General features: G+C 37.2%; 5 protein-coding genes across 16 annotated transcripts; 2 read left to right on the top strand and 3 right to left on the bottom strand.

The window, feature by feature from the left end:
• The first annotated feature begins 24,368 nt into the window (after positions 1–24,368).
• Positions 24,369–149,612, top strand: bma (SCY1-like protein bma). Of its 4 annotated transcripts, XM_069508643.1 has the most exons (17): positions 24,369–24,507; positions 64,719–64,942; positions 110,025–110,249; positions 113,885–114,055; positions 120,209–120,329; positions 123,361–123,456; positions 124,940–125,085; positions 126,525–126,655; positions 127,848–127,971; positions 129,033–129,178; positions 130,359–130,527; positions 130,955–131,204; positions 133,029–133,165; positions 135,161–135,425; positions 137,225–137,484; positions 137,656–137,724; positions 139,907–149,612. In XM_069508643.1, the coding sequence occupies exons 2-17, from the start codon at positions 64,778–64,780 to the stop codon at positions 140,204–140,206; spliced, it is 2,775 nt and encodes a 924-aa protein (XP_069364744.1). In that variant the 5' UTR covers positions 24,369–24,507; positions 64,719–64,777; the 3' UTR covers positions 140,207–149,612. The 4 variants fall into 4 exon arrangements, with proteins under 4 accessions (XP_069364744.1, XP_069364741.1, XP_069364743.1 ...); XM_069508640.1 differs by lacking the exons at positions 127,848–127,971; positions 129,033–129,178; positions 137,656–137,724 and adding an exon at positions 138,513–138,530; XM_069508642.1 differs by lacking the exons at positions 127,848–127,971; positions 129,033–129,178; positions 137,656–137,724.
• A 2,846-nt stretch (positions 149,613–152,458) lies between these two features.
• LOC117995771 (large proline-rich protein BAG6) lies at positions 152,459–190,086 on the bottom strand. 9 transcript variants are annotated; one of them, XM_069508817.1, is made up of 28 exons: positions 189,954–190,086; positions 189,315–189,433; positions 185,947–186,064; positions 185,435–185,631; positions 184,716–184,862; positions 183,816–183,932; positions 178,673–178,716; positions 178,030–178,171; positions 177,738–177,914; positions 176,797–177,175; positions 175,181–175,336; positions 174,133–174,456; positions 173,290–173,407; positions 172,833–172,893; positions 170,252–170,335; positions 169,045–169,221; positions 168,553–168,783; positions 167,981–168,130; positions 166,820–167,014; positions 165,429–165,628; positions 164,723–164,818; positions 163,937–164,104; positions 162,954–163,106; positions 162,688–162,846; positions 160,715–160,778; positions 156,618–156,810; positions 156,196–156,361; positions 152,459–155,611 (listed from the first exon to the last, which is right to left on the bottom strand). In XM_069508817.1, the coding sequence occupies exons 2-28, from the start codon at positions 189,375–189,377 to the stop codon at positions 155,572–155,574; spliced, it is 4,119 nt and encodes a 1,372-aa protein (XP_069364918.1). In that variant the 5' UTR covers positions 189,378–189,433; positions 189,954–190,086; the 3' UTR covers positions 152,459–155,571. The 9 variants fall into 9 exon arrangements, with proteins under 9 accessions (XP_069364918.1, XP_069364917.1, XP_069364919.1 ...); XM_069508816.1 differs by lacking the exon at positions 189,954–190,086 and adding an exon at positions 189,513–189,643; XM_069508818.1 differs by lacking the exon at positions 189,954–190,086 and adding an exon at positions 189,513–189,643 and having other exon boundaries at positions 177,744–177,914.
• Positions 190,087–197,244: 7,158 nt separating this feature from the next.
• bor (ATPase family AAA domain containing bor) lies at positions 197,245–207,839 on the top strand. The gene is made up of 10 exons (XM_034983868.2): positions 197,245–197,541; positions 199,014–199,168; positions 199,347–199,459; positions 199,807–200,013; positions 200,731–200,888; positions 201,115–201,374; positions 202,327–202,450; positions 202,918–203,209; positions 203,704–203,902; positions 204,827–207,839. The coding sequence occupies exons 1-10, from the start codon at positions 197,358–197,360 to the stop codon at positions 205,013–205,015; spliced, it is 1,881 nt and encodes a 626-aa protein (XP_034839759.1). The 5' UTR covers positions 197,245–197,357; the 3' UTR covers positions 205,016–207,839.
• A 1,046-nt stretch (positions 207,840–208,885) lies between these two features.
• Positions 208,886–215,972, bottom strand: Rab21 (RAS oncogene family member Rab21). The gene is made up of 4 exons (XM_034983306.2): positions 215,597–215,972; positions 214,571–214,738; positions 214,162–214,280; positions 208,886–213,446 (listed from the first exon to the last, which is right to left on the bottom strand). The coding sequence occupies exons 1-4, from the start codon at positions 215,723–215,725 to the stop codon at positions 213,236–213,238; spliced, it is 627 nt and encodes a 208-aa protein (XP_034839197.1). The 5' UTR covers positions 215,726–215,972; the 3' UTR covers positions 208,886–213,235.
• Positions 215,973–222,359: 6,387 nt separating this feature from the next.
• LOC117995769 (filaggrin-2-like) lies at positions 222,360–234,414 on the bottom strand. Its single transcript, XM_034983763.2, has 2 exons — positions 234,368–234,414; positions 222,360–226,067 (listed from the first exon to the last, which is right to left on the bottom strand). The coding sequence occupies exons 1-2, from the start codon at positions 234,380–234,382 to the stop codon at positions 222,444–222,446; spliced, it is 3,639 nt and encodes a 1,212-aa protein (XP_034839654.1). The 5' UTR covers positions 234,383–234,414; the 3' UTR covers positions 222,360–222,443.
• Between the last annotated feature and the right edge of the window lie 7,222 nt (positions 234,415–241,636).

Genomic DNA, 241,636 nt, shown 5'->3' with positions numbered 1-241,636 from the left:
TAGTATCAAAAGTTATTAAAAAAACTCCAGTAGCTAGAACTCTGATCTGAGAGGCGGGAACTCCTCGATTTATTCTAGCTTATTAAACAAGCTATCGAATAAACCTACAAACTAAACCAGAACTCTCATAAAAATGCCAGCAGAGCATACCAGAAGAGTCAACTACTTTAAATTTTCGAAATTAATATCAAAAGTTATTTAAAAGAATCCAGCAGCTAGAACTCTGATCTGAGAGGCGGGAACTCCTCGATTTATTCTAGCTTATTAAACAAGCTATCGAATAAACCTACAAACTAAACCAGAACTCTTATAAAAATGCCAGCAGAGCATACCAGAAGAGTCAATTACTTTAAATTTTCGAACTTAGTATCAAAAGTTATTAAAAAAACTCCAGTCGCTAGAACTCTGATCTGAGAGGCGGGAACTCCTCGATTTATTCTAGCTTATTAAACAAGCTATCGAAAAAACCTATAATCTAGCCTGGAACTCTCAAAAAGATGCCAGCAGAACATACAAGAAGAGTCAACTACTTTAAATTTTGAACTTAGTTTTAAAAGTTATTAAAAAAACTCCAGTAGCTAGAACTCTGACCTGAGAGGCGGGATCTCCTCGATTTATTCTAGCTTATTAAACAAGCTATCGAATAAACCTAAAAAATAAACCAGAACTCTCATAAAAATGCCAGCAGAGCATACAAGAAGAGTCAACTACTTTAAATTTTCGAACTTAGTATCAAAAGTTATTAAAAAAACTCCAGTAGCTAGAACTCTGATCTGAGAGGCGGGAACTCCTCGATTTATTCTAGCTTATTAAACAAGCTATCGACTGCTGGATTCTTTTAAATAACTTTTGATATTAAGTTTTAAAATTTGAAGTGATTGACTCTTCTTGTATGCTCTGCTGGCATCTTTTTGAGAGTTCCGGGCTAGATTATAGGTTTTTTCGAGAGCTTGTTTAATAAGCTAGAATAAATCGAGGAGTTCCCGCCTCTCAGATCAGAGTTCTAGCTACTGGAGTTTTTTTAATAACTTTTGATACTAAATTCGAAAATTTAAAGTAATTGACTCTTCTGGTATTGCTCTGCTGGCATTTTTATGAGAGTTCTGGTTAAGTTTGTAGGTTTATTCGATAGCTTGTTTAATAAGCTAGAATAAATCGAGGAGTTCCCGCCTCTCAGATCAGAGTTCTAGCTACTGGAGTTTTTTTACATAACTTTTGATACTAAGTTCGAAAATTTAAAGTAATTGACTCTTCTGGTATGCTCTGCTGGCATTTTTATGAGAGTTCTGGTTTAGTTTATAGGTTTGATCGATAGCTTGTTTAATAAGCTAAAATAAATCGAGGAGTTCCCGCCTCTCAGATCAGATTTCTAGCTGCTGGATTCTTTAAAATAACTTTTGATATTAAGTTCGAAAATTTAAAGTAGTTGACTCTTCTGGTATGCTCTGCTGGCATTTTTATGAGAGTTCTGGTTTAGTTTGTAGGTTTATTCGATAGCTTGTTTAATAAGCTAGAATAAATCGAGGAATTTTCCGCCTCTCAGATCAGAGTTCTAGCTGCTGGATTCTTTTAAATAACTTTTGATATTAAGTTCGAAAGTTTAAAGTAATTCACTCTTCGTGTATGCTCTGCTGGCATCTTTTTTAAGAGTTCCAGGCTAGATTATAGGTTTATTTGATAGCTTGTTTAATAAGCTTAAATAAATTGAGGAGTTCCCGCCTCTCAGATCAGAGTTCTAGCTACTGGAGTTCTTTTACATAACTTTTGATACTAAGTTCGAAAATTTAAAGTAATTGACTCTTCTGGTATGCTCTGCTGGCATTTTTATGAGAGTTCTGGTTTAGTTTATAGGTTTGTTCGATAGCTTGTTTAATAAGCTAGTATAAATCGAGGAGTTCCCGCCTCTCAGATCAGAGTTCTAGCTGCTGGAGTTTTTTTAATAACTTTTGATCCTAAGTTCGAAAATTTAAAGTAATTGACTCTTCTGGTATGCTCTGCTGGCATTTTTATGAGAGTTCTGGTTTAGTTTGTAAGTTTATTCGATAGCTTGTTTAATAAGCTAGAATAAATCGAGGAGTTCTCGCCTCTCAGATCAGAGTTTTAGCTGCTGGAGTTTTTTTAATAACTTTTGATACTAAGTTCGAAAATTTAAAGTAATTGACTCTTCTGGTATGCTCTGCTGGCATTTTTATGAGAGTTCTGGTTTAGTTTGTAAGTTTATTCGATAGCTTGTTTAATAAGCTAGAATAAATCGAGGAGTTCCCGCCTCTCAGATCAGAGTTCTAGCTGCTGGAGTTTTTTTAATAACTTTTGATACTAAGTTCGAAAATTTAAAGTAACTGACTCTTCTGGTATGCTCTGCTGGCATTTTTATGAGAGTTCTGGTTAAGTTTGTAGGTTTATTCGATAGCTTGTTTAATAAGCTAGAATAAATCGAGGAGTTCCCGCCTCTCAGATCAGAGTTCTAGCTACTGGAGTTTTTTTAATAACTTTTGATAATAAATTCGAAAATTTAAAGTAATTGACTCTTCTGGTATGCTCTGCTGGTATCTTTTTGAGAGTTTCAGGATATATTATAGGTTTTTTCGATAGCTTGTTTAATAAGCTAGAATAAATCGAGGAGTTCTCGCCTCTCAGATCAGAGTTTTAGCTGCTGGAGTTTTTTAAATAACTTTTGATACTAAGTTCGAAAATTTAAAGTAACTGACTCTTCTGGTATGCTCTGCTGGCATTTTTATGAAAGTTCTCGTTTAGTTTGTAGGTTTATTCGATAGCTTGTTTAATAAGCTAGAATAAATCGAGGAGTTCCCGCCTCTCAGATCAGAGTTCTAGCTGCTGGATTCTTTTAAATAACTTTTGATATTAATTTCGAAAATTTAAAGTAGTTGACTCTTCTGCTATGCTCTGCTGGCATTTTTATGAGAGTTGTGGTTAAGTTTGTAGGTTTATTCGATAGCTTGTTTAATAAGCTAGAATAAATCGAGGAGTTCTCGCCTCTCAGATCAGAGTTTTAGCTGCTGGAGTTTTTTTTAATAACTTTTGATACTAAGTTCGAAAATTTAAAGTAACTGACTCTTCTGGTATGCTCTGCTGGCATTTTTATGAAAGTTCTCGTTTAGTTTGTAGGTTTATTCGATAGCTTGTTTAATAAGCTAGAATAAATCGAGGAGTTCCTGCCTCTCAGATCAGAGTTCTAGCTGCTGGATTCTTTTAAATAACTTTTGATATTAATTTCGAAAATTTAAAGTAGTTGACTCTTCTGCTATGCTCTGCTGGCATTTTTATGAGAGTTGTGGTTAAGTTTGTAGGTTTATTCGATAGCTTGTTTAATAAGCTAGAATAAATCGAGGAGTTCCCGCCTCTCAGATCAGAGTTCTAGCTACTGGAGTTTTTTTAATAACTTTTGATAATAAATTCGAAAATTTAAAGTAATTGACTCTTCTGGTATGCTCTGCTGGTATCTTTTTGAGAGTTTCAGGATAGATTATAGGTTTTTTCGATAGCTTGTTTAATAAGCTAGAATAAATCGAGGAGTTCTCGCCTCTCAGATCAGAGTTTTAGCTGCTGGAGTTTTTTAAATAACTTTTGATGCTAAGTTCGAAAATTTAAAGTAATTGACTCTTCTGCTATGCTCTGCTGGCATTTTTATGAGAGTTCTGGTTTAGTTTGTAGGTTTATTCGATAGCTTGTTTAATAAGCTAGAATAAATCGAGGAGTTCCCGCCTCTCAGATCAGAGTTCTAGCTGCTGGATTCTTTTAAATAACTTTTGATAATAAATTCGAAAATTTAAAGTAACTGACTCTTCTGGTATGCTCTGCTGGCATTTTTATGACAGTTCTCGTTTAGTTTGTAGGTTTATTCGATAGCTTGTTTAATAAGCTAGAATAAATCGAGGAGTTCCCGCCTCTCAGATCAGAGTTCTAGCTGCTGGAGTTTTTTTAATAACTTTTGATACTAAGTTCGAAAATTTAAAGTAACTGACTCTTCTGGTATGCTCTGCTGGCATTTTTATTAAAGTTCTCGTTTAGTTTGTAGGTTTATTCGATAGCTTGTTTAATAAGCTAGAATAAATCGAGGAGTTCCCGCCTCTCAGATCAGAGTTCTAGCTGCTGGATTCTTTTAAATAACTTTTGATATTAATTTCGAAAATTTAAAGTAGTTGACTCTTCTGCTATGCTCTGCTGGCATTTTTATGAGAGTTGTGGTTAAGTTTGTAGGTTTATTCGATAGCTTGTTTAATAAGCTAGAATAAATCGAGGAGTTCCCGCCTCTCAGATCAGAGTTCTAGCTGCTGGATTCTTTTAAATAACTTTTGATATTAATTTCGAAAATTTAAAGTAGTTGACTCTTCTGCTATGCTCTGCTGGCATTTTTATGAGAGTTGTGGTTAAGTTTGTAGGTTTATTCGATAGCTTGTTTAATAAGCTAGAATAAATCGAGGAGTTCTCGCCTCTCAGATCAGAGTTTTAGCTGCTGGAGTTTTTTTTAATAACTTTTGATACTAAGTTCGAAAATTTAAAGTAACTGACTCTTCTGGTATGCTCTGCTGGCATTTTTATGAAAGTTCTCGTTTAGTTTGTAGGTTTATTCGATAGCTTGTTTAATAAGCTAGAATAAATCGAGGAGTTCCCGCCTCTCAGATCAGAGTTCTAGCTGCTGGATTCTTTTAAATAACTTTTGATATTAAGTTCGAAAATTTAAAGTAATTGACTCTTCTGCTATGCTCTGCTGGCATTTTTATGAGAGTTCTGGTTTAGTTTGTAGGTTTAGTCGATAGCTTGTTTAATAAGCTAGAATAAATCGAGGAGTTCCCGCCTCTCAGATCAGAGTTCTAGCTGCTGGATTCTTTTAAATAACTTTTGATATTTAGTTCGAAAATTTAAAGTAATTGACTCTTCTGCTATGCTCTGCTGGCATTTTTATGAGAGTTCTGGTTTAGTTTGTAGGTTTATTCGATAGCTTGTTTAATAAGCTAGAATAAATCGAGGAGTTCCCGCCTCTCAGATCAGAGTTTTAGCTGCTGGAGTTTTTTAAATAACTTTTGATGCTAAGTTCGAAAATTTAAAGTAATTGACTCTTCTGCTATGCTCTGCTGGCATTTTTATGAGAGTTCTGGTTTAGTTTGTAGGTTTATTCGATAGCTTGTTTAATAAGCTAGAATAAATCGAGGAGTTCTCGCCTCTCAGATCAGAGTTTTAGCTGCTGGAGTTTTTTAAATAACTTTTGATGCTAAGTTCGAAAATTTAAAGTAATTGACTCTTCTGCTATGCTCTGCTGGCATTTTTATGAGAGTTCTGGTTTAGTTTGTAGGTTTATTCGATAGCTTGTTTAATAAGCTAGAATAAATCGAGGAGTTCCCGCCTCTCAGATCAGAGTTCTAGCTGCTGGATTCTTTTAAATAACTTTTGATATTAAGTTCGAAAATTTAAAGTAATTGACTCTTCTGCTATGCTCTGCTGGCATTTTTATGAGAGTTCTGGTTTAGTTTGTAGGTTTATTCGATAGCTTGTTTAATAAGCTAGAATAAATCGAGGAGTTCCCGCCTCTCAGATCAGAGTTCTAGCTGCTGGATTCTTTTAAATAACTTTTGATATTAAGTTCGAAAATTTAAAGTAATTGACTCTTCTGCTATGCTCTGCTGGCATTTTTATGAGAGTTCTGGTTAAGTTTGTAGGTTTATTCGATAGCTTGTTTAATAAGCTAGAATAAATCAAGGAGTTCCCGCCTCTCAGATCAGAGTTCTAGCTGCTGGATTCTTTTAAATAACTTTTGATATTAAGTTCGAAAATTTAAAGTAATTGACTCTTCTGCTATGCTCTGCTGGCATTTTTATGAGAGTTCTGGTTAAGTTTGTAGGTTTATTCGATAGCTTGTTTAATAAGCTAGAATAAATCGAGGAGTTCCCGCCTCTCAGATCAGAGTTCTAGCTACTGGAGTTTTTTTTACACAACTTTTGATACTAAGTTCGAAAATTTAAAGTAATTGACTCTTCTGCTATGCTCTGCTGGCATTTTTATGAGAGTTCTGGTTTAGTTTGTAGGTTTAGTCGATAGCTTGTTTAATAAGCTAGACTAAATCGAGGAGTTCCCGCCTCTCAGATCAGAGTTCTAGCTGCTGGATTCTTTTAAATAACTTTTGATATTTAGTTCGAAAATTTAAAGTAATTGACTCTTCTGCTATGCTCTGCTGGCATTTTTATGAGAGTTCTGGTTAAGTTTGTAGGTTTATTCGATAGCTTGTTTAATAAGCTAGACTAAATCGAGGAGTTCCCGCCTCTCAGATCAGAGTTCTAGCTGCTGGATTCTTTTAAATAACTTTTGATATTTAGTTCGAAAATTTAAAGTAATTGACTCTTCTGCTATGCTCTGCTGGCATTTTTATGAGAGTTCTGGTTAAGTTTGTAGGTTTATTCGATAGCTTGTTTAATAAGCTAGAATAAATCGAGGAGTTCCCGCCTCTCAGATCAGAGTTTTAGCTGCTGGAGTTTTTTAAATAACTTTTGATGCTAAGTTCGAAAATTTAAAGTAATTGACTCTTCTGCTATGCTCTGCTGGCATTTTTATGAGAGTTCTGGTTTAGTTTGTAGGTTTATTCGATAGCTTGTTTAATAAGCTAGAATAAATCGAGGAGTTCTCGCCTCTCAGATCAGAGTTTTAGCTGCTGGAGTTTTTTAAATAACTTTTGATGCTAAGTTCGAAAATTTAAAGTAATTGACTCTTCTGCTATGCTCTGCTGGCATTTTTATGAGAGTTCTGGTTTAGTTTGTAGGTTTATTCGATAGCTTGTTTAATAAGCTAGAATAAATCGAGGAGTTCCCGCCTCTCAGATCAGAGTTCTAGCTGCTGGATTCTTTTAAATAACTTTTGATATTAAGTTCGAAAATTTAAAGTAATTGACTCTTCTGCTATGCTCTGCTGGCATTTTTATGAGAGTTCTGGTTTAGTTTGTAGGTTTATTCGATAGCTTGTTTAATAAGCTAGAATAAATCGAGGAGTTCCCGCCTCTCAGATCAGAGTTCTAGCTGCTGGATTCTTTTAAATAACTTTTGATATTAAGTTCGAAAATTTAAAGTAATTGACTCTTCTGCTATGCTCTGCTGGCATTTTTATGAGAGTTCTGGTTAAGTTTGTAGGTTTATTCGATAGCTTGTTTAATAAGCTAGAATAAATCAAGGAGTTCCCGCCTCTCAGATCAGAGTTCTAGCTGCTGGATTCTTTTAAATAACTTTTGATATTAAGTTCGAAAATTTAAAGTAATTGACTCTTCTGCTATGCTCTGCTGGCATTTTTATGAGAGTTCTGGTTAAGTTTGTAGGTTTATTCGATAGCTTGTTTAATAAGCTAGAATAAATCGAGGAGTTCCCGCCTCTCAGATCAGAGTTCTAGCTACTGGAGTTTTTTTTACACAACTTTTGATACTAAGTTCGAAAATTTAAAGTAATTGACTCTTCTGCTATGCTCTGCTGGCATTTTTATGAGAGTTCTGGTTTAGTTTGTAGGTTTAGTCGATAGCTTGTTTAATAAGCTAGACTAAATCGAGGAGTTCCCGCCTCTCAGATCAGAGTTCTAGCTGCTGGATTCTTTTAAATAACTTTTGATATTTAGTTCGAAAATTTAAAGTAATTGACTCTTCTGCTATGCTCTGCTGGCATTTTTATGAGAGTTCTGGTTAAGTTTGTAGGTTTATTCGATAGCTTGTTTAATAAGCTAGCTGCTAGACTAAATCGAGGAGTTCCCGCCTCTCAGATCAGAGTTCTAGCTGCTGGATTCTTTTAAATAACTTTTGATATTTAGTTCGAAAATTTAAAGTAATTGACTCTTCTGCTATGCTCTGCTGGCATTTTTATGAGAGTTCTGGTTAAGTTTGTAGGTTTATTCGATAGCTTGTTTAATAAGCTAGAATAAATCAAGGAGTTCCCGCCTCTCAGATCAGAGTTCTAGCTGCTGGATTCTTTTAAATAACTTTTGATATTAAGTTCGAAAATTTAAAGTAATTGACTCTTCTGCTATGCTCTGCTGGCATTTTTATGAGAGTTCTGGTTAAGTTTGTAGGTTTATTCGATAGCTTGTTTAATAAGCTAGAATAAATCGAGGAGTTCCCGCCTCTCAGATCAGAGTTCTAGCTACTGGAGTTTTTTTTACACAACTTTTGATACTAAGTTCGAAAATTTAAAGTAATTGACTCTTCTGCTATGCTCTGCTGGCATTTTTATGAGAGTTCTGGTTTAGTTTGTAGGTTTAGTCGATAGCTTGTTTAATAAGCTAGACTAAATCGAGGAGTTCCCGCCTCTCAGATCAGAGTTCTAGCTACTGGAGTTTTTTTTACACAACTTTTGATACTAAGTTCGAAAATTTAAAGTAATTGACTCTTCTGCTATGCTCTGCTGGCATTTTTATGAGAGTTCTGGTTAAGTTTGTAGGTTTATTCGATAGCTTGTTTAATAAGCTAGAATAAATCAAGGAGTTCCCGCCTCTCAGATCAGAGTTCTAGCTGCTGGATTCTTTTAAATAACTTTTGATATTAAGTTCGAAAATTTAAAGTAATTGACTCTTCTGCTATGCTCTGCTGGCATTTTTATGAGAGTTCTGGTTAAGTTTGTAGGTTTATTCGATAGCTTGTTTAATAAGCTAGAATAAATCGAGGAGTTCCCGCCTCTCAGATCAGAGTTCTAGCTACTGGAGTTTTTTTTACACAACTTTTGATACTAAGTTCGAAAATTTAAAGTAATTGACTCTTCTGCTATGCTCTGCTGGCATTTTTATGAGAGTTCTGGTTTAGTTTGTAGGTTTAGTCGATAGCTTGTTTAATAAGCTAGACTAAATCGAGGAGTTCCCGCCTCTCAGATCAGAGTTCTAGCTGCTGGATTCTTTTAAATAACTTTTGATATTTAGTTCGAAAATTTAAAGTAATTGACTCTTCTGCTATGCTCTGCTGGCATTTTTATGAGAGTTCTGGTTAAGTTTGTAGGTTTATTCGATAGCTTGTTTAATAAGCTAGAATAAATCGAGGAGTTCCCGCCTCTCAGATCAGAGTTCTAGCTGCTGGAGTTTTTTTAATAATTTTTGATACTAAGTTCAAAAATTTGAAGTAATTGACTCTTCGTGTATGCTCTGCTGGCATCTTTTTTAAGAGTTCCAGGCTAGATTATAGGTTTATTTGATAGCTTGTTGATTAACCTAGAATAAATCGAGGAGTTCCCGCCTCTCAGATCAGAGTTCTAGCTGCTGGAGTTTTTTAAATAACTTTTGATACTAAGTTCAAAAATTTAAAGTAATTGACTCTTCTTGTATGCTCTGCTGGCATTTTTATGAGAGTTCTGGTTTAGTTTGTAGGTTTATTCGATAGCTTGTTTAATAAGCTAGAATAAATCGAGGAGTTCCCGCCTCTCAGATCAGAGTTCTAGCTGCTGGAATTTTTTTAATGACTTGTGATTATAAAGTTTGATTTTTTTTTCATTTTTTCAATCGATTTTTTTTAAGCTTAAATGGCCAGAACTATCATTATTAAGTATGAGGAACTATAGAACTGACCTGCATGCGTACAGAACTGTCTTTTTTTTTTACTTTGCTCGAAAATGATCTGCTACCGGAAGTTAGCAGAGCTATTTTAACTGCGATTTTTTTGGTTAAAACGCCAGAACTATCTTTAAAAAGTATCAGGAACTCTAGAACTCTTCTGCATGCGAATAGAACTCCTTTTTATTTTTGATCTGCTAGCACATGCTCTGCTAAGTTCACGGACACGGGCGGGTCAACTAGTGACTAATATAAGTATTTGTAGGGTAAATTAGGTCACTTCACTATGTGCCCTAGTATAGGTATATTAATATCGAAACAGTTTGCTATTAAAATTACTATTCGGGTGCTAGTTTAGTCCAAAATCAGTTGTTTACCTTATGGCTGAAAATAGAACAAATTAATATACCTCATGAGCATAATTACTACCTATATCATAAATGCGAAAGTGTCTTTGTTTGTTGGTTTAAGGATCACGTCGCAACGGAGCAACGGATCGTCGGGATAGTAGCTAAAGACCTGGAGAGGAACATAATAATTATGCTACTTTTTGTTCTCATGGTATTTTTCGGGATTCCTACGGGATAGGAAATAAAGAGGATTTCTTAATAAAGGGAGATAATATTTACACAGGGCGAAGGTTAATTATTGCTAGTTTTGAATAAAATCTGTTAAAAGTATGCTCATGAAAAACCATCAAGTGAAAATTATAATGTAAATGATAAAAGAGCGCGGATTTAATTCGCTCCAGCAGTGCGTGGGACTGCAATTACCTACTTATGTAGGTACGCGACATAATTTATTTTTTTGAAGTTTTGAAAAGAGAAACTGTTGAGTTAGAGTCTTGCTGGTTCTGCTCGATAGGAAGGGCATCCCAAACCCGAAACCCGATACGATAACCCGATACCCGAACAGCGGTAAATTCTCTTCTCTGTGCGAAAGTACTAGTAAATGTTTATTTGTATAAAATAAAAAATAAAAAACATTTTTTTAAAGAATATTAGCCAAGTTAATTGCTGACTAATATTCCCCTTTCCCCTCCAACTAAGCGTAAAGCTTGTGCTAGGAGTAGGTACGATAATAGTGCAACGGGTGGGATTTGAACCGGCGACCATTCGGTTTTCAGTCCGCTCCTTTAATCGTTGAGCTATTGAGGCTCTAAAGACATGGATAGTGACATAGGTTACTTTTTATCCCGAAAAATCAGAGTTCCTACGGGATTAGTAAAAACCTAAATCCACGCGGATGAATTCCGAAATGAATGAATATATATAGCATTATATACTTTTATATAGTCTAGCACTCTGCACATGGCCAGGGTGGTAGACTATGGCCTAACCTTTCTCACTCTGAGAGGAGACCCGTGCTGTGAGCCGGCGATGGGTTGATCATGATGATGATACTTTTATAGATAGTAGGTACCTACGAGTAAATTCATTTCATTAATAATTATTAATCGTAATGCTATTTTCGGATAATAATAGGCAATTACTCAATTATATGCTTTGTGTTGTTTGTTTTCCGCACAATAAAGGACATTTCATTTTCACCGATTTCCTTTTTGCTAACAATTTGTGTAAATTGTAATCGACCAAGTGGAGTGGCCATTGTTTGCTCACCAATTGTTCACAACACTGGTTGTTTGTAAAGTTAGTCCGTTCATTGTCAGCTTATGTACCTAATATAGACTAGTGCAACAGGTAGGTATAGTACCTACCTGTTGCACTAGTCTGAATTAGTCACTCCACCTAGTTGTAGGACCCCCCACTAGGTGGATGGCCGACATCAGACGAGTCGCAGGGAGCCGCTGCGCGGCGGCGGTCTTCCAACGCTACGCCTTCCGCTGCAAGGTCGCCATTCCAGCACCTTGGGATCCCAACGTCTATCGGTTTTTCGGACTATGTGCCCTGTTGTGTTGCCATTTCATCTTCAGTGTTCAATCTCTGTCAATAACAACCGCGTATTGTGCTAAAACGTAAAATCGCTGACTCGGCCCGCGTGCCGCGCCGGACGTACCGCGTGCGTCATAATGACCCAGTTACCGCGATTCGGACTGTGAAATACATATTATTTTAAATTAAAATATTGTATTGCAGCTATACTAGTTGTATACTGCAACAATGGGCGAGCATCAAAAAGTTAAATTAACTACGGATACTGAGCGATTATTATATACGAAACTCACCCAAGTGTCAGAAGAGAACGTGAATATTTATAAAGCACTAAAGGAAAAAAAGCTGGAAAATGAAAACCTTCAGCTCAGTATAAAAACCATGAATGAGCAGATTTTAGAGCTGCAAAGGCAAATTGAAGCCCTGTCAGGATCGAAATCAACTAGATATTCCGAGCATATTGGCTCTACTCAAAAGAGCTCAACTGAACCGGTTGATTACTGTACTGATGAGGAAGAGCTCGCTAAAGAAACTGAATGGATTAGAGTAAAAGGCAGGAAAAAAAGGAAGTTGAACACGTCTCCCATTCAGACTCAGGAATCTGATACTGAAAATAAACATGAAGGAAGGAAACCTAAAAAAATGCCTCAGCCGCCCCCCATTATCGTATCGGCTGTGATAGACTATCAATCGTTTTACGATTTAATAACTGCAAGTCTGCCGAGTGACAACTCATCTGAGGACTCATTCACCGTGAAGATGATGGGTAAGGAGACAGTTAAAATTAATACAAAAAATGAAGACGCTTATAAAACTATTAGTAAGCTCTTAACCCAAAATAATTGTATTTGGCATTCCTACGAGAATAAGCAGGAAAGGCCAATAAGAGTTATGGCAAAAAAATTGCATTATACATGCCAACCGAGTAGAATAATGGAAGACCTCACAAATAAAGGATTTAAAATAGAAGACGTGGCAAACAAATTAAGATGGCAGAGCAAGGAGCCACTCAATATGTTTATGCTTACGTTTAATCACGATGAGGATATCAACAAGATCCACAATATTAAGTCTATCCTAGGATGCAAGGTAGAAATACAACCCCTAAAAACATCGAAGTTAGTACCTCAATGTAAAAGGTGTCAATCTTATGGACACACACAAAAATACTGCTCTCGGGAACCACGGTGTGTAAAATGCACCGGAAAACACCTCACTAAAGACTGCAAAAAACCAGCAGATGAGAAACCAAAGTGTGTGCATTGCGGTGGATCACACCCAGCAAATTATAGGGGGTGTATGATAGCCAAAGAAATGCAAAGCATAAGAAAAAATAATACTAAAAAGTCATCAGCACCATATAGACAGCAACAAGAATCCGCAGCAAGTAGAGGAAAACTAGGAACTAATGATAATATTACCAAAAAACAAGAGATTCCAAAAAATACTACGTCAAATAAAATGACATATGCTCAAACTGTTGCAGCTAAATCTAACATACAGACACATAACAATCTTGAAAGTAAACTAGATTCAATTTTAAAATACATGTCTTCCTTTGATGAGCGACTAAAAAAACTTGAAGATAGCACCAAAAAAGCTACAATTAAATCGAAATAATGAATAATAATATCCTCAAAATTATGGCTTGGAACTCTAACGGACTACTCCAACATAAGCACGAGCTAGAAGTAGTCCTGAATATGGAAAATATTGACGTGTGTCTGATATCCGAGACACACTTCACTAAAGAGTCATTCGTTAGATTTAAAGGATATAAAGTCTACCATGCGTTACATCCTAATAATACAGCTAGGGGTGGCAGTGCTGTAATTATCAAAGAAAATCTCTACCACTTCCAGGAAAGCAAATATGAAGAACAAGAAATTCAAGCTGTGGCCATACACGTACAAACAAAGCTGTATCCAATTATAGTAGTAGCTATATATTGTCCGCCAAGGCACTCAGTAAAAAAAGATAAATATGTTAGTTTTCTAGAACAATATGGAAATAAGTTTATCGTAGGAGGTGACTTCAACGCTAAAAATACCTATTGGGGATCTAGATTAACTACGACTAAAGGAAAAGAACTACTAGAAGCAATTAAGCAACTGAAATGTAATGTAGCTAGCACTGGAAAACCAACATACTGGCCGACTGACCCTGGTAAAACTCCAGACCTAATAGACTTCTTTATCTACAAAAATATATCACCTAAATATCTTAGAATTGAAGAACGACATGACATGAGCTCTGATCATTCTCCAATATTACTTACACTAAGCGAAACAATCTTATTTAAAGAATCTACTCCGACCTTAGCAAGTAAAAAGACGGACTGGGAAGGCTTTAAACAAGAACTGAATTACAGCATTAATCTAAAAGTACCATTAAAATGTCCAGGACAACTAAATGAAGAGGTCAATCAATTTGTTGTAGACATACAACAGGCGGCCTGGAAAAATACTCCATCACAATATAAAAATATACCTAAAAGTACAGTGTATCCGAAACATATATTAAACCTAATAACTGAAAAGAGAAGGGCAAGAAATAGATGGCATCAGACTAGATCTCCATTAGATAAAAGAATATTGAATAAACTTACAAAAAAAATCAAGCGCGAAATCAAAAAGTATGAACAAATAACTATGGACAATTACCTTCAAAATTTGACAAATGACCGGAGCACCAATTATTCACTCTGGAAAGCGACAAAGAATATGGACAAGTCACTAATGCATATTCCCCCAATTAAAAAAGAAAACAATGAGTGGGCGATAAATAACGACCAAAAGGCTAAACGATTTGCAGAACACTTAGAGAATATATTTCAGCCATACGAAGGAGAAGAAATTGATAAAGACTCTACTAGGGAAATCAAGGAAGATGTAGACATCAAACTAGTGACACCCAATGAAATATGTAGAGAAATAAAGCTCAAATTGGGTCCCAAGAAAGCTCCTGGATATGATTTAATTACGAGAGAAATTTTATTAAACCTTCCAAGGAAAGCCATAGTTAAGCTCACCACAATAATAAACGCTGCATTTAGGCTCAGGTACGTGCCTAATGTGTGGAAAGTGGCCGAGGTCATTATGATAGCTAAGCCAGGAAAACCACCTCATGAAGCAACATCATATAGGCCTATCTCTTTGTTGCCTATTATGTCAAAACTATTTGAAAAGCTCCTACTGAAGAGGATGAAACCAATATTAGAAAACAAAAACCTGATACCAGATCATCAGTTTGGATTCAGAGAGAAACATTCAACTATTGATCAAGTACATAGAATTGTTAACACCATAGAAAAAACAATTGAAGAAAAGAAAGTTTGTTCCACGGTATTTCTTGATATTGAAAAGGCTTTTGATAAAGTTTGGCATGAAGGTCTTATTCATAAAATTAGAAACGAGCTACCCAAATCATTCGCAGATATCCTGGAATCATACATAACAGATAGAGCATTTAGAGTAAGACAAGAAGATGCCTACTCTGAGCTTAAATGTATAAAAGCTGGAGTTCCGCAAGGGAGTGTTTTAGGGCCGGTCCTGTACCTATTATATACCTGCGATATTCCAGACCTTGAAAACAATACTATTGCCACTTTTGCTGATGATACTGCCATTATGGCCGTAGGAGGCACACATGAAGTGGCAGTGGGTAACGTACAAATAGCGCTAAATAAAGTCTATAAATGGACTAAAAAGTGGAGAATAAAGCTAAATGAATCAAAGTCAGTTCATATAGATTTCACAAATAAAACAAAAAAGTATCACGCTGTCTTCATAAACGACCAAAAAATCTCCTACGTGGATACAGCTAAATACCTTGGTATGACACTTGATGTGAAGTTGCGCTGGAAAGCTCATGTCAAGAAAAAAAGGAAAGAACTTGATATAAAGTATAAACAGATGTATTGGCTACTTGGTAGATATTCCTCGCTGTCAATACACAACAAGATTCTTTTGTACAGACAAGTCCTGATGCCCATTTGGACTTATGGCATACAGCTGTGGGGCTGTACCAAAAAAAGTAACATCCAAATCATCCAACGGTTCCAAAACAAAGTACTCAGGAATATTGTAAATGCACCCTGGTACATCAGAAATGATGATATTCATAGGGACCTTCAAATTGAATACGTCCATAAAGTTATCACCAAATCTGCCAAAGCCCACGACTATAGGCTTCACCACCACGTTAACGTTGAAGCAATCCAGCTGCTTGACGTAACGGAGACAGTGAGAAGACTAAAAAGGACCAAACCTTTTGAGTTAGTGTATAGTGATTAGTGATAGTGTACATAGTGTAAGCGCTGAAAGAACACGTGAACAAAGTGTCATATCTCAAATCAAGAAAGACTAAGATGCGTCAGTGGACAATTTCTTAGTATATAAGATAATTTATAAGTTTAGGTTAAAATAAAATTACTTATTAGTCATACATTAGGCTAGATCGTAATATAATTGAGTAGCTAATTGGCACTCAACAATAAGGAAAAAAAAAAAATAAAAAAAATTTCATCTTCGCAGCCCGTTGAGCTATGCGGGGTACTCTAGTAAAGAAGAAATCCGTAGGAGAATTTACGCAAGCATACTCTCCATCGCCCGCTGGCTGAGTAACTGAGCTTTCTTATGAGGCCCATAGTTAGCGAACTCTCGGGTACGGAACCCTAAGAAGCGCTGTTATAAATCTTAATTCTAATCCCGTCCACTTCGTCGTCGTTAATGAACTTACTTTAACACCATTATTCAGCCGTTAGCGTGTAATAAAACGTTTTTAATGCAAAATTGAACGGGAAATCATCCGATTAGTTAAATGTAAATAGCGTAAGATCCCAAGCTGTTTGATCGGACAAACTGCAGTATTTGCATTCAAAGGGCTTCTCACTTTCAAGTAGCTAAGTATTCAAAGCTTTTCCGTTTATTACTGTACCTTATAGCTTACAGAGTTTCATGGATTAAACAAACTTTCTAGTGATTCACCAGAGTTATAGAGCCTTGTACACATTGCACCAATACTATATATTTGTATTGGCAAATAAAACGTGGGTTTTCATTTAATATTAGCTGTTACCCGCCACTTTGTCTGCGTCCCACAGGAACTGTCTCATACGACTGATACGACATACTGATTTCATACGAACCTTGTTCTGACAGTTATAAACACAACAACAAAAAAATAATTAACCAACTTAGTGCAGTCGTTCAACAGTTATGCGCGTGGGTACATACATTTCGGCGATTCATTTATATATATATATATATATATATATATATATATATATATATATGTATATGTATATATATAAATATATACATACATACATACATACATATATATATATATATATATGTCAGGGAAATGTAAAAAGGGCAACGCGCGGATTTCCCGACATAGTTTGAAAACCCAAAATCCAGAGCCGTGAAAAAATCGAAACTATCGTCATGGCAAAAAAATATATTATAACATTATTTTGCAATATTTTCATAATAAAATAATGAATTTATTTTTATTAAAGTATAATAGTGAATAAAGTAAGCAAATATGTGACACAATTTGATTTTATAAGAGCGAGACCAATAATAATTAATCTATGTTATATAATTAGAATTATTATGAGAGTAAATAATTTTGATAATTAGTGGAACCAAGCTGTGATAGCCTAGTGGTTAGAGCATCCACCTCCTAGTCGCAGGCGAGAGGTTCGATTCTGGGCACGTATAACGTTTCGGAGTTACTTGTTTTAACTTTATGTTTGAAGCAATTAAATAACACTCACTCTAACGGTGAAGAACACATCGTGAAAAAACCTACATGGCTACAAGTTTTATTTTTTAATTTGTTATTTTATTCTGATACAAGTTAGCCCTTGACTGATATCTCACCTGGCAGTAAGAGATGATGCAGTCGAAGATGGAAGCGGACTAACCTGGAAGGCGTAAGGTAGTTTTTATTAAACCCATGACCCTTTGGTTTCTACACGGCATCGTACCGGAATGCTAAGGTGTGTTCCAAAGGTGTGTGGCCTATGACCACGTGGTGGACTATGACCATTTTTCATATGACCATATGGCCTTTTCATTCTGAGACGAGACCCGTGCTCAGTAGTGAGCCAGCGATGGGATGGTGATGATTTTCTGGGCTATATCAAGGCAAACATAGTTTTTTTTAATTAATTTAAAAAGAATGAGCCATGTTAATTATGACATGAGCAATACCTCTCTTCCCCCTCCAACTAAGCGTAAAGTTTGTGCTAGGAGTAGGTACGACAATAGTGCAACGGGTGCAGGGGTTTGAACCTCCGACATTTCGGAATTCAGTCCGCTCCTAATACGTTGAGCTACTGAGGCTATTACAGGTTGTCTACTTATTTACTTTTGTTTATCATCGACTAACATTTTCAATAGAACGCCATCCCTACTCAGATTAGGGCAAAGATTTCTTTTTGTGCCGTTTATTGAATGGCGTACAAAGGAGTGCGTGAACATTTTTGGTTCTTTTACTTTGATCTCTAAATGCAAGAGGTTTAAAAAAGGATTCCATTAATTCTTATAGAAATCTTTTGAAGCTTTTTGGACTTTGGGTTAACGACTCTTCAATACATTATTTATCACGGAACATAATATAGAGCTTCAACTGACTTGTAGTCTAGTACAGTTCTTGCAATTCACGAAGGCGAATGGCTCATGCTTCTGGTTAAGTCGTATCGGTATAAGTAAGATACACTGAATGTGTGCGTTTGCGAGCGCTTGCTCGCGACTGATTGGTCCGACATGCACGCACACCGCAATGCCCGCGTATCCGAAGTCCACTCGCCTTCGTGAATTGCAAGAACTGTATAATTGTATTACGCACGGTCAACTAGTAGCCGGGCAACTCAGTCGTCGCCGACCGTTAGAAGTCTCCGTGTGTATACCCACGCAATCGCCGCAATTTCGTGTCCATACACACGACGACTTCCTTCCCCGGGATACAAGCTATAATATCTGCACCAAATTTCGTCAAAATCGGTTGAATGGATGGGCCGTGAAATACTTGCAGACATGATATGATAATATTAGTATGGATTGTGATCAATGGATCTTCACCAATGAGCAAATAGAAAGAGCGTAGGTACTAAGTTAGCTCCGTAGCTGCTACGTGCGTAGCTTGTTTCAAGCGTAGAGATACGAGTTTACGAGATACGTAGCGATTGAAGCGAGTGAATGAAATTCATATTGGTATCTTGATTTATTGAAATTTACATAATATCCATTATGTTATGGAATGAGAGAGATTACGTTGAAAACTTACATTCGTGGGCATTGTACATAATATTTTACTTAATTAATGCTTGTAATTAGGTTGCTTTTAAATACAGCTAGTACCAGCCAAATTTCTTAGGATCAATCCATACTAATATTATAAATGTGAAAGTATGTCTGTCTGTCTGTCTGCTAGCCTTTCACAGCCCATCCGTTCAACCGATTTTGATGAAATTTGGTACAGCCATAGCTTGCATACCGGGGAAGGACATAGGCTACTTTTTATCCCGTAAAATCAAAGAGTTCCCACGGGATTTTTAAAACCTAATTCCACGCGGACGAAGTCGCGGGTTTCAGCTAGTCTAGTAAACAATAATTAGTCACTCCTTGTTCCTGACGCCAACTGTATGTGACCTTATATAGAAGTTGCGTTGGTGGTAAAGAGAAACATTGACCCAGATGAAGACTGACGTAATTGTTTAGCTGCAAGCTCCTTTTATAAGGTCGAGTGGGTAGAAGCATCTGGATTAAATATCGAGAGTTGAAATACCCATTGGAGGCAAGAATCGAAAAGGCATCTTCTAGGCAAGTACGCTCCAACCTTGACATCATCATTAACAAATATTTAAAAAATATTTTACTTTATATTCTACATTTATATTGCACTAGCTGATACCCGTAACGTTCGCGTAGATATAAGTCGTTTTTAAAAATTCTGTGGGAACTCTTTGATTGACCAGGATAAAAAGTGTGTTAATCCACGTTATATTCTATCTAGCCATATCCGTTCAGTAGCTTTTGCGTGACAGAGTAACAAACATACACACACCCCTCCACACGCACCCCTTCTTCTTCATTCTGGGCTGGTTTCCGCACTTAAACGTTTCCGTCTGTTGTGCGTCACACGCACCCCTACCCATGAACATATAAACTTTCGCCTTTATAATATTAAGTGTGAGTACATATTATATAGACTCGAAATTTTCAATTTGAACAAATGACACGAGAGTCTTGTATAGTCCGTACAAAATGACTTTTTACGCGCCGTTTACAGACTCTATGGGTCAACTGTCATGTCAAAAGTACAGTAATTAACCTTTAAACTAAGGACTAAAATCGTAATTTTGAATTAAAAAGGGCGCGCGAGAATTCATTTTTTACGGACTATAATGTGTTTGTCTTTTAGTAAACCAAAATCTTCGCAGTAGTTCGTAAAACCGATGGACGCTGGGGTCCCAAGGTGCTGGAATGGCGACCTCGCACCGGAAGACGCAGCGTTGGAGGACTAGGTGAACGGGCCACATCAGACGACACGGATGGCAGGGAGCCGCTGGATTCAGGCAGCGCAAAACCGTGGCGTGTGGAAGTCCTTACAAGAGACCTATGTCCAGCAGTGGACGTCTATCGGTTGATGATGATGATGATGATGGAATCTTTGCAGAAGAAGTTGCGGGCATTCTTGAAAAACATAAAGAACAAAAAGGAAACTGGCTGACTTACCAAGTTTAATAATTTAATAGCATAAACGTACAACTTTAGTTTGTACAACAGTGGACTAGCAATTTGTGATTATTTATGCATATTTGTAGGTTTTCTTAAGCATAAGCTAGTAAAAAATAAATTTGAAGGTAACGATGATGTGTTAATTATCTAAGCAACCAAATCAATTTTACACTTAATGTTAAATTAGACGCTTACTTGCACGTTAAGTTAACCCTAGACGGCTAATTATACTTAATAGCTTTACAAAAATGACAACCGGTTCACTTGATAATAATTGGTCTGTCGAACAAAGTGGAATTCTAGTTACGGAATTAGACAGTTTATTAAAAGAGCATTTAGACTGGTGAATCTACATTCTACACATATATGTCCAGATATGCAACTAGCGTGGCCCCCTCAGTCCCTCTCGCTCAAGCAGAGGTACTTGTGAAATGTTATTTCGTCTATTTTACGTTCGCTTCGGCTATTGTAGCCTAGTAAGTATACTGCAACCCACCACTGCACAATAACTTCAATAATAAAAAACAGCAAAACAAAAATACTTGAATCAACATAACCTCACTTCGCGTTGTTTGCCAAAGACTCACGTACAAATACATTTTGGCAAACAAAAAAGTAGCCACGGTGATAAGGACAAAACATAATCATTTTTTCACGTTCTAATAAGAGCTTAAATGCATTTAGCTATCTCGCTCTAACAGTAAGTGTCACAATAGGGCTACTTCTAATAGTCCTTGTTCTGAGACATTTTATATCGATGGGTGTCATTACGCATTGTAACGTTTTCCCTTCGTTTTCCAGTGTGGTATCGAGTGTCTTGTCACCCTACGGCGCGCGTGGCGTCGTGACATTCTCACGTCATGGCGTTACGTGTCGGTACTTTCTACGTTTTCTACAGCAATTCTTTATCCAATATCTGCGTGGTATATGTCGTGACGTTCTACGGCGTTACGTAGATGTCGTGACGTTGTATGATGTAGCTACGTGACGTTGTACGGCTCAGCGTCACACATTGCTACGGTACAGAATTGTAGCAAGTGCACACGCCCGACATGGCGGGAAGTAAGTTCATTTTTAGGGTTCCATACAAATAAGGAATTCTTATGGTATGACTTTGCATTAGCTGCTTATTTTAGCTACTTTTTAATAAAGAGATTCTGCTGGATTTTCTAAATACCTATCTTCACTCGGATGAAGCGGACATAATCTAGTCTTCAATAAGTAAAGCTTCAATAATGTAGAAGTAGTACTGTTACTTATCGAAGGGAATAAACAACAACAAGAGGTTCGTAGTGAAGTTCCTAATTTAACTAAACACGACATTACGAAAACAAAGTTCTCTGTTATCTATTTTCACGTTAGATAACACAGAATTCTATAAAGTAATAGAAGAAATTGTATCTGTTCTGATAAGTGGACCGTGTGTTATCACGGGAACCGTGCGAGTCACTGGTTTTTTTTTCTTGTTCAGATACAAGTTAGCCCTTGACTGCAATCTCATCTGATGGTAAGTGACGATGCAGTCTAAGGTGGGAGCGGGCTAACCTGGAAGGAGTATGGCAGTTTTTATTAAACCCATACAGGTTTGGTTTCTACATGGTATCGGTTATAAGCAACTCACTCATATAGTCCGTATACAGAGTGACTCTTGATGCGCCATTTTTAACCGACCTAACCTGGAAGGAGTATGGCAGTTTTTATTAAACCCATACACCTTTGGTTTCTACACGGCATCAGTTATAAGCAACTCACTCATATAGTCCGTACAGAGTGACTCTTGACGCGCCATTTTAACTCTATGGGTCGACTGTCATGTCAAAAGTACGGTTCACCTTTAAAATATGGATTAAAATCGTACTTATGATATGAAATGGCGCGTGAGGAGTTAAATTTTACGCGTTATACAAAAATTGTAAATCTACATGAACGAAGTGGCGAGCATCATCTACTATCTAACATCAATAGAGTTTGCATTCCGGGGAGGGATATATAGTATATACCCCTTTTTTATCCTGGAAAATCAAAGAGTTCCCACGGGTTTTAAAGAGAAACCTAAGTCCAAATGAACGAAGTAACACGCATCATCTACTTGGTACAGCAGCAGAGTTTGCATCCTGGAGAGAGGGATATAGACCCCTTTTTATCCCAAAAAATCAAAGAGTTCCCACGGGATTTGAAAAACCTATATCCAAGCGGACGCAGCCATCATCTAGTTATAAATTAACATAAAGGCCTTAATTGGGATAGTAATAATACGGTGGGCTCCCAGATCCTTTTGTGTACGAGATTTCTGCTCTTGGTTTAGAGATTATTGTCAGTTCGTGATCTAAACCGGGACCGACGGATTAATGTGCTTTCTGGGGCATGAAGAAAATAAAAAGGTCAAATTCAGATCTACAGTCTAAGTCACCCATTTACCGGAGTCATGTTACTTGTATTATACATGAGTGATAGTGTGACAGTGTCTGTCTATCTGATAGCTTTTCACGGTCCCACCAACCAACCAACCATCCGTTTGAACCGATTTTAAACCAAACCCAGATAGGAAAACACACTGTATATAGCACATATATACAGAGTGTTTTTTCTTGGTGTTCGTGCGCTTCACTCACTATCTTGCTCAATGACGGTCAACTCTCCTGAAAAGTTTGTTTAAAAAAAAAATCAATGATGGTTTTGTATGGAGGATGAAAATTCATTCGGAGGAAAAATATGGAAAGACCTGATGAGTGAGGATTTCGCAGACGGGAGACTAGCATGGTCAGGATATTTAAGTTAGATGGCGGGTGAGTAAACGAAAATCACTCGAAACCTTATCCAATTGGCAGTGAGCTGAAAAAAAATCGAAAGTAGCAGATTTAAAATGGTGACCATACAAACGTCTGTGTCTATCTCAGAAAATATAAAAAGATGGAATAGTGTTTTTTTGGTAGAAAACGATCTGGATCTGAAAGTATACTTGATGAGTAAAAAAATCTAAATGGCGGAATCTATTGTTCCTAATAAAATAGGCATAATTATGATGCCTAAACTATTAAAAAATATCTAATATGTACAGAGTGTTTTTTTATCTGGGATAATATGGGGAAATCCAAAACCATAGGAGATACAGGGAAGCTGTCTTAGGAAACTTTAGGTCTTTTTTGTGACAAAAATTTATATAAAAATCAATTGAATTTGACTAAATGTTTTTCATTCCCTGCTTTCCCCTCCCCCCTCCCCCTCACCTGCTTGCTTCCCTGTATCTCCTATGGTTTGGATTTCCCCATACTGTCCCAGTCAAAAAAACACTGTATATACAAGGTCCGCATTTTGAAAAACCAACACTGCATGCCCGCGACTACTTTAGTGGTCAGGACACCCACGCAATATATAATATATTAGTCTAGTAGAAATATATGGTGCTAAGAATCGTCACCGCAGTTTATCGTGTCGTGCGGTGGCTTGTGCAAAAGAGCCGTGAAGCTCAAACCACTGGGTCTAAAAGCCTGAGAATTTGTATTTTTAACATGGACTGTCTACTTAATATCGTTTTCATTTACTAGACTATTTATAAATATTGAAATAATAATATAATATATAATAATAAATAATATAATAATTGAAATTAATATTATTACCTACGATTAGAAAATTGTCTTTTAGCCATGGTCCACCACGCCTGGCCAAGTGCGGATTGGCACACGTTTAAGTAAAGTATGGAGAGCTCTCAGACATGCAGGTTTCCTTCCTATGTTTTTTTTCATCATTAAATCAAGTGATATTTGATTGCTTTAACCACAAATGACTCCGAAAATTTAGAGGTCCCCGAGATCCAACCCCGACCTCCTGAATAGAAGACGGATGTCTTAATTACTACTCCATCACCGCATAAAGAAATATTTACATGCTAGAAAAAGAATACCGAGTCATATAGGTACCACAAATTAGTAAAAATAGCCACTAAAAAGCTTTCTCAGGATAATCAAGTGAAAATTAAGGAGATGGCGAGTAAAATTTGGAAAATGAGACAAAATGAACGACTCAATCGGGTCATTGGGTGAAAATAGAAATATAATTGATATATGAAAATCTAATTCGGCGCAGGGGTTCAGGCTCGCAAGGTGTCGACTGTCGGGTCGGGCGGGGCGCGGCACTGCTGAGCGGCGGACGCGGACCCCAAGCCCGCACTGTTTCGTCAATCGCCTCCGTGGTTGCACGTCTTGCGACCCCGAAGCACTCGCGCGCGAAGAGTAGTATGTAACTATCACCCTAACAGTACAGAACAAACGTCAAACTGTTGTCAACTCTCTTAAAAGTTTTTCGACGGAAAGGCGGTGGGTCCGAAGAGCAGCCCAGCACTTCGGGTAAGTCTTCCAAATTTTTAACTCTGAGCGCGTAAAAGTTTGTGTCTACGCCGTCGACGAGACGGGCGCAACGCCGCAACAGGTAGGGCGATATCGAGCGGAGATACGTTCACTTTTACTTTTCGTTAAAGCGGCCGTAGTCCTGACCCGTCCTATGTATATCCGCCATTTTATCGCTGAGCCACCGCTGTGCGGATAAACATTCCCGCACCGACTAACTGTTGCGCTCATCGGAAGTTTCGGCTCAATATTTGCTGAAAAAGGTAAGCTCACGCTCGTTGATTTATACACGGGAATTTAAAATTTTCAGAATCATTAAGGGTTTATTAATAAAATTCCAAACGCTGCGTGGATTTTCTGAATAATGCATATTTCACGTTATATTATTTGCTGGCGAAATACTTGTTAATATACTTTTAATATTTTGAAACAATGCAATTTGTTTTACTTAACATATAAATCAGATATCTGTTTGTTTTACTCGTATATTGCAAATATATGTGTATAATCATATCAGAAAAAATATATTATTGAAAAATTTCATTTATGTTGGAAACCCCATGGAAGGCCCTAAAAATTATGACGCTTTGTATTGGATCCTTTGGATCAAAATGTCATATGTCGTTATTAAGTTTATTTGATGAAAAATCAGCTCTTAACACCATCCCTTAAGATGCCCAGCAGACAAATTTTTCTTTATTTTCTATCTCGTCAATTTTTCAGTTGCTTAATGAAGTATAGTCCACAACAGGTTGAGATGCCAATCAGGGTATGAGGCGTGGGGACGACCCCCACACCCGCACGTCACCCGCGCTCGCCCGCACGGTGTAAGCGCGGGGGCTGTGCAAGTACGCCTCGCCGATTGGCATTTCAACCTGTCGCGTACTATAGTTTTATTACCAAACCAACAGACATTATATAAAAGTGACAAATTTTAAATTTATATAATGCATACATTTTGAGAAAATACTCGCCATTTTAGCTCTACAAGTTAACTGTCATGTCAAAAGTACGATTAAAATTAAAACCATGAAATTAGGAAGTCCCTATTATGGTTGTTGTGGAAACCTCTGTGGCAGCGATCTTAGGCGCTAGGGTTTAGGCGTACGTTGATGAGTCAGGATTTTTCTTTAACGCACTATGGTTGCGTGACTCTACAAAGATTGTACGTCTGGATGTCACATTAATTAACGAGCGAAATGCGTGTATGATTTGAAATGAAATTAAGTAATTTAGTTATATGCGAGTGTTGTGATAGCCTATTGGTTAGGATATCCGCCTTCTAATCGGAGGTCGGGGGTTCGATCCCGGGTAAGCACCTCTAATTTTTCGGAGTTATGTGCGTTTTAATTAATTATTTAATATGACTTGCTTTAACGGTGAAGAAAAACATCGTGACGAAACCTGCATGCCGGAGAGTTCTCTATAATGTTCTCAAAGGTGTGTGAAGTCTACCAATCCACAAATGGCCAGCGTGGTAGACTATGGCTAAACCCCTTCTCACTCTGAGAGGAGACCCGTGCTGTGTAGTGAGCCGGCGATGGGTTGATCATGATGATGATAATTTAGTTGGGATCTCACTCGTATGTATCATAATGTAATCTAATTGTACCTATTGCTTTTAACAATGACCCTTTGAAGAACGTCACATTACAGTCTGCAGCGAATTCAGTATTTCAGCACAAAAGCCAGTTCTATAATATGCACGCCTCTCTGTGTGAAAGGCTTCATACATTATAATATAAGCACTAGTAGGTATAACAAATAGGTATAGTAAAGCTTTACACAATTAATTTGTTGGCCACGTTATACGTGCAACAGCAACGTATCAAATTGCTCTGTTATTCCTTATCATCTGCCATTGTAACAACACCTCATACATTGTTTAAAATAATTGATACTATTATTAACTTGTATCAAGCACTCCGTTAAAATCGTTCATCAGCTCTCGGACCACTTATTTTTAATTCGTGCCTAACCTGACCCGTGATGGAGCTACCATGTAGTCTGGGCTTTATCGACAGGAACATTTTAATTAAAAAGAGGACCATTATGCTACGTGAAATTTTGAAATTTTCGCAAATATTGTTTCTCTTCAATTTCGTTAATGAAGATCGTCGATGCCTATATTGACAAAGTTTACCCGAAAAATATTTTTGAACAAATTTTTTGTGTTTTGTTGCTGTAAAGCCTTTCCACGGAGTTTTTCCTCAAAACCGCAAATGTCCTAAATTGAACTTTTATTATTTTACAAGCTGTTGCCCGCGACTTCATCCGCGTGGATTTAGGTTTTTTAAAATCCCGTGGTATTTATTTTCCCGTCTTTTATTTTTCGGGATAAAAAGTAGGCTATGTCACTGTCCAGGTCTTTAACTATACCCATGCTAAAAATCACCTCAATTGGTTGCTCCGTTGCGGCGTGATTGAAGGACAAACCAACAAACCAATAAACCAACAAACCAATAAACCTACAAACCAACAAACAAACACACTTTTGCATTTATAATATGGGTAACCTTGAAAATAAAATAAAGGAACTTGAGTCATTTCCAACAATATTAAAACTCATACCCTGATACCTTTTATGAAAGCTTTTGGGGGACAATTTAATTCATGTTATGGCGGCCAAGTCAAAATCGAACGTGAACATGATGTTTTACCACTTTTTATATAACATATTACACTCAAAGACCGGAAACGCTGAGCGAAAAAATAACTCGTTGTGTCAATCGCAGTTAAAGGCCACGAAAGCCCACATTGCGAAATTTTTGTCGTGGCTATCATGCTATACGACCACTAAACGTTGTGGCAATGAAGTCAAAGTCAAATAATTTATTCAAAATAGGTAAATTTGTACACTTTTTGATAGTCAATTGCTGGATTTGAAAGATAATGTAGTGGTGATAATTCACTGCGTAAACTTGAAACTAATGCTAGGAGAAAAGCTACGACGCGCTCTGAGCACTCGTTAGTGTAACTGTCACAGTCAACTAGCTTTATTAGACGTTCAATAAAAAATAAAATGTGACAAAAAAAGGAGGAGAGGGAGGTTAAGGGGGGAGGGAAGAGAGTGGAGGGGGAGAGTATGATTATTATTATTATTATTTATTTATTACTATTATTTAATTAGAACGGGCATAAAGCCCAATTACACTAATTAAATTATTAACTAACACAAACATACTTACAAAAAATTTAAATTGAATTAAGTTAAAATTACAATCTGATTACAAAATGATGAATATCAAAGATCAAGACCTGGCATGGCCAAATGACAACCCTCCACCTCCCATGGCCCCACTAACCTCTCGGTTATATAGGTCGAATCGCGGGAGGGCGCCCGTTCGGTACTTGCTCTTGGCATTTTCCCGGCGCGGCGTGCCTTCTTGACTCCCCTACAAATTATTTTGTCTCCACCTTGTCCCGTATGCTCACTCTCCCCCCTTGGGGGCTAGACGTCACTAGCACAGCTGAGATCCCCGCTGCTGCTCCTCCGTGGTGCCGGCCTGGCACCTGTACGCTCCGAGCTGCGCCGCCTCTTATGCCTGGCGTGGCCAAATTAAATCGGCTACGCCAGGCTCGCTCCGTTGCCCCTTCATTCAGCTCACCTACTCGACCTTTGTTTCACCACGGCTCCACTCGGCCTTGTAGGCTCATTACATTCAGAATCTCTTTCATAAGCTTCTGGCTTTGCGTTTTACAAAAACACTCTAGGGGTAGGACAGACAAAACTGTGTGGAGTCGGGGTGTTCAGATTTCGTTCTAGTTTTTATGTTCAGAACGCGTTGTGACTTTTTGATTGCTAAAACGCGGTGTGGTCGTATAGCATGATAGCCTCGACACAAATCACGCTATGTGGTCTTTTTGCGAATGCCACAACGCGTTGTGAGCTTTTCGTAAGAGCCATAACACGAATTTCAGGTCGAGGCCTTTCTGTGATTGCGTAAACGCGTTGTGGTCGTATAGCATGATAGCCACGACACAAATCACGCAATTTTTCACAAATTACGCCGGTTTGACTGTACGCACTGGTTTGACCTCTGAATCACTGACCACTAGTCCACTAATAATACAAGTACCTACGCTGTATCTGCGAATTTTGACCAGTTTTTGAAGCAACTTGATTTTCGCCTTTTTGGTGCAGAGAAGTGAGCGTCATCTGAGAGTGTCAGAACAAGGTCGGAAATGGTCGGAACTAAATGTTAGTGATGAGATATCAGTCAACATAGTATAAACACGAAGACCAAATTGACACAACGTGTCCATTTTAATTTCCGGTACAAAAAAAAGACATTTTGTATGGCACAAAATTTCAGCGTGTAGAATATGTTTAATTTAGCGAGTTGAATGCAGTCATAAGAGAGATCAATTCCAGGTAGCATTTTAGTTGAAATAAAACACGGCCTCTACTTCATAATCATCATGATCAACCCATCGCCAGCTCACTACAAAGCACGGGTCTCCTCTCAGAGTGAGAAGGGTTTGGTCATAGTCTACCACGCTGGCCATGTGCGGATTGGTAGTCTTCACACACCTTTGAGAACATTATGGAGAACTCTCAGGCATGCAGGTTTCCTCACGATGTTTTCCTTCACCGATAAAGCAAGTGATATTTAATTACTTAAAACGCACATAACTTCGAAAAGTTAGAGGTGCGTGGCCGGGATCGAACCCCCGACCTCCGATTAAAAGGCGAACGTCCTAACCCACCTTAGCAATAAATAAGTCTGGAACGTTACGGACGTGTGTTCTCTATGTGAGTAGAATTTCACATAAGCGCCTTTTCTTGCTTTATGAAATACGCCCAGTAGGTTTTGATAAGCACCTTATCCAACAAGGCTTTAGCTAGGTTTTTACTTCGAGGAGGAGTTAGAAGTTGAATCCTGGATGAGAAATGCAATTTGGAACCCTCGTAGCTTTAGTTTTTAAGTTCGCGTAAAAATTATCACCACTATATCATCTTACAAATGCAACTGACTTTCAAAAAGTGTAATTTATTACCTATTATGAACAAACCATTTCATTTGATTTGAAGAAATGTTTACTTTTAACGGAATACTGTGAGTTAATCATTTGCTAATCAAAGTTATCCGATATATTTCAATGTAAATGCCATTTTATTTGTCGACATTTCAACCCAATTGCTCGGGTCGTGGTCATGACGGGACTGCGGTGCTGCGAGAGTTGAAGTTTGAGCTATCAAGGGCAATAGCGAACTACCCTCTTTCTTGTTCTTTTCGCTGGAACTTCACGATCTGTATATGAGGAAATCCTTGCTAGTTGCTAGAGAGTGATGCCAATCCAACAAGACTGGAGAGAGATCAAGACCAGAACCGCTTTGCGTGCTTTCCGAGGCGCGAGAATGTAACAACGCTAACTTCGCAACTTCAAGCTTCTACTAAGAATTCCTTGATAGAAAAACCTTCTTTTTTAGAAACAGAAGTCTCATGATCTATGGTGAATAAACTTGCCACTTGACCAACCAGGCAGCTTCAGTACCTATTGAAAATGCAAGTAACATAGTTCAAAGAAATGCTGATAACGTCAGCAAATTTCAGCACTAACGTAACGTACGCATAAGGTGATGCCAAAGGATAAGAATTATTACTTTCTAAATTCATGGGTGATGCATACCAAAAGATGGCCATCGCATTTACAGTGCGACAAGACTATCTTGGCGCGCGGTGAAAATCGGAACTAACGTTGCCGTCATGTGTCCCCTTTGTTCTTGTTTGAATATTCTAAGCCTTTGTCCTCCAACAACGCCCCCCTGTTAATGTCATTCAAGTGCCAAGAAAGCCTTGTCGCACTGTATACTCGTATAAGTAACTTCCGTACTCCCACGTGTAAAATTGTTTGACCATTGAGGTTGAATTCGAAAAAATTGAGAGAGAAAATTTAAATGACTTTGTTTACTTAGTCGTGTAAACTGTTTCCACGAACACCATACATAATCTGTGTATTTTGGCTAAATGGCTAAATTGGTAAATGGCTTGAAATGAAGTAAATATACAACTATTTACGGTCGAAGCACTGGGAAAATATTGCAGTGGATTCACATTTATCTATAACGCTCGTGTACTATAAAAAGCTGAATGAATGGAAATGGATGCTGATGATTATGGCAGCGGGATAGTACCACTGCAATCCAGACCATCAAACGGGTGTTCACTACCTTGCAAGCTCCTGTAACCGCCAGAACAACTCAAAATTGAGCGAACCAAATTTTTCACGGTTTTGGAACCAAATAAATTAGTACCATCTCTTAAATACTAATGAACGACCCGTTTGAAATGCAGACGTCACTGAGGTTGCATTGGTGCTAAAGCACCAATGAGTTGGTGCCATTTTGTTTGTTCAATGGCCCTGTCCATACGAAGTAATACATAAGTCAATGGTTAGCGACGATGACGACGATGTTTTAAATGAATTGAGCATTACCAGACTTGATAACACCATCCCGCACCACGGTAATCCCAACGCCCATTGCACGAGAGTCCTAGAATCGAAATTCAACCACGGCTCTGAGGCTCTAAGCCAAGATTTTTTTTAAAGGATATTAGCCATGCTAATCATGAATAATATTCCCGTTTTCCCTCCAACTAAGCGTAAAGCTTGTGCTAGGCGTAGGTACGACAATAGTGCAACGGGTGAGGTTTGAACTGCCAACCTTTCGGATTTCAGTCCGCGCCTTAACCATTGAGCTATTGAGGCTCTAATGGTGGCAGAGCTTAGCCAACAAACGTTTTAAACAGGCGAAGCGTTCTTTCCTATGCCATACTTGGGCACTAAGCCATACCTCTAGTCCTGTACCCCCATCATGGCCTACGTCAAATGGAGAAGATCTTGCTACTAAATGCTGAGATAAAACTTGGATAATAGCATAATCAGCTATATCTACATATATAAAAGGAAAAGGTGACTGACTGGTTGACTGACTGTCTGATCTATCAACGCACAGCTCAAACTACTGGACGGATCGAGCTGAAATTTAACATACAGACAGCTACTATGACGTAGACATTTACTAAGAAAGGAATTTTGAAATTCAACCACTAAGGGGGTGAAATAGGGGTTTGAAATTCGTATAGTTCACGTGGATAAAGTTGTGGGCATAAGCTAGTCTATCTATAATATAAAAATGAATCACTAAATCTGTTGCTCATCGCAAATCTCGAGAACAGCTGAACCGATTTCGCTAATTCTTTTTTTACAATATTCCTTGAAGTACGAGGATGGTTCTTACGGAGAGAACAATTTAAAAAATTTGAATCGACTATTAGGCGGAACGAAGTTCGCCAGGGCAGCTAGTAGTTAACAAAAATCGAAATTCAAATCAAATTAAAATGTTCGAATTTCAAATAATTATTTTAGTTGACATTGGTAATGGACTAAGAGCCGGTGAGGGCCAGATCCTCTTTATTTTATAAAAGCTGGACACAGAGAACAACGATCAGTGACTTTGTAGTTTATTGGCTTTGGCAGATAACGGGTAAGAAAGTTGTAAAAAAATCTCGTTGAACTAGAAACCTTTCTTTTACTTATTTTTAACTCCTGACGCAAAAGGAGGAGTCTGAGCCCTTTGTCTGTTATAATAAATGTCTGTGGTATTTATTATACCTAGCACTTAATGGATGGGCAGATTTCATTGTAAGTTTATTGTGAAGAGAACTTCTCTTGGCTTCGAAGGGTTCTTAGTCATAATATCAGATCTTTTTCTATTCAATTAGTTTTTTTTTTTAGATTTGTATTATATTTAAGCATAGAGATAGTCATTCATCTAAGTATTTTAGCAAAAGATTCTATGGTTTAGAAAAAAAAATTTAGAACTCTCAGTCTTTCAATTTCGCGGACTTCTTAACTCCTCGCCTTTTTACAACACACAATAATTTAAAACTGAAAATGCATATTATAAGAGTTACGAATTGTATATTTTTACAAATTCCCGAACATTTTACGGATTTAAAAAATCTATAAGAATTCTAAAAGAAAGAACCGTCGATTAAAGGATTCCAGTTTATGAAAAATGGAATGTTTCAGCGAGATATTCATTGATTTTGATGTTTTAAAGAACAACAATTCCATAATCGAATAACTGCTGTATTGGATGATCAAGAACCATCAACTTTAACAATGCCTCTCCCATTTTTGGAATTCTAACTTGTTTGTATTAAATATTAATATTTCTGATTAATAATTAATATCATTGACGATTAGCGTAAGGGTCTACCGAAATCAATATTTTTCTTTCTTTACTTGTGCTATAAGACATTGCTACCTGCCAAATGCATATTCTAGGTCAACGGGAAGTACCCTATCATAATTATCATCATCATCATCATCAACTGATAGACGTCCACTGCTGGATATAGGTCTCTTGTAGGGACTTCCACACGCAATACAATAATATTATATCAAAGGTGATTTATGTTGAAGTGAAAAGTTCTTTAGGCGTTTTGGACGATTTTGGGATGAGTAAAAACCTCAAGGTCACGTTACCGACTTCCTAATGTTAATAGTACTTGGAGTGCTGATATATGTAAAGTAATGGTAGGTATAATACCTATGTGGTTTTAATCTTTTTTTTTGTTTTTTTTTTTAATGAAAATATTACAATAAAATATAAAGCTAGCCTTATCTAATTACTATACAAATCATGCCCGCGTGGAATGGTGCCAAAAATACTGGCTAAACTTTCACGCTAGACAGCCAGGCTGATCCGTTGCGCAAAAGATGAGCCAGCCCAGTCACCAGATGAGGCAATTGCGGTGAAATGTCTCGTAAATTTTTTTGCACTGAGACTCTATGGCCCCAGGGTATCCACAGCAAATGGAACAAAAATAACTGTCGATAAGCAGGCATACTTACGCCACTTGCCGTTTTCAGCTGTTTCTGCTGCGGCTCCTGGTCTTGATGCTGTCTACCTGATGTGACACGGGGCCAATGTGTCACCGCAAGTTGTGTCCCACATTAGCATCCATCCCTGTTCCCAGGGAACCAGCGTCAATCCATCAGGTATCTTGCCATCATCCTGTCTAATCCCTGCCGGCTCAATGAGCGAAGGAATATCTATGGTGGCAAGAGCTTTTTTTGATCATGTCGTTAAGAGAGCCATGCTTAAAGAGCCTACCAGAGCTCCTTTGGCAAAAGAGTCTGTGGATTTCAAATTTATTAACCTGTTTTCCACACGGACATCTGTGCTGATTGCTGATTGTACTGTGGTGTTCCCAATCTGAGACCTAGAGCCACACGAAAACTTTCGTTATCTAAAAGTTCAAAACAAATTATGAAATTTTAATTTTCGATTCCAAAATTAATTTAAAATCCAAAAAAAACTGCTCTTATTTCATAGTTTCAAGTTTTCACTTCCGTAGGCATTACCTGCTGAGTGCCAATAGGCTACTTGACTCATATCTAATTTCGTCCAATAAATGATTATTTATTATAGTATTTTGCTTAAGACAACGAAATATATCAATAACAATTATTAAAAACGCAGGATGGATATATAAATCCAATTTTAAAAAATACAGTTTTATTTTTATTTGAAATGCAGAAAACGCTGTCAGCCATGATGTGACGTCATTAAATATGTAAACAAAAAAATGTCATCCCTATGTCACGCGTGGACTAACGTAGTATCCATATATATAAAATTTAAAGTCCTGACTAACTTATATATCAACGCACAGCCTAAACATCTAAACAGCTGGTCCTAGATACATGAAATTTGGTGGGTGTGTTCTTTGTAGGTAAAGAGAAGGTATCCACTAGGAAAGGATTTTTTGAAATTCCACCCCTGAGTGGGTTAATGGGGGTTTGAAATTTATGAAGTCCACGCGGGCGAAGTCACGAGCATAAGCTAGTTTTTATATATTTCTAAAAACTCATAGTAAACGTAAAAAAATATCGTTTTCTCTTTATAAATTGAATAAGTTATAAAGTAAGACTTACAACAAAGTGATCTTTGCAAAAATAAATTTGGGTTGAAGTCGTTAGTCATATAGGATCCCTTTAAGCAAGTCTTCGCGTGTTACGTATATTTATTTCACTGGGCACTCTAATCCACAACTTTCCTGTGGTCTTTATCGATGCGTTTTTACATTCTCGGATGATACAATAACGATAATTACTATATTTTTCATGTAAACTAGTATAGAAGTCATGTTTATTACACTTTGGGAGGTTATGCTGTTGTTTACAAATGCATGACGTCAGAGCACAGATAATCTATCGGCCAAACATGGCCGACAGTGTTTTCACCTGTCTAAGAAAACATATTTTTAAATTAAAGTTTTACGGTTTTTAGGGCGCAAAAAAATATAGTGTTAATTTTTTTGATCTAATAGGACAAATATTAACCATTTAAGACCAACTTAAAAAAAGTGTCAACTAGCCTATTTCGTTTCTCGTCTATTGATATTCTCGTGACTTTTTCTCGTGTATTGATTTATCCATTTACTTTGAAACAATGTCTTAGATTTACAATATTACTAAAAACATTAATGCGATTCAAAGCCTTTGAAGATTTATTCAATAATTTATTTGTTTTCACAAAAGACATTGAGGATTTAATTTCCTTCATATTCTTTTTTCGTTTTAATATTTTACTTTCGTTTGAGTCAAAGGCGAATTTGTTTGGAGATTACTTGAGCTTCGGTATTATAGTAACCCAGTGTTAACGGGGCTATTTTTTGACTCACAAAGTTTACTAATATAATATTAAATTATTTATAGATAGAATATGGACATGATTATTTGTTTACTACTTAGTTGTTGACATGAAATTTAAAAAAATGATTTTGATTTTAAATAAGAATAATTCTGAACATTTATAAATCAACTATAGATTTATAAAATGAGAAAATTATTGACTGATAAAATAATTGTCATGATAATGAAATATTGTATGTTATAAGTTCTCTTCCTCTCATTTTCTTTTTCTTCCTCTACCCACACTAATGTAAGAAAGGAATTTTACCAAATTTCAAAAAAGGAGGTTATGTTTTCGATCCGTATGTATTATGGTATGTTCACGATTATTTCAAAGATCAATGAACTAATTTTGATAATTTTTTAGAAATAGTATGTGAGGGAAGTCGTGGCGGGTCAGTAAATTATTACAGTTCTTGCAATTCACGAAGACGAGTGAACATTACTTTGGGGTTATGTCGTATACACGGACATTACGTATGTGTACGTGCATGTCGGACCAATCAGTTGCGAGCAAGCACTCGCAAACGCACACATTTACTGTACTTTACGTTTACCGTTATGACTTAAGCATGCGTGACTTGCCTTCGTGAAATGTAAAAACTATAACTAACAACGGGTTTTCTTGTTGCGTTGCTCTGTAGTGAGCCGGTGATGAATCTTAATTAATAAAAAACTTATTAACCTTACTTATAATTTTATTAAACCTAAATAACAATATAGGCTAATATAAAATTAATTATCAGATTAACATTATGAATAGAATACCCAGAAGGGCTCTCAAGCTTATTACATACATATAGAAAGATGAAACAAGATGATAAACCAAACCCGATTATAGTATCTATTACATAATATTACATATGAAAAGACTGGTCAGAGACGACCTCCGTATATGATTTAATTTTCCTTGTAATCCTCCTACCCTTTCGGGGTTGGCGGATCATATCTCTGAGATTTCATAAAACTTGAAAGGCAATTTTATGAAGACGAAATACATTTGCAATGCACGGGGCTGCAATGGCTTGTATAGTATGGTATAATAACATTGTAAATTGTAAAATTAAAATTAAAAAGAGCAACCGCCGAGTTTCTTACTGGTTCTTCTTGGTAGGAACGGCATTCCGAACCAGTGGTAAATTAAAACTACCCGACTATTCGAAAGCGCTTGTAAAAAGTCTACTTGAATAAAAACATATTCTATTCTATTTGAAAACGTTACATCAATTCGTCTAAAACAGGCAATTAACCTGCTTGGGCTCACCATAGCTTCCTTTGTGACATACAAAATCTTTTGCTTATATTTGGGGTCCACTCGCTATCCCAAATCAACATGGACATTGACAGAAAAATTGTTGTTGGCGTCGTGAATCGATAGACACCACTGCTGGACGAGGTCTCTTGTTAGGACGTCCACACTCCACACGCTACGGTCTTGGACAACCTGAATCCAGCAACCCAGAACGATTTGGTCGTCGGTCTAAGCTGTTTAGTTTAATATATACTGTACCTTAAAAATGAAAAATCGCACAGTGCGTCTAGAGAAGTTTTCCCTTCAATAAAATGACTAACATCAATAACTATATTTTGCTCGTCAAACTGGTCTATTGTTCAATATTATACCTTTGAAGAAGATCAATTAACTGCTGAGTACCTGCGCTTATCGGATGTCGTTCGGTCGCTTAGATCGGTGAAGCCAGGATTGAATACGAAAGTATTGCTCAGCGGCAGCCAACGTGACCTAATATGAAAACCGGTCAAGTGCGAATAGTGTACAGGAAGGGTTCCGTACCATTATACAAGAAATAACACTTTAAAAATTTATTTTTTAGTTTTATGGCGGTAATTTTGAAATGTTTAGTATTTGTTGTTATAGCAGCAATAAAAATACACAGTCTCTACCTATTATGGTTCATGTCATTTCAGGTTTCTACCTATTATGATTCATTCGGAGTGTATACCACTGACAGACAAACGGACGGACGGATGGACGGGCGGACGGATGGACGGACGGACAGCAGTCTTAGTAATAGAGTCCCGTTGGCATCCTTCGGGTACGGAGCTCTAAAAATTGTAGATTTTGGTAAATCGCATTTATAGTTTTTCGAATTGAAAACTTTTTAGCATCGTTGCAGTCCTGTGTTGAAACTCGATGAAACTAAAAACCGACACTAAAAAGAGACAAACTCATAAATAGCGAGTAAAAGAGATATAGAACATTATTAAGCGTTTTGTGGTTGTGGTTATTTCATAATTTAATTACTATAGGCCTCTCGTGCACTTGTCGAATTTGAAAACTTGGAGTCTGTATAATATTATTATGCAATGTAGCAATATATATGTAGAGTAAAATAAATGCAACGAGGCTGTCGGATTTCCTCAAATCCAACAACGTGCTATCTTTCATGAAGTCAGGCTTTAAAAAAATCGTAGCAAAGCCCGCGCTTTAGGTAAAGTAAAGGTAAAGTAGTGGATGATATTTTAAATACACGACACCTAGGACAGGGCACGATGCAAATGCAATTGCAAATAGCTATTATGACGTAGGCACCCGCTAAGAAAGGAATTTTGAAAGTTCAACCCCTAGGGGGTGAAATAAGGGTTTAAAATTTGTGTAGTCCACGCGGACGAAATCGCGAGCATAAGCTAGTTAATAGATACACGTTAGCGCCGCTTATGAAATAGGTATTTCTATTTTACCGACCCAAGCCTCCCATTAATTCCGAGCTAGACATTACGCTGCAATAGAGACAACATCGTATATTAAATTTTTCAGTTTTATTATATTTTTCTCTCAGCACTATTAGATTCCTTTACAGGCGTGACTACTTACAGTACGACAATACGACAATGCTCTTTTAGCGCTTGAATCAAATTGACAGGGGCCGTAGTTGTAGAACAAAGGCTGCCAGCAAATAAAATCTCCACAATTTTACGGAATAAGTATACCTAATTATTTTGTTTCTCAATGCATATTTTATTCAGAAGGCGCCGTAGAATAAGCATTTTTCATAAACTTATATAATTTTATAACCGACTTAATAAGAATACGCAATGGCCATTACTGGATTATTGGACGTTATTCAAATTAAATAAGGTCTTTCAAGCAATTGACAAATCAAAAAAACAGTTCATTTCAACAGTAGAATTTTGAAAACTTCCTGATTATCATCATCAACCGATAGACGTCCACTATACACTGGACATAGGTCTATAATAGGGACTTCCACACACCACGTTGCCGTCTGAATCCAGCGGCTCCCTGTGACTCATCTGAAGTCGTCCGTGTACCTAGTGGGGGTCTTCCAACGTTGCATCTTCCGGTGCAAGGCTGTCATTCTAACACCTTGAGACCCCAATGTCTTTCGGTTTTATTCGCCCTGCCCATTGCAATTTCAGCTTCGCAACCAGAGCTATGTCGGTTACTTTAGTTCTCCTACGGATCTCCTCATTTCTGATTTGATCACGTAGAGAAACTCCAAGCATAGCTCTCTCCATCGCCCGCTGAGGTACTCTGAGCTTTCTTGAGTCCCACAGTTAGCAAGGATACGAAACGCAATGTGCAATATTGGACTCACACTGGTTGTGGTTAGTCATTTTGTGTCACACAACATTTTTTGTTGTATCTTTATCTATATATAAAAATGAATCGCTAAATGTGTTGCTGAACAGCTGAACCGATTTCGCTAGTTCTTTTTTTATTATATTCCTTGAAGTACGAGGATGGTTCTTACGGAGAGAAAAATTTAAAAAAATTGCCTGAAAAAGAATCAATAAAATCTCCATAAACCGGTGCAAACGTGTTTGCTTCAATCAATAAGATAGCAGCTAATTTTTCTAGACAACACACTAAGCAATAAGCCACTTTACTTCTCATATTCCAACTTCATTGCACTTTATTAGGGTTCCATACCTAAAAAGGAAATAAGGAAGCCTTATAGGAACCCACTTCGTGGTATATCAGCACTTTATTAGGGTTCCATACCTCAAAAGGAAAAAAAAGAACCCTTATAGGAACCCACACTGGAAAAATAAATGAAAATACGACGAAATGCTTCGAGAAATGGTACGTAGTAGTAGTACCATTTCTCGAAGCATTAGCCCGTCCTTTAGTTTGGCTCGTCTGATTAACGCTCTAACTATCATAGTTTTTGAGTTAGTAAAATAAAAATAAATAAAATAAAAATCTTTTTTATTCGAATAAACTTTTACAAGTACTTTCGAATAGTCGGATGCATCTACCACTGGTTCGTAGGTTCGTGGTTAGTAACAATAAACCTCTACAAACAAAGTTAGTTTTGTGCGGTTCGTTAGCAACAGTGAGTCTTACCGTTTTACTTCTTCTGCAGTACGGAACCCTCGGTACGCGAGTCTGACTCGTACTTGACCAGTTTTTTGTAGTGTACATAATTGCCACCGTTCCTAATAGGCAAATATTATCGGATTAAGGACACAATAGGGATACGATAGCTTTACAAGTACTTAAGGGTTCTTCAGTGCTAAAAGGATTAATGATTATAATAATGGTTTTGCAATATAACAATGTGACATAGTGGCTAGTGGATAAGTATCCTCGCGTAAGATCTTGGGTTCCGTACTCAGAAGGCAAAACTTATCAAAGCAAGGAAAATCCTGAAATTATTTGTCGCAATGTCCGACTTTGGGGGATTTTTTTCAAAAATTAAAAATGGTATAAAACCATAATAAGCACAGTCATAGTAATGTGTTAGCGCTTGGTACATATGCTTGAATCCCGGGGAAGGACAAAGGCTACGTTTGATCCTGGAAAATTAAAGAGTTCCCATGGGATTTTTAAAATCCTAAATCCACGCGGACGAAAATAAAAATATTCAAAGATTCCGACGAATTGGGAACCTCCTCTTTTTTTGAATTCGGTTGAAAATAGCGATGCTCTGGATCTCTATGAAATTCCGATGAAAGCGCACAATGGTTGTCGCTTGTAGCACGGAACCGTCTTGCACCTGTACGCTTAGTATAAGATTTTACGTCTCACCAAACGTTGCTAGAATTCGAGAGTCGAAACACAATACCATCAAAGTAAAATGGACCGAAAGTGCCTTGAATTGAAGTCATAAATTCAGCAGCGGGGTCTTCTCCGTTTGACCTAGGCCAAAACGGGGGTACGGGCCTCGAGGCATGGCCTCCTTGCCCGGGTGTGGCGCGGGGAAGAACGCTTCCCCGGTAACGTCCTTTAAGCCGTTGTCGGCTAAGGCCTGCCTTCTTGGCTTAGGGCCTCGAGGTCTCGGTTTTGTGTTGGGTCCAGGGCGCCCGTACTGTAGGCTGTGGGCTCGTCATTGTGCACAGGGGTATTATCAACGCCGGTAAAGCTTGCGTCGTCCTCATCGTCGTCCTCTTCATCAGCACGTTGCGCTGGTGTGGGTGACCGCAGAAGCTCGCGAGGTAGAGGACGCCCGTTTGGTGGTCTGGGTTGAAGCGGTGCTATCCCGTGGAGGTGTATGTACGGTCCATGGTCCGCGCGGGCGAACATTCGCCGCGCAAGTGCATGGACGTACTCCTCCACGGTGGGCGTCTTGGTATCCCGATGAATGACGTCGTTTCTGACGTACCTCGGAGCTCCAACAATCAGGCGCAGGCACTTGTTCTGTTGAACCTGTAGCCGGCGCTTCTGGTAAGCCGAACAAAGAGCGTACCACGCAGGTGCCGCATAAATTCAATGCCACTGGTTTTAATTTCGCAACGTTTCCGCTTGGAGCGCTGGCTGTAGATGTGGAAACAAGCTTGAGCTTTAAAACAAGGCAAGATCTAGTTTATTATAATGCGAAAGGTTTTCGACACTCGAATACTATCAACATTGGTTACAGATCGTTCACTATACTAACTTGTCCCCTGACGTCATGTTAGCACCATTGCAAATCACACAATAATAAACCCTTAGTTCTAAGGAATAAAGCAAACAAAGCAATGGTGCCAACATGACGGCAGGGGACAAGTTATAGTGAACGATCTGTAGACATAAAATCTCGTACTAAGCGTACTGTACCCGTAGTATAAGATTTTACGTCTCACCAAACGTTGCTAGAATTCGAGAATCGAAACAAAATAACATCAAAGTAAAATGGACCTAAATAGGCATGAATTGAAGTCAAAAATTCAATGCCACTGATTGTAATTTCGCAACGTTCCCGCTTGAAGCGCTGGCTGTAGATGTGTAGACAAACTTGAGCTTTAAAACAAGGCACTTAAGATCCAGTTTACTATAACGCGGAAGTGTTTCAACTCTCGAATTCTAGTAACGATTGGTGAGACGTAAAATCTTATACTACGGGTACTGTCAATTTGTACCTCGGGCGTTCCTGACGATAATGACGTGTTCAAACATGTAAATCTGAGAAAGAACTTTACACGTGGCAATTTTTTACACGTTCATACCTAAATGCCTACATTGTTGGTTATTTGTTTCGTCTCCAGGGAAATTTAGTACAATGTTGGAAGTGATGTGTTCATTATTCCTACTAAATTTGATAATAACAGAGAAAATCTCGGAGTTGTCGAAAATTACTCGGATATTTATCGCAATCTTCCTTTGACATATTTTGTTCATAACCTCTTGACATTTGATCATGATCTCTAGCAGGTTACTGCAGTCTGCATGAGTAGTGCGGGCCTTCTCCGTTTGCCCGAAACGACCATGCGGGAGTACGGGCCTCGAGGCATGGTCTCCTTACCCGGGTGGGGCGTACTGATTTTTTATAATTGTTGCGGACGGGAGCTTCGAGCCACGCGCAGCGCCGGCGATGACTGACGCTGATTGGTTGACTGCCAACACCCCCGCTCCCCGCTACGACTTCACCACCCGCGATCGCCTTGTCTCCCGCTCGGCACGACCGTATGCGCTTGCCGAGTGGGAGAATTAGATATAAGCTTAATTTTTAATGTATAGCTTGACTTCGCCTCTAACTTTTGAACTAAGAAGACCTGTAAGAACCTAGAAGTACTGAACCTTCTTTTTTCTTGTATTTCTTTTTTCTGTGTTTTTATAAATTGTATCTTATCAGTTAGTTAGTGCATATATTTATTTAAGAATTGTTGTGTACACATATTTAGGGTTACCGCTTAGATTTAATCTATTGTTTTTTATTTTTATTTGGACCATTTATAGCTGAAACCTGTTTTGTGTGCCTTTATAATAAAATAAAAATAAAATAAACCTAAAGAACATTGTGAACCTGAAAATAGTGAATAATTATTGTGATCAAGAAATACAGTCCACTGAACCCTCCGAGGAATTTGATTTTGAATCCCTTCCCAACAATATTTTTTTAGTGTTTTACCTACATTTCAAGGAAATTTCTAAATACATATCAATAATCGTTGCAAACCGGCAACAATCGAACCCTGACTAATTTACTGACTCTTTAGAGCAGGTATTCCAGCTTATAAGTATTTTTTCCCAATTCATAGACTAGTATCTGGCTAACGTCAGATTTGATGAGATTGAGCGAGTTTGCCTCGAAGATGCCTTACTTTTGACTTAAAGGTACCTATATCAAAAGTGGAGGGGAAAAGAAAATTTCGAGTGCGTTCTATATCCTAGTGGCTCGAATTAGAAACGAAGAGGCAAATCACTTCGTACGTGTCCTTGAAATTTCAACTACGTGGCAGAAAAAAATGTACATTTACCTTTAGAAGGAGATAGCGGATTTGTAGAGTATTTTCTCTATCGTTGAATATATAAGTATGAGAGACAACGCTCTACAAAGCCGAAATGTCATTCTAAAGGCCGATGTACATTCTCAAGAACTCTTTAATTTTCTGTGATAAAAGAAGCCTAATGTATCTCTATGCTCAAACCAAGTCGATTGGTTGCTTAGTTAGGGCGTGAAGGAAGGACAAACAAACAAACACACTTTCGCATTTATAAAATTAGTATAGATGACTTTGAGCTTTAAAAATTACTGTTTATTAGAGTACTGATATCAAATATTAAAATGTTTGATATCAGTACCCTTATTATAAATGTGAAAGTGTGTTTGTTTGTTGGTTTGTCCTTCAATCACATCGCAACGGTGCAACGGATAGACGTGATTTTTTGCATGGGTATAGATAAAGACCTGGAGAGTGACATATGCTACTTTTTATCCCGGAAAATCAAAGAGTTCCTACAGGATTTTTTAAAACATAATTCCACGCGGACGAAGTCGCAGGCATCAGCTAGTTTTATATATTTTTAGCACATTCCGCGTTCAACATATTATATTTTAGTATGGAAACGCTCACTTTGCGTAACTACTATACCATATTATATTAAAATTTATTAATATGATTAACTTGCTCGCTATAATAATGTAATAGAGGTTTTTTTATTTTGCACAACACGTGTACGCGACAGGTCGAGATACCAATCGTGGAGGGAACGCCCCGCACACCCTGCACTGGCCTCGCGCTAACCCGGTGTGGGCGAGCGCGGGTGACGTGCGGGTGTACGGGGCGTCCCCTCCGTCTCATACCCCGATTGCCTTTTCTACCTGTCGCGGATTATACTAACCGATAGATCAGAAGTCACCTATTTATAGATGTAAAATGTACTCGTGTCTTTTCATTTAGATTTTTCGTTCATTCGTTTTTAAAGAGTTGTTATTGAGAGGAGAGTTTCTCGAGCGCTCTTAACCATAAAAACGAAGTTAAATTTTTCCTCACTTTGATTGGTTAAGCCCCAACTTTTAAATACGAAATTGTGTTTATTTGTTGGTTTATTGGTTTGTCCTTTGATCACGTTCCAAACTGGTTCGGAACTGGAGGCGGAATAGACGAAGTATTAATCTTATTTCGTAGCTGCCTACGAAATGAGGCCTGCGTTCGTAGCTGCCTACGAAATGAGGCCTTCTTTCGTAGGTGCGTACGAAATGTGGTCTGCTTTCGTAGCTGCCTACAAAATGAGGCCTGCTTTCGTAGCTGGTTACAAAAAATGGAATGAAAAAACCAGCGTGGTTGGAAGGATTTTTGCATGGTTGTAGCAAAAGTCCTGGAAAATGATATAGTTCCCCAACCCCCACCCGGAAAATGAAAGAGATTTTAGCAAGATTTTATCACCTAAATCCACCGGAAGTTGTGAACTTAATAAGAATCAAACTTCATTTATATAGGGTGCCCTCAAGTGAAACTTCTAATAACAAATGACGTGACGTGACACTGAATAACATGACGGCATAGAGATAGAATTAGTATACAAGCATGACGGAGTTCTGTTACGGCTCGTTTGCCGTAGAGCATTGTATAAATAAAATAATATTAACTGTAAGTAGGTACTAGGTACTTTAATATCTTAAGGTTAGATACTCTACTTCTCACTAATTAAGAAAGATCTTAACATAACTCAGATATCGTCTTGTGTTTTAATTATCTTCCCAAAATAACTGATAAAAATATATTCGTTTTAAAACATCTATAAAAATTCTTCGTACGTAAATAATCTAAACTTAAGTATACAAATACAAGATTGCAAATCTAAATACTTGGAGTCGTACCTATTTTACTTTATTAATAATAATTTGAAATGAGGCGGTGAATTTATATTAGACGAATACTAGGAATAGAATAGAATGTTTTTTTATTCATGTAAACTTTTTACAAGTGTTTATGAATAGTCAGGTAGTTTTAATTTACCACTGGTTCGGAATGCCGTTCCTACCGAGAAGAACCAGCAAGAAATTCGGCGGTTGCTCTTTTTAATTTTTAATTTACAATGTTATTATACCGTACTATACAAGCCATTGCAGCCCCGTGCATTGCTGGAGCGAGTCAAATCCAAGCTTTTTTATCGTTTACATAGTCTGCGACTGTATAATATGCTTTTTTACACACACACACACCCACACGCACACACACACACACATTTTTTAAACTTGTGTACAGGCAAGTCTAAAATTTGCTTGTGGAATTTTATTATAAAATATTACACTCATTCCCACAAATGACTTTCCCACCTTCCAGAGGCGAAGCGCAGGAGCAGCAAGCTTATTTCGGTTTCTAGTTTGCCTATCGTGAAAATCACCGATTTTTTTGTAACTGTGAATGTTTTGTCGTACAAAAATTATATTATTGTAAATATATTGGGAAGCCACTGTAAGAATATCTATTTCCTTAAATATCTCTCGTAGGGAATCGCGCGGTTTTAAATTATAAATTGCACGTATTGCCCTTTTTTGTTATACGAATATTTTCCCAATATCTGCCGCTTTACCCCATAGCAAGTCTCCGTAAGACATAAGTGGACATAAGGCTCTGTGGAGTCTAGTACTTATGCTGGCGACTCCGTCCGCGTGAACTTCGCAAATTTCAAACCTCTATTTCACCCTCTTAGGGGTTGAATTTTCAAAAATCCTTTCTTAGCGGATGGCTACGTCGAAATAGCTACTGTACCGGCATGCCAAATTTTAGCCCAATCCGTCCAGTAGTTTGTGCTTTGCGTTGATAGATCAGTCAGTCAGTCAGTCACCTTTTCTTTTTATATATTAAGACTCTTTCGTATGTAGCTAAAATCGACTATCATTTATACCTAATATCTACCTATATATTCCAAACAAACCTTTTAGCCGTAAACCGTGGGTCTCGCATACTTCAAATCTATTGATTTTCAGAAACGTTTCCGCTGTGAGACGCCGCGGTCCCTGTACCCGAAATTTACGCAGGTATATCGTATATTATTATTACGTCTTATATTTATAAATTACTGAGATCGTAAAAGATAATTTAACACCGAGTGCTTTTATGTTATATTTGACGTAGGCGCGATCTGAAATGAAGGATCTCGCACAGGTCACGACAAAGATCCCACTGCCGCCAGATGTTATCGATTTTCTGTGTCTGTGATAGAGTCGTGTTCATAATCATCATAATCATGATCAACCCATCACCGGCTCACTACAGAGCACGGGTCTCCTCTCAGAATGAAAAGGGTTTTGGGCATAGTCTACGACGCTGGCCATGTGCGGATTGGTAGACTTCACACACCTTTGAGAACTTTATAGAGAACTCTCAGGCATGCAGGTTTCCTCACAATGTTTTCCTTCACCACCAAAGCAAGTGACATTGACGAGAAAATCCGTCGGAAAACCAAAGTGACTGACATAGCTCAACGAATTAGCTAGTTGAAGTGGCAGTGGGCAGGCCACGTCTGACGCAGAACCGATGACTGCTGGGGCAGACGTGTTCTGGAGTGGAGACCGCGTATCGGTAAGCGCAGTGTGGGATGACCTCCAACCCGCTGGACTGACGACCTTAAGAAGGTAGCGGAAGTGGGTGGATGAAGAAGTGATCGTGTGTGGTGGCGCGCTCTTGGGAAGGCCTATGTCCAGCAGTGGATGCAAACAGAAGAACACATTTTAAGTAATTATTGAGTATTTTATTACTAACTACTAACCATTAATTTTAAGTTTGTTTATAGGTTATTTAAGCAGACCAGTTTTCTTTCTTTGTAGTTGCTACAAAAGTTTGTTGAATAATCGCAGAATTTCCCGGTTGGAAAAATCACAGTCGATGCAATGGATATAAAACAAACAAAAGAACGGTGACTCGCTAAAGACCGCGTTTGTACGATCAAAGGGAAATGCTGAAAGGAACTGTATCAATCTATTGGAAAGTGTTTCCCTTTAATTAAAAGATTGACGATAAAATTCCGATACAGTATCATTATTATTTTAAAACGTCTTTAGTTTCGTTCTTTGAATACTATTTTCAACAGATCTTCATTATTTTAACCAATCCCACTGCTGAGGGTGGGTTCCCTCTCGGAATGAGAAGGATTAAGGCTGTAGTCCACCACGCCATGTGTTGATTAGCAGTCTTTATACACCTTTGAGAACACTACATAGCATACTCTCAGTGTGCAGGTTTCCCAGCGGTATTTCTCACCAATTCTCAAAAACTCTAGAGCCAAGCCAGGCTGGTAAGTTTATAGATTAATAAATCGCCTACTGCGCAGATGCAAGGTCAGTGATTTTTTACCGGTCACACTGACTGACTGATCTGTCAACGCACACTCAAAGTACTGGATGGATTGGGCTGACCTTTGGAATGACGATAGCTATTATGACGTAGACATCCAATAAGAAAGGATTTTTGAAAATTCAATCCCTAAAGGGGTAGAACTTTCTTATAATAGTTATTAGGAAGCGTGTACTCGCTACGGTATCGACTCACTGGAACATAGAAGGGAACAATGTGATATGTTGTTACTGCAAGCAATTTTAACCGGCTCAATCGATTGTCCTAGCTTACTGTCAGCCTTTTCATTTAATGCTCAACCTTTAAGAACGCGTCACACGCGCCTTCTAAATATTCCCAAATCTAACTCAAATTATGCTCGAAATTCTATAATTCCACGTTTGGTACGTACTTATAACAAACAATACGCTGAGTTTGACTTATTTTACCTATCTAACAATAAATTTAAAAAGGAAATAAGAAACCATGATCGCAAAAAAAAAATGCTAACATCTAAATATGCATGCAATCACACACTCCCACTTACACACACACATACACACACACACACACACACACACACCACACACACACACACACACACACACACTGTTGTAATTTTATTATATATAATTAAAGAAATAAAATAAAACGGGTTTGAAATTTGTGCAGTCCACGCGGAAAAAGTCTAGTATATTATTACATAGGTACGGTAAATAAAAGATCAGTAGGCTTAGTATGAGATTTTACTTTTCACCACCGTTTATAGAATTCGTAAGTCAAAACAAAATAACATCACAGTAAAATGGGCCGAAATATTCTTGATTTGAAGTAAAAAATTCAGTAGCGTCAATTTTAATTCGCAATGTTTTCGGTTGAAGCGCTGGCTGGCATTAAAACAAGATGCATTAAGATAAATAAGATCCATTTTACTTGAAATCTTTTGATGCTCGAATACTATCAACGTTGTTGTGATGTGAAATTTATATTACGAGTAAACCTGCAGAATTTACCTGAAATGAAGTTAATTAATCATATCGAAAACTCATCTGCTACATAACTATGCGATACCAATGCCAACATTTTCACTGAAAAGTTTATGAGTAAAGTTTAAATGAAAATATTTCGTACATCAAGAGTATAAAGACAGAACCAGCGCGTGCCAGACCTTCGTTATTTTATAAAAGCTGAAAGTTTCTCTGCGTATTGTCCCCAACACTAGAATGAACGTTATATGACGTGATTTCTAATACTGTTCCGAAGAAAATATAAAATAATTATACTTTATACTTTGACGTAAGATTTTTTACACCTTTATTACCTGTTATCTCCCAAAGCCACCATGTTCCAAACAAACATCCAAACAAACGTTCCGCTTACTGTTGGGGACAATACGTAAAAACTTTCAGCTTTTATAAAATACCGAAGGTCTGGCATGAGCTGGCTCTTAGTCCAGTAGCAGCGTAAAATATTACAAAAGTTTTAAGATCCTCAAAAGTGAAAAGAAACTTCAAAGTTATGTCAAAGCCTTGAAGTAGGTACCTAAGTCAATTTCATTAGAGTCCGTTTCCAGTTTTCCATATTGTAGCTCTAATTGATCATACATAATAATTATTCGAAGTTATTTGAATTTCAAAATCTGGCAAAGTGCAAGTCAGACTCGTGCACTAAGGGTTCCGTACTTGGGTATTTTGTTCGACATTTTGCACGATAAATCAAAAACTATTATGTATAAAAATAAACAAAAATCTGTTTTAGAATGTACAGGTAAAGCACTTTCATATTATGATACCCTATTCAGTATATTTATCATACTTTGAAAATTGAAAATACCAATCATTTGTTCAGGAACACATTCGATTTTTTTTGTGATGTGACCACAAATTCACGCTTTGCGGATTTATTCCTTTACTTGTGCTATAAGAGCTACCTATCTGCCAAATTTCATGATTCTATATCAACGGGAAGTACTCTATAGGTTCTTGAGAGACACGAAATCGCAGGTTTAAAATATTATAATATTTTAAAACTCTTTGTCACGCTGCCACGTGATGGCCCACGTCTCATACCCATTGACTTATATATTACTTCATATGGACAGGGTTATTGAACAAACAAAATAGCACCGACTCATTGGTGCTTATGCACCAATGCAACCTCAGAGACGTCTGGATTTCAAACGGGTCGTTCTTAAGTATCTAAAAGGTGGCGCTAATTTATTTGGTTTCTAAACTGTGAAAAAATTTGTTTGCTTGACCATATCTCGTCATTTATATCGATGGTCATACCTAGTCCTTTCATAGCCTATATTTGTCGCATGCCAAAGTAGGTGAAGCTTCGAGGTTTTGTAACAAGTTTCATGACTGTGGTGAACTGTGACATTACTGTGATGTAAAATGTCCTAGTCCTAACCTTACTGAACAATGAGGAAAATGTTGCACAGAGAGAGAGAGAGAGTTTACCTTTATTTATAGATTCACCTGGAAGTTAGTTACGAGCTAAACCTAGAAATAGCTGCGACGCTATGATTGTCGCCGCAGGTCTTAATTATACAAGTTAACTACAATATTCTCGCAATATTGCAGCCGGCTATTTATTGCTATTATATTATTATGCTTAGCATAATAATATAATAGCTAGCTAGAACACGTTATCTCAAGACCCGTCACCGTATGTCAGCATCGAAGTTGTTTAAGAATATATAACTGCCTCGGCTAGATTATACAATTCGGTAGAAACATTTCCGACAAGGAGGCTGACAGAAAAATTCAGCGGCTACCCAGCCGCTGAGCTTTTCTGTCAGCCTGTCAGTTGCATAGACAAATAATTTGAGGACTGAAAAGTGACATAGGCTACTTTTTATCTCAGAAAATTAAATAGTTGGGATTTCTGAATTTCTAAGTCCGTGCGGATGAAGTCACGGGCATCAGCTAGTCTAAACATATAAAAGGAAAAGCTGTCTGACTGAATGACTGACTGACTGTCTGACTGACTGATCTATCAACGCACAGTTAAAGCAGATTTTGCTGATATTTGCAGATAGCTATTATGACGGAGACATCCGCTAAGATAGAATTTTTGAAATCCGTGTAATCCACGCGGACGAAGTCGCGGGAATAAGCTAGTTATTGATATGTTTAAAAAAACTAAATTACTAAAGCTTTCACAACATCCTTTTTCCTCTTTTGAATTGGACGGATATTAAATGTTGAGCCTGAAAGCCAAATGCTATAACGGAAATTACTCCTACTACTTAATATTATAAATGTGAAAGTGTGGGTGTTTGGATGTTTGTTACTCAATCACGAAAAAACGGCTGAACGTATTTGGATTAAATTTGGAATGAAGATAGATTATACCCTTTTTTTAACGTGGGGAAATCCTCATGGATACCACCACGCTCGGGGAGGTGCGGTGGTTATGTCGGACTCTTACCGACTAAAACCCCACGGTATTCCGTCTCATCCGATGTTGCTAGGGAGGACACGAATGTATTCGACTGCAACCTAGCTAACGGCTCCCGCCAAAAGATAGATTATACCCTGGATGAACACATAGGCTACTTTTTATCCTGGAAAATCAAAGAGTTCCCGCGGGATTTTGAAAAACGTAAATCCACGCGGTCGAAGTCGCGGGCATCAGCTAGTCTCTAATATAGTTAGAATCCCGTGACTCATTACTGGCATTTGTCATAATTACTAGTTCACTCTGTAATTACGGAGATTGCCAATCGATATTTAACATTGCAATGTCACACAAGATTAATGTTAAGGTGCGTGCTGACAAACGCATAATTACATGTAATGTAACAATTTGGTTTTTTTAATCAGTACCCTTATTATAAAAATGCGAAAGAGTGTTTGTTTGTTGGTTTGTCCTTCAATCACGTTGCAACGGTGCAACGGATGAACGTGATTTTATTGCATGGGTATAGACTATAGATAAAGACCTGGAGAGTGACATAGGCTACTTTTTATCCTGGAAAATCAGAGAGTTCCTACGGAACCTAATTCCACGCAGACGAAGTCGCGGGCATCATCTAGTATTACAATAAAACTTAAAGCTAGCCTTATCTAATTATTATACAAATCATGTCCGCTTGGAATGGTGCCAGCAATAATACTGAAAACATCGTGAGGAAACCTGCAACTTATATTTATTTAGTATATACTAGCTTATGCCCGCGACTTCGTCTGCGTGGACTACCCAAATTTTAAACCCCTATTTTACACCCTTAGGGTTGATTTTTAACTATGAGATTTTAACATATGAGCTTAGTAAAATATGTAATACTGCTAATTGCAAAAATATTAACTACAAAACTTCTTTATAGACACTTCAAAACTGACAAAGTTTCATACAAACTTCAAACCCCTATTTTACCCCTTTAGGGGTTGAATTTTGAAAAATGCTTTCTTAGCGGACGCCTATGTTATAATAGCTATCTGCATGCCGAATATCAGCGTGATCCGTCCAGTAGTTTGAGCTGTGCGTTGATAGATCAGTCAGTCAGTCAGTCAGTCAGTCACCTTTTCCTTTTATATATATAGATTACTGACTGGAAGAACATTCGCTTTTGTGACACTCACTGCAGCCCTGACTACAGCATTATGGCATTATGGATGATGCCCGCGACTTCGTCCGTATGGATTTAGGTTTTAGGTTAAAAATCCCGTTAGAACTCTTTAATTTTCCAGGATCAAAAGTAGCCAATGTTCTTCCCCAGGATGCAAGCTATCTCTATACCAAATTTCATCAAAATCGGTTTAACGGATGGGCCGTGAAAACTCCCGGAACCGGATTCTAAACCTTTTGCTATCCCTTTCATTACGCTCTCTGCAGAAAAGGATAGTAGGTACTAGTTTTAGACCTGTCATTTTAATGTATTTAGATAGTGTACAGTAAAAATATGAGCCACATGAACGCATGTTTGAAATTGTATCACTATTCATTACAAAAGTGTGCAATCCTCACCTATGTAACGCTCGAGTTACATTACAAACAAATGATCCTAGTCAGTGCGCACCTTTACAAGATTAATGCATTGAATGCTACGAGCTCACCGGTATGGCTCAATGGTGAGGGTCTTAATGATTTTATCTTTAACAATAATAATTTTAACCGTATCTGTATCGCCTCTGTTTTAACATCCTACTAATATTATAAATATGAAAGTGTGGATGTTTGGATGTTTGTTACTCAATCAATTTTGTTGTTACAAAAACGGCTGAACGGATTTCGATGAAATTAAGAATGGAGATAGAGTAAGTCGGAATTCCACCGGTTATAGGGCCTGCCATGTTGGCTTGGGGTCTCGTGGTAGTAGTAAATTCCCCTTTTCTCTCCAACTAAGCGTCAGGCTTGTGCTAGGAGTAGGTACGACAATAGTGCAACGGGCGGGGTTTGAACCGTCGACCTTACGGTTTTCAGTCCACTCCTTTACCGGTTGAGCTATTGAGGCTCAATTTTTGAGGTTTTATATTAAGTACTTAGTTAATACGTATACAACAATCTGTTGAGTGCTTGAGCATTTATCTTCTTCTTCCTTACCTTATCCCAGGCTACGCTACGCCCTTATCCACCCCTTTTACACGCATATCCTCTTTCTCGCAATCAATCAAACTTTTCTTTGGTCGTCCTCTCCTCTTTTTTTCTTCCACATGCATACCTATTTAACATTCTTCTAGTCATATGGCTTTCTTCCCTCCGCATTATATGTTCATATGCTTTTGCATTGAAATGCGAAAGTGTGTCTGTCTATCTGTCCGTCTATATGTCTGTCTATCTGCTAGCTTTTAACGGCTCAACAGTTTAACCGATTTTGATGAAATTGGGTATAGAGTTAGCTTACATTCCGGGGAAAGGCATAGGTTACTTTTTATCCCGGAAAAGCAAAGAGTTCCCACGGTATTTTTAAAAACCTTAATCCACGCGGATGAAGTCGCGGGCATTAGCTAGTATGGAATAAATATGAGTTAAGCAGCAAAATCAGAGAATATTAGAGAATATATAAGGAGATGATAGGAAAAAAATATCTCTTATATCTTTTTATAGTCGATTGGGCAAAATTGTACAGTTTTTGTGTGGAACGATTGCTGTCTAACCTCCACGACCCCAGCGGGTAGGTAAGTACTATATTATGTCTTGGCCCCGTTCGTTACTCAGTGGGATGCGCCACGAGTGGGTGAGATTGACTTGGCTGACATGATGTTGCCAGTGCGGCCCATCAAACCCACATGATGAAAATAAGCACATCTCTTATCAAAATCTGATTAGTCTGCTGTATGTCTCCAAGCTGTAATAGCCTAGTGGTTAGGACGTCCGCCTCCTAATCGGAGGTCGGGGGTTCAATTTCGGGCACACCTCTCTAACTTTTCGAAGTTATGTGCGTTGTAAGTAATTAAATTACACTTGATTTGAAGGGAAACATCGTGAGGAAACCTGCATGCCTGAGAGTTCTCCATAATGTTCTCAAAAGTGTGTGCAGTCAATCCGCACTTGGCCAGCGTGGTAGACTATTGCTTAAACCTTTCTCACTCTGAGAGGGGACCCCTGATCTGTAGTGAGCTGGCGATGGGATGAGTATGATCTCATCTCCGCCCCGCTTCACCTTAGCTAAGCGGACAGGTAGACACCCTTAAGTAACCTCTTTTCTAAAGAATCAGAGTTATCCTGGAACGTGAGAAGCACGCGCTCTAAAACGTGCAGCTCCCGTATCGCCCTCTATTTGCGAGCCAATCTACATGTACTTAATGTGTGAAAACAGGCTCACGTTAAACGGTGGCAAACAACATGGAGTAATGCGGCACGTTTCGCTAACATGCCTTACAAGGCCAACATCTTAAATTGTTTATTCTGATATTTAAGGGGATTTATAAGTGACCTATCTTTATCATCCCTGTATCCCGCGACGCGTCAGGTTACCCGTACATTTAGTTGTTATAGTTGGTAGATAGATAAAGTTAATTAGATGTAGTTTAGAAATCTATAGTAATGTTATAAATGCGAAAGTGTGTTTGTTTGTTTGTTCTTCCTTCACACTCTAACCAAACAACCAATAAACCTGATTTTTGGTATAGAGAAAGTTGAAATGACGGGAAGTAACATAAGCTACTTTTTATCCCAGAAAATCAAAAAATTTCCACATGATTTTTAAAAACCTAAATCCTCACGGACGAAGTCATGGGTTTCAGCTAGTGATAGTTTAATGCCTAAATTGTCTCTGATCTGGTCTGGTGGGAGACTGCGGCTGAAGCTAGTGGTTTATAAGTCACAGTTTGAATGTTAAAAGTGCAGTTGATAAAGGTTATATGTTAAAAGTTCCCCGTATAGTTAATTTTTGCCCGTTCCCAAGTTAATAGTACATAGCTAGTTTGTTTGATTGGAGTTATGTATCGCAATGATTTGTTTCGTAAAATGTAGCTGACACCGCAACCATGCAACGCGCAGTGTCAACGCTATCGCTATCGCTATAAGTTTTGTTGGTTCTGTTTTGATAATTTTTAAATATATAAAATATAGTACAATCCCCATCGTTCACACACTAAATTAACTTTAAACTATGATTAAATCTATAACTACAACAATTTGAGAGAATCACTAAATTTATACACTTGCATTCTACTAATAACTAAATTTGTATTGATGAAATTATCACAGATTTAACAAGAATACATAAATATCATAAAATTTCAATTTATTTCGTTGCGATCCCACACCAATAGCAAGTGTGAAACATCATCAACTTTACCACATACAATTACAATTGGAAAACCACTATAGTGGTAGCGTTTAGACTTTCCCAATATATCTTATTTCTATTAATTTTATCATTAACAAACTAAGGTACATGATTTGGTATAGGCAATCTGAAACCTTTTGAAAAGATTAAATACTGAATTTCTTTTAGTTTTTGAACCGGTTTGGCGTTGGTATAGTATATGAGCTTACTTGTACTACTTTATAAAGTAGGCTTACATGAAAACCTGTAGAGTGCTATTAACAAGTGGAAGCGAAAATAGCCTTCCACGCTCCGAGGGCGAGGTATTGAAAATTTATCTTTTAAAAAGGAAAATTACGATATATAATCTTATAATATGAATTTTTTATACAAAGTACTTAGTTGGGATATGCAATTTTAACGGTACTATACATTCCCAGCTTTTCATTTATTCTAAGCCTTTAAAGTTGTTTACACCGGAGCAACAGCATGCAACTTTGTGGCTATGTACCTAAATGTAGCACTATGTTACTCTGGCGCAAATGAAACTTTATTGTGTATCCGTGAAATGTACACAGGTGTACCTAGCGAAGCCAAACTTAGTCTTAAATGTTTGGCTCTAAAGTGAGTGAAGTATACCTACCTGGGTGAGAAGCTTCGCTCGACGTCTTTTGAATTTGCCGTTGGAATGAAATAACTTACCACTGGAAAAGTTCTGAGAAATGGACTAATTACACCCATCTCGATAAGCTTACAAAGAAAAACATTGTCTTAAGTAAGTGCAGCTTGGTACTTTCTTCATAAAAACGTAAGAGGGTGATTAGTACATTATATTTTGATACTGTGCGCTCTAGAATAAGTATTAGATCGATTTTTCTTGTCATTATCTAGGTTTATTGATACATAAACCATTCAAAAAATATTGAGTTATAGTTACGAGCTTCGAAAGATTCCTATTTTATTTAACACTACTAACATTTATGACAAATTTGTAAGATTAGGAGTATGGGAATTCTAAATTCGTTACACAATAGACATAGTTTATTTATTCATTAGTTGAAATAATACTTTGCACACATACATTTAGTAGTTTTCTCTCAAAATATTTTTCCCAAACCTTTTTCACGGACTTGATTTCAGGGAATATCATCGTGCCTCTCACCTTTCTCTTACAATGTTAAGTGAAAAGCAAACAGGTTACCCACGTGCACCGGCAATTTTAAAATAAACTTTATTTAAAACTCTCTCACTAAACTTATTTGCGGAGTTTCCCTAATTAGCAAACACTGGGTTTGAATTATAAATATTGTCTGTATATTAAAATGTTTCTGAATACCCAACAATGCCTGTCTGAAGTATTCGGAGGCCTAATTAAATATTAACGTTCAAAACATTAAACAAACGTTAACAAAGACACACAAACTGTTTCGCCTGAAAGTAAAAATATTAAAACCGAATAAAGAATTGCCAGTTCGTTTAATTAGCAGATTAATTCATTACTTTTTGAGTGAGAGAATTTTGTGAATTCATGTTACTATGGAAAGAAGGTCTGCTTTTCTCTAAAAGTGCATCCGCTATGGGCCCGGATCGACGTGTTTTTTTGCATGGTTATAGTAAGACCTGGAGAGTGACATAGGCTACTTTTTATACCGGAAAAGCAAAGAGTTTCCACGAGATTTTTAAAAACTAAATCCACGCAGACGAGATCGCAGGCATCAACTTGTTATATCTAAATATATAAAAAGAAAAGGTGACTGACTGACTGATTGACTGATCTATCAACGCACAGCCCAAACTACTGGCCGGATCGGGCTGAAATTTGGCATGCAGATAGCTATTATAACATAGGCATCCGCTAAGAAAGGATTTTCGAAAAACCCCTATGGGAGTAAAATAGGGCTTTAAATTTGTGTGTCCACGTGGACGAAGTCGAGGGCAAAAGCTAGTGGCTAACAAAGAACAACGAGGAGGTCTAGGTTGAAGCGTGCTTGCTTAGAAGATGACTTAGATTCACTCTTGCCTTGAACGCAATAATAATATTATAATATGTATTTAGTATGTAGAAATAAACAACTTTTCAGGATAACTATGTCAACATAAATTATTATTGTTTATTCAAACAGAAGCTCCACGTGTATTGAGAATTGTCATTGTTTCAGTCCAATAATATTATATTTTTATCACCATTTTCCAATAACGAAAATTAATTGTTATTTTCGAGCGTTCAAAAGACACGTGTAGGTGGCAAAGGTTTCATTTGCTCAATGCAAAATATTTCAACCATTTTCTAGATAAGGATAAAAATATTACGAATTTGACATCTGGCAATTAATTATTCGAAAATCGTAGGTATATTACTAGTACAACATCAACATCCCGACTAATATTATAAAGGCGAAAGTTTGTATGTGTGTGTGTATGTTTGTTACCCCTTCACGCAAAAACTACTGGACGGATTTAGCTGAAATTTAGAATGGAGATAGATTATACCCTGGATTAACACATAGGCTACTTTTATCCCGGAAAATCAAAGAGTACCCGCGGGATTTTGAAAAACGTAAATCCACGCGGACGAAGTCGCGGGCATCAGCTAGTAATTTATAAACGAATGCCAGTTACCAGAAAATTACATACCTTTGAGAACATTATGGAGAACTTTCAGGCATGCAGATTTCTTCATGATATTTTCCTTCACCGTTAAAGCAAGTGATATTTAATTGCTTGAAACGCACATAGCTCCTAAAAGCTATTATAGAAGCGAATGTCCACTGCTGGACATAGGTCTCTTGTAGGGACTTTCACACGCCACGGTCTTGCGCCGCCTGGATCCAGCGGCTCCCTGCGACTCGTCTGATCGCTTGCCTAGAAGTTATACATACATAGATATACGTTATAATACGTTTTTTTAATTCATTACTTTCACACCTGATGGAAAGTGACGATGTGGAAGATGGGACGCGTAATATACCTACTATATCATAGTATAAATACATAAGTACGTATAATACTATGATATAGGGATATGTAATATACCTACCGAGTACCGAACTATCTATAATCTAGCTAAAACATTTATGATTTATGATTTATTTATTCATTTGCTTTCATGGTTACATGAAGCCCCGTTAGGGCATTGCAAAGTTAGGTACATTAACAATACATACATGCTAAATATATAATTACATGCAAGCTACGTGTTACATTATTTTATAATAGATTTTATCAGGTAATTATATAGGGCATTCATTTTGAATCGAAATTATTTTTATTTATTGATCGCATTAATTAATTAAGTTTGTTATAATGTCAATTAGTTTCTTCTTTGTTAATAATTTAGTAATATTAGGTAGGTACAAGTATGTTAATATAAATAGTTTCGATTATCAGTAAGAATGTCATATTAAACTTAAATTAACTGGTTATAGTAAGTACAACATAGTCTGAAGCATGGATTTGAGTTAGTATTGCGTTTGGAACGCTCGTAGCTTTGGTTTTAAGTTTGCGTAGTGATTATACACCACTATATCTTACAAATCCAACAACTGACAATCAAAAAGAGTAATTTATTACCTATTTTGAATAAATCTTTTGACTTTGACTTTGACTTTGTAACCAGAACGCTAGCAATAACGAAGTTTGTTTATAGTACTGATAATTACTGATGAGATACCACAACAAAAACGCTATTTTTTTCAATCCTGGCTTTTTAAAACTTCACAATATATTGCTGCTGTTTCTTGCTGGTTCTTCTCGATAGGAACGGCATTCCGAACCAGTGGTAAATTAAACTACCTGACGATTCAAAAGTACTTGTAAAAGTTAACTTGAATAAAATATATTCTAATTTATTCTATTCTATGCTATTCTATTGCGAGTGAAACATATGACTGACGCTGGAGGTCAACGAAGTTCCCTATGGCTATTTGGAGTCAATGCCGCGTCGTAGGTGACCCGAGTTTTGCACGCTATACAATGGGACCGATTCTCTTGTACACAATCTCTAAACTAAACTAAATTAACAGGTCTAAATCTAGTGCTATCCTTTTCCGCAAGCATCATTATGAAAGGGATAGCAATAGATTTAGACATGCCATTTTAGTTTACTTTAGAGATTGTATACAAAGGAATTAGCCACAATGACATCAATTCCGTTGTACACATTCTAAACTGGCACGTCTCTAAATCTATTGCTATCCCTTTCATAATGTTGCTTGCAGAAAAAGGTAGCACTATATTTAGACCTCTTAATTTAGTTTAGTTTAGAGATTGTGTACAAGAGAATCGGCCCCATTGTGGGTTTAAAAAATACTAAATCACTAAATTTACAAAACAAGGCAAATGGTTAATGGCATTGGATTGTTTTTAGACAGTATAGGAATAATAATAAGCTTTTGCTAGCTTTCTGGTTACACCCTGTATACTAAGTTGTAGGAGTAAAACTTGTGCTATAAAATTGAGAATCTGTTATGAAAGTACAGCTCACCAGGAGGTAAGTGTCGGTAGCCGTAATTGGCATCAGCACGGCTTTCAAATGGAATCTTAAATTGCTTTTCCTTGCGACATTGCCAATAAGTAGCCGCGGAAGTAGACCGACCAGGGGAAATTCCTTGCTCTGAAGACTGAAGCAATTTAGACACGTTAATTTTCCGATCGCTTGCCGAGAAGTTATTTTTTTTTATCGACTTAATGAAAAGTGAACATTTTACACCACACTTTTAGACCAAAAACTAGATAAAAACTGACAGATTGAGTTAAAACGAGACAGATTTATGTAAGAGATATAGCTCCATCTCGTTTTAACTAAACTTAAGTAACAATTAACCGACTCTGAGTACGGCTGTTAGACTGGTGTTTGCAATTTGGCATTTGGGCATAGATCGTAGTATGTGCTAGGGCTGACAAAGATCATCGACCTCACACTTTTCTTTCTTATAAAGAAACACACACTCTTTCACACAACGTCACACTTTTCTTATAAAGCTACTAGCTTATGCTCTCGACTTCGCCTGCGTGGACTACACAAATTTCAAACCCCTATTTCACCCCCTTAGGGGTTGAATTTTCAAAAATCCTTTCTTAGCGGATGCCTACGTCAAAATAGCTATCTGCATGCCAAACAGCCCGATCCGGTAGTTTGAGCTGTTTGAGTTTGAGTTGATAGATCAGTCAGTCAGTCAGTCACCTTTTCCTTTTATTTATTTAGATAACATGGATTTTAGAGGGTAATAGGGTGGTTACAGACTATCGTTTTACCCTCGTTTAGATAGACGCGCACTATATTTAATAAACCGAACGCGTAGACTTACGCATCCACCGTGTTCATTCGAACCAGTGGGCCAGTCAGTAGGATTATGGATTGGCGTCGCACGGGCTACGACAAGCAAGGCATGCTGTGATGGGAATGCGGTTGGGCGTAGTGTTCTAAAGGGCTCGAGCCTTTTAGCCCTTACTTTAAGTGGCAACAATGAGGCTGGTTTATTATTACATACATATACACACATACATACATACATACGGTTTTAGTCGCGGGCATCAGCTAGTGGTATTATACACCTACGACAACAGTCTAGACTTAGAGCGCGCCCAAACTACGCATTTACTACAAACTAATAGATGGGCATTATTTCAACTTTCAAATCATTTTCATCTGATGAAATAATTATTTTTCTGCAGTAATTTATCAGGCGATTTGTTCAAGGAAAGTGCTTTTCGAATTTCCACACTTACCACAATCGTTTAATAAATCAATTTGACTTGATCATAATGAAATTAATCCTAATGCAATTGTGATGATAAATTATGATTGTAAACGTAGTTTTTACCTAGAAGTTTTCCTTTCTAACATTCAGCAATGTGGGTGTTCTTACTTGCACGCTCCTTAGCATCTTAGTTCGGGTCGATGACCGTGCGTGCGTGAAATTTAAACATAAAAGCTTTGAAATTTTGCTTCATGAATTTTCACAGTTATACAAAATGCACGTGCATTTATGTAGTCATTTGATTCGGATCTCTATAAAATATGTAAATAGAATATAAAAATACGTTAGATTGAACTAAATATGGACCAGTTTTTCATATTCATGAAAAACTGGAGGACGAGAACATAACAGCATCCGCGTTTTATTCAGTTTTATAAATATTATATTTTAGTAAAGGTTCATGATTTCATGGAAGCTGTATATCTACTTGATCAGTATCTATCATCATAATCAACTCGTTAACCGGCTTATTATAAAGCACAGGTCTCTTCTCATAGTGAGAAGGGTTAAGCCACAGTCTACCACGCTAGCCAAGTGCGGATTGGCAGACTTCACTCTGATGGAGAACTCTCAGGCATGCAGGTATCCTCACGATGTTTTCCTTCACTCTTAAAGCAAGTGATATTTAATCACTTCAACTCCGAAAAGTTAGAGGTGCGTGCCCGAATCAAACCCCCGACCTCTGATTAGGAGGTGGACGTCCTAACCACTAAGCTATCACAGCTTTTTAAAGTACCTTCAGAATGTGCTATTTATATTCTGTAGTACCTACTTAGTGATATCATAAATTGATAGCGCGCAGTCTAGGATGAAAGCGGCTTAACTTAGAAGAGGAATGGCAGTTTATACAAACATAATATACTCTGTCGATCTCTACACGGCATCGTACCGGAATGTTTAATCTCATGTAGGTAAGTACGTCTTTGCTGGTGATAACTAACATTACTACATTAAAATAACGGGCGCATACCTCGATTAGTTTGATGTTTTTATTTGTCGATATTTCAACCCAGTTGCACAGGTCGTTGTCACGACGGGACTGCGGTCCTACGAGAGATTAAGTTCTAACTGTCAAGTGCAATAGCAAACTAGCCTCTTTTTGTCCCTTTCGCTGGAACTTCACGAGTTGTACGGCAAAATACACTCACAACAACAACAGAAAATACACTTGCTAATTTAAAAAAAAAATTATGATGACGTTGTGAGCGTATTTTGCCGAAAAGAATAAGAAAGAGGGTAGTTCGCTACTGCCCTTGATAGCTTGATATTGCGGATAATTTGAAGGCGCCCTTAGACTGCGTCATCATTTACCACCAGATGAGATAGGGGTCAAGGGCTAAGTTATATCTGAATATAAAATATAAAAAGTCCTGCGAGTCTTTTAGCTGTCGTCTCGCCTTCCATGCGAATGTGTAAATGCCCTTATACCTACCGAGACCCTGTTGATTCTTGTTTACAAATACAAACAAAATGTTAAACATGAAAGCCGAAACTCTGCCGCTTCTAGGTTTGACTTAACAGTCCTTAGGTCTGCCAACATGGTGGGTTTTAGTCATACACCACCAACACTGTTTCGCCATGTTAGATCTTTTGTAATATTATATAAGTGTACCTTATTCACTTTGATAAACGAAATCTAAACCAAACCAACAATTTCTCATTTATTGAAAACTAGCTTATGCTCGCGACTTCGTCCGCGTGGACTATACAAATTTCAAACCCCTATATCACCCTCTTAGGGGTTGAATTTTCAAAAATCCTTTCTTAGCGGATGCCTACGTCACAATAGCTATCTGCATGACAAATTTCAGCCTGATCCGTCCAGTATTTTGCTGTGCGTTGATAGATTAGTCCGTCAGTCACCTTTTCTTTTTATATATTTAAGACTAGCTGATGCTTGCGACTTTGTGCGCGTAGAATTCGGTTTTTAAAAATCTCGAGGGAACTCTTTGATTTTCCAGGATAAAAAGTCACTCCGTTGCACCGTTGCGACGTGATTGAAGGACAAGCCAATAAACCAACAATCAAACACGCTTTCGCATTTAAAATAATGGTACTGATTAGAACGGTGGTAAAATAAAAAATCGCGCGTTAATCTATAAAATACCAATTTTTAAAACTCACGGAGAACTTTCCAGGTATAACTATCAAATGGCCTCGTGAATCTAAACTAAATAAATACGAGAGAATGAAAGAACAAACTTACGTACAGTAGGTACCTACGTGGCAGAGAATAATGTACATTGACCTTTAAAATGAGAGTTCGGCTTTGTACAGCGCTGTCTCTGTCATTCATACCTATGTGATATTCTATCGGTCTCAACGACAGAGACAATGCTCTACAAAACCGCAATATCTTTCTAAAGGTAGATGTACATTATTTTTTGCCACGTACTGTTAGTACATTATAAAACAGCTTTTCCTTTTAAATATATACAAAGCGGCTCAACAATCTTTTATCAGAATATGCCCGACTAGTTTGAGACCCTTCCGGGTCCTTAAGCCAGTTTTCATTTAAGAGGGCGCAGTTCGGTGCTTTCTCTATACAAACTTAGGAGGATGATTAATAAATAAATAATAATAATAAACAAATCTTTATTTGATAAAAAATAACAAGGTAAATATACATAACCCTGGTAGAAGCAATGCAAAGTTCCTGGCCCCCAAACTAGGATTCCCTGTGCTATGGGAAGCCAGTCTTTCGCCCGAATATAAATAGGTACGTACAATTAATGTAACTGATGATAACTACATTATTTGATATTGTACGCTCAAAACTAAGTATTATATCAGTTTGTCTTGAAAAAATATTGATTTTAAAGTTACGAGCCTCGAAATATTCATATTTTAAGACTAAATTCATGACAATTTTGGGCGTAAATAAATAAGAATGGGAATTTGAAAATTCTGAAACAATTTAACATTAGACAGTTTATTTATTTATTAGTTGAAATATCTTTATTTTACAAACATATATTTAGTAATTTGTTCTCAAAAACACTTTTCCTAAACCCTTTTCACGCGCTTGATTTCGAGGAAATTCAACGTGTCTATCACCTTTCTCATACAATGTCAGGTGAAAAGTAAATAGGTTACCCACTTGCGCCGGCAATTTCAGTCGAGCATACTGCGTCACCTTAAGCGAAGCAGAAAAGAGATTATGTTCAGTCGACCAATCAGATTCTCAATGGATGACGTGAAGTCATCTTTGAAAAATCTGGTTGGTCCAATGAACACGTCTCCTCTCCACTCTGCGTAGGTGGAAACAGGGCTTTATTCATGGAGCTGTTCATATAAATCGGCATAAAGTTTTATATTCCTATACTAGCTTATTCCCGCGACTTCATCCGCGTCGACTACACAAATTTCAAACTCCTATTTTACCCCATTAGGGGTTGAATTTTCAAAGATCGTTGCTTGGTGGATGTCTACGTCACAATAGCTACGGCATGCCAAACAGCCCGAGCCTTTCAGAAGTTTTAACTGTGCGTTGATAGATCAGTCAGTCAGCCAGTCAGCTTTTCCTTTTATATATATATAAGATATGTCATAATTGAATATTATCACTCACAATAGTATAAACGCTAAAACTCTTCCAGTCGGGTCACAATGTCGCTCATGTTGAGGACATCAAAGACTTCTTACAAAGGTTTTTCTATAGGGCCCCAATAGCTCAACGGGTAAAGGAATGGACTGAAAACCGAAAGGTCGACGGTTCAAACCCTGCCCGTTGCACTATTGTCGTACCTACTCCTAGCACAAGCTTGACGCTTAGTTGGAGAGGATAGGGGAATATTAGTCATTTAATATGGCTAATATTCTTTAAAAAAACGCAGGCTATATACTAACAATATATAATATACCTACTGACAGGGAACTGTTAGTGTATCCTACATTCCCAAAAAATTACAATGTAGAGCTTCAATAACTCAAAGTTAAATGAGTGAAATTAAATCTGGAAGGTTGACGCTTCAAACCCCACCCGTTGTTGTTACCTCTTAACACTTTTTAAGTTTATTTGGATAGCTTTTGTATTTCTATTTATTTCTTTTCAGACAATAACCGCGAGCAACATTCCGAACCAACCTCGTCGATAAGTCGGTTGATCCCCGCGATGGCTGCTATCATATCAAAGCTGAAGAGCGGGACTAACAACAATCTGCCGCCCCTCGAAAGCAATCCCATTATGCAGTATTTTGAAGTAGGCAGGGAGGTCAGCTGCGCCGGACCAGGCTTAGTGTGGCGCATACATGATGCCTATCGCAAAAGTGACGGCAAGGTAAGTCCTAGATGTCACATGCCACATGATGCGTTTCCAGTGCGTTGCGACGCCGCACCGCAGTGAATTTGAGTATTGGGTGCCGCTCCGGCAGAAAGTATGGCATTGCAACACCCGCCTCGTCTCTCTGGTCCTAAGTCCATTGCGCGTGCGGTGCGGCACCGCACGACGCTGTAACACATCGTGTGGCATGGTACAGTGATTTCTGAGTAGGATGATGCAGCAGCACCACTCACGCGTCGCATCGCCAACGCTTCGCATTGTGTGGCTTCACTCTAAGCCTATCTTTGACAAGCAAGTAAATGAAAATGATCCTAATCCTAATTCATACATCCATCTTAGTATGGATGGAGTACCTACTGATTAAAATAGGTAGTTCATAAAATTTTCTTTGCAAAATAGCAAAACTTGCAAAGTGTTCAAAGAAAATTGATCTGAAACTAATACTTACGTAATTAAAACTTCTCAGGGGTGGATTTCACAACAGCTAAATTTACACGGCATGGAAGAAATCGGCAATGTCAAACGTTACTATACAGTGCTGTCTTTTTTCTTAATAGAAAAGGTTACCTATGCGAGACAATAAATATTTCTTGATTAGGACTGCAGTTTAGGAAATAACAATGGTTAAAAGCCCCGAATTTATCATTTCAGTGGCTGTCCTCACAACATTTTTCAGTGTAATTTCTCTCATAAAAAAAACTATTAGTTATAGAATAGTGATAGTATTGTCGTTATTTTATAATAATATCTACCCAATTTAATAACTGGTAAGTAAAAATGCATGTGTCCCATAAAGATCACTCATTTCGATGTATTTTTGTTTATCAAGAATATTTTTGCATAGAATAACTCCAATTCCCCCCTTGTGCCTTTAAAACGAGATGGACAAAATTTGCCCCAGGCTGAACTATGCCTATCACAAACTTAATGCCACGACTGCAAAACTTCACGCTTGCTAAGATTGCAACAATTTAGGTAAATTGTGTGGTCTCCTAATCAGAGTTCCTAATTAAAGGACTCTAACTTTTCGGAGTTAAGTGCGTTTTAAGTAATTTAATATCACTTGCTTTAACGGTGAAAGAAAACATCGCGAGGAAACCTGCATATCTGAGAGTTACCTATAATGTTCTCAAAGGTGTGTGAAGTCTGTCATTCCGCACTTGGCCAGCGTGGTAGACTATGCCCAAAACCCTTCTCACTCTGAAAGGAGACTCGTGCTCTGTAGTGAGCCGAAGATGGGTTGATCATTATGATGATGATGTATGGTTGAGGCTGCTCAGTAATAAGTGATATTTAAGATTGTCTGCATACGTTCAGTAGATTTCAAGTTCGGTGGACAGTTCCTCTCATTTCGGTGGCAAGTTCTATCATTTCGGTGGCTCGTTTTATCATTTCGGTGGCTAGTTCTATCGTTTCGGTGGCATCAAAATTTTCAACAAAAACACGTATTCTCAAGAGTTTATATATTTTGATGGCATAAAATAAGAGCATAAAAAATAACAAGAACAACACTAAACCATAGTTCAAATTTGAAAAAACTTAATAATAAAATGTCTACCGAATTTCAAGAAAAACCGGCTTTGTTGAAATTGTTCCTTATTATATTCCGTGAGAGAAAGATAGCATAATTGAGATTTGACTGCTCACGCTTATGTGTGTACGCCTAGTACAGTGGCTTGTACGAAACTAGGACGCAACGGAAAGTAGGTTGATCTCAATCCAGCTTATGGATTGCTGGTAGACCTGAAACCACAAGGAACCTAATGGAGATGCAATCTTACTATCATATAACATAAACTAGCTTATGCTCGCGACTTCGTCCACGTGGACTATACAAATTTCAAACCCCTATTTCACCCCCTTAAGGGTTGAATTTTCCAAAAATCCTTTCATAGCGGATGCCTACGTCATAATACCTATCTGTATGCCAAATTTCAGCCCGATCCGTCCAGTAGTTTGAGCTGTGCGTTGATAGATCAGTCAGTCAGTCCGTTAGTTAATCAGTCAGTCAGTCAGTTAGTCAGTCACCTTTTTCTTTTATATATTTAGATTATTTATATAATCCATAATATACTAGTATTCAAGATTTAGTACACGTGAAAAGTGGCGCCCAAGGCCAAAATTCGGTTGGGAGGACATTATCAGAGAAGTTATGTATGTATACGACTTACGAGTAAAAATGATCTAAAAATAGGATCTGGCAAAAACCTAAAATATCATATTATATCTGTTCCAACACCGGCCGTGGGCGTTTTCCCGGGGGAGACCTATATTTTTATTTGTATAAAAGGTGGCGTATGCCCTGTTAAATTAAATTATTTTTCTGACGTTGATAGATTCACTTGTGATTAGCAAGTGTAGGTATAATAATATGTATACCTAGGTACCTACTGTTGTATTTTCTAAAATATTATAAACTTTCTTGAATCTTAACTTTACTTAACTCTACTTAATTTTATAATCTTGATGTAGGGCAGTGAGTTGTAATAAGTAGTACATTAGGCATGGTAAAAAGTGGTACCGTACAAATCATAGTACCTACTTTGCGCCCGAGCACAGGCTAAAACACAAGTCCGACCACATATTAGTATGGGGTATCGCTCCCACTTTTGGGCTGGAGCATCTCAGTACCAATTTTTTTCCATTTGATCGGATCCAAAAGCGGGCAGTCCGACTTGTGGACAATCACAAAGTAACCAGCTCGTTGAAAAGCCTATAGAGCACCGCAGAGATAGGTATATTATGTTTTTTTTGCATGTTCTATCTCTTTTATAACATGGAATGTTCTGAGGAGTTGTTTGAAAATTTTCACAAAAACATCTACATACCCCTACTAACATGATAGTTAAAATGATACATAAAATCAAACACCTTTGTAACAAACTTTAACTATAAGCACACTATAAGTAAACAATGGCAAAGAAAGACATTATTAGGCCATTGTACGAAAGAGAACAAAAAAAACTGTTTCCAAACACGAAACGCTTCCCCTATTTGTATTGAAAAAGCATTTAAAAAGTTGAAGCTTCCCCGTTTTCCCTACTAATGCCACGTCAGATGTTTTGACAAAGGACCTCGTTTTCTTTTGTGCGGGCATACTAAATGTCTTACCACAATTCCTACTTGAAAACCAATATTTATGAGTAGCTATAGACTCAAGCGATGCTCCCACAGATATACCAGATATGCAACTAGCGTGGGCCCCTCGGTCCCTCTCGCTCAAGCAGAGGTACTTACTTGTGAAATGTTATTCCGTCTATTTTACGTTTGCTTCGGCTATTGTAGCCTAGTATACTGCAACCCACCATTGCACAATAACTTCAAAAACAAAAAAACAACAAAACGAATCAATAATTATTAATTATTTACAATACTTGAGTCAACATAACCTCACTTCACGTTGTTTGCCAAAATCTCACGTACAAATACATTTTGGTAAACAAAAAAAAGTGGCCACAGTGATAAGGACAAAACATAATCATTTTTCACGTTCTAATAAGACGTCAAAACGCGCACTTAGTATTGCGCTTTACAATGAAATATTTGAATTTGTAGAAATTCAACCTCCACCTCGATTTTCTAAATTCTACCCGAGCGAAGCCGGGGCGGGTGAGCTAATATCATATAAGGCGGTTTTAATAAAGCTGATGTCACGATGACGCTTTATTGAGACGAATTCTCTTCAAACCCTAACGGAATAAAAGATGAACTACAGTGTTCACATCTCATTGTCATGAATACGCCTAAGAATGTGTATTTATTACGTAACCTTCCCTCTTGTCTATTAGACTTGGAGTCTGTGAGGGCCAGATCTTCGTTATTTTATAAAAGCTGAACAAGAGTGTCTGGCAGTGGGTTGCTACGATACTAAGTGTCTGGCAATGCATGACGTGATTTCTAATACTATTCCGAAGAAAGTATAAAAAAAATAACTTTATGTATTTTGACGTAAGATTTTATACGTCTTTGTTACCCTTTATATGCTAAAGCCACGATGATCGAAGCTTCATAGCCGCTGATCGTTCCTCCCTGTGCTGGGGACAATACGCATATAAACTTTCAGCTTTTATAAAAAAACGAAGGTCTGGCCCCCATGAGCTCTTAGTCTATATGTTGTAAGCCGCTCATGATTTTTCTTGAGGAAAACAGAAAACCGTTGCTGTTTGACGTAATAATTCTTTCATTTGGACGTTTATATTTCTATGTACCTAATGTAATTTTTCGGATGGCTGAGAACAAACTGATTTCATTTTTCCTGTATTGTTTTTTTAATATTATATAGTCCAAATATTTAGATAACCTACTTATAATATATTGTTCTATTTCTCGAGATTCATTAATTTATATAAATTATCTTCGTTGTTAAGGATAATCCGCATAGTATGGATATGGTTTATGGGTTTAATAAAAATCTGCCATGTCCATTCCAGTTCACGTTTAGTCTTCTACCATCTACCATACTCTACATCTACTTCTCATGCTAAGGCCTATCATAAGGCCAGCAACGCATTGGTGGTTCCTCTGATACTGCAAATGTTCATGAGCGACAGTAATCACTTAACACCAGGTGACCCGCCTGCTCGTTTGCTCGCCATTTTAATAATTAAAAAAAAATCTTTTACTGGATTGTTACCAATGACTAATCTCAATACTTTCACTTAACTGCTGCTATCAGCGCCAAAATGACGATAATCACACAGGTCGGCAATAGCAAGTCCAGCAAACTTTTATAGGTCGTACACACAGATAACGGAATGTACCCAAATAATTTTTATGTATACTTCGTAGTACAACTATTACCTCCTATGTCGATGGTCGTACCATATTGAAGTTTGAAGTTATTATTTGTCGATATTTCAACCCAATTGCACGGGTCGTGGTCACGACGGGCCTGCGGTGCTGCGAGAGATGAAGTTCGAGCTGTCAAGGGCATTAGCGAACTACCCTCTTTCTTGTTCTTCTCGCTGCAACTTCACGAGCTGTACCCGTTATCTACATTAAAATATATTGTGGTTAAACCACGAAATAAGCTTAAAAACATTAGTAAACTATACTTTTCCAATAAATATGTTAAAAGTTAAATAGTTAGCACTGCATCTAGTGTGGTATTAACTAAATAAAGCACTAAAAAGGAAAAAGTAACAAAAATATTCCAATGTATAAAACAATTCATACATCCATACTTAATATTATAAATGTGAAAGGCTGTCTGTGAGTCTGTCTGCTAGCTTTCGACGGTAGGTATTTGTTTAATTATCTGTTTACCCGTTTTTGATGAAATTTAGTACAGAGATAGCATACCTACCTGCATCCCAGTGAAGGACATATGCATATGCCAGAAAATCGAAGAATACCCCAGGGTTTAAAGAAAGTCTAAATCCACGCGGACGAAGTTGCGCGCATCGTATAGTCACTACCCCTATTATAAATGCAAAAGTGTGTTTGCTTGTTGGTTTTTCCTTCAATCATGTCGCAACGGAGCAACGGATCGACGTGGTTTTTTGCATGGGTATAGTTTAAGACGTGGAGAGTGACATAGGCTACTTTTTATCTCGGAAAATCAAAGAGTTCCCAAGGGATTTTAAAAATCTAAATCCACGCGTACAAAGTCGCGGGCATCAGCTAGTCTAAATATATAAAAGGAAAAGGCGACTGACTGACTGACTGATCTATCAACGCACAGCTCAATCTACTGGACGGATCGAGCTGAAATTTAGCATACAGATAGCTATTATGAAGATTTTTGAAAATTCAACCCCTAAGGGGGTGAAATAGGGGTTTTTTGTGTAGTCCACGTGGACGAAGTCGCGATCATAAGGTAGTATATTATATTTTCAGAAATGACTCTTCAATTCCTTCATTTTTATTCTCAAAGTTACTAAAAAATAGGTTTATAGAGCTTTTAAAAGCGAGCTACCAAAGGTAAACGGGGATACGGATATATACTATCTATATCCCAGGGAAGGACATAATATGCTACTTCTAATGCCAGAAAATCGACGAATGCCCCGGGATTTAAAGAATATCTAAATCCAAGTGGATGAAGTCGCGCAGATCGTCTAGTATATTAATATTATTATATTTTCAGAAATGACTCTTTAATTTCTTCATTTTGATTCTCTAAGTTATTAAAAAATAGGTATATAGAGCTTTTTATAAGCGAGCTATCTAAGTTACACGGGGATACGGATATATATAGAAGGGGATGCGGATGTATCGTTCTTTGAGGCAGTTGACTGAATTCACTTTATTTGCTAAACTACTCGACCATAGCCCGCTAGGGGGCTTGTATCGTTGGGGCTTGAATCTAAGCTATTCGGGTACAATGGGTACAAATGACTATCCTATTGGAAACTTTCTGGAATTCATCTCGTTCACCTAACATTTTCCTGACATTTAATCAAATGGTTTAGCAGAGCATGATACTTTACGTCCCATAAAATAACAAGTCATAATTTAAAAAAATAAAGAACATGACTGCTGTGGGAAAACATCAACTAAAAAGTGAACTTTTTCACTTTTGAAAATGGCGCTATTTTCGCGATATTAATTTTATTCAAAAAAAAAAGGCAATGTCACTCGGGATGATATAAGGTTTCTAACAATACCCCATGCATTCAAATCTTCAGGCATTTAGATATTATGGTAGAACAAAGAAATTCACATCTTTCTTCAGACCATTTCAACCTAACCCGTAGGTAAACTACGAGTATATATAGGTAGGTACTAGGTAGGTAGATTTATTACTCGTAATGTATGGCACAGTTTTCAAAAGTAAAACAAAATTTTTCTTTCTTTCTTTCTTTACATACACACATACATCCACACTAATCCATATCCAAAAAAAAAAGTCAAAAAGTCAAAACGTTTATTCAAAGTAGGTAAACAAATTACGCTTTTTGATAGTCGGTTTGCATTTATAAGATGATGATAATGATAGTGGTGATAATTTTTACGCGAACTTAAAACTAAAGCTACGGGGGTTCCAAACGCGCCCAGGTCTGAGAAGAACCCACAACTTAGCCGGGTATTCTTTTTATTATTATCGCTTTAACTTATTAGATCTATCACAAGGCTGTTAAGCAACTCATTCCCAAGCTTTTTTATCATTTAAATAATCCTTTACATTGTAAGAGGATCCATACTTAATACTTATCCATACTAATATTATAAATGCGAAAGTGTGTCTGTCTGTTTGCTAAAAAAAATATGACATCTATATTATTAACCCTTCCAGGTTAGTCCGCTTGCATCTTAGACTGCATCGTCACTTACCACCAGTAGAGATTGCAGTCAAGGGCTAACTTGTATATGAATAAAAAAAACTATTGGTGTAATGCAAGAAAGCGTTGTCTTGTCACACTAATAATAATAATTTGTGCTTGGGATGCTGCATATCATCTGAAACCTCGTTTGCGTCCATTCGTATGTAAATGATAACTAATTGCATAATATAATTCAGCCACACGTAGCTTATTAATTTTCAATAATTTACACTATTGTTCGCTTCTCAGTTGCTAGAGAAATTAACATTTTGGGAAAACCTGACGAATATGAAATAGTGTGAAGATAAACTTTTTCCGAGATTTTGTAAAATAGGACACAATTTTTACACAGAATAGTTAGGACTTGAATTCACAGGCAATGCTTTTCTATCTCTACAAAGTGCATGCCTTTGTCTGGCAATATATGAAAGAAAAGCTCAAGCGTACTCGAACAGTTTGCCATAGCAATGATCATAGATTTTATTTTCTTGAAGGCTTTGTCACCCACAAAACATTTTGAATAGAGAACACGGCAGAACTTTTAAAATCACGGACGGGCAAACAGATAGACGGACGGAGGATAAAGTACAAATTCTTAGAAAAGGAAACTTCTCGCTAGTCACTCGATCAATTTAGCAGCAGTAAAATACAAACCAGTACGGTTACAAACACAAAATGCAATCTCTGAACTGACAAAACAAGAGTTTCCACTTACTAATGCAGAACGACACTCGCAGTGTACCGACATACACGAGATATCCATATTTAATGATTCAGTATTCGTGTGCCGACGACGTCAACGCGAAGCAATTTATCGTGGATTATTAGATAACATTATTTAACTTATATTTGCCTTCAAAGTTTTATGATCAAGAAGTGTTTGCTGCATAGCTATTCATAGTTTAGTACCTTATCTTCTCTATATATAAAAATGAATCGCTGAATGCGTTGCTGATCGCAAATTTCGAGAACTGATTTCGCTAATTCTTTTTTTAACCGACTTCAAAAAAAGGAGGAGGTTCTCAATTCGTCGGAATCTTTTTTTTTTTTTTTTTTTTTATGTATGTTCCCCGATAACTCGAAAACGCCTAGACCGATTTTGAAAATTATTTTTTTGTTTGAAAGGGTATACTTCAAAGTTGGTCCCATTTCAATTTGGTGAAGATCTGATGAACATCTTCGAAGATAGATACTGGAACTCCTCAACGGATAAGAGTAAATTGCTCGCGATCAGTGTAATAGCTTAGTAAACAGTAGACTTTTAACCAGTCATAGCATAATTCCATGGGGCCACTAAAAATTGTGAAATAAAAATTTTTTACAAAAAAAATAAAAACCGACTTCGTTACACAAACACTAAAAATTGAAAAATAATTTAATTTATTACCGAATATATTATGTATACAAGAGTTAATATAGTTCCATAATAATATTTTTTGGGGTCGGTGCCAATGAGGTGCCATTGTGGAGTCCCATAAAAATATGAAGTCTAGACGATTCGCGCAGCTAAAGCTAATTGGCACCGGCACCAAAAAGTATTATTATGGAACTATATTAACTCTTGTATACATAATATATTCGGTAATAAATTAAATTATTTTTCAATTTTTAGTGTTTGTGTAACGAAGTCGGTTTTTATTTTTTTTGTAAAAATTTTTTTTATAATATTCCTTGAAGTACCAGGATGGTTCTTACGGAGAGCAAAATTAAAAAAGTGTAAGTATTAAAAAAAATTAAAAAAAAAAACGACTGTTAGGCGGTACGAACTTCGCCGGGGCAGCTAGTCAATATATCATCAATATAATATTATATTACTTACAATATTATATTATTATTATTATTATATTATATTACTTACAATAAAACTGTAACAGGTCAAATTCTGTACATTGAAGATATTTTGAAATTTTTTTTCGAGGGCACTCTATAATCGATACTGAACCCCAAACTGTAATTTTTTTCATTTTTGTCTGTCTGTCTGTCTATCTGTCTGTCTGTCTGTCTGTCTGTATCACGGCCGCGCATCACGCTGAAACCACTGAATGGATTCCAATGAAACTTGGTACGATTTGAGGTCATACTATGAGGAAGAATATAGGATACTTTTTATACCGAAATTCAGCATGGTTCCCGTAGGAGAGGGAATGAAAGTTAAAATGTATACTGAGTTGTAATTCATTAACGCGTAATCCGATTTCATTCATTCTTTTTTGTTAGAAAGGGGATATTTTAAAGATTGTTCCGTAAATATTTCAAGGTCATCGGTTTTTAACCGACTGTCAAAAAGGAGTTGGTTCTTTTTTCTACATCGATTTTTTCGAGGTTTCTGGACTGATTTGCATTTTTTTTTTAAATCAACAAAAAAAGTTTTCGTGGTGGTCACATAAAATATTCTGGATTCAACTCCTTAATCCTGATGCTGCAGGGTTACTGCCCGCCTGAGTTATCAAGATTCAGGAAGTGTTCATAGTGAATTCATATTGTAGGTACCAAGCATAGGCTACATCATTGAACATCGGATCCTAACTCCTCAATCCTGATGCTGCAAAGTACTAAAGTCCTAAATCGTGGGGATTTTAGAATTTCTGATAGTGAATTGATATTTTAGGTATCAAGCAACGGCTTCACGATGACACTCCCAGTCCGAAATACTCCACCCGAGCGAAGCCGGGGCGGGTCAGCTAGTCTTCTATAAATTTCCTTTTACCAACATGAACTAACCCCGAAGGAGGTAAAATATGGGTTTTAAATTTACGTAGTTCATGCAGGCGAAGTCACGAGCATAAGCTAGTTCTACAGAAATGCACCCGGTATAATAAAAACAAAAGTACCTAATAAAAGTACAATTGGCGGCCTTATCGCTTTATGCGATCTTTACCACGCAGGAGATTGAAGACTAGTGTGAAAGGCTCAACGTAGGTAATCAAGATAATCTGAAAACCCATGATACTTTAAAAAATCTTCGCACCCTTCAGGTACGGAAACAGAAAGATTTTTACTGAAATAAGCTTTTACAAGTACTTTTGAATCATCAAAATTGCATCACCATAGGTTAAGAATGCATTTGCTATCAAAAAACCAGCAAGAAACTCAACAGTTGCCAAAGATTCGATTTACAATTTGTATGAAAAAATAACCCAACTGAAAAGTCTCTTTTTGGAATTGCTGAAGCGAGCTGCGAGTCACATCCGCGCTCTTTTTTTGTATTATAAAATAACAAAATGATAAATAACAAGCTTATGCTCGCGATTTCCCCTGCTTGAACTACATTTAAATATCAAACTTCTACTTTACCCTCTTAGGAGTTGAATTTTCAAAAATCCTTTCTTAGTGGATGCCTATGTCATTATATCTATCTGCATGCCAAATTTTAGCTCGATCTGCCTAGTAGTTTGAGCTGTGCGTTAATCACAGACTACCTAGGTCTGTGGCGCTGATAGATCAGTCAGTCAGTCAGCTTTTCCTATTATATATCAAAAAATCAAAATCAAAATCTATTTATTTGTTGAAATACACAAATGTTAGCTCAACGGGTTGCGACGCTGAAGTGGCAATGGGCAAGGCACATAGTTCGTACAACCGATAGAAGTTGGGGTCCCAAGGTGCTGGAATGGCGACCTCGCACCGGAAGACGCAGCGTTGGAAGATCCCCCACTAGGTGGACGGACGACATCAGACGAGTCGCAGGGATCCAGGCGGCGCAAGACCGTGGCGTGTGGAAGTCCCTACAAGAGACCTATGTCCAGCAGTGGACGTCTATTGGTTGATAATGATGATGATGATGATGACACAAATGTTGGTAGGTACAATTTTTACGTTATGTTATACAAATCATCTATCAAGTTATAAACTTACACACAAGGCTACCTTCGGATTTTCTAACATACTTCACTACTTCTAGTGTTCCATAGTTGAATTCCGATTCATTTCCATTAGAGCCCTTTTACGGTGGTTATAAATGACATGGTGTCCCCACTCCCCGGTCACGATAAACACTGTAATCTACAAACATTTGTCTTCGTCGCCACCTTTAACTTCCGTGAATGGGATTAAATGGAATACCTACTTACCACAACCTCCATGGCGTAATGGACACATCATGATCAACCCATTGCCAGCCCACTACTGAGCTCAAGCTTTCTCTCAGAAAGAGTAAGGTTATATATAAGGTAATAGGTAAGACCATAGTCTGCCACACTGGCCCAGTGCAGATTGGTACTCAGCAGAACTCTCAGGGATGCAGGTTTCGTCCCGATGTTTTAGCAAGTGATCAATAATTATATTCAGTACTTAATTGCTTGTGATATGGGATGCTTGTGATATGGGATGCTTATTTTATGGTTAAAATACAACCAATAGAAATAATAATAATAAACTTGCCTTTAGTGAAGTTCTATCATAATTATATGAAGGCTTCGTCGCTTTTTGATACGAACCGCTAAGGTGTAGAATTCCCTCACAGCATTCGTGTTTCCTGCAACGTAGGTAGGTATAACCTAAATACCTTCACAGCAAGAGTGAACAGGCATCTTGTAAACAAGCGTGCTCCAACCTAGACCTCGTCATTATTTGTTATTAAGCACTAGCTGATGCCCGCGACTTCGTCCGCGTGGAATTAGGTTTTTTTTTTTAAATCCCGTGGAAACTCTTTGATTTTCCGGGTTAAAAAGTAGCCTGTCACTCTCCAGGACTTTATCTATACCCATGTGTAAAAATCAAGTTAATCCGTTGCACCGTTGCGACGTGATTGAAGGACAAACCAACAAACAAACACACTTTCGCATTTATAATAAGGGAACCTACTGATGATTGTCGTCAAGTGCAAGCTTATGTTGCAATAAAAAAATAAAAAAGGTAAAGAAAATACTGTCGGAGATCCTTCAAATGCTAAAAGAATACTTCCGTCGGGCTTACGATTCTCTTTTTCCTGCAATTTGATCTGTACACTCGATGTAGGAAGGAGATGTTTGTATGACAGATGTTTTTATAAGCAGGCTAAGTCGAATGATGTACCTACCTAGAAACAATATATAAAATGTAAAGTTTCATTTATGCATGGTACAGTAATTTAAAATGTAGCAAGAATCATCGGCAGACTACCGTACCGTAATATTCCAATTCTACAAGCCGATGTAGCCTTGTCATAATATAGACTGCAGCAATAATAATGTTTCTATTGTAGCATGCTGTACCTACCTACTCTCGCCTGTTGTTGCGTAAAACGGCCTTAATGTTTTTCAGAACATTAGTGGTGTCGCCCTGCCAATGTTCTGAAAAGATTTTTACTAAATAAGTTTGTGCAGCGAATACTGAACAGTTTTAATTAAAAATATATTTTAGCACATTGGGATTTTCGTTTCGTCGTTTTCTCAGCGTCGTTCTTTTATCTATACTTCTATACTAATATTAAAAAGAGGTAACTGGACATAAGCATTGCTTGAACCTATCCAAAAAAATTCAAGACGCTAAGTTAGAGGGTCGAAAGTAATGCGGTAGATCCAAAGCTAGTGGCTTGAAGAAACTAGGATGTTGCAGTTCTACGGGGTGTTTTTTAAATTTCATTAAAATCAATTAATTAAGAAAGCCTTTGGTAAGATAAGTGAAGACTTCTCACCGTCAATAGCTCAATGCTTAGTGACGAAAGTCTTTAACAGATATATTTTTTCACCCTTATAACTTATGGCACTGAAATGTGCATACTTCTAAGCGGCCTCGTCCACAAATTCAAAGTCACTTAGCGGATTGTACAAAGTAGAGTAGACATGTAGTTTTCCTGGAAGTTAAGATCAGGAATGAGGAAATCCAGGAGAGAACCAATGCCACTGACATGTCCCAAACAAGCTGAAGTGGCAGTAGGTATAGGCCATACTTGTTGTAGGGGAAATGTCCTAGAGGGGAGACCACGACCTTACTAACAAGCCCAGCATGGGGCTCGAACTTGATGGACTGACAATATAAAGAGAGTGGAGAAAAAGAGTGAGGACAGGGTTTGGTGGCACTTACTTGGAAAAGCCTAAAGGTTCAACAGTGGACGTCCACATACTGATATGATCATGAAGATGGATGATGAACTTATCTGAAGCTCCGAAGATTCAAATTTTTCAAGTTCCCAGGTGATCAAGCCTGCCATTTGACAAGGAATTAGAACTTTTCATAAGGTTTTCTAATTTTCTACACGATGCAATAAAATCCATCAATCGTCTATATCTTGTAGAAGGTTAAATACAGCAACATAAACTTACGTGCACCGACCGTAATACACTTTAACTTCCTTGGAAAGATTAAAGTTCAAACTACAGAACGAATTCAATACCAGCTATTGTATGAGAAATTCAACTACTTCGTATCTAATACAGGTTATTTATGTATATAGGTCTATCTAAATGCTATTGTCGACCAAACAATGAATTTGTCTGATGTAATTTTATTGATGTGTTAGCTTATAGAACTTTCAAATACTTAGGTAGGTATATATTTTTTGGTTTTACTTAGTGGTTTGGTTGGTGTATTGCTTAAAGTCACAAATTGATATATTGTATATTTTAATGTTTAAAACGGGTACATACCACGATTAATTTTTTGTTTTTATTTGTCGATATTTCGACCCAATTGCACGGGTCGTCGTCACGACGGGACTGCGGTGCTGCGAGGGCTGCGAGAGATGAAGTTCGAGCTGTCAAGGGCAGTAGGTAGTATTAAAATATGTCGTTAAACCACGAAATAAACATTAGTTGATATATATTGTAGTTTTAATCATTGTAATTAATTAATATAGGAATTTGTAGCATGGGACATAATTACAATTTGGTGTTTTTAGTGTTCCGTACCTCAAAAGGAAAAACGGAACCCTATAGGATCACTTTGTTGTCTGTCTGTCTGTCTGTCTGTCGGTCTGTCAAGAAACCTACAGGGTACTTCCCGTTGACCTAATTAAATTCACTCACACGCAAATAATCAACTGTAATATTATGACCACAGCAGTTACCCTAAATTCAGTTTGGGTCGTCATAGAACCATATCGTCATTGATGACATTCCTAATGTCATTATACGTCTTTTGTAAAAAAAAACCGGCCAAGTGCGAGTCAGGCTCGCGCAACGAGGGTTCCGTACTACAGTCGTATTTTTAGGGTTCCGTACCTCAAAAGGAAAAACGGAACCCTTACACAGACAGACAACAAAGTGATCCTATAAGGGTTCCGTTTTTCCTTTTGAGGTACGGAACCCTAAAAAGTAAAAATATTTAAACAAAGGTCCAATCCGCGTTTGTTCTTGCTTTTCCATTGGTATCTAAATCACTTTATATAACCAGTAGGATTGGGTTTTTATTCGCTTCGGCCACCAGTGTTTCGTAACCAGTTTCGTACAAAGAATATTTTGTCTTACTACGTAACCAATCGTACAAAGATTTTTATTTTCACACTAAAAAAGTTCTGTGACAACGATTGTGATCCATCACCAACCCGAGTCACTATATTATGTAAGTCACATGTAAGTAAACTAACTAGGTACTCCTCGATACAACTGGGTTGAAATATCAGTAATTCAAAACGTATATTTACATTATACTTAATACTCTTCGAGACTTGCTTCGATACTTCGATACTTGGATATCAATGAGCCCAAACATTCATAAATCGGTCTAAGAGAATTGTTTGAAAATTTTCCTTTTTATACGTTTTTAGCAGCAACAATTATTATTAACCTTTATTAACATACCTTTGCGCTCCCTTGAATCTATTTTTGCAGTTTATATTTATTTAGGCCCTTGAAAACGACTTTAACTCCCTAAGTTGTATTTGTTATACGCAAACAGCTAATTTAAAACGTGAGAATGTGAAACAGTTTGTGTAAATAACAGGTACCTACGTATTAATAGGTTATTTAGGTAAATACCTACTTAATCTAGAGAAATGTTCAATTTGTCGATATGTTTGAAGAGAGAGATTCTATAGAGTTTTGAGAGGATAGGTAGCTAAGAGATATAGTGTTTGTCAGACTGTCAAACATATTATTAACATACAACTCAAATCACTGGATATAGAAACTTGCATGTAGATTCTGCCTATAACGTGTACCATCACTAAAGGACTTTCAGAAATTCTATTAGGATTTAGGATACTAAGAAATCTTAAATCTATGCGTACGGAGTCGCGGGAGTAAGCTATGTTTTAATATTAAATTACTTCTTTTCATAAATGAATCATGATGCCTGGAAATTTTAAAATTATCTGGAGAATCTACATCAATTTATTAATGTAGAACAAAACCAATATTTTCTAAATCCCGCTCTAAACTCGAATAGCAGCCGTGAATTTCGCCGGCAATTCCCGCGTGTGTTCTGCGCGATATACTTATATACCAATACCAAATATACTAGTTAGGGCTGTACTTTTTACTTTACTTTACTTTTCGCGGTCGATACCAACCGATATTTTGTAGGTAGATACAGAACAAAAAACTTAATTTGGTATAATCTGCTGAAACGGACAAATATGTATGTTGCAACATGCAGCATGTGATATGCACCGTCCACCTTGCCACTGCTAAACATGTAAGAAAAGTCAGTCACCAAGCAAGCGACACACTCCAACACGGTACAACACAATATGCGTCAAGTGTGTTTTTGTGTGTGGTGTTGCGTGGTGGTGGTGCGTATTTTCCTGCTTGTTTTACAGTGTGAGGGCGGCTGGTGCATATTGCATGATGTATGTTGCACCACACAGATTTGTCTGTTACAGCAGATTATATGAAACTAGATGATGCCCACGACTTCATCCGCGTGAATTTAGGTTTTTTAAAATCCCGTGGAAACTCTTTGATTTTCCGGGATTAAAAGTAGCCTATGTTCTTTCCTGGGATGCAAGCTGTCTCTGTACGAGATTTCATTGAAATCGGTTAAACGTATGGGCCGTGAAAAGCTAGCAGACAGACAGACAGACAGACACACTTTCGCATTTATAATATCAGTATGAAAGTATGGATTAAGCTTATGGTTTCTTGTATAAGCCAACATAATGCCAGGGAACTTGAAGTACGAACGCAAAATGATTTATTGGCATTTGCGGGCTGACGCTCTGAGTGTGTAGAGCAGGCTTAATATCAGCGAGCACGTGCAATCACACAAAAGGGAAAATGAATCGCATGTGCTGTAATTAAAGTAATCGCTTCTAGAATATACGCGTCTCGAATATTCATTTCAATAGCTTTTCAATTGTAGAGTCGGAACGGAATAAATTCTTTGTACTTTTATGCTGTAATAACGATACTTAATATGCAGTAAAGTGGTTTAAATAAATCACTACCTGTATTATAAAATGTGAAAGTAGTATTTGCTTGTTGGTTTTATTGGTTTGTTGATTTTTCCTTCAATCACGTAGCAACGGAGGAGCAATGGATGGGCGTGATATTTTGCATGGGTAGGTATAGTTAGTTAAAAACCTGGAGAGTGACATAAGATACTTTTTATTTCGGAAAATAAAATAGTTCTCACGAGATTTTCAAACATCTAAATAGGTACACGTGGACGAAGTCATATAAATGCGAAAGTGTGTCTGTCAACAAATAAAATAATGACCTAGTTCCGCAATTCGTTGCGTCATAGTTATTATAAAATAATTGGATATTAAATTGCAGCTATACTACCTATAGTACACAGCAATCATAGATATGTACGCAAGCCAAGTAGCAGTTGTGACGGATGGACAGATGGATAAAGTACCACCATAAAGGTTCCTTTTTTACTATCTTAATACATGCAAAAAATTGCATAAACCACTGCCAATAAACTTTGAACTTCTTTACAATCATTCACGTACCGAATTAAAATAAGTACATTCTACAAAATTTTTATATTTATAACCCTTCAAAGTAAGCCTATTTCTATAATAACCCTATTCAAGATGAGCCTAGTGCAGAATCTCCCGTATATCTCTATCTTTTCTACTTCACAAGATTCGAACGGGACAATTCAATTAGAGTGCTTTTCTTAGAAATATAAACTCGGTAATTGGCATTTAGAAATCTTTTAACGTTTCAACAATTTCCCTCGTAGTTTGAGTAGCGCTAACGTTATAAAGTCAAAAGTGAACTTAACTGCTACCTAATTTATTACTTGGATACTTGCACCTTGGTAATAAAACTAAATTTAAAGTATTACTTACTTACCTTCAAGTCATTTTACTACGGCTACTCATTTAACGTACCTAAAAGTTTTCAAATAAAAAGATCGTGTACTTACATAAAGAAGTTTTAATACTTATTAGGGGTATATTAAGTAATGTAATTGCTAAACATACATTCGGATCGGCACAGCTGGGCGAAAAGAGTGCATTAAATTTTTTTTATAAAGCTTCAGAACTCCGGAACTCCGGACTTGGAACGCTCAGCATCAATACCCGACTCCGGAGCTGAAAAATTGACTGATTTTTAACACTAGTACGTACGTGTAACCTACATGTGTTTGATATAGCGCTACAATTGAAATAAAATACTACAAAAAAAATGACAAATGTATATCGGATCAGTTTTGGTTTTTATTAAAAATAGCCGAACCTAATATGCCAACCCGACTATGTGTATAACAACTTGAAGTTCAAATAGACCGACATAGTTCAACGGGTTGCGTAGCTGAAATGACAATGGGCAGATCACATAGTTCGTAAAACCGATAGACGTTGGGGTCTCAAGATATTGGAATGGCGATATTCTAGATGGACGGACGACATCAGACGAGTTGCAGGGAGCCGCTGGATTCAGGTGGTGCAAGACTGTGGCGTGTGGAAGTCTCTACAATAGACCTATGTCCAGCAGTGGACGTCTATCAGTTGATGATGATGATGTTCAAATAGATACAGATACTACGTTTTATATAAAAGCCTGTACTAACTTAGGACCAGACCCACATTCCAAGAATATTACCGTCCAGTGCTGTAGGACAGAATATACTAACTATAGTCGGCTTATGCTAAAGTTGCAAACTCCTAGTTGCAAGGCGACGACGCAAATTGCATATAACTCGCTTAAACTTGAAATCCCTTCCGTTCACAGTTAAAGTTTCTAACTTGTATTTCGACAAGTTAGCAATGGAGGCGCATTTGTGTCGTTCTCTCCCAATTTTTTTTTAACATTACTAGATTATGCACATGAATTCGTGGTTGTAAGCCTCAATGGCTTTTACAAATCCTGTCGGAGTTCATTGATTTTCTGGGAAAGAGAGTTAGTAGCCCATGTCCGTCACCAGAATGCACGCTATTCCTGTACCAAATTTTATCAGAATCGGTTAAGTGGATGAGTCTTGAAAAGGAACAGACAGACAAATAAACACATTGTCACATTTATAATAACAGTAAAGATGAACCCAGAGCCTTCCTCAAACTTTCCACATTAACATACTAATGAGTTGGTGGTAAAAGAACTTTCGTTCAATCAATGATCATAAATTATTTATGTACTAGCTGATGCCCGCTACTTCGTCCCCGGGGGGGATTAGGTTTTTAAAAATCCTGTGGGAACTAAATTTTCCGGGATAAAAAGTAGTCTATATCCTTCCCCGGGTTGCAAGCTACCTCTGTACCAAATTTCGTCAAAATCGGTTGAGCCGTGAAAAGCTCACGGCCAAAATCTAACTTTAGTGAAATAAGGCCTTTATCTTTCCTCATTACTTCAGAGATCACCTTAAACCGTCACGTAATTCCTGGTTATCATCACTAGACACTAAGATCCGATAGCAATCATTAAATTTAACCGTCCGTGCCCACTTGTCGTTTGTCGGGTCTGGATTTTAATCGGCTGTTCCAGTAGAACATTTTGGTTTTCAACAAGTGAGAATAGCTTCGTATAAAATGTTCTGCCACTGGAACATCCTACTAAAATCCGGGCCCGACAAACGACAAGTGGGAACGGGGTGTTAGAGTCGAAATTGTTTTTTTAGTCGTCGTATATGGAGAGATTCAAAGTCAAAGTCAAAGTCAAATGATTTATTCAAAATAGGTAATTAATAACGCTTTTTGATGGTCAGATGTTGGATTTCTAAGATATAGTGGTGATAATTACGCAAACTTAAAACTAAAGCTACGAGGGTTCCAAACGCGCCCAGGTCTGAGAAGAGCCCACAACAAACTCAGCCGGGTATTCTTTTTATTATCACCACTTTACAAAATTATTGAAACTTATTAGAACTATCACAATCCGTTAAGCAACTCATTCCCAAGCTTGCTTATCATTTAAATAATCCTTTACATTGTAATAGGATTTTTCAATTAGTTTACGTTTTATGAAAACCTTGAACTTGTTGAGAGACATCTCCAATATGTCTTCTGGAAGCTTATTATAAAAACTTATAGATTTTCCAATAAATGAATTGCTAACTTTACTTAGCCTGGAGGTGGGAATTACAAGTTTATTTTTATTTCTAGTATTTACATTATGACAGTCACTTTTTTTCTTGAACTTATTTATGTTTTTATGGACGTACAATAAATTTTCAAAAATATATTGATTATGCACTGTCATAATTTTAACTTCTCTAAATTTAGTTCTCAGTGACTCTCGTGGTCCCATACTATATATGGCTCGAACAGCCCTTTTCTGCAGCACAAAAATAGAATTAATATCAGCAGCACTACCCCATAATAATATACCATATGACATAATGCTGTGAAAGTAACTAAAATATACTAGTCTCGCCGTTTCTATGTCTGTCAACTGGCGAATCTTTTTTACCGCATATGCGCCAGAACTAAGTCTGTTCGATAAGTTATTTATATGAGAGCCCCATTGAAGTTTTGCATCTAACGTTATTCCTAGGAAAACAGCGGTATCCACTAAATCCAATTCCTCATTATTAAGTTGCACAGTGGTTTTCGCCTGCTTAACATTTGGTAGTGTGAATTTAATACACTTTGTCTTTTTCCCGTTGAGAAGCAGGTTATTAGCTTCGAACCACTGTACTACCTTGGTGATAGAATTGTTTACTTCATCAAAAGTTGTTAAATATCGATTAATTTTAAATAAAAGTGATGTATCATCAGCAAACAAGACTATCCCGTAATTGTCCTTTGCGAGGTAAGGAAGGTCATTTATGTAAATGAGGAACAGAAAAGGTCCCAAAATAGAACCTTGTGGGACCCCTATTTTTACAACGGATCCGGGAGATCGTTTTCCATTCACGTCTACCTTTTGTATTCTATTATTTAGGTAAGAACTCATCAATTCCAATGCTGCACCCCTAATTCCATAATGGTGCAATTTCGCGACCAATGTTTCATGAGCAACGCAGTCGAAAGCCTTGGATAGATCACAGAAAACGCCAAGCGCATCACGTGATTCCTCCCAGGCTTCAAATATATTTAGTATTAACTCAACACCAGCATCGGTTGTTGAGCGACCCCGTGTAAAACCAAACTGTTTGGTGTGTAATAAGTCATTTATATTGAAAAAATTTAACAGTTGAGTTAAAATTAATTTTTCAAAGATTTTACTAAAAGTGGGTAGTACAGATATCGGTCTAAAGTTAGTGGGGTCACTAGTACTACCTGATTTAAATAATGGAATTATTTTACTATGTTTCATTAAGTCGGGAAACTCACCACAGTCAACACAATTATTGAATATTAATGCTAACTCGGGTGCAACAATATCAATTAATGATTTCACAACGTTAACGGATATGCCCCATCATTTGTTTTCTTATTTTTAATTAATTTAAAAGCTTTGATAACGTCAGAGCAACTAACGTGACTGAATTCAAATATTTTATTACATTCAGGCACGTTATTCTTCAATAGTGAGAGAGCGGCGGCTGGTGAAGAGTTCAAAGATTTTGTAGTAGAAACAGGAATATCTGTAAAGTAGGTCTCAAAAAAGGTGGCGACCTCGGGGTCTGACGTAATCGATTTGTCATGATATTTTAGTGCAAATTCACAAGTTTTTAGTGTTGCTCTTCCCGTTTCTTCGTTAACTATTCCTATATTATCTCTCCATATACGACTGCGGTTCACGACAATATTATAATATTTAATAAATAATATTATAGTATTTAAATTACCGCGGTTAATGCCCTCATTTGGTGACAAGGGCTTGCTCATTTTTTGCGCACAGGATCAGCCTGGCTGTCCAGCGCGGAAATGCAGCCAGTATTCTTGGAACCATTCCACACGGGCAAATTAGATAAGGCTAGCTTTAAAATTTATTACAATATAATAAACAATTTAAACAATAAATAATCTCCAACAAAACCCTTTATGAAAGAAATCACAACCTACAGTAATGAAAAATACTAACATGACATTCTCAATATTAATATAGAAAGAAGTAATAATACTTGAAAGCAAATACAAAAAGTAAGCTACTTTTGATAATGGATTTGGGATAAGGAGGAATACATAAATCAGTCAAGTGCGCGTCGGACTCGAACACGAAGGGTTCCGTACCATCATACACGATACAGCCCTATATCCTTTTTTTAATTGCATAGCGACCATTTTGAAATAATTCACCATCGTTGTAACGGCAATACAAAATATGCGCAGTCTGTGACAATTTCAACACTACCTACTCACGGTTCATGATATACAGTCCAAAGGGGCATGGGTTTAATACAAACTGCCATACCCCTTCCAGGTTAGCTCGCATCCATATCTTAGATTGCATCATCACTTACCACCAGGTGAGATTGCAGTCAAGGGCTAACTGGTATCTGAATAAAAAAATAAAATTTCATTTTTACCGTCTATCTGTGAACTGCGCGAATTCTTGAAAGCGTACATATTATAACGCGTAAAATTTAACTCCTTAAGCGCCATTTTCAAATGTGTCAAATTTCATGTCAAAAGTACGATTTTAGTACTTATTTTAAAGGTGAGCCATACTTTTTACATGACAGTTGAACCCTACAGTTAAAATGGCGCGCGAGGAGTCATTTTGTACGGACTATACGTATCCCACAAAATCTACTGAAGGTCGCACGCTACTTTTTAGGATGTCGTTTTACGGATCAACTTTGAGTTGGGGATAAAAGGGAAATGCCTAAGCTCTTTTTAGGGTTCTTTACCTCAAAAGGAAAAAAGGAATATAGATAGAATAGAATTTAGATAGAATTATAGAATCACTTCGTTGTCTATCTGTCTGTCTGTCTGGCTGTCTGCCTGCCTGTCTTCTGTCTGTCTATCTGTCTGATTCTCCGTCTGTCGTGTCTGTCAAGAAAACCTATAGGGTACTTCCCGTTGATATAGAATCATAAAATTTGGCAGGTAGGTAGGTCTAATAGCACAAGTAAATGAATAAATCCGAAAACCGCGAATTTTTGGTTACATCACTAAAAAAAAATTATTGTGTCATGAACAAATAATTAGTAGGTACATATTCTCAATTTTCAAAGTAAGATAACTGTACCAAATGGGGTATCATATGAAAGGGCTTTACCTGTACATTCCAAAAACAGATTTTTTTTAATGTATAATATTTTTCAATTTATCGTGCAAAATGTCGAAAATATACGACTGTGTACGGAACCCTCCGTACGTGAGTCTTACTCGCACTTGACCGGTTTTTTTTCGTCGTCTGGTTTGACTACTAAAGCTTTTGTTGAAACTTGTTCATAGATGGAGCGTATTACCTATACCTAGCTTATGCTTGCGACTTCGTCCACGTGGACGTGAATTTCAAACCCTATTTTACCCCGTTAGAGTTCGAATTTTCAAAAAGCCTTTCTTAACAGATATCTACGTATAATAGATATCTGTATGCCTTTCATAATCCGTCCAGTAGTTTGATCTGTGCGGATAGAACAATCAGTCAACGTTTTCTTTTACATATTATTTAGATATAGCTTTAACTGGTGGGTCTAGAAGCACAAAATTTTGCACATCATCATCATCATCATAAACCGATAGACGTCCACTGTTGGACGTATGTCACTTGTAGGGACTTCCACACGCCACGGTCTTGCGCCGCCTGAACCCAGCGGCTCCCTGCGACTCGTTTGGTGTCGTCCATCCATCTAGTGCGGGATCGGCTAACAGTGCGAGGTAGCCATTCCAGCACCATGGGTCACGTCCACCCAGCGCACCCAACGTCTAACAGTTTTCCGAACTATGTATCCTGCCCATTGGTACTTCAGCTTATGTCGGTTACTCTAGTTCTCCTACGGATCTCCTGATTTTTCTGATTTAGAGAAACTCCAACTCTCACCATCGCTCGCTGAGTGACTCAGTTTTTTCATGAGGCCCATAGTTAGCGACCATGTCTCGGATCCGAATTTTGTACAGGAGTTCCTTAAATAGAGTAACAGGTGTGCACTAAGAAACGATTGTATCCCCTGAAAATCGATTCGCATTGGCAGTAAAACGTAGCGGTATTCTAAAATTTTAGCATATTGATTTCTCTCTTCATCAAGCAAAGCAACTTTTCTTTTGTTTTTAGTAGAAATTTGTACTTTACATACATAGTTGAAGTAGAGGTCGGTTCGCCTGTAAATGGACCTAAGGTGTTAGATAGGGGAAGATGGGAAATCCCATCGGGCACGCGGCTCATCGGTTAATTAAAGTTATGCAAAGAAAGAACTAACCGTCTATAGTTCACGACAGATCGAGATGGTAATCAGGGTATAAGGCGGGGGACGCCCCGCACACCCGCACGTCACACGAGTAGGTATATGAAAATGAAAATGAAAATCTTTTTTATTCGTATAAACTTTTACAAGTGCTTACGAATAGTCGGATGCATCTACCACTTGTTCGGAATGCCTTTCCTGCCGAGAAGAACCAGCATATAGACCAGAGGGGAAGCTTCATACTAGCGGCTGGCTGTAGGTTCACTCACTCTAGCGCAGCTCACGCACACCACGACGTGTCACGGACGCTCCGTTTGCCGCCAACGTGGCACGTCGTGGTGTGCGTGAGCTAGTGTGAAGCTTCCCCTCTGGTCTATAATATCTACTCGTGTGCGCACGTCATCCGCGTTCGCTTGCACCGATTTAGCGCGGGCGCTGTTGGGCTGTGTGGGGCGTCCCCCCCGCCCCCCCGATTGCCTGTCGCACACTGTACATATAAAAGTGCTAAGTAATTCTTTATCAAAGCGCTATAGGTAGGTACTTAGGTACTTTTACGTCATTCCTTCCATAGATCTGAATTCTGCCGTCAAGAACTATAAACTTATTTTATAACGATGTTACCATTGATGTTGGAAGAGCCATTTTACCCACTCATTTATCTACTCTATGATATAAGAGCATTTGAGTGCACTGTGCATGTCGAGTTCGAGTGGGCATTCTGCGTTGTGTTCAGTCATTTCGAGTGAAAGATGCCGAAGACAGATAAAATGATCAAAATTGAACCGTCTGGTATCGCCATTATCTAAATACTCGTCACTAAAATCTTAGGCATCATTTCAATTTTCAACCCATGTCTGGTCTGAGTCCATAGTCTACCACTTATTTATAACTAGAGGATGCCCGTGACTTCGTCCGCGTGGATTTAAGTTTTTAAAAACCCCGTGAGAACTCTTTGATTCCCCGGGATGTAAGCTACCTCTGTACCTACCAAATTTCATCAAAATCGGTTAAACCATTGGGCCGTGAAATTTTTTTTATTATTCGTTAGCCGTTATTCCCAACACTGGATGGAACGTTTGTTTGTATCACGATGGCTTTGGGAGATGTCACTACCCTGGCGTAGGGCGTGCCCGAACATGAGGCCAAAGCCTGAACCAGGCTATCGCCACTTGCTGTGAACCTAAATGCTGTATTGTAAACTAGATGATGCCCGCGACTTCGTCCGCGTGGATTTAGGTTTTTAAAAGTCCCGAGGGAACTTTTTGATTTTCCGAGATAAAAAGTAGCCTTGTCCTTCCCCGGGATGTAAGCTATCGCTGTACCAATTTTCGTTATATTCGGTTAAGGGGGCTCAGGACGGTGCTTTCTTCATACAAACGTAGGAGGGTAATTACGACATTATTTGGTACTGTACGCTCAAAACTAAGTATTATATAGATGAATCTCGTCATTATCTAGGTTTATTGATATATGAAACATTGAAAAAAACATTAATTTTAAAGTTACGAGCCTCAAAAGATTCCTATTTTAACACTAAATTTATGACAACTTTGGGCGTAAATAAATAAGATTAGGGGTATGAAAATTCTAAAGAAATTTAACATTAGACATAGTTTATTTATTCATTCGTTGAAATAACTATACTTTGCAAACATAAACTCAGTAGTTTTTTCTCAAAAATACTTTTCATAAACCCTTGATTTCGGTGAAAATCATCGTGCCTCTCACCTTTCTCATACAATGTCAAGTGAAAAGCAAACAGGTTCGGTCGAGCGTACTGCGTCACCTTAAACGGATGGGCCGTGAAAAGCTAGCATACAGACAGACATACACACTTTTGCATTTATAATATTAGTATGGATTGTAGGGTGTGGCGAGTGTCATTAAAATTCTCTTTCTGAATACATATTATCTTGAAGCGCTATGTAAATATAACGAAACATTAATAGCACTCTTTGTGTGAATTCAAAAGTCAAGACCTTTATGCCTTTGGCTTGGAATATTGAATGCAAGTATCGTAGTTCGTACAATCTTTTGAAGTCATCTAAAGGAGCCTGAGGCTTTAAGAGATATGCAATATAGCAATATAACGGGTTGCGTCTTGAACTTGTAGTTGAAACAACTCTTCTCATATTATTATGTTCCGGGAAAGGTAAGGGCTCCGTTAGACGGCCTAAGAGCATGCAGTTCGTCTGATGGTGCCCTTCGATTCGCGAGAGCGAAATGCTCCTCAAGTGAGTTTAGTTCGTTCAATGTTTAGACAGCTTACTATCGTAATAAATCGTCTATTTCTTCACTTAAACATTATATAAATATTGACTGTGTCTACGTCTTTGACGACCTCCCTGGCGCAGTGGTAAGCGCTGTGGTCTTATTAGTGGGAGGTCCCAGATACGATTCCTGGCACGGGTTTGGAATTAATAATTTCTAAATATCTGGTCTGGTCTGGTGGGAGGCTTAGGCTAGTTACCTACCGGCAAAGCCGTGTCGCCAAGCGATTTAGCTTTCCAATACGATGCCGTGTAGAAACCAAAGGTGTATGGGTTTAATTAAAACTGCCATACTCCTTCCAATTTAGCCCGCTTCCATCTTAGACTGCATCATTACTTACCACCAGGTGAGATTGATTAACTTGTACCGGAATAAAAAAAATGAGCACAAACAGAACGTATGACGACCAAAATTCGGATACTTAGCATAGATTCACTACTATCTAAATTTAGTGCAATGAATCCATACTAATACATATTATACCCACATCCAAACCATGTCCACCAGATGCACGGACGACATAATACGAGTCGCTGGTAGCCGCTGTGTTCAGGCGGCACAAGATTGTGGTGTGTGAAAGTTTCTACAAGATACCTATGACCAGCAGAGGACGTCTAATAGTTGATATGATGAAAAATAAATGTGAAAGTGTGTCTGTCTGTTACCTTTTCATGGCCCATCCCTGATTTTGATGAAATTTTGTACATAGACGAGGCGCGCAGAGATGAACATAGGCTACTATTTATCACGGAAAATTAAAGAGATCTCCGGAATTTTCAATAACCGACTTCGTCCGTGGGACGATCTACTTTAACATGCTAATGTAAAGGGCGCTTAAAAGAGTTTCGCATGGTAAACTACAACTTTATCTCGTGCATTCAATTTAATTTCTAAAGTTTATTGCGCATGACGCTAAAATGCACGTCCTCTCTGTACCACAACTGGGATGATACTGATGTAATGTACGACAAAACTGCAAATAGGGCCGTTTCCAATTCGCGCTCAGTCAAAGTGTGATACTGTAACTCGTACACTGTGGCGTATATAGTAATATTTTATTCACAAGAATGTGACACAGATGACGACCTCCCTGGCGCAGTGGTGAGCGCTGTGGTCTTAATAGTGGGAGGTCCCGGGTTCGATTCCTGGCAGGGGTTTGGAATTTTATAATTTCTAAATATCTGGTCTGGTCTGGTGGGAGGCTTCGGCTGTGGCTAGTTACCACCCTACCGGCAAAGCCGTGCCGCCAAGCGATTTAGCGTTTCGGTACGATTCCGTGTAGAAACCAAAGGGGTATGGGTTTAATAAAAACTGCCATACCCCTTCCAGGTTAGCCCGCTATCATCTTAGACTGCATCATCACTTACCACCAGGTGAGATTGCAGTCAAGGGCTAACTTGTATCTGAATAAAAAAAATACAAAAAAGATTCTAGGGCGATTTAAAATGCAAAACGAAATTGTTTAGTTTCTGAACAGCTATTCTGTAAGCGCTTTGGGGAAAAGGAACACAAAGATGATTTCCGTGACACAAAGCTATTTCTTTTTAAAGAGCTTTTACACAGTACCTATTAGAGATGTAACGAATGTCATATTTTTGACATTCGCGGATGCGAATGCGAATATCTGCTGCCAACATTCGCGAACGCGTATGCGAATGCGAATATTCAGTTTTTGTATAAATTTTGCGCCATTTGTCTATGGCTTGGTGATCTTGGCGGCAGTCCCGTTACCAAATGATACAGAGAAGACTGATAATGTGATAACGAGGTAAAGTTACTTTTTATTACATTAAAAAACATAAGAAATTATTGGATTTTGTTTTCATTCGTCATTCATTCCGGAAATAGCACGTAAAATTCAGTTTGTAAGATAAATAAAATAAGTGGGTGGTGGGCGGATAAAAATATTTTTCTTGACGAATTATTTTTGGGTTTTCTGAAATTTAATACTCTTTATTTATTATCAATAAGGTAATATTCTCCCACTCTCTCTCTCTCTTTGTTATATTCCTTCCTTGGTAAGGGTAGTAACCCCTTTTCACAACTAAACGCATGTCACTATGTGACATGAATCACGCAATAATAAAGGCATAGACTAACTCAATTCAATAAATCAGCCTCAATAGCTCAAGCGGTATAGGAGTGGACCGAAAACCGAAAGGTCGATGGTTCAAACCCCGCCCGTTGCACTATTGTCGTACCTACTCCTAGCACAAGCCTGACGCTTAATTGGAGAGGAAAGGGGAATATTAGTCATTTAATATGGCTAATATTCTTTCTAAAAAAAAAATATTATTGGTCTCGCTTGATAAAGGTTTAGTTGGAATAATAATGCAAGTAGCTGCTGCTAGATCATTCGACTGATTATTATATTAGGTATTTAGTTGGATTTCTGATTGTACAATCAATCACTTTAAATAATGCAATCTTAGGAAAATTTTCTTATCAACCAATCTAAAAAGAAAATGGTAACAAAGTCGGCAATAAAAGTCCATAAGATTTTTCCTTTCATCTCTTTATAAATAGCCAAGTGTTTTGAAGATCGTGGAACCTACTCGTAGATGAATGCAATTTGTTGAGTTTTTCAAATTATATTATAAAGTTGAGAATACTTTTTCGATGTTAGATAGGTAGGTATTTAATGTCCCTTACAATATTTGGAATTCCATGTTCTTAATTTACAAGCCACGTGTATATAGCTTCGCGATGTCTTCTCGTCCAAAATTCCTCATGGCTTGAAGACCAAAGTCTTCGAACAGTGTTACCAAATTTCATCAAAATCGGTTGAACGGTTGGGCCGTGAAAAGCTAGCAGACAGACAGACAGACACACTTTCGCGTTTATAATATTAGTATGGATATGGATGTGGTGCAGAAGTAGCTTGCGTCCCGGAAATTGGCATAGGCAAATGTTTATCCCGGAAAAGCAAAGATTCCCACGGGATATCTAAATAAAATCTACACAGACGTAGTCGCATTCATCGTCTAGTTATTACATAAGACTTAATATACTAGACATAATAACTAACTAACTAACCTAACCGATGTTACCTATGTGTTTCCTTACCCAATGCCCATATTACTTCACCAACCACTAGTTGATCATCTGACGATTTCTCGTTTAATGTTCCGGATCAAATTCAAAGCTACATACTTAAACTAGGTCAAGGGTATTGTTGGCTCACGTTCCGGATTCGTACAAAAATATTTTTCAGATACCGGACAAAGCTTCATAAGTTTATGATTTTGTCAAGTTCTTTATCTCTATCATTTAGAAAATACTAGCTCTTGGCCGTGGCTTCGTCCATCTCTACATAGTATAAAATAAAGTCGCTTCCCGCTGTCTGTATGCATGTATATATGAACGCGTAGATCTTTTAAACTACGCAACAGATTTTAATGCGGTTTTCACCAATAGATAGAGTGATTCAAGCGGAAGGTTTATAGGTATAGTTTGATATTTGTTTTTGTTAATTTGTTGAAATATGACGATATTTGAACAAAATGTCGGAAGAATCACTCCTGACTGACACCACATTATTAGTATCTACATTGCACCCATGCGAAGCCGGGGCGGGTCCCTAGTATGATATAATTTATAACCTACTAGCTGATGCTCGCGAATTCATCCCCGTGGATTTGGTTTTTAAAAACCCTCTGGGACCTCTTTAATTTCCTGGGATAACAAGTAGCTTAATGTGCTAATCCAGGGTATAATCTATGTCTATTCCAAATTTTAAATGCCAAATCCGTCCAGTTTGATTTCAACCCGGGAAATCAATGTGTTCCCAAGGGATTTTTAACAAACTTCAAAAAGGAATTTATGTATTTCACCCGTATGTATGTATATATGTATGATCACGAATATCTCGAAAACTAATAAATCAATTTTGATTTTTTTACAACATTACATACCTACTACTTATTTAAATTAAAAAATAAATAAAAATATTTATTACAAGTATTTTTGAATCCTCAACTGCATCTACCACTGGTTCGGAATGCCTTTCTTACCGAGAAAAACCAGCAAGAAACTCGGCGGTGGCTCTTTTCAAAGATTTGATATAATATTATGCCATGTTATAAGAAAAATATTTGCAGTCCTGCGCGTTGCTGGAACGAGCTGCAGGTCAAAATCACTCTCTTTTATCATTTAGGTAATCTTCAATTGTATATCATGCTTTTCTACAACGCCTAAAATCATGCGGACGAAATTGCGGACTCAGTCAGCTATACAAAGATAAGACAGAATGTAAGTTTCTTAGTTAATGTGAACAAAATATCTAATGTATTAATCCTGTTATTCTGCTAGAGTGACTTCTTCGAGAGATTTTCCACTAAGCGACCCCGATGCAGTAACGAGAAAGCATTGCTATGTTAATAATATGTTACAGTCAAGGCTCTTATCCGGCCAAAACTACAATTAGCTGGAAAAAAACAATCAAAAGTGCTGTTGACTATAAGTAGAGATTGGTCGCAATAATTATCCCGCCCGAGTGGTTACTGGCATGGGGGACAGAAGGAATCCGATCCGTTGAGTGACCGGCGGGTTCCAGTCCAGTCTCCCACTCCGGCACTGCAGTCATTTACCGGGCTTGTTTCGTCGGCGGCAGGACAGTCTCCTAGGTCAGGAATCCTACTTTCGGGGCCCCTAGGGACCAAAGGCCAGCGGACAACCGTTTCATTGAGTCTCCCTGGACCCCGTGCCAGTATAATATCATGCCTACGAATACGAGAATGATAATATAAAGAGTTTTTTCTCACTTACTATTATATTTTCATAGTTGAAAGTACTTATTCACTTCTGACAATTTCTCATTATGTACGTTGTAATAATAAGGAACATTTGTGCAAAATTTCACGCTTCTAAATATGTTCTTAATAGACCCATTGCATTTCAGCTGTGCATTATTAGTTAGAGTTAAGAATTTTATTCCGTACATTTTTTAATATAATTTTTCATATTATAGTTTATTATACAAAATGAGCAAAAAACAATTAGAAAAGTGAAAATGTACCGTACCTACTTACAATATTATAATATTACATACATAGCATTTACAGTACGTTAAATTAATTCAAAGACCTATACCTAATATAAGTCCCGCAAATTATGAAGGTGCGTGGCCGCCATTTAAGTGACGTCAGCACTAGACTGAAGTTTCGAGCTGATGGTATATTTTTATTTCGGCGGACGTCAAAATGTTCGATTCGATTCAGTTCGATGTTAATGAGACATGGTTCCAGCGCAACAGCAATTTGTGAGACTTATACCATAAATATTATATTTTATTCATAAACTCCTGTAAACATCGAGAGGCTATAAGCCGCTTAAATGATTTTCCACACGGCTAAGAGGTAGTAATTATCTAAAGACACACGTGTGTGAAAATAATTAGCAACGAGGATGGAAGGGGGAAATCTAAGACATTGAAGGAATCAGAAGTTGAAGTTGAAGGTCGAGTGAAAGGTAGGGTGCCATTAAGACTAGTATTGTATTACGGAATGTTTAGAAATACGATCAACCTGCATTTTCTCTAACAGTTTTATTTTTCTTTAGAATAGTCTAACTCATTTATTTTATTCAATTAGGTACAAGTTATCTATTGAAATATACAGGGTTACAGGAAAATAGGACACGATCCCGTTAAGGGGTTATAGTACAGGACATTAGCTATCAAACTACCCCTAACGTGCTTATGCAAAAGTGTATCGTTTTCGAGTTATTAAGTTTTTCAAGCCACTTTGAAAATTAATAAAAAAAAGGAACAATGTATTTCATTACATTTTTTTTTATTTCTTGCTAGTACATATCCTTGTTAATAACAAACAGTTATGAAACAAGAAAAATCTCAAAACATTTTAAAATTACAGCCCAAAAACTGTACAAGATTTTGTTTTTTAATTTGAATTCTTTGAATAACTTGTAAATTTTCTGTAACAACGTGACCTTGAAAATTTTTAACTGCTAATCACTTTATGTGCCTAAACAAGTCTTATCTAAATTAAAAACGTTAACGTTAGTTTAGTATTTTCATGTAAGAACTATTAACAGCATTTCGGTAACGTGCCCTTGAAAATTTTTTGGAATGCTAATCACTTTATGTGCCTAAACAAGTCTTATCTAAATTAAAAACATTAACGTTAGTTTAGTATTTTCATCTAAGAACTATTAACAGCATTTCGGTGACGTGACATTGAAAATTTTTAGGAATGAAAATCACTTTATGTGCCTAAACAAGTCTTATCTAAATTAAAATCATTAACATTGGTTTGGTATTTTCATCTAAGAACTATTAACAGCATTTCGGTGACGTGACCTTGAAAATTTTTAAGAATGCTTATCATTTTATGTGCCTAAACAAGTCTTATCTAAATTAAAAACATTAGCATTAGTTTAGTATTTTCATCTAAGAACTATTAACAGCATTTCGGTGACGTGACCTTGAAAATTTTTAGGAATGAAAATCACTTTATGTGCCTAAACAAGTCTTATCTAAATTAAAAACATTAACATTAGTTTAGTATTTTCATCTAAAGAACTATTAACAGCATTTCGGTGACGTGACCTTGAAAATTTTTAAGAATGAAAATCACTTAATGCACCTAAACAAGTCTTATGTAAATTAAAATCATTAACTTTTATATATTATATTTCTCTCCTTGTAAGGTTTAGAAGGTTCTCTACTCCAATTCTGAACATTAACTCGTCTGGGTATTGTGTTTATAGTTCACCCCGCCACCCGCGTATAAGTTTTGTTAATTATATCTCATGTTGCGTGTGGGACGTGGCAATGTGGTACCTTTGAGATGCCAGAACATATTGCGTTTCAAAGCCTTGTGGAAACAATAACGAGCTTGTGTTTGTATGAAAGAAGGTAACTAAAGAAAATTGCCCATTCGACTACCGGTGTAAGGACGCCATCAGAGTTAGGTTTTAAAAATCTCGTGAAAAACTTTTATTTCCGGGATAAAAAAGCCAATGTATGTCTTTGGAATGCAAGCTGACGTAACTTGTAGCTATAATTCATTTACGAAAAATTCGGTTATGTACATATTCCTGCGGGATTTTTTGATTTTCTGGGACAAAATGTAACCTATACAGGGTGTTACCAGAACGCTAGCAAAAACTTAGCGTTATTGTTATACTACCTAAACACAATCCAATACCAATAACCATTTGCCTCATTTTGTAGTTTTAGTGATTCAGTATTTTACAACTCCGCAATGTATAGCGTGCAAAACTGGGATCAATGCCCCGCCTATGACGCGGCCGTGACTCCAAGTGGCCTACTTACGAAACGTTCGTTGACCCCTAGCGTCAGTCAGTTGTTTTATTTGCAATATATCGTGAACTTTTACAAAATATAGGTTTTTTTGGTTTTTTTTTCGCATTTTTGTGGTATTCATATCAGTAATCATCAGAACTATCAGTGGTCTTCATTTTTGCTAGCGTTCCGATTAAACCCTGAATATGTGTAAATTCAGTTATTGTGGCGTGAAGGAATAACAAACATCCAAACACCTAAACTTTCACATTATTATTGTATATTTAAATAAAAAATATCAGAAAGCTCTCGGCACGTAATTGTTATCATCAAAATTAACAAACTTTGGTTCTTTATTTTTAACTTTTTTAACTCAGTATTTTGTGAGATATCAAATATTCAATATTTTACATAGATTCTCTCCTTGTAAGTACTCTGTAACATCGGCAACGCCGTGCGTATTTGGATTCACAGTGTAATGCCAATACAGATATAGCATGATTTATTCAATTTTTAGTATGGAATAAATTAATACAGAATATCGATAACGTGGAACAAAAGTTGTTAGTTTTAATGGATTCCAACATCAATGGTTTTAATGATAACAATTACGTGCCGAGATGACGAGATCTTTATGATATTTTTTATTTAATCCTGTATATTATTAGAATTTCTTGTAAGTACTTACCTGGGATTTTCGTTGATCCTAATTCTGAATTAGGATAGAAGGCGTAACAGGTAAAAAAAATTACAGGTACAAGATCAAACACACATCGCAATGAAGGCATTTTCGTATTAAAAAGTTCCTATTTAAACCCGGATACCAAACTCGTAACTTAAGCGATTAACTACGCCGTTGTATGGACTGGAAACTTTCGGCAAAGAGATCAGTCTTACTTCAGCCGCCCCCGGCGATGAAGCCTAGAACCGCTAATTACTATTATTAAATACTATTATATATACTATAAATATATTAAATACTCCGCTAATTAATTGACTGACTGCAGTGATGTGGTTAGTATTATAACTCTATGACTGACTGACTTGAACAGTTTGTTTAACGGCCGAATGCAAAGACATTTCTTTATAATGCTTGAGCGATTTATTAGTGTTTAGTCATTTTTTATCACCTTAAACCATTGACTTATATATTACTTCGTATGGACAGGGTTATTGAACAAACAAAATGGCACTGACTCATTGGTGCTATAGCACCAATGCAACCTCAGTGACGTCTCCATTTCATACGGGTCGTTCATTAGTATCTAAGAAGTGGCACTGATTTATTTGGTTCCTAAACCGTGAAAATTTTTATTCGCTTGACCATATCTTGTCATTTATATCGATGCCAGACACAATTTACTAGTAGGCTTTATGTCTTGATTATGACAATTTATTGGGAAGCTGTGATAGCCTAGTGGGTAGGACGAGGCGATGTGCCGCGCGTGCGAGGTTGCGCCGCAGTGGCCGACGCGCCGCCGGCGCACGCACCGCACATGTGGCCGTGGCCGAGTCGCCCGTGGACAGGACTGCATATCGATTGCTTGGGACCTATAGCGGGGGTTACTTATATGGTGGTAGTCGATTCTAGTTCGAAATGGATTGAGGTGGTAAAGATGAGTTCAATCACAGCGAAGACTGTAATTAATAAATTAAGAGATATTTTTGCTAGGTTTGGTCTTCCAAAGCAGTTAGTTAGTGTTAATTTTGCTTCGTTTCAAAGCGTGGAGTTTGGAACTTTTTTAAGTCGGAACGGGATTGAACAAATTTTTTCAGCGCCGTATCATCCTTCGTCTAATGGTGCTGCGGAAAATGCGGTTAAGATTTGTAAAAGAGTAATAAAGAAAGCTCTTATACAGGGTGTAGATGTAGACACAGCGTTATGTCGTTTTCTATTGTTATATCGGAATACCGAGCATAGCACGACAGGAGAAAGCCCAGCCAAACTGTTACAAGGCAGGTCATTACGCACGCGTTTGGATAAGTTAAAGCCGGAACGGGAAGATATAGTTCGATCTGCCCAGGCACGTCAAGAGTTTGGGGCGGGAGGAGTTGAGTGATCGTTCGAGGTCGGAAGTAGGGTGTGGTACCGAAACTACGGAACAGGCAATAAATGGTTAAAAGGGGATGTCATAGGAAGAAGCGGGAGTACAAATTATAAGCTGCGTACTGGAGATGGAACTGAGATATTTAGACACGTCGATCAGATTAAAAAATGTTCGGAAATTAATTCAAATATCGGTAATTCTATTACATCGTGAGGAAACCTGACTGACTGATCTATCAATGCACAGCTCAAACAACTGAATGGATCGGACTAAAATTTGGCATGCAGATAGCTATTACGACGGAGGCATCCGCTAAGAAAGAATTTTTGAAAATTCCACCTCTAAGGAAGTATGTAATAACAGGGAATTTGAAATTTGTGAAGTCCACGCGGACGAAGTCGCGAGCATAAGCTAGTAATTTACAAATTCGTAATCTGAGGTTGTCCGTGTCATAAACCTAGTTAGATGTCAAAGCGTTATTCCCCAATATATTTAGGTTTAAATAAGTATAACATTTTCAATGTATTTTAAATCCTACACGTGGACCTTTCACGTGAAAAGATTTAAATTACGATGAAAACCGCGCAACGAAAAGCCGTACGAATTTCGAAATAATTATTTACCCAGACAATAGCGACTTTATTTTAAAGAGGATTATCATAATATGCGATTTACTGAAAAATGTTACATAGGATGAAATTACTCATGTCAGTTTCTGGATCTACAAATTTTCACTAAATTCAGCATGCAATATTTTTTTACTTAACTTTAAATTCTTATCCTATGTTATTTTTCCCATGGTTAGTTTCACGCTTAAATCTTGTGGTTTTTTTAAATAATTGTAATACCTACCTGTAAATTATTTACTATTCATATTCCATGTTTGGGAAGGCACTACAGGCCCCTAAGACACGGGGTCAGGATTCCAGAGAAATGAACTGTACCTACTGAGTTATTAAATGAAGTAAATTTTATATATTATATTATGTTATATTATACTCAAAGAAAATACGAGTTACCTACTGATAGTTATGGAAGCTCAACCCGCCTGAAGTTACCATCACGCTCTTGTAACATAAAATGCAGCAAATTTTGAGATCCCCTGCTGGCCTAAATTCACACTAACTGAAAAGTAATGTGTCGAAATACACACTTAGATAAGTATAGCGACATGTTATCAACAATGTATGGCCCGGGGCCTTCATCACTGATTGTTGCCTTAAAGTTCTTTTATTTTGGATTTTATAGCGACCGTGCGGCAGAAGGCTTTATCCAAACAATTCTTTTAAATTCTGTAGACTAAAGCCATACTTTATTCGAAAACGAACGGAAAATTCAATCTTTGTACAGACTAGCTTATGCTCGCGTCTTCGTCCGCGTGGACTAAACAAATTTCAAACCCCTATTTCACTCCCTTGGGGGTTGAATTTTCAATAATCCTTTCTTAGCAGATGCCTACGTGCATGCCAAATTTTAGCCCGATTCGTCCAGTAGTTTGAGCTGTGCGTTGATAAATTAGTCAGTCCTTTTCTTTTTATATACCTACTAGCTGATCCCCGCGGCTTCGCCCGCGTAGATTTAGGTTTTTAAAGATCCCGTATAGCCTATGTCACTCAGGAATAATGTAGCTTTCTACTGGTGAAAGAATTTTTAAAATCGGTTCAGTAGTTCTAAAGATTACCCCCTACAAACAAACTTAACGACATCGGGCCGTGCAGCAGAAATCGTAATATTTTAATTTCGCCATAACTTCAAAACCAAACGTCCAATTTTAATCATTCAAAGACCAAATATTATCTCCATAAACTGTTCTTAGTGATGAAATCATTTATTTTGATAAGGATTAATAGCATGAGTAAAATAAACGCGTTTAAATGTAGTCCAAAAAAAATTCAAGATTTTTAAATAAAAAAATGGTTGCTGTGCCTCACTCGACATAGATGGGTATAGTGTGTCGCGGACTTTTTTGTAGATATTTATAAGATCTACAATTAATTAGAACATTTTATGGTTCTATCTTTTATAGTTTAGGCAGCGTACGCAAAATAAGTAACTTTTCTGGTTGATTTTTTACACCTTGTGTCCGAAAAACCCAAATATCTTACGGAACCCTATTTTTTTCCAAAATAAAATATAGCCTATGTTACTCGTGGATAATGTAGCTTTCGAATGGTGAAAGAATTTTTAAAATCGGTCCAGTAGTTTTTGAGCCTATTCAGTACAAACAAACAAACAAACAAACAAACAAACAAACAAACAAACAAACAAACAAACAACAAAGTTTTCCTCTTTATAATATTAGTGTAGACAACGGGCCGTGCAGCAGAAATCGTAATATTTTAATTTCGCCATAACTTCAAAACCAAACGTCCAATTTTAATCATTCAAAGACCAAATATTATCTCCATAAACTGTTCTTAGTGATGAAATCATTTATTTTGATAAGGATTAATAGCATGAGTAAAATAAACGCGTTTAAATGTAGTCCAAAAAAAATTCAAGATTTTTAAATAAAAAAATGGTTGCTGTGCCTCACTCGACATAGATGGGTATAGTGTGTCGCGGACTTTTTTGTAGATATTTATAAGATCTACAATTAATTAGAACATTTTATGGTTCTATCTTTTATAGTTTAGGCAGCGTACGCAAAATAAGTAACTTTTCTGGTTGATTTTTTACACCTTGTGTCCGAAAAACCCAAATATCTTACGGAACCCTATTTTTTTTCCAAAATAAAATATAGCCTATGTTACTCGTGGATAATGTAGCTTTCGAATGGTGAAAGAATTTTTAAAATCGGTCCAGTAGTTTTTGAGCCTATTCAGTACAAACAAACAAACAAACAAACAAACAAACAAACAAACAAACAAACAAACAAAGTTTTCCTCTTTATAATATTAGTGTAGATTTAGATTAGAACCACGAGCGAAGCAAGCTTGACTCCAACTTCAAATTGAGTCTTCCCTATTGAACATATTTGAAGCTCCTCAAGATTTGAAGGCTCGAAGCGGACTGCCCCCCTCCGTTCCACCCTTGTTCCGCCACTGCCAGTGTGATACTGATTTTTACAGCTTTGTAGATCACAATTTTGTTTGAAATAGCCGTTCCAAAGGTACTAATTAGGTTCAAAGGATCGCGTCAGTCTACGGAGCAAAATGTTAAATTCTCACGCTTAAATGGATGCGGTTGACAGACAGACACAACTCTCGGTGCAAATCCCTGCATTTAAATTACTCCATACATATTCTGTTGAGAAATTATCATAATATTCGGTACAGTTGCTTGCTGTTCAACGTAATTTGTATATCCACGAGAATTGTTTATGACGTGAACAATGAGCTTAACTATGAAATACCCAATTATTATGATAATCGTTTGTAACTACGAATTTATGTATGGAACTCTGTAAAATAATTAATTAACTAGAAAATGGTATGGTTCTCGTATTATTTATAGAGAAATAGTTATGTTCATGATACAACATGTAAATAATATCCGTGCAGGTCTTAGAGGCATAAAAACAGTTCTGCATCATCATCATCATCATCATCCTCAACCTCTGGCTCACTACTAAGCACGGGTCTCCTTTCAGAATTTGAAGGGGTTTAGCCATAGTCCACCACGATTGGCAGATTTCACACACTTTTGAGAACATTATGAATTATGAAGAATTTATAAGAGGCGGACGTCTAAACCACTGCTACCACAGCTTTTTATAAAAACACTGCTTACTCTATTTAAAAGGGCTTAAAGCTGATTTTAATTTTTTATTCACTTCGTTGTTTGTCTATCTGTCTGTCCATCTGTCTGTCGTGTCTATCAAGAAAACCCATAGGGTACTTACATCATGATTCTAATCATGAAATTTGGTAGGTAGGTAGGTCAAGTTAAGGAATAAATCCGATAACCGTGAATTTTTGGTTCATCACAAAAAAATGTGTTCATGAACAAATATTAGTATTTTCAACTTTCAAAGTAAGATTCCTTTACCAAGTGGGGTTATTACCGATACATTCTAAAACAGTTTTTTTGTACATTCATAACCGTTTTTGATTTATTGTGCAAAATATCGAAAAAATACGAAATGTAGTACGCAACCTTCGGTGCGCGTGTCTGACTCGCGCTTGGCCGGTTTTTTATTATTATGTCCTAATTTTCATTAGTGCTTACTTAAGCAGGACACACTCTGGTTGAACTACAGTGCGAAAGCAACAACATGCAACAATGCAAGTAATTGAAACATTAATTTTATGGTCATAACAACCAGCTATTTTATCCCGCGACTACATCGAATAAGTAGGTTGTAAATTATAACCGTACAACAATATACGATTTATTTATTTTATACTTTATTGCACACAACACAAAGTAAACATATAAAAAAAACATACAAGAATCTTAACCTAATAGCTGTTACGATTCTTGCTACATTTTAATTTATTGTAACATGGAGCCCTGTGGCATGTTGCAATGTCGCACTATATTGCACTGGCGTAAATGAAACTTAATTAACGCTGACAGCGAGTTATTTCAAGAACTCACTTCAAATGTTTCAAATGCTCTCTCCGCATTGAAAATGTACAATACCATAACCAGAGTGAACTAGAGTGAGGGAACTCTCGGTTTGATCCTGGATGTGTCAAAATATGTCAAATATTAGGTTATGGTGACGTAAAATCATACATAGGGCTACATTAGGGCTACTTACGTCAAATGTACTAACATTTGGTGCCTGCCAGTGACGTCGAAGTCTTGGCCTTTTGTTAGAAGTTCCCTAACTGTCGTGAATTGTGCCATAACCATCCGCCATTTTATATCACACATTGTAGGTACATGAGTGAGTTTAGGTATACCTACGCGTTTTAAAAGAACTTATATACCTAAATAATAAATAATTTATTGTTTCACCAAAATAACAATCAAAATTAGGTTAAGCCACCGATGCCTAAAATAAGTTGTACACTCGTGTTATAGGCATCAGTGCTCTCCCCTTACAGACTAGAAAATTAAAAACAATAAAGGAATGAAAAATATTAAACAAAACAAAAACATTTTTGACATTAGGTTACAATAATATGAAATTTAATATATACCTACATATTATATACATAGTAGGTCTATCAGATATTATTTGCCAATGAGCGTACTCCGAAATAAATGATAGTAATGAATATGAGATATCATCGGAAGACGCAGCATTGGAAGACCCCCCACTAGTTAGACGGACGACATCAGACGAGTCGCAGGGAGCCTGCTGGATTCAGGCGGCGCAAGACCATGGCTTGTGGAAGTCCCTACAAGAGACATAAATGTCCACCAGTGGAGGACTGTCGGTTGATTATGATGATGATGATGATGAGACATATATCTACAACTCGAAGAGTATTAGACACGGAGTGGCAACTTTAATTCCCGGTAAGCCCGGTGGGTTGCGATTCGGCACAAAAAGGCATTTTATATATATATATATATATATATATATATGCCCGCGACTTTGTCCACGTGGATTTAAGTTTTCAAAATTCCCACGGGATCTCTTTGATTTTCTAAGTAACTTAAGTCCTTGTTCGGGGCGCAAGTCATATGGACGGTAAATGGATGCCTGCCAAAATCGGTAAAATGGATGGGCAGTGAAAAACTAACTAACATACAGGGCACATTTTAGCTTTATGATATCGATATCGTTACAAAATTACATAAGGTTGATTTTTCATATGCCATATTATTTAATGTTCACTCGTCAACAAATGGTTTTCTTCCGGATCGTGATATAAAAATAAACGTTCTCATTTTATATGTGGCCTACAAACAACTCGACCATTGAACTTAAGTAACACGTATACTTACTTAAAAGGGCTCAAACAAAAATAGTGGTATATGAAGCTGTAAAAATGAGTATGACACCAGACAAGTTGTAAGTAAAATGAGTTGCAGCCCCCAATATTATTTTGTTCAGATGATACATCTAGTGCGTGGTACTAGCCTGAAAGGTACTTACCTACTATTGAGTATTACTACTAGTATACATAGAGGTACTATAGTATACATAGAGGACTACGAATTAGCCAGCTGAAATGGCAGTGGGCAGACTACGTCTGCCGCAGAACCGGTGGCCGATGGGGCAGACGTGTTCTGGAGTGGAGACAGCGTATCAGCAAGCGCAGTGTGGGACGACCTCCAACCCGCTGGACTGACGACCTTAAGAAGATAGCGAAGTGGGTGGATGAGGAAGGCGGAGGATCGTGTGTGGTGGCGTGCTCTTGGGAAGGCCTATGTCCAGCAGTGGACGCAAACAGGCTGATTGATTGATTGATTGATTGACGTAGAGGTATAGGTGTTCCCTACGACCATTATAACAAACTCAGATCGCTGGATCTAATAGAAACTTTAAATTTTGCCTGAAGGTAATCGTTATGACTTTGATTAAGAAATATTTTTAAGCAAGTCCACAGGAGCAAAGCTGGAGTAGGTCAGTTATTACTGAGGTAAATGTCATTGACGTCACTTCCAGTTGTTTACCTTGCTTGCTATTGCGCTGGAACCTTGTCTCATTAACATCGAAATAACGTCATTTTGACGTCAGAATATCTATCTCCATCCACAGCCCGATCCGTCTAGTAGTTTGACCTGTGCCTTGATAGATCAGTCAGTCAGTCAGTCAGTCAGTCGCCTTTTCTGAGTGATTTGCATTTCAAAGCATATGCTTAAACACAATAGTCTCTGCACTTAAATGACGCCTGAATCTAAGGATACAATAGGCGTGGGAGATGTATAAGATTACGAGTCCAATTAGCTCTAGTTGTTCACTCTGGCTCTAGGTATTGAATTTCAATCTACGAGTAGATACCGGCTATTCAATCGTAGATCACAGGCCAGCTAGCACAACTTGTAGTACAATTGTATAGATTATGCTTTTGTCTACGGACGTGTCCATCAATACAATATGATGCAATATATGAGTCATCATCATCATGATCAACCCATCACCAGTTCACTACAGAGCACGGATCTCCTCTCAGAGTGAGAAGGGTTTTGGCCATAGTCTACCACGCTGGCCATGTGCGGATTGGTAGACTTCACACACCTTTTAGAACATTATGGAGAACTCTCAGGCACGCAGGTTTCCTCACGATGTTTTCCTTCACCGTGAAAGCAAGTGATATTTAATTAATTAAAACGCTCATAACTCCGAAAAGTTAGAGGTGCGTGCCCGGGATCGAACCCCCGACCTCCGATTAGAAGTCGGACTCCTAACCACTAGGCTATCACAGCTTGAGTACTTAGACTTTTTATATTCGTAGTTAGGGTCTTCAACAAAGGACAAGCAAGATACGCGTGTATTTAGATTTGTTAAGATTAAGATGATTTGACTTAGATTTTATACTTTACTAGCTGGTGGTGTCCTTCGCAAGGATTTAGGTTTTTAGAAATCCCGTGAGAACTCTCACTTTTCGTCTCTGAACCGTAAGTTATCTCTGTGCCAAATTTCATGGGCTCGATTCCCAGGTCAGGCCAAAAAATAGAACTTCAGTATTGGATTTTTCAATCGTTGTTATCAGCCCAGAGATAGCAAATTGGCGGTGTTTCACCTCCGTACCTCAGAGAACACATAATTCCGTCAGTCATGCGCCTGATTTCTCACCGGTCGTGTCAGATTTCCGTCCCATTGGTCTATGAGAGCGTGCTCATAGCTTGATGGGACAGAAATCTTGATGTATGCAACACTTGTGCACTATAATATTGTCTCCCGCGCAATTTGCTAATCTCTATGGAAGATTGGCTGCCGTGGCCTCGGGAGTACATTATTATTATATGGATGTATAGAGTTATCTTAAATATATATAAGGAAAAGATTACTGACTGACTGACTTATCTATCAACGCACAGCTCAAACTGGAAGGATCGGGCTGAAATTTGACATGCAGATAGCTATTATGACGTAAGCATCCGCTAAGAAAAGATTTTTTAAAATTCAATGCCTAAAGGGGTAAAATAGGGGTTTGAAATTTATGTTGTCCACGCGGACGAAGTCGCGAGCATAAACTAGTTGAAAATAAAGTTAGATACCTTGATAATGGATGAGTAATATAGAGTATAAAGTTTAGAGATAGATTTATAATGGATGGTTGAGTTATTGAGGATAAAGTTTAGATAGCTTTAAATAATAGGTGGCTGAGTTATTGAGCGTAAAGTTTGGACTTAAAGTGCTGAAGTGGAAGTTGGAAAAAAGATTAGAATCTTGAAGTCGTTGCATGATACCGAATAATTGAACATGAACAATAATAATTCACTATGAATAATTCCAAAATCTGCATAACTTAGCGCAGTAAACATGCAGCATCCGGATTGAGGAGTTAGGATCCGAAATTCAATGATTAAGTCATTGCTTGGTACCTACGATATCAATTCGCTAGCAGAAATTCCCGAATCCTTATGGCTCAGGAGCTCAGTACATTGCAGCATCAAGATTCAGGGTTTGGGACCCAAAGTCCAGAAGAAATAAAGACTTTTTGATGGTTTTTGAAATTATTGGAAATCTGTCAAAATTCCAACTCATTAAAGCAGCATTAAAGTCTACTTAGAGATTGAAAAATTAATGCTTAAAGATTTTAATTTCCAATATTATAGATTGAAGTAAGTATATAGAGTGCACTTGAATAGACCGAACACCCATTTAACGAGGCAAAGTTAAGATGCTTTTACGATAATGGCGCCTAACATAAACTTTTATTTGTCCTAAAATTGTCGCAATGACTCGGCAAACGTTCAGTTAAATTTTATTGAGTGGCTCACCACGTTGCTACTTGCTCTCACACTTACTTAACTTTTGATTTACTTCTTCTTTTTTTATTCAATTTTAACTTTATTCATAACTAGATGATGCCCGCGACTTCGTCTAACTAAAACTAGTCAAATGGTTATTGGTATTAGATTGTGTTTAGGTAGTATAACAATAACGCTAAGTTTTTGCTAGCGTTATGTTTACACCCTGTATATTATTAGCAGTGCCCTTTATAATATTATTAGTGCCAGTATTATTGGCAGTGCCCTTTGCTCCGGATTACCTACGCATGAGTAGGATTACAAGATAACAAGACGGTTGGCACAATATTCGTGGGAAAACAAGACTACTATTTAATTGATATCGTGATATTATATTATGGCTCTTTGTTAATATAATTACTTAACTATAATAATAAATTAATTATATTAACTCGATAATGCCCGTGACTTCGTCCGCGTGTAATTAGGTTTTAAAAATCCCGTGAGAATCCCTTTGATTTTCCGGGATAAAAAGTAGCCTATGTCTTCCCCGAGATGTAAGCTAACTCTGTACCAAATTCCATCAAAATAAATAAATAAATAAAATAAAAATCAGTTAATCTGTTGAGCCGTTAAAAGCTAGGAGACAGACAGACAAACAGACACACTCTCGTATTTATAATATTTGCAAACCAAACCTCACCTCAGGTGCCATCTCCACGGGCGAATAAATCGCAAAGAGTCTGACCAACAATCGTCGGCGATAGTATCGCCCTGTGGAGATAGGTCCATAGAATCGCATCGAACCAGCTTATGCTCTACATGGACAACATGAATTTCAATACCTTCTCCTTCTTTCCTTGAGTACAAAATGTATATTCCCAGGTGATTTTATGTTTCTGTTTCCTTTACAGGAATGCTCCGTGTTTTTCTTCGACAAGCGCATTGCGGACAAGGTGTACAGGCCGAAACGGAAGGAAAGTATGCTGGATCGAATAAAAGCCTGCGTCCTGCAGTTAGACGAGATGCGGCATCCCAGGATGTTGCAGATAATACATACTCTTGAAGAGGGTCACAACACATACGCCTTCGCTTCCGAGTCGGTGTTCGCAAGTCTGCACAACATACTTGCTTGGCATGTGAGTACATCCATACTATCCATACTAATATTATAAATGCGAAAGTGTGTCTGTCTGTCTGTTTGTCTGTCTGTCTGTCTGCTAGCTTTTTACGGGCCATCCTTTTAACCGATTTCGATGAAATTTGGTACAGAGATAGCTTACATCCCGGGGAAGGATATAGGCTTTTGATCCCGGAAAATCAAAAAGTTCCCACGAAATTCTAAAAACCTAAATCATTTCTTGTGAAACATAATAATTATTATCGCTAGTTACGTATATTTTTCGCAAACATATTTGAACATGCCTATCCCACTGATGCACGATTTAATAGGTATATTTCATACCATATTTAGACTGTAGCAATAAATGTAGATATAATCCTGAGTACTTGATAGCTTTACAACAGTGAATAGGCCTTCATAAAAAATAAATCAATTTTGTTGCCCATAAAAGCCGAATGTTTCGAATAGTTCTAAAACAAACTGCCCTAATAAAATGGTCCTTTTTCAAGGATAAATAATAGAGGGCGAAAAGTTTCTCCATCTATCAAAAATACTTACCGACGAAAGTATCGTATATCCGGTCGGCACTTACTAATAAACCAACCAATTTTATGAAATTCATAAATGACAAATTTTGTCCTTACCCGAATAGTCCAGTCAAATTACAGGGGTGAGATTGCAATAATTCACAATTGGCTGAAAATTGGTAGGATTGTTCAAAACACTATTATAAATGAAATGTGAAAATTCCTTATCGATCCGACACCTGGAAAAAAAATTACTCGGGCTCAAAGGTCACAAAAACGGTTTTTTCGCGATTTTCAGCAAAACGGTAAGTTTATCATAAAATTAGCCCATTACCATCCTAGTACCACACACCCTAACACACCCTAGTACCAACCATATTCTGGTTTCTCATGAGATCTGAAATTTTCCCGCTACAAAAGGCCTCACTTACCTACTCACTCAGTCTCACCTTAAGGCACGGAACCCAGAATACCTAAATGCCAATTTTCATATCTCTAACTTCAAAAACATAGGATTTTCACATAACTTTTCAACCCCCACTTTCACCCCCTTAGGGGGAGAATTTAGTTAGATCCTTTCTTATCTGATATCTGTCCCCTAAAAAGAACCTACGTTTCAAATTTCAAGTAAAAATAACAATAGTTAAAACTTTTCCCCCCTATTTTACCACTCTTAAGGGGGGATTTTCAAAAATTACTTTTACATATTTTTATTATTTAAAGCTAATAACCTAAATGTCGATTTTCACGTCTCTAACTCCAAAAACATAGGACTTTCATACAACCTTCAACCCCCCCCCTTTCATGCCCTTAGGGGGGGAATTTTTCAAAACCGTTTCTTAGCTGACACCTACGTCCTAGAAATAACCTACCTTCCAAGTTTTTAGGCTAGGTATATAGTTTCTGAGATTTCATGATTAGTCAGTCAGTCAGTGAGTGAGTGGTATTTCTCTTTTATATTTAGATCTCTTTTATATCTATATTTAGATATACGAACATGATTTCACATATTGCGAAGATAGTTTTAGATATTTTTTTTACGCGCCGGGTATCCGCTAGTTTTACATAAAGTTACGCGCTTACATCCTCTATAGGCTTCATTATTGTAAACAAGAATTTCGTAGCATCTCCCTTGGGTGCTGCTGGATTGAATGATTGATTGTAAGGTACTTACAGCCTTCAACTAATGGTTTTGGGCCACAATGGTTCCTGGCTTAGCTAAAGCACATTTGAGGGTTCAATATAAGCGTTTTCTTGAAAGCAAAACGTATCTTAATATTTAAATTTAAAGTATAAATTTTGCAACACGGACATAGAGTCTCATAAACTCTTTCATTTTGAGCCTGTTTTTTTGCTATTTTTAAAATATGTGCCTCTATTACTTACTGAGTGATAGCCTAGTGGTTAGGACGTCCGCCTTCTAATAGGAGGTCGGGGGTTCGATCCCGGGCACGCGCTTCTAACTTTTAGGAATTATGTGCGTTTTAATTAATTAAATATCACTTGCTTTAACGGTGAAGGAAAACATCGTGAGGAAACCTGCATGCCTGAGAGTTCTCCATAATGTTCTCAAAGGTGTGTGAAGTCTACCAATCCGCACATGGCCAGCGTGGTAGACTATGGCCAAAACTCTTCTCACTCTGAGAGGAGACCCGTGCTCTGTACAGAGCCGGTTGCGGTGATGGGTGGATCATGATGATGATGATTACTTACACTTAGGTTATAAATAATAATAAAAACAAGCAAAATAATCATCATCATCATCATCATTAACAACCCATCGCCGGCTGACTACAGAGAACGGGTCTCCTCTCAGTATAAGAAGGGTGAAGTAATCATTTTTTTTTCATACTACAAACAAATTTTAGTCATTCATATACTTGTAGGAGAAAAATCTAGAGATTTTATATCTTTATGATTTTAGTATACAACTTGATACTCAAGCCAGTTCTGAGAAAAAAGGGCATTCACATGGACAGACTCACAGATAGACGCACTACAAAGTTATCTTATCAGGGTTTCTTTTTCTGTTTTGAGGGCTGGATTACGGAATCCTAAAAATGATCAAAAACGCCCCTAGCACGAAAAGCGAGCACATTATTTTTTCAATTTGCTCGGTTGGCAAGCTCAAAAGGCTTGGTTGGTATGAAGTTGTTATTTTTCCACAGAGCCGCGTTACTCGCGCCGTTTACTACACTGCCCTAGCTCAAATAAATTGCTATTACCATTTGACTTGAAAATGGATATGCGTCTTTTTTCGTAAAATTATCTGTAAAAACCGGCCAAGTGCGAGTCAGACTCGCGCACTGAGGGTTCCGTACTACAATCGTATTTTATCGACATTTCGCACTATAATTCAAAAACTATTATGTATAAAAATAAATAAAAATCTGTTTTAGAATGTACAAGTAAAGCCCTTTCATATGGTACAGTAATATTACTTTGAAAGTTGAAAATAGCAATATTTGTTCATGACCACAATTTAAGTCTGTCTGCCCGAATGTCTACTATAAGACCTACCTACCTGCCAAATTTCATGATTCTAGGTCAACGGGAAGTACCCTGTAGGTTTCTTGACAGACAAACAGACAGACAGGCAGACAGACAGACAGACAGGCAACAAAGTGATCCTATAAGGGTTCCGTTTTTCCTTTTGAGGTACGGAACCCTAAAAACCTAAGAATCGAAATCTTAGTGAGTTGTATATCTGGGAACCCACCGAATTATTATCCCGAGAGAACTCCTGCCATTAGTGATTAATAAAAAGGAGTCACGACCCTCAGCAATGAGGAAGAAGAAATATATCCGTCTCTGAGGGCTTCCAAGTGACAGATGTAATAATATGTAGATTACTTTTTACAGGCACATTGTGGCTAATTCCATTGTACACAATCTCTATACAGCTGAACTAAAATGATACGTCACGTCTAAATCTATTGCTTTCCCTTTCATAATGTTGCTTGCGGAAAATGATAGCACTAGTTTTAGACCTGGTAATTTAGATTAGTTTAGAGATTGTGTACAAGAGAATCAGCCCCAATATCTCTGTACCAGATTTCATCAAAATTAGGTGGATGGGTTGTGGCAAAACTACAGTCTTAAACTTTTCTTTCTTTGCTAACAGGAGTCATCACCAATACCTCCCGGAGGTGTGTTGCCGGTCATGCCGCACCCTATATCACTGGGTCCTCCCACCGCTCAGACGCTGCAACAGCACCACGGGTCGGGGCAACGACCGCCCTATGCCAGAGAATATCACTTCCTGGACATGGAACTGCGTTTTGGATTGCTTCAGGTAAGCCTTTGTCTGGTGGGAGGCTTCGGACGTGGCTAGTTACCATCCTACTGGCAAAGCCGTGCCACCAAGCGGTTCAGCTTTCCGGTACGATGCCATGTACCAAAGGGGTGTGGGACTGGGTTTAATAAAAAAAACTGCCATACCCCTTTCAGGTTAGCCCGCTTTCATCTTAGACTGCGTCATCACTTACCACCAGGTCAGATTGCAGTCAAGGGCTAACTTGTCCTACTAATATTATAAATGTGAAAGTGTGGATGTTTGGATGTTTGTTACACAATCACGCAAAAACGGCTGAACGGATTTGGCTGAAATTTGGAATGGAGATAGATTATACCCTGGAGAGTGACATAGGCTACTTTTTATCCCGGAAAATCACAAAGTTCTCGCGGGATTTTGAAAAACGTAAATCCACGCGAACGAAGTCGCGGACATCTGCTAGTATCTGAATAAAAAAAAATACATCGGTGCACTGCTAACTTTCCAACGTGGATGGAAGAACTTGGTCGAGCTCAAATCCAAGCTCCAGTTTTTTAATTAAATAATTAAAAAAAATAAAAACTATTAGAAAATTTATTTAAAAAAATATTATTTAAGAAACAAAGAAGAGAGAGAAAGACATTATAGGAATCTCTATTAAATACGAGTAACTAGATTAATTACTTTGGCTGTAACATTTATATATTACGAGTAATATAACAAGTAATTACGATGATCGGCTACAAGGCTGCAAGGCTGCAATCTGCTTCTGATGCTACTAACGACAACATATGGTAAAAAACACAGAAATTAGAATATATATAGAAGTACACAATTATTACAGAAGCATGAGAATGTTGACGCACCGATGGCACCCTATTGGCGGTGACATCAGTGACCAATCATTAAGCGTTATTTTAAAACTAGATGATGTACGCGGTTTTGCCCGTATGGGTTCTCTTTGAAATTTTGGGATAAAAAGTACTAGCCAATGTCCATCGACATGCAAGCTACTTCTGTCAAAATTGGATAATCCGATAGGCCTTTAATACATTTCTTATAACATTTGACGAATAATGCGTGCGTTTGGAACCCTCGTACCTATAGTTTTAAGTTAGCTAAAGTTTTAAGTTAATGATCATCGTGTTACAAATTACCATACAAATTCAACAATCAAATAGTGTTTTTTTTTTTCGTTTTACGTTTCGTTCGTTTTAATGGTACTATCATTATTATTAATGGTACTATTACTATTAGATTTTGTATGACACTAGGTACGTATATTGTCACAATTGTGACATACTTTGTTTCAGTGGGCGACATTCGTATAGACAACAAACACCATTTCTAATATCTTGTTTAGAGTTCTGTGGTGGAAAATAAAACGAGAAATATCATACATCATACCTTTTATGTGGCAGTAATCGAGTTCCGAGGTATGGAACCCTAAAAACGGTAGAAATTACAAAATCAAAAATTAAATAATACAAAGTGTAACAAGACAAAAAGGTTCCGTGTATCACCTAAAAAGGTTACTGCCTCAGGATAATGCTGCTGTATTTGACTACTGCGGCGATGATTTTCAGGCAAAGCTTTGTGTGGCGTCACAACCCGTATAATAATACTACGTTACGTCATTGCGAGTTAATCTTAATCTATAAAACGAAAAGGTGACTGACTGACTGATACGCACGCACAGCTCAATCAAACTACTGGACGGATCGGGCTGAATTGGCACGCAGATAGCTATTATAACGTACACCTCGGCTAAGAAAGGATTTTTGAAAATTCAACCCCTAAGGAGGTAAAATAGGGATTCTAAATTTCTGTAGTCCACGCGGATGAAGTCGCGGGCATAAGCTAGTAAAATATATTTATCCCTAGTAGTTCTATTTCCCTATTTAAAAGTACAATACAAAATCAATCGGTTAAATTGTTGCATGAAGATTCCATCACGATACCTACACTGTCCACCACCAAAGCCCTTTGGGTAGGTACTTTATATTTATGAAGCTCGCAACGCAAGAGTGAAAACTTTTGAACAGCTTTAAATATTCGTAATATCAAGTTGCCAATCAGGCAAGCAAAAGCTGAATGAAAAAATAATAACTCTGTGTTATGCTTCCATGAGCTCCCAGTTTGTATACTTACGTAGATTTTATGAAATACTAGCTGATGCCCGCGACTTCGTACGCGTGGATTTACATTTTTCAAAATCCCGCGGGAACTCATCGATTTTCCGGGATAAAAAGCAGCCTATGTGTTAATCCAGGGTATAATCAAATTTCATCCAAATCCGTTCAGCCGTTTTTGTGTGATTGAGTAACAAACATCCAAACATCCACACTTTCACATTGATAGCTGACCCGGCGAACTTCGTACCGCCTAACGGTTGATTCTAACTTTATTAAATTTTTCTCTCCGTAAGAACCATCCCCGTATTTTAAGGAATATTATAAAAAAAGAATTAGCAAAATCGGTTCAGCTGTTCTCGAGATTTGCGATCAGCAACACATTTAGCGGTTTATTTTTATATATAGAGCAGATTAGGATTAAGATATTAGGATTAGAATTAGATTCTAGTAATATTAAAAACTTTAGCTTTGAGCTATCATTATCATCATCGTCAACTGATAGACGTTCACCGCTGAACATAAATCTCTTGTAAGGACTTCGACGCGTCACGGTCAATTTTTGGTTCGAAGTCGTCATTCTAGCACCTTGGGACTCCAATGCCTATCGGTTTTTTGAACTTTGAGTATGTGCGGTGTGCCGTGTCCTTTGCTACGAGATTCGCAACTAAAACACGGTGCGGTTGGAAAAAAAGTTAAAAAATTCCATTTCACACAGTGCGTTACTAATCCCAATTATTAGTATTATAAATGTGAAATGTTTGGATGTTTAGATTTTTGGATGTTTGGATGTTTGGATGTTTGGTTGTTTGGATGTTTGGATGTTTGTTACTCAATCACGCAAAAACGGCTGAACTGATTTGGATGAAATTTGGAATGGAGATAAATTATACCCTGGATTAACACATAGGCTACATTTTATCCCGGAAAATCAAAGATTTCCCGCGGGATTTTGTAAAAAAAAATCCACGCGGACGAAGTTGCGGACATCAGCTAGTAATATTATTATAAATGTGAAAGTGTGGATGATTGGATGTTTGGTTGTTGGTATGTTTTTTACTCAATCACGCAAAAACGGCCAAACGGATTTAGATGAAATTTGAAATGGAGATACATTATACCCTGGATTAACACATATGCTACTTTTTATCCCGGAATATCAAAGAGTTCCTGCGGGATTTTGAAAAATGTAAATCCACGCGGACGAAGTCGCTGGCATCAGCCAGTATTACTAAAATACTACTATATAATAATATCATTACTAAATTAATTATCTACAGTCAGTATTAATTACTACATTAGACTAATCAATTATCTATCACAATTATTGTACCTATAATAATATCGTAGGTATAATCATTTCGGTATGCCAAATGATCAACCAAGCATTTACGTATAATTAATACAACTGACTGCCGATTGTAATGATTGTAATACAACTAATTATGGCCAGCTATATTAATATTATTAGCTACAAATTAACAATACAACAAACAAATTAGTTACAATCTCTCGCTGCTGCGTGGGTGATAAAAGTATGAGCGTAGCGAGGAATATTTAGAATACGGTTTGAGTAGCGTTAGTGGGAACTCTTTGATTTTCCGGGATAAGAAGTAGCCTATGTCAGTCTCCAGGTCTTCATCTATATCCTGGTAAAAAATGAGGTCAATTCGTTGCACCGTTGCGGCGTGATTGCAGGACAAACCAATAATTCAACAATTCGTTTAATGTAAATGCTGTAAGCCTGTATGTCTATTGGTCAACCGCTGCAGATTATCTTGATTAAATCCGGCACAGAGATAGACACATTGCAACCTGGACACAGGATAGAATACTTTTTATTACAAAAATTGAACAAGTATTCACGGGATTTTAAAAAATCTAAGCGGACAAAGTCATGGACATTATCTATATCTAAAATAAATAGAAACTCACATCTCATCTCGTAGATCACATGATCTTTTACGCGTAGCTTTGATATAAGAAGGTGTTTGCTGTTTCACGCTACGAAAAAGAAGAGTCTAAAGTACTTGGAATTTTAAAGTTATGCCTCGTCTTGTATAGAATCACTTATTTTTCACGACAGGTCTACATGTCTGAGGTAAGTTGTGCAGGCGGGGACGCGCCCCGCACACTCGCGCTGTCATAGCTTTAGTGCTGCACGAGTCCGTATCGACCGCGTTTATCGATTTCGTCCTTGCTTGTAATTTTGTTTATCTACATATTATATAAAAGGAAAAGGTGACTGACTGACTGATCTATCAACGCACAGCTCAAACTTCTGAACATATCGGGCTGAAATTTGGCATGGAGATAGCTATTATGACGTAGGCATCCGCTAACAAAGGATTTTTAAACTCCCAAGGGGTTTGAAATTTGTAAAGTCTACGCGGACGAAGTCGCGAGCATGAGCTAGTTTAAAAATATGACTTCAGTTGCCTGTTAATCACGTATAAATACAAAAAAAACCAATATTCTATACTCAAATACTTACGTGGACCGGGGACACACATTTTACCACTTTGGAAGTGTCTCTCGCGCAAACTATTCAGTTTAGAAAAAAATCATATTAGAAACCTATATATAATTTTCGAAGACCTATCCATAAATACACCACACATGGGTTTGATGAAAAAAAAAATTTTGAGTTTCAGTTCTAAGTATGGGGTGGGGAATCCTAAAATTTATTGGTTTTTTTTTTCTATTTTTGTGTAAAAATCTTAATGCGGTTCGCAGAATACATCTACTTACCAAGTTTCAACAGTATAGCTCTTATAGTTTCAGAAAAAAGTGGCTGTGACATACACACAGACAGACAGACAGACATGACGAATCTATAAGGGTTCCGTTTTTTGCCATTCGGCTACGGAACCCTAAAAAGGTAGTAATAATTTTACTCTCACTTTGTTGCGTACCAAAAAATCTATATTGACTAGCTGGTTTCGTTTTTAGATAGAAATGAAAGAAGTCATTAGTGTGCGATTGCCGGGAACCGAACCTTATGCCGTGTCGGATGTATACTTCATAGTATATATTTATAAGGGGGTAGGGACAGGCTTTAAATAATGGTCCGGTTTAAATAACGTTTTGCCACAATTTTGAACCGACTTTCCATCTTCAGTTAAGTACATTTTCGCACCTTATAAATGAAAAGCAACTAAATGGAGGTGCAACTCATGTGAAACAAGTTGATTAAGTAAACAAACTGTTGCCGTAAACTTTCTCGTCTGAAATAAACCTCTCTCAATTTCCAAACACCAGGTAAGTACTTATAATTTGCTTCACAATAGGAACTTCATTTTTCTTCTTAAATTTTTTACACAAATTTTATATTTTAGGGTTTCTTGGAGATTATTTTCGGAAAGATGAGGCTTTTCGGCTTATTTCACTATTCAAAAGTATTTAGCTAGAAAGTTTTTGCTCAGGTACTTAAATAAATAATTTATTCTATTCTTAAATAACCGCTTCATAACGTTTTGTAGTTAGACAACTTGAGAACGGTAGACAGTGCTGTAGATGATAACCAAATCTCCAATGCAAAATTGAAAAAATAAAACACGTGTATGTAGTAGTGCCTGATTACCTCGTACATTTTGTAGTGGGAATGGCCTGAGCACATAGCTCGAAGAACTGATACGTGTTGGTATCAGTACTAGAATGGTGACCCCGCATCGAAATGCACAGCATTGGAAGACCCCGCCTGGTTGGACCGACGATCTCAGGCGCGTAACTGGAAGCCACTGGGCAAAAGCAGCCTAAAACCATGTTCTAAGAGATATTTGCAAGAGATTCTCTTGAAGCAGTCGATGCCTATCGGTTCAGACAATAACTAGGTATAGCCTCATATGTTAAGGGTGAACTTATATCGATTATACTGCCTTGGCCCCTTGCCTGGACTCGGACCGTTGGTTCTTAGTTCCCAGATGTTACATACTCCAGTTTCCGTCACATTTCTTGACCAATTTGCGTGATTATGAATTTGTTATATAATAGTATCGTATAGATATATATTATATATGAGTAATAAGCATGAATGTTTCAGATCATCGAAGCACTCCACTACTTGCACTACAACTCGCATCAGATCCATCGCAACTTGTGTCCACAAGTCATCATGGTCACCCGACGAGGCACTTGGAAGCTTTTTGGACTGGAGTTTGTTGGTAAGCATTTAAGTCTTAAACACCATTACCTTGATGGAGCAACTGCAGGAGTGTGGTTTCTACACGTGAGGCAACAGTACAGTATAGTATTAAGAACAACTTCATAATATAGTTCCTGATAACTATTACAACTTCTAGGAGCCACGTTGGCAGTGCCAAGTACAAAGTTCGAAGCCAGGGTTAGCAATGGACTGGGACCCTTTTTCGGATTGTGCCACATATGACAGTTTGTTCCGACGCTTTTTTTGCTTGAAGCATGTTGGGCTTAATGCTCAGGTGGAAGAAGAGCCGGAATAACCAGTTCTTAGTTATAAGATGTGATGAGTGGCACAGTTTGGAAAATAAACGTCTTTTCTTTCCTTTTTTCTTTCTTTTTTTCAATGGACATTAACTAAGATAGATACGTAAGAGTATTTACTGACAGGTTTGATGAAAACCGGTCAAGGGCGAGTCCAACTTGCACACGAAGGGTTCCGTACAATCGTACAAGATAAAACACTATGTTTTTTTTTTCATTTACAGTGTGGTCTTTTGAAAATTTTATTATTTGTTGTTATTGGACAGATGGACGGACAGCAAAGGCCTGCCTTTTCTGTCCGCCTGTTTGCCTGACAATAACATTTTTCCTTCTTTTTTATTTTAATAAAACGTAGATCATGACAATACATGATTCGGGATGTTTCCATAATTCATAAATACTTCAATCCTAATAATATAGATTAATTTTATTATTGGTTTCGCTACGTCTAATAGGTACCATATTAATAACCTTGTAATTTCAAATCCTTTTACATTTTAATCACGAGAAAAACCTTGTGGGTCTAAATATTGAAAAATCCATATATCAAGACTGAGATTGAGTGGTAAAAGCTTTCAGGCATAACATGCATGATTCGAGAGCGAAAAAAGAAATAATGTAAAAAAAACTGTCGACATTTTACTGCTTTTCAGCTACACTGAATCAAATGACTGTAACAGACATACCTACACATAGATGATTACATAAGCGTTCCGTTTCATATTTTCAAGTGCGAATTGCGATACACTAAAAAGAAAAACTATCAAAAAAACAATTCTTCTCTTAAATGCCTATTAGTAAGAGAAAGACTGTACAAAAAGGGGTTAGAAATCTAAAAACAGGTACGCATTATACTTTAAATAACTTCTCTTGATTGATTTTACGTAATTAATTGACTTTGGAGATAGACGAAATACATTCGACACAAATAACGACTCGGCTACCGTACAAAATACGGATTCAAGGCCGCGCCTAAGTCGGGATCAAATTTTAATTACTTTGAAAATTGCGTTGATTCCAACGTAAACCGATGAGGCGACTTAAGGCAGGCATCGGCCATCACCACCAATCACCTTAGGAGTCGATCATTTGTACCGAGTCATTTTATTTGTACATATAATTTTTGACGACCTCCCTGGCGCAGTGGTATGCGCTGTGGTCTTATTAGTGGGAGGTCCCGGGTTCGATTCCTGGCAGGGATTTTGAATTTTATAATTTATAAATTTCTGGTCTGGTCTGGTGGGAGGCCTCGGCCGTGGCTAGTTAACACCCTACCGGCAAAGCCGTGCCGCCAAGCGATTAAGCGTTCCGGTATGATGCCGTGTAGAAGCCAAAGGTGTATGGGTTTAATAAAAACTGCCATACTCCTTCCAGGTTAGCCCGCTCCCACCTTAGACTGCATCGTCACTTACCATCAGGTGAGATTGTAGTCAAGGGCTAACTTGTATCTGAATAAAAATAAAAAAACAAAAAAAAATTGCGAAACTCCTGAACTAACATAAAAGCCTCAATAGCTCAACGGTTAAAAGAGCAGACTGAATTCTGAAAGGTTGTCGGTTCAAATTCCACCCGTTGCCCTATTGTCGTACCTTCTCCTAGCACAAGCTATAGCTAGTTTAAGGAGGAGGTTTATTAGTTGGAGGGAAAAAGGGAATATTAGTCATCAATCATCATGATGAACTTGGCTAATATTTTTTTTTAAAAGATCAAGTTAATTAAGTTGCATTTGATTACAATCATATTATTCGATATTAACATTATAAAGAGGTAAAGTTTGTAAGTTTGTTTGTAGGGGGTAATCTCTGGAACTACTGAACTGATTTTGAAAACTCAAAAAAAGAAGGAGAATTAGTCATGATTAACATGGCTAATATTTTTTTTTAATGATGCGTCCAGGCTGGTTGAGCCACCATCGGTTCTGATAGCTCACCTAATAGAATCTATCGGCCTAGCGATGTCTGAGGAGTGAATTAATGACAGGTAAGTGATGCAGAGATAGAAATTATTATTGACTTTGAATTATCATTATAAACTATTAACGTTCTGACATTGACACAGGTTTTTACTTAATGGACTTAATATCGTCCTCCAATCCAAGCTTAATTTGTAGAGAGACTAACTCTACTTAGACCAGGGCAGTTACCGATTTGAATACCGAAAATATGATAAATTAGCGAACGACGAAACGACTTCATCCGCGTGGACTAGACAAATTTCACCCTTGATGGTTGAATTTTCAAATATCCTTTCTTAGCGGATTTCTACATCATAACAGATAGCTATCTGCATGCCAAACTTCAGCCCGATCCGTTCAGTAGTTTGCGGCTAAAATATGCATCCTATCGAAAAAAATTAAATGTACCTAAGTAATAGTTGTAGATAATAAAAATATATTAAACTTTTTTATCGAACATTATCGACCATAACCTCAAAATTGTTGAGAAAAATGCAAAAACCGGTCTTTTTCGTTTTCAATTTATAACTATCGCAAACAATTTTATCATCATCATCATCATCATGATCAACCCATCACCGGCTCACTACAGAGCACAGGTCTCCTCTCAGAGTGAGAAGGGTTGCAGTCTACCACGCTCTAGAAGTAGGTAATATCTCAAAGATAACAAGTTGGTCCATAGATTCTGGTTATTATTCATACAAGTTAGGTACACTTTTCTAGAGCTGTCTCACTTAGGATATCTACAAAATATTTCCAAATAATAATATTGTCCACAGAGAACATTATTGGAAACGATCCATTGGAGGTGTTGAGCGTACCGCCTTGGTCCATAAAAGTGGCTAAGATAGCGCAACCAAATCTGGACTTCTTAGGTAAGATTGGCGTAACTTTTCTAATTACCTTTCAGTACATCTTTTTTTATTTTACTCCATTCATTTACTGTCGTGCAATACCCAGTGACTTGTAATAATTGTAAGGGGTTTTACAGGTGAGACGAAGCAATGCGACACGTCTTTTCTAAATGATGCAAATTAAATTAACTTAATTCTTCTTCTTCTTCCTTACCTTATCCCACGCTATGTGTGGTCAACACAGCATGTCTTCTTCTTCCACTCACTTCTGTCATTCGTCAACGTACTATGCACCCCTTTCACACGCATATCCTCTTTCACGCAATCCATCCACATGACCATTTTCTTTGGTCATCCTCTCCTCTTTTTTCCTTCCACATGCATATTATATTTTAACATCCTTCTAGAGACATGGCTTTCTTCCTTCCGCATTATATGCCCATACCCATAAAAAAATAGGTACTTACCTCAATAAAAATTGATGCACATATTTTTTTCGCTTTACAAAAAAACATCACTAAAATTCAACCTAAGAACAACCTAACATGACAGACGAGGCGCGGTGCTTTGCTTCGACTCTGCCGCAATGCAATTTGAGTTCAACTTGAATTTTATTTTATTAATTGTGTGTCAATAAATAAACTTTTTTAATTAATGTAATTTATGTTGATACACAAAAACTTTATTATCATGGTTTAGCAAGCAAACATTAAGCTTGTGTTGAATATTAAATGATAAACTTTTAAATATGTTTAAGTTAAAGTAAGTATATAAATAAGTCGTCGAGGTAAAAAAATTTGAAAGTGAAAACTCCTAACCAGGAAAAAAGTTATTCTCAGAATTTCAAAGCGAAGCTTTTCGCGTTACTGAAATAGCAAGTTTGTAGTACAAGTTTAAAATCTACACTCATTCTTTGCTAGTTTACAAAGTTTCCTATGGATTCTTCCCTATTTCGTTTTTTAAATTGCCAAATAAAATCCTGCTTAAAAATATTTTTTACTCTTTACGTCATGATATATTTTTAATCTGTCACAATAATTAATACTAAGTTACAATATCCTGCTCAAGCTATCCTCGTATCATCATCACTATCATCGTCAGTCACTGTTGGATGTTGATGAGCCACCATACCCGGTCCTCAGTTACCCTCAGCCAGCTATTTCCCACCACCCTTTTTATATCGTCAATCCATCTTGCTGGAGCAAGGATTGCTGGGTTTCTTTGTTTCTGTTTTGTTAATTTCATGTTTTGTGTGCCATAAAATTTTCTATCTATCTATCTATCTATCTATCATTCTAATGGCTTGGGCTATGTCAGTGACCCTGGCTATCTTAAAAATCTCTTCATTTCGGATATTTTCCTTCAAGGAAACTACTTAAGGAGCCCTCTCCACAGTGAGGCACTTTGTAATATAGTGGGTATAGTAATGTCCGCTAGTCAGAGTTCACGTTTCAGCGTCCAGACGGTATCCGCATGGCCACACTTGATTGTCTGTTTTAAACAGCTCCGGAAGTCCAGATGAGCGGCCAATGCAGTATCCTGTCGGACATGTTTTCATTGGGTCTGATCATGTGCGCCATCTTTAACCACGGCAAATCTCTACTGCAGACCAATAACAACCCAATGCTGTACTTGAGGCAGATAGAGTTTGTGAGTATTAAGAAATTTCTATAAGATTTATGTACTTAGTTGATTTTTTTACATTCAAATAGTCCTATCAATGTTTATATCTTACGGGAAAAGGTACACAAAGGAATACAGTCTTGGTTACCTGTGAAAATTGGCATGGCACCGCTGAAAAAGCATCCAATCACTGTTACTTAACGCATTTACACCTTAAATAATTATTGATGGCATGAATTGGAAATTAAGGCACATACAGAGTGTAACGAGAACGCTAGCAAAACGAAGAGATAGATGTAGCGGAGTCAATGCCAAGTCATAGGTGAGCATTGACCTCTAATTTTGGGTGCTATACCTACATTGCAGGTTTGAAAGATACTAAATCACTAAAACTACAGAATGAGACAAATGGTTATTCGTATTGGATTGAGTTTAGGTAGCATAACAATTACGCTGAGTTTTTGCTAGCGTTCTGTATACATCCTGTATCGTATAGTAACAACAATAATTATGAACAAAAACTTCTATTCTAAACCCACCCTACTTATGTGTGTTATATAAGCTACACATCGATCTTAGAAATAGTAAACACCATTTTAATGTAAAATCTTTGAATTAACTAATTACAGTCTCCGAATAGCAGAAATCCGAACTACAAAGCGTTTTGCTAATTAATGGTATTATTCAAATATAAATTGAGGGTGCCTGTTTTTGTAAAATTTTAATTAGCGAAATTAGAAGAAAGAAATAGTAGAGTCATGCACAGAAAGCTATCAACTGAAGAGATTAATAATAAAATTTATCATAATTAGGTATATCAATAAAAATGGGCCATGGAGTCATAGTGCTAAAAAAAATTACGAGACATCTCACCGCGATTAATAGCCTCATCTGGTGACAGAAGGGCTGGCTCATTTTTTGCGCAACAGATCAGCCTGGCTGTCCAGCGTGGAAATGCAGCCAGTATTCTTGGTATCATTCTACGCGGGCATGATTTGTATAGTAATTAGATAAGGCTAGCTTTAAGCTTTATTGTAATATTTTCACATTAAAAAAAACAAAAAAAACAGCTGATTAAGTCTGATCAATTCAGAAAATGCATAAGACATGCTTATAGTCCAGTTATTTGGTAGTTTTGTCTGGTAGATTATTTCATAAGCAGTAAATTTATCTAATGGTTTGGCTTTTACAATCAGAAATAACTTTTTTACGACTGTGGAACTAATTTAATATAATAATAAACATAAATATGTATAGTAAATTAGCTGATGCACGCGACTTTATTAATAAACCAATTTGTAAATCCAGAGTTTATTCTATCGCCATTCAAACAGCCAGATCCGTCCGGTAGTATTATATACATACACACACATAAACAAACTTTCACCTTTATAATATTAGTGTGATGACAAAAATGTTTAGGTTGTCATGATTGTGATACTTATTCATAAGTTCCATACTGACAGTTGGAACAGCAAGTGAATGCGGTGTTGCCACGCATCCCCGCTGGCCTGCAAGAAGCGGTCCAGAGGTTGCTGTCCCGCGACCCACACCCCCGACCCACCACACAATTGCTGCCACTCATCAACTTCTTTAAGTAAACCATTTTCTTCTAGTATTCACATTTTAACAATCGCATTTAACTTTAGTTTCATCGTTATAGTTGAGCCATTACGAATGTGCAAACCAAATAACAAATTATTTTTATCAGTTCTCTCGCTCGCACTTACAGGCCCTATGGAACTAGAACCTGATGGTCTAGTGTTGTGCGTAACAATAAAAAAAACGATTTGTTAATAGTTCCTGCTACCTGCTAGCCCCAGCTATTTGCGTCCGTACGACATCCCTTTATCGACAACAACTTCTGCAGCATTCTCACGACAGATTTATGATTCCACTTGCACGTTTGTAATGGCTCAACTATAATGCGTCCAATACGCAGCTTAGGCCATAGGCTTCTCATGAAAAACTTTTATCATGATTTTGTTTCACAATAAATTGGAACAAACTGTAACAGTTTTAATAAATTGTTCTAAAAAACTCAATTCCATTATTGAAAGCTGATTGAAAAACGTGCGGATGTGCCGGATTAAGGTTAACTACTCTTTAGATACGAGTTCGTAGCGTACGTAAATTATTTTTCTACATCCGGTATACACATTCAACGCGCGAAATTATTTGCGGACGTTGGAACTACATGCACATAATATAACTAGGTACGACAACTTACACCCAGTCTGTGCGCTTCCATAGTACAAAATTGGAAGGCTTGGATTGCGTGTTCGAACGTATTCCTCCAAGTCAAATTCGTACGAAAACCCATCCAAAGTGCGGTTAGTCTTATTAGACAGACACAGAAAAATCTTCGTTGCACGATCTAGGTGGCCTAACGCGTAAAGGAAGAAGCATCACAGGTTTCTCAAGGCTTTTTCTGCCATCAGCAATATCGCGAGTTCAAATCTACAGACTAAGTAGTTTTCAGAAACAAGCTTTGCTATCAATAATTTAAAGAAGATTTGAGGAGAGCTACATCCACCCTAATATTGTGTTCATTTAGTATGTTATTCATGAACATTATATTAATGTTTCAAAATCAATAAACTATTTTGCTATGTAGATTTGTTCTCATAATAATATATTTTTATGTTTTTTCGGTATAATAATAATGTCATGGATTTCCGCAAAATACGGCCTTTTCCAATCTATGTTTCTATCTTGTTTTGATTATTAAAATCAAGAGTGGTGTAAGGACGAGTTTGCTGACTTTTGTTGTATCCCAATGGTAGTAGATGCCAGAGTGAGCCAGCAATCCAAGCGATGCAATTCCTAGACGTCATAACCATGAAGGATCCTGTGCAGAAAGCGAATTTCTATCGTGGCCCACTGCTAGAAGCGCTCCCGTTTATACCAAAGGTAACATATTACCATACTAGTAATATTATAGGAATTAATTAAATATTGAAAGACAAGGGTATCCTGTACAATCAATGCAATTTTTAGAAAAAACTCGTCATAGGACCACTCAGAGCCTATTTTTTTATCTTCAGTTTGTTTGTTAACTTTTTGACTATATTATACATTGAGATATCAAAATTGCAAAAGTGCAGAATGCTTTACAAAAAACAAGTAGTTAATTTTAGTAAATCATTCCAGTGCTGCTGGCACCACGAGCATTTGCTAGTAATTTCATGCATAGTAAATTTGATAATGCGTCGCGAAATATTTAAAAATAGCTCAGTTTTAGGAGTTGTAATATTATAATGTGTTACAAATGGATACAAAAATCTTTTGCAACAGAACACAGAGTTGGTAGTTAGTTAAAAAATTCGTTTTGTTATTCTGTGAACAGACAGAATGCCTAAACAATATTATTGTCTGAAAATGTTAAATGAAGTAGGTAATTAAATCGCTTAACGTTTTTGCTGATGCGAATCTTAGCGAACTTATGTATTTAATTTGAATAAGCATCTTTACCATTGACTCATTTAATATTCTCAGAAATTCGTTCAGTTATTCTGATAAATTTATTGTCTTTTCTAATTTTATTCATAGATAATTGATTCTTCGACTTGTGTTATCAGTCTGTTCTCATTTTAGCTTTTAATCTTTTTATATAACTTGGTCTCTTATTTCATTTCAATCCAATCCCATGAAAAAGTTCAAGTACCATTTTTTCACAGCATCCTCGTTTCTGTAACAATCGCACCCTCTTTATACTTAATATTTTTCTAGTAGGCTTTTCTTCTTCACAAATATTCTTTAATGTACAATATTATACTATTAAATAATATACTAATTCCATTTCTTCTCTTTTTCACTCTATTTCGTCTACGCTTTTTTATTCATCATAATATAAAACTTCGCTCCGGCGAATGGCTATACTGTTTTATGTACCCTGCTGATCTTAAAAGCAACAGGTCGTAAAGCGGCAGGGAAGGGGCGCTCAATATGATGAATAATTGAATGACTTTCAGAAACTTCGTTGGCAACATGTGTGGCCATCTTTACATCTAGAGGTGAGGACATCCGAAGTATTGGATTCAGTTCTCTTGCCCGTCATGTGGATGACTAACGAGGCTTCACCGGACGAATTTGTTACCTTCGTTCTGCCTGCTTTGAAGTGAGCTCCTCATAGTTGTGGTAACGACAGAATCGTAGAACAATTATGTCGACTTAATTTTCATGTCATAAAATGAATGTTGAATAAAAGCAAGATGGGAGCAACAACTTACGTATAAACTCCATTTGGAATTCCCAGAAGTCGCTCAATGGTGACTGAGTAGTTTGCAAAACTGAGCAACGTAAATTAAGTAGGAGAATAATTTGTTTAAAAAAATTAAATTTAATATATTCAGCATTAATTTTGTTTTCAAATTGCCATAGAACCCTTTGCGGAAATCCATGATAAGCAATTTAAGCGAAATCACTTTTTCAATATTCTGAAAGAGAAAAGAATTTTACCCATTTTATTTTTATACTATTAAGCAAATAAACTTCTAAGTAATCTTGTTTACTGTGCGCAATAATTTTCTGATGTTTCTGAGAATGCCCTGTTCCTCCATAACAATATTCAGTGTCATGGTGTCGACATTGCACAGAGTTTTTGAGTGAAGTATAAAAATATAATTTTGGCCTTTATGTCATTTGACTAAAAACCTTGCGTTGCGTAGTTCATTCAAAAGCTACGCCGAAAATGCTACTATGATATGCTACGCAATGGCTACACACGATATGTTTGCAATGTCGACATGGCTTGTCACATTCATTGCCATGCATGCACGCTCAGTCCATGCGGACTGTGTTCGCAACATATAAATTGTGTGTCTGTGTGCTCATATCAGTGTTTACTGCTTTTAGCTCTGAAAATAACAAATGAAACAGCTGACAAAACCTTAGTAATATAATTCTAACACAACAAGTATAAAAAAAATTTAGGAAAAAATTGTACTTACGAGCAAGAAGTTGAATTTTTAATGCAAAAGAAGTTAAATGCCTTCAAAAAATCTGAAATGTTTTTAACATTGCAAATCCCTCCGTGCAAATTAATACGGGTTTGCAAGACCAAAATTCTTGATATTTACCTACTCAATATGTCATTAAAATTAATCTATATAATGTTTTTCATTACCTTATTTTTTTTTCAGAATACGATGTTATGAAAATTCTTTTTAAAATACACAATTTTGTTACCGATATCCTAGAGTTTCGGCGTTGTTCTACGATTCTATGTGGCTACTAAAATTACTACGTTTCTTTTCGCATTAAATCGGCAAAAGGACGCATACTATGTTCAGATTTAGGTCGGTGGATTTCAGGAAACTAATGAACTCACCGAAGACGGTCCAGGCGACTGTCACTCTGCTGGAAAACCTGCATATTGTGATGCGTAAGTGCCCACAAAACGAAGTCAACAAGGAGATCCTGCCACTGCTCTACAGCGCCATGGATAACCATAGCCATCAAATACAGGTCGGATTACTGCTTACTTCCGTTTTAAACGAAATCTTTTAAAACCTTTTAGGCATAGAAGCAACATTAATTAATTCCGTACTTGTACGGAACATTAAAGTATTAATATTTAGTTTGTGATAGGTATTAGACTTCCTTCATTGACCAGAACAACCTCATCAGGTCTGTTCTATGTTAGTGTGGCTTTCACCACTATTATCAAGAACAAAATAATATTTAAATAAAGTGGAGGTAAAACATTATCATAAAAAATATAATAAACAATATTTATCTCTGCTTACATAAAAATTATCACTTTCTGTGATTAGATGATCCCATAACTGATTTTTAAAAGGTTCTTTGAGAAATTTTACTCGAATGTATACTTGTATCGAATATGGACTGCAATAATATTTCTAATTTATCGAATAAACCTTTACTTTTTTAGACGGCATCTCTTATAGCTGTACAGAACGTATCAGACTGTTTGTCTGATGCGGCGTTGCATCACATCATCCTCTCTAAAGTGAGGATCCTGCTTGAGAAGAACCCGAGCGATGTCAAAGTGATAAGCCTCATTCTAGGCTTCTATGAGAAGGTACTCCTGCGCTTAGAGAGGAAGCACATAGTGGAGGAAGTAATCCCCACGCTTCTCATGATGAGACTCACAGACCCAGATATTATTACTCGGGTCGTTAGTAAGTAAACGTTTATTAATACAAATCACACGGGAGTCCGAAACAAACTTTTCAAAATGAGGTAGATACTACGAATGGTAGGTAAAAGATGAATGTTAATTGCTCACGTACCTACAGTGGGCACAGTGGCGAGCGTGGGAAATCTAGTTATAGATAAATTAGATTTTTTAGCCACCAACACCGACTCTCAGTTAGAAAGATGTTTATAACGTAAATGAATAAAAAATACTCAAATCAGACACATTGATCTTTGATATTTTGCGACACTCTGGCAGCCACCCAAGCTTAGGTACGTGCACAATCACTTTCATTTTTTGCAAAATAAGCCATGGTTTGTAACCTGAAGCCAACTATAAAAAACTATGCATCTACTATGAAGCTGCTAAAATTGCTACTGCAATAAAAAACAATCATATTTCACATGTTATTTACCACATTAATGCTTATTATTTAGATTAAAATAACCATTCGAAAACACGAAAGAAACATGAACCATTGAAGAAAGCAGTATTTAAAATCTAGTATTGATATTTTGTACACTGATCAGAAAACCCGGCCTTTAGGCTTGCGTGGGGACATAATTAGGTTAGGCCAAACAAACGTTTCACAAGAGATTAGCGAGATGGTACATTGTTAGAGTTTTACATGACATTCAGATCTTATCCTTCAGAACATCACGAATAATATAAAATATTACATTGTTAGGTGCCGAAATAGACACTAAATATAGTGGGCAGTGAACGAGGTATCGTGGAGCTGGGTTGTGGGGTGCAATAATAAATTTGACTATACCAGAATTCTATCAAAGCGAATCTCGTTTCCGTTTTACCTACACAGTTTAATATTTACTGAATATATTAGTAAATAACTAAGTGATACAGTACAAATTCATAGCCAACCATCTTTCATTGCATTTAAGTTTATTTATATAATAATTAATCAATGTTAATTCGCATTTGTCAAAAGTTTGTTTCGGAATCCTGTGTTGGCTCGATACGAATTTTCCATTAATATATTTAATCATATTCATTGTAACAGCAGCGAACAATTTGAAATATTATTATGATAATTTTGTATTTCAATCATTCAGGTACCTGTAATGTTTTGAATAATGTTGAATTATTGCTTTGCGCACAGAGAAAGTTTTGGATGGGGATGAAGGAGACCTACGTCGAAAGACGCTGGGGATTCACGATGGCTGCCGACTGGTGTTATTTGTTTAGAATAACTTAAATGAAAAATTGAAAACTTCTGTAAATGAAGACTTTATGTATTCTATTATAAATAGAATAAATAAACCCTTCATTTATTGAAGTTTACTTATTATTTGCTTAGCGCCATTTACTTATTATTTGTACGTAAGTATGTTGTTTAGCATTGCGAAGACATTATGAAGATATTTTATTTATGTGTGCTTGCAGCTGTTAAGCGAATGTTGGATATTACTGTTGTCCGACCGAACTTTCAGCCACCTTCGGCCAAACCATCAACTTCAGCAAAATGGGCCGAAGTTTTTGGCGAAACTGAAGGTTTCTAGCAAACGTCAAAATTTAACAAACTGTGACGAATGCGCGAGAGTTAAATTTTATTTAATTAAATTAATATTAAGTACAGATTACATTGTTTCGCAGTGTTTATGAAAGTCAATAAGACATAAAATGCACAACAACATAAACTTAAAAAACTTTTACTTAGCCAATCTTGAACTGAATTTCTTGGAGCTATTGAACCTTCGGTTTCGACCAGAAGTCGACCTTCGGTCAGATACTAATTTTTACTGATATTTTTATTTAAGTTTTTTTAGTCAATGCTAACAATTTACAGAACTTTATAAATGCATCCTATTGGAAGCCAAATTCGGATTGACCACCAATGTGATGGCTACAAAGATGATACCTTCTTTGGCACCACAGACTATCAATCCCTCTCTAAGTTTAGATCAATTTGGAGGCCTTATGGAGGTAAGATTTTTTTTTTTTTTTATTCATTATAGGTGTACGCTTGACCACAATCACACCTGATGGGAAGTGATGATGTGGCCTAAGATGGGACGCGTTTACCTAGAAGATGCCTATTCACTCTTGTTTTAAAGATACCCGGGTTGTAATTGGTGGGAAACACATATCGCGGAAGAGTATTCCAAACCTTAGCCATACGTATGAGGAATGATGACGCAAAACGTTTCGTGCGTGTAGATGGAATGTCGACGACTTAAGGATTTAAGGAGGAGAAGATTTCAACTAATCAATAATAAACTACTAATATTAAATATGTATTTGTTGTGTGTCTGCTAGCTTTTCACGGCTATTTGTCCTGGAAAATTAAACAATTCCCACGGGATTAAAAAAACCTATATCCACAAAGTCTGTACTAATACAGAGATAGCTTGCATCCTAGAGACGGGCACAGACTACTCTTCTATCCCGGAAAATCAAAGAGTTCTCACGGTATCTTTAAAAATCTATATCCACGCGAAGTCGCAGGTATCTCTCTAGTTTACTTTAAGTACTTATCTTTTGTCCGATGTAAATATAATATATATTATATTTACATCGGATTTAAAAGGAAGGAAGATATCCTTTCTCCTATATCTATACTCATAATAAAACTGTAACTGGACGATTTCTGTAAATCCATACTAATATTATAAATGCGAAAGTGTGTCTGTCTGTCTGTCTGCTAGTTCAACCGATTTTGATGAAATTTGGTACAGAGTTAGCTTATATCCCGGGGAAGGACATAGGCTAATTTGTCATCCCGGAAAATTGATGAGTTCCCACGGGATATTTAAAAACCTAGATCCACGCGTACGAAGTCGCGGGCATCAGCTAGTAAAATATATTTTGAAAATTTTAATGGGAGGAAACATTATAAGTGATATAGACCAAAAAGCATATAATTTTACTTGCACAATTTCCCCAAGTAAGTGATTCTTCTGTTCTCTCCTTCGCAACTAATACTGAACATTATAAGGTACGAAACATAATTACTTCATGTTTGCTGCCGCCGTGGTTAGGGTATAAGGATGTTACTGCTAATTCTATTTAGTGCTCAACATTCCCCAGACTTGAGACTATAATACCTGTGACGCTTGCAAGCATATCGGTAGATTGGCAAACTTATAACTTTCTATTTCAAGTAAACCCTTTCAATAGTAAGACCTTTAGCGATTTACAAGTCTATGAAAAACTGAATTTGAACGCAGAATACTTACAGTACGCGGCCGAAAGTAATGTACATCGGTCTTTAGAATGACATTTCGGCTTTGTAGAGCGTACTTAGTGTGGCGTAGTCATGTTACTCATACATATATGACGTTTGGTCGGTCTCAACAACATGCTTTACAAATTTGCTATCTCCTTCTAAAGGTTGATGTACATTACTTTCGGTCGCGTGTTGTAATAATACCAAACTTACAGGTACAGAACGCTCACGCTTATACAATTGAATATAATATAGCGACTTGTTACGATAGTCTGAAGTATAACAAGCGCCTCTCTTTTTATCAAATTCAAATTTCTTTACTTGCAGAAACATTTCTAACTATGAGATGTTATTATATAATTTCATATATCAAGCAAATTGTTCTTTCTTTTAATATAATATTATTATCTCTATTATGAGATCGGTAGGCGCCGGCAGCTCGCGTCTTCGTATGAATCTATCTCGGGTCACGTGATCAAGTGAGCTCGGTCTTTCGACTAAGCAAGAAATCATCATCATCATCATCATGTTCAACCCATCACCGGCTCACTACAGAGCACGGATCTCCTCTCAGAGTGAGACGGATTTTGGCCATAGCTTACCAAGCTGGTCATGTGCGGATTGGTAGACTTCACACACCTTTGAGAACATTATGAAGAACTCTCAGGCATGCAGGTTTCCTCACGATGTTTTCCTTCACCGCAACAAATCAAGCAAGAAATATTCAAGGATAAATTAATCTTTTGGCACAGATCCTCTATGAAATGTTGGATAACATTGATAAGAGTCAGCGCGGTAAGCTGAAGCCTGACAACCCTGCAGTCCCAAGCCCGGAGCGCCGAGCCCTGCGTCATCAGATGAGCACTGACAATCTTCCGGCCCCACCGTTCAATATACCTAATTTGCGCGTTGAGCAACGTAAGACTTCCAGCGCGGAAGATATGGCTCGCAAGAACTCTATCAGCGTTGCGCAAACTTCCACTTCTAACACGGGAAGTGTGACAGGCGGATTCAGAAGTGAGTACTTATTCCTTACTGACATTACCGTACCTACCCATATAGTTTATGAGTTATCCATACAAGATCGGCGGGTGATTACGTAAAACGTTGCGGTAGCGACAGCAGTAGCAATCCGATAGTTCATTTGTTGTCTCTCTTCTTCTTCTTATTTTGCTTTGTGGCTATTGCTGTCTCTCTCTAGCCGGACGTTTGACAGCAATGATCGCGAGATTTACGCCTGTCGCAAGTCTGTCCCGAGATACGTAATCACCCCGCCGCGGACGTTAAAAAACTGGTCGTATTTCATCGAGCTAGTAGTGGATGTCACCCACTTGCCTCGCTCGCCACCTACCTTTACTCCACTCGGTCTCGTAGGTACTCGTAGGCTCACTACCTCGAACTTCCTTAGCAAGTAGCTGACTATGCGTTTAAAAAACACTCAAGGAGTACCAAATAGACAATTGCGTAGTCCGGGTGGTCAGATTTCGTCCTGGCCTTAAATATAACATATCGTCTGATAAGGCTTGTATATTTTATTCAATATTGTATTTCTTTATAACAATTAGGTAAGTAATATACGAGCCAATAATTTGAACATTGACCTCATTTAATTTGATGCTTTGTGGTTGTCGTAGTCCTTTTATGTTTTTTGCTCGGTTTCCGTAAAACACTTTGTATAATGTATATTATACAGCCCTAGCCTAATAAACGTTAAATAATGTATGAAACATGATGCCAATTTTATCAATAATTTGACATTAGAAAGAAGAAAAAAGCATTGTGCTTTTTCTGTAAAAAAAACCACTATACGACTTTTATAAGGAGGTATAAGGTAAATGCAGGTATTATCGATCCATTAAAAGAAATTTTGAAATTGATTTAAATTATTAAGAGTAGGTACTGATTGCTTTCACATTTACTTCTTTATTTTTATATGTAAATATTGTAGGTATGTATAGTTTATTTTAATTGCCATAAATGCTATCTTATAATTATTAATGAAGTGAACAAGTCGATTGTTGCTAATACCAACGCATAGCAACAGCTGTGCTGCTATTACTGATTTACTGATTTATATGAAGCTAATACCGACTGTAAGGAATCTATACACTCCTATCCATACTTTATAATTTTCTTCCTTTTTTTTAAACAACAATATAAGCCAAGTAAACCAGGCAAAATAGAATATGTTGCTAATATATCTTTAAAATATGGATTGTTGGAGAATAAAATAGTTGGTAAAAATATTTGATTCATTCACATTTTGACGGAAATCAGAAAAATACTAAACATAACGGTTCGGCTATTATCGACTTATGTATCGGTGATAGCTACAAATCAAAAATAAAGAAGCTATTACCGGTTTATTTAATTTTGGAATTTTCTCCTACTCAAATACTGAAATTATATGAAACGTGAAATGAAATGAATCGTTTTCACATGAATGAAAATATTTAGTAATACAGAATAAGTGTAGGTATCATTAATCTATTAAAATGTCTTAGGCAAAAAAATTACGTTCTTACTGGAAGGAACAAGGGCTTGTATGGAGCGGCTTGAACGCGCGTTTTCGTCACAGAAAGTAATATTTTTTAACTATTTCCCGGGTCGCTAAGTCTACTAACGTAAGTTTATTAGTTAATGAATAAACACGCATAATGACTTTAATATATTTAGCTTAAATCGTTCTAGAAATGCAAAACATGCAAATTAAAATAATGAGTCGGTTATACCTACAGATTTTTCGATGGGTCGCTGATAGCTGCATTTACCTTAGATTGTGTATAAGTGTAAAAAAAAATCTGTACATTTTATAGATACTGGCATTGGCCAATGGTTCTTTGGATCAAACAATTCAACTGCTGACGGCAATAACTTCTTGCGAGTAACAAACGTTTTTCCGAATCGTCGCTTGTCGGACAATACACTGATGACACCCAAAATCCGAATCGCTCCATCGTGCGCTTCTTCCCCCGGAGGAACTCCCGGCGGTACTTCGGGATTGCCCACTCGGCGTCACTCCAGCATTGGGCCGCAGGAGCGCCGCGGCTCCGCCGTGAACCTATCGCCACCGACTGTAAGTCACAGAACCCAGCCAGACAATTAATCCCACACAACCAACTCATTTACACCATCCAATCAATTTAATAATGACACACTTGTTAACTAAGGGAAGAGATGTAGGAAAGTTAACGGTGGTCTCCAGGACTACGAAGTTAATGGTGAAGTGTCGGTATTGTTTTGGCAGGCCCACCAGTACAGAGGAAGGGGCGGCTCAGGCTCGAGCCTGTCCGTGCCGTCGACCTCACATTGCGTCGTAAGTGATGTACATCAACCTCAACCGCCTCGAAAGGTGTTCCTTAAAATACCTTTATTAAATGTCGGTTTGGAACGGCTTGAATCAATGTGGACTGTCTCTTCTTCGGTCGCGTCTACTTCCCACACGGACTGGGCGAGATCGTGTCATTCCATCATCATCACATCACACACGTCCATCTGCACGAACCTGGTTGGCGTTAATCACATTCTGCGAACTCTATCTGTCTGATCATAAAATTCATCGCATAACATCGTCACCAACATTCCTGCGAGGAGACTCAGACCGAAAACTTCAAGAAAAAATGAAGTGATGCATGCTCGTTAAATTGTCTTGTGAACGAACCGCGATGCATGTTGCCTCGTCACGTCACTGTGGCGGTCAAACCTACGCAGGGAGAGTAGTCCCTCCCGTAGCTGTCAACGCTATCTGTCTTCGACCTACAAGGACCCTCGTCGATTTTGTGTTTTCACGCTAATAATTGGCAATAAAATTAGAAATAAAATTTAATAACTTATGGCGTAATTTGTAATCAAAATTCTAAATTTAATGCAATTCGAACGCTACATCGCTCCTTGAAACTGTAATGCATCGACGACATGTACAGTCTCAACGAATAATACGCTGTCGACTTGAGCTTTGGACTCTGTTATATGCTTTAAAGTTTCGTCTTAGTAATTGTCAAACAAGTCAAAGCAAGTATCATCTTTTCATCCACGTTCAGGCTAAAAGCCAATCGGTTAACGCTGTCTCATTTACCTACTGTTGCTATTTGTTCTTCTACGCAGCTTGCACGGAGCATGATCGTGAGTATGATCCTCTCTTACATGTTTGTCGTTGAGTTACGACTTCTATAATGTCTACGATCATCACGTCATAACATGTCTCACTTAGATGTTGCTGATAGTTACATAAGCCTTATATAGTATTCAAAAGTGCTTCACATTATAAACTTCTAAATATAGGCAACTGTATACACGATAGAAGCTACTTAATCTGTAGTGTAGATTACTGATTAATTTCTGAAGCACGAGAATGTAAGCTCGATATGCTTCAAACCGCGCTGGAATAATGTACCTACTAGAACAGTTTAAGGCATGCAATAGTGTCTTCTACTAATTGCTTTCAGGTACCATGCAACGTTTATTAGTTTGTAAGTTATATTATGTATGTACCTACTACAAATTATTCATTATAAGCACTTAATAATAAGTAATTATTCACACAGCAATAGAATACATATTTTTTAAACACTTCTATAATTATCATCAATAATTTTAAACCTTTCAGCAACCCTAAAACTAAAACTAAGTAGCTATAAATAATATTATGAATTTCCCTAAATAATTCCTATTTTTCCAAAATAAAATTTTGCATGAAGCAAATTTTCGGCAACAATGAAGGACTCTAAGAACGATAAAAGCCAAAAGTTTTTATACCTAGTGGTTCTCTTGAGTTGATACCAGCTGATCTGTGTTGTTTTAATTAATTAAATATCACTTGCTTTAACGGTGAAGGAAAACATCATGAGAAAACCTGCATGCCTGAGAGTTCTCCATAATGTTCTCAATGGTGTGTGAAGTCTACCAATCCGCATATGGCCAGCGTGCTAGACTATGGCCAAACCCTTCTCACTATGAGAGGAGACCCGTGCTCTGCAGTGAGCCAGCGATGGGTTGATCATGATGATGATGATGATGATGATCTGTGTTGGCAGCAACATTTTAGATTTTTTCAGTGGAACTACCAGGTAGGTATATCAGGTTGCCTTAAATCATCGGTCTTTGTTACAACACTTCATACTTGGATGAATAAACAGGTGCTGTGCAGTAGGCATCTTTCTTGAACTATCGACTTTAAATAATATCTCACAATGTTTACGTCTCAACAGAATCACCTGCAAGCGGTAACGCCGGCAAATTACCCTAGTAAAGAAACTTTCAGCTTTTATCAAGCAACTCTTCAAATTTCTTAGACTCTGGGCCCTTATATTACTATAATAACTAAGTCACTTGCATGAAACATCAGCTATATTCAATGAAACATATCTGCCCATTGCTTTTGTTCCATGTTTACATCAAGGTTGCCTGATATGAGACTGTCATGACAATAAAATTAACATCAACGAAAATTTATTGAACAATCAATATATTTGATTACAATATAATTATTCGATGTGTAGGGTGGATCAATGCCGAATACGTCATCGAGCGTTCCATTCTTGCTGACGTCATCGATGCAATCGATCAGGTCCCGGCGTCCGTCGGCGTGTCTCAGCGGCTCCCAGGGCTCCGGAATATTGCAACAGCTGAGCAGCGGCATGGTAAGGCGCTTGCCGGTTGGCTCCCACGGCAATGTGCCGCAGGTCCAGCAGCCCTGGGGCACGCTGCAAGGCGCCACGGCTGCTGGGTACAGCGCGTTGCGGCACACGGCCTTGGCAGTCAGGAAGTGCCCCTCACTAAACATTACACTGACGCGTTAAACGAATCGGCGGTGACGTCTACTCGTAATCGCAAATCAGCACACTCTTTATCTCGCTGCGTATTTATGTTTGTCGATTTACGGGTGGATAATACCGGGCGTTGCACCGACGGGCACGACCGACGGTGCAGCGCTCGCTGCGCTCGTGCGCTTTCCTCATAGCTCTGCCGTTCTGGCGATCCCCGTCCGATCCCTCCATGTCAGTAGATCCACTGTCGGTGTTGTACAAAGTATCACAACTTAACATTTGTTTGCTTTTACTTTTACTGTGTTTTCTTGTTATTAAAAGTTATTTTAATTTACCATATTTTATAAGACTGATTCGGAGTTTATTTACATTAGCTCAATTATGAAATAATTTCGCTCATGTTCGAAAGTATGTTGCGGTAGGAAATGGAAAGTAAGCTTTAATTGATATAATGTGGACATATCACTTCTCCATGAGAATAAATGTGAATTTAATGTCCAATTATATTAAAAAAATATTAGAAAATTTAAAGATTGAGAATTAAATTATAAAAATGTTACCAAAATAACGGTATACAGCAAAGTGTTGTATATGGTGCTGTGATATGGTATTGTTGTATTTATTAGAAAGTATATTTAAAATAAAGAAGAAATATAATTTTTTTTGATGATATACTAACACTAAAGAACATAATATATTATTTAATATGCATATATTACTCAAAGTATTATAGGTTAACAGAGGTCTAGAGATAGAGAGAGACTTAAACTATGAAATGTGCCAAATACATCTGCATTACAAGTGCGGAATTCGACATAAGATCTAAAATATATTTTTTGGATACATACACACAACACGAGTCATTCGGAATGGAGGTGTGCACCGACGTTTTAAATACGACTTGTTAGGTACACACACATTAGGCATATTATTATTGTAAGAAACTAGTAATTTCAAAAAACAGTACCTGAATAACTATTTATTTTAGGACTACTTACACCTTTCTACAAGAAACTCCTAATAATACTATTTTTAAAGACGAATATTTAAATAGATAACTAAATACAGTTAAAATATAAGTATTTTACTTTTCGTATTTTATTTTTATATATTTTCAGATAAGTACAATAATATATTTACCGAAGTTTATGAATAATTATATAAAATAATAAATAACAGTAAGATATGGTTAAATTATATACACACCTTGTATTCATTAATACACATTTTACCTTTAGGTAACGACGAAATACGACGTCACCTAACGTCATAATTACATAAATGTTTCTAAAGTAATTTGCGTATCAATCATTGAATAAATTGAATGATAAAACATAACAATGACTGATTGACTGACAAACAATCCACTAAACCCATGTCGGTGGACCCAGAGATTTGAAATGTAGAAGAAAAATATTCCTTGACCTTAGGGTTGCAATAATAAAGAATTTTGGGAAATTCCAACGGGTTTTCTTAAAATGGTCTGTATATCTACGCGGGAATAAGCTAGCGATTAGATATAGATAAAAGGTAAGCTGTTTTATCTCTATACACTATACACAACATTAAACCACACAAAAATCCCAAGTGTGCACAGTCGTTCAACCGCACAAATCCTTGGGAATCCGGTGTCGAACTTGTGATAGTCTCAATTGTTTCCCAAACTTTATTCAAATCAACTAACGTACATACCTTATGCTTTAAAACTTCACCTTAATTTTTATATAATTCTTGTATTTAATATTATAATTGAACAGGTTCCTTCAAGATTATAGTCATGATTAGTATACCGACTATATTTTTAAAATTTTCTAAATCGAAATCTTTGTAGGTACATCATACATATTCTCATTATAATTAATCTAAATCTACATTGTCTCATCTAAAAATATTAAATTCAAATTAAACTTCGCCTGTAGTCTAGTTTTGCTTTTTCGCTTGTAAATGCATTGTGTATTGCTGGGTATTGTTATTTATAATAACGACTAAACGTTAGTATAGAATAGTGCTCTAGGAGATATTGTGTAGAGTAGTGATGTAGCTGCCTCGGAGCGGGCGAACGGGGGCCGCGCGATTTTCTCCGTTTTATTAGCGTTTCGTGACTCGAGTTCCTTCTCTAGAGGCGGTGATAGACATGCCTGTAGCTCGCATAAATGCTTGCCAGATACTGGCAAGTGCAAACTACTAACTTTTATACTAAAGGTTTTAATAGTAACGCATATGCTAGTACGCCTAGTACTTAACATGCTAGGAGATCACAAACCGTTCGATTATTAGCTCTCCGAATAAGCTGGAAGGGAGACCTTTGGCCTTCATCTGGCACTTTAAGAAGCAATTCTAGAAACTGAAATGCCAACTACTACAAGCATTCGTTTTGACAAGGTTTTAGGAAAGAATGAAAATACCCGGTATGCCGGCTTACCAGTGTCTGCTAAGCAATCTGCAGGCATGTTGTATATCACCGGTATAAATAATATTATCCTTTTAAGTTCATATTATTATACTTGTAGATACTACATGCCGTTTGAATGAAAAATATGAATGTGTGGCCGTACTAAATTTACAAACAGTAGCAATCGAATATTCTTAAAAAAATTGTTGCATGCAACATGCGCTTGCATTCCAGCGCATTTTCACCTTCGGGTCAGCTACTGCAGCATGCAGGTACATACGATTCCACGTGATTCTATGCGACGCGTTTCATCTCAATCGTACTTAAGTGTCGTGGAAAGCAGTCACCCGTGTGAATTCGAGTCGGGAAACGGTAATCAATTCGGCAACCGGTCACACGTGAGCTCAGTTTCTAACTCGTGTTTATTGTGGTTGCTTCCAGCACCAGCTGTTTTCCGGGCGTACGTAAAGCGCGTTAGTTATTTATTATACTGGGAGCGGCTAACGGCGCGTGCGGCTCGCTTCGCCCGTCCACGCCTCGCTCCCCATCGCGCATCGCTCCCTACACTCATTCTTCAGTTCTTGTAAAGTTTCATCAATCAACATTCGCTCAATCATTTTACACGCTTCAGGAGACTCTCGGACTAAGTTTTGCAAAAGTTGATGCATGAACACATCCGAATCCTCTACAAATATGTGAGAACTGAAATTGTGTTAATTGATTTGCACATTCGCACCTACTGAGTCCTGACGGATGGTGACGCTTTGCACTGATCACATCATGTTCGCGTACCTACAATATTTACAATTAGCTTACATTTAGATAGAAATTATACTATTCAATTACATTTTCTATTCTCTAAAAATCTTGAGGGAATCGTAAATACAAAGTATCCTTAAACCGGTGGGTTTTAGTTTTACTGGATATAATATTAATATAATTTTATAAATATTTACAATATTACCTAATTATTATATTAATCTCTATTTTCTCATAAGCATGAAATAGATAGTTGATAAATACTTAATGGAAGGAGGGTTTCAACAACTTCAACTTAAAATATTATTATGTTAACCTGTTTTTCAGTCAGCAATAACTTATTTACATACTCGTATAATTTGGCATTTTTTGCATTTAAAATTTAAATTAATATGTAAAAATTAAAAATACTGGTAGGTAAAGGTATAAAATGAATTATCTTACCATCAAAATATTTAGGTAAAAGTTCGTTATCAAATATGTTCATTTATTTAAGAGAGTATTTAAACGCACTCCACACAAACGAAGATTAATTTCTTATCGAAATATTAACCAATTGACCTCAAAGATGTATTTATATTATGTAAACTGTTGAGCTTGTTTAACTTTCAAACTTCATATTTTTACGGAATCTAGAGCATGTCAAAGAATTGTTTGTTTATAATTGATAAACTCTGAAACTACTAAACTGATTTTAATAATTTCTTTTACCAATAGACAGCTACTTTATTCAGAAGTAACATATGCTATAAATTACATACGTACGCGTACAAAGTCGCGAGCAAAAGATATTTTTAATATAAGAATAAACTTCGCTTGTACGGAGTGCACTCGAAAGCGTTTGAAGGAGGCTACTCTTATGTTTGATCATTCACAACTTTTAAAAAGTAAACTAAGCAGGCATTATTATTATTTAAAAAATTCTTTTATTTTTTATTTGACAGTATTTTTATTAATCATAAGAAAGTTTACCATTGATAGAGCAGAATTGATAGCTACCTACACGCATACCTATATTTCGGTAGCGACTCCCTTAAGTCCACACGTCACAGTAGGTACATTTTGTTCCTCGCGTGCTCACAGAACCCAGACCGTTGCGTACCGTAAAGTGCATTTGCATGCCGGGTCGCGTTCTACCTGTTCACACATTCTTCTCTTCCAAATCTCGCAATCGCGCTGTAGCGAGATTGTATGTGACATGTCGATGACATAAGCGGTGAATGGTGAGCCGGGCCGCAAAACCGAATATGTAAATGCACGGTAAGAGATGGTTTATGCTAGACCGTGCCATGCCACGTACGAGACACACAGATCGGAAAATGTATGAAGTTACATCAGACCATGCCACGTCCGAGTCTTCTGAGCCCCGTCCGTGCTATGTTTCTTCATACAAAAATGGCAATCCGTGGGTCGTCTGCACGTTGTACGTGCCTCGAACGTGGCACGGCTTGGGCCCGGCACGCTCTAGCAAGGTGCGCACACTAAAGACATTCGAGACGTCCGTTTACACATTTGTCTCTGGTCTCACGTCGATAAACTTGGCGAGTGACAAAACGCGACGCGAGAAAAAAATTATCTAAATTGGATTAAATTTACGGGGAGAAAAACGTTATAGCTTTTTTTATAAAAATTTACAACTAGACGGTCCTCATAAATACACGGTAATATCTATCGCGATTACTATTTGAAGTACATATTTTACTCTCTTATAGTTATTAGTTTGTAAATTTTTAGCGCTGTCATCTGCTCTACCAATAAAAAGTGGTAAACAAATTAGGTACTATTATATTATGTTATCATTATTCCTCATCCCAAGCGATTACGAACAAAATGAGATTTATAAATTATTTAATCTAGTAAGATTAAAAAGTAACTTGTTAAAAACGATTTTATTTTATTGAAAAAATAGGTCGATCGAAAATCGAATTTTCAGATTTTTTCTGTTACATGAGAAAAATTTACGTTCCATGTTCCAAGTAAAAGACTGTTAAATAAAAATAGTACTGGTCCCTGAAAAAGTTCTTTACAGAGAAATTTATAGTCGATCATAATCGAGCTCCCGTAAAATAAAGCTTTTGGAACCCCTAAGATTTATTTTGCATGTGCTCGCATAGAACACCGTATAAAATTAATTAAAAATAGGAGTTTGTCTCATAATCACTTGACAAGAGATGTAAAAATTGAATTGTTTTTATTGGTGAGCTCCGTTCATACCAAGTTTCTAGATTGAGAGATTAGAATTTTTAATATGAAAAAATAATCATTCTATGTACCTACTAAATGTTTTACTTACTGTTCACTGCTAAGCCAAGGTTGGTTAGCTATACTATGCCATTTTTTCATGTAAATAACAATATCGTTTTTATGGGTGCTTATTTAATCTACTAAATTAAAAAAACGCGTCTGTGGTGAGGTACCTATCATGTCACTGAATCACATTAGAGGAAAGTACTATTTAGGTAAAATAATAGAACCTACAATTAAGGAGGTGCATGCTACTGAAAGTACTACCTACTGATGTATTTTAGCTCTTACCAAAAGCCCAAGCACGATCAGTGTGAGAACACTTTCTCGCAGATCTTGCATCGGCAATTCACAAGTCGCGTAAGCTTTTTCACATTGATTGCGCTGGGGCTGTTTATAGATACTGTGTAATGAAAGCTTATAGTGATTTGTAGTGTTTTTAAATACCTACAACATTATGGAAAACATTATTTAGACTTTTTAAGGAATTAGCAAAAAGGTTAGTCGACATCACAGGAGACCGCTGACTAGCTGGCAGCTACCTCGGACAAAGAATTAGCCTACACACACATATTAAAAATATATTACTTATTATAAAATATCAAATATGCTCACACCTAGTTAAACACAGGGATGCACGACCAAATTTTATAAATTTTCTGCCATTTCTCACTATCAGCTTTCAGTGGACAGACTCCTAACTGCGGTGACCTGTATAGAATTAGATAGCTCTTTACTCTAAGTAATTTGAATAATTCCGTAGCATTGTATCGAACTGATCGGTAATCGTATCAGTGATGGTATGTAATACCTGTATATTGATATTTTTATGAAACAAAAAATATTATTAAGTACATAATTTGAGTCAGGTGAATTAAATTCACATAGTTATCGTTCAAAAAAATATTAAGCGAATTTTAGTCACTAATATTGATACCCTCAAAAGTTGAAGGATTGACTCGGTACCATGTGGTGGTACACTTATAGTACTCGTATTATAAGTAGTAAATTATAAGAATGTCCAGAAAGTGAGAAATAGAGATAAACTATTAAGCTTGATATTTAAGACTATCAAATTATTATACTTATCTATAAAATAAATATAATACAATAATACCTATTTGTAAATCTTTCAAAAACTTTTGCCTTCATTGTTACTAACCTTTTAATATATAATCTATAAAGAATATTCTATTTAAACTGAGATTATAGTATACTAAAATTAAATTATTAATTAATATATTTATGCTATAAAGGAACGAAAAGGTAAATAGATCTTTCTATAAAGTGTATCGACTTCAAAAAGACGTATAATTAAGTAAAAGTGATGTAGGTAAGGGGCTGAAATTTATCCTTGAAATGAGCTCACGGTTAATATTTTACCGCGCATTCATTTACCTAAATCTAAAAAAGAATATAATATACGTGCCTAAATTATTATTATAAACAATAATAAATAATTAGTATTGGTAAAGAATTTTGTGGTGGGCAACATACATTAGTGCTAAAATATTATATTTATTTTAAAATTCCATTACATTATACTCTGTTATATATACTTCTGAGGGTTGTGGTGTTTGCTCAGTGTTAGGAATATATAATAGTCCCTATATCAGCATTCTATCATTTGAATCGTATTCGGTAGGTACCTATTAAAATCTTTTATCAACTTTGTACTTGTTACTTGACTTTACCAAGTTTGTGCTATATACCTTGTGATCTCTTTCTATAAATTATATATTTTTGAGTGCTATTCTATGTCTAAGGCGAGAATAACGTGCGACAATACTATTGTTAGCTTCTACGCTAGCTGCAAATAGGCGGTACTAAAGTTTTTTGCATGTAAAATACCGCTGGAGAACAGTCGAAAGGATATACATGGTTATTTATATTTGTACTAGAGAGGACAATTCAGACGACATGTGACATACACCATAATGTTTGGATATGACGCATGTTGTTTGAATCGTCCTCTTAAGAAGCCCCTATCTTGACTATGAATTCCAATGTAGGTAAATGTACCAATGCGCTTCTGAATAGAGTGGGCAGCATAGCCCCTCATTTCGCACTATCAAATAGATCGATAAATCTGCCACTGCCCAGGTAAAAGATCAAAGATATTTTTACAAGAAACTAACTGCACCTACTTATAGCAGCTAGCGAAGAAGGTTCCTTTAATAACTCTAAGTAGATAAAAATATCAAGTTTGAGCTTATCCTAAAGTATATAATTATATTTATGATATGATATAATATACCGTCTAGTAATGATTCTCCTTGTTGTTTCTTTTTAATTATTATAAATTATGGGCGGCAAGAACATCAATGCGATCCAAGATAGTTTAACAAAATTTAACTACTTATGCAGAATTAACACAAATCGCTGATAGTTTACCGTGCAAAGCAACTATATATACATCGGTATACATAAACATACACTCTAATAGGTACATACAATTACATAAAATATTTTTTTTTAAACTAAATTTTTACAAACAGGTACCTACTTTTGAATCGTCAAATGCAATGTCACTGGTTCGGAATGCCTTACCTAGAGAAACTCTGCGGTTGGCGGTCGGATTTAATACATTCAATAAAATTATATATAATATATTTCTAGGGCTATACTCACGTATAAAATATATATTATATATAATGGAAATCACTCACGATAGTTTAAACGCTAGAATTCCTTAAAATGTTTATGCAGAAAATTAAAAACACAGAATCGATGATTTTTAGTTGCAACGATGTTCTTGCGGACCAGCGATATTTGTAAATCTTTTGCATCGGAACTGTTTCTAAAGCTTTAATCCGTTATTTATTACACTTCTTTTATTATAACGTCTACCTGAACATCTATGATCTGGATACTGCAACTCTGATTTAATACATGTCTCACCGTTGTCATTACTGTATTAATTCATGTTTTATTAAAATTAATGGGGTATTACACCATTACCAATGTCAATTGTGTACTTTACAGCACAATCGGATTTGTTCGGGAAATTGTTTGTAGTGGTGTAAATGCTTCAACATATATAAGATTCAAAGATAAGATACAATGTTTTAATTAATCAGTATGTGGATGTTATAGTGTCCATTAATAAAATAGAAGGTAGATACATTTTAACATTACAATAAATGTCAGTAGATCCAGGTAGGTATGTAGATAATGATGTTTTAACGTTAGTTTTTTGTGTATTAACGTATTAAAGGACAATGCACATGTCGACACACTATAGGTAGGTATATACCTTTGTACTATCATTTCGTAACTACAGCGGTACCTATTGGTATATTTAGGTACTCGTATGACTTACTCGTATTCTTCGGGAATTTGTTCGAGACTTCCCTTATAATATATGTTATTTATATATAAATTATATGTTATTTACCTATTACTAAGAAAATATGTAGAGACGGCAACACGAACAATTAAAAGCTCCGAAAAGGAAATAACCATTGCATGGGAGATCGCCTACAAATGTAATATTTGTGCGTGATTCAAGGAATATTATAAAAAAAGAATTAGCGAAATCGGTTCAGCTGTCCTCGAGATTTGCGCTTAACAACACATTTAGCGGTTCATTTTTATATATAGGTACATACAGATAGGCACAAGAAACTTTAATCTACCGCTTTAGAAATGATAAGGGTGCATGCAGCCAAGCGCTAGTCTATAAATATAAAAATTTTGGAGACCCCCCACTTTTTGGATGTAACATCCATCCGATGTTGATCCGTATAAAATGTAGACATGTCACTCGGACCATCATAACGAATCTATTGGAACTTCATTCATCAAAATCGGCTCAGTAGTTTAGACGCTACGGTAGAACACACATAAATACAAACCTACATACATACATACATAGACTGCTAAAAGCATAACCCTTCCTTTTGGGTTTACCGTAGTCGGGTAAAAAAAACCTTGGACGCTGGTGTTTCGGCCATTAGACAATGTTACGTTTGTATCCAATGCCCCTTACCAAGTTATAGTGTTGCCCAAGTTTTAGTAAATATATTTAGGCCCCCTCTTAATTTACACACTGTTTGTAGGTACATAGCTTATACACATGAACGTATGACAGGAACGTATATAGTGTACCTGAGCGTTGGTAGAAACCATTCTGTGTAGAAACCACATAGATATTATAGGTACCTATGATTTAAGTAATTTGTGACCTATGTTTAAGCAGTGTGGAACGTTTTATTAGCTACAAACAGTCGAATACTAAAACTTATTATAAAACTTGAGCATATCAAAAGCTGTTTATTGACTAGTACCTTAAGTATTGATGTACCTATACCTATGCATAAAATGACAAAAAATAGGCAACACTAAAGCCACTATTCTTAGGATAAACAGACGTTTGTCCTTTTCGGCCGTAAGGACGCCCACGACGACTTTTTGTAGCAATCGTTTCGTGAACGCGCGTCTCTATCGATACAATTTGTTAGTAGTTGCATTTGCATGACTAGACTTGCATTTGTAGCCTCATTTCTACTGTATCGCGACCTTTGTGTATTTGTATCGTTATTATATACTTAATTGCAAAAAGTCACCATAGGCGACGGCTCTAAGACAGTTAATATATATTTAAGTGTGTTACTCACCTGTGTTACTTACCTATCCAATTATACCTAATGATATATTTCCAGTGGATTTTAACTAGTTACAAACGCCGCCCACCAAGAAATTTGGTGGTAGCGCATGTTATTTTATACCAATCTAATAGATATTAATGTTAAAAAATAATAATAGTTATAATCGAAATACTATATTGAATGTTTCAACCTATTATAGATATATATTTTGTTGTCACTCGCCGTTCGATTTATGTATACGTGGAAGTAGAGAACAAATAAATAAATTAAATAAAATTAAACAAAGAATTACGCAGTTTTATTGTACCTATCAAGTGTAGGTACCTAAGTATGCTAAGTAATTCCTCAGTGCTTGAAGTTGAAGACCAAAGTCTTCGAACAGTGCGTGTTGCCAGTGATGACATAATATGGATCCGAGACATGGTCGCTAACTATGGGCCTCATAAGAAAGCTCAGAGTCACTCAGCGGGCGATGGAGAGAGCTAGATGCTTGGAGTTTCTCTACGTAATCAAATCAGAAACGAGGAGATCTGTAGGAGAACTAGAGTAACCGACATAGCTCAACGGGTTGCGAAGCTGAAGTGGCAATGGGCGGGACCACATAGTTCGTACAACCGATAGACGTTGGGGTCCCAAGGTGCTGTAATGGTGACCTCGCACCGGAAGACGCAACGTTGGAAGACCCCCCCTAGGTGGACGGACGACATCAGACGAGTCGCAGGGAGCCGCTGGATCCAGGTGGCGCAAGACCGTGGCGTGTGGAAGTCCCTACAAGAGACCTATGTCCAGCAGTGGACGTATATTGGTTGATGATGACCTAAGTAGATCAAAAAGTGAATCTACGTAGTTTGAACTCGATTGAGATTAGTCTCAAAGAGATCAAAATCTGATGGTGTGATTGAGAATAGGAAGGTGGTCTGTAAACGTAGTCGCAGACCATTAAACGTATGGACTAAGAGCATGCGAGGGCCAGACCTTTGTTATTTTATAAAAGCTGAAAGTTTCTCTGCGTACCAACACAGGGAGGAATGATCAGCGAATTTGGTCATTGCCGCATCAGCTTCCCGTATCTCACTGAGTATGGAGTAATATAGAGGTACAGTACGCGGCAGACAGTAATGTGCATCGACCTTTAGAAGGAGATAGCAGATTTGTAGAGCAATTGTCTCTGTCGTTTAGACCGACAAAACGTCATATAGGTATGAGTGACAGAGACATCGCTCTACAAAGACGAAATGTCATTCTAATGGCCAATGTCATGCCAATGTACATTACTTTCCGCCGCGTACAAGCACGATCTCCGTGTACAAAATGTCCATTAAAATATGCAAAAAAGGGTGGCGCTACAGCCAGTGGGTAAGTTTTAAAAAGAGCGGTAGATTTAAAATAGAGAAACAAACTACGTATTACTATTATAAATAACTACCTATAGTACGTAAAAGGTCGAGTTGGCAATCGAGGTACGAGGCGGAGGGCTGTGCGGGTGTGCGGGGCTTCCCCACCCCGATTGCCATGTCGACCTGTCGCGAACAATAAATTGTTGTTAAATTTTCTAACTCATGCCGAGTTAGAAAATTTAACAACAATTTATTGTTCACTCCGTTAACAACTACTGTGTTCATATCATTGCCTCTGCCGACGCTAGCGTCATTTTGAAGAGGTTTAAACTATAATTTCCTGTTTATAGCTGGATACTTACTTCTTAAACTTTTCCCCCATGAGATCTTGCTCCTTACCTCTACTCTCCACACGACGCGACGGAGCTATGTCAGTAACTCTGATTCTTCTATAACGGATATCCTCATTTCTGATTTGTACACGTAGAGAAATTCCAAGCATAGCTCGCTTTTCGTCGCCCGCTGAGTGACTCTGAACTTTCTGTACTTATATCAAATCTTTGAAAAGAGCAACCGCTGAGTTTCTTGCTGGTTCTTCCAGGTAGGAAAGGCATTCCGAACCAGTGGTAGATGCATTTGACGATTCAAAAGTACTTGTTCTATTCTATGAGCTTGGATAGCGTGCTCCAATCAAATAAAGACAAAGACGCGGTAGCGTGTGAAAAGCCAAGTTCTTATATAAACTTTAAACAACCTGATTAACTATTGGTTACCACAAAAACTTCAGGCACTGTTTAAACTGACGATAAACACGTGCGCGGAATGGGAGAGACGTGTGTTTAACCTCTGTTCAAACCACGTCTAAAGTTTTTGAGCTAAAATAGGTAAATTATATTTATTCTATTTAGAAAAGTGATTAGATAGGTATGCCTAAATAAAACACTTATTTTACATGAATCCATTATTTTATTAACTATGTGAGCCACTTATAATTAAAAAAGGCAAGTGACAACAGTACCAAATGTTTTAAACCCCTATCTAGAATGGACGCTTATCCATTGGCCGACTCTTGGCCGACACTGACAACTTAGGGTGAGATCTATAGAGCGTACTCTGACTGTGCTCAGATTTAAGTTTCCGTTAAAACAAGACAGATTTATGTCAGCTGTCAGATATAACGCTGTCTCGTTTAAGTTTTAACAGTGTCTTACGTCTAAGCAAAGTCAAAGTACGCTCTATAGATATCAGTCTTAATGACAATGTATTAATAATGTGGTAACCTCGACGCAACCACTCCCGTTCATTGTCATGAGAAGCAAGTGTAGGAATTTATATCATGGCACAAATTTTGCACTTTCCGACTACGCGGTCGACGGCTTTCAAACAATTCTTAATCGTGAAGTTGCGTCGGGCGTAATGACACCGGTGGGAGCCAACGGAAAAGCGCCCATGAAAAGAAATTATACATTTTCTTTATTCAGATTGATGAAGATGAGTATAGATTAAATAATTATTAATTTTATTATGCATATTTTAAATATCATTATCATTCAAAATATACATCACACTATTGGTTAAAAAAATCGTAATAAGGTACTCTTAGATAGAATTTATTTACGACAAAATATGTTGTTCAAGAATAGACCTTAATACACAATAAATTATATTTCATTTCTTTTTATAAATCATATTAAAATTAAAATGTATTATGTTAAAATGTAATTCATTTATTTTGCAGGCAGGGACAAGAACTCTTCGAAGTTATCGAATGACAATAATTGAGCTCATATAATAATGTATTTACGACATCGATTCTACTATTACATTTAATATTTATCTGTATTATAGTGATAAACTCCCTTAATTAGCGAAAGCGTGAAATGCAAATGCTCAAAATGGAGTTGTTCGAATAGTAAATAATAAATTATCTTCAAACTTTTCTTGAGTTCGAAAAGTAAAAGGAAAATTGCAGATATTGGATGGATAATAATAATTAATTTAGTTCAGTTTGTATTTATTAGTTGAGAAACGAAAAGTAGAAACAGGTCTTTGATTACTTTACGCTGGTGCTGGTTTGGCAAAGAAAAAGTTGAGAAGAATTATTATTAAACATTTTTTTAATCCGAGAAACATTGCACATAGTCTTACTACGTTTCTTACTTTCTTGGATAATAATCCCTTCCTTAAGGAGAAGGAAAAACTAAGAGTTACTGAAGATTTGCATTTCAAGCGTTTACTGTTACTAATGAATATATTCATGCTAATAACACATATAATTAAAATATTTCGTAAATATATTAATGTTAGTATTTTTCATTGAATTCTTTAAATCTAACATTCTAAATGTATCATCAATAAATTGTACTATATTATAAGTAAACAAACACATAAACAATGAGCGGTAAAATACATGTACGGGCTGGGTACGTGGTTCCACATAGGTGTACAGGAAACATCAAATTGACAAAGGTGAGCAATGAGAGCTGGCACGTAAACAATGCTGTTTTACGCCAAAGCAACAATATGCGACAGTGCGGCATACTACAATATTATAACAAAAATGAAAGCGTTAATTTTGCGGCCTAAGCAGCACACGGAAGTCTATTTTATGCCGATACAACAATGGGCTTTAGAAATGTAATATTACGGCACGATAGTCAGCCGATGACTGTTACATTTTAAATTATTTTACCATGCAGCCCTGTGGTATGCCACAATGTGATACTATGTTGCTCTGGCTTAAATATCATAAATGCGAAAGTGTATTTGTTTGTTGGTTTGTCCTTAAATCACGCCACCACGAAGCAACGGATTGACGTGATTTTTTGCATGGATATACCTAGCTAAAGACCTCGAAAGTTATATAGGCAATTTTTTATTCTGGGGCCCTACTACCACCGCTTAAAGTAGTAATGTTTCAATATTGTTTTGACATTTTCACACAGGTTTTGTATGAAAATGTCAATATTAAAACATTACTTACTACTTTAAGCGATGACAGTAGGGCCCCTGGACTTTTTAATCCTATTTTTCTACATCTATTTTTAAAAATCTAAATACGCGCGGACAAAGTTACGGACATCAGCTAGTAATACAACTTATAAAAGTGCCTACTGTGTGCGTGTCAGCTCTGTAACGCGGTGTATTAGTATCGACGTCAGGTCGAACAAATCTAACAACTATGGAATACATCTATGGTAAAAATTTAACAATTATGTGTTTTGAATATAGCAAGTAAAATCGTTCTTAATTATTTTAAATACAACCATATTATGTAAGGTTAAGTGGGTTACGAAGAATTTATTTTTAATAAAATCTCGCAGTTTACAACAATTCTTACTATGAAAGCCTATCTGCTCGATCGAGCTAGGGTTCCAAACACAGATCATATTCAATACATGCAATTTTAAAAGTGATCGAAACGTCCAAATATTTAATTTTATTACGAAATAACTTGATAAAAAGACTGTACAAATTCAAAAAAATTACATATTGCTTAAATCAAAAAATCAAGTAAAATGATGTTAGAATAAAGTTTGAAAAGAGACGTAACCTTTTGATGTAGTAATCTTACATAATAAGGTAGTTTATTTATTCACAGTAATATAATTGTTTACGTTTACAGACAACACATTTTTTGTGAATTTATTAGTTAACAAGTTAAAAAGTTAACTGCATTTTAATATTGTATAAATTGAATTTATTTTACAATGAAAGAGAGAAAATTAAAATATTTTAAACACCTAACTTAGGTACATTAATTAATATTCTTAAAGTCTTCAATTAAGACGCGGGTATGAAATTTTTTGCTCACAAAATATAAAGGTTTAAAATAATAAAAACAAAATATTTTAAAATAATACTTATTTAGGAGCATTATTCAAAATTATTAAGTCGTCAGATAAGACGCGGGTCTGAAATTTTTCAGCTCACAAAATGTCAAGGTTTAAAAAAAATGAAATATTATATACAGTATATACTACATAAAGCAATTAATGACGATGCTTTTAACTTTTTAACTTGACCAATCACGAGAGCTAGTTTTTGGGAAGTCCTTTAATCACTGTTATTTTCCGGTGACTTCTGCGCATTAGTCCTAAAAAAAAAGAAAACAGTTTTTATAAAACCTTCCAATTGAATTAGCGTTAAGCTAGTGACTTGTGAAAAAGAGTAACTGCGAGAACACACACATACCTACATGGAGCATGTACAAACATTAATTTTGTGTAATCATACTAAAACTTGCGGCCAGCGCTTGTAGCAAGAACTTTGTGAAAATTTTTACGGCTGTTAGGTGGGCGTTAGGAAAAATTGTGATAATCCTGCATGCCTGAGAATTCTCCAAAATGTTCTCAAACTTGTGTGAAGCCACCAAAATGGGCATCTACGAGCACGCTGGAAGAGATATGCCATACAAAATGACAATCATTTTTGGGCCGATTCGAAGCGTCCCACCGAAAGTCTTTATATCAAAATTAATGTTGACATGTGATGTTGTCTTAGAGTACACTCACATGACGCTCACTGCTGCTATCAGCGCTAAAGTAGCAAAAATCAAGTTGCTTTGAAACATGTCGGCAATCGCAAATCCAGCGTGTATTAGTAGAAGTCAGTGCCTAAGCTCTGCTCGCTCTGACAGGAGACCTATGCTCGATGATGGGTTGATGACGATGAAGTTACCTGGGTTGGTTGAGGAATCGCGCTGTGGCTGCGAATCGGCGCGGCTCGTAGTCGCGGCTGGCGGCGGCGCGCGCGCGCGCTATGCTGCGCACGTGCTCGCGGAACGTGGCACGCAGCTCCTCGCCTGGCGCCGCGCCCAACGGCTCCGACACCTCGTTCACGCTCTCTGCACCGGGATTTAATCGTAAAGCAGATTAGCTAGTTTTCTCCTCTCACGTTCTAACACTTTCGATGATTGCGAAGGAATCAGTAGGTACACTTTTAATAAAATGTGGCTCGGCCAAGTTCTAAACAATGAATTTTTGAGTTTTTGGCATAACTAAGTCCATCAACCGGCGAAAAATCGACGCCCTATAAATGTGGTGGGGTGCATGTGTGTGACTAGGAGTGAACATGAGAAGAAGAATCCAATGAATGCTTACCAGTGATGAAAGCGTTCAACGTTGTAGGCGGTCGGGCCTGACGCACGCAGCGGCGCTTCTTGGGCGGCATGCCCGACAGATAGGCGTCGCTGTAAGGCTCGTCCGGCTCGGCCACGCGCTGCCGCTGCAGGTCGCGTGTGAACGCGGGCACCCACTCCTCCCCCCAGTGTTGCGCTATGTGCGCAGGTGGCACCTACAACAATAGGGGAATACAACCCGAGCCGCCTTGGAGTTCGGAGAAACTACACAGGTCTACACATGAGGAAGTCAGGTCGATCCCGGCGTGTTTTTACAGCGATTTGATACGCGATACTGCCGCTGGTCGTATACCTTCGCCCCCGGAAAAATGATTTCGCATCGATACAGACGCGATGCAGCATATAGATAGGCGTCCATTCTAGAGGTGATCAATTTATTTATTAACCTGTTAATTTAACACATATTAAAGTTTGTTGATTAACTGCGATATTAAAACTTAACAATTTTAAATAAAAAAATATTATTAAATCAAAAAATACATATTATTATAGTTAGGACCTATACCTACGTTCTAAGTAGCTGCAGTAGGTACTTAAGTAGGTAGCGCGAAGATTCCAGGAAATTAAATTTCGAAGCGGGCGCGCGGTGCAAAACGCGCGCGCGACGACATTATACCTACCGATTACGTCATGCGCTAAAAATACCGATGCATTGAATATGGTTAAAAATAACAAGTCAACTAATGTTAAATACGTTAAATAGCACCACATCGATATGATGATAAATTTAACATATCAAATGATTTTGTTGTTCCCATCGAATACCTACGAAGTGTTAATAAATAAGTTAAATAATTTTGTTATTTTTGTTGATGCTTTGATTTGATACATAAATAATACAATAGTCGAAATTTTTGTTATTTCTGTTTATTAACGATACTGTTCGATTAACGATAGTGCGCGTTCATAGACTTTTTGCTAGTTTATTTTTTCGGGTAATTTGATGGTGTAGTTTATTTTGCTCACTTCGTTGTCTGTCCGTCCGGCCGTCCGTCTGTCTGTCTGTGCGTCCGTCCGTCCGTCTGTCTGTGCGTCCGTCCGTCCGTCTGTCTGTGCGTCCATCTGTCCGTCTGTCTGTGCGTCCGTCCGTCCGTCTGTCTGTGCGTCCGTCTGTCTGTCTGGCTGTCAAGAAACCTACAGGGTACTTCCCGTGGACCTAGAATCATGAATTTATCAGGTAGGTAGGTACCTAGGTTTTATAGCACACGCAAGGGGGAAAATTTGAAAACCGTAATTTCTGGTCACGTCATCATCATCATCATCATCAACCGATAGACGTCCACTGCTGGACATAAGTCTCTTGGAGTGACTTCCGCTCCACACGCCACGGTCTTGCGGCGCTTGAATCCAGCGGCTCCCTACGACTCGTTTGGTTACATCACCAAAAATAAATTTAAATGTGTTCATGAAAGTAGTGTTTTCAATTTTCAAAGTAAGATGAAATCAAGTGGGGTAGGTATCGTGTTTTTTTTTTTTTAGTCTGTGTTATATTTTTAACGTGTTTATTTATCAATAAATTTTAATAACAATTATTGATATTATATTATGTAAGTTTAACAGTATTTGACACCACTAGTCCATTCGTGCGATGTAGTGACTACTTTTGAACGCAGTGTGGTCGTTACACTTGCAAGATGGATTCGATCGAGACCACGTTGGTCGCATTGTCTTGGTTGCTGCGTTTACGGAAGCAGCCACAGCGTAGGTAATATAATTATTGGGTGCACCCATGTAATAAAGAATCGCTATAAAGAATAAAAGCGTTTGCATCGATGTTGAATCAGATACTAGGCGGTTATATCACTACTGAATCAGTAATTCAGTAATCCCTGCAAAAAGTCACCGTGAGCGACCTCTCATAGATTCTTGAACATTAGGCCGACCGCACTTCCAAGCATTATCGTACGAACCAACCAAGCATTTTAGGAGCGCGCAGACTGTGTGCGAGTTAGTCGTACTTATACGTGCGTTTAGTTTCGTAGTCCGAAAACAATCCGAACTTATTTGGATTTTATTGGGATGCAGAAAAATTAATTTGTGGGTTTAAGATGGGATAAAAGAAGAGAATTATTATTCATCACGCACAAATAAAGACTTCACAAAAGCGATATCACCGGGATACTGCCCATTTGACGAGGAAAAACGTATTCAGTGTGCGCACTCAATTCGTACGGTCAGCATTCATACGTATACGTACGATCGCCTCCAAAGTGCGGTTAACCTTATGCTACATTCGAACATTTAAAATACCATTCATGCTGATATGGCATTTATTTTACGTAAAGTAGAAATAAGTTTAGAGCGAAATCGCATCATAGATTCATGCAAGTGTTCTGGCTAACGGTAACAGCGAGACATTAAAAAAAAATTGATCCTGTTCTGTCAATTTTACGATTTACTAATGTTATCTGTGTTTTATAAAATAGTATTTTTCTTTAATTATTTATTTAACTTTAACTAGTTGACTGCAATCACACCAAACAGTAAGTGATGATGCGGTCTAAGGTGGAGCGCGTCTGCCTAGAAGATGCATATTCACTCTTCTTTTACAGATAACAATACAATAGCCAGCGGAAAAACCGGCCAAGTGCGAGTCAGACTCGCGCACCGAGGGTTTCGTGCAACGTATTACAGTCGGTTTTCGGATTTTCCCCCTTTCGTGTGCTATAAGACCTACCTGCCTGCCAAATTTCATGATTCTAGTTCAAGGGGAAGTATCCTCTAGGTATCTTAACAGACAGACAACGATGTGATCCTATAAGGGTTCCGTTTTTCCTTTTACAGAACCCTAAAAATGGATGGGCATTCTACATTCTAACAATGCATATCAGAAATGAGGAAGCAAATCGCTTCCTCCTTCTATAATGCCTGAGTGATTTCAAGCACTGTACAAAACAAATCAAGGACATCCGCAACATACCCTAATTTATTTAAGTCGATAGAAGCTTTTTCTTAAACGAAAAATTATAAATAAAATATAACGCCTGTTTGCGACTGCAACGTGTTATTTCGGAAAAGTGTAATTTTTAACTAATAATGCTCGACCTATTTAATCTTAATATATGATATTGGATGGTTAATCCCACAGAACACACCATCCTTCTAAATTCGATAGAAACTAATTTACAGCCACTGTAATTTTTTTTCTCATACATTGAAATAACACGTTGTAGTCGAAAACAGGCGATAAGAGCAGAATAAATACAGAATAATAGTATAGGTGTAGTTTGTAAATGTACATTATTAAACATAATTGGTAAGTAAGTATCGGTTATGGAAATTATGTGACGATAGCTGATGCCCGCGACTTCGTCCGCGTGGAATTAGGCTTTATCTCTGATTTTCCCGGATAAAAAGTAGCCTATGTCACTCTCCAGGCCTTTATCTATACCCATGACACGTCAAAAAAACTACGTCATTCCGTTGCACCGTTGCGACGTGATTGAAGGACAAACAAACAAACACTTTCGCATTTATAATAAGGGTACTGATAATACGCAATCATGTAAAATAATGCACACACCTTGCCAGTAACATAAACAAATACACAAACACGAAGACAAGAGATTTTATTTCAATTATCAACACAAATGACACAAATCACACATGAACTTTCATTGTTACCTTACTAGAACAAATTCCTCCCAAAGCACGTAAGGCAATATTTAAGACATACTCCAAAGCACATAACGATTAATAATAAACAATGTATTTAAAAACTCCATACCATACAAAGCTTATAATCCATTTTTCTCAGTCAAACAAAAATAATTGACTATTTTAAACCAGCGGCGATCAAACAATCATTGACGATCGCTTGCTTAACAAAAAAAATCTTTAATGATAGGCAATACGATACTTGATGAATGAATATTTATAAGTAGTTTGCTGGTAGTGATTAATTTGAATAATTGGTTATCAAATCTTTAACGGTACTTTCGTAATTCTATTGAATTAAAAATAACTAGCCAAATTTCGTGTATTTATGTACTTAGTCAAGTTAGTAGTTCAATTAAAGTGCATTAAACTAATCGACGTGTATAATTGTCTTATACTTACGAAAATTAAGTCATCCGTAGAGCTTTCCGAATTAGCCGAGCCGGGTTTTGGCTGTCGACTGGGCCTGAAAATAAACAACTATGAGTATTGAAACTAAGCAATTTATGCTTAAATGTAATAATACTGCACGATTAATTTAGTCATTTCCGGACTTTTCGTGTCTACGTTTGGCGAACCGAGCATGAACGCAGCATTTAGGCAGGTACGAACGAAATTCTCTTGGCCCAGCTGGGGATCAGATCTTCAGTGGTACCATCGAACACCTCGTGGTACAAGGTCGAGTGGAGGGCACACGTACACAAGGGCATTCCCCAACTAGGTGGACGGACTTAACCCGTTCCGCAACAAACGTTCTTGCCTTTACACAAGTTTAAAAAATGTGTTAAAAGTATGCTCCTAAAAAAGCATATTATACAGTCGCAGACTATGTAAACGATAAAAAAGCTTGTAATTGACTCGCTCCAGCAATGCACGGGGCTGCAATGGCTTGTATAGTAGGTATGGGATAATAACACTGTAAATTGAAAAATTAAAAAGAGCAACCGCCGAGTTTCTTGCTGGTTCTTCTCGGTAGGAACGGCATTCCGAACCAGGAGTAAATTAAAACTACCCGACTATTCATAAGCACTTGTAAAAAGTTTACTTGAATAAAAAACATATTCTATTCTATTCTACACACGCCTGTCTCCGTGTATGCACTTAATGCCACCAACAAAAGTCGCTGGAGTAAGATCGCACGAGCAGCAGTAAAAATTCATAGCCCCGAACACTGTCAAGAGTGAACGATTGATAAGAAGAATCTATAATATAAAAATGAATCACTAAATGTGTTGCTCATCGCAAATCTCGAGAACAGCTGAACCGATTTCACTCATTCTTTTTTTATAATATTCCTTGAAGTACGAGGATGGTTCTTACGGAGAGAAATTTAAAAAAAAATTAATCGACTGTTAGGCGAAACGAAGTTCGCCAGGGCAGCTATCTATAAAAGGTAGACTTGATCAAGCGAGCTTGCTCTCTTACCACTTTAACAAATTCTCGTACAATAGAGATAAACAGAGACCGAGCATTGCTCTGTCTTTGTTTATCCCAATAGATCCCGTTGATAGATCCATCAGTCAGTCAGTTGGGGATAGCTGTTTTGGTTTACATCCACTTTTACGAGCCTCGAGCTTTTATACTTTACGCTTATATCACGCCTTGAGGTTCAGTTCGCAGTCGACGCGTTCCGTCAATTGTCAGTTTTTTGATGAACAAAAAAGCATTCACGTCGCACTCACAGTACACATGTGAACGTGTTTACTGTGCCTTTCGCAAGTGGAATTATCATGGAATGAAGTTATCATGGAAAGGTGATCAAAGGAACTTTATTTAAAGTTAATAGAAATATTATATCGGAATCATCCGATGTTATGCGCAATCGAAAAGGCTCCGCTCATGTTCGGCTCGCCAAACGAAGACGCAGGTTTAGGGGCATAGAACACACTGGCCCAACGCGCTAGTGCACGCGCGAATGCACTCGATCAGTAGGACCACTGGTCCTGTATTGCGTTGTACGTTGGAGGTATGATCATCATATTATTTAGTGCTTTATAAATAACATACGCTAAAATACGCATATAAACATACGTACAAGTATAAATCTGGGTGGCATGCTTCACAGAAAATATTTTACACTCAAAAAATATTTCTATAAAAAGGCTTTCATTTTAATATGATAAAACGTGACATTGATGTTATGACAAAACTCTTACTAGATGGTTCCAATATCGTGAAAAAGTTTACGATTTATACCTAATAAAATATTATAAATCAAAAAACGGCCACATATTATACAACTCACGTGTGGCCAGCTGAGTTTTGTAGGTTTTCATAAAACATCAACGGTGTACATCGTAATTTACAAGCGGCGTGTACACGATGTCCGGCATTCGCCGAAAGCATTGGGTCAATGTGCATTGGGCTGCAATTACCTGAACCGGCCGCGGCTGTGCATAGCTGAGACGCGTCCATTTTGATCGATACGGGGGGTAACCAACCCATTGATAGGGCCAACCGGGAGGACCGGACCGAGCGGAGCAGGTGCTGACCCGCTACTTTGCCCCTCCGAGGCAGGACGTGAAGTCTCTTGCCTAATTTCAGTATAAATATTCTAAATTAGACGGGATTTCAGAACATTTTGTTTAACATCACAGGCTTACCCTTATGGTATTTAGTGCGCCGTTTCGGTCAACTTTACCTGAATCGTCCACGAATGGAGTCGACGCGTATTGGCAGTAATTCCTCAAGGCCAACAGGCTCTAGTGGAGGACTCGGAGTCGCCCTACGAACAGCGCCTGCGACGTCCGCCTCGATACTATGCCCCGAGCCGGGGTAGCGAAGCAATTCCTTCCTAATATTAGTATAGAACGTTAACGTGCTTAGCTTGAACAAAACACGCAATTGTACTTTTGATAATAGCTAATAAACGTCGACTCAAAGTGATCACATATTAGAGACGAGCCGAACTCACCGCAAAAGTTGCATATTTAGATTTTGAAAATGTAAGGTAGAAGCGGTTGTGCATTACTGTTGTAATCTGCGATCACCTTTAACCCTCAAATAAAGTACACGTCAATTAACAAGAGCTGGAACGTTTACAGTACTCACACAAACGCAATCTCATTATACAGCATGCTGTACATAAACCAATTTATATTATTTTCATAGGGCGCAATCAAATAATGTATCTCTAATAAACTAACTAAGGACGTGGATTTTACGTGTCTTGGAAGACTGACTGAGAAATAATTTATCTTTGACATAAGCAAATACGGTATTATCGGTTGACTGAAGGATTTAAAAACAAAAATCACGCTGTATTTCATAATCTAAATATATAAAACGAAAAGATGAATGACTGACTGATCTATCAACGCACAGCTTAAACTCCTGGACGGATCGGGCTGAAATTTGGCATGCAGATAGCTATTATGACGTGGACATCCGCCAAGAAAGGATTTTGGAAAATTCAACCCCTAAAGGGGTAAAATAGGGGTTCGAAATTTGTGTAGTTCACGACGGCGAAATCGCGAGCATAAGCTAGAAGTACTAAATAGAAAATAATAACTTTCTCTGTCACGCTAATGAGCTGGCCGCGTGCGAGTCTCTTCATGACACTACACAAGCGCAAGGTGTGAATGTATTGTACGTGGCGGCTCTTATTAACACGGTTGTAATTACCTGAACCTGCCACGGTTGTGCATAGCGGAAACGCGAGCGGGTGGATCATAAGACCCGTCATCGTTTTCGCCAGTTACGTCAGGCCAGTCCAAATCACTATCATCGTCTTCGTTTACCTGACTACACTGCCCTGCGTTACCGTCTGGGACATGTTGGGGTTCATCCCTCCTATGTAGCATGAAATGTTAAGCAGACAACTTTTGTGAGATGGGAAGCCTCAGTTTGAATGTAATGTGTAAATGGAACAAGCGTGTCTCTTATTTTTGAAGCAAAAACTTCCTTAGGCACGTTGAGCGTTGTTGCTAATGGTATTAGCTTTAAAAATTAGTTCCTTAAACCTCGCCAATCAATAAAGTTAATTTTTTTTTACACCATTTGCTCAACAATACCTTATTACTGACTTGTTATCTTAAAGGAAAAGTACGTCATTACATTCCTATGACTTAGCCGGGTCGTAATGTTATACTGAAATCTATTACGCCTTATGAGATGTACTATAATTTGAATTTCCTTTCTAAATAGTTTTGAATTCATCAACTATTGCTGTCTCGCTTTGACGTATGATGGCGTCCTTTTCTCTCGCCAGAAACACGAACCATAGATAGAGTAAAGACATGATTATTGAAATTTTCACATCACTGAAACGTCTTTTAAAATAAGATGGCGAGGATTTTTTAAAGTTTTGTCACAGAAACGTCAATGTAAAAAAAAATATTGGTAATCTACGCTTTGGTTCGGGAAAAAGTATATATGGTACATTGTTTTGAGAAACTAAAGAGATAATACCTGAATCGACCACGATTGTGCGTAGCTGAATCGCCTGCCTGCATCTCGTGGGTTCCAACATTGTCCGAGGCATTCTGAGCAGAGCTCATATCCTCACTAAGTATGCATGAAATTAAGTATACAGCGTTTATGAAATGTCTAGCATACGAGTGATGAGAACTGAACAAAACATATTTTACTTTCGACCATGTAAAACTACAATTTGTTAGTTACAACTACATACAGTCTTAGAAAAAATTGATCTTCTTACAGTTACTGATTACTTTATGAGAAACGCTACATGCAATGACTCGAGCGCCTATCTACTTTTTAGTTGATTATTTTATACCTTCTCTTTGGCAACGGGGGCTCTATACGATATCAGACTTTTGAGACAAAAAAACGGATCGGATATTTACCTTACGAGGCAGAAATAAATTACATTTTTATGTATGCATGCCTGGTATTCTTCCACTGTCTATTATGATTTCTACCTCGTTGCAAATCGTGAAACCGGCTTCCAGCAGTGTACCCCAAAAATACGGGGCTCTTCTTCATGCCCAGGTTCCTTTTTCAAACCTAGATGTAGCTGTCCGTTGCACGAGAAACTACTACTATGGACGGTGCTGATAAACAGATTGCTGAACAAAGGTGACATATTCACAGTTCCTATTTTGCTGGTGACCCACCTGTAAGTTTGGTCGATATTTATGGAAAGAAGACTCACTTTACTCGGCCTCGGTTTTGAGTGACGATGACGCGAGGAACGGCCCCCGTAGCAGAAACGGGCGGAGAGTGATCGGGCGTAGAGTGCGCTAGGGGTTCAATAATTTCATTGAATGATTCTTCAGTGGGCTCGACAGCGGGCGCCGCAGGCGACGTCTGCATTGCATCAACTTGAGGTGACAACTCCATAGGACTTGAATCCTGAAATAAAATGAAATAAATATTTCATGGCGGTCGCTCACAGAAGATCCGCTGCCGCTCATGAGGTGGGACCACACCTCACACCATCTCCTCTCACCCCGCGCTCCGCACCGCACCGCGGCGCTGCGGGCACCGGGTCTTGCGCAGATGGGAAGACAATGGCCCCAATTCTGAGCACAACCTAATTTTAGAGTATTCACATGCTCTTCTTACTAATGTAATATGAAAAGGACAGACACAGTTTGACAGTTTTAAATTTAATTTTTAGATGGTAAACCCCATGATTTTAGCGCGCAGTCGCGAACCTACTGTTTAAATTGGTATTGTGCACTAAAATTTAGTCTTTAAATGTGAAAGGCATGTTCCGTTCCTTTTTTAGCATTAGTAAAAAGAAAAGGATGCAGATACTCTAAATTTAGTTTAGAGAAAGACAAGGGAATCGGTGCCAGTGCCTTCACTGCTTTCGTCTAGATAACGCGTTGCTTGTCTTTACTCACGCCTACTTGTAAAATATTTTCTTAATCATTAGAGCTGCAGAGCTGAGAGGAGCAAAGAGAGCTGCATCTGTGATGAGCAGGGTGCGTGGGAGCTCCAACAGTATTCTGAGAACATTGGCTGCAAAGTGGGAAAACGCTTTTATGAAACACTGGGTGTACATACACATGAACACCAAGTGGTCAAGGGGGTATATGAATTACTTATAATTTGAATTAATTAATAATAATAATTGTAATCTTATTTAGTTACTAACATAGTTAATAAGGTCTTCTGTTACTAAAACATTATGGATGAAACAACTGAAATAAAATAAATAATAATAATAATAATGAGTTTCGTGTCATCATCATCATCATCATCATGATCAACCCATCACCGGCTCACTACAGAACGCGGGTCTCCTCTCAGAGTGAGAAGGGTTATTGGCCATAGTCTACCACGCAGGCCATGTGCGGATTGGTAGACTTCACATACCTTTGAAAACATTATGTAATTCATAATTCACAGGTTATTTATGTTATAATAGTTATCAAAAAAAAAAAAAAAAAAAACCATTTTAAATTATCGATTAAACTAACATGATGTGACGTTACATTCCAGTATTTCATATAATCTCGCATACTAAGCGCGCGTTTTGAAGTTAGATAAAAAGTCACTGATATGACTAGTTGTCAAATACCGTATTGCTTTTACCTGTGTTTTCTGGGTCTCCTCAGTATCCTTTGATTCTTGACTATCCTCAGTGTCTTCTGTGTCGTCAGATTCCTCTGCTGGTTTCTCTGACTCAGCCGCTTTTGGTGATTCACTGTCCGAGTTGATGCTCCTTAGGCCTCCAAAGTATCTTGGCTGTCTCGTACCAAGTGGTCGCGGTGGTTTATTGGCTCTTGGCTGTTAAAAAATACTTAACTTAGTAAACGGGTAAAATATGTAAGCTAAAACCGTATTGAAAAATCCACAATGAGAGAACGGCTTATTGACTCTAAAACTGAACAATAAGACCTTTCATTTAATAACAGAGTCGTGACAATTGGGTGTTTGACTCCGATTTTTTTATTACTTTATTATAAACTAGAATAAAAATAATGACGTAAACTGAAAAAACTAACTAAATCGATAAAATAACAAAAAGTTATAAGCATTTAAATATTTCTGATTAGGCAGAGATAGCGATACAGCAGTTTTACGTCACACCTACTAATGCCATAGTAGCATCGTGCGGTTTCATACAAATTTTCATTTTGCGTGAAAGGGATAGAAGACCCTTCCACTCCAAAATTAAAATGCCTGTAACTTTGTAAATCTTTGTTGGATTTTAATATTTTTTTCAGTGTACGTCATTATTTTTATCCTAGTTTATAATAAAGTAATAATATTTATCAAATTCAAAAGTAGGCAAATACCCAATTTTATAATTTGCCAATTTTTTCCGCCATATTAAATACTAGATGATGCCCGCGACTACGCACGCGTGGATTTAATTTTTTTTTAAATCCGTGGGCACTCTTTGATCGTATCTCCGAATCTTTCAGAATCCCGAACTCTGTGATTTTTCAGGACATAACGGAACCTATGTCCGTCTCCGGGATGTAAGCTGACTCTGCACAAAATTTCATCAAAATCGGTTAACACTTCCGCATTTATAATATTGGTATGGATTAGTGTGAATAACATAGCTAAAATAAAGCTCATGTCACCTCATTTATTATAATCTAGTGAGTAGTCTGCATTTACGAGAAAACATTAGCAGAGTGAACATAAATACAAACCCATCCACAAACTAACATAGACTGCAAAATGTTAACGACTCCGTGTTAGGGTATCGTAGACAAATCATATTTACAGTTCATTGCTTACCGAGCACGAAGCTTGATCTCTACGGCGTATAAACTGCGGGTAGTGTATCTTATTGTTCTCCACGCGAATGATCGCCGCATTCAAGTTCTCCATGGCGAGGCTGTGTAGCAGATCACGGACTGGTTCATCCACATTTTGAATCAAATCCGTCTGTAGATCACGTAAGAGGTTAGAATCTTTCTAAGGCCATTTTTAGAAAGGAACAATTTAAGGTTTTGAAATATTATAGAAGCGAAAACTTCTTTAGGCGCTCTGGCCGACTTTTGGATGGATAAAAACATTACTTCACTTGGATTGAATTTTGAATGTTTTTGAAAATATGTTTGTATGTAATGTTGGATAACGTAACAGAGACAGCGCTGTACTAACTTCTTTCCGTGGATGGAGTATAACTACATTGAGGTACAGTGCGACAAGGCTCTCTTGGCACTTGAATGACATTGACAGGGGGGCGCTGTTGGAAAACAAAGGCTTAGAATATTCAAACAAGAACAAAGGGGCCGATTTCCGATTTTCGCCACGTGCCAAGATGGCCTTGTCGCACTGTATATGGTCTTTCCAACTCTACTAACCAAGAACGAGCGATATATCTTCCTCAGTCCCTCAACTCCTTCCAAGCAGCAATACGATATGACTCCGCAAAGCTCATAGAACAGGCGCGGGAAAATGATGCGGAATCGACGCGAGAACACATCGTTGTTCTCCATGTACAGAACCACCATGGCTTCGTTCAGAAAGCGGATGAATACCGCCTTCATGGATGCAGTCACGTCGACGTTACGGCGCATTGGAGTGATGTTTGCCTAAAAATTCAATTGTTTATGTACTCAGAGCAAACCATATATGGGTAATTGGAAATACTTATCATAATTTAGTAAATTTTGTTTCATCGATTGAGAGTGGAACGGAACGTTACTTTGACTATGAAAATATCCCAACTTGCACACACAAACGAAAACAGTCGCAAAAATTTGCTTCTCAGTTTTGTTCACATTTCCCTCTGAATAGTAATTAGAAGATGTTGTTACAGTCAATATCCTAGAGTACAAACAAACTGTACTTACAATGCGGTTAATAAATTCAGAGTGTCGCTCGAAAATGAGGTCGGCCAGTTCTTCCTGAGTGCCAGCCTCATACTCGCCCTGCATCATATCGCGCATGTAGACTTGCAGGCGCTGGCGAAGGGGCAGCAACTCATCCGGTTCAAGAGTACGTCCTACGGAGAACGAGGTCGCCTCGCGCTGAAAATAACGTAATTTACTTCTTCGTAGGATCGAGTTGGTCTTGATCTATGTAACTGGGTCGCAATATCGACCACCAAAAAATCGTCGTATTTATCGTGGTACGTGGCCGCTACTTACATTATATCATTGATCGTTAAACCCACAGATAACGGAATATCTCTTGTCCGTGGTTAAACCAAAGTCTAAAGGACAACCGCCAATTGCTTAAGAGAGTTAGTTGGTAACAAAACTAAAGAGAATGGTCCAACAAAGCGTATTGGAACTTAATTTTTTGGTGTTTATTCTTTTCTCAGACACGTGGGATTACCGACATTTTAAAGAAACTATGAAAATCGACTATTTGTAACGTTTGAAAGCGTTAGACTGACAGTGTCATAATGTTACAATTTATTGCAATTTATCAATAGCGTTGAATTTTTGTTATATACCATTTCTTGAAATATCGTGTCACTGACTATATACGTTCCGTTTTACTCATTATCTTTTCGCAGTTTTTTAGAAATAGTATACATTGATTTCCCACTTTAAACAATGCTACATCCTTTGAAAAATATTTCATTTAAAGGGAAACAAAGTACGTATCGTTTAGTACCTTTTAGCGGTTGTCCTTTGCTTTCACAATATTTAGCTAATTAACTAGACAAACAGTTATAAAACACAAAAGGGGGCAAAACTACGCTCTGCTTTGCAGCATATTATTTTGTTATTAATTCTTTAACCCTGTTATTTAGACAAGTGTAAGGCTACGTTTAGGTATTGTACGCGACAGCGCTGCGCGGGGTTGCCGCCAAGCATTCCCCCGTGGCCGCCGCAGGCGCGTCCCGCCCCTGCGTCTGCCCCTCAGTACTCCCGAGGTTACCAACGCGCACGCGCACGCAAGACAGCGGGCCCGTCCGAGCCCGCCACGTTTCTATAATATTACCTCGTGCCTATGTATTTGAATGACTGTTAATCTGTAATATACTTTTATCTTGTGAGCCAAGTGTTTTATTGACTCATACAAGTAATTATAAACTTAGGTACTTACCAGAGTCACTATAGCAGCGATCATCAATGATTCTTGGTCAATCGCATGCCTATCGAACCTCTCATACAGAGTTTCAACGTTGTTCTGAAAAATTTCACAAGATTTTTATACACAATACATAAACTTTAGAATTGTGAACTGTGTGAAGCCAAGTTAATAAGTTAGTGATCTATATTTAATATACGATGATGTAATGATCTAAGGAACCAAAACCAATATTACTAATAAAATTGGAATATCTTACCTTTGGCCTACATGTATATTGTATATCAAAGAAATTTGCATATTTCAAATATGCAGATTTATGTATGTATGTATGTATGTATATACTTTATTGCACCACAGAAACACAAATGACAGGTTACAAAAAGAAATCTTAATAAGTAGGTACAAAAAGGCGGTCTTATCGCTAAATAGCGATCTCTTCCAGACAACCTTAACGCTAGGGAAAAAACTAACAAATGGACAATGGGAGGTGGTGTAAAATAAACCTAAATACCAATAGCTAAATAAACTAAACCATATAATAAGAATATAAAATACATATTGTTAATACACTAATACATACAAATAAAGTATAATAGACATACATAAGACTACATAGATATATATACACATATAGATTTAAATAATAAACTATGCCGTTACTGATGATAGCAAAGAGATAGGTAATGATCTTTGACGTCAATTTTAAATTTGTTAAGGGATTCAGCACGATGGATTTGCGAGGGAAGCTCGTTCCATAAACAGATAGCAGTGACCGTGAAGGAATTCTTAAAGTATTTTGTCCGATGTGTAGGTGGCGCTAGAATGAGTTTTCCCGCTGATCGTAAAACTCTATCTGGTCTGTCATGGCCTAGAAATTTGAAATTTTCTTTTAAATAACTTGGAGTCATTGGATTGAACAATACACAGTACAGAAGAGAAACAATGTGCAGATTCCGGCGAAAGCGAATGGGTAACCATTTGAGCTTTGAACGAAATTCGGAGACATGGTCATATTTGCGCAAGCCAAATATAAACCTAATAGCAAGGTTTTGAATTCGCTCAAGTTTATTAAGTTGGTCCTCGGTTAAATCAATGTAGCTTGCGTCTGCATAATCGAGAATAGAGAGCAGTAAAGATTGAGCTAACATAATCTTAGTAGGAATGGGAAGCAAAGAACGTAGGCGCCTGAGAGAACCCATGGCAGCAAAGGTCTTTCTACTGAGTTCCTTTAATTGATGAGACCACGAGAGAGTAGTGTCCAAGTAGACACCGAGATTTTTCACAGTAGCACTATAAGGTATAACAACACCATTTAATGTAAGTATTGGTAGATTATCCCAATCAACCCTCGAAATCAAGCCAGCACCACCACCAGATTTATTTGATATACAAATATGATATTTGTAAAAATACAGCACGTCCACACTTGGTGATAAATGGGGTATAAATGGGGTATATACATGATAACATATGACACATAAAGCATGCAAGGCAACATAACTGAGACGTTGATAATCAGCCCATTACTTAATTAAAACACTCGTACAGCCGCACTCAGAGTCGCTAATCGTTACTTTTTATTGAGTTAAAACAGACAGATTTATGTGAGAGATATAGCTCTGTCTCGTTTTAACTAAACTTAAGTAACGATTAAGCGACTCTGAGTACGGCTGTTAGTGGTATTTTAAGGTTACAGAAATATTAACTTTGATTACTTTATTTGATACCATTGCCATAGGACATTTACTGACATAATAATACTAGCAAATGTTATTTTTGCAATAGTTACATAATTATATTTTATTACTTGACATTAATTTTAATGGAAAATTGTAATAAGTAATAGTGAGTTTTAGTAGAATTTTGGTATTCATTCTAAGATAATAATGTTATAATTTGCATGACATGGTATGGCAGATTGTGTCTCGAAACAATAAAACTATTGTAATAATTAAATATGATTAAGTGATAAATCTATATTGAATTATCTTTCATGAAAATCTTAAGTAAAGGAATCGTTTATTAGTGATGCGATAAATCGATATAGGTGGTTTGCGTGCGCTTGCTTTTATGCGCGTGCAAATAAACCTTCGTTGTCTGTGGACTGATGTGTCAAAAAACAAAAACCAAAGCCTTATATTTAAAACATATACCAAGGTTGCTTTTTGATTGTCAAGATAATTGATGTAATGGTGATAAAACTTAAACCTAAATCTCCGAGGGTTCCAGATGCGCTCTCGGTGGGTACCATCGAGATCCAGTGCCTGTGACGTCATCTCAGGTAACAGCTGACTTAGCGAATTTATTATCACCATTTCACAATATCACTGAACTTATTAGAACAATCAAAGTTGTTAATGCAACTCATTCCAAGCACAACAGACGGAAACGTTTAAGTGCGAAAGCCAGCCCAGAGTGATGAAGAAGCAACCCAAGCTTCCTTATCATTTAAATAATCCGTTACAGGATTTTTCAGGATATAGGATAGCAGGAGTAATAGTATTTTAGGTTAATAGGTTTGTGTTTTACAAGAACTTTGAACTTGTGTAAACTGTAAGCGTCGTATAGTATATGTATTATGTATGTACAGCACCTGTATACGCGTGGAGCTGTTATCGCGTAGGCGAGGTCCGCCAGCCTGGCTGCTCTCTTCCCTTTAAAAGAAATTGCCAGTTGCTGATGATTAGTAAAAATAACTGTAACTGTAGTAAGTCTACAGTCGTCATTTCCTAAGAATAAGATTAAAATTATGTCGATCGTAACTGGAAAGGTAAAAGTTTAATTTTTTTCTAATTTTTTTCAACACCAAGGAACTGTAGAAAGATTTTATATGAATTTCTTCCACGCGCACCTGGACCGTAAAAATGGGTCTTGACTCTTAACCGACAAACAGATAGACGACAGACGGAGTGATCCTAAAAGCGATCCCACGTCCGACCGTGCCGCGCAAAGGAGTGGTTATGTGTTCACCAGTAGTATATTCCGTTTTTACTCCTTTGTGGCGCCCTAGTTTTCTTTTGAGGTACGGAACTCTAGAACTAGACACATACCGTCGTATTTGCAGTTGACGCCTAGCGTGAACACTGTCGCACGGCAAGAACCTGTCGTAGACCAGGTTGAAGATGGACACGGTCTGTGCATGGACTCTTGGGCCACGGCTACGAGTCTCTGTAAAAACGACACAAATGAACGAGAGAAATGTTATCCCAACTAACATAGACGTGAGCGCTAGTGACGCTATAGTATTTTTCACAATTTTCGTTTTCCTAGTATTAATAAGTACCAATACTTGAAGCGTATTATAGTTCTATGTACTTGAATAGGCAATTTCCAATTTTTGAATCGGTTTATTGCAGCGATTACATTCATTATTATAATATATCGAAATATTATAGGTACGTTTATATTTTCGATACTACAACGAATCGAATTTCATAAAACATCAAATGTTACCCTCTCTATCGTCTGTCAGAAAGATGACACTCGATCTCCCATCGAATAATATTCGAGTGGAAATGTAGAAAATATAATCGATGTATGATCGATATTCAAATGAGCAATTATATTATAGTGTATACTTAAGATATATATGACTTTTTAGTAACGATTTCGAAACAAATATGATGCGTGATATTTGCCGAGACCCTCCTCTCTCCAACGTAAGATTAGATGAGATTTGACTCGACCCCCTCCCCCCTTAAACATCTCACGTAATTTATGGACGCCCCCTAATGAGTTTCAAAGCCCTTTTTCTAAATTAGTCCCTTACTAATAACTTACATACTGCTAATACATGGCTAATACACGTTTCAGTCAAAAATTGAAGTGCTTGTGCCATATATATGCACTGAGTAATTTTTCCTTAATGAGGGCCTAAATCTGGCTATACATACGTTGCCTTGGTTGGTTGGCGTTTGCCGAATTCGCATTTGCGTTTTGCTCGGTATTGGGCTGATTCTCTTGAGATGGTTCCTGGGTCTGAGTCTGATTTGAGGCCTGGGATTGAGTTTGGGCCTGAGGCTGATTGTCGGCCTGGGATTGGGTCTGGGGTTGGGCTTGGCTTTGGCCTTGACCTTGTCTCTGGCCTTGGGTCTGACTCTGACCCTGGACCTGTTGTACTTGAGCGTGCAACACCCCTTCCATTCCTGGGACGAGGCCCTGGCGAAACACTGAAGCCACAATGTTGTGTAATAAGTCAGCAGTCTGGGCCAGGTACACTGAAAAATTTGAACGCACATTACAATCTTATGCTTTTTTACTGGTCACATACTGCCGCATAGGTGCATGTGGTAATACAATAAAACATAGTGGCAATTTTTAGTACTGATAATTCAAATAATACGGATATTGTTGGCAGCTGCTGCATTTATTGTAAAAATTTAAACGCCTCTAGCGACAGTGTGCGATCAGCGTTATAAAGAAAAAGAAATTCAATAAATCAAATATTTGTTGGAATAAAAAAAAACAATAAACACAAATAAATGCTTTATTAAAGATAACTTAAATAAAAATATGAAAGTAAGTGAAAAACAAAACGTATTTTTATCCTATTATCAAAAAAGTATCGCGTTAGCAAAAAACTTTTTGTTTGCATGCACGGCTACTACTAAATTTTTTGAAGTAATCTACTATAATTTTTTTATTAAAATGAAATCAAAAGCATATTATGCTTTTAATTTGAAAATTAAGGAATCATTATAACATTTCTTAAATAATTATTTAATTCGCGGTAGCCTTAATCAACTTTTCAGTTTTCGGCCGCTAGTTTGAATAATGTGACGAAAGATCTTAAGGTGTCGTCACGTCTGTAAAGAATAATAATTTATGAAGAATTTCGCATTTACAGAAAATATTTTTTCAAGCTATATAATATAAGATGAGGAACGCACGAAACAAAAAATAACTAACTTTGCGTTCCAGATAATAATCGTGGTTGATTACCTCCGCCGTCGCGGTCGCCCGGCTGAGAGCCCGTAGGAGCTGAATCGTTGTTGTTCGCGCCCCCACTGACCTGTGGGATCTCCTCCATACTCATCACGACCTCCACTCCCCCGAGGCCGCCAGCCTGTCCCAGCCCCCTTAAAATATTCTCAAACTCTACAACAGAAAATGCGCCCAATAAAACAACAATCTATTGCCTCACAGTGTTAACTGAACAGATGCAACATATACACATTTTCCATTTATTACATTGAAAGCTTCAGTCAAAAATACAACCAGATAAACTAATGGACTAAGAGCCAGCGCGTGCCAGACCTTTGTTTTTTATAAAAGCTGAAAGTTTCTCTGCGTATTGCCCCTAACACTGGGAGGATCGTTTGTTTGGATGTTTGTTTGGATAGTGGTGGGTTTGGTAGATAACAGGTAGTAAAGGAGTAAAAAATCTTATGTCACAGTATAAAGTCTAATTTTTTATATTTTCTTCAGAATAGTACTAGAAATCACGTCATGCATTGCCAGTCACTTAGTGTTGTGGCAGCCGCCTGCCAGATACCCTTAAACTTTTTAACTTTAGGGGGTTCCATGATTTGACTTTATACTCTGACGTAAGGTTTTTTACGCTTTTATTACCTGTTATCTCCAAATGTCACCATGATCCAAACAAACGTTTTTCCCAGTGTTGGGGACAATACGCAGATAAACTTTCAGCTTTTATAAAAAAAAGCGAAAGTCTGGCACGCGCTGGCGCTCTCTCTCTCTCTCTCTCTCTCTATATATATATATATATATATAAATAAAATTCACGTGAGAATGAATTACAAGAACTATATACTTTTATACACCACTTTATTATAAGTTGGTTAACACAGGATGAAACTGTGCGACAAAACAGGTAAAACACAAAACAAGCATGCGTTAAACGTTATTAAATTAGTTTTTTAACGATTCGTAAGCAAAATATATTTTGATGAATGGCAATCCACAGTTTTATTTAGTTACATTACAGAAAATAAATAAGGATTCTTTTTAGACTCCCGTGCCACCATTTCCAAATCTTTTATACAATATAAAAGGAAAAGCTGACTGACTAACTGATATATCAACGCACAGCTCAAACTAATGGACGGCTCGAGCTGAAATTTGGCATGTAGATAGTTATTACGACGTAGTCATCCGCTAAGAAAGGAATTTTTGAAAAATTCAACTTGTAAGGGGGTGAAATAGGGGATTGGAATTTGTGTAATCTACGTGGACGAAGTCGCAAGCTTAAGCTAGTTGCTAAGTAAAAAAAAAACAGTGTTGTTGTGTCCTGATGCGAGAGTCTTAAAAAGAATCCTCATGTTAGTGATATTCATACCGGACACTTGTGGCGCCACCTTAGCCCACGCAATTTAACGCGTGTGAAATAAAATATAATAAAATCCTAGTTTTTAGGATTCCTCCATTATGAAAACGGAAAAAGAAATGTATATTATAGAACCACTTGCTTGCCCATTTTGTTTATTAAACACCTTAGCGTGCTATGGGGTATGGTGGCGTGTGACAAGTGTTTTGGCTTTAATTTTATCAATATTAGAACTGCATCCAACACCGGGTGGCCTGAGCAAATATCTTACCGATCATAACTTGACGGCGATCGTTTGGTCCTTCCTGATTGGGCTGAGCAGCATCGTTCTGGTTTTGCTGTGGTTGGCTTTGGTTGTTTGTGTTTGGATTAGGAATTTGTTCGCCCTGATTAGTATTAGTACCGTTCATAAAAACGTTTTCAATGTTGATCGGTATGGGTACCGCGGTCTCTATTTCTACTTGATACGTGACTGGGTCAGGTTGTATATTTATATTGACAGTCGGTTGGGTAGTGTTCCTACCGGCTAGTCCGGCGCTGGTCTGAGCCTCTTGAGCGTCTGTGGGCTGCGCTTGGCCCGACCCGTTACTGGTCACAGTGGCACTTGCCGGGCGGCGTGTAGGTAACGCTTGCACCACGTTAATGTGAGCCTGCGAGAAAATGTTTGCTGTTACAGACAATATTGATATAACAATGTCAATACATAATCCCACTTATAATAAGTGGGATTAAGTACTTATATAAATATTTTTCCTTAATTACGTCGGCCCCTGGCTGTCGTTGGGCCAGAGGTGCCCATCAAGCTGGCAGCATTGCCACGCTGAATGGCGATGAACAATCTTTGGACCCCAGAGCGCGAAACACAGTGTCTCTCCCTAAGATGACGGCTAACTTACATATACCTACCGGCAAAGGATGGCGCAACAACACATCAGATGTGAGCCGCGAGTTTCCGTGGGCCATGTGAAGTCTGATTTCACTGATCGTGTGATAATCGTGCAAGAACAATCCCGTACGAATCTCTACTCTGTGGAAAGAAAGAAGGTAAAAACTTACATGTACCGGCAAAGGCTGGCGCATCAATGCATCAGAAGTGAGCCGCAAGTTGCCGTGGGCCATGAGAAGTCTGAATTCACTAATCGTGTGATAATCGTGCAAGAACAATCCCGTACGAATCTCTACTCTGTGGAAAGAAAGAAGGTAAAAACTTACATGTACCGGCAAAGGATGGCGCATCAATGCATCAGAGGTGAGCCGCGAGTTGCCGTGGGCCATGAGAAGTCCAATGTCGCTCACCACGTGATAAGCGTGCGAGAATGAGTGATATACCGCAGCGCACGTGTCCGCTATATTCTGCCTACGTTGCAAATCGTGCTCGGAGAGATGGAACTGTGAAAGACGAAGCATGTTATAATAATTTATTAATGATAACTATACACACGCACACGCACCCACACACACACACACATAAGCTTCGATTCATAAAACGTAATTGTATTTATACCTCCGGATCGCTGGCGTCACGTAAGGTAGTGAAGTAGATTTCCCTGAATGGCGCAAATTCGTTGTCCAACTCGTGTAGTTCTTCAACGAGCAGACCGAATTCGCTCGGCTGTGTATGCTGATTTGAACGCATCGAGCGAATCCTGTGGACCAAGAACAATCTAGTTTTACCCAGTTCAAATTTTAAATTACAATAATGTAAAAAAAACATTATGAAATTTATCTCAATACAGCACGTGCAAAAGCTAGCAATCTTTAAGGTGTTCCAATCACAATCATAGTGCGTCCTTATCACTTCCATACAATAGTGCAAGGGAGAGCGCCCTACGTTAGCTCGACTCGATGAATAAGGAATAAAAACATTTTTCAAATTAAATACTTTTCCAAATGAAATTCACCTCATTGCATGTAACTAAAATAGCCTGCTATAATTTCGTGTAACATTATTGCTGCTGTTTCTCTATACACGAACCACTAAGGTACGAATACCGTTCGAGCGCCCGTGTTTCTTGCCACGTATAACTTGAGTACCTTCGAGACAAAAGTGAATTAATCTCCTAAGCAAGCGCACTCCAACCTAGCCTTAATACAGCTTAGCTTTGCATTAAGCATTTAATCCCATTTTTTAAACAAAAAAATCTAACCTTCGTCCTCTGCCATGCCTGGAACTTCCAAGGTGCTGATCGATCTATAAAAATAAAATTAACCGTTATATACAGAAAAAAATATAATTTTGAATTGTAATAAGTAATTATATATTGTGTTAGTCACTTTAGTGCAAAGGTTGCTAAAAAATCGTTAATTCAAAAAGGCCACGAAAGAATTTAGTTTCATACAAACCTATCCACAAGTTTCAAATGCCAATACAATGTGTAATGTAGCAATTATTGTTATTTACATGACTGTGTACTTTGAAAAGCAACGATGCTAATTCGGTTGTAATGACAGATAATAAATATAATGCTAACCTTTTCCACATACAACAATGTGACAAAGATAGCACTAATTTTAGACCTGTGAAATAGTTTGAGATTTTGTACAACCCAATTAACACTAATATATCTAATACTACCACCTCACCCAAGCATTTTATGCAATAACCGCATGATCCTATATGATTATAACATTTCGCAATTCATGACGCATTCACCTTATTCGTACCATGCTTTTCGAGACCCTTATTAATAAGCCACTCGTATGTAAAGACAACCCTACAGAACCCTAAAGAAATTGACTACTCTTGATAAGAATTCCTTATTGGTTACAAGAACAGAATAGAAAATTAATCCATACTAATATTATAAATGCGAAAGTGTGTCTGTCTGTCTGTCTGCTGGCCTTTCACGGCCCATCCGTTCAACCGATTTTGACGAAATTTGGTACAGATATAGCTTGCATCCCGGGGAAGGGCATAAGGTTAGTAGCTAATACTTTTGATCCCGGAAAATAAAAGAGTTCCCACGGGATTTTTGAAAACCTAAATCCACGCGGACGAAGTCGCGGGCAACATCTAGTTAAATATAATTGTCAAGTTATTCTACCACAAATATATTATGTACCGGGGTGATTCGCTGACTCAGTGTGTAATACTGAATGATAGCCACCGAGCTCATTTGATATTGGTTGATTCTACACTGCTGTTTCATTGAGTGACATCACAATAATTTTTCATAGAAAACCTTCCATGGATTAAGAATAAATGTCAAATGATCTCGGTGGCTATCATTCAATCACACATTGAGTCAGCGAATCAGTAGGCAGTTCCCTACTGACTATTTAGGTATTGATGCTGATTAGTTTGCTCGCCAAGCTGTAAAATGACCTATTAGTCTAAATATATAAAAGGAAAAGGTGACTGACTGACTGACTGACTGACTGACTAATCTATCAACGCACAGCTCAAGCTACTGGACGGATCGGGCTGAAATTTGGCATGCAGATAGCTAAAGGATTTTTGAAAATTCTGCCCCTAAGGGGGTGAAACAGGGGTTTGAAATTTGTGTAGTCCACGAGTACGAAGTCACGAGCATAAGCTAGTCTAAAATAAGTACAATCCTTTTCACGATATTCTCTGTGGAAAATATTTTTTGTCAAAAAAGTAAAACTATTTTTGACCCATCAATGTACGTAAGGTACAATCGAATCAGCATCTTTGATCTTAATACACTGAAAGTAAAATGGGAGACTCTCTATCGGAAAGTAAAGTACAATATTAAATAACTGGAAATACTAATAATATAATAAAGTCTGAAAATTTTAGCCAACACGCGAGGATTCCAAAAAGATCTTCCTTAAATTATTATCTCAATCTAATTTAAATGTTTGAGCCAACATTTTAAGAGCAACTTTACTAATAAAGGCCTTACTAAACTGTACTATCCAAAAACACCCGCGAGTTAATTATTGCAGGTGACGCATCCCGATGTAAATGCAAATGTTCCACGGGCATATATGTGTTCAGTAGAAGTAGCTGTAAATTACATGACGTAACACGGCTAATAAATAATAATAATAATTGAACCGATTTTTTTTGCTGAAAATATCTCAAATATAGTAATTAGTATGTCATAGAGATATTATGTGTGCAAAACTAGATAAAAATTTAACAAAAATCAACATTGAACATGTTTACAATTATCTAAAGTTGCACATAAAAAATTTAAGTAGTAGTTTAATAATTAGAGTTAGAATATTATTTATTAGCTCTGTGAAGACACGAATAATATTTAAGAATCATCCATGAATCACATCACTCACTTGAAAATAAAAAATATGACATTTAGAAAGATGTGTAAGTGTGTGAGTTAATACGACTCTGACATTACAAGTTACAACTTACGAGTACGTTAATATAAAACATTTTTTCAAACAAAGGACAAATGGAACCCTATTAATGTCACTCTGCTATCTATCTGTCTGTCCATATTATGTCTATGTCGGGTGCTACTGTCACGGGAATCTAGCTCGTAGACAAAATTTGTTACAGACCTGAAAAGATATTTTATCTTTGGTTAAAGAATGTTGACTCAAAATCAAATATTGAATTAGAAATTCAATTAAATTCAGACTCCACAGGGCGGTCATGTCGAATGCCCGCAACGCACGGAACGTCAGGGGAACAGAACACTGAAGCATTCTGGTCAAATTTGACAGCTGTTGCTTAGCCAAGATGGTCGGTATACGCTGTTAAATATCGAGCGTCCCTATTGAAAACCCCTTTATTATCGAATATTGCATAATACTTACATGAATTATATTACATATTACAAAATAAAAATGTGACGTAAAACTCCAAGCGAATGGGGGCTCAAAAAACTATGTAATTAATGGATGATCCTTCCTGAATAAAGGTCAGTATTTCGGTATATAAAATTATGGTATGCTGAGATTGGCGAATAAAATTGCAATTAACAGAACTTTTGAAATGTATTCCCTATACGTAGTACCACTACATTTAAATTACCATGAAAAGTTTAAGGCGAATACAGGATTTTTTTTAATGTGCAACAGATATTTTTTATTAATCAATGTGTGGACACACTTAGCTACGATTAATTATAATTTATAGTAACACCGCGCGTCACATGTACGCTAACAATATTTTGACCAATTAATGGATATTTTAGGACACTCTATTTAACTTTTTCTAATTAAGCAGACTTTTAATGGTAATCAAAAATGTGTGGTGTATAACGACAACATCTCTTACGAGTATATACCAACATTTATTCTTTCTGTGCTACTGCGAACTCTAAAGCCATGCGCCCCACAATCTATATGATAAAGATTGGTTGATAGTATATACGAAAACAATATTATATATGATAGATACTTTACCAACGCTATAAAATATGTTACAAATGTAAAACACTCGTACTTGCAACTAAAAGGCGCGTGATTATAATGTCACTCAATCATTATTACTAGTATAGCTGCCCCGGCGAACTTCGTACCGCCGTGGTGCCGATTCAGTCAGTCAGTCAGTCAGTCAGATTCGCCGAACAGTCGATTCTTTTACAGGCATTTTTTCTTTTTTCTCTCCATAATAACCATCCTCGTACTTCAAGAAATATTATAAAAAAAGAATTAGCGAAATCGGTTCAGCTATTCTCGAGATTTGTGATCAGCAACACATTCAGCGATTCATTTATATATATATAGAAAAAGATTACTCAATCCCGCCAAAAGCAAATTAAGATTAAATTCTAGCATTTCAAGAACACAGGTGACAGGATAGGTTTTTTATTGCATTACCTATGTATATGTAAATTATTGTATCTTTGTTGATCGTCGCTTGAAAATGAAACTTAGATCATTGTTGTTGGGACTAGTGGGGGGCAGCGTACAATAGGTGGCGCGCAAGTCTTTCATATAAAGAGGCATGGCAACGAATACCGGGCATTAGCTAGTTAATTTATTATGTATTTGCGGAAGGGTATATTATGCCACGATATTACTATATATAATAAAGGTATACCTATACTATATATTCTTACTATATCAAAAAAAACCGGCCAAGTGCGAGTCAGACTCGCGCACTGAGGGTTCCGTACGACAATCGTATTTTATCGACTTTTTCCACGATAAAACAAAAACTATTATGCCTAAAAATAAATAAAAATCTGTTTTAGAATGTACAAATAAAGCCCTTTCATATAATACCCCACTTGGTATACTAATCTTACTTTGAAAGTTGAAAATACCAATTATGTGCTCATGAACAAATTTTAGTTTTTTTAGTGATGTAACAACAAATTCACGGTAACCTAATTTTTCCCTTTACGTGTGCTATAAGACCTACCTACCTGCAAAATTTCATGATTCTAGGTCAACGGGAACAACCCTATAGGTTTCTTGACAGACACGACAGACAGAAAACGAGGTGATCCTATAAGGGTTCCTTTTTCCTTTTGAGGTACGGAACTCTAAAACCTGCCAGTATCATGATTAATGGCAAGGGTCGCGATCCTCAGCATAGAGAAATACGACGCAGAGATATAGACGCTAAACTTATTAGTATTTAATACTAGCTGTCCCGGCGAACTTCGTACCGCCTAACAGTCTTTTAAATTTTTTTTAATACTTTAAATTTTTCTCTTCGTAAGAACCATCCTTGTTCTTCAAATACTATAAAAAAAGAATATTATAAAAAAAAGAATTAGCGAAATCGATTCAGCTGTTCGCGAGATTTTTACTTAGCGTCATTCAACGATTCATCTTCTTTCTATATATAAAAATAATGAATCGTTGAATGTGTTGCTGATCGCAAATCTCGAGAACAGCTGAACCGATTTCGCTAATTCTTTTTTCATATTAATATTCCTTGAAGTACGAGGATCTTACAGAGAGAATAACCTAAAAAAATCCTGAATAAGAATCGACTGTTAGGCGGTACGAAGTTCGCCGGGGCAGCTAGTTTTTATATCTATTACATTAGATAGAAAGATTATATTATTTGTGAAATTCAGTTTTACCGAAAACCAGTATTGTGAATATTTAATATTTGGTAAGCTAAAAATAAGCTCAAAACCGATGACCTAGATAGCCGATGTACGTCATCAACAAGACTGAAATCAATAATGCATGTTATATGGACCAACTATAGAATATGTAGGTGTCGCCACCCACATACCCGCCCCCGGATTCAACCCCGGGCGGTGTACGTAAATGCATCTCCCTCGTTTGCTCACTATTCACAAAAAAAATATGCGCGCTTTTATGTTGAAAAGTACTGATTGAGCGAACAATCAACCAATCTTAACCAAATAGATCGCGACTATGATCAACCTGAAAGAGAAGCGGTCTATGATGGTGGATCTGACACATCACCTCTTGCGGCCTGGAACTAAACGCTCCGGTGCTCGTTGACTCCAGTGGATCATCAGTTGGATAAGTACGTGGTTCCTATAGGCACAACAGTATAATAACCATAAACAAATATGCAATATACATATGTCTGCGAAATATTCCTCTGAAGTTAGGTATCCATAATAAATCAAAATGAAAATATTTGTCAAAAAAAATTATATGAAAATAAGAAAAAGTTTTCATTTATATTTTTAACTAATTCAGCACTTATTTTTTTTAGGTGCTTCAAATCTGAACTGATTTTAGTACATATATTTTCTGTGAAATGGTATGTTATCAGATGGTTCCACTTAAAGAAGAATAGTTATCTCCGTAGGAACTCAGGGAACTGATCCAGACAAACTGGTAAAGTAAATATAAAATTTTATGCAAATCGTTAGAGGCAGATATATTTAAGTGAAAAACACGTTTAAAGTTTAAGATATGAAGCTCTTAGGTGATGAGGGACAGAACTCCTCATCTGATATGGCTCATAAAAGTATATCACTTGCTACGAGTATGTGCTAGTTAGGGTTCCGTACCTCAAAAGGAAAAACGGAACCTTTATAGGATCACTTTGTTTTTTAAATAGTATCCATAATATATATTACTGTATCAAAAAGTGCTGTTGGTTGGTTTTTTTTATAACAATGAAATTAACAATTTAATTATCAACTGATTAAAAAAATTAATCATTAATTTATACAAAAAAATACAAAAAAAGTATGAAATGTCTTTTATCTATTAAACCGCCAGATATTGTGTTCTGTTTATGTGCCACTGTAATGAATGGTCACTTTGGCTTCTCAGTCCCTTGTTTAATAATTTATATTATCTTACATCACGCTCGTAAATTTGTAAAGCACGGATGTGCGTCCTTATCTCCCTAATCACAATGCGAAGTGTCTCCAAGCGCGACGCTGTAGGTGAGAGGTTGGGTCCATGCTGCTCCTCAATCTCTATACCATGGGCGGTGGCTGCCAATGCCTATGGGAAAATTAACTATTTATTTTATCCATACAATATAACAAAATACTTGTATACCTGACCGACTGGCTGATCTATCAACGCACAGCCTAAAAGCCACTGGGGATAGAAACTTGAAATTTTGACAGTAGATTCTGTTCATGACATAGGCATAAGTTAATACTAAGGATGGACTTTTGGAAATTCTAAAGGGGGTTAAATAGGACATCAAAGTTTATATGAAAGCCTGTCATTTGGTCTATGAAAATTGGTATTTGGGCTTTCAGTTAGAAATGAATAAATGTACTTATTTCAGGATTTTTGGTAATTCCAACCCCTTACCGATTTTCAAAAATTCCGTACAAGCTAAGCCAGGCTGGGTCGACTAGTAATGTACATAATAAATGCTTAACCACATCAGAAAAGTTTATAATTGTTTTCTAAAATGACCAATATCCTTACTAATTAAGTTTTCATTATGCTATGGAGACTTAAAGTTGTCATAAAACCTGTTGCAATAAACATTGTTACCTATAAACTTAAATCCACGCAGATCAACTCTGCTAATATGGTATAGATGCCATAATACTTACCATAAGCCTTCTGATCTGTTGCTGAGTGATGTGATTCAAATGTACAGGGCTCAAGCTTATCGGCTCTGAAGAAACAGTGGAGCCCTGACTCATGAATGTGTTATCTCTTCCCCTTTCTCTATCCCGCAAGGCGGACATCTGAGCCTCCACATATGGAGGGGCCCTTTGCACCATATGAATAACTTTCCCATGTACACCTACAACATTTACACACACTACTAACAAGAGCACAGTTACACAATGGAGATTCTTACGGGTTTTTTATAGAATCTAGAAATAGAAAAGTAGAATCTAGAATCAGTCTTAACATGTCACAGTTACGGTCTGCACAGAGTACAAACTTTTGTCCACGGAGGACAAAATTGGTCACTTAAGAACTGCATCGCATAAGGCAAACAATGGATTAATATTAAAGACAAATTGTTGTAAAAGATGGCAGACTTTTATCCCTTTTATTTTGAACTATGTTGTAGACCTTACAATATCAATCACACAAGGTTTATGTACTGTACCATATTCAGCTAATTTTTTTTCATCTTGTAGAACTCTTCCACAAAATATGAGACGTTGGAGTCCAATTTCAACGCCCATCTGTTCTAATACCTTTTCTTTGAGCTGCTGTACAGTGGTCTAATGAAACAAAAAAAATACATACTGAACAATCTTTAGATATTTTTAGAAATCACCAAATAATCAATGAACCAACTATTTAGTTGTGTTGCACAATTAAATAACTAATATAATATAATAAAACTGTAAGCTCTATAAATCAGATATATACACAAATAAATGAAACATTGGTAACTAGGTATAACTTGGTTTTTCTATGAGGCTAGATTTATAACATAAAATCTAACCACCAATCTGTTGCACACTTATTTCACTGCTATACTATAAAGTATGTCATGTTATACGTAGATATAGTCCGCGACAGGTGGAGATGCCAATCGGGGAAGGAACGCTTCGCACACTTACACAGCCCCCACGCTAACCCGGTGCGGGAGAGCGCGGGTGACGTGCGGGTGTGCGAGGCGTACCCCATACGTACGTACCCCATACGTACGTACCTCATACCCCGATTGCCATCTCCACCTATTAAGCAGTCACCATGGAGCTGCTGGTTGTTGTGCTACACAACACAAAGGTTATTATTAAATACACAAAAATTATTTCCAGAAAGACTGTGAAGTTGTATATTATAAATGCAAAGCGTGTTTGTTTGTCCCCCAATCACGCCACAATTGAGCACCAGATCGACGTATTTTTGACATGGATATAGTTCAAGACGTGAAAGTGACACAGGTACTTTTTATCTTGGAAAAAGAGAGATTTTTAATAATCCATAGTATTATGAAAAACTCAAATGACAAATCGACACAAAGTCACTGGGATCATCTAGTTTTTACTTTTTAGTATATCATATATATTTTGCATTTACTGCTTAACTTTCGCCTTATGCAGTTTCATTTATCTAGTGCCCTAAGTTTATAAGCGTTGAAGTTTTTTTAATCATTGTTTATTGTAATATGTATTGTCCGACTCTACCTTAACCAATAAAATTTGGCATAGACATAGCTTGCATCTATCCATCATTATTCAATAGGTAACTTTAAAAACCTAAATCTACACTGACAAATTTGCATGAATTAGGTGTTTCAACACACTGACACTATGTATTTACTTCTCTATGTATAAACCTAATTCTTATAATAATTTAAAACTCAATTTAACAAAGTAAAAACGGAGTTGTTTACTCTATAGTCTACGCAAAGCAAACTGGATTATTACAATTTGAGTATTAATCTGATGTTGTCCATCCACCTAGTGGGATGTTTTCTAACGGTGCGTCGTTCGGTGCGAGGTCGCCATTCCAACACCTTGGGACCCCAACGTCTATCGGTTTTACGAACTATATGCCCTACCCATTGCCACTTCAGCTAAGCAACCCGTTGAGCTATGTCGGTTACTCTAGTTCTCCTATGGATCTCCTCATTTCTGATTTGATCGCGTAGAGAAACTCCAAACTTAGCTCTCTCCATCGCCCGCTGAGTGACTTTGAGCTTTCTTATGAGGCGGACTTTCACTAGAAGGATGGACGACATCAGACAAGTCGTAGGGAGCCGCTGGATCCAGGCGGCGCAAGACCGTGGCGTGTGGAAGTCCCTACAAGAGACCTAGTGATGAGACTAGGCAGTGCGAGAGGTTGTGAAGGGAGTAGAATAGGTAGAACAAAGATATAAAGAAAAAAAATAGATACTATTTATTAATAGACATTATGTTATAGTATATCATATAAAATACATATTTATATAAGCTTACATAAATATATTGCTGTCAGGTAGTGAGTTTCATAGACAAGTTGCAGCATAAAATATAGTGCTGTAAGGGGGCACTGCAAGTGACTTGCACTGCAACTTGACATACGAACGCACTAGCATCACACTAGGAGCGGCTTCGCTGAAGCGCTCACGCAAGCAAGAGGGGGAGAAGGTATTTAAAATCTTAAAGAATAGCGAATAGTATGAATAATCCGGCGAAATCGAATAGGGAGCCACTTTAGCTTATTTCGAAGTTGAGACTCATGGTCGAATTTGCGCAATCCGAAAATAAAATGGATGCACAAATTCTGAAGGTGATCTAATATCACCCCAAGACTTTTCGTTTTGTTAGTTAGTACAAATAAGTAAACACATGAAGTTTGTATAATGTAAATAAACAACCTACATGAAGTTTGTTAAATGTAAAGATGGAAATAAAAAGCTTAATTATTTATTATTATTAATTATAGTTAGTGTAATAGTTACACTAACTATAATTAATAATAATAATTAATAATAATTATAAGCTATTACCAGAAATTTTTTATAAATCAGCACGAATGTGAACTTGTCTACTACTACCTATCATTATAGCCTGCAATTTCGTAGGATTCAGATCATTTTAATTTCATTATTATAGGTGGTGATAAATTAGGCAAGCTTTACTTGTGCTATATGACCTACCTAAATACCAAATTTCATGATTCTAGATCAACGGGAAGTACCTTATAGGTTTTCTTGACAGACACGTCAGACAGACAGACGGACAGACAGACCGACTGACTGACAGACAACCAAGAAATATTATAAGGGTTCCTTTTTTCTTTTTGAGGCATGGAACCCTAAAAATAACCTTTATTGTGGTTTTTTAGAATAGGCTGCAGATTGTTTGTTCTAGCGGTTCCAAGAAACTGTCTATATCCATAATCATGTAACGGTCATCGATTACAGCGAATTTTATACTTTACGACCTTTCTAAGACCTTGAACTACCACTTTAAGCAAAGAATAAAAGATTATTTGATAATTGCATATTTTAAAGATGGTCGTTGAAAATATGCATAAAAGCACAATTTGTAATATTTTTAGTATTTTGATTAGGAGGGTGCCATCATTTACACCTAAAAACATTTTTGTGTGATTTAAGGTCTTACTTCACTTAATTCAACCATACTAACCTATGTAATCAAAGAAACATAGTACAATACAGAGATATATTTGCCCTTGATTATGCTTTTGGTCATTTGTTTGCAAATAGCGTTAGTACGCGACAGGTCGAAATGACAATTCGGGAGGGAACACCCGACACACCCGCACAGCTCTCGCGCTAGCCCGATGCGGGCGAGCGCGGGTGACGTGCGGGTGTGCAGGGCGTCCCCCGCTTCATACCCCCTCTCTCATTGCCATCTCAACCTGTCGCGGACTATACCAACCTCACAATTTTTATATGAAAAGCACTATCGCATTGTCTATTATACATACAAGTTGTAAGTAGATATATAGATACATAGATTGCATTACGCATAGCAAATTTAATAAACATTTCTTATCATAATTACTTACCTCATCATCAACAGAAAAGCGGTGATCCTTTGAATCCAATGTTTTTATCGTAAACTCAATCATTTTGAAATGAAAACATGGACAATCTCAGCAAGGGGGTGATGCGCGATGAAGAACGCCTGCGAAATACATTAGTTTTAGATGTCGAAATTGATCAATTTAGCACTTATGATACTCTATTTTATATATGTAACCCACGCTTAAACGGAAATTTTCTAATCCAAAAGCAACTTCGATTATATTTCTATAAAACTGTTCGGACTAAATTCTATTTTATCTCGTGCTGAAGATGAACCACGAACTTATTGGTCTGTGCCACGAACCTTGCAGTGGCCAACAGGAACAACAGTGAACAGGAACCACAGACAGACCATAAACTATGGTTGCTCACACACATAAGATCTCCGTGGTAAAAATATGTTGCTATCCTCATATCTCAAATGCAAAATGATCTTCAAACTTTAATTAAGGAAATCCGCATTTAGTGGTTCACTATTTGAAATTTTATTTGAAAACTTACCAAATTAACATAAATAGTTAGATACGATTTTCAACGATGCTAACAAAACTAAAACGATTAATCTCTATATTAAAATCTTGTTTTACAATAAATAATTATTTTATGGAGTAGATACCTACCCCTAACAAACACCATTTACTTATTAATCTTCTTTTAAGTGTAAAATGTGAAATTATTACTTCCCACAGCCATGGTAGGTACGTGAATAGGTACATTATCTGACGCAAGCGCGTTTATATTGATCGGTGCCTGGTAGCCACCCACGTGATAAGTGACAAGCAAGTGGCAAGAGGACTCTGTACCTAAAAGGTTATTTTAGGAAGAAAAGAAGCGCGCACTCTTGGAATTAGGAAGTACTTCGATATAATAAAAATTATTATTACTTCCTACATCCATTCAAGCGTTACAGAGATCTAGTCATAAATTCATTTCCTAGCGAAATAATTTAAAAAGCAAAAAACCCGACTGCTATTTGGACTGCATCTTTTCCAGCCCGTAGCCGTAGGTAGGTAGTTAACTATATATTATCAAAACGCTTAAAATCCGCTATTATTATTTTTATGTACTGCGTCGTCATAAAAGGACAAACCAGTAAGAAAACTTCCTAAAAGTGAAAATACGTAGGTAACTAGTTAATTAAGTAAGTAGTTATGTAGTTAGTAATTTATTTTCTACAAGGCACTATTCTCCTACATTTTTAGGCTTCTGAACCTCAAAACTGAAGAAGTAGGACACTTATAGAGTCACTGTGTTGTTCATCCATGTGCATGAACTTCTTTTGCAACGCCTTGAGGTAACTATTAGGTGTTTATTGAATTAGTTAGTTAGGTACTTAAGCCTATGCCATCTGATTACTGAAAAATGTTTGGGATCGATCTAGTTTACCGCAAACAAAAGATAGGACGGACCATCAAAGCATATTACCGCAAACAAAAGATAGGACGGACCATCAAAGCATATTAGCCAAATAAAAGTCGTCTTCATTGACTTGATTATCAAAACAGGACCCTGTGACAACATGAACCCCGCTTAAAGTGTGTGTGCCAGTTTATGGTATTTGGATTGCTCTTACGAGTTTAATTAATTAATTTCAAATGAATTGATGTAAGTAGGTAGTAGGTAGTTATCTATTGTACATTAATATTGTTCTATGATATTCATTTGAGATTTGTATTTAACTATACCAGGGTTGCTGCGGATGACAATGTTTTGACATCCGCAGATACGGATGCGGATGCGGATCATTAGAAGTTCACATCCGCGAATTAATCCGAATGTTCCGCATTTGCGGATGCGGATGTGAATATCCGTAACACCCCTGTTGGGTTCCGTTGTATACACTTTTTAATTGGCCAGTTAGCAACTCAGTCAGTTTTCATAAAAATCTGGTAGCACTGCAAACGCAGAGCTAGTACTTGTTTGGTTATGTTGGCAGTATTGTCATTCTGTCACCGTTATGCGTAGATAAAGTAATAAAGGTGGACTTCGTCTGTGTTGGCTTTTGTCGACACACGTGCGGCGTTTTTCGGACTGTTTTTCTTGTTAAAAAGTAGCCAGTTTTTGCGTTTTAACTAGTGTTTTTTGGTGGTGGGACTAACTCGGTGCGATGGGAATGGAGGTGGACCCACCTCCGGAGCCCCCGGACCCTGATGGGTCGCGGAACGGAGACGCGTGTGACGCTTCTCGACAGGCGGCTTCCTCTCGGAAGCGACCTGTCGATATCGATGAGCCTGCCGCAGAAGGCGGAAAAAGAACGGTGTTGAATCCTCCCCATGCAGCTGTGCATTCTGTATACACCCATCCCTCATTTTCTGAAGGCCCTAAAGGTTACAGTAGGGATGACAAAGGTCCCTTCATAGTCCACGTCTCGAAGGAGGTCTCGGACCCATCCGCAGCCACATCAATTAGAGCATTGCAGTTTGGCCAGTTTCTGCACCATAACAAGTTCAGTCACATCATTAAAGACGGCGTTAAAAGTGTTGGCCGCAATAGAGTCAGCGTAGAGTTCTCAACCGCGTTAGCAGCCAATGACTTCCTAGCAAGCCAGATCTTGACGTTGGCAAAGTATAAGGCCAACATTCCAACATTCAATATCACTCGGATGGGTCTAGTGCGGGGTGTTCCTATAGACTGGTCTATGGGGGACTTCGTCGAATCCCTTGAACTACCGATTGGCTGTGGCGAGGTTTTAAAAGCCCGCCGCCTGAACCGTAAAAATACCATTGAAGGTCGTGTTGAATGGGTGCCCACCCAGTCGGTGGTTGTAACCTTTAGAGGCCAGACGCTCCCCTCAAGAATTTTCTCCTTTTACACGTCCCTCCCTGTTGAGTCTTACAAATTCCCGACCATTCAGTGCCTAAATTGTTGCCGTTTTGGCCACATTAAATCACAGTGTAGGTCTAAGCCAAGGTGTTACAGGTGTGCCCAGCCCCATACAGGTGAGTCCTGCGATGTTTCGAAGGAAAAGGCTACCTGCTTGCATTGCTCAGGTAGCCATTTCGCGTCAGATAAGGACTGTCCAGAGTTTTCCCGCCAGGAAAGCATTAAGCTTGTCATGTCTCAAGACAACATTTCGTATATAGAGGCATCTGCACGTTTCCCCCCAGTCCGTAGGTCATATGCTGAGATGACTAGGGAGTTGTTCTCAACTCCTACATTCTCTCCCCGTCCTCCCCATCCTACAAACTCATCTCGTCCCAGTGTTACTCCTAAAAAATCATACCGGGAAACAATTATTCGTTCTCCTCGTCCCCGTGCCCCCTTACCGAAGGGCTACAATAAACAGGCACATGAATCAATTATTAACAACCCATCTTCCTCCCTACCCAATGGCTGTGCTCTTGGCAACAGCCAACCCGACTTTCCGCTTTCCCAAGGAAAAATGTTAGAAGACCTTACCGCATTGCTCCTAAGCATCGTTGCTCCATGCAGCGAACTCCCATTACCGCCCAACGTTGCCCAAAACCTATCCCGTCTCTTTAATATTTTAAACAATGGCCCCAACAGTTCTACTTCAATGGAATTGTAAAAGCATCCGTTCCAAAAAACAAGACCTTATATCCTTAATTAACCTGCATAGTCCTGTCATAGTTGCCATCTCGGAGACATGGCTGAGGCCTGGAGCCCGATTTCGGGTCCCTGGTTTCTTCTGTTTGCGGGATGACAGGGATGACGGCTATGCAGGTAGTGCCTTATTTATTCGGCACAATCTCCCCTTTTCTTCAATTCCTATCCCCTCTCACAGTAATCAGATTAATGCTGTTGCTGTGAGAGCTGTAAATATTTCCTTCCTCTCTTTGTATATCCCTCACCCAACCCCCTCCCTGATTCCAGAAATTGAAAGTATCCTTTCCTCTCTCCCCAGTCCGACTGTGATTATGGGTGACTTTAACACCCACCACACTTTGTGGGGGTGTTATAACTGTGACGGGTTCGCTCCGTCGTTGGTTGACATTTTTGAGGATATGAACCTTTGTATCCTGAATGATGGCTCCCCGACTCGCAGAGTTTACCCCAATCAGAACCCAAAATCTGCAGTAGATCTATCTCTTTCTTCAACTTCTCTTGCATCTCAGCTATCCTGGCAAACTCTTCCTAGTACCTATGGTAGCGACCACTTCCCTATCATCCTAACTATGAATAATAGAACAATTCCTTCCCCCAGCCCTAACCCCTTGTTAAAATATAAATTGCACAAAGCAGATTGGTCCCGCTATGCTCAAACCGTGGATGACCTGATGGACTCTCTACCTGATCTTCCGTGTGATGGTGACCTCTTGATTTACTATAATCACTTCGTCAAATCTCTTATTTCTTCGGCCGACTCCAATATTCCCCGTAAAAATCCTTCTGTCTCAAATCATTTGCCTTCCCCTCCCTGGTGGGATGAGGAATGCAAAGATTTGTTCAAGCAGAGAGTGGCAGCAGAGAAAGAGTACTCAGCTCATATGACAGAAGAAAATTTTATTAAATATAAGCGTATTGATGCCAAAACAAAAAGAATGGTTTCAAAAAAGAAAAAGTTTGGCTGGACTAAGTTCTGCGAATCACTTAACCCTAGATCTCCCTCTTCGATTGTTTGGTTAAACATAAGAAGATTCCGCAGAACCCTTAACTACTCCGATCCAAGCTCCAACGATCCCTCTGAATGGCTTAGTACTTTTGCTGACAAACTTGCTCCTCCGTCTGTTCCCCATCAGGACGAATTCCCTGTTTTTACACCAGCACCCATTATGGGTGAAATGGATGCCCTCTTTTCCTTCTCAGAGCTTCAGATTGCTCTCGGTGGGCTAAAAGACTCAACCCCAGGGGAAGATGGTGTGCCCTACTCTTTTTTGGTAAATTTAAATGAAAACTCTAAACATCGCTATCTAAATTTAATTAACGGTTTTTTTGAAAAAGGAATAATCCCAGATTCCTGGAAGTCCCAAATAGTGATCCCACTTCTTAAGCCTGGGAAAAAAGCTTCAGACCTTAATTCATACAGGCCTATTGCACTGTCGTCCACATTAGCGAAGGTTACGGAGGTCCTCCTTAAAAACCGATTGGAATGGATAATGGAAAGCAGAGGAATACTGGCCCCTTCGCAGTTTGGTTTCCGCAAGGGTCTCAGTACAGCAGACAGCCTCAGTATACTCACTACAGACATTCGAACTGCCTTTGGTAAGGGTGAATACCTTGTGGGTGTCTTTCTCGATGTAGCTTCTGCATATGATAATGTACTTCTTCCGTTGCTCAGGCAAAAGCTGCACCAGCTGAGTGTACCGCCGAGGATATCACATTTCATATGTAACCTGCTTGCTGGCAGGTCAGTTGTGGTAAAACACCAGTCATCCACTCTCCCCCCCAGACTAGTCTGGAATGGTCTTCCCCAAGGCTCTGTTCTCAGTCCTCTGCTATACAGCATATATACCCAAGATCTAGAAATGTCTGTAAATAATTTTTGTAACATCTTGCAGTATGCTGACGATATCGTCCTCTATCATAGCTCAGGCTCTGTAGAGGAAATATCCCAATGTCTTAACTCTGCTTTGTATTATCTAGGGCAGTGGCTCTCTGACCACGGCCTATCTTTGTCAGTGGCTAAATGCCAAGCAGTCGTGTTTACGAGGAAGCGATCTATCCCTAACTTTAACTTTTATTATGAGGGTCAACTCATCAACTTGGTAGATAAGGCAAAGTTCCTTGGAGTTATTCTCGATTACAGACTGAACGGATTGGCTCATACCGAATATATAATTAATAAATGTGAAAAGGGCATCAATGTTCTACGTGCGGTGGCGGGAGTTTGGTGGGGTGCTCATCCCTACTCCCTCAAACTCTTATATAATGCTTTGGTTCGTAGCCACATTGATTACTGCTCATTTGTATTAGACCCCTTAAATAAAACTGTGTCTGAGAAGTTGAATAAAATTCAGTACCGTTGCCTCAGAATCATTCTGGGTGCAATGAAGTCTTCCCCCACTAACGCTCTACAGGTTGAATGTGTTGACCCTCCTTTACATCTCCGACGGCAATACCTATGTGACCGCTTTGTCAGCAAAATGTTACAGCTTTCCTCTCACCCATTGTGGACCAAATTGGACCAGTTATCACAAGTCCTTAGCACACGCAATCCTTCCTCCTACCTATTGGATAGTTTCCGTAAGTTTACCAATCTCCCTCATCCCTTGTTATCTTTATCAAAAAATCCTCTATTCTCCACATCATATGAAGCCCTGGTATTCAATCCCTCTGTGGTTACTGATCTTGGTTTGGTCAAAGGTGCCCCTGATACTAACTCAAAATTTCAAAGCTTAGTTCATCAAAATTGGTCAAATCATCTTCTTATCTACACCGATGCTTCAAAAATGTCCACAGAAAGTTGTGTCGGTGCAGCCTGCTGGGTGCCCAGGTTTAAAATAATTCTACAATTCCAATGCCCTCCTGAGTCTTCGGTGTTTACAGGAGAGGCCATTGCCTTATTAGAAGCAATCCTGTTTACCCGCTCCCATAACATGAAACAAACTGTTATTTTTACTGACTCTCTTAGTTGCTTGTTATCCATTAAGGAAAACCCATTCAGGAGTAAATCAAGATTTCCCATTATTCTACAGATTAGGGAAGCTCTGTTCTCCTGTCATCAAAATGGAATAGCTTTAACACTTGTCTGGAGTCCAGGTCACTCTGGCATTGCAGGCAACGAAACGGCTGACTCTTGCGCTAAATCTGCTGTACAAACGGGTTCCCATGAACATTTTAAAACCATTTCCCAAGATCTGAGTGCATTATCTAAAACATATCTGGACAAGTCCTGGAACACATACTGGAATGAATCAAAATCGGTTAAAGGTAAATTCTATGCCTCAGTTCAACCGGATATTCCAAGGCGCCCATGGTTCTTCTCCCATAGATACGCAGACAGGTGGGTTACCTCCACGATATGTCGCTTACGCCTTGGTCATTCCTGCACACCTGTCCATCTGCACAAGATCAGAGTTAGAGATCACTCCCTGTGTGAATGTGGCTTAGACGAAGGTACTATTTCCCATATATTCTTTTCTTGTCCTAAACTTCTTCACCCCCTCTATGATGTCCTTCCTCCAAAATTTCCCCGTCCAGTAAATGTTGAGTGTTTGTTAATGTCTGTTTTTAGTCCTTACTGTAAATTCTTATGTAAATATGTCAAATATAATAATATTAAGCTGTAAATATTTATGTAATATAGTGTGTATTTTGTGTACCTAATAATTGTGTTGTTCCAGGCCTGAAACTAACCCTATACAATAATATATTATTCTTTGAAAAAACCTGCTACTTATAAATTATCCAAATTAATAGATAGTCTTCTTCCCAGCTATCACCAACCATTCGTATCGTGTCTCTTCAATTCCACACGACATTGGCGAAGTAAATTGCGCCCGCTTGGTGCAGCCGCGCGCCATTAAAAAAAAAAAAAAAAAAAAAAAGTAATAAAGGTAGATAAAAGAACGTTTTCTTTCTCATTCGCACTAAAAAGAGAGCACAGATAAAGTTACTAATGTGATAAACAGAGACGCAGCTAACCTATTTTTTATCCCTTATCGTGTAACTGGTTTTTTTGTCAAGAATACATACAAGAAGTTGCAAAACAAACTTTAAAAATTCGTGGCGTAATTGTATTTCTCATGAGTTATTTACTTGTTTTCACATAAAAACGTTTAATACAAAGATTGTAGATCGGTTAATACAAATAATGACTACTAAATAATGGTACCTAATAATTATTGTCGTGTTATGAATATCGTCGTGCTATCGCTATCTCATATACGCGGTTACACAGTACTTACATCTACCTATTATTCTATCTACGGCGTTATGGTTATAATGTTGGTGGTTGGTGTTGAAGTGTAGTTGAAGCATGTCGTCCATTTGACCACAGACAAGTAATACTGATACTGAGTAATACTCTTCTTTGGATTGTGGAGGTACTTGAATAAATGGAATTATTAAAATATAATAATCCATATTAAACTTTGAATGAATTAAAGTGCTAGTTTTTCGCCATGTCTTGGTTATTCGGGTACAGTCGACCTCAACAGCCTCCCCCGGAGGATTCCTCTGCGGACGGGGCTGGTTCAGCACCTGTTAACCTAACCAAAGCCGAAAAAAAGGCTATGGAAGCTTACAGATTTGATTCTAGTGCTTTAGAAAGAGCTGCACAAGCTGCTCGAGAACTGGAGAAATCAAGTAAGTAACAACTTTTATCAGTCACACTTTATGCTATTGCATAATGCGGCCTCATAACCTAATATCACTCTTAGATCGTTATCATTTTGTCCTGTTTTATCTAAATATATAAAACGAAAAGTTGACTGACTGACTGATTGATCTATCAACGCATAGCTCAAACTACTGGACGGATCTGAAATTTGGTATACCATTATGATGTAGGCATCCGCTAAAAAAGATTTTTGAAAATTCAACCCCTAAGGGGGTGAAATAGGGGTTTGAAATTTGTGTAGTCCACGCGGATGAAGTCGCGAGCATAAGCTAGTGGAATACATTTTTCCACATTGTTATGCAAATTAATATTAGTAAGTCTGGAACATGTGTTATTGCTGACAAAAAAAGTTGTCCAGATATGCTATTTACTTACATATTGATGGTTTTCTTATTTGTACCACATTTATATATTACTCAATATGATTTCTCATTAAAATACTGAGTCCAGAACCAAAAATGACAAGAAAATCACAAGTGCAACATAAGCTTGTCTACCTCCCCATTTTTACCCGAAGGACATCAAAAGGACCATATTGCTAAGCCTCTGCTTTTGAGTTGAAATAAACAATCCATACTAATATTATAAATGCGAATGTGTTATGTATAAATGTGTGTGTGTGTTGTCTGTCTGTCTGTCTGTCTGCTAGCTTTTCACGGCTCAACTGTTCAACCGATTTTGACGAAATTTGGTATAGAGATAGCTTAGCATCCCGAGGAAGGACATAGGCTACTTTTTATCCTGGAAAATTGAAGATATTCCACAGGATTTTTAAAAACCTAAATCCACGCAGACTGTTTTACTAGATGATGCCTGCAACTTCGTAGTTGCGGGCATCATCTAGTAAACAATAAAATTTTCAAAATGGCCACCATGCAACTTAAATAAATCATAGTGTTATTTCTTACACAATGGTCGGTGGTGTGGTCGAAGTGGTGGGTCAGCTAGTATAAAATGAAATTACAAAATATACAGCAATTATGCTGAGTTAGGACCTATTTTTTGAGTTGTGCCACACATGACACAGTTTATTCTGGTGCTTCTTCTGCTTGAAGTCTTTTGCTTTTAATGCTCAAGTTTTTTTTAAATATTATTATTATTATTATTAGAGACGCCAGATAACCTAAACCGTATGTATAACTGTTAATGTGTGGCAGAGCTTTCAAAGATAAACGTTTTTCTTTCTTTATATATAATATCTGTCCCGGCTTTACTCACGTGTTTAGTCAACGTTAGCCCGACTAGTTTCGAACCCATCCGGGGTCCTTTTTCAAGGGAGTCAGTTCGCGCACGCGCCGTGGTTGTGACTGCGAGCCGCATGTGCCGTTGCCCGTAGAGCCCATTGTGAGGGTGGCTGGGGTGGAGGGCGAGACAGCTGCCGATCGTCTCGTTTTTCTTTCTTTATCAAAAATTCTTACACATGCACAATATTCTCCAGAACATGCAAAAGATGCGCTGGAGCTCAGTAAACTGCAAGAGAGTACTCGCCAGCATGAGCATATGGCCAAGATCAAGGAATATGAAGCTGCCATTGAACAGTCAAAAGTAGAACAGAAACGAGTTGACTATGAAGAGAGACGTAAAACACTTCAGGTAAGAATTTCTGTGCTACATTTAAGCCACTATTCCCGAATGGCTAGAAGCAGTTATGACTAATGCTTCAAGTTTAAAGTAAAATTAACTTAAACTGCAAGAAAAAACTTAAACTGGAAATAATAGATATGTCTGTCTATTCAATATTTTTTTTCACATTTTATACTTCTTTATCCAGGAAGAAACAAAACAGCATCAAATGAGAGCACAGTATCAAGATCAGTTGGCCAAGACTCGCTATGAAGAACAATTAGTTCAGCATCAGAGATCACAGGAGGAAATGTTAAGAAAGTATGTTTGTTTGTTGGTTTATTGGTTTGTCCTTCAATCACGTCGCAACAAAGCAACAGATCGACGTGTTTTTTTTCATGGGTTTTTAAAGACCTGGAGAGTGACATAGGCTACATTTTATACTGGAAAATCAAAGAGATTCCACAGGATTTTAAAAAAACCTAAATCCATGCGAACAAAGTCGCGGGCATCAGCTAGTAAATTGAACATTTGAAAAGAGCAACCGCCGAGTCTCTTACTTGTTCTCGGTAGGGATTGCATTCCAAACCAGTGCTAGATTCTTTTGATTATTCAAAAACACTTGTAAAAGTTTATTTGACTAAATAAATCTTTCTGTTTCTACACAGGCAAGAAGAAAGTGTTGCTAAACAAGAGGCGCTTCGCCGTGCGACCATTGAACATGAAATGGAATTGCGTGAAAAGAATAAGCTAAAAGCCATCGAAGCGGAGGCTAGAGCTCGTGCCAAGGCGGATCGAGAGAACCGTGACATCACATTGGAGCAAATAAAGCTGAAAGCTGCTGAAAACAGGACTACTATATTAGAGAGCATACAGTAAGTTATATATAATCAAACATCCTGTTTGTATCCACTGCTGGACATAGGTCTTCCCAAGAGCGCGCCACCATACACAGTCCTCCGCCTTCCTCATCCATCCACTTTCTACTACTCCGCTACCTACTTAAGGTTGTTGTCCAGCTGGATGGGGGTCATCCCACACTGCTTGCTGATACATGGTCTCCACTCAGTCTGTCCCAGTGGTCATCGGTTCTGCGACAGACATGGCCTGCCTACTGCCACTTTATCTTGCTAATTCAATGAGCTATGTCGGTCCTCTGTACGTCGGGAGCTCAGTTTTTAGATCCTGGGCTCGCACCTCTTACTTTTCGAAGTTATGTGCGTTTTAAACAATAGGCGACTGTAGGGTCTGTAGTGATAAAATGACGTGATTTTTTGTATAGCGGTAGTTTATAGGGCTAAAATACATTATTAAAAAGAAAATTTTAAAAAATCATGACTTTCATACATTACAAAACGAATATTACAAAAGTTTGCAATTTCGTTCAAGTTATACACTAAAATGTAATTAAAAGCACAAGTTTTACTGTTGACGGTTGACAGTGTAAGGGGTGTGAAGTCTGCCAATCCACACTTGGCCAGAGGTAGTGGACTATGGCCAAACCCTTCTCACTATTCTAAGAACAGACCCGTGCTCAATAGTGGGCTAGCGACAGGTTGATTATGATGATGAACGTCTTATTAATTTACCAGGACAGCGGGAAACGTAATCGGCACAGGCCTGAATGCTCTAGTAACAGATTGGGATAAGACGTTGGCTGCTGTGGGAGGCTTGTCCCTGCTTGCTCTTGGAGTCTACACAGCCAAAGGAGCTACGTCTGTGACTGCTCGATTTATTGAAGCTAGGATTGGTAAGAAATGGAAAGATTTTTAATTAAATAAACTTTTACAAGTGCTTTTGAATCGTCAGCCGAATCTACCACTCTACTACTCTTTATTTGGGGCTGATTTGTCAATTGTTAGATAGTTGCAGATATCCTATGCAAAAGCTGTCAAAACAGCAAACGAATTTCTCAGTTAAGGATTAATTATTATTGGTGATTGAAAAATCGGTCCTAAAAATATTTTTTCCTTTAGGAAAGCCTGAGTTAGTCAACGAAACTTCAAGATTTTCCTTGCTCGAAGCCCTGAAGCATCCCATTCTAACAGTGTCGAAAGCAGTGGCGAATTTTAGAAAACCCTCGGACGCTCTCGCCGGCGTCGTTTTGGCACCGAATCTAGAAAAACGTTTGAGAGACATCGCAATCGCCACAAAGAATACTAAAACAAACAAGGGATTTTATAGAAACTTGCTCATGTATGGACCTCCTGGTACTGGAAAAACTTTATTCTCAAAGGTCAGTTACTACTTAATTTTTTTTAAATTTCATTACAAGTAAGCTGTTGATTGCAATCTCACCTGATGTTAAGTGATGATGCAGTCTAAGATGATAGCGGACTAACTTCGAAGTTGTGTGCAGTTTTTATTATACTTATACCCCTTATCGGTTTCTAAACAGCTAGGAGTAGAGCTAGTAGCTTCGTACCGGAACGCTAAATCGCTTGGCGGCATGGATTGGCGGGTAGGGTGGTAACTAGCCATGGCCGTAGCCTCCCACGGGACCAGACCAAGGAAATTTTGAAATTATAAATTCCCAAATTGTCCCTGCCGGGAATCGAACCCCGGACCTCCCATTTGTAAGAAAATTTACCTTTTCTAAGTTGATGTGTTCAAAATTCAATGACTTCGCCTGCGTGATTTAATTTATAGCCTAGTAGCTGATGATTTGCATCAGCTACTAGGCTATAAATTAAATTAATAATAAAATTGCAACTTCGTCCACGTGAATTTAGGTTTTTAAAAATTCCGTGGAACTCTTTGATTTTCCGGAAAAAATAGCACTCTCCAGGTCTAATCATACCTATGCAAAAAATCACGTCAATCCGTTGCTCCGTTGCAAGTGATTGAAAGATAAACCAAAGAACCAAATACACACTTACCCATATACCTAGTGGTCGCATTCAGAAAGTGAAAGAACTTGCAGGATCGGATCATTAGTTCCAGAGATGACCCCCTACGGAAAATCTAACAAATTTTACCTCTATAATATTAGTATAGTTTATTTCAGTGCCTGAAATATCAGTCTGGCTTAGACCCAAGATTTAATTTTTCAACCTTATCCAACACAAAGCTAATACAAAGACAAAAATGAATTGATTAATTACTAGTGTATTTCTTTGCCGCTAAATAAACATTATAATTTTTACTTTACCTTAAAGATCTTTACACTTTGTATTTTTTTTTGATAGAAATTAGCAAAGCATTCGGGCATGGAATACGCAATAATGACTGGCGGTGACGTAGCTCCGATGGGAAAGCATGCAGTGGCTTCCATACACAAGATGTTCGACTGGGCGAATACTAGCAGGAAAGGTAAAATCTTTCCTCAATACATTTGCTTGTAAAGTGGCTGTTTCACCGATGTGAATGTAGATATTGACGTCGATTCTGATGTATTTCTCTACACTGAAAAGTATTTGCATCTTTTTATTTTTAATATTGCTAAAAAAGGACGGAATATGAATTTTAAATATGGCCGCCAAACGGAACAGCTGATTAAATCGTTTATAGTACTATGTTGTAAGTTAATAAAGGTTATATAGTAGGATATAACATGCTACTATAAAAAAAACCTATGATACTGGTGATACATCATATTTTATAATTTCATACTAAGGAATTGAAAAACGTTGTATGATAAATGAGCGCATTGATAATTAAACTTAGCGCAATTTTAACTGGCCTGCTGCGGCTCGAGTATTAAAAGCACCTCGATTATAATTTTGATACTTTGCGCATTTGTAACGTATTATAATAATGTATTCTTTTATTTATGACAGGTGTCCTCCTATTCATTGACGAAGCCGACGCATTCCTCCGCAAGCGTTCCTCAGCCGCTATAAGTGAGGATCTAAGAGCGGCGCTAAACGCGTTTCTCTACCGTACATCGGACCAAAGCAGTCGTATCATGTTGGTCTTAGCGTCCAACACTCCGCAACAATTCGACTCGGCGATTAACGACCGTCTGGATAAGATGATCGAGTTTGGACTACCGGGCCTGGAAGAGAGGGAACGGCTGATCAGATTGTACTTTGACAAGTTTGTGCTTCAACCAGCTTCAGAGGGCAAAAGGTTAGCCAGTTACACTCTTATATTATATTGCTTAAAATCGGTAGAGACTACGGATTCTCGCGACTTTCTCTTTAGATCCCGTATTTTTCTCTTTATAGATCACGTAGCAATTTTTTCATTTTCCAGGATAATAGTCTACATCCTCAGAATGCATGCTAACTCTGTACCAAATTTGTCAAAATCGGTTAAACGGATGGCCCTTTACTAAGCCCAAATTCTGATTTTCTGGAACAGAAAGTAGCCCATGTCCGCTGTCGTCGATTTTTTTTCTGCGACACAAAGAAAACCATGTTTTAAAAATAAATGTCAAGCTAGCTTGGTGGCTATCATTCAGTGTAGGACACTGAGTTAGAGAATCACCTTATGTGATATGATGTGGCGTAAAATGGGACGCGTTTACCTAAAAGATGCTCTTACTATAAATAAGTAGTACAGACAGTGGTAGAACTTGATGTACTATAATAGTATATAGTAATTGTTTTATTTATTTGTAGACGCTTGAACGTGGAGCAGTTTGATTACGGCGCCCTTTGTTCGAAGCTGGCGGAACGGACGGCCGGCATGTCCGGTCGGGCCTTGTCTAAGCTGGGCGTCGCTTGGCAAGCGGCCGCTTACGCGTCTGACGACGGTAGACTCACTGAGCAAATGTGCATCGAGATATGTGACGACGCAGTACAAGATCATCGGCAGAAGGTATATTCATCATTTCTACCCATCGTCGGCCCATTAAGCACGGGTCTCCATTCAAAATGAGGAATTTTGGCCACCAAGATGACCAAGTGCGAACCTAGCATTTATTTATTTGAAGATTAGATGATGCCCGTGAATCTCGACCTGTCGGGATTATAGACCTACTATCTATAATCACGGTATCGTACCGGAACGCTAAATCTGTTGGTAACTAGCTACGGCCGAAGCCTTCCACCATACCAGATGAGAGGAGAAATTATAAAATTCGTAATTGCCGCTGCCGGAAATCGAATCTGGTACCTCCCAAGGCTCTCACTGATAAGACTACAGCGCTCATCGCTGCGCCATGGAGGTCGTCTAAATTAGGATTAATATTGTACACTACCACACAACGCTTTCATAATTGAACTCCATGTTCAACCCTGATGATGCAGGGTACTGCACTTCTAAGCCATAGGTATTCAGGCACTGTTGATGAAATAATATTGTAGATGCCAAACATATACACCATTATTGAACTCCATGTTCCAACTCTTCAATACTGATGCTACATGGTACTGCACTCCTATGCTATGGGGTTTTAGGAGCTGTTGATGGTGAATTGATATTGTACCATTTACCATGGTACCAAACCAGGACTACATGATTGAACTCCATTCACGAAAATCCCACGCAGTATTTCGAAAATTCTATTCTATTCTAAACTTATTAGCCAGCGAGAAGGCGGATAGGGAGGCGCGAAAGGTGCAACGAATCGTCGTGATTTTTTGCATGAATACAGTTAAAGACTGGAGAGTGACACAGGCTACATTTATCCCGAAATATCAAAGAGTTCCCACGGGCTTTTAAAAAACCTACATCCACGGGAACAAAGTCGCGGGTATCAGCTAGTAATTAATAAATCACAATATTCTCTTATTTTTCTAGATGGAATGGTTATCTGCTGAAGAGAAGACTCGAAGTATGATGCCATATCTCCTAGACCTGCCACCGCTAGATAAAGTCGAAGATAATATTATACAGAAGGCGACCGTCAGTGAAATAACTGAAACCAAAGAGGAACCTAAGGCCAAGCAATCCACGAGAAATGCCAAAGAAATAGATTCAGAAAAGTGACATATCCACACAAAAAACGATATATTACACACAAACAAAAATAGTGACTGTGATAATAATAGACACTGCAAATATAATTTTAATATTACTAAAACTAAAAAGTATATTATGTTATCTAACAGTGACATGAAAATATTGCGTAATTTGTCTGCGAGGTTTAAAAAATAATCTCTTTTCCAATTTAATATTTTTTTCAAATATGAGAATATAATTTTCGTTTATAAATTAATGATTGAATTGAATAACTGATATTGGTTGATTGAATTGAAATTTTTGCAAATTGTCCTTTTTATATTAATATTATTATTATTAATGCAGAAATAATAATAAAAATAAATTATTATTTCTGCATTAATTGTATTGTATTTAATATCCAATAGTTAATTGTTCGAATGATTAATAAGTTAAACACCATTAATTATTTTTGTTTAAATGTTTTTATTTCAAGTTGACTTCAAGTCAATGCAAGGCCCTTGTTGATTTTTGGGACTCTAATCTTTAAGCCACAAGTACATAGACTAAGGTATAATTAAACTTTCATAATACAATTGTTTGAAATCGACGGATTTTTCAATTACTTTTTCGTTCACATTGATAGTAATTCGCTAGTAAACAATCACTAAATGGACAGGTAGCGCTACCTTTTTCTTTCGGGAACATTGTGAAAGGGATAGTATTACATTTTGACCTGTGAGTTTAGATATTGCATTATAGTAATGGTGAGAAGTTCCTCAAGAATTAATAAATAAATAATTTAAAAATCCGTCGCAAGATATTTTCGTTTTATCGTGATTTGTTGCATTTATGTTAAACTAGCTATTACTCGGCAAACTATCTCTGAGAGTTTTTTTTTCTTTTTAAAGAATATTAGCCATGTTAAATGACTAATATTCCCCTTTCCTCTCCAACTAAGCGTCAGGCTTGTGCTAGGAGTAGGTACGACAATAGTGCAACGGGCGAGGTTTGCACCGTCGACCTTTCGGTTTTCAGTCCACACCTTTACCCGTTGAGCTATTGAGTTATTTCACGCATTACTATTACTATTACATTACATTACTATTACTCCACTGTGTCCAATATGCAACCCAAACCTCTGGAAACCAAATTTTTTTTTTGTTCTCCTGTGAGGTTGCTAATTGACTTATGTGTTGTTCGAACTTAGCGACGAAATGCTACTCGCGCGCTACCTATTGTAGGTTGATGTCACTATGTCAGAAACTTTCCCGTAAATCCCAACAACTTACAAAGTTTCAAACCAATCAGATAATTAACGCATAGGTAACGAACTTTCAGATAGACTAACCTTCATTTTCATTAATATATATATAGCTGCTCGTGCTGATTCACTGATTGACTGACTGACTCACTCGTTGATCACCTCTCCTGAACATTTTTGTATGAAAAAATTTTTTTTGACTGATGGTTTCGTATAGAAGACAAAAATTCATTCAGAGGAAAAATACAGAGAGAGCTGATGATTGAGGATTTCGGAGACGGGTGAAGAGCACGCTTAAGGTATTGAAGATAGGTGGGAGGTGCTTGAGCAAATGTCACTCAAAACGTCATCCAATTGCCAATGAGCTGAAAAAAAATTCAAAATAGCGAAAAAAAGATGGCCGCCATACAAACTTCGCCGGCGTCTATCGCGGAGAGTACAAAAGATGGAAGAGTAGTTTCATTGCAAGAGATGATCAGGATCCGAAGGTCTACTCGATGAATAGAAAAAAAATTCAAAATGGCGGAATTTATTTTTCCAAAGAAAATGTATGGCAAATAAAGTCCACATTTTGAAAAACCAACGCTGCATGCTCACGGACCACTTCAGTGGTCCGCGCACCCAAGCACCCTACTAGTAATAATATACAGGCTCTAAGAGACATGAAACCAGAGATTCGGTATTTTCATGACTTTGACGATGTTTTTTTTGCATGTTTAGTATGGAATCACCTTACGTAGGTGATGACTCGAAGTACCTACCTACAATAATGTTTTTCAAACTTTTCATTCAACCCTTACACCCTTATAAAACCGGTCAAGTGCGAATCGGACTCGCACACGAACGAAGGCTTCCTTACCATCGTACAAGATAATATAACACTAGTTTTTAAATTTTTGTAATTTGAACGGCGGCCATTTTGAAATTCGCTATCTTGGTTTATTATTATTAATTGATGTTATAGAGGCAATAGAAATACACACTGTGCCAACTTTCTACTTATCACGGTTCATGAGATAGCCCGCAGACAGACAGACGGACGGACGGACAGTGGAAGCTTTAGTAGCAGGGTCCCGATGGCACCCCTCGGGTGTGGAACCTTACAAAACTAAAGTCGTTTGTATGTTCTTTGATATATATGCATCCATGTATCGTTTATCCAATTGAGTCGAAACTTTGTAGTTGTTGTTGACACTTGCCTGAAAGTTTCTATGATAGTATCATCAACATACATATAATAGGAGACGCGCAAGACCCATTGCAACGCATACCAGTCATTAGATGGTCCTCTATACAAATAAGCGGAAATTTTCATACATTTGTATTCGTTCATATGAATCTGGCTCATACTATATGGATATTATAATATAAAATACCTACTTTATTATTTAAAGTAGGTACAGTCCGTAAAAAATGACTTTTCACGCGCCATTTAAACTATCATGTCAAAAGTACAGTTCAACTTATAATACCTAAGTGCTAAAAGGGTACTTTTGACATGTCACATAAAGTTAAAATGGCGCGTGAAATATTATTTTGTACACATAATAGTTATTGGTTTTAGGCTTGTCTATGTAGAGTACCTATATTAATAGAAAGTAGAATTTTCTTGATTTTTTATTTCATCTGTCCCAAACCCTTCATAATATAGTAACTAGCTTTTGTCCTCGGTTTCGCTCGCATCGTGCTTCTATAGTAAGTTGTTCTAATACACTCCATCAAGTATATCGTCCAATTTTACATTAGACTTGAAAGTTAGAAGACCATTGTGCAAAGATTGCTGGAGGATACCAGTTTTTATGATCAGAACACTTTGGATGAACTGCCGGTTTGATCAAGCCTTGAGCCATCATACAAATTGTGTAATAATACGATTTTGGTACAACTTGGAAGTATAAGTCCCACAAATTGCTATTGCGCTGGGACCATGTCTCATTAACATCGAAATGACGTCATTATGACGTCAGCCGAAATAAAAATATACCATCAGCTCGAAACTTCAGTCTAGTGCTGACGTCACTAAAATGGCAGCCACGCGCTTTAGCAATTTGAGGGACTTATACTTGGGGAACTCTCACTGGAAAGTGCAGCTTTGGAAGACCTCCTACTAGGTGGACAGACGATATCAAACGAGTCGCAAGGAGCTGCTTTATGGCGGCGGCCCAAGACCGTGGCGTGTGGAAGTCCCCTACACCCATGTCCAGCTATGGAGGTCTACCGGATGACGGTGATGACGGAAGTATCTACAAGATGTATTGCCGCTCATCACTCGCGTGCGAATCGCAACGCGAACGCTCTTGAACGGCGCGAAACAACCATGCATAGTTTGATTCGCAAGTAGGTATAGGAGTAGGCTTCATGGATGAATCCGCCGAAATGGATTAGTATTTTATATTAGTTTCGACAGCGGTGTAGAGAGTCAGCTAACGAGCAAATACAGTACGCGGCAGAAAGAAATGTACATCAGCCTTTAGAAGGAGATAGTAGATTTGTAGAGCGTTGTCTCTGCCGTCTGCACAAAACATATAGGTATGAGTGACAGAGCCGACGCTCTACATGTGTCATTCTAAAGGCCGATGTTCATTACTTTCTGCCGCGTACTGTAATAGGTTTACTCGTAAAAATTAATATATACCGAAGAATAAAAAAGAGCGTAAATTAATAAACATGTTTTATTCAATTTGCAATCAAAAAATTACAACATAATTTATCTATAACAATATTTAAATTCATTTGAAACATTGTACTACTACGACCCGGGAGTCGATAGGAAATTAAGTATGAGGTGCTTTAGAAAAGGTTGAAAGTTTTTCAATGAGGTTTCCAGGCAAAGTTAGAGAAAATTTTCATAGATGGCGCTGAATATTACAACCACTAAAGATGAAAAATAATACCTATATCTTTATGATCTATGCTTTAATGTTTAGGTCGTGTCAATCAATGACATAGATGAAGAGTAAGAGCCAGCGTGCACTGCAATTTTCCTTGCGTTTCTTCCCCACAAAATCTGTGAACTATAATAGAAGTAATTAATTGATTTCGCATCCGATTTAAATTTAAAAATTTAAAGCATAAATCATATAGATATAGGTATTATTTTTCATATTTAGTGGTGGTAGTATTTAGCGCCATCTATGAAAATTTTCTCGAACGTTGCCTGGAAACCTCATTGAAATAAATGCAATTTATTTTAAAAACCTTGTAACACACGAACCCACCGCGATTCGGCAGGTAGGAGTTAGGACTGGTATAGTTTACAGAAAAAGATATTCTGATCTTCAAATGCTAACTGGTTGGGGGTGTCCTGTGTCTGTCTCTCCTCGCTCGCGATCGTATAAATCAACTCATAATAAGGAGTATGGCATGACATCACGCACACTGACAGCCGTACACCGTAAATTTTACTGGACGCCGCTTCAAGTCCGCTGCAAACCTGATCGTGTAAGGCCAGGCGTTATGCGCAGACATCCCCTCAACTGTAGTCTTTTTACTTGACACCTAATGTACCATACACAGGTACCATAAGGAAAACCATCTTGCAAACTTTCATCTTATCAGGCACCTCATAAAGTCTCTTACTGGCTCTCGGGCTAACAAGAATTACTTAAGGCACAAAACACGGGTTTGCCCGCGAAATTCAAATTTAATTTGGTTTTTCACAATTTGTAAACGAATGCGACAAAGTAGACTTATGGCATTAAAATTTCGCCCCTAGCAATATCATCTTCACAGGTTTATATAAAAATATTTACTTGAAAGTGTCTTGTTTAAGAAATTAGTCGAAATAATGACTAATTTGTGAGTAGCTGACGTAAAACTCATTATTTTGACTAATTTCTTAAACTGGACACTTTCAAGTAAAGATTTTTATATAAGCCTGTGAAGATGATACTGCTAGGGGCTCAATTTGAATGCCATAAGCCTACTTCGTCGTATTAGTTTACAAATTGGGAAAAACCAAAATTAAATTTGAATTTCGCGAACAAACCGTGTCTTCCACCTAAATACATAAAAAGAGATAAGATATCATAAATTTATAGATAGGACCTCCAAGATAAAAACCTACTCTCATAAAACCAATCTGATTAGGAAAATTGGATTGACTTGGTGGACAGACTTTTTAATGCCAGTTGTCGGTAATCGCACCGTGCGTATTTTTTACTACAATCTATACTTATATAAAAACTGTAATCTTGCAATAAACTTGGATTGGAAAAATATTAAAATAGAGACAACTACATTACACATGAGACAGATTTAATTCAATATACAAGACTATTTTTGTACACACATTTAGTATGGGATAGGTCTACAATATACATCAATTTAAGATTTATACTTTAACTTAAACTTGAAGGGGAATTTTGAAGAGAACTTTATAATAGTATGTTAATCATGTATGCGTTTATAGTAATTAAGTTTTAGTTTAAGTAAACATACAGCCGCACTCAGCGTCGCTTAATCGTTACTTAAGATTGAGTTAAAACGAGCCAGATTTATGTGAGAGGTATAGCTCTGTCTCGTTTTTACTCAATCTTAAGTAACGAATAAGCGACTCTGAGTGCGGCTGTTGGTGTTCTCGTTTCTAAAAATCTTTTCTGTCATAAATACAAAGAATTATGTACTCATTTGAATGTGTTTAGACTTTAAATAAAACATTACTTTAATTCTAAGTTATATTTATGGTTTAGTTAAATATTTATACATACCTAGAGTTTATTTTACATGTAGGAAGTACATATGGTGTTGTGATTTTATATTATTTTAGAAATTAGAAACAATTCGATATATTATGTAATAAAGAATTCAGGTAAAATTGTGTCCTTGTACGATAGGTACGAAACAAAATCGATCTGTGATGCGAAACCGGATTTCTATGTGTGATGAGTGTGATGTGATGTTTTATTTTTTTATTTGAAAGATGAGATGTTGTGGCCATAGATTGTGGCGCTGACTTTGGCATGTTTTGCTCGAGATGCGCTCAAATTGATTGATCGTTGCGCATGCGCATGTGTTAGTGACGTCTAGCCCCCAAGGGGGGAGAGTGAGCATAAGGGACAAGTAAGAGACTGAATAATTTGTACTGTGTAAATTATAAGTCAAGAAGGCGCCCCGGGAAAATGCCAAGAGCAAGTACCGAACGGACACCCTCCCGCGATTCGGCCCATATAACCGAGAGGTTGGTGGGGCCATGGGAGGTGGAGGGCTGTCCCAGTACGCGGCCGAAAGTAATGTACATCGACATTTAGAAGGATATAGCAGATTTGTAGAGCGTTGTCCCTGTCATTGAGACCGACAAAACGTCATATAGGTAAAAGTGACAGAGACAACGCTCTACAAACCCGAAATGTCATTCTAAAGGCTGATGTACATTACTTTCTGCCTTATTACTGTACCTAGGTTAATGCAACTTGCAACTAGCGTGACAATCCAGAGGTATTCATAATTAGCATTTTAGAACCATCGAATTGTAACGACATTATTATAAGGTAATTCTATACAGGCAATACGTATACCTCTATATAACTCAAACAGTTAATTTTTCTTCCTTAGCTAATTCGAAAGTTTTTATCAATTACACTTGTTAGATTAATATAGGAAACAATAAAATCTGAGTTGTTACCATTAATATTTTTATTTTGTCATAAGTTGCTTCCAGAGAAAATTCGATTCATAGAATAACTCGACATGAATTCACGAATATAACGATGTTATACTTTCGTATCTAGACGAGTTGATCAGTTGAACTATTTACCCAGCTGAAGCGGCTGTTGTTATAGGACGATTGTGTCGATCTACGAAATAGATAAAGGAAGTAAGTAAACACATTATGCAGATAAGTACGTCAGCATGAGTTGATTGATAGTTTTGCATGCTCGTTTTCTTATACCTATTAAACAGATTAAACATTTCTAAGTTTAGCTCGAAACGCAAACATAACTTTATAAGGTTTCTAAAGTCCATACACGAGTTATTTGGAATGCCAGGATGTAAATGTATACCTCATAGATAAGTGCTACCACATTTTGATTTCCAAAGTTTTTGTTAATTAAATCATCATTAAATTTTAAATATACCTACCTGTTGTAATATTATAAGTAGTTTTGAAATGGTTGGAATTAAAAACTGCAAATCACCTAAATTGAAATATGCAACATAATATTCAAATCAAATTAAACTAAAATATAAAAATTTATATCATAAGGCGATATATCTTCTAAAATTGAAGAAAAAAATTCGTTCATTACATTTTATTTCAATACAGTGGTTCCTACGTGTGTAGTAACATAGATGTTTAACATTAATTTAATTACTTACTTAATTTAATGTAAATGTAATAAATAGAATATTTTAAAAATACAGTAGAATATAGTAAAATCGATATTAATAATAACACTATGTATGTACACATCTCAAACAAATTTGTAAAAAAGATAAAAATCCATTTTGAATTCTACACAATTATTCTTATAAATCTCAAAAAAAATAGTCATGTGAGTGTGATTGAATCAATAATGATTAAAATGATTCAATCACAGTCACCTATAAAGAAAGCCAATTCTTGTACGTCAGTTAGGAGTATGTCATCAACTTTTTAGAGAGAAAAATTATTCAATCGATGAAAATAAATGTAAATAATATTATTGTATTCAAACTCTTCTGCTATATAATATATTAATTATGTAATATATTTTTACTGTATTGGCAAATATCCAGATAAGATAGAAATATACATTATGTGGCAGAAAGTAATGTACATCAGCCTTTAGAATGACATTTCGGCTTCGTAGAACGTAGTCTTTGTCACTCATACCTATATGATGTATTGTCTGTCTCAAAGCCAGTGCTCTACAAATCCGCTATCTTTTTCTAAAGATCGATGTACATTACTTTCGGTCGCGTACTGTAAGTATGTTTCATCAAAAGCAATCTGGTTGTATTGATTTCATTGATTTTACACAAATTTGTTTGAAAGAGAATTATATACAAACAATATCACCAGTTTAGGTATTCCTGTTACCAGAGCAGCATGAGGACTGCGATGGTGTCTCGTCTTCCACAACTAGAACCCTCGCTGGTCTGTTGTTTTCAGTCTGGGAGTTCTTTTCAAATCGGTCCGCCATCTCTCGGGTTAATTCTAGAAATAGTTCTTCTACTCCTTGGTTTAGTTTCGCAGATGTGTAGAAGTGTTTTGCACCGACCATATTTGCATAACTGAAAAAAAAATTACCATAAGGAGAACATCACAACAAAACAGGGAGGCTGCTTCTAAACTACTCTCTATACTAATACTACTTTTACGTACAACAGATACGTCTAAGAGCAAAAAAGAAACCCAGGAAGAAGAAATTCTAGGAAGGAAGTAATACTACTTTGTGGAATCCACAAGACCACTTCCAGCAGCGCTCTGAGCACAAAGCAATTTTATTGCTGGGTCTCACCATCATAAAATCGTCTGCTAGACTTTTGTAGGCCTTGGCCTCTTTCAGAAGACTTCTACACCTTTCTGTAGAAGATCTCTTTTTAACTATAATATAGGCTTGTGCTTGACTGCAATCACACCAAACAGGAGATGATGGAGCTTAAAGTGGAGCGCGCCTGCCCAGAAGGTGCCAATGCACTCTTCTTTTGAAGGTACCGATATCATTTCAAAATGAGGAAGCAAATCACTTCGTACGAGTCTATGGAATTTTGTCTATAAATCTGTCTTAATTCTTAAAGCACTCGTTTTTTAGTTCTTTATATAAATTTACATAAGGTTTTGATTAAATCCATTCAAACACCAACATTTTGATCAACCAATGTATCCATGTACATCCATTAGATTTTTTGGCAGTTGATACAATCATATTAGTTTCACATACATTTTTGGGGGAAAATCAGTGTTATAAAGTTACGAGATAAAAGTTTATTAGTTAATACACTTTACCTTTCCGCTTCTTCCAAGGGCACCATTCTTTCATGTTCCAAATCAATTTTATTGCCCGCAATTACCAGGACAATGTCAGATCCAAGCATCTTTTTTAATTCCTTCACCCAATTTTTAACCTACAAGCAAATGTCAATTATGTATTTATAAATAACTAGATGATGCCCGCGACTTCATCCGCGTGAATTTGGGTTTTTAAAAATCCCGTGAGAACTCTTTGATTTTCAGGGATAAAGAGTAGCCTATGTCAATTTCCGGAATGCAAGCTACTTCTGTACCGAATTTCATATAAATCGGTTAAACGGATGAACATGGAATAATCTAACCTTTTCCATCCTACTTATTTATTTGCATATAGTACTTACTACAAAAAACACATAAGATATTTACAAATCTATATAAGTAGTACCTTTCCAAAAGATTCCTCATCTGTGATGTCGTACACCAAAATAGCACCATTCGAATTGCGATAATATATGGGGCCAAGTGCATGGAACTTCTCTTGGCCAGCTGTATCCCAGATAGATAGGTTAATGCGTTTCCCATTTATGTTAAGCTTCTTATTTAGGAATGTTGCCTGTGTAGAAATACCTTAATATGTTATACTGTCTATACTTAAGTTAATTCCTACAAAATAACACATAGTCGCTAGCACCATGTAAGCAATTTTTTCCTAGTTTGACATTTTCATGCTATATACTTGAGAATGGAAAGATGCATAGTTTCACCCAATCAGAAAAAGAAAACGTTGAATACAAAGACTTAAAGATAGAAAAAGTTAAGAATTTACCTCGAAAAACACAGTATTTTTATAAAATCTAACTCTAAGTAGTCATGGAAAAAAGCTAGTAAATAAGTAGGTCATCATCATCATGATCAGCCCTACCCAATAAGTAAGTTAAATAAATAATAAATAAAGTAGGCAAATAAAGCTAGTAAATAAGTAGGTAAATAATGTGATTTTGAAATAAATGATATCATAATCCCATTGCCGGCTCACACCCAACCTTTTTCATTCTGAGAACTCCTGTGCTTAGTACAAGGGTCTCCTCTCAGTATGAGAAGGGGTTGGCTTACCCTGGCTACGTGCGGCTTGGCAGACATAAATGATATGATTAAAATTATTCAAACCCAAACAAGTTTTGAAATTTTTTGCCTGCCTCTGTTAAGGCTGATGTTTAATTAGCTTAACTAATTTTGATAGGACTTTCACAGGTATGCAGAGGACTTTAGATGAATTAGTAATCACAGAAACTTAGATCCATGAGAAAAGTTAGTTTATTAGTAAAGTAGTGCTATTGTCTGTTATTTAACCACACATTTAAATATTATTTCATAATTAGAATGTCTGTTTGTATAAAGACATTAAAGATTTATGAGAGCGTAACATTGTCGACCTTTAAATTGGATTATATTTTCTATTATCTAAACATACCTGCAATGTTGTTAAGTGTTTATCGTTAAACTTGTCTTCTATGTATCGGAGTAGGATTGATGTTTTTCCGACGCAACCCTCGCCCAGTAAAACCACTTTGAAATTGTGCGTCCCACTCGGTGCACTCATTGTTAAAGCCTAGTTGTAATACTGAATAATTGGACAGTTTTGATCACTTGCTGTTCACGTTTTGCACATCAAGTTATACACTTTAATGAAATGTTAAGAATAGAACTTTAGAGTAATTTACCAGATTAGTTTATGAGAAAATCCTATAAAAGAGGCAATTAATGTACATAAAATGAGTAAAACTGGTTATTTTAGCTTTACAATAACATCTTCTCAATCATGCAATGTCGTTGTCGGTGTCGTTGTCGTAGACGAAAACTTTTCGTAATTTCATGAGTTGTCAATCGACAGTTGACACTTGATAGAACATCTTGACAGTGACAAAACGGACTTTGACATTGACAGTTACTCACCATAGAGTAGAATATATAAAATATCTATGCCACTTCAGTCGTCATGGGTAACATTGTAGGTCAAGCTTTGTGAATCGACGGCTCAATGGAAATTATCATCATCATCATCGCCGGCTCACTACAGAGCACAGGTCTCCTTGTGAGGAAGAAGGTCTGCTTGTGAGTGAGGGTGAAATAATAGCAGCAAACTCATTTTAAAACAAGTGGATAAAATACGTTCTTCGTCAACGCATTCAACAAAAAAAAATTTAATATTTTGTTAATAATATATTTATCGATTACAATATTTTGTTACTTAATAATATATTTTATCGATTATAAAATAGAATTCTAGAGCACATGGTGTTTTTTAACCACGTTATTTAAAATGCACCCGTGGTTTAAACCAATAAACTACCTACTGCATGTTTATAACAAATAATTACGTCTTAGTATGTTCAATTTTCAAGTTAATTTATACAATCAAAAGATGGCTCTGTTTTGTACCTATGTGAGATCAACAAATTCTCCTAATGGTACTCTTGTTGTGCTCACTATGAGAACAGAAGCATTGTCAGTTTTAATAATTGTTTTTCGCATTTGAATAAACCAATCCATAGCATTAGTTATTTTATTACTTTGACTAGACTTCGAATTGGTGGCTGTAGCAGACGTACTTTGAACTGCTTGAGTTTTAGTTGTAGAAGATGATATTTTAAAATTTCTGATCTGACCATTGCTCTTAATTTTATCATTCATGTATTCCCGAATTATATTCGTTTGGAGGATTTTATTTGTTGGATTCGGGTGCTTAATCGTAATATTTTGTGCATTGCGTTCTCTTACTTTAGTTTTTTTCATTCTACCTTGTGTAGCACTAGAACAATCACAATCCCCTTTAGGTTTCTTCATTATAGCATCAGTAAGTTCTTTCAGCATTTTCTTTAGTTCTAAAGTTTTTGATATATTTTCAAGAACAGGTTTGCCTGGTCGCAGTACTGGTTTATTTTTTACATTCTTCTTTATTGTATTTCTCGTAGATTTGTGTGAAGTAACCGCATTTGGCTTTGTAGTTTCGTTTTCTAAATAATTCTCTTTTGCGTTATCTATTGATCGTGCGCGTAAGATGGATACATCGGAGAAACTTTGCTTATCTTGTTTGCTTATCAATTTATCTTTCAGTTGATATTGTATCCAATATCTCAAAGGCGTGATTGCAATGAATCTTATTTGTGAATACTGACATGTGAAATCCTGCATTCCTGCTATTCCTAATAGCTGGTCATTTGAAAACAATGGTGTGCCGTGTGGAACGTCGCAATCTGCGTTTTCATCTGTTGCACAAATATAATATCCATCCAGATAATCGAAATTCTTATCACAATTTTTTGTTAGCACAGTTTTGAACATTGGAGTATCGTCTAATATGGGTATGAGGGCTTTCAATCCCTCCAAAGGAACATTCTCGGCTGTTGAATCAACGTAACTGTAACTATTCTCTTTAGTTTCAAGTTTTATAAGAGCAACAGTGTTGGGCCCATTGAAACTATTACCCACAACAAAAGTCTTAGGATTTGGATAAATAACAATTTCTTTTATCAGCAACACTTCCTTACCCCTTTCGATGGACTGGCAGACTTGTCCACAGTAGCTTGTAGTAAGAATATAGTTCGGTGATACAGCCGTACCGATGCAACATTGATTTGGTTTCGGCACACATCCCTTACAACTAAGTCGTAACACACTATTTATAGAAATACCTCGGGAAACGTCGATAGCAAGAAATATTAATGCACTTGAAATCAGTAAATTCATGGCGATATGCAGTTTACCAAGTTATTGTTTTTGATTTACGAACATAGGCACGTAGGCACCTATACCTACTTACAGATTACAAATATGTTTATGGGTGGTTACCGATGAATTTTATTGTGAGTGTGGATGCTCGTTAACATGGATTGATTCCAATTTCCATTATGCAAACATAAATGTTAAAACGATCCTTAAATACCTAGTTAAAATCATACGTTTTGTCCATCATCATCATCATCATCAACCGATAGACGTCCACTGCTGGACATAGGTCTCTTGTAGGAACTTCCACACGCCACGGTCTTGCGCCGTCTGAATCCAGCGGCTCCCTGCGACTTGTCTGATGTCGTTCTTCCACCTAGGGGGGTCTACCAACACTGCGTCTTCCGCTGCGAGGTCGCCATTCCAGCATTAGCGGTAAGTTTTTACATTACGATATAATATGTATAAGAGCTCCGAATTAATTTTAAACTTTAGTTGTGTTTTTAGACGATGCGTTTTAGAAAAAACTGAATAGATCATTCAGTTTTACTTTAGAAAATAATTAACCACTAACACTGAGGTAGTTTGACAATGTATCTCTCTGGATATACGACCGTGTAGAATATATTTTATCCCAAGATGTCTTGATTACATGGCAAAATTTAATTTTGTATTAACATAATATTAAAATAGAGCGGTGATAGCCTAGTGGTAACGACGTCAGCCTTCTATTTGGGCAGTCCGGGGTTCGTTCCCGGACATGCACCTCTAACTTTTCGGAGATACTTACGTATCGTTTTAAACAATTAAATAATTAACCTAAACCTTTAACGGTAGGAAAACATCACAAGGAAACCTCAAAGGTGTGTGAAGTCCGCCAATTTACATTGCGCCAGTGTGGCGGACTATGGGCTCTAAACCCTTTTCTTTCTGAGAAGAGATGCATGCTCAGTAATAGGCCGGTGATGGGTCCATCATGATGATGATGACTGGCATATACAACAGATGCTATTGTTCATATAATCGGATCGGTACAAAATAATCAATATCTTTGGTAGGTCTCTTTTTGTTGGTCAACAACACCAACAAACATCAACAAACATTACCCTGTAATCGATATCTGAACCCCTATGTTCAAAATGCAAATCATAATAACTGCTACTTATAAAGAAAAACAATTTCCTTTGGTCTAAATATATGAACATTAACGTATTAATGTTCATCAGACTGATAATATGCTCTGATAGCCTAGTGGTTAGGACGTCCGCCTTCTAATCAGAGGTTGGGGGATCGATCCCAGGGACGCACCTCTACCTTTCGGAGTAATGTGCGTTTTAAGTAATAAAATATCACTTGCTTTAACGGTGAAGGAAAACATCGCGAGGAAACCTACATACCTGAGAGTTCTCCATAATGTTCTCAAAGGTGTGTGAAGTCTACCAATCCGTACATGGCCAGCATGGTGACTATGGCCAAAAGCCTTCTCACTCTGAGAGGAGACCCGCGCTCTGTAGTCAGCCGGCGATGGATTGATCATGATAATGATGATGATGATGATGAACATTAACGTATTATGTATGTGTTTACACGGGGCGCCGGCGCCGCTCGCGCATTCCGCGCAATCCAGAGAAAAGTGCATCCATGAATATCCCCTCAATGAACTCGCATCAGCATTAAGACATCACGCGCCACCGCCTCAAAATAGAGACGCTCCATTCATAAACAATGCATATCAACCAATTCTAACAGATCTGACTATGGCAGCCACGCGACTGGATTTAGGCCAGACGAGCGAATATAAAAAGAAAGTTTTTTTTAAACATTAAACTTCTGCAAGTGCTTTTGGATCGTCATGCTCTTCTATCTGCGAAATGAAGTAAGTATAGCGCTCTCTCTGTTATGTTATCCCATACAAACGATAGGGACAAAAATCTCAGTAGGCGCTAACCATTTTGAGGCACCAACTAATCATTGATGACAAAACTTACTTGCAGCCACAGACCACCACCTATAGACGCCTAATAAGCTGGACACCCCCGATCGCTAAGGCATTAGGCTTAGCATAAAAGTCAGCCCACGCCCGTTCGGTACCCTCATTCCGCATATTGTCTTGATGACGAGACTTCCACCAATCACAACAAAGCATTCTCCCCTGTCCCCCGCCAACATTTTACGATTTTGTTTTCATGCAAAACCTTATAGGTAGGTACTCTTGAGGTTGAATTATCTGTGCTTGCAGCACATAAAAATAATCAAGTTTCAACGTTCAACAAACGTAGTTTCAACGTTCTATTATTTACCAATCAGAGTCAATGAGATTTCGTAGATATACTTTTAAGAAACAATATGCTCTGTGGTTTGCCAGGTTTCCTAAAAATGTTCCGTAACTACATACCTACCTACCTACTTAGTTCGATTCAACCTTTTTGGCGGCTGAGAAGTGAACTGCGAAAGTGACTGAAAATATGATATATATGAGTGCATAGCATAACAGTCCTTAATCTAAGTATATTGGTGGCCCAAAATATATCATGGCGACGTGACTTGTGTCCAACTTATCAGTCGCCAAAAAGTTTGAATCCTTTTTTTTCGTCTATCTTGGATACCACCAGCTATGGGAGTATAATGGTTATATCAGACTTCTACCGACTAAAACCTCACGAAGTTCTATCTCACCGCTGACGACGAAGCACAAGAGACCGACAAGTCCTCGTTACTCCGCCAGTGGGTGTCCGCCAAAGCATAGACCCACCAACACGAGACTAAGTGCCCCATGTAGTTTTTCAGTAAAATCTGAATAAATATTTACAATATTTAATTTTGAAGCGTCCTCGTTTTAATTCACAGTGACATGGTAGGCGTAGCTTTAACGCATTACCATTAAATTAACCATTCGGAATTCGATATTCTGACTTATGATTCCAGTGTAAGCGCACGCAGTAAATCAAGATAACGCCGAACAGCTATGCGGATGGGCAGCCCATTAAAATGCCAGTATTATGCCAACTTCAATTGCAATCAAATAGTTCCGATACTAAATAACAAGCAACTGACGTCGTTCAGTGCGTAGAAGGCCCTGTTACGCCAACGACGAAAATCGTATGGCGTCATCATCTTTTATTATATCAAAACATACCTATCTTCCCAGTTATTCTGGATTCTACAGGCTGAAAATAATCAGAATCTGTCTATACTGCTTTGTTTAAAAATGTATGAAAAGCATTTAAGGCGAGCTATAGTGACGTGTGACACTTTAATAATGATAATATACCTAATCCAACCACACAATACGGTATTTTACATCATCCGAGAAAAATCTAAAAATGGATAAACAATATAGACATAGGTCTCTTGTAGGGACTTCCCCACGCCACGGTCTTGCGCTGCCTGAATCCAGCGGCTCCCTGCGACTCGTCTGATGTCGTCCGTCCACGTCCACCTAGTGGGGGGTCTTCCAACTCTGCGTCTTCCGGTGTGAGGCTGCCATTCCAGCACCTTGGAACCCCAACGTACATTGGTTTTACGAACTATGTGCCCTGCCCATTGCCACTTCAGCTTCGCAACCCGTTGAGCTATGTCGGTTACTCTAGTTCTCCTACGGATCTCCTCATTTCTGATTTGATCACGTAGAAAAATTCCAAACATAGCTCTCTCCATCGCCCGCTGAGTGACTCTGAGCTTTCTTATGAGGCCCATAGTTAGCGACCATGTCTCAGATTCATATGTCATCACTGGCAACACACATTATTTTCTATTTCTTTCTTTCTTTACAGTCTTAATTACTTCTGAATACGCACATACAGATTGCAGACAGATGAACGGACAAACGGTGTCCCAACTTTCTTTTTTCGAGTGCAAAACTTTGCCTTGGCTGTAGACATCATTTTGTCTGGGATGCTAAAATGAAATTGTAAGGATACCTACTATCAATCCACGTTATTGAAGAGACACAAGTATTTTTATCACTCTATCTGTCCACATCTGAGTCTGAGAACCAGTCAAACCTTAATGAGGAACTTTCCAGGTCGTGTTTCTAGTCTCATAGATGACCCTGTCCATAGTCTTCATAGGAAAGTCGTAGATTTTTTATTTATTTAGATTTTTGTGCCAGACTGTATTTAACAAAAGCTAAGAGTGATTGATTATATTTAGCGTTTTTAGAAACCTAAAATACTGCGGAAAGTGTCACTTTTTATTTTTATTCCCTACCTCACCTTAGCCTCGCCTCACCTTTGGATACTAGAATTATTTATTACTAATAGGTACTATTGGGATGGGATACCTGCGATTTCATTCGCTTGGATTTAGGTTTTTAAAATTTTCATAGGCACTCTAAGTTTTCAGGATAAAAGCATCGTATAAAAGTAGCATCCTTTTTTCTTATTTCTACCTCCTTAGAAGGGCACGGACAGCACAATCTATTAAGGAAAACGCCCTGGAAAGGTTATCATTAAGATCATTAAAATGAAAAGAAAGAATAAACTGAAACAAAAATAAATATTTTTGGATGTATTTTATTAAGTACATAATATCCAGTGGAACTTAAATTATTAGGTAAATCATTGCTCGTGATACAGTACAAATGTTAAAATCTAAAATACTTTGAACTTAGGTGATCCGTAGGATTCGTGGGGAATACCCTGACTAGTAGAAACAAGAGTTGTTTCATAAGCGGAATCATCGCTTGAGTTATCTGAACCCAAACCAGTAACGAATTTGCTAGACCCAGCACCGAAATTGCTAGATCCAGAACCAATACCGGATGAGGAGGAACCCAAATTAGTGCCAGATCTGAAGCTGGTTAAACCAGAGCTGTAGCTACCGGAAGACTGACTGCTTCCTGCACCGCTAGAAAGGCCTAAGGCTGGCGAGACAGTTCCGGAAGAACTTAGTTGACTAGGCTTATTAACTAAGTTGCTAGCACTAACAATGGTTGACAAAGGCTTATAGTTGCTAGTCGTAGAAAAGCTGCTACCCAAGTTAGAACCAAAGCTGCTACTAGAGCCAGAACCAGTGCTGCTACCAGATGAAATACCACTATTTTTGCTTACAAACCCGGATGGTAAGCTACTGCCGGATACAATGAATGAAGAGCTTGGACTAGAATTACTGATAGGCTTGGAAACGTATACACCTCCATTTGTTACCTTGTTAGAAGTAGGACTGCCTGACAATACCGTATTTCCAGAAATAGAACCAGAACCAAAACCACTGGAACCACTACCAATGTTGGAAGAGCTTAAGGCATTAGGTACTGGAAATAAAGTAGGGCTTACAGTAGTAGAAGGAAAACTACCAGAACTTAAGCCATTGTTGCCACTACTAGAGGTAAAGCTGCTACTGTATTCAGAGCTTTCACTGAAAGTACTAGGTTCTGAACCAAAAGAAGTTACGTAACTGTTTCCTTTGCTAGGCGTACCAACAGTACCTAATAGAACGCTATTACCTGAATCTGTACCTAAAACTGAAGAACCTGATCCAAAGCTGACACTAGGTTTAGAGCTTACAACGCTGCCACTAGTTACACTGCTAGGGAATGGAACACTACTGACAGATGATGGAATATTGCCAACGTACGATGAAGAAAGAGGAACCGGCGTTACACTACTGCCAGAACTAAAAGAGTTAGAGTCTGAAACTAACGTGCTGCTAGGCTTAGTAATGAGTATACCATTGTTGGATCCAGACGGGGAGCTACTTCCAGATGAATAGCTGCCGCTAGATCCAGAGTTTGATCCAGAGAAGCTGGGTTTTAAACCTGAAACAGTGCTGAAAGAAACACTCGGTTTTGCACTGAAAGTGTTGCCAATAGTGTAACTATTACCAGAAGATAAGCCACTACTATCCTTTGCATCTGAGCTACCTGTAGTCACAGTGCTACCAGTACCTAAACTTTCACTCACGCTACTTTCAGAACTTCCAAAGCGATTGTCAAACACTGAGTTAAATTTACTAGGTGATAATGTACTACCAGAACCATATGATATACTACTAGGAGTCGTTGAAGAAATTCCACCTATCGATGTTCCAAAAGAGCTTCCTACACTTGGGTTTTTTCCAAAAACGGAGTTAAAAGTGCCAGGTGAGGCACCCGAATTTTCATTAAAATTGTTACTTGTTGAGGAAGATAACACTGAACTACCGGTCTTATAACCAGAACCAGATGCGCCTAATACACCACCAGATATTCCAGAGAATGTAGCTGATACTCCTCCTTTGTTATAGTCATTAACTATATTGTCAATTAGATATTGAGAATCTTGTTTATTATTGTATTTAATGAAGAAAACGTCAGGTTTAGATGGAGCTTTTGGCTCAAATTTGGGAAGTACAATATTTTTGGCATCTTCAGGTTTGTTGACAAGTACATATACAATAGTCTTTTCATCAGTTTGTTGTGGAACTGGAATCACCTGTGGCACTGCAGGTTGTTGGGTTGGTGCCTTGATGAAGATGATTTTATAATGTTTCTGTGCTGGAGGTAAAACTATTTGTGGCCTTGGCTTAAGTGGTTCAACATCTTCTGGTGCGGCATGTACGTAGAAGTGTTTATATATTTGTGCTGGTTGTTGTTGTATTATATTATAGTAATCTTGGTAATTCTGAACGGCAGCGGTTTGGTACTGATTTGATGAAATAAATTGGTTATTAGCGCTAGCTGTTTGGTAGTAGTTTCCTATATTATCTAAGCCACTAGTATCTACCGTCGTCTGATAGTTTCCTTGGTTTTGGCCAAAAGTAGATCCTGGATATACTCCTTGTTGATTCGCAAGATTGTAATACGATCCGCTGTCTAACGTATTGTAGTTGGATCCAGAGTTTGATGGTCGCTGTCCTTGGACATAGTAGTTTGAATTTGAGCCTGTTGATCCAGCTGTATTATAGCTCGTATCAATTCCGCTCCCAGATAGGCCAGAACCAGAGCCAGCTCCTCCACTAGTACCAAAGGTATTGTATTTTGATCCAGTTACATAATTAGTGCTTAAAAGAGATGGATTAGCTAATTTATAAGTAGATCCAGAACCTACGCCAAATTTAGATGCTAAACCGTTTGAGCTATAGTCTTTGTAGTTATAACCTTGTCCGTACAGTAAAGGTGATACAGTTGATCCTTGCCACAATCCAGGGGAGCTGCTTGAGCTTTGTCCATATTGTCCTTTGTAAGTTTGACTAAAGGTTGTAGACGGTACGATTGAGCCTTGTCCAATAGATCCAGTATAACCACTTGAGCCTTGGCCTTGTCCATAGGATCCAGATAAACCACTCGAGCTTTGTCCAAAAGAAGTTTGTCCTTTAGAGATTTGACCAAAGGTAGCAGGTGCTATTGTAGTATAACCAATTGAGCCTTGACCTTGTCCAAAAGATCCAGATGAACCACCCAAGCTTTGTCCAAAAGAGGTTTGTCCTTTAGCGCTTTGACCAAAGGTTGTAGCAGGCGCTATTGAGCCTTGTCCAAGAGATCCAGTATATCCACTCGATCCTTGAGCTTGTCCAAAAGATCCAGATGAACCACTCGAGCTTTGTCCAAAAGAGGATTGTCCTTTATTGTTTTGACCAAAGGTTGTAGCAGGTACAATTGAGCCTTGTCCAAGAGATCCAGTATATCCACTCGATCCTTGAGCTTGTCCAAAAGATCCAGATGAACCACTCGAGCTTTGTCCAAAAGAGGATTGTCCTTTATAGTTTTGACCAAAGGTTGTAGCAGGTACAATTGAGCCTTGTCCAAGAGATCCAGCATAACCACTTGTGCCTTGACCTTGTCCAAAAGATCCAGACAAACCACTTTGTCCAAAAGAAGTTTGTCCTTTATACCTTTGACCATAATTTGTGGCAGGTACTACTGTGCCCTGTCCAAAAGATCCAGTATAACCACCTGAGCCTTGACCTTGTCCAAAAGATCCAGATGAACCACCGAAGCTTTGTCCAAAAGAGCTTTGTCCTTTATAACTTTGACCAAAGGTTGTAGCAGGTACTATTGTGCCTTGCCCCAGAGCTCCAGTATAACCACTTGAGCCTAGACCTTGTCCAAAAGATCCAGTATAACCTAACTTTTGTCCAGCAGTTCCGAAGGATACAGCAGGATTTGGGGTGGTAGAATAGGTGGCTTTATTATAATATTTATTGACTTGAGAAGATGACCCACCGAAGGGATTGACTGGAGCTTGATATTGGTAGCCAACATCTGCTACCACCACGCTTAGCGTGAACGCCAATACCTGAAAATAAAGAAAAACTTTCATTAAAACAGCTGTATACCTGCCTACTTATCTTCTTTATATATAAAAATGAATCGCTAAATGTGTTGCTGATCGCATATCTCGAGAACAGCTGAACCGATTTCGCTAATTCTTTTTTTATAATATTCCTTGAAGTACGAGGATGGTTCTTACGGAGGGAAAATTTTAAAAAATTGCCTGAAAAAGAATCGACTGTTAGGCGGTACGAAGTTCGCCGGGGCAGCTATTTACAAATATTATTATGTCATTTTACTTTGAAATCTGTGTTTGAAATGCTATCCGAATGTGGCGTCATTCCATTTTCCAGAAAGCTAAAAAGGCGGCGGTTTGTATAAAATAATGTACATATTAAACTCAAAGTATTTGAGTATATTTTATTAAAAAGACATGAAATTTTGCTTATATCTTCCGTTTAATATTGCATTATTTTTTATGTGAAATAATAAAACTTAAAGGTTAATTAATACAAGCAAAAAAGGTAATCTATTTATCTGTTGATACCTAATAATATAATGTAGATATGAGCGAGACCAATAATTAATCTATGGTAGATATATTATAGTGAAAGAAAACATTCTCAAAGAACAATGACCTTATATTGCATGCTAACTAAATCTCACAGGACTGGTTTAATAAACTCCCGGTTTTGGGCCCGGGCGTCGAAAGTGAAAATAAAAGTTTGAACGCTAGAAAGTGATTGTAAATAGGTAGGACCAAAACATTTCTGGAATATATTTTTTTAAAAGTGGGTTTGTTTGTTGGTTTATCCTTCAATCCATTGCATCACGTTACAAAGAATTGACGCGAACGAATCGACGTAGTTTTTTGCAAGGATAACCTCGAGAGTGGTATAGGTTTTATCTCAGAACATCAAAGAGTTCCTTTGATTTTCTGAGATAAAAACGAGAGAGAGAGAGAGTACGAAATATTAAAAGAAATATGCGGGCGTCATCTAGTACAGTACTTAATAATTAGAATTTAATAAAATCTAGAAGAGGCGGGAATATTTTTTGCGCAAAGAATCAACGTAGTTATATAAACATATGTATATGATTATTCTGTAGTTATGAACATTTTTTATAAATTACATAATACAGAGAATAATAATTAATTATTAAATTATTTTTAAGATAAAATTTATCACCTTAAATTTCTACCAACTTTTATTATTTTTCCGCTTGAGTCGTTAACTGCTGATGTATGGAATTTTATTAAATTTCATTAGTTAATTAATTAATGTATGGAATTTAATTAATTAATCGTTTTTATATTTGTGCCTCTTGTCCTTTTCGGCCATCAGCGCCGAACTGGCCAAGAGGCGCAAATATGATAACCTCGATGAGAGCTTCTTCATATTCTTGCCTTGTGGAGACCTTGGGATCATGAGGCCCGGGGGCCCGAGCTCTTTTTGAGGAAATTTTGAAAACGTTCATCTAATCAACCGGGGACCCGAGAGCTGGCAGCTACCTTGGTCAAATAATTAGTTTGGCCATCCAAATGCTGCCAGCATCTTGGGTACAATGCCTCGCTGCGGTGGTCTCGATGAGGTTTTAGATTTAATTAAATGTTTTTTTTAAATTAATTTAGATTTAAATTTATTTAATAGAATTAATTATCTATCCCTTTTTAAATCGTAAAATTTAAAAATAAACAAAAGTTTTTTTTAATCAAATTTATTTAGAGTGTGCGAAGTGTTCCCTCCCCGACTGCCATCTCGACGTGTCGCGTAATATAAATATAATACATATATAATACTAAAAGGAAAGACTATTCTGCCAAACTTAATAAAATTTCATATTCCGAATAGTGTGGTAGTTGATTTACCGAATGCCGAACCATCATAATATTATGCCTTAAGACGGAGCATTTGCCGAATCCCGATAGCGGAGCCGTACCATTACAAGTTGTATAGCTTTTGAACTCTCACACCTTTTTCTTGGTTGTGCAATAGGCGCAAACAAACCTTGACATTGATACAAGGTGAACGAACTTGAGACAGGTTAATTTAATTTTAACACCTACTTACTTTAAAGAAAAACAGACGGAATAATTTAATGTTATAAATTATATTATAGAGAAATGTAAAAATTAATAAAGTGCGATTGAAAACCGGTATCAGCAGCTGATAGTTTATGATTTTTAAATGTTAGACAAGTAAAAAATTTAAATCTTGGTCTTTATAACTAGTAGTATGTCTGTCCATCCTAAGAATTGGATTTTTATTTTTACCGATACCTGATAGATAGTAAATAATAATATAATGTTTTATGAACATCACTATAGTAATAAATGTCTTTGTATTTGAATAGATGTTTAAATAAAATTCTAAAAGTTAATTTAAAAAAAAGGGACCCTGAGATACAGGTTTTGCAAACTTACTTCAGGGTCCCTGGCACAATTTTAAAAAGACCTTTTAAAACAAATAAATCATTTCATTTCATTCCATTTCATTTTTTTCATTTCATGTTGGATCCTTTAACAAATTACTCTCCGTCACGCGCCCCACACTAGCGTAGTTTAGTTCTCATTTGGATAAGTATATTAATTATCAAACTCAATTATAAGTAAATTAATTTCAAGATTTGTATGTAAATTTTTGGGACCGGACCGTGTAACATGAATATATTGACGGAAATTTGGAAAACTACAGACAGATCAGACCCCAGAACGTATCCAAATAACTTAATTGTCATTTCAATATGATTGTTTAGTATCTATATTAATAAATAAAATAATAATAAGCTAGCTAAATCATGAGCTAGTGTGTTATAATTTGCGTTGTATCAGTCCCGCAAATTGCTATTGCGCTTGAACCATTAACATCGAAATGACGTCATTTTGACGTATATTTAAGTAAAATATATACCATCAGCTAGTGCTGACGTCACTAAAATGGCAGCCACGCGCATTAGCAGATTTGGAAGACTTAAACATTCCTAATAATTCTAATTCGGAGTCTACAACAAAAATGTAGTCTAACACAGTACCTATATTATACAAACGATGATGTAATTGCTAAATTAATTTTTATTAACTCTAACATACAATATTAGGTATATATGGTCGTAAAACAGCTTAGGTACGCTCAAATAATATTTTATTGATTTATTTTACATTTGAATATAATTAAAAATGATGATTGATGTTATGGCCTTCAGAAAATATTTAGATTTTAATTAAAATTTATTGATATAATTTAAGAACATGAGTTCAGAACAGGAACTAAAAGAGTACCTGAATAAATTCAAATTATTAAGTGGGTGATTCTGAAACCCACCAATATGATCGCTAATACCCGACCAAGGAAGGGTCTATGTTTTAACATTATGTGTATGTTATTATAGTATATAGGTATAATATTTTTACATACTATAATATTATTATTATTCTTTTATAGTATGTATAGAGTTTTAGTTTTTAAACTTATTAAACTCAGGTGTCTGAGCTAAGTTAAGGTTATATTTTATTGATGGTGGTCTCAAAAATATTTTAACAACGCATCTTCGTGCAAACCCGGTGGAATGAAATCATATTATTATCTTACATTAAGTACTAAAATTTAAGAACAAATTAAAAATATGGGCGCCAAGGCTTGGCAGTTGCAAATACCAAAGTAAAAAGGACCATTTTCATTTGCTATCTTTATGAATATGGATATTTAATATTATATCGGATCTATTTTTATAGCAAATAGTCAACAACTTTGTGGTCAAAATGAGCGGTCAAGGTTGACGGCTAAATCATTTTTTTTACAAATAAAGTATACAGGATATTTGAATTGTGATCGTTAATACAGATGTGGCCTTCGCATACTCCAATGTTAATCTTCGAGCATCCGTAAAATGTTAACACTGAGGGTATTCCCACACGCATCGCATATTTTTTTTGGCAAGCGATTTTGCTACAAAGAAAGATATTTCTCTCTTTCTATGATTTATAATTTCTTATTACTGAATGACTCTAGGTACGAGTATGTAATATGCGACAAACAGCCCTGCCCCTACCATGCCTATTTGGTTGGCACCGAATTCTAAATATAAATAGTAGGTATTAATATGTCATGAAAGAAGAGTGCACTTCGAGTACTCTTGAGTGCTCAAACAATACAAATTAATCAATCCATCAATAGTTTTTATTTGCCCAAGTAGGGTACAAAAGATGGTCACTTATTACACACACAAACGTAGCTCGATTCTTATTTACAAAACATAAACGTAGTTTAATCTCCATTTCAATATTAGCCAATCAAATGCACTGAAATTCTGTAGTAAAGTTCTGTTAAAAAATTAATGTAGGTATGTCAAGTCATTTGCCTTTTTACAGAAAAATACATATTTCCTAAATCACACGGCTCAAAAATAAAGTTGTATGTAAATATGAGATTGAGACCGTATAACTTTACAATTATTTACGCTGCGCACTTCTTTGTTATTTCTATAACTTTTTTGATTTCTGCGGCACTGACTTGTTTTGATTTTGACCGAGCCTGTGTTTGTTAAATTGTGTGCAAAACTTCCAATATAACTTTGACATTAATACTTAAAGCTACCAGCATCCGGAAATATTTGGTTACAAATTATTTTTGTTTTTATAGCAAAATGGTGCTGTAATGATATTAAAAACATGTCTTTAAGGTTATCGAGGGCACAGCTGTATACTGGTATGCGGATGCAATCAGGATCTGAAAGCGTCATATCGAAAAAGTTCAAGTTTTTCCTTTGTTTTCCTTAAGAGGAGTTCAATTCAATTAAATTTGCCAGATTTTAATTAAAATATTTAGTTTCAAAGTTACTCGGTCTCGAGGATTTACATACAAATCTTTAAAACCGTTGAGCTTATTAAAACTAGATATTTTCCGGAAATTTGGCAAACTAAAGACATGGGTATTAGTTTTTTGAATATGTATACAAAATTGCATTGAGTTTGATTGGTAATTATGCAAATCTTAAATATATAAAAGGAAAGGGTGACTGACTGACTGACTGACTGATCTATCAACGCACAGCTCAAACCACTGGACGGATCGGGCTGAAATTTGGTATGCAGATAGCTATTATGACGTAAGCATCCGCTAAGAAAGGATTTTGGAAAATTCAACCCTTAAGGTGACGCAGGACGCTCGACCTATATTGGCAGCGCACGTGGGAAACATGTTTGCTTTTCACTTGACATTGTATGAGAAAGTTGAGAGGCACGATGATTTTCACTGAAATCAAGCGCGCGAAAAGGGTTTAGGAAAAGTATTTTTGAGAATAAACTGCTGAATTTATGTTTGCAAAGTAAAGTTATATGTATATATATACTAATGAATAAATAAACTACGTCTAATGATAAATTGTTTTAGAATTTTCATATCCCTAATCTTATTTGTTTACGCCCAAAGTTGTCATTAATTTCGTGTTAAAATAGGAATTTTTTGAGCCTCGTAACTTTTAAATCAATATTTTTGTCAATGTTTTATATATGAATAAACCTAGATAATGACGAGATAAATCGATACAATTCTTAGTTTTGTGCGTACAATATCGAATATTGTCTTAATTTCCCTCCTACGTTTGTATGAGGAAAGCACTGAACTGAGTCCCCTTAAGGGGGTGAAACAGGGTTTTGAAATTTGTGTAGTCCATGCAGACGAAGATGCGAGCATAAGCTAGTGAGAACTAAACTTTTGTATGGAGATCACTAGGGAGTGTGCTTAAGAGACTTCTCAGCTTCCCTTTTAGAAAAAACCTACATGTTAATCTAAAGTTTCTACGTGTTACATACGTTGGTATGTCAGTCAGTTAGTTTATCGAGATATGTCTTGTCTTATTAGTAATAGGTTACGATTTTTTAAATGTTTCCTTAGCAAATTAGGCGTCTTTCTTACTTATTCCATACTTTAATAATATTATAAATCCGAAAATTTGTAAGTTTACTGTGGTTGGTAATGGGTACTTTATTACTAATCAACTACTTAATCAATTTTAAACAGGCACAATAGATAGGTACGTCGAGAAGAATATCATCATGATCAACCCATCGCCAGCTCACTACAGAGCACGGGTCTCCTCTCAGAGTGAGAAGGGTTTTGGCTATAGTCTACCATGCTGGCCATGTGCGGATTGGTAGTCTTCACACACATTTGAGAACATTATGGAGAACTCTCAGGCATGCAGGTTTCCTCACGATCTTTTCCTTCACAGTTAAAGCAAGTGATATTTAATTACCTAAAACGCACATAACTCCGAAAAGTTAGAGGTGCGTGCCCGCGATCGAACCCACGACCTCCGATTAGAAGGTGGACGTCCTAACCACTAGGCCATCACAGCTTTATAGAAGAAAAGATTTGGAGGAGAATATGGACAATTTTTATCCCGAAACAAAGCAAAATGATTTGCAAAACTAAGGGTTCAGAGTATGCTAACTTTAACCCATACTTTTAAACTTAATCATGGAGGTAGGAATACTGATTTTTCTGCCCCACTTTGATTATTATTTATTGGTGGTCAAAGTTTACGGTAACCGTAGCATAACTTCTCAATCTACAGAAAAGACAAGCCCACCCGTGCGAAGCCAGGGTGAATCAGTTAATTACTATATAAAGCACGTAGAATTGTAGAGTAGGAAGCAAAAATACAAGCGGTAACAGCAACGCGGTGCGTCAGCAGATCGTCATACAGAAGGCGCGCGTATGCGTGTATGATTCTATTTACAAGGAACTTGGAACATGTGATAGTGCGCTTCAACGCCAACGCTAAGATGGTTTTGTACTATCGTTTTTTCTGCGCTTTTAATACGCTTATTTTGGCATACACGTACTCTATATGTCGCTCTTCAATGAACCGAATGCGCGTGCACGCGCTTATTCCTGCGTGTTCGCTCGAACCAAGTGGGACAGTCAGTGCAATATGGATTTGCGTTCTTCGCAGCTCGCGTGTATACGCGCTTTTATAAGCGCGACTACAGTATGCGGCCGAAAGTGATAAACATCGGCCTTTAGAATGACATTTCATCTTTGTAGAGCGTTGTCTCTGTCACTCATACCCATATGACGCTTTGTCGGTCTCAACGGCCGAGACAGTGCTCTACAAATCTGCTGTCTCCTTCTAAAGATCGATGGTCATCACTTTTGGCCTGGTACTGTACGCTCCTACAACACTGACTCGCATAACTGACTAAAGGCGTGCGTCTAAAATGAATTTTTATGGGCAAATACCACTAATCTGAAACCGATCTAGAACGCTTTTATGCAACTACTTATTCCTTGTAGTAAAATTTCAGAAGTCGCGTTGAATGCGTGTCCGTCGCGCGTTATTTCAGGCTTGGTATCATAATAAAGAGAAAATAAGCACAGCATCAAGATCACTTCCTGCCCGTGAAACATTATTTGCCGATTCAGTACATTTCGGAGAAAAAAATAGTTTTTCTAGCGATTCATAGAAAGGTATTGTAGGCACTTATTTACACGTTTTTACATATCAGTATTTCGCAAAGCAAATCAATCGCGTACCTATATATTCTGGTTTCGTACCTAGTCTATCTTAAGTACACCTCACGTCATGCTTTATTGTATTTTAATAAACACAGCCACTCTTACAAAAATATTTAGTGCACTATACTGGCACAATTAGTAGAACGTAACGCAATAAAAAAATCTCAGTTAAGCTCAAGTTAAAAAATAAGAATAGTCTATCCGTATTTTGAAAGTCCTTCTTATTATACCAGTGCGTTTACTTATATGCATACATTTTTTAATATAGAGCCATTGTAATAAATCACTTAACATTGCATAAGTACGTATTTAAGTAGTACATAAATATGAAACCGCAGCCTCAATTATAATAAACTCTAGCTTATCCGCCCGGATTCACTCGGGTAAAATTTGATATACATAATATATTATAACCAGTGTTACTGCTGGATAAAGTAGGCTTGCAATGGTGAAAGAATTATTAAAATCGATTCACTACTTTCAGAATGTACCTATATTGATTACAAACAAACAAATCTTTCTCTTCATAATTTAACAAAAAACACAAATATTTTACAAAAAGTTGAATTTCCATAGCAAAAAGATATTATATTATTTTGGAAGTTATATTATGCTAAAAATATAAATAAAATCAATTACTAGACTGAATATTTTTAAAAATTTAAACTGCACCAAAAACTTAAATCTGTCGTTATTTTTATATTTAGAAACAGTTGTTAAAAGTGGTCTATTAAATTGGCTCGACAGTGTACACGCTCTTCATGTGTAATGATATAATATCAAACTTAGACGAGTATGTACGCACCAATGTCGTGAGCATCGTTGATCCGGCGGTCTCCGTGTCACGCACAACAGACCCGAGAATGTGGTCTCGGAGTTGAAATCTCACTTATATAGGTTCAAGATGAGCTTTAACGTCCGATGCGTCAAGTACAAGGTCATGTCACGCTTAAACCGGTAATAGACGAAAGCTCTATGAAAAGCGACGAAAGCTTTAGTTGACACGCTCGATTTAGGTTCTTTTTGACGACCTTTCTGGCGCAGTGACAGAATGGACTAGGGTGAGGGAACTCTCGGTTTGCTCCTGAATCGATAATAATATGACAAGTGTTAGGCTATTTTGACTAAAAATGGGACTACATTAGGGCTACCCTTACCTGTGTCAAATATGTATACTAACATGTGACACCTGCTAGTGACGTCGAAGCCACGACGTTTTGTGGTGAGCTCTGTGGTCTTTCCAGTGGGAATTCCGTACGTCCGAATGAAAATCTTGTAGGATCACTCGTGATTCGTATTCATCTGTTTGTCACAGCCAATTTGCTCTAAATCTACTGGACTGATGAAATATACAAAGTTTTACAAAATGTACGTCGTCAAATCTACAATAAAAATAAAAGTTAAATGTCTTCAAAATAACTAATTATAAATTAATATAATAAAAATTGCTATTAACAATATATTTTTTATATTTATGATGATTATCTTAATCCTGATAAATGGTAGGTAAGCATAAGCTAGAAATTGTTTTATTATATGTTTGTAAAATGGTTCGAAGGAATGACGAAATTCAGTTTTAATTACCTTAGTACACACAAGCTTGTATAAACACATAAATATACAAAAAGAATCACAATTTTTGTTTGTTTTCGAAAGAGTATCAAATTGTTATATTTGTGTAAAAATAAAATTAATAAATTTAATTGGAAAAAATTGAAATAGTTTTGTATGTCTGTCGATAAACTTTGTTGTGTTGTGTTTGTACTTGGTAGGACAAGGTTTGCATGATACAATTTTTTTGGAAAATCTACCGGATAAGACAGTTCCCGCGGGATGCGGTTTTAAGTCTTGAGCAACAGCTAGTTTATAATAATTTTTATGAAAGTGTTTTGCCAACATTTCAAGGAAATTTGCATTAAAGCAATTTTAAATTAGGTAGGTAGTAGTTAAATAAGTTATCGACAGTACATATTTGAAACCCGACTTATAAAATAATCGTATCGCGTTTGCTCATTACGCGATCTCTATTTTAGTATTTTTCAGCTCCAACGGGCATCTCCCCTACCTCACGCTTGGCCTCTGAAACTTCAACTTGCTGATGGTATCTAGGACTGTAAGTGACGCTGGCTACGGATCTATTCCCGTTGATTTTTAGGGTTTCGTACCTCAAAAGGAAAAACGGATCCCTTATAGGATCACTTGTCTGTCTGTCTGTCTGTCGGTCTGTCAAGAAACCTACAGGGTACTTCAGTAAGATAACTATATCAAATGGGGTTATAATATGAAAGGGCTTAGCATGTGCATTCGAAAACTGATTTTTATAAATTTTTATGCATCATAGTTTTTGAATTATCGTGCAAAATTTCGAAAAAATACTGCTGAAATACGGAACGTGAGCGAGCCTGACTCGCACTTGGCCGGTTTTTTTTAAATGTACAAAAAAAACAGCTAGCCTAATCTAATTAGGTAGTAATTACTCTATAAATGCAATAGTGCAATAGCTTACAAGCTGTTACGAATTATATTGCATAATATTATTATTATATTATATAATAAAACATTAATAATGAATAAATTAATTTATAATATTATCGAGTTAATTATCATATTTTCACGGACGGGCCTTGACATCAATCGTATTTTGAACAATATTTAGGTAGGTAAGTATATTGTTGCCGGGTAGTAGATAAATAATTATGTACCTACAGATCTACCACACTACCGTCCTCTGCAAAACTGTATTAAAATCCACTTGAAGTTATAAGAGTAAGTATAAGTCCCGCAAATTGCTATTGAGCTGGGACCATGTCTCATTAACATCGAAATGACGTCATTTTGCGTCTGGCGCTGACGTCACTAAAATGGCGGCCACGCGCATTAGCAATTTGTTGCTAACAAAAACAACAAATGTAGCTACCTACCAAATTTCACGATTGTAGGTCAACGGGAAGTACCCTATAGGTTTTCTTGACAGACAAACAGACAGACAACAAAGTGATCCTATAAGGGTTCCTTTTTCCTTTTGAGGTACGGAACCCTAAAAAGTGTTATTTGTTGTACGAGCCCGACCCTTCTTGTGCGAGTCCGACACGCATTGTCCGATTTTTAAAGATCCATGCTTCATAGTGAAATAAAATCGAACTTGTGCAAGTTGTCCTTGCATAATCAGTGTTCCGTAATTTAAAAAAGTCCTTATCATGAGCCAAAATCTATAATTTATTGATTACTAGATGATGTGATTTAGGTTTTTAAAAATCCCGTGGAAACTTTTTGATGTCAATTTTCAAGCCGTAAGCTAACTCTGTACCTAATTTCATACAAATCGGGCTTTCAAAAAACAGATTGGCTTTTAAGAATCCCGTGGGGACTCTTTGATTTTCCGGGATAAAAAGTAGCCCATGTCAATTTGCGGGACGCTTACCTCTGTACCAAATTTTATAAAAATTGTTTAAACTGTTGGGCCGTTAAAAGCTAGCAGACAGACACACTTTCGCATTTATAATATTACTAGCTGATGCCCACGACTTCATCCGCGTGGATTTACATTTTTCAAAATCCCGCGGGAACTCTTTGATTTTCCGGGATAAAAAGTAGCCTATGTGTTATTTCAGGGTATAATCTATCTCCATTCCACATCCAAATCCGTTTAGCCGTTTTTGCGTGATTGAGTAACAAACATCTAAACATCCAAATATCCACACTTTCACATTTATAATATTATACTACCTGATGCCCGCGACTTCGTTCGCGTGGATTTACGTTTTCAAAATCCCCGAGGGAATTCTTTGATTTTCCGGGATAAAAAGTTGCCTATGCCCTTCCCCGGGATGCAAGCTATCGCTGTATCAAATTTCGTCAAAATCGATTGAACGGATGGGCCGTGAGAAGCTAGCAGACAGCCTGACAGACAGACAGACAGACACACTTCCGCATTTATAAAATTAGTATGGATAGTATGGATGAACAAAGATATTTTTAGTTTATGCCTAGACTTTACCAAGTTTACTTGGTCGAATCGTGGTTGATTGGAACCTTTACAGGCCGCAAGTCCTACTCCTACTTAGCATACCTACTTGGAAGAATCAATGATGAATATTCATTGTTATCATAATAAATTTGACGAACATTTTCATATCATCGGTGAATTTTTTAAACTAAGCAGTTGTTCGACGAGAACCTGATTATATTATTTTAATGTTTTTCTTTTCTTTTTAAACTAGTTCCTAAAATATGAAACGTTTTTAAAGAAAAACATTCGTAATCAGTTTTAAAAATACCTTAAAGCAGGCTTGGGTATAAATTAATGTATTTGAATGTATTAGACGATTTTGTTAGGTATTATGTAGCTTGCCTACATGAACATAATACAGAGTTATAAGCACTCTATAACATTACGAATATAGCTAACTATATGAAGCTAATAATCCACATTCCAGTAGCAACTTACAGTCTCACAAGCAACAGCAACATCATGTAGCAACACTCTTCTTATCGCGTCGGTCCCTCAATTTTGAGGATCGTGGCTCCCTCCTTCACGATGCTGCGCCATTTTACCCTGTTGGAAGCCGTACGGATGGCATTGCAGAAGGGTGTGTCGACCGCTTCTCGTACCTATCTGGTCCTATAAAATACGTACCTAGTACCTATAAAATACGTAGTATATACCTATAAAATATGTAGTACCTATAAAATACGTAGTATATACCTATAAAATATGTAGTACCTATAAAATACGTAGTATATACCTATAAAATATGTAGTAGGTACCTATAAAAATACATCCCTGATGTATCCATCATTATCATCGTGATCAAACTATTGTCTGCACACTACTGAGACCGGATCTACTCTCAGAAGAAGAAGGGTTTTGGCCATAGTCCACCACGCTGGTCCAGTGCGGATTGACAGATTTCACACACCTTTGAGAACATTAATTATGGAGAACTTTTAGGCATGCATGTTTCCTCACGATATTTTCCGTTAAAGCAAGTACAGTACGCGGCAGAAAGAAATGTAATTGGGCCTTTAGAATGACATTTCGGCTTTGTAGAGCGTTGTCTCTGTCACTCATACCTATATGACATTTTGTCGGTTTCAAAGACAGAGACAATGCTCTACAAATCCGCTATCTACTTCTAAAGGTCGATATACGTTAATTTCTACCGCGTAATGTATATATATAATAATGTAATACATATAATATTACGCACATAGCTCCGAAAATTGTTATTAACGAAACTAACATCATTGTGAACTATAATGCATTAAGGAGTATGGGAATAAACGGCTTTTTTATTTTTATTTTTATTTTATTTAGTTAGCTCCGAAAAGTTAGAAGTGCGTGCCCGAGATCGAACCCCCAACCTCCCGAAAAGGAGGCGGACGTTTTGATCACTGATTTTTATCCAGAATAATACTATTCATAACACATACCTACAGCTAGCTACCTATTCTTAGTTCCGTTTCGTTCAACCGTGATAGATTTCGAGAAGGTAAACATAAATTAATTACCTATTTGATATTTCTGAACGTAGATCATAGCCATATTATTATTCATATACTTACCTATTAATATTACAAATAAAAAAGTGTGTCTGTCTGTTTCCTTTGGCTCAACACTGAACAGACCTTGATGAAATCTGGCACATAGCTTGTGTCCTATAGTCATATTTAGGAAATTATTTATCTTGAAAAATTAGAGTTTGCAATGGATTTTTAAAAATATATACGAGGACAGAGTCGCTACAGGCTACTTAATGAGTTTTAGGTGTCAAAACCATTTCCTAGTGAGAAATCTTTGTAAAAATTGTAATTATAGATACATAGTTAACAGCTGTATGTAAACTGTGACGATATGACGAAACATTCATTTTTTATTATATGCTTGTTAATTTTTTGAACAAATCAAAGCATTTAGTTAGTTCCGTTAGCAATGCCATAGTTCACTCTAGCAATGCCACGTATCCTATATCTTATATACCTACCTACCAGCTCCCGATTTTGCTTTTCCATATACTCAGATACTTAATCCTAGAATAGAACTATTATAACGAACAAATAAAAGTTCTAATGATTTAAAAATATATTTGTAGATACCTGAAGAATCATTACTTCCTACATCCATGATACCTACCTACTGATTCGCTATTACCTACTGTCTAACTCTGAATCATAGTCACCGCTCGTTTTTCTTTAACTTTCAGCTTTTATTAAATAACGACGATCTGGCCCTCGTGGGAGCTCATCCTAATTTGATCGATCGTTTAGAGGCTTTTGATTTGATTGGTGTCATGGTATAGCCCGCTGACAGACAGACGGACGGAAGGACGGACGGACAGCGGAGGCTCAGTAATAGGGTCCCATTGGCACCCTTCTGGTATGGAACCCTAAAAACAGTTAAATTAATGAAGTACATTTGAATTTGTTTTGAATTTTTCCTAATTTAAAGCAAATTTTATGATTAATTTTGATTTAAAAAAGTCACTCATTTACTTTGGAGACCATTTACATCAAATAAACCCGTATTAAGGTTAGGTTCTTTTTATTTATTTTTGACGTGGTAAGTCCATAAAAGTTTTTGAAAATACTTAGATGCCATTAGCGCCATTTTTTAATATATTTTTTCCAGTTTTGAAGTTTTGTAACTACTGCGCTCGAAAATTAAGATTGCAGCGTCAAATTAAAAAAAATCGTCCCATTTAAAAACTTCCGAGGCGTGCATTGCGTAAAACACGAAAATAATGTTTATTCAAAAATATTCTTTCAAGCTATCTGAGCGTCTAGGCGGGTTGCTAATGTACCTACTTATAAAAATTGAAAATTGAAATAGGTAGATACATCAGATTCAGAACCTTCCGATACAGCTCCTGCACTCATTCCTACTACTAAGTTGATAAATAAAAAATTGACTCATCCAATTAATTTTGAATTCATCGAATTAATTGCGCCATGGACTACCTACCGATTTCATACCGATATAGGTATATATCTATTAAGCGTGAAGTTGACCTTCACCTTTTTTATTTTTCTCAATCTTATGCTTCCTTATGAAAAATAATGACTTCTAATTGAGCCGAATCTATATATTTGTCGCAGTATTTTGATGAAACCAGAGTTTTGATCAAAATCCTAGGATCCTGATCAACAGCTAAAATATTGTAATAAAATAGGTACCTACTCGATTTCATCATAGGTCTAAACTCTAAACAGATATAGGATTTTGATCAAACACCTGGACTTGGCCAGGATTATGAATTATGATAAAAAGAAACGTCTTATTCAGTTCCATCAAATCGGTAACTGCGATATATAGGTAACTATATTTTACTATTTACGTATATATTTTTTTGGATTATTTATTTAATAAGCGCATTGTGAATTCGGTGTACCGAAATTCAATAAATCAAATAAAAATAAAATTAAATTAACGTGCTACAAATAAGCGTAGGTATTTCGTCTTTCAACTATATGATAGCCTGTAATGATAGTTTGTCTAATAAAAAAATATACTAATCTCTATCTCTATATTACGGCGAACTTCCGTACGTACCGCCTAACAGTCGATTCTTTTTCAGGATTTTTTTTAACTTTTTCTCTCCGTAAGAACCATCCCGGTACTTCAAGAATTATTATGAAAAAAAAATAGCGAAATCGGTTTAGCTGTTCTCGAGATTTGCGATCTGCAACATTTTTCAGCGATTCATTTTTTTATACAGAGATAAAACACAAAAATGTTTCTACTTGTGTCCACTATACCATCCAACCGGTTTCATTAGAAAGGCAATAATACGATAATAGGTATTTTTTTGTGAATTACAGAAGAGAAATCATGAGATTTGGCCCGATCCCGAGACTCCCGACTCCACGCATGGACTAAGAGCTCATAAGTCTACCCACACTCTCGTTATTTTATAAAAGCTGAAAGTTTCAAACCGCCTTGTCCATCTTTCGTCAAAGTATAAAGTCTATTCTTTTTACATTTTCTTCGCAATAATATTAATCATTCCGAAGAAAATCACGTCATGCATTGGCAGACACTTAGTATGGTAGGTGAAGCTGAATGAAGGCACTTCTG

Source organism: Maniola hyperantus, chromosome Z (genome assembly GCF_902806685.2).
Source record: "Maniola hyperantus chromosome Z, iAphHyp1.2, whole genome shotgun sequence".
NCBI classification, from domain to species: Eukaryota; Metazoa; Arthropoda; class Insecta; order Lepidoptera; family Nymphalidae; genus Maniola; species Maniola hyperantus.
Note: the sequence above shows the minus strand (reverse complement) of the source record. Positions and strands in the feature narration are given on the sequence as shown.

What these genes read in the sequence shown, in the direction of transcription:
- bma (XM_069508643.1), top strand. Translation starts at nt 64,778, where the DNA reads ATGGCTGCTATCATATCAAAGCTGAAGAGCGGGACTAACAACAATCTG. An exon ending in ACCATAGCCATCAAATACAG is followed by an intron (nt 130,528 to 130,954) that starts GTCGGATTACTG and finishes TTACTTTTTTAG; the next exon opens with ACGGCATCTCTTATAGCTGT. An exon ending in TATTATTACTCGGGTCGTTA is followed by an intron (nt 131,205 to 133,028) that starts GTAAGTAAACGT and finishes AACAATTTACAG; the next exon opens with AACTTTATAAATGCATCCTA.
- LOC117995771 (XM_069508817.1), bottom strand. Translation starts at nt 189,377, where the DNA reads ATGATTGAGTTTACGATAAAAACATTGGATTCAAAGGATCACCGCTTT. An exon ending in GGGCGACCGCGACGGCGGAG is followed by an intron (nt 174,457 to 175,180) that starts GTAATCAACCAC and finishes CAAATTTTTCAG; the next exon opens with TGTACCTGGCCCAGACTGCT. An exon ending in GAGATCAAGCTTCGTGCTCG is followed by an intron (nt 167,015 to 167,980) that starts GTAAGCAATGAA and finishes ATTTTTTAACAG; the next exon opens with CCAAGAGCCAATAAACCACC.
- bor (XM_034983868.2), top strand. Translation starts at nt 197,358, where the DNA reads ATGTCTTGGTTATTCGGGTACAGTCGACCTCAACAGCCTCCCCCGGAG. An exon ending in ACTATATTAGAGAGCATACA is followed by an intron (nt 200,014 to 200,730) that starts GTAAGTTATATA and finishes TTAATTTACCAG; the next exon opens with GACAGCGGGAAACGTAATCG. An exon ending in TACAAGATCATCGGCAGAAG is followed by an intron (nt 203,903 to 204,826) that starts GTATATTCATCA and finishes TTATTTTTCTAG; the next exon opens with ATGGAATGGTTATCTGCTGA.
- Rab21 (XM_034983306.2), bottom strand. Translation starts at nt 215,725, where the DNA reads ATGAGTGCACCGAGTGGGACGCACAATTTCAAAGTGGTTTTACTGGGC. An exon ending in AACACTTAACAACATTGCAG is followed by an intron (nt 214,739 to 215,596) that starts GTATGTTTAGAT and finishes ATTTCTACACAG; the next exon opens with GCAACATTCCTAAATAAGAA. An exon ending in CCCTTGGAAGAAGCGGAAAG is followed by an intron (nt 213,447 to 214,161) that starts GTAAAGTGTATT and finishes TTTTTTTTTCAG; the next exon opens with TTATGCAAATATGGTCGGTG.